Source organism: Dryobates pubescens, chromosome 22 (genome assembly GCF_014839835.1).
Source record: "Dryobates pubescens isolate bDryPub1 chromosome 22, bDryPub1.pri, whole genome shotgun sequence".
Taxonomy (NCBI): domain Eukaryota; kingdom Metazoa; phylum Chordata; class Aves; order Piciformes; family Picidae; genus Dryobates; species Dryobates pubescens.
Genome location: NC_071633.1, coordinates 5,682,194 through 5,970,159, shown reverse-complemented (window position 1 = coordinate 5,970,159; position 287,966 = coordinate 5,682,194). Strand labels below are relative to the sequence as shown.

Below are 287,966 nucleotides of genomic sequence, written 5' to 3'. Positions count from 1 at the left end.
GGGTTGTTCCTTCTTTGTTTCCTTTCAGAGTCCATGCACACTCTATTAAATGCATACTGGCTGAAAGAAGGCATTTATTTTTGAGTACATTTCTACTTAATTCCCTATTTTTACTAAAAGGAAAATCAGTTTGTTTCACTTCTGGAGAAACAAGTCAAGCTTCATTGAAATAATATAGTTAGAGGCTCTTAATCAGGGAAAAATTGTTATTAGCATAAACTAAGTATATAAGCAGACATATAAATCCTCATCAGCCTGTAAAAAAGCCAGAACCAGAAGAAATTCTGTTTAGGAATAAAAGCTGCACATAGGCCCATAATGGGGTACATTTTGAAGTATCATGAGCACAGTGAGGAGGGTGTGAAAACTGAAATGGTCATAAGCCTCATTTAGTAACAGGAACTCTCTGAGTTGCTGGCAAGACTGGGTCTCTATTTTTATAAGGAGCATTACATAATACGCAAGTGGAAAAGTATCCTACCCGAGTGGAAATAAAAACAAACTGCCTTCAAGATGACATAACTCTGCAAAACACGAACCATTAACGCTGTGCTTGCAGTTGCTGAGTATCTATAAAAGAGTAGACCTTTTTAAAAGGGCTGTGGCAGAAGCTCTCTAGAGTGAAAATCTGGACCTTATTTATTTTGCTATGTATTTACGTGCCTTTCTACTCTCACAACATTGTTTTGCTGAATCCTTTAGTGCAAGACCAGTTCACTGATTCCCTTTGGGCTTTACTCTGTCCCTAGCATTCATATAGGGGATTATGCCGTGGGTTTCCATGTGACTACTAGTCTATGCAGTAAGGTACTGCCAAATAAATGTAAGGTTGGAAGCAATTAGTAGATAAACAGCACTGCAAAATGCAAAATCACAGGCTAACGTGCAAAGAACATAAGCAAGCAGAACATCCTTAAGAAGCAAAGTCTGATATTTGCCCAATAAATTTGTTACCCTGACAGGGCAGTAAAAGGCTATGAACTAGACCAGTATTCCCAGTTGGAAGCAGACATACCAACAATAATGATGTTTTCCTGAGCTTCAGCTCTGCACATGTGCTGAAGAGATATAAGGAGCTCTGAGGTGTCTGGGCAGCACTGAAATGTAGCTTAGAAATGCAGAGGGATTAATATTAAATTCAGTGAGCCTATATAAATGAGTAAATACCACGGAGTCTGCATGTGGTTGTGGAACCAGACACAATGGAAGGGTGATTAGGATAGGAGCTGTAAATCAATACAAATGAAGCACAGGGGGATGCCTGGCTTTTTGAAACTCCTAATTGCCACTGAAATAGAAATGTCAGAAACAAGAGCTGGGCCTGACTGCAAATTAGCTTCTAGGGTAAATGAGCATGGGGTGAATTTCAGTTCATCCTTGATGGATGCCGTCAGATTTATTCCTCTGCACTCATATCAGGAAATAAACTTGAGCGTGGTTTACCTCTTGTTTGTTCACTTGTATTTTAGTAAGGTTACGCTGGTGAAATAGGACAAGGAACAATGGGTACAAGCTAGAACAGAGATGGGTTCACCTCAGCATGAGGAGACATTTCTTTATGGTGAGGATGACAGCACTGGAACAGGCTGCCCAGAAAGGTTGTGAAGCCTCCTTCCCTGGAGACTTTCAAAATCCACCTGGATGTGTTCCTGTGTGGCCTGCCCTGGGTGATCCTGCTCTGGCAGAGGGATTGGAATGGATGATCTCTGGAGGTCCCTTCCAACCCTTAACATTCTGTGACTCTGTGAAAAAGTATGGAAAATGTGATACAAGTACATAAGCTTTTGGTCATCCTGCACTTGGCAATATCTAGTGCTGGATAATGAATCTCTTTCTAAGCCAACCTTTGGTTTTGTTTTGTTTTGTTTCTGTGGGATTTTTTTGTGTGTTTGTTTGTTTTTTTCTCTCTCTCTAAAGAAACTTCAGACAAGATTAATTACTATTGCATGGGCTGTTTCTAAGCACTTAAAAGAGGTATACCTACCGCTTAAGGAAGGTTGTCATCTGAGACAATGGGATACACTTGGCACTGTCTTTTCTTGGGGAAGAATGTTAATGGCATGTTGGAGGCCATCAGCAATACCTCTCCTAGGTCAGGTAGTTTTTAAGGACCAATGACTCTACACTCCACCAATGACTCTGTCCAAGCCACATCATTAAAAAGAAAATGATTATGGAGACCATATGTTTTTCTTGTTGCAGAATTAGTCATTAAATCCTGCCTTTTCCAGTTGTAAACTGATCTTGTAGGCAGGATGACAATTTTATGAAGAAAATAAAATAAGCAGAGAGTTATAGTCTTTTTATATGTATAGGTTCTAATAAAAGCTTTAAAAAAAAATCAAATGTAATGGGGTCAGTCTTTTTGCCAGTTTCACATACTTCAGCAATGAAATACAGACCCACAAACTCTTCAGTTTTTGCTAATAGCTCACAAACAAAAAATCAAAGTAGTAGAAAAGAAACTCCCCAGTGGGTTTTAAGTGAAAATGCATTTTAAAAGACAGGAAAATGACAGATTTTGAAGGTACAGGATCACTTTAGGACTAATGGCTGTCAAATACATTTGAGTCAAACAAATATCAAGGGTTAGCTGGAAACTTGTTTGCCAAGCACAAAAGCTCTAGCTGAGAATCATGAGCCAGAAGCTGGTAATGAAGCCCACTTAAATAAATGGTTACATCAACAGAATTTGTCTAGGTAAGATTATAAGCAGAGCTGATGCTGTCTCTGTAGCTCACCAGATTGTTTCTACTGACCAGGCAAGTAGCGTTTTTGCTCCTGAGGTACACATCTTTGCAATCTGCATCCGAGCACATCAACTCAGGAGAGGCAACTCAGCTTCAGACAGTTCCTATGCGCAGCCTGGCACACATGGGATTTCTGAAAGGCTTACCATGTCTTTGAACGCTTCCCTTGACTTCTCTATTTCTCAGGACAGTCCTGGGCAGGTCAACCTGTGGAACTATGGAAGCTTCAATTTAGAAACTCACAATTTGAACCCTCACCCCCCAAATTCCTAGCCATTTTCTTTGTCCCAAGGCAAGAATAGCCTTTTCTTTCCCAAGCTTTTCTTAGTGCTGCTGTGAGAAAGCAGTTTGCTATCTAGTCACACTCCAAGCTTCCACCTCTCCCTGCGTGTATCAGCAGATGTGGAAATGTCCACTGCAGAGGCCTGTCTTCAGAAGTAAGCTACCCAGAGAGGAGTGGAAGTATGTTTCTTAATGCCTTGCTTAACTCTTGATGAATTAAGTCACAGGCTGTCCGGCAAAGAAAACCTAAGTATTACAGTCATGCTCTCTATGCCTGTTCCAGCTCTTTCACTTTTTTGGTGTTCAGAAAACATTGTCCTCTGCTCTTCTGTACCACCAACTATTTAGTACATTCAGGAAACATTATTTATTTTGAAACTCTCCAGAACACACACAAAATGTCAGCTTAATCTTAGTTGAAACTTCTGAAGGAAAGGCAGAGGATGGAAAGGCAAAGGATGGAAAAGCGAAACAAAAAGAGAAAGGAAAAGAGCCCAGCACTAATGCACTATTTAAACACAACAGGAGGAGCTATTGGGTCAAAATAGCTGTTACATTCATCCTTTAAAGCTCTGTGCTTAGAAATCCTCCCTGAGTTTTCAGTGATGAAAAGGTCTTTGCAATTTGAATTAGGCTGTATAAAATCAGAGGGTCTTAATCTCTTCTAATGAATTAAGTTTTATCTGATAAAAAAGGCAAAGCCAGAAAAAAATAAATGGTAAGATTGCAACGAGGTTTGCAATATACTCTTTATAGTTTTAAAAGAACTATTTTTGAATTCAAAGCTTTAAGCCACTGGATATCACTCAACACAGTTCTTGCAGGCACTGCAGATTTATAAAGGCCATTTGCCACATCATCTCTGACTCAAAATGGATACATTTGATGTATATGTTTGCTGAGGCCACACAAAGTGATGTAAATCAAATTCTAGATCTAAATGTCCTCAAAGTGTTTTGCACTAGCTTCAGATCCAAATAAGGTTGAGCCTTTTGATTAAACGTGAACTTATACAAACACCAGACTTAGATGTATAGATTTTCTTTTAGAAAGAGGGCACTTAAAGACTTTTTACAATCAATGCTTTTTGTTTTTTAATAAGCAGCAGAGTTCCAAATTTGTTTCAATTTGAAATACAAAAATGTTTGTATTCTGCTGAAAATCAATGGAGGTATTTATCAAAATGTTCCTATTTATCATACAAAACAGTAGGGTGGATTTTAAAGGGCCATGGTTGTGTTTCATTAGATGACAACTTACAGATGGGTTTGAACGGGATGAGTTCTACTGTAAATCTCCACAGGTCACATAAGCTCCTGCTTTGAGAAGTAAGCACTTTGCAAACATTTACTCTCTTGATATGCTGCATATGTTGGAACAATTTGAGCTTGACTAAAAGTTTGCTACTTCAAGTAGCAGAGCCAAGCTACTTAAAGCATATTCAAGGAGCTGTATTTTATGCTACTACTACTACTACTACTATTTTTCTATTAGGATTTGAATACTGCTCTCATGTGGCTAAAAGCTGGCATGGCCTGGCCATTTTAGTTTCTTTACTGGTGTTATAACCAATGACTCAGAAAGTGGGCAAGCAGACACTGAGATGCCTTTGGGCACAAAGCGGTGCCATGGCATCTTTGGCACCTACTAAACAGGTAAGATTCTGAGAGGGAGACTGGGGGCAAATGAAACCCTCAAGTACTTCTAGAGCTTGGTCCATCTCAGAAATGCTGTATGGTTTGATGAGAAAGCAGGCAGGCAGCTTAGTGGTTCAGGTGGCCCTTTTCATTCTTCTATTGCTAGATCTAACTCTAGTGGCAAGGAAAGTATCACAAACTAATCTTTAATAGCTAAAACCCTCTAACACAACAACATGCTTGAAAATAACACTGAGTAGTTCCACTGAAGTCGATCAATATAATATTTGATCCTTTTCAGGCAGATCTTCAAAGGTGCAAACTGACCTCAAAAATATGCTGCTAGGACCTACACTTCCCTGCCTTTAGTGAAAGTGAGCTGCCTGGATGGTCCACAGGTTCTGTAAGCATTTTCCTTCAGCAGACATTTCCCAGTGTCTCCAGTGCTCTGGTCTCAGATGACAGATGACTTACCTTAATCCACTGCACTACTGAGTAATTTACCATCTGGGTGGTTTGCAGACCAACCTAAGACTGAACGTGAGTAAGGTGGACAAGATTAGACCTCAAACATACATCACACAGCTCTTCCACCAGTGCCATGTAGTTGCTGGCTCCAAGAAATCCACCCTACATGCCCTTCTGTATCATTGTTCTTAATTGAACTTGCTTACCTCTCCAGACTGTAAAGTTTTATTTGTTTTTACTGAAAAGCAAGTTATTTCATTTGGCAGGATCTACATACTCACATTTTTTTTTTTTGCTGAAAAGACATATTTACAGCAGCATGCTTTAAATGAAGAGTGTCTCAAGCAGAACAAGAAGAAAAGCACATTAACATTGCTTTCAAATATTTATTAAAACAACATATGAACATTTTTTTTCATCCCAACAGTGATTCTGCCTGCAGTATCTGTAACCTCATAGCCACATTACCCCAAAGTGACAATTAAATAGTCTGAACAAAGCCCAAACAATCCTCTCCCTCTTTCTCACTAGGCACTTTTGCTATTGTCTAAGAGCACAAATAATTTTATTAATAGCTTAGCTAGCAAAAGCACGAGGACAGCAACAAGAAATGTCACTGCTGGCACAGACAAAACGTTTTTGTGTGCTTTAGAAACGTGCACTAAGAAACCTGGCTCTCAAATTTGGGCTCTGAAACTACAATTACCGCTAGGGCTCAATCTTCTTACTATACAAAAAAAATCTACATCAGCATTCTCAGGATCTGACATAAGCCTTTTTGGCTGGCTCTTGGGGTTATGATAGCTTAGAGTCACAGATAAGCAAGCCTGGAAGAGTACAAATCCTGCCAGAATAGTTCCCATCTTTCAAGACACAAAGGGAAATCACAGCTTTAAGTGATGGAGTAGAGCAATATTTAACATGTCTAGAGTACATACCGTTACAAAAGGTTAGGAAAGTTAACAGAGGGCCAGAGGTTTCACCCTGAAGGGGAGTAACAACAAAAGCAATTTAAACATCTGCCACACCGAGTCAGTCCGGACACGGCTGGCGAGCACCACGCTTTGTCCACCTCAGCGGCAGGTGAGCCGCAGTAGAACAGGCGATACAGAAACCGACGACAGGGAATCGGGAGGAGAAAGCTTACTTCTTTTGGTCACCAAGGATGGACGATATAACACAGGGTAACGTTTTAAATATGGGATGTTAAATTAAACGTACTTCTAACCGCCTGGTTTATAGAAACGCGCTATTGATCAGGAAGTCAAATACAATAAATAAGTTTTTCCTGGCTGAAAGGTGTGTTTGCCCCAGGAGGTGCTCCCTCCAGACACAGCCCGGCGCTGCTCTCTGCGGCACCTCCCGCAGGCTGGCACCGGATGAAGACCCTCTTCCCCAGGGCCGAGTCCCGGCTCAGGCGCGGAGATAGTCGTTCTTGAGACGGCTGAGGCGGGCGCCGTGGCTGCGGACGGTGAGGGCCAGGAGGTCGTGCTTGTCCCGTAGCCCGCTGGAGATGTGGCGGGTCTCCCGGAGCAGGGCGCGGGCGTGCAGCAGCAGCCCCAGGAAGCTGTCGCCCAGGCGAGCCTCCTCCCGGCCCCCCTGCTCCTGCCCCTGCCGAAACTTGCCCTCCAGCTCGCTCAGCGACCGGTCCGAGCTGGAGTAGGCGTCGCTGATCTGGGCGGACTCCCGGCGCAGGTAGGTGCTGTAGCTCTCTTCTCCGTCCAGGTCGTAGGAGATGCTCTTGCCGATGCCCTCCAGCACCCGGCCCGCGTCCTCCACCTGCCGGCCCAGCACCGTCAGCTCCTCCCGCAGGCTCAGCCCGCCGCCGCCGCCCGCCGCCGCCGCCCCGCACCGCCGGTGCTCGCTCACCCTGAAGAGCAGCTGGCAGCGCTCGGGGTCGTCGTTCTCCTCGTAGTCCCCATCAGGGACGAAGTAGTGATGCAGGGTGCCATTGGACATCTCTGGGTACAGCGGGCCCTCGAAGTACCCGCGGCAGAGGCTGCCCAGGCAGCCCAGCCACAGCAGAAGCAGCGCTGCCGGCATGCTGCGGCCGGCCGAGGCGGGCAGCCTAGGGCCGGCCGGCGCCGTGCTGCCCCCGCCCCATGGGGCTCTCCAGAAGCCCGGGCTCAGCCCTCTCTGCTGCGCTCCGGCTCGGGAAACGCAGCGCAGCAGCCCGGCGGCGCTCTGGGGCCAGCTGTCGGCGCGCCGCCTTTAAAAGCGGGGCAGCCCGAGCGGAGGAGGAAGCGGCCCCTGCCGCGCCGAGCAGGGCCGGGCCGCCCCCCGCCCCGGGCATCGTCCGGCGAACCCTGGAGGGCACCGCCCCCGGGTATCGCTCCCCGCAGGGGGAGAGGGAAGCACATACACCTTTCTCCCCTGAAAAACACAAACCTCAAACCTGGAATCGCTCGGCTTTTCTCATTTTCCCATTGGAAACGCACAGTTTTTCTTTTTTTCCCATTGGAAACGCTTGGCTTTGCATATTTCCACGTTGGAAATGCTCGGCTTTGTTTATCTTCCCATTGGAAATGCTTGGCTTTTCTCATCTTCCCACTGGAAATGAGCACTTTGCTAAGTCTGATTTTCACATTGGACAGCAAGCACGGGCCAGAAGGCGCTGCAGGGCTGCAAACACCTACTTGCTCAGGCTGTGTGGATTGTCATTGATTAAAAACCTGAAAGGGAAAAATGTGCAAGTTCAAGTATAAAGTGATGCAATAAACTTTGATGGGGTTAAGATGGGGGAATGAAATGCAAAATCTGTTCTTAAATGTTAGATGCGTTAGAGAAAAAGCCAAATACAGTTCAACCTGTGGGGCTGACTATGTAGGTTTTTAAGTCTTTCCCCTTCATGAAACAATTCTGTGGTCCTGCTCTGGCAGGGGGGTTGGACTTGATGATCTCTGGAGGTCCCTTCCAACCTCTAACATCCTGTGATACTCTATGTGAGTCTAGTAGCTGGAATACAGCAGGATCAAACTTTGTATGTGAGAAGTATAAAAATGTCCTAACTACTTTTTTGACTTGTTAAATCAAGGTGAGATCACACAAAGAAAGGGTCTGTAAAGTTACCAGCTCCTTTCACATCATCTTTCCTCTTTCATGGAAAAACATCACCAGGTAGCAGAGATTACACCAAATCCTGCAGCCATCCAGAGTCAGGACTCCCACTGCTGCTCTGCACACAGAAATATTTATGTCGCCTCTTTAATGTAAATATTTTAACTACCATCCCAATACTTTCTGCATGTTGTAAATAACTGTGATGCTTGCAGTTAAATTCACTGGGAAACAGGCCAGACACTTATGTTGTATTCCCCACCCAGCCTCCCTCCCTCACCACCCCGGGTATTGTAGAGCCTTATGGTGCTCAGGGGACATGGTCTCTACCATTTCTTATGCTCCCATGACTAAACACCTACATTTCACACAATGTCTCAAACCCCTTCCATGGCAGCAGCTTTGTTCTGTCATCACAAGTTATCCTGTCTCAGGGCACACATGAAGCAAAGAGCTGCTCTGGAGACCAGCTGCTCTTAAGATCAAGTGTGCTGAGCGGTACAAGCTGCTCCTGTCTTTGCTTTGCTTGCAGTTCCTTGAGATATTCCAGTAATGCCCTTATCTGGCTGCTGGCTGCTGATTCTGCTCTCATGTGCTCCTACAACTGCTGGGTAGGTTGGTAGGTTCCTGGAGCTCACCAATGGGCTTAACTACATGGCCAGGCCTTTAAGATATGACACAGCAGCACTATATGCAAGTTCTCACTGTCAGTGTGGCTTTTAATACTTCATTGTAACCTGTTCTATCAGCGTTGCCAAGTATTGACTTCAGAGCCTACTGGAGCACTTTATGGAAGCCCAGGAGGTCATCAGGCTAACAGACACCAAGAAACAAGAGCATAAAATAAATCAACCAGTCAGGCAGTCAACAAAAGTCTAACCCAGAGAGAGAAAGGGTAAAAGCTGAACTTCTCACTTACTGACTTGCTTTAAGCAGACTTCCCAAGTCCCAGTTAAGACCATATGCCCCCACACCTCAAGGTGGGCAAAGTTGCAGAGCCCAGGCAACTTCTTTTGCACTGCTGAGAGCCCAGGCCAGACAAGGTATCCAAACAGAAACACTTCACACATTTGGACCTATTTCCACTTTGTAATTACATTCAGAAAACACTCATAAATAGGTTGGATTAGGCTAAGCTTTTGTGCCTCAGCTTCCTATAAAACATTTAATGCTTATTCAACTGAGCCTGCCTGGCATTTGTCTTTGGTCTACGTTTGCCAACAGGGGCTCTTTCAAACAATTTTATTCCCAAGATGCTTTTGTTTCACCTAATATTTTATTTGGTTCCCAAATCTTTGCCAGCCATAGTACTTTATTTACATGGCCTTCCATCCCTGGCTGCTGTTACTGCCAGTCGCCTGGTTTGGCTGATACTTGGGTTGTGGTGGACTCCACTTTTGAGGTCTCTTCATGGAAATACCATGCTCTAAATCACTCAGCTATGGCTTTGTCAGCATGGTTATGCTTTCACCAGTGCCACAGTAGGTAAAAAAATCAGCCTTAGTAAATACTTTCTCTCCCTTTCACCATACATTAAGAGAGTAAGAGGTGTCTCTTGCTCTCTGCTACAACTACCGACTCCCAGCCACTGCTGTTTTCAATCCAACATGCATTATCCAAGTCTTATTTGAATTGTACATCAAAATAGTCTCTCCCCAAGTAACCCAGTTGGAATGTCTGCTTCTGAAAGAAGTCTGCAGTGTGGGATCTGTAGCCTTGGTGACTCACTGAGCAAAGCTTTGGTAAAAGCTGGAACTCGTGGAAAGATATGCACCAGCCCCATCCAAGGCAATAACTATTATGGTCCAGGATTACAATCCAACAGAATCCTAAATAGTAACTTCAAAGAATCAAACAATGGAAAAGATGCAGGCTCACACTGACAAAAGAGTCCTGTGCAGGAGTAGCCATTATCCATTCCAGAATCACCTCTAAAAGGCAGAGTCGTAAGACTGTGCTGAGATAACCTGAATACCTTTAAGCTGTCCCTAAACCCATGTGCACACAAATGAAAATCAGGTTTATTTCTTTTTATGAGATGCATACTGAAAGCAACATTTACCTTTATGGGCTGCAGGATCAGATATTTTCATCACAGTTAACAGCAGCAGGAACACCACAGCAGTGCCTGAAATAACAACACAAAAATCAATGAGGAGTTTTCAAAAGTAATTTCTGGCATTATCTGGGAGACACAGAGGACAATAAAACCAAAGGAGGACAGAAAGGAATTTCTCAAGAATACCAGAAACACAGGGTGGAGAGAACCAAGTTGGAAAGCAAGCTGGTTTCTGCTGAATGCTGCATTTTCTGCTGTGAACCCATAGGGGCAGTTGCACGAGATCAGATAGCTGGGGAGCTTTTGGGATGCATCCAAGAAACAGCTGCTCCTGTGGCATGCTCCCATGAAGGCCCTCATTGAAACCCTGGCATTGTCAAAAGGCCCATTGATTTCAGCATGACAGCATTTTACCCTCTGTGCCTGCTCAAGCAGTTGAAAATTTCTTTTGCACAGAATGAGGAAAAAGTAGTGGAAACAACCAACCAACAACAAAAAAGCAGCATATTGATAGTGTCTGTTAACAAATACTTGGCATGATATACTCTGCTGTGGCAGAGCCATTGTTTTTCCACCGAACAGTGTGAAGTTTATAGTACCATAAAGAAGTGCAGCATTTATTCTGTGTAACCTCTTATGCAAGAGCACCAAAACCAGCCTCCAGCCCAGAAATTGCCTATAAACTGATGGCAAACACAGAGCTTGGTGTTGGATTTGGGGTGATGCTTGTGTAATCTTCCTCTGCAAGCAGAGCTTCACCTCTGTTTCTTGGCTCACATGTGCTTGCTATTTCTGTCGCAGATGAACTTTGCAACATCAGAAGGTTTCAGATGTGAATGGCCATTAATTTGGAGAACAGGTATAAGTTATATGGTCCTAAAGGCCCCACAGGCTTTAAGGTATGAAGGTTGCTTTCTTACTACTGGCTTCTGTTTTCTTGCTGTGAACTGTTCTATAGCTTTAAATAAAGATACCTTGTATAAACAGGAGACTAGTAAGTCTTTCTGTGTCATTTCTAACTGTAGAGGGCAGCACTAAAGGCTCAAGTGGTATCAAGTGAGGTGAGCATGAAACATCCTATGGAAGAATAATTTCAGGTTTTTGGAAGGAAAATTGCCATAAGAATATGCCAATAATTCTGCAGAATGAAAAAAACAGCTTCCTAGAACAAAACTTTTATAGTGCACTTCATATTTATTCAGCATAATTTTGGAATACAACAGAAGTTAGGAATGAATATACTGAAGAGTGACGTGCACTGAATCATAGAATCAATGAGGTTGGAAAAGACCTCAAGGATCATCAAGTCCAACCTGTCACCCAACACATCATGACTACTAAACCTTGGCACCAAGTGCCACGTCCCATCCCCTCTTGAACACTTCCAGGGATGCTGACTCCACCACCTCCCTGGGCAGCACATTCCAATGGCTAACAACTCTCTCTGTGAAGAACTTTCTCCTCACCTCCAGCCTAAACTTCCCCTGGTGCAGCTTGAGATTGTGTCCTCTTGTTCTGGTGCTGGTTGTGTTTATCTTGATCAAACTGACATTTTAAATTTCTCAGAAAAGGAAGTTGAATTCAGATTTGAAACAGCTGAACAAGAGCTTTCTCAAACACAACTCCATAAAGAAAAGAACTTTGTTGTTAGCTTACGTTTAAGGCTGACAGATTTTGTCAACCCTTTTCTTCTTGACAGATTTCAGGCCGAGACCACAGCTGTGCTTGGGCATGGAGTCTTTCAACTCCTTCAGCATTAGCTCCTCTTGGATAAGCAATACAGAGAACTGAATTCAAAACCCACGAGTAGCTATAGGAAGTGTTGGGTATGAGGTTGAACATGAATACAACTAATAGAAAGGGTCTGTCAGACTGGTTGCCTCAGAATATGCAATTAGTATTGAATCTACTTCAGCTTTAGCCAACACCAAAATGAGCTCAACCTTGGCAGAAAAATAGAGAGAGAGATGTTTCCACAGCCTGTCTCTGTAGTGGGTGCTGGTTCAGTTTATGTAAATAGCATCTGCTTACAGCAGAGAACTGAGGATGTGCTCAGGTTCCTTTTGATAAGAGAAATGATGTATCCTAAGAAAGGAAGAGGTTAAAAGACAGATGAAAAGGGATGAATATTTGCTGGTGTTATGCTAGTGCAGTTTCTGTCCATTGATGAAAAACCCCAAACCCCAAACGGGATATCACTAATATTTCTTCAGCAAGGTTCCTGAAGTGGAAATAATAACACTTCCTCGGTGGAAATGAAAACACTTTAAAAAGCTTCATCTTTGGCCAGCACATGGAGAAGTTTTCCTATTGCTGTAAATGTGGTTTGTTACTGAGACAGCATATTGTGCAGTTAAAAATGTTGATTTGATTTTCAGCCTTTTCTTGGTTACATTTGATGCCCTGCATGAACATGAAGAGGCTGTAGGTGACAGTATACTTTGCAGATGCTTCAGAAACACAGTTCACTAATTGCTAATGATGCACATTCTCCTTGTCTCTAACCAGTTAGGAGTAAAATAAGGTTTCTTTTAGGATTAAAACCCCCAAACCCTCAGTTTCTCTTTTCTTCTCTTCTCTTACAAAACACAAAAAGCTTAAAACCTGCCATGTGCTGCTCAGGCAGAGTTGGGAAGAAAACCCAACACAACTTTGAATGAAAGCCTTGGAAGAAATCTAAGAGAGTGTGGTAGGGAAATGCTGAGGTAATTTCCAACGGGATTGATCCACTGATACAGTTGTTCAGTCCTGTGATCTAATGTATTCATTTGAGGCATGGTCTTGAAAACATCTACCTTTGATGAAAGCTGAATTTTACCAGGCTCTAGATTGGTTCCCCAACAATTAAAGCAGACTTGATGCTATAAATTTGCTGATTTGCCACCTTTATAAGGATGGCATTTTCTGATTTAGATAAATTATCTTCTATATTAAGAGCAGGGATAAATTCCTGAATAAAAAGTATGTATAAGTCTGTAATAAAAACTAGATCCTGACACATTTTATGCTAATTAGTCACCACGTTTCTCAGCAATTCTTCACAGGTCATGCTCACACTTTTTCTGGCTACACAACTGCACATAGTTCTATCAAGCACGTCTCTGCAATGGTTTAGCCTTTCTGTTCTCTGCCTCAGCTAAAACTGAAATATTTATAATAGCATCCTTTGTGCAGATAAAAGTGAGAGAAGATGGAAATGACAAAAATAAATCCTGGGATTTAACTGGTTTAATCCCCTCTTAGCCCTACCCTTTGCCAATGTAGCAAACAAAGAATAAACCAAAACATGCTTCTGTAGTAAAATCCACTAGTATTCCCAGATCTGGTTTTTAGGAGTTGGAAAACGTCCTTTTTGTATCCTGACACGTTCAGCTGAGTTTTTTATTTAGGTGTTTTTAACAGTGCATTAAATTTAAAACTAGACCGACTTGGTATTTGAGCAGCCTAAGACCAAGCATATGGTTTCAATTGAGATATAGCAAAATCTCCCTGCTTTAAATAAAATAATAAAATAAAATCATTCCCTTTAACAAACACCCTTATAAAATTCTCCTTGAAGAAGCAGGTGAAGGGGCACTATTTACAGTCAGCTCTATATTTATTTTTGTGCAGTTATGGTCGACCGTTCCACAGGTTTTTAATGACCCGGAGCAGACAGAGCGCTCATTCAGCAGCCCTAACACTGAGCTATTCTCCCATGCCTGTGGTTGCTGTAGAATATCGATAGGGAATTTATACCTCCTGCTGAAATGTATGGCTTTTATTCAGAATGGCATGGCTTAGGAGCCAGCATTTGAGATGACTTGCCTGTGGCTCTGCAGGCCTTTCTGTGGATGGTGTGATAGGTGCTGCTGAGACTTGCCTCCACGGCTCGACCTGGAGCCCCAGTACAGTACAGGCATTTGCTGTGAGTGACTCTGTAGAGCTGCAGGAACACTACCTGCCTGATTCCACATTTACAGTCAAAAGGCAAAGACATGTGAACAGCTTTAATGGAAAGAAGATGCACTGAATAAAGTTTGTAAGGTAATTTTAAAGTTTGTAAGGTAATTTATTATGGCTCTTCCAGCTTGGCTGAGTTGGATGAGAAAGCCTTGGGCTTGCTAGTGGCATTCTGGGCCTCTGAACACCATGTTTGGTGGTTCAGTCCTACTGGGGTTTGTGTTCTCAGAGCCTGTGCCAGCTGACAAACCTGCTGTTCCCTAGAGACCATCTTGTTGGGGCACTGGAAAGCCTAAGACAGCAGTGTTGTAACGTCAGGGCAGTTGTAGAAGGGTTTCCTCCAGGGTTAGACAGGTGATGCCCAAGTGTGAATTTGCTGAAGGGTCTCAGTACCCAAACCCACAGATGCACAAAAAAGAGCAGCTTCCCACTGGTAACAGAGTAAATGCAGGAGGCAGCTTTGGAGGAGGCATTCAAAACACCTTGCTCTGCAGAGCCTTAAGAAGATTCAACCAAACTGAAGCAATGCTGTGGCAACTGTTTGAAATGAAAATTGAAAGTACATTGAAATCCAAGAAATGTCTGGAAGGCAGTCCTGTCTACAAGAGCAATCCACAGGGAAAACACCTCCAACAGCTGCAGTACGCACTATTTGTCTGGTGCCAGCAGCCTTCAGAGCAGAGGGAGCCTGTCTACACCTATTGGGCTGCCTCCCCTTCCTCTCTCACTCTTCTCTCAAAGAAGAGTCTGCTTAATTGTTTGTAACATTAAATCTTGCAGGTAGCAGCACAATGGCTGACCAGAAAGGAATAGCAGGAGTGTGTGGCCTCTTTCACCCCATTTTCCATAGGAAGACATAAATATTGAACTGAAAAAACAGGCTCCCTGTTGTACAGTGGGATATGCTAGCAATAACCTCCAGGTAAAAGCTGACCCCTGGCTCTGTGCCATACCTTTGGTGGAAGGTGGGATTTCACCCTTGGTTTCAAACCTAAATCACAGCTAAATCCCTGCTTACTCTGCAGGGTCTGTCTGTCAGACTGTCAAAGGTCTGCATGTAGGATGATGGCAAGAGGTGACATAGCCCATGTTTTCTTTTGCTCAAATGTTACAGCAGTAAATATGTTGGAAGTGTGTCTAATCTTCTCTGGAATGGCACAGAATGTTCTCTTTCATCATATTCCTTGTGTCAATTAGAAGCACTTGTTGGTGAAGCAAGACTATGAAGAAAATCACATCCCACTTGTTGAAGCTAATAGAGTTCACACACGCGCTGAATGTGGGTACCGGTTCTGATACAAGCAGACAGGACTTTAAGATCTTAGAATAGTGCCTCTAGGAATAGCAACATTTTAGCATTCCTCAGTGATTTCCACAGATCCCCATTTCTGGGCACTATCAGCATCAGCAGCTGTGGGGCTGTGAGAGACAGCACAGGTATATCCTTCCATTCCTACTTCCCCTCCTGTTATGGACCAGATGCTGACAGGAGGTTCCACTGCCAGCTCCAAGACTCTGGATCTGGAAGGTGACTCTTTGGAGAGAGCTGGTTCATGCCAGGGTTTATGAGGGATTAGAAAACAGGCAGATCTTTCAAGGGCAGCCAGCACATGTTTCTATGATGCTGTAACAAACCCAAACCCAGAGTTCCTTAGTACTCATCACCTGTAAATCATCCATGGCAGTGAAATCCAGCAAAAGATGGATGAATCTCTAAAAACAGAGAGCAGCAGAGAAAAGCCTGATAGGCAATGCGAGGGTGGAGCTGTGCCTTGCCCAGCCAGGCAAAGGCAACTCTCTCCTTAGGAAGCAACATTTTGGGCATTTTTTTTTGAGAGGAACAGGCAGGGCATGGTGAGCACCATGGCAATAGCCTTGTCTGAGGGAATTGATGGGAATTCTGATTTGTTTGTTTTTTTTTTTCTCCCCCCCCACCTCCAAGAGCAAACAGTGTCTATCCAAAACACTAGAAATGTTCAAGGCTAAATCTTGATCATGTTGACATGGAAGAGAAAGCTTGAGCTGACTTTGGAAAGGCCAGTACTCCACCTGTGCACATTGCCATGTGAGAAAATCCTTTCGTTTACCTCTTGACAGTGCCCCCTCTCACACAATCAGGACTCAGGACATGTTCCCATCCCTAAGGGGCTCTTCTAAAGCTGTCCTCACTACCTTCTCTTTAATGTTGTGTATTTTATGTGCCCAGTTATCAGCACATTGATCCTGCACACGAGGAGATGATGGACCACAGTATGAATAGAATAGAACAGAACAGAATAGAATAGAACAGAATAGAATAGAATAGAATAGGATAGACCAGACCAGGTTGGAAGAGACCTTTGGGATCATCGCGTCCAACCTATCATCCAACACCATCCAATCAACTAAACCATGGCACCAAGCACCCCATCAAGTCTCCTCCTAAACACCTCCAGTGAGGGTGACTCCACCACCTCCCCAGGCAGCCCATTCCAATGAGCAATCACTCTCTCTATGAAGAATTTCTTCCTAACAGCTAGTCTGAACCTCTCCTGGTGGAGCTTCTCCAGGCTAAGCATAATTCCTACAGATTCATAAAGGAAAAATAATTGACCTGCTTTTCCATCTGTGCTTTTGGACAAATCAAGGCTGAAGGCCACATTCCTGCTGGTACCTATCAGTGTGCACACAGTCCTACCAAACTCAGCAGGGCTACTGACATTCATTCAGAAAACAAAACCTACGCTGAGTCCTCACCAGATAAAGGTCTGAAGGAGCAGATGTTTTCTGCACAGCCACCCCCACCAATGGGTCACCCAGGTGAGCCAGCGAGTTTCAAGAACCATGGGTGAACTCCTGAGAGAAGGTCTGGAAGATGGGTTGACCATATGTCCCTTCCAGGCATCTCAGCCCTTTCTCCCTTTCCCACTAATTGCTTTCAGCTTCTGAAATTGTACCAGTCAATTTAAGGGTAACCCACAAAATAATCATAGAAATTTTGTTCTACCACCACGTCTTTTCTGTTTAAACCACATATAATTCTAGAAGCTGACCATATAGGAACAAAGTCTAAACAGGAATAAGCCAGAAAGAAAATGTGAAAACAGCATTTTCTCACGACTGTGAAGATGACAGAGACAAGTATGGACAGAGTTGCTTGCAAATTAGCAAAGATCCAAGAGAATGTATGCTAGGAGAGTGTGTTTTCTTTTCTCCATTGATTTACTGGTGAGTGTTAGCTCAATATTTTCTTTCAGGGAAAAAAAAAATCCATGCGTTCAGAACTTCAGCAGTTCCAATTGCTGAACCACTTCTGAGGCTGACAGCGAGTTAATGTTATCACAACATTGCCTTTCACTAATGCAATCTACTAGTGAGCCAGCAGCCAGGCTTCCTGCTACTTGCACCACCCAGACATAAAAAAGAAAGTGTGAAATCTCTCCTGAAAGCTTCACTGGATCTCAAGGCCCACTTGGGAGCACCCAAGCTCACATCCACGCTGGAGCTGGCAGTGGTCAGGAATACCAAGGCATTGTCTATCTGCTTGCCTGATTTGTTCTTGCTGTACGTGGGCCAACTATAAACAGCTAAAGGGCTGCACAAACATGCAGAGTCAAAAGTAGGTGCAAGTAGGAACAGTGATACTTCTTTTTCTCTCTCTCCCCACCCTTGCTGCAGCAGCAGACCCCAGGGAGTACTTACCCTCAGCTAAGGAACACACACAGCCTCTGCTCAGCACAGAGAGGTCTCTGGAGGGGCGAGGGGCAGCCTGACAGCCTGTGGCCAACCTGCTCTATTCTATTCTATTCTATTCTATTCTATTCTATTCTATTCTATTCTATTCTATTCTATTCTATTCCATTCTATTCCATTCCATTCCATTCCATTCCATTCCATTCCATTCCATTCCATTCCATTCCATTCTCACTGCAAGGCATTTGAACACTCGCTCTGGATTTACAATCAGTGTTAAAATAATTTCTTCAATCAGATCAAGTGTCATGCCCACAACATATTACACTCTGGGATTGCTCAATTTGCCATCAATCCCTCTGACCTGACCTGGGGTATGCAGTTTGGGATATTAGCACAGAAAGTTGGTTTGCCTTTAGTGCATATGAGGCTGGTTACCTCCCTGAGAAAATATCCTGGCATCCAGGGAAGCACTGGAAGTAGCAATTCAGAGATTTTGGGGGCTTTAAGACTATTTTAGAAGCACTGACATGTCCTCCCTCCTTTTTTTTCTGGCTCATCCCCTTGCAGAAAACATATAACAGCACATACCTTCTACCTTACTGGATTTTGCAGGGATTACTTGGTGTTTTTTTTAATGTGTACACTTTGAATGTTGTGGGCCCCCTTTGGCAATGGGATCGTGGCATTGTAATTCCTGGTAACCACAGGGGAGCTGTGACTTCTGCACCGAGAGTGCATGGGGATGCGTGCTGTGTGTTGCAGCACGTGCAGACCCAAGAGCACACCACCTCGAGCCCAGCAGCAGCTCTACAGCTGAAACATTTCCTTAGCCCTTCCATTCAGTTCAATTCATAAAATAAATTAAGAAAAACAAAGTTAAAAAAAGGACTTAACTTCCTGCCATGACCTCACTATGGGATGTTTAAACCCTACACATCTCCTCATTTTGATGTTACCTTTTCCCTGCTGTTTGAATGCAATCCATTTTGTTTTCCTGAAAAAAACTGAGGACAAGCAAATGTTCAAAGTGTGCTTGATGCTAATCCATTCCTTGCCCTAATTCTTAGCCATGCACATAGCTAGAAACAACCCAGAGCAGAATCTCTTTGTTTGTGTCTATATATATATATAAACTCCATATAACCCATATAACTCCAGGCTTACAGTGTCAGTACCTGTGCTGCTTGAGTGCCTTGTAGCTCACAAAGTAGCTGTGAAATATTCAACAGAGGGCTACAAAGATGATTTGGGGACAAGAGAATCTCTCTTATGAGGAGAGGCTGAGACACCTGGGACTCTTTAGCCTGAAAAAGAGAAGACTGAGAGGGCATCTTATCAATGCTTATAAATACCTAAAGGGTGGAGCTCATGAGGATGGAGCTGAGCTCTTTTCAGTGGTGCTCCGGTGCCCCCACAGCAGTCTGAAGACATCACTCCCACTTCTTAGTATCTGGGCTGGTGCAGGAGAAAGCCTTCAGCAGCTCCATTTGCATTTGCAGCTTGAGCAGCTGTTCCTTGTCTCCTCCAGGAGAAAGGCAGCGGGCCAGATGTCTCTGTGGTAGATCAAGGCAGCTGGTTGGACCACAATGACCTAAACCTCAAATGCCTTCATGGACCAGCCAAATCCTTAGCAGCCACATCCTGCTCTTAAACAGTGCAAGGAGCATGGAGAGAGGTGGTAAAACATTCTGAACTACTCTGTGGGAGATGTTTCAGGGTGGGAGCTTGAAGGGTCTTTGTATGGAGCAGCTTTGTTCCTGTAGATGTAAACTATGATACTTAGTTCCCTGCTTTGCTGAGGAAATTGAGGCTGGTATGAATCATAGCCAGCCAGTTCCAGAGCCACTCAGAGTCCAGTTCAGAACAAATGTCAACAAAACTAAACCTCAGCAGTAGTACAAACACTACCACAGCAACACTGTGGCAAGGTCTGTGAAACCGAAATAATAATTAGCATCCATCCTTGTACTACAGGGCTGAAATCCAGGCTTGTCCCATAGCTACAACTGAGGTGTAGCTGGGGGTCAGTGCAATGCCCATGGGTATGCCCTTCAGCCATCAGCTCCTGGGGGGGTCCAGGATCTCTGTAGGTCTCCATTCACCTGCATTGAGGAGCGATTGGGCTGACCTGGGGCAGGGAGTGACCCCACAGCACAACACAACATTCCACTTACTGCTGTGGGACCCCTCTGGGGAGAAGTCTAGGAAGCCCCAGAAATTCTGCTGTGCAGAGCCCAGCACCTTCAGTAACAGCCCGGGTGAAGAACCTGTCAGCCCCAGCAGCTGCCCTAAGCTCTTGTTCTTTTTGCAGAACTGATCAAATCATGTGCAGAGAATTACAAATACTCAGCAGGAACTGTTCTGACAGAAGCTCACACAGGACAATCTGTGGTACACATCTGACATAGTCAGGAGATCCTTAGTTTGTCCTTTCTGATCATCTGCCCAGGGAGGCTGTGTAATGTCCCTGTCTGGAGATCTTCAGAACTCACCTGAATGTGTTTCTGCGTAATTCGGTGATCCTGCTCTGGCAGGGGGGTTGGCCTAGATGGTCTTTTGGGGTCCCTTCCAGCCCCTGAAATTCTGTGATTCTGTGAACAGAAACAGCTCATCCTTTTGCCAGAGTGGTCCCATGGGACCACAGCCCAGCTGGGTATAAGCATGCAGCAGAAAAACAGCCTGGAGATTCTTAACAGATCCAGCTGAAGATGCTGTTGCTAGGAGGCTCGTACCACCACCACCCAGACAGTGACCAGCCCAGAGATCTGTTTCCCAAATTCTCTTTCCATGAATCTGTCCAACAGGCAGAAAACAGAGGTGCTGAAAGTCTGTGGTTTCAGAACTGAGCATTAGGCATCACAACACAACCTAGAAAGCTCATTGCCTGTTCCTGCCTGTTCCACAGCAGGGGAGTTCAGTGCTCAGCACTGTGTCAGCACTCACATAGATAAGGTTTACAGCTACAGGCCCTGAACAGATCTTCTTTCTCTATTTCCCTCTGCATTAATCAAGAAAAAAAAAACCCCACAACCCACAGTGGTTTCCAGTCAGGAATGGGGTGAGATTCATTATTTTCACTATCTCATATTTTCTCCTCTGAATTGCTAGGTCCTTTCCTTCCTGCACTATATTTAGCATGTGATGCACAGATGTTGCCCCTCCACTTGCTTATCTTCCTGCAATGATTAGTTTTTAATTCTCCTTAATAACAGTATCTGTTCTAGGACAGCTACCACACGACTCCAGAAGAAGAAAGGACCTCCCTTGGATGAATCTCATCACTATTTAGGTGCAGCTGCAGTCAACCATGTGACTGTTCTAAGATATGAGCTAACAAAGATCAGGCTGTACTATTCTTGCTGTATTTTTCTTGGACACTTGCTCTTCCTAGACAGCAGTGGGAAGCTGTCTTGTAATTGCTTATATATTCTGTAAATGTGGCAAATCTCTCTGCAATCCTGAGTGCTGCCCTAAGTGAAACACGCAATTGGATTAGGAAATGATGGTCATGGTGGCATGAATCCAGTGATTTCTGGGAACTGGATGGGTGTCAGGGAAGAAACACATTGATCCAGCATCAAAAATGTTTCCATTAAGAGTTCAGCTAGACATTCCTTCTACCAAATTGCTTGCTGAAGGTATAAATCCTAGTCCTCAGGAGAGTTATGGGAATGATAACCTTGGAGACTGAAAGCCATTAGCTGATAAATCAGAGATTCAGGCTCTGTGCTGGGGAAATCTGCGGGATTACTGCCACTGCCTGTGCCAGGAATCATAAAGCACTGGGTTACCTTGCACAGGCACAGCTTCTAGAATGGCATTACCCTGGGAGTACTGACAGCAGCTCTTTGTGGCCAAGCCTCAGCTCAGGAGGGTCCTGCTATTTACCTACCTTCACCCACGACACTGCAGATTGCAGAGGAAAAGAGAAAATGGCCTCGAGTTGTAGCAGGGGGGGTTTAGATTGGATATTAGGAAAATGTGTTTACTGAAAGAGTGGTCAGGCATTGGAAAGGGCTGCCCAGGGAGGTGGTGGAGCCACCATCCTTGGAGGTGTTCAAAAACCATGTAGACATGGCACTGGTTTAGTGGGAAGGTTAGCATTGGGTTGGTGGTTGGACTTGATCTTAGAGGTCTTTTCCAACCTCAATGATTCTATGAGGTCTGGACTACACAGGCTGCAGCATTAGCAATTAATTACTGAGCTGGCTGGCTCACAGCAAGCTCCTGTAGCTGCATCAGCTACCACAGTCACCTTCATATTAATGCATCCAGAAACACCTTTTCAGACTTAAAGCAAAGTTCATTCCTAGTATGAGGCAAAATGTACAAAGCTAGCCTGGAACTGGTGAAGGCATCCTCCTGTGGGGATGATAACAAGGGCAAGGTTAAGCATGTTGTCTTCCATCTGTTCATTCTCTCTTTAATGACAGCCCCTGAGGAAGAGAAAGATCTGAGCAGTTTGTATCCCAGTGACACTGAAGGAGTAGGGGAACTTTAGTTTTCAAGATTTCCTTTATCACCAGCTGCTATCAGTGAAGCAGGAGCAATGATGAGTTGATAAAAAACCCAAGGTAGCCTTTATGGAAAGCACACACTGAGGAACCAGGCAGCCTGGTAAGTTTAGACCATTTTCAGAAGGTTTCCAAGGAGCCCAGGGAAAAATTGAATCCCCACATAACTCACTCAGACAGAATCATGCTACTGAAAACTTGAACACACTCCCCTTTCCTCCCCCCACCTCCCCTTTTCAGTCAAAACCCCAGCAGTTTGGCTTTTAAGCTCATTGAAATAAAATACCTGAGAGGACCAAGGCAATTGTTAACATGAGCTCTAGCAGGTAATGACTGCAAAACCATCCCTCTGCTCCAAACTGGCTGAAAGCACTCCTGAAACCAGGCACGTGTGCTTTTGCAATACACCAGAGGAGGCTGGACAGGATTGTTTCTCTGCTACTTTCCACTTGTAGGGAAAATGAGGATAGAATCATTGAGCATTACAAATGGAATAGTGTAAGAGGTGTTTGGGTTAGAGTAATCCTGTGCATTGGAATAAGGTGACTCATTCACAGTGGTTTTGTTGGATTTGGAAAGAATGGTGTCTGGGAAACCATCAAATATAACTCAGGAGGATTTATTTCTATTAGGAGGTAGTATTTTCTGCTTTACCCATGCTGCTTGTCTCTTCCACTGAGCTTCTGATACTGCAGCCCTCCCCTGCACCTGGGGCTGCTGGTTGACATCAGGCTGAACATGAACCAGCAGTGTGCCCAGGTGGCCAAGGCCAATGGCATCCTGGCCTGCATCAAGAATATTGTGGCCAGCAGGAGCAGGGAAGTCATTGTGCCCCTGTACTCAGCACTGGTTAGGCCACAGCTTGAGTCTTGTGCCCAGTTCTGGGGGCCTCAGTTTAGGAAAGATGTTGAGTTGCTGGAAGGTGTCCAGAGAAGGGCAATGAGGCTGGGGAGAGGCCTCGAGCACAAGCCCTATGAGGAGAGGCTGAGGGAGCTGGGGTTGTTTAGCCTGGAGGAGGCTTGCTTGCTTGCTGTCTTTTTCTTTTTCTTTCTTTCTTTCTTTCTTTCTTTCTTTCTTTCTTTCTTTCTTTCTTTCTTTCTTTCTTTCTTTCTTTCTTTCTTTCTTTCTTTCTTTCTTTCTTTCTTTCTTCCTTTCTTCCTTCCGTCCTTTCTTCCTTTCTTCCTTTCTTCCTTTCTTCCTTTCTTCCTTTCTTTCTTCCTTTCTTTCTTCCTTTCTTTCTTCCTTTCTTTCTTCCTTTCTTTCTTCCTTTCTTTCTTCCTTTCTTTCTTCCTTTCTTTCTTTCCTTTCTTTCTTTCTTTCCTTTCTTTCTTCCTTTCCTTTCTTTCTTCCTTTCCTTTCTTTCTTTCTTTCCTTTCTTTCTTCCTTTCTTCCTTTCTTCCTTTCTTCCTTTCTTCCTTTCTTCCTTTCTTCCTTTCTTCCTTTTTCTTACTTTCTTTCTTTCCTTTCTTTCTTCCTTTCTTCCTTTCTTCCTTTCTTCCTTTCTTCCTTTCTTCCTTTCTTCCTTTCTTTTTCTTCCTTCCTTCCTTCCTTCCTTCCTTCCTTCCTTCCTTCCTTCCTTCCTTCCTTCCTTCCTTCCTTCCTTCCTTCCTTCCTTCCTTCCTTCCTTCCTTCCTTCCTTCCTTCCTTCCTTCCTTCCTTTCCTTCTATTTTTTCTCCCCTCCTTTCTTCCTCCCTAGGTATTTTATTTTTCTTTTAGGAAACTACTACTTTCTGTATCTTGTTTAACAGTTTAGTCTAAAAGATTGTATTTCCTCAAATGATTCCTTCTTTCATTTCTTGCCTCTAAGCAATGTTTTGAATTACTGTATTGTGGCTTCCAGCTCCCATGACTAGGAAATAAAGCTGCAGAGATCTGGTTACATAATACAATCCACTATAGGCTCACAAGCTGACTGTAATGGCTCACAAACTTGCCCGTAACAGCTTGGTTTTGTTTTCTTTCTTGCAGGTACTGTCATACTCCTATTTCTACAGCTCTAGGTAGCTGCTATCAGTTTCACAGTTCCAGTGCTCCCTGGCATGGGAAGCAGGGATAAATTGAAGGAGTCAAGACTAGACTGTTTGCCATATTCTTCAGATTAGGGGAAAAACCTCTAGGTAACATAATCCTCTGTTTGAAGCATCAGCTAGGAAGGGCAGACCTTCAGTAAACATCCAGCACAACAGAAAAGAGAATGAAAAATATCAGGTTGAGATCGTACCATTCTTCTCAGAGCAATGAGAAACACTCAGGTTCAGTTTTCCCAGCCTGTCTCTCTGACTCACTTGTGGCAGTTTTGACTAGTCAGGGATTGCAAAGCATTTTTGCTTTAAAGGTCAGCTGTTTCAGGGGCTTGAACTCAGTTTGCCCTGAAATTTGGTATGCATTGTTCAGAATGCTGGGGGTAGGGTGACTCTGCCCAATATCAGACGTTTGGCCAAAAAAAGCCTTCAAAGATATACATCCCCAAACTTACTTTGTTCTTAGGCTTGACAAATGATAGCCATTTCGGTGTGTGCAGACACAGTGCTCTCGGTCAGGCCCCCAAAGAGCATCCCATCTCCTGCAGGGAGAGCAGGGCAGCACCGCAATGCAACTGGTACTCACAAAAGGGCTTTGTAGCTGCAAGTCTCAGAGAAAAAAAAACCCTGGCATTATATGGAATAGCTGGAGAGATGGGAGTCAAAAAAACTTTCTACTCTGTCAGTTCACGCCTGAGTACCTGTCATCTTCATACAGCACAGCATAAAACCGGCTGCAGGCAAACACTTGACACAGACATTGCTTGTCTGGGTGAAATTTTTGTGCTTTGACGTGTGCAGATGTGCAATAAATACGCCTTTTCATCACCAAGATAACCCTGCTCTTGCTACTTTGAACTCACTGCCTTATTTTGCAGGAAATGGTTGGCCTGTTTGTATCTGTTTATGGAAAGAGGACAAGCATTTCAAGGGAAAGAGGGGGAAAAAACACCACCCCAGCAAACTGGGAAAAGGCTTTCTCTGTCAGCGTGACAATATTAATAGTGCTCGCCGTTTCACTCAGCAATAAATAATAAACCATTCCTTCCTTTTAAAAAACAGCAAGAACACACCCTTAGCTAAAGCCATCCCAAGCAGAAAGGCCAAGTTTCCATAAGTGCAAGACTACATTAATTATGTGTCTAAACAGTCTGTGGTCTGCAGAGTGCAACCGATCTCCTTTAGAGCTGTTACTTTTAAAGTGTATTCTCGGTGATCGGCAGAGCTGGTCAGCAAAGCACCCACTGCTCCTGTGGAGTCACAGAATTGTTTCACTTGGGAAAGACTGAGATCATTGAGTCCAACCATCTACCTGACACCACCATGGTCACTAAACCATGTCCTGAAGTGCCATGTCTACGTGCTTCTTGAACGCCTCCAGCAATGGTGACTCCGCCACCACCCTGGGTAGTCTGTTCCAGTGGTACAATCCTAGAATATGCAGGTCACTTCTCAGTGGAGCTGTGTGGTGGTTTCTGTTAATGTTGGGGGGTGTGTGGAAATTTCAACCCATCACAAGCTGGGAATGCTGAACTGGGAGAGCAGAGCAGGGGAAAGGCCCATATACCTGCTTGTGAGGCAGCAGAGGTACCCAGTTCAAGGCCAGTTTCCTTTGGGAGAGCGCAATTCTGCTTCGAATCTCTGGCTGCATGAATTCATAGCAAGAAGCCGAGTTAGTACTTGCTAATTCCTAGCTGCAAAATACTGCTATGCAAGCCTCATGTGGCTTAAGTTTCCTTTTAAATCCATATATAGCTACAGAATGCTTGCCTAGCTAACTTGCTGATCCAGCCTCCCTCTTTCCTTTGGAAAGTCTGACATGTGAGGCAGCTCTGTGCAAAGTTAAAGAGGCAGCATTGAGTATACTTGCAAAAAAAGTTATTTATTTATTTAATATTTGTGTTTACCATCTGTTGCTAATGGAATGGAACTTCAGGAGCCTGTAAATGATCTCTTTGTTTGCAGATCTGGCCCATCCTTCAGGAAGTCAGTTACCTGAGGCTTTAAGCTCGGGAAAGTACTCTTAAGTTGAGCACAAACTTCTTAATATTATGAAATGTAAAGCAACTCTCATCATTCAATTACTACTCAGTTCTTAAACTCCTCTTACTTTCTCTTGGTTGGTTGGTTCTTTCTTGTATGCACTGCACAAGTGAATCCATTTCTCTTGCAAAAGAAGAAACTCATTTCTGAATTGTCTAGAAAAGGATATTTAACGTTACCATGAGAGTAATCCTTATGCAATCACATCTGAGGTGAGATGAAGTTCATAACCTTTCTTCTGTTCTTTCTGAGGCAGAGCATGAGATTTGCCCTTGTTTGCCTCAGCCAGGAGGAATTGATTACCTTTCAGATTGGAGCAATTAACCAGTGTAAGCGTCTCCTGAAGTGAATTACATTTAATCACAGGGGCTGAACTAAACTGCATTCATTGTATTTCTAACATGCCACAGCTAAGCTTTTTGCTTGATGAAAAGTTAGACAGAAAGAAAACATCATCTGGAAGCTGGCAATGGCTTTTAATGAAGATGAGTGATTTGGTGGCAGCCCTAGAGACTGTGAAAACACTGCTGGTGTCACACTGGCCTTAGGCAGATCTAATCCAGCACAGTTTCCACATCATCCAAAGGCCCAATAGAATCCAACAGCATCTGATCAAAGTGTTAATACTAATCACTATGTACCATTAGTGAGTGAAGTTACAATGACATTTTCATCTTGGTGTTCACTGCAACAGAGAACTGATGGTGCAGGAGAAATCAAGCAGAAGAGGTACAATTCAACAAGGGCAAGTGTAGGGAGTTGCACCTGGGGAAGAATAATGCCATGTATCATAGAATCATAGAAATAATAAGGTTGGAAGAGACCTCAAAGATCATCAAGTCCAATGTATCACCCAAGACCTCATGACTACTAAACCATGGCACCAAGTGCCACATCCAATCCCCTCTTGAACACCTTCAGGGAGGGTGATTCCACCACCTCCCTGGGCAGCACATTCCAATGGCTAACAACTCTCTCTGTGAAGAACTTTCTCCTCACCTCCAGCCTAAACTTCCCCTGGCACAGCTTGAGACTGTGTCCTCTGGTTCTGGTGCCGGTTGCCTGGGAGAAGAGACCAACCCCCACCAGGCTACCATCTCCTTTCAGGTAGTTATAGGCAGCAATAAGGTCTCCCCTGAGCCTCTCTTCTCCAGGCTAAACAATCCCAGCTCCCTCAGCCTTTCCACATAGTTTGGGGGGCTGACCTGCTGCAAAGCAGCTCTGTGGGAAAAGACCTGGGAGTCCTGGTGGATTACAGGACAACCATGAGCCAGAAACATGCTCCTGTGGCCAAGAAGGCCAATGAAATCCTGGGGTTCATCAAGAAGAATGTGGCAAGCAAGTTGAGGGAGGTTCTCTTCCCCCTCTACTCTGCCCTGGTGAGGCTTCATCTGGAGTACTGTGTCCAGTCCTGGGTTGGCTGGTTCAAGGACAGGGAGTTGCTTGAGGGGATACAACAAAGGGCTACAAAGATGCCTAGGGGACTAGAACATCTCTTTAAATGCCTTATGAACAATTGCACAAGAGATCATATTTTCTGACTGGGCTGCTTGGTTTATCAATTTTCTTCACACATTGCAGGTGCAAAAAGTAAATGTTTGGAAAAGAACCCATTACCTTAAAACCAAATGAAAGTGTAACCCAGCCACCTCAATTTACTCACCTATCAAGTATTTTCATATCACTACAATAAAACTGCTACATCTGTTCCAGACATCTAGAACATTAAAAAAGGAGTTAAAGAAACCATAGTATGAAGGTCTGGTGATTTACAAACACATCTTTTGGTGCCAGTAATGACTATTCCACAATCCCATGTGTGTTACAGTAATGGTTGCTAGTTGTCAGCAAAGCAAGCTACAGAAATCAGAACACACTGGGGTTTATATCCATCTTTCAAGTTACATGGCACAGTTTATGTAGAATGGAATAGAATAGAATAGAATAGAATAGAATAGAATAGAATAGAATAGACCAGGTTGGAAGAGACCTTCAAGATCGTTGCGTCCAACCTATTATCCAACACCACCTAATCAACTAAACCATGGCACCAAGCACCCCATCAAGTCTCCTCCTAAACACCTCCAATGATGGTGACTCCACCACCTCCCCGGGCAGCCCATTCCAATGGGCAATCACTCTCTCTATGAAGAATTTCTTCTTAACATCCAGCCTAAACCTCCCCTGGCACAGCTTGAGACTGTGTCCTCTTGTTCTGGTGCTGGTTGCCTGGGAGAAGAAACAAACCCCTGCCTGCCTACAACCTCCCTTCAGGTAGTTGTGGACAGCAATAAGGTCTCCCCTGAGCCTCCTCTTCTCCAGGCTAAGCAACCCCAGCTCCCTCAGCCTCTCCTCACAGGGCTGTGCTCCAAACCCCTCATTAGCTTTGTTGCCCTTCTCTGGACATGTTTTAGCAACTCAACATTTTTCCTAAACTGAGGGGCCCAGAACTGGACACAGGACTCAAGGTGTGGTCTAACCAGTGCTGAGTGCAGGGGCAGAATGACTTCCCTGCTCCTGCTGGCCACACTGTTGCTGGTACAGACCAGGATGCCATATGCCTTCTTGGCCACTTGGGCACACTGCTGGCTCATGTTCAGCCTACTATCAGCCAGTACCCCCAGGTCCCTCTCAGCCTGGCTGTTCTCCAGCCTCTCTGACCCCAGCCTGTAGCACTGCATGGGGTTGCTGTGGCCAATGTGTAGAACCCAGCATTTGGATGTGTTAAATCTCATGATGTTGGATTCTGCCCATCTGTCCAGCCTGTCAGAGTTTAATCTAATACTAACTTGCCAGAAAACAAAGCCATAAGTAAGATTTAAAGAGTGACTTGAAACACAAAGGGTTGCTAGAGGCAGCTTGTCCTTTACAAAGAGATGGGGTGTCCCCTCTACTCTCCCCTGATGAGACCACACCTGGAATTCTGTGTCTGGTTTTGGACTCCCCAGTTCAAGAGAGACAGAGAGCTGCTTGAGAGAGTCCAACTGAGACCTAGATGGATGACTGTGGGGCTTGAACATCTCTCTTCTGAGAAAAGACTGAGAGCCCTGGGGCTTTTTAATCTGGAGAAGAGAAGGCTGAGAAGGGATCTTATCAATGTCATAAGTATCTGAGGAGTGGGTGTCCAGATGAAGATGCCAGGCTCTTTTGGGTGGTGCCCAGTGATAGGACAAGGGACAACAGGTACAAGCTAGCTAGAGCCCAGGAGGTTCCACCTCAACATGAGAGAAGCTTCTTTACTGTGAGGCCACCCTGGTGGCTGAGCACTGGAGCAGGCTGCCCAGAGAGGTTGTGGAGTCTCCTTCTCTGGAGACTTTCAAAACCTGCCTGTGCTCCTGTGTGGCCTGCCTTATGTGATCCTGCTTTGGACTCAATGATCTCTAGAGGTCCTTTCCAACTCCTAACATTCTGTGACTGTGGTTCTGTGATATGCAGCTCACATATTGCTGCATTCTTTAAAGGCAGCCATAGTACTTCAGATTTGGGCTAGGTCTTTATGTAGTATTGACTCATTTAGCCAGACTAATGTGTGTCTTTAATACTCCAACATACATTAATGATTTTCTGATAAAAAATAAATCACCTCTTACTCCTTAATGATTTATTCATTGCCTCTACAGATAAAAGATAGGACACTAATGTGTTTCATTCACTAAAAACAGAGTCTTCTCCTCCTCTTTCCTATCTATATCACAGATTAGTTTTTGCAAAGTTCATTGCTGTGACCCCTTGATTTCAGAAGGAGGTAGGATGACCAATAACTTATTAAATGCATGAAGAAAGACTTCAAAAACCTTTCATTTTAGTGTGTATTTCTATTCACAGTAAAAAGAGGAAGAAGATATTAAGCTGTGTTAGAAGTTTCAGCTGACCTGAAAACTGAAATTCAAACCCTATGAGAAGGTCAAAAGACTGCAATTTTCCATGGTCCCTGACAAAATTTTGCATCCACTAAGCAGAGCTGGAAAACTGGAAAAGGGTTGAGCTTCCCAATGAGAAGATGAAGTATTGTGGGATCGAAGCAAACTCATGAGGATGGCAGATTTCAACTCCAAGTAACATTTTTACTGTTGACTGATGTTCTTCTTGGCTTGTTTATGTCCCCAGCATAGTCACCCTGTCTCAACTATCTCACCCCTCCCCCTCCACATTCTAGTGTTGGGATCTTATCATTTACTACCTTAAGGAAATGCTGATTTATGATTGTAGGGGTAAAATCTCACCCCTGAAGCAGTCAGCAAGCTTTATAACAACTCAAGATATGTTAACTAGTTCTCTTTCCAGAAATACTTAAGTGTTGCTAAGGGGCAGTAGCAGCATGTCCATAAGTGCTTGTATTGTAGTAAAATAATATTCAACAAGATAACTTACTGACTTTTTCAAGAACTGTTCTTGGAACTAACTTAATTTAATACTAACCTCAGTGATTTTGGCACAGAGACCTAGAGGATATTAGCAAAATATGATGGGAGTGCTAAGTCTGGGAGGCATAATCAATACAGGGAGGATAAAGAAGAGTTTGCAGCTTACACATAGAAATGGAAGCAGGATGAAATCTGGCAAAAACATGCGCTCTGGAAAGGAGAGCAAGAATTTCTGCCCTGAGCTTGGAGCTCAGCAAATTAAGTGGCAGAGCAGGAGAACTAAACCACTGTAATGCAGCTGTGGAAGAATCTGAGTGGAGAGCCCAGTGTATTTCAACCAAGGTATTTTGGATAGAAATAAATATTAGTATGATTGTTAAAGTATTGGATTGTATCTTGAAGTGAGCTAACAGAAATTTCCTGTTGGAGCAAAACTGTTTTAAATTGAAGCCCAAAAACCAAGCATAAGAACAGAAAAATCTGTCTTATGACAGAGACTGGAAGACACTAGATGCACTAAGCCTGCTCAAATAAAGCCTGAGAAGCAATATATTTGCTTTCCATAAATACACCACAAGCTAATCACTGGGAACATATGAGACCCATTTAAGCTAAACAGCTATGTGTACACACATACCTAGAGCAAATGGACTGAAACTAGATGGAAATGGGCCACTGAAGAAGAAAAGCTCTTGAACACCCTCCCAGTAAAACACCACAGGCCAAGGACTGAAACAATTCAGAAAGAAAGGTTCATCAACTCATGGAAAGAATTATATGCCATGGTTATCCCTTGGAATGTGGAGCTGGTCTCTGTGAGCCAGAAGGCTGATGGAGAGTGTGGTCCAGGCTCTTGCTGAGCTCATCTAGCTCACTTTGATCACAGAATGTTAGGGGCTGGAAGGGACCTCAAAAGATCATCTAGTCCAACCTCCCTGCCAGAGCAAGATCACCTATACCAGATCACACAGGAACACAACCAGATGGGTCTTGAATATCTCCAGAGAGGGAGACTCCACATCCACTCTGGGCAGCCTGTTCCAGTGTTCTGTCACCCTCACAGTGAAAAAAAAGTCATCCTCATGTTGACATGGAACTTCCTATGCCTCAATTCCCACCCATTGCTCTTTGTTGTGTCATTGATGAGTGCAGGAAAAGCCCAGGAACTGACCAGCACAATGCAGTGACTTTAGATGGCTCACAGTGGGCACTCATCAGAGGAGCAGTTGCCATTAGGACACATGGAGAAACCAGTGTGGCAGAGGGCATGGATGGCAATGTAAATACTGCTGAATAGCCCAGTACTGCTGGGGGTGGGCAGTGCCACATGGACTGGTATCTGCAGTGGGGACAGGAGGAGCCTGGAAAGGGAGGCAAGTTACATCTGGCCAGAAAACCAACAGGAAGAGGATGATTTTCACTTGTGTGTTGCTTATTTTCCAACTGCTTGATTTGAAAACCTGGACTTCATCTCAAAAACACATACACTGGAAAAATCAGATCTGAGTTTTCTCATACTGGATGCTTCAAGATACTCTCTAGATTGGGTTTTCATACTTTGAAGGAATTAAAATCAAACTCTAAACCCTCAGTGCCTTCAATGAGAAACCCTTTCACATCTGTTTTGTTTCTAGTTGAACAAACACTTCATTTGAAGATGCATTAACAATCTGAACACTGAAGCTTCACAACATTTGGGATATTTTCCCCCTGTGCCTTTAAGTGTATTTTTTTCCCAGGCTGACTTTGCAGGAACTCATACTGAGCTCCAGCACACATTACCACATCTACACCCCAGCAGAAAAGCCTCTGCCCTTAGCTAAAATTAGTCAATAAATAAATCAAAATTATTTTGATTTGGCCTTTTGTGCCAACAATAAGGAATTTGGATTCCTGTTTGGTGAAGTTTGTTTTCAGCTGTGAACATGCAGGACTGCAACAATCTACACTTGATTACAAGCTACACAGGCTGGCTTTGCCTTGTCTTAATTTGGTGGTTGCTTTAAAAGCTCTAATTTGAACTAAACTATAAGTAAGCTTTACCAACATAGCCAGCTGGTCAAAATCCTTTGGTGGTTCCCTGTTTGAACATCTAGTTACTGTAACTGGTTACTAAATGGTCTCTGTGTACTTGTGCAGATGTGGGTTTAGGCAGTTTCTAGATTGCCTGATTTTAGATGAAGTTAGTGGATGATGTCTAGACTTTCTTTCCCACATGACTCCACTATAGAAGGTTTTGACCAATGCTGTTCCAGCCTGTGTAATTTATACATCTGTAGTGTATTTTCACTGTACACAGGCCAAGTTCCTGTGTTGGCTGATCTGTGCCAAAGAACCTTTCCAGTCATTCTCGTTTGATCAGTCAAACACCGATTCCCATCTTGTTACAAACCAACAGGAACCAAGCACAAATTTACTAGACAATAAAAAGCATAACAAAACCCTCTGATATTTCTTTTGATTGCTCTTGTTTCTGTAAAGGAAATGATTTTGCTTGGTTTTTCTTTGGTGTTATTTTGTTTGGGCTGTGAAGAGCTTCTTCCTAACATCCAGCCTAAGCTGGATATGATATATGGAATGATAATGCAAGTCTAATCTCCAATATCACCTCATCTGTATAATTTGTCTTCATTTGGGGAAAACCAAACCAAACCAAATCAAACCAAACCAAACCAAACCAAACCAATGGTATGGAAGTGTTTCATTCAGTATCAAAATGATTGGCTTTGTGGCAAGGAACAGAGCTGCTACCCTGGATTTGCTTCAGCCTGCAGCTTTGTCTGTTGTCTGGTTTGATTTCACCTTGGTTACTTTAGTCTCCTAGGCCCTCTTAAACACTGCAGGGACAATACTTCATGACCAAAAAACATGCAGAAAAAGAGGGCTGAAAAAGATATCAAATTGCTTTAGTCCTAGGGCTTGATCTTAACATGTTTCTTAGCAGCTGGTTCAGATGGACATACTTCATTTAAGTGGCTGGGCTGCAAACCCTGAAAACAGGATATAAGTCTCACTGATGACTCTATTTATTTAAGATCCTCCTGGAGTTCTTAGGAAAACCATGGTTTACACTGAACTTCATTAGTGTTCAATGAGCTTCACCAAAGTTCATTGTGTGACGTTCATCATGCAGTGTTTCTTGCTAGTGAAAGAATCTGAACAGCCTGCCCTTTGCTCATGACTGCAAGCTTTACCAGCTAGGAGTAGGAGAAAGGTGACTAACCATTGAGCAGGAGCAGGGAAGTCATTGTGCCCCTGTACTCAGCACTGGACCACACCTTGAGTCCTGTGTCCAGTTCTGGGCTCCTCAGTTTAAGAAGGACATTGAGACACTTGAACGTGTCTAGAGAAGGGCAACGAGGCTGGGGAGAGGCCTTGAGCACAAACCCTATGAGGAGAGGCTGAGGGAGCTGGGATTGTTTAGCCTGGAGAAGAGGAGGCTCAGAGGAGACCTTATTGCTGTCTACAACTACCTGAAGGGTGGTTGTAGCCAGGAGGGGGTTGGTCTCTTCTCCCAGGCAACCAGCATCATAACAAGAGGACACCGTCTCAAGCTGCAGCAGGGGAAGTTTAGGCTGGAGGTGAGGAGAAAGTTCTTCACGGAGAGAGTCATTAGCCATTGGAATGGGCTGCCCAGGGAGGTGGTGGAGTCACCATCCCTGAAGGTGTTCAAGAGGGGATTGGACGTGGCACTTGGTGCCATGGTCTAGCAGTCATGAGGAGTCTGTGGTGACAGGTTGGACTTGATGATCTTTGAGGTCTCTTCCAACCTTGGTGATTCTGTGATTCTGTAATTCCCAGCATAGTGAACACTCACTGAGGCATTATGCAAAGAGAGAGAAGCGAGGTCTGAAGAAATGATGTACTCACTCTCTGATTCCTTCCCCTATCTTCAGGACCCAGCACTGCTGTACAGTCCTAACATGCCTGTCTGTATCTTATCTACCTTTCTGCCAAATCTCTGTAGTTCCTATGGGGTTCCTCTAGCAGCTAAAGATGGTGATTGCCCCCCTGCTACTCTGCTCTCATGAGACCCCACTGGAGCACTGTGTCCAGTTCTGGTGCCTGCAACATAAGAGGGACATGGATCTGCTGGGTCCAGAGGAGGGCCACAAAAATCAGAGTGCTGGAGCATCTCCCATGGGGGAACAGGATGGGGAAGTTGGGGCTGTTCAGCCTGGAGAAAAGAAGGCAATGAGGAGACCTTAGAGTGGCCTTCCAGTACCTGAAGGGGGATTACAAGAAGGCTGAGGAGGGACATTTTACAAGTGATAGGATAAGAAGGAACAGATTTAAGCTTGAGGAGGGGAGATTTAGGCTAGATATTAGGAAGAGATTCTTTCCAGAGAGGGTGATAAGACACTGGAACAGGTTGCCCAGGGAGGTCATGAATGCCCCCTCCCTGGAGCCCAGGGAGTCAGATTGGATGAGGACTTGAGTGAGCTGGTCTTGTGGAAGGCATTCCTGCCTATGGCAGGGACAGTTGAACCAGATGATCTTTGAGGTCACTTCCAACCTAAACCATTTTATGAATCTGTGAGTCTATGAATCTCTGAGAAACAGTAGGTGTCATTCCTGTGAGGTTGCTCTGCCATGAGACTCAAAAGGTCTGGGTCCCACTAGCCCATTTTTTCTAGTCTAAGAACAGACCATGTCCTACCACCATCCCAGCCCTTCTGCTGCACACAGGGCTCGATTATGCCTAGAAATAAACATTTCCTACTTCATGATCCTCCTGACACCAATGTCAGCAGCACTGAGTGCTCCTGGAATGAGCTTTTTCCAGGAAAACAGGATGAGTTTCATTTGCAGCCCTCTGGGCTTGTTTGGGTTTCAGAGTGATATGTGGAAAACCCATGAAGTCATACCTGTTACTTGGAAAGCTACAGATCTGTTGCTGTGGGCTAGACAACCTCCTTCTCATGAATATGTTTTCACTCCCTGATTGTACTTCCAGTGCAATCTTCTAGCCTTACCAAACATCTCCTCTTCAAACTTGAACGTGTCCAGAGAAGGGCAACGAGGCTGGGGAGAGGTCTGGAGCACAGCCCTATGAGGAGAGGCTGAGTGAGATGGGGTTGTTTAGCCTGGAGAAGAGGAGGCTCAGGGGAGACCTTACTGCTCTCTACAGCTTCCTGTTGTAGACAGGCAGGGACTGGTCTCTTGTCTCAGGAACCAGAACCAGAACAAGAGGACACAGTCTCAAGCTGTGCCAGGGGAAGTTTAGGCTTGAGGTGGGGAGAAAGTTCTTCAGAGAAAGAGTTATTAGCCATTGAAATGTGCTGCCCAGGGATGTGGTGGAGTCACTGTCCCTGGAGGTGTTCAGAAATGCTTGGATGTGGCACTTGAAGCCATGGTTTAGTTGTCATGATGTGTTAGGTATTATTAGGTCTTAGGCTGGACTTGATGATTTCTGAGGTCTTTTCCAGCCTGGTTGATTCCATGATTCTAGATTGAAATCTGCTAGCATTCAGGACATACATCCTTGGGATTCAAAATAGAGCCACCTGCATCCTGCTGTCTGAGGATGTCACAGACTTGTGTACACATATATACAGGTACATACATACACACTATATATATATAGTGTAAAACATAATCTTGCTACCAGCCCTAGGCAGAAGACATTCTGTTAGCTCCCATTTATTTATTTGTTTTTAATAAAAAACCAAAGGTAACCAATTAACTCACATTTAGAATCCCACACATCTTGCCTCACAGTGCAGTTCCAAGCCTCATTTTCCACGGAGAATGAGTGCTATGTCTGCAAAACAAGGCATGTAAGGCAACATGCAGAAGCAGTAGGTTTAATTTTAAACATAATGCACAAGAACTCTTCGGTACTTAATCATTCCTATGCCTTTCCTGCTTGGAAGCAAAACACACTGGGGTCAGACTTGGTCACAGCCCAAGATAATGTAACTCAGATTAGTTCCCTGTGATTACATTGGTGTGAATGCATTTCAAAAGCTCAAGACAAAAGCTTATATTACAGATTGTTTCAAATTATAAACCCCACGCTGCCGATGTGTGGCACGCAGGAACACGTGGCTCTTTCTCTGCTGCAGCCACCCACACTCCAGATAGAGAGATTCATGGCAGTTCCCCTATTGGGGTGAAAGCTTATCCCTTCAGGCTAGCCATAAAACCTTCCTCCTCTGGGGCAGCAAAGGTAGTCCAGAACAAGAGAGTTATTTATTTTCCCTTGGCACAAGGTGAAGGCAGTTTCCCCGTGGCCCCTCTAGCACTGAAGCAATATCAGCCCCTCTGGTGTCGTTTTCCTGGGAGGAGGAGTACCACTCCTCAGCAGCTCATCTCCTCAAATCTGTCTCTTCCTTCTCTCTGGAAGGACAGCAGAAGCAACCTCCTCTGGCATGTTTCTATTGCATGCCTGCAGCATACAGTAAGGTAGGAGGAAGGGTTTACAGAGGCATGCTTTGCAAGCTTCTAGGAGTGCTGAGAATTCAAATGCACGCCCAGATCCAAATCCTGGCTCATAATATGGAGAGTAATACCTGCTGCTTTAACAAGTGACAGGACTAACAAAAGAAGCCATACATAAATGATGGGAAGAACAGAAGAAGCCCTATCATGTTAATTCCCAGCTGTAAGCTGCTAGCCATCCACCGGGACAGTAAAGCTGCCTAGCAGATCGGAGCATATTAGTGGCTTTGTGATTTAAACCTCAGTGTTCTAATAGCCTTACCACAGGCTGAAATCCCAGGAGTGCCAACTCTCCCTTTTGGAAAGAGAAAATGAGCATTATGCAGCTGGTTTTGCATGCTTATTTCAAACAAGATAGAGCTTTAAAAATCAAAGGTGTGATTATGTGTCTGGTTCCAAAGCACTTTTAAAGAAAGGAAGAGAGATTGCTTTTATTTTCCCTTTTTTCCCCTCATTCTACTAAATGATCATAGAATTATTTCAACTGGAAAATACCTTTAAGATCATTGAGTCCAACCATTAACTAAGTCTAATTACCCTAACAAGTCATTGTGAACATGCAACAGTCTCAGGCTGCGCCAGGGGAGGTTCAGGTACAGAAAGAGTGATTGCACATTGGAATGGGCTGCCTGGGGAGGTGGTGGAGTCGCCATCACTGGAGGATTTTAGGAGAAGACTTGACGGGGTGCTTGGTGCCGTGGGTTAGTTGCTTGGGCGGTGTTGGATTGGTTGATGGGTTGGACGCGATGATCTTGAAGGTCTCTTCCAACCTGGTTTATTCTATGTATTCTATGTATTCTATGCAGCAGTCTCCCAAATGTTCTCTATCTCTATCCACATGTATCCACACATGTATGTGCACACTGGACATTGTATTAAACATCTGAGGACTGGATGCCCTGCCCTATGAAGAAAGGCTGAAAGCATTGGGCTTGTTCAGCCTTAAGAAAAGGCTTAGGGGAGACCTTATTACCATGGACCAGGACATAAAGAGGCTACCAAGAAGATGGAGACTCCCTTTTTACAGGGAGTCACAAGGAAAACACAAGGGGTAGTGGGTACAAGTCACTCTTAATGAACCCAGAAGGAAACGTTTCACCATGAGAACAGTTAGATATTGGAATCATCTCCCAGGAGAAGAAGTGAGTTCCCCTACATTGGACAGTTTTAAGACTCAGCTTGACAGGGTGCTGGGCATTCTTGTTTAAACTATATTATCTATTACCAAGAAAGGTTGGACCAGATGATTCTTGTGGTCTCTTCCAACCTAGCATTCTATGATCAACATTCCATTAGAAGAGTTTTTTTCTTCCCAACACCACAAAGAATATGTTGCACCTTCAAGCACTTTGTAGATTAGTCAGCAATTAGTTTGGGGTCAAGCACACCAGGGTACAGAAGGCACTGCAGGTGCTGTACGTACCATGCCGCATTCCTGAGCAGCACTCAGGTTTAGCAGCTGCCTGGGCACTGCATGCCTCTCCCTGGGTACCAGCTACACTCTCCATATTCCATTTCCCATTACTGATGAGGTCCCAGTTGCAGCCCTTAGCTCAGTAGAGACCAAAGCAGGAGACGTCAGAAAGTCTGAGCTCAGTTTGGAGGGGCTTATCCGTCTGGCAAACAGCCTCACTCCAGTGGTAAATTGTCTCACACTTGGCCAGCAACCTCAGGAGCCAGGAGCCAAAGCACAGAGGATATTTCCCCAGCAGCAGCTAAGCTGATGACTGCACACAGACCCTGTGTTGCCAGCTCTACAGCTCTTCACTTGTTTCATGCCTAGTGAGAAGAGCTCCCACAGCTGCCTTGTCCTCCTAGTTGCTAGATGCTTTTGACTGACACTTTGCAATACTGCAGGAGAATTTACTACACTTTTCTGTATAGAGTTGCTGCTTTTTGTCACTTTAAAGTGAGATGCATGCTTACATGCCATCCTTTGTTTTTCTTTTGTCTCTCCATTTCAAGACAAAGTTGTGCTGCCTCATCAACCCTGTGGCTGCCTTTCAAACAGCATCATTTGGATTCTGCAAGATACAGGGGAGGGAAGTTACTGCTACTTCTCCAGGAACACACAAAGTATTATTGTAGCATGGATGCAGGGGTTTTTAGTTTGTCCTTTGTTCTCCTGCTTACATATAAACCTCAGCTTTTTAGGGTTGCAAAGCAGAATTCAAAGGGCTGAAGCTGACATCAAACCACCCTTTGCCCTTGACACTGCAATTAAATTATCCATAATGCAATGAACAAGTAATGACATGGAATTTAATATCAGTACAGGGCTGCCATACATTATTCATTAGAGCTGGAAGTCCTCATAAAGTAAGCATGTGCACTGCTATCATCTTTCCTAACTAAACCATCCCTCTGAAGCCAGCAGGGCAACTTCACAGGGTAAATTTTCACATATATTTTCAGTTTCAAGGCCTAATTAACTGTGGAGACTTCTAAGAGGAGGGTAACTCCTAATGACTTTTTATAGACCACAGAGTGTGGTCAAGATGAGCTTGGTTGGTGTTACTCGGTTGGATTCATCCCATCTCTGCTGCTGGGTAGAGCAGCTTTGCATTAATTATCCCCTACAAAGGTCTCCTTGACCTTGCTCAGGCTTGGGGCACAGAGCTGCCGGCAGAATTTGCATTGTGTAGCCTACCTGCAACAGCAGAGCTCCTAGGGGCCAAATGATACCTTTCAACTAATGTCAGCAGCTTCCCATCACCCCCTGTATAAACTGCCAGGAACACTTGGGCTAAAATAAACTCCTGCTAAATTATGTCTTTGCTCTCTGTATGACTTGGGTGAGTTTATTATGCATAAACACAGGCTAAACAGTAAAAAAAGGTGGCAGGAATTAATTTTCCTTGCCCAATATCCTCTTTGAGGACCAGAGCAGAACACTATCCTTTAAAAATCCAACCCCCTGAAAATATTCACATGGACTTTCTACAAAAGCCTTCTGTCTGTCAGTCTTGGTTCTTAAGAGCCCCTGTGATTTCCTGTGTGCTTCAGAAAAGGTTGGGCCCCAAACCATCCCTGGCTTGACAGTAAACATGTTTTAATTAAAGATACTGGGCTGTGAACATTTCACAGGATAATAACCATGCTGGGGCTCAGGCAAGATAGTTTCAACATCAGATTTTGAGTCGCAGATAACCGATAAACTGTGCTATCATCACCAACCCAGCTCACCAGCACTAATCAAATGAAATGTGCTCTTGATGGATGTGATTCCTGGAACTGATTCAGAAAACAATCACTGATGTGTCAGGAGTTTGCAAACGGGCTCATTCAGCAGCAGAGGAGAGTGTTTGACTTTGTTTCCAGCTTCCTGAGCAACAAGCAAAACAAAAAGTGCTTATCTCAGCTATTATTACTTATTACTGTCTCAGTGCATTCATGTTTCTTCTACAGCTCACAGGCAGTACTCCCAGCATAGTCCAAGCTTCCAAACAAATTTGTGTTCAAGGATTCCAGAGACATTTACAGCAACAACTCCCATTTCTGCCCGCAGCTTTACTTGCTGTTTGTTGATCTTTCTATTTGTGATTGTTATTGCAGTGGTCAGTCAGACTCAAACAATATGAACGCTGGCCAGCTTTGGCTCTGCCAAAGATGTCCCCGAGCCCAGAAGGTCACACCCCCAGCAGATCTATCTAAACAGGATGAGAGGGGCAGGAGCTCAGCTGTGGTTCTGCAAGTGAGAAGCTAAAGAGTAACTCATTCGAAGCTCAGAGCAGATTCTGGATCTTCTCTCTCTACCTTGGACTTGAGCTTCAGGATTGTGTTTTCTGTGTTGCCAGAATGAACTCTGACAGCCTAAATTAGAGTAATCCTGCCCCCAAGAATCACTTTTCTAATTGAAAGCAATTGAGAGTGCAACAGTGCAACATGGTTGGTTTTCTCTTTTTCCCCTTCTCTTCTCTTCTCTTCTCTTCTCTTCTCTTCTCTTCTCTTCTCTTCTCTTCTCTTCTCTTCTCTTCTCTTCTCTTCTCTTCTCTTCTCTTCTCTTCTCTTCTCTTCTCTTCTCTTCTCTTCTCTTCTCTTCTCTTCTCTTCTCTTCTCTTCTCTTCTCTTCCTCTTCTCTTCCTTTTATTTTCTTTTTTTTCCCTTTTCTTTCATTTTCTTTTATTTTCTTTTCTTTCATTTTCTTTTATTTTCTTTTATTTTCTTCTTTTCTTTTCTTTTCTTTTCTTTTCTTTTCTTTTCTTTTCTTTTCTTTTCTTTTCTTTTCTTTTCTTTTCTTTTCTTTTCTTTTCTTTTCTTTTCTTTTCTTTTCTTTTTTCTTTTCTTTTCTTTCTCCATTTTTATCCATTTTTATCCATTTTTCCCTTTTCTGAATGAATTATCTTGTGGTTAAGTGAAATGTTGGCCCTAGTCCAGTAAGAGGGAGCACATGGGGGGGTTGCTGCCATTACATCTTGTCTAGGCAGCTGAGATGCTTTGGGAAAACACCTGTGATGCAAGCAGACGTCATGCTGGTGAACTTTGCCAGAGTAAACATCTAATCCATGTGAACACTGAGCTGCTTGCTCCTATCTTCTTTTCCCTCCTTCAGTACCAGATTCCTTCTTTATTAATTATAGAATGCAAAGTGAATGCAAAGTAAAGACAAACCTAACCTCAGTGCAACCCCACCAGCAGGCCTTGCTCACTCAGACAAATCCCAAACCCTGGAATAAACACCCTCATACTCTTTAGAGATTCAGCACAAATGAAAACTGCTCAAGCATGGGCTGCTGGCCAAGGGCCAGGACTGCAATATTCTGCAACTGGAAACACTCCCTTCTGAGGTTCAGAACTTGAGGTCTCATTGTTGCTGTGTGGTGGCAACTTGTTGGGCAACTGCTAGGCTTTACAGAGCACATTCTCTTGGTTGGTCTGAGGGTGCTCTCAGGCAAAAAATGCTTTAAAGTGAAGGCTTCAAAAGAAGACAAAGGGGAATCCTTACTCTCCCATGAAAGATGTTAAAGACTGTAAACTAAACATAGCAGGACTAGAGTATGTTGTGTCTGGAGACTGCAGTACCGCTCTGCTCAAGCTGTAGGATGAGGAAGTGATGATGCCTGATTCTGCTCTGTCACTCTGGTCTTGATCTGCCACAAAGCAGCAGCTGAAGCTCTGCTGGTTGCCAAGCAAATGCCTATGTTCAAAACTGACTGCTATGGTCCCAAAGATCAGGAACCTGAGTGGTGGTTTAGAGCCTTTTGTGCCTTGCTTACTGTAATGGCAGAGTTGAGAAATCTACCAGAGGTCCTGAGAGTGAGAAACCAGTTGCACCAAAGTGACAGGAAAATGCCAGTTTAAAGCTGTGTGTTAATAAAGAAGTTTGCAGAGGTATTGGGATGGTATGTGCAGCAGGGAAGTGAATGGAATTGGTGGCAATTTTTAACAGATTGAGGCAAAGGAGGAAAAAGTGATAATCAGGGAAGCTAATACAGTCCTCCCCAAAGTGTTAGTATCTGAGACTTTGAGAAGAAATATGATTGTGAGGGTATGCATGAAGAGCCTGTCGAGCCTGACCTTGAATATCTCCAGGGATGGGGCCTCAAATACCTCCCTGGGTGACTTGTTGCAGCGTTCCACCATCCTCATGGTAAAGAACTTCCTCCTAATGTCCAACTCAAATATACTCTTCTCTATCTTCAAACCATTGCCCCTCGACCTGTCACTGCAGGCCTTTGGAAACAGTCCCTCTGCAGCCTTCTTGTAAGCCCTTATCAGGTACTGGAAGGCTGCTAATAAGTTTTGCCAGGTCCTTCTTTCTCCAGGCTGGACAGCCTCATCTCCCTCATCCTGTCCTCATGTCATGGTCCAGTGTTCCAGATCTTAAATAATATCCCCCCCATTTATTTCTCTTTAAGTACAATCCAGGGCTACTTTTTGTTTCTGTTTTATTACAACATGAAGCATATATTTGACTTACTTGTAGGACAAAAGTGATTAAAGCCTACAGCACAACACTATGCCATCTAGAATGCTCAGACAGAGCAGCAGCTAACCATAGATGCAGCTGCTGCTAACATTTATTAAGGACAGCACCCAAAAGCCTCAGTGGAAGATGTGCACGATGTGATGTACCTGTTGCCAAAGCTCCTACGTGTTTCAGTGAACAGAAGAGTGTTTGTGAACATAAACCTACAAAATCTGTTGGCAAATTACAGCAAAATTCTCTAAAGCCTGTGAAAAAAACACACCCAACCTTGTGCATTCCTTTTTCTTCATTTGTGGATATCTGTGCTTTATTAAGTGATAGAACTGGAACATGTCTCCTGTTTTGGTTTTTGCCTTATTTTTTTGTCTGGCTGAATTTACTATTTTGAAGGAGATTGTCCTTAGCTGGGCAAGCAAGCTAATGCATTTCAGGGAGTTGGGTTCCATCAGCAAAACACACAGCTGGCAGCTTCTGTTCAAAAGGGTTTGGGCAACGTGCTCATGGAAAGGCACCAAACTATTTTTATACAGCCACATCTCTGCTTTCTAGGCAGTGATTTAATATCAGCCTTTGGAGGCATTGTATAGTGGTTCTCATACTCACTCCCCAAGCACTCTGAGATGCACAGTTTGCTGTGATCAGATGAATTTATACACCAGGAAAATGTAAACCCAAGGCTTCATCCAGAGCTAAGTCCCTGACCCATTCCCCACCTTGAGAATGAAGAAAGATATTTTACAGATATTGGCTTGTACAAATGAATGATCTATAAACCAGAGCTTGAGCTCCTTGGATCAGATTCAAATGATCGTGCACATCATCCCTGTATAGTCAAAGAAGTATAGATCCTTTGGTATCTGGAATTAAAAAAGTGATATAGTACAGGGAAAACCACAGGATCACAGGGTGTTAGGGGTTGAAAGGGACTTCTGAAGGGCATTGAATCCAAACTCCCTGCCAGAGCAGGACCATAGAATCCAGCACAGGTCGCACAGGAACACATCCAGATGGATCCTGAAAGTCTCCAGAAAAGGAGACTCCACAAGCTCCCAGGGCAGCCTGCTCCAGTCCACTGTGACCCTCACAATGAAGTTGTTCCTCCTCATGCCTAGGTGGAACCTCCTGTGCTGCAGGAAATATTTTCGAAGTTTAGATTAAAGGGATATTAGCTGAACAACAGGAAACCCTCTTACAACCCAGCTGAGGAAGCATTTGGGGCTACAAAGACACACATTTCTGAGCAGCATGCCTGTGGAAGGCAGCAACACCTGCATTTTGGGGTTGCATTTCCAAGGCAACAGAAGGCAATGAAGCTCAAACTCATGCTCTGACCTCACACTTCACACTGACATTTTGATATAAAGCATGGTGACAGCTTCAATCCCCACTCCCCTCCCAATACTGCTTGCAAGCAAGGGATCACAGTACCACAGTATCACCAAGGTTGGAAGAGACCTCAAAGATCATCAAGTCCAACCTGCCACCACAGACCTCATGACTAAACCATGGCACCAAGTACTATGTCCAATCCCCTCTTGAACACCTCCAGGGACGGTGACTCCACCACCTCCCTGGGCAGCACATTCCAATGAAAAATGACTCTCTCCATGAAGAACTTTCTCCTCACCTCGAACCTAAACTTCCCCTGGCACAGCTTGAGACTGTGTCCCCTTGTTCTGGTGCTGGTTGCTAGAGAGAAGAGACCAACCCCTTCCTGGCTACAACCACCTTTCAGGTAGTTGTAGAGAGCAATGAGGTCACCCCTGAGCCTCCTCTTCTCCAGGCTAAACAATCCCAGCTCCCTCAGCCTCTCCTCATAGGGCTTGTGCTCAAGGCCTCTCCTCAGCCTTGTTGCCCTTCTCTTGGGTCCTTCTAGAACTCGTCTACCTCTCAGTTTTGTCTGCTGCTGATGTGCTGCCACTGCAGGCGTAGACCCAGGCTGCTAATTTCATTTTCATTCAAAAGGGCATGGCAGCCACAGAGATTTACATCATCTCAGTCCATAGCAAGCACACACTTGGAAGGCACAAAAACCACCGCAGAAGAAACCCCCAACAACCCCGCCAAAAAAAAATCACCCCTACAAACCCCCAAGCAACCAAAAAACCCCCAAAGCCCCAAACAAAAACCCCAAAGAAACCACAAACAACCAACCACAACCTCCTCCCTGCCCCTCAAAAAAAAAAAAAAGGGAAAAAAAAAAAGCCAAAGAAAAAAAGGAAAGAAAACAAAAGAGAACCCAAATTTTGTACTCTTTTGACTGAGTTAATATATTTTATTTCTGTTTCCAGACTGGAACTATTTTAAATCCTTTTTTTTTTTTTTTTTCAGTGTTAAATATACCTTACCTAAAGGAGGGGGGAAACAACCCCTCCACCCTCACCCTTTTGTGCCTGCAAATTCAAGTTTGTTTGCACAGGACACTGAAGTGCTCCTGTGGCCTTCAGGCTGCAACAGGCACAGCTTGCACAAGACACAGTCCTATCTGGATTACATCAAGTAATATTCACTCCAGTTCACAGACAGCAATTTCCTTGCCAAGTTTTACATTATTAATCCCTTGGTAAGCTGAGAGGAAAAATATCTGGTTCTAAACTCTTCATGCTTGGGGGTTGGGGATAAAAATCTAATCCATGGACTTTGACCCATACTTATGAGCACTGTTGTTCCAAAGAAAGGAATAAGAGGAGCTGGAATAAATTTCAGCTACTTATTAATAGGATTATTTACAATATTTACTATAAAATGGATCTTTAAGACATTAAGGTAACTCCAGATTCACATTGTGTCTCTCTGTGTGTGTGTGTGTCTTAAAAAACTAATACTCCAGATATTTGAGGTGTTACCTTTCACCCACATATTGTAAAATTCATTACCTAAACTTCTCTGGCTGAATGAATGCTAAACTGACACCAATGGATGTGGAAACAATTTGCCTTAGGTGAAGACATTCCAGTTCAGGCATGGAAAAACTGCTGAGTGTGCACACTTGGACTTTATGACAGGAGGTAACACTTGGGATGCCATTTAATTTACCTTTAGTATAAAATGTGTACATTTTTTCCTTCTGAAAAACAAAATGCAAACTTTAATTAGTATAACCCATGAGTGTCAGTAGTGTCAGTGACACTACTCCTCAGCAGTAGTGTCTATAAGGCTGCTTGGTTGGTAGGAGTCTCAAGCAAAAATTTTGCTTAGAATTAGAATTAGAATTAGAATTAAAATTAACCAGGTTAGAAAAGACCTTTGAGATCATCAAGTCCAACCTATCATCCAACACCATCTAATCAACTAAACCATGGCACCAAGCGCCCCATCCAGTCTCTTCCTAAACACCTCCAGTGGTGGTGACTCCACCACCTCCCTGGGCAGCACATTCCAATGGTTAGTCTCTCTTTCTATGAAGAACTTCTTCCTAACATCCAGCCTAACCCTCCCCTGGCACAGCTTGAGACTGTGTCCTCTTGTTCTGGTGCTGATTGCCTGGGAGAAGAGACCAACCCCCACCTGGCTACAACCTCCCTTCAGGTAGTTGTAGACAGCCTCCTCTTCTCCAGGCTAAGCAACCCCAGCTCCCTCAGCCTCTCCTCATAGGGCTTTGCTCCAAACCCCTCCCCTGCTTTGTTGCCCTTCTCTGGACACACTCCAGCAAGTCAACATCTTTCCTAAACTGAGGGGCCCAGAACTGGACACAGGACTCAAGGTGTGGCCTAACCAGTTCTGAGCACGGGGCAGAATGACCTCCCTGCTCCTGCTGGCCACACTGTTCCTGATACAGGCCAGGATGCCATTGGCCCTCTTGGCCACCTGGGCACCCTGCAGGCTCACGTTCAGCCTACTATCAACCAGTACCCCCAGGTCCCTTTCTGCCTGGCTGTTCTCCAGCCACTTGATCCCAGCCTGTAGCACTGCATGGGGTTGCTGTGGCCAATGTGTAGAACCTGGCACTTAGATGTGTTAAATCTCATGCTGTTGGGTACAGATGTGGCTGTGCATGCAGTGGAAGGTAAGGAGAACAGCATCATGCATGGCAAGAAGAGCATGGGGTAGTCATGATCAAGATAACACTGAGAAGATGAAAATAGTTATTGCAAGTTAGACAATAATTAAAAGGGGGTAAAGAGGGAAAAAAGAAGGCCAGAATCTTCTAGGAGGCCATGTGGCTGTCTCCCACCCAGGAGTTGTGTGCAGCCAAGCAGACACGTGCCTGTTTTGGTAGGTTTGAGAACAGCCGGAATAATCCCAGATCTGGTTTGCTACGCAGGATGATGCAAGCCCAGAAACTTTGTAACTAGCTGAAGCATCAGTAAAGACCTCAAATCCACGAACATCCAGTAACGTGCCAGCTGGACCCCAGCCTCGCTCCAGCTGCCCGGGGCAGGAGGATTTGGGAGGTTGCAGCCTTGCAGGCACTCCCCCTCTGTCCTGGCCCCAAGTCATGGGGCATCCCCTCTTTTCCCCACAGCCCAGCCTCACCATGTAATGTTAGGCTGTGGGAGCAATAACAGCTGGTTAGTTCCTGGGGATCTTAACAAGAACATTATCTAGATGAGTAAATTAATAATATGGCTAACTCAGTGGGGCTCAGAAGTGGACCAGAATAAATCCTCTGCCAAAGGCACACCATCTCCTCAGCAGCTGTTGTCTCACCTTGCAGATCTACTCCTCTTTTATCTCAGCAGAAATGTAAAAAAAAATTAAGCACACCATTTCCAGTCCTGGTGGGTGGTGAAATTTGGGTTCTCAATTTTATTTGACACATCTGAAGAGCAAGCTAGGCAAAAGCATTCACAAAGCTTCCCTATGGACCAGCTGTTATTAAAGCTCTTTGGTGGTATTTCTGAAACTCAAGACACTTATGCAGAAACATAAGCAGAATGAGTTATTAATGGTCTAACAACTAGTTAAATCACTGTCAGGCAAGTCTCTGAGCAGTTTTAATACAATCCAGGCAACTAACAGATTCAACTGTTAAGATAAACTTCAAGTGAAGCTGTGGAAGAAAGTCATGGTAAATATTCTGAATAATGATGCAAGGAGTTGTAATAAAGTGAGTCAGAATGCTAAACTTGGGCTACTAGGAAAGAGGAATAGAAGCAGAACTGCTATAGATCTTTTCTATAGTACTCCCAGTGATACACTTGATGCCAGCTACACACACACATATAAAATAGTAAAGAGCTTCAGTATATTTTTGAAGGAGAACAGTGCAAAATGTAGGAGAGTTCAACTGAAACAGGAAGCCTCACTGCACTGCGTGGCTTTGCCTCAGACAAAGAAGAACGTTTGTGTTTTTCAATGCCAGAGCAAGTTAACAGCCTGCAGGTCTCTAAGTACAGAGTCTTTACAGAGAGGCACAAAGGGCATGTGCATTTCCCTTCATGCTGCTCAGAATGAGACTCTTGTGTAGGGTTTATTTACATAGAGACTGTAAAATATTTATATATTTATTGCTTAAAATCCTCTGAAGGTGTTTGTGAGAGTAGCTAGAGTCTGTAGGGCAAGCATGTCCCTGACACTGTCTCCAAACAGTACAAACTAGCAAATAAACCTGGGTAAAATCATGTTTCAGCATTGCTTACTTCACCAGAATCCTGTGTAAGCCAAGCTCTCAGAGGTCATTGCTACAGTGGCAAACTGTGTCCCACTGTACCAGGATGCTTGTGGGTGTGAATAATACATGGCACAGGCAAAGGCAAAAAATGTTTCACTTGGCATTACCTAGCAGCGGAGCCTGGATGCTCAAACAGTACACAGGCCAAAGACTAACCACCCATCCAGATGTCTGGTTAGGTAGCTCCAGACTGCTAAGTGAAAATACAGGTTTAAGCAGTGGAATGCAGCAGTATAACATATAGGGTTTCAAGAAGAGTTAATTTTTCCTGGCATTCACTTTCCTTCCATGCTATCCCACTGCCTTTGGAAATCTCTCAAATAGCCTTTGGTGTGAGCTATATATCTAACAAAGTGTTACCAAGAAAACACCTTTGCCATAAGTGACATAGCAAAATACTTAAGACCATTCCTGCAGGGCATTCTTAGGTGTTGCTTGGTAGCAACAGCCAAGCAATATTGCAGAGACACCGAGATACACAGGGCTGCATTTCATCTCTGTTTCCACTGCTAACATCCTCACAGAATCACAGAATCACCAAGGTTGGAAGAGACCTCAAAGATCATCAAATCCAACCTGGCACCACAGACCTTGTGACTAAACCATAGCACCAAGTGCCACGTCCAATCCCCTCTTGAACACCTCCAGGGATGGTGACTCCACCACCTCCCTGGGCAGCCCATTCCAATGAGGAATGACTCTCTCAGTGAAGAACTTTCTCCTCACCTCGAGCCTAAACTTCCCCTGGCACAGCATGAGACTGTGTCCTCTTGTTCTGCTGCTGGTTGCTTGAGAGAAGAGACCAACCGCCTCCTGGCTACAACCACTCCTCCTAGCCCCTTGTACAAATACAGTGGCTTCTCTTTTGTTGGGAAATCAGCAAACCTCCTTTAATGTGCTGAGTTGCTTGCACTGTGTGCTGGTTTGCTGACACACCCAGAATCAACATCTTGAGAGAAATAGAAAGTAAACTCGGGCACTATTCAGCCAGCAAAATCTCTGAGCAAAATCTGCCTTCACACCTCCCTGCACACACACAATATCTTCTTTTCCTTGTCACACCAGGATGCTAAACCACACAGCTCAGTGGAAGATGAATTTTCCAGCTTTCAAAGCTCTGCGTGAACAACTGCAGAGACACAGGCATATGGTAGCATCCCTGTGGGACAGGTGATTAAACCTTCACACCCAGATGGATGCTATGCAAACTCAAGGTAGGAGAGGGGTGGCTGGAACCTGAGGAGGTCCCTAAGTGCTCCAAATTCCACATTATATCTCCTAAGCATGAACAAAATACAGTAAAGCACTATGTGGATATCAGTGACAGATTCCTCAGCAGGCAGCCCTTCCACTGAGCATGTCTTTTCCTTCATTTAAATGAACTGATTAGAGCATTTAACAGTGACCTTAACAGTTATTACAGCTCTTTTTATTGCCATTTATTTATTTATTTATTTTTAATTTATCAGACTCCAGCAATGGAAAAATTATTTCAGAAACCAGAAGCAAGTTTTGCGATAAAAGGTATAAGAATAAGGTGTGAAAATTAGGAAGGAAAAATTAAAAGGAAAAAGGGAAAAGACAGCTGTTATGCAGCCTGCTTGAGCTCATCATGAATTGTTCTTGAAGTATGACATTAACACAGTACATTAGAGATTGGAAGGGACCTCCAGAGATCATCAGGTCCAACCCCCCTGCCAAAGCAGGATCACCCAAGTTACTCCGCACAGGAATGCATCCAGGTGGGTTTTGAATGTGTCCAGAGACGGAGGCTCCACAACCACTCTGGGCAGCCTGCTCCAGGGCTCTGTCACCCTCACTGTAAAGAAGTTTCTCCTCATGTTGAGGTGAAATTTTCTATGTTCAAGTTTGAACCTGTTGTTCCTTGTCTTATTAGTGTGTACCACCAAAAAGAGATTGGCCTCCTCTACTTGACACCCACCTCTCAGACGTTTGTACATTCAGATGTTTAGAGCTTTATTGTTTTCATCTGTAATAAAATCCTACTGAATTGGAGATGAACATGGTGATGGAGCAAGAAATAGTTTTCAGAATGGGTTAATGTGCTTGGATGGTCTCTGTTCCAAACCCAGTCCTGAGCCCAGTAGCAATCACAACACATTTAATAATGAGAACCATATAACCAGAACAAGAGGACACAGTCTCAAGCTGCACCAGGGGAGGGTTAGGCTGGATGTTAGGAAGAAGTTCTTCACAGAAAGAGAGATTTGCCATTGGAATGGGCTGCCCAGGGAGGTGGTGGGTTCACCATCACTGGAGGTGTTTAGGAAGACTCTGGATGGGGTGCTTGGTGCCATGGTTTAGTTGATTAGATGGTGTTGGGTGATAGGTTGGACTTGATGATCTCAAAGGTCTTTTCCAACCTGGTTAATTCTACTCTACTCTATTCTACGCCTAATCTTCTATTCTATTCTATTCTATTCTATTCTATTCTATTCTATTCTATTCTATTCTATTCTATTCTATTCACAGAAAATACTCATGATTTAAGTGAAAAAAATTACAATCTCCTCATGTATGCATACTTTGTGTATTATTCATAAAGAGCAACAGCTATTCTATTCTATTCTATTCTATTCTATTCTATTCTATTCTATTCTATTCTATTCTAGTCTATTCTATCTTATCCCATCCTATCCTACCCTATCCTACCCTACCCTACCCTACCCTACCCTACCCTATCCTAACTTCTTCTGGTAATAGCTCACTGCTTGGGTTTTTTTTTGCCCTTTGAAGATTTTAACCACACTTCTTTATGTTTAATGCTCATATTTTAGTTTTTTTTAAAATATCAAATTAGAAGTCCAGACAAATAGAAAATAATCCAGGGAATATTTTCCTTCTTGTTTATACCCCAGGAAAACTCTAAAGCATCCAAAAGAAAGGAAGGAAAAATAAAGCACTGTTGTCCGTAATGCCCTACTGTGCTTGTGACGTCTTTGAGAAGCAGGAGTTTATTCAATTTCTCTTCAGATTTCTTTGCTGTACTGAAAGTTAAGCAACTGAGTTTTCCATCCCCAAGTGTTCTAAAAGGAAAATTGTGGTGTCTCCTTGAATTGCAGTGAAGTTTAAAAGATGCTCTGAAAAGAATAAATAGGTGTTAAAAACGTATTTTGACTTCGTAGCCTATAAAATGTAGGTCTGTACAGATTAATTTAAATTGATTTAATTGGTGGAGTTAAGATCAAGTTATTAAAAAAAATAAAAAGAAAGAAAATTCTAAGGATGTTAAAAAAATTCAAGAGAAATTCCTCTTCATTTTTCAGCAACAAAGGCGAGTGCAATTGTGCTGACTGTACATTTAACTGACCCCTGAGGTATTTCCATTGTGAAACTTCACCAATGAGTAGTTAACCAGCACAAAGTCAACAGTCTAGTCAGAGGGGAAGAAAATATTTCCCTTCTGTGCAGATGGCAGAGATCTCCAAGACAAGCAATCCTCATCCTCCTGTCCCTACTATTCTGCAGGAAACATCCTGCCTGCTGCAGCCCCCAGCTGAGAAAACCAACAGCAGGTGCGATCACACTCAAGCTCCAGCAACAGTGACCAGCCAGCTCCTCACCAAAACTCCCTTCAACATGTGTTGGTGGTGTGATTGCAAACTTTGGCCAGGGAAATCAGAGAACCATCAAGGTTGGAAAAGCCCTCTAAGATCATCAAGTCCAACTGTCAGCACCACCAAGGCCATTAAACCATTGCCCAAAGTGCACTGCCACATGTTTACTTTTTAATACCTCCAGAAATGGTGACTCCACCACCTCCCTGGACAGCCTGCTCCAATGCCTGACCACTCTTGCAGCAAAGAAATTTTCCTAATATTCAACCTAAACCTCCCCTGATGAAACCTGAGGCCATTTCCTCTTGTCCTGTTGTGAGTTAACTTAGGAGAAAAGACTGACCCCCATGTCACTATGACCTCCTTTCAGGTAGTTATAGAGAGCAATAAGATCTCCCCATAGCCTCATTTTCTCCAGATTAAATCATCACAGATCCCTCAGCTGTTCCTCATAAGTCTTGTTCTCCTAGCAGTGAGTTTTAGGGCACAGAAATTCCACCACAGAAATTCCCCTCCTGTGAAACACTTAGAGCTTGAGTTAACTTTTTGTCTGCAGAGGCAGGCACAGGGAATTATTCTGTTGGTTATGTCCCCTAAGGCAGCTTTTGGCCAGTGCTGGGTTTGAGCATATCAGAATGAATAAGAGTTTCTTATTTTTTCCTCATTTGTATTGCTTACAAAGAAGAAAAAAAATTTCCCTATTCATATGACAAAAAGCTGAATAGAAAATAAAGAATTAAAGAGTTTCCCTTGGCCAGGCTGGTAAGGGGTCTACACATGAGCTAGGACCTGCAGACCACTTGGGCAAGGGATACCTAAATACATTGCAGGCGGATCTGACCTTTAATAGCCATTCCCAAAGAGAATGGATCTGAAGTAGTCATTGTTTATTAATTCTGTTCTGTCTTGCTTTTGTTTTCCTGTTCCTTTAGTATTTAAAATAGTCAAAATTAATTCTGGGGATATTCTGGCCTGTCTTTGATCATCACATTGCCTGAGGGATGGTAGAAAGAACTCACATAATCAGAATAGCCAGAATCACACTCTTGGAACAGCTTCAAGGGGAGGCATTTACCAACAGCCTTACTTTCTTCTCTGAGGATGCAATGTGATGCAACCAAGCAGTTACTTAACAGAAATAGAAACCTCCAGTCACTGGATGCAACATAGCTCCAAAGAAGCAGGAAAGGGTGGGGAAAGTTTTCATTTGTGGTTTGTTTGCTTTTTGGTTTTGTGGGTTTGGTTTTTAATTTAGGGGGATTTTCTTTTTTTTTTTGTTTTCTTATAAGGTCAGGAATGTCTTCTTTTAGGCATGATCTAACTTCACAAAGGAGAGCATTGCTGAAATTTGAAAGGGAATAAACTAAAGCTGTAGACTGAAAACACTAAGAGAACTAAAAAAGGAGGAGAACTAGTTAAACATTTGAGAAAAGAAAGGAAATTTTGGAGTCTTGATACCATGAAGGCCTCCCCATTATAGAAGATTTCAATAGAAGTGATTTGGCTCAATAAGCAGCTTTGGCAGAAGAAATGTTAGGCAGCAGGAGAGTGTGGGGGTCAGGTAATGATAGGACTAGGGGGAATGGGGAAAAAAAATAGAAGTGAGTAGATTCAGATTAGATGTTAGGAAAAAATTCTTCCCCATGAGGGTGGTGAGACACTGGAAGGATTTGCCCAGGGAGGTGGTAGAAGCCCCATCCCTGGGAGTTTTTAAGGCCAGGCTGGATGTGGCTCTGGGCAATCTGATGTAGTGTGAGGTGTCCTGCCCATGGCAGGGGGGTTGGAACTGGATGATCCTTGAGGTCCCTTCCAACCCCAACAATTCATAATTCTATGATTCTAAAACAATTTTGCAGTTGAGGCTGGATGTTAGGAAGAAGTTCTTCACAGAAAGAGTGATTGGCCGTTGGAGTGGGCTGCCCAGGGAGGTGGTGGAGTCACTGTCCCTGGAGTTGTTTAGGATGGGTCTGGATGGGGCGCTTGGTGCCATGGTTTAGTTGATTAGATGGTGTTGGGTGATAGGTTAGACTTGATGATTGTGAAGGTCTTTTCCAACCTGGTTGATTCTGTGATTCTGTGTTTTCAGAGGAACTTCACTGTGACTTGCCATTGCAGCACAGCAGCTAAACTTGACACAGATCTGGAGGGGAAAGCCAGGTGTATTTCAGTGATGTGAAGCCACTGCCAGACCTGCATGGAGAACACAGGGTACAGAAGGTTCACCAAGGAGAAGTCATTCACTTCTCCTTGAGGAATGATCTGGGGGGTGGGGAAAGAATATTTAGTTTAACCTTTAGGTTTTCTGTAGTGTATTCATACTGGGTCCCTATTCATGTTACACTCTCTTTCTTCAGCATAGATTTAAGATAATGTGTAGACCTATCAGCACATTTCAATCTGTTTACTCTAAGAATTAATTTGCTTGTAGAATACTTGACAATACTTGGAAATATTCCCCCTGGATGAGAGACACCTACATGTCCCACTCAAACATCCCACTGAATTCCAGGTAACTAAAGTCAATTTACAACAAAAGAGAGCATTTCATATTACTCAGCTAAACCACGGGGAGACAAGAAGGACCTGGAAGAGGAAGAACCACTATGTGCTGGGGTGGGTCATCTAAGAAGCCAATGATTTGCATCAGATGGAGTTGAGGACATGGAATCATATTGGTTGGGAAAAAAACTTTAAGATCATTAAGTGCAATTATCAACCTAACACCACCATGCCCACTCAAGCAGGTCCCAAAGTGCTATGTCTACACTTTTTTTGAACACCTCCAGGGATGGTGACTCCATCATTTCCCTGGGCAACCTGTCCCAATGCCTGGCCACTCTTTGAATAAAGAATTTTGTCCTACTATTCAACTTAAACCTCCTCTAGGGCAATTTCAGGCCATTTCCTCTCATTTTATCGTCTGATACTAGGTAGAAGAGACCAACCCCCACCTGGCTCCAACCTCCTTTCAAGTAGTTGCAGAGAGCCAATGAGGTCTCCTCTCAGCCTCCTCTTCTGATCTATCAGGAGTTTTCATAGCTTATCTGATCAGATAGTTAAGTCTAGTCACTTAAAGTTATTAGCTCTTGTAAATTACTTAAAAAAGAGTTAGAATTTGACAAATAAAATATGAATTATTATTTCAGTTTTAATCACAATCACCATCTTCACTTGAGTACTAATCTTGCCCACAGCTCACTGCAATCATAGAATCAGAGATTCAATAAGGTTATAAAATACCTCAAAGATCATCAAGTCCAACCTGTCACCCAACACCTCATGACTACTAAACCATGGCACCAAGTGCCACGTCCAATTCCCTCTTGAACACCTCCAGGGATGGTGACTCCACCACCTCCCTGGGCAGCACATTCCAATGGCTAACAGCTCTCTCTGGGAAGAACTTTCCAGCCTAAACCTCCCCTGGTGCAGTTTGAGACTGTGTCTTCTTGTTCTGGTGCTGATTGCCTGGGGAGAAGAGACCAGCCTCCTCCTGGCCACAACCTCCCTTCAGGTAGTTGTAGACAGCAATAAGGTCTCCCCCCTGAGCCTCCTCTTCTCCAGGAGAAACAACCCCAGCACCCTCAGCCTCTCCTCATGGGGCTGTGGTTGAGGCCTCTCCTCAGCCTCATTGCCCTTCTCTGGACATGTTCAAGAGTCTCAATGCCCTTCTTAGATCGAGGGGCCCAGAACTGGACATTACTGAAAGCAGATACTGAACTCAATGTGACCCCATTGCTTGTGAGTTTATTTCCTACTTGCATCAAAAGTTTTTCCACCAGGTTTCAGGGGAGCTGCTTCAGGCAGCACAAACTTTCAGTGTGAGCAAAAACCCTGTGGGTTTTTGCTTTTATTTTGGAGCAATTAATGCAGACAGTAGCCAAGACGATGATGACATTTCCAGGTAACAAATCCAGATGTAAGAATCTGTAGGCAAAACAACAACAAACTTCACTTGTTTATTTAACCAAAACCAGCCCCTGTGAATTTAGCACACAGCCTGCTATGTGTAGTGAATTGGTAGCAAATTTCTAGTAGCTTGCTCAGATGGCTGAGAGAAATAGTTGTTTCCCCATTTGTTTACTCCCTTTTACTCAAATGGCATCTTCTACAGGAATTTTCTCTTGCCAGCTAACTTCCATAAGAATATATTCTTCATCAGGGAAATAGTTTTACAGATACTGTCTCTTACAAGCTCAACAACAAATGCAGTGTGCTCAGAAAGTCTTGAGCACCACTACAGCGGTGGACATCAAAAGCACAGCTCTGAGAAAACACTGCAAAGGTCAGGAAGGCTTTGGTAAGACCTACATTTCCAGCCTTACCTTTCCTAAAAAGCCCATGCTGTCTCAGCTTTTCTTGGTGACTAGGGACACCACCAACACATCTCAGGAAAGAGAAAGAGTGCATTTAGAACAGGATTAATCGGTGATCATGAGAACAAAAAGTCAAAGAGATACTGAGCATTGTTTCCAACCTAATGAATCTCTTTTGGAGCTGCAGCACAGCAGCAAATGCCAAGTAGATGTGCTTTTGGAAATACTTATCTGAGTATTTCATCTGGGATGATGGCCATTTGTTTTATTTATTAGTCTATGCAGAGCAATTTAGCTTTAATTTATTCCTTTTCAGCTAATCTGTGCTTGAGTGATTTGTGATCCCATGTTGTGAAGAAGGTCGAGGAGAAATTCTAGTCTCCTTGCAGCTATAAAACTACCTTTTAGTTTTTCTCCTTACAAAAAGATGGAGAGCAAACCACATCATACGCTTGAAAAAGGCTTTGTGCAGCAGATGGCTTTCCAACACAAGTAGAAGGTAGTATGTTGAGAGCTGCACAAGTATCATGGAACTAAAGAGGTTTGGACTTTTTTTTTTGGTTTTCTTTTGGGGTTTGTTTACTTTAAAGGCACAACCAACCTGCTATTGGAGCAGGGGGAACAGTCTTGTCTAGAGATGCTTTGACACTCCCTGTGCTGTCCTTTCCCCAGTGATAAATCTACAACAGTTACCTCCCTCCCCCACTTCTATGCATAGGACTGGGCCCAATTCTGGAGCTGGTTCCCTTCCCACGTTCAGCTTCATGTGCTGATGCTCCCAGGTGGGTTCCCCTTTGCAGGTCCAATGAAGTCCCAGTGTCTAGATTCACACTTACCCAGTTACATAATTCTTAACAACCCAAGGCTTGCTCCTGGCTCCAGCTTGCCTAGCACTCCCCAAAGTTTTCTTCATCTCCCTCTTACTTCTGCCAGGGTTTAGTGTCTTCTTGTTTAATCAAGCCAGTTTCACTGACATCCTACATAAAACATTAAATTTACCTGGTCCACCAGCCTGCCTTCACCTCTTATTGTATATTGTGCATTACTGTCTTCAACTTCTTCTTAAAAGAGGGAGGAACACATTTGAAGTGAGGGTGAGTAGGCCACAGAGAAAACATACCAGAGCCCTACTCAGGTCACAGTGGAAATCAAGCACTATTTTTCACGTAATGAACTCACATCACTTCCCAAACCCTTCCAGATTCCCAACTCTTCCAAATGTAGGAAAGCAGAGACACAAAAATGGAGCACAAGTAAAAGAGAAGTAAATGAAATTTTTCTTTTTCTTTCTCTTTCTCTTTTTTCCCCCCTCCAACACACTCTCATTATTTACCATGTTATTACCCATTCCTCTTAAGAAACCTATTCTGCTATCTCCTTTCAGGCTCATCAGGCTCCTGCGTAAATAATGGTCCTGCTGGCTTCTCTGCAGCATCCCCCTTTTGACTGTTGGAAGCAATCTGGGAACAGCAGGAAAAGCTGTAAGCTGAGGAAAAAGTCTCAATTACAGGACATACTTTGGCAAGTGTCAATGCACTGAACATCTGGTAAACATTGACTTGGCCAACTTTGCTGCTGTTGTTGTCAGATAATACTATGGGTACAAATCACTTGCTTAAGGGAGCCCTTTCAAGGCTGGGTAATTGGAAGTTTATCTGAAGCTGAATAAGTAGAAAAGTAAAGATTTCATGCAAATTGGAAGAGGTTTTAGCAGGATCTGTAGGGGTTTTTTTTCAAGCCTGGAAACTCTGGCAAGTTCATATTTCCATTTTCAGTGGGTATTACCTCCTTCTGAAGGAAAGAAGATTGATGATCCCCATTCTGGTTTATAATGTGTTTTTAAAAGTGTAATTACATATGCCCAAGCTTCATCTTTGTCCTTCAGAGTTTATATAAACTCCCACCAGGATCCAACAGGACTTGGCATCGAACAGCAAGAGGACAATCATTTGGGCTCTGAGCAAGAAGTGGAAAAGTGGCAAGGAAGTGAACATCAATTGCTAATTTTGACTTTCTTCTGGAGAAAACAGATTCTTTCTTGAAGTCTTTGGAAGAATTAGAAAAATCAGTACAATAAATTATTACCACATGGGGAAACCCAAGCTGGCTGAACAAGCCCGGGACTACAGTGTCATGTGATGGGGCAGACTTGAATATCAGAAACAGCACAGTGTCTGCACTAGGTTGTCCCTCTAGAGGGGTTCACAAGTTGTAAACTCGGTGGTTTGGGGTACCCACAACTCAATAGATGCTTTTCAGAGAGCTCACCAGAGATCTCTCAATTCCTTTCATTAAGGGGAGACTCCTGGAACCTTGCATAAGCTAACAACAAAATGACTTGACGGTCGCAGAATCACACAGGTTAGAGAAGACCCTTGAGGTCCTATCGTGAGAAACAATAGAAATCATTGTTCATTTAACAAAAAGAATCTCCAGGTCTCTGGGACTGATGCATTCAGAAACTGGGATGTTATTGCTAGCCCATATATTCACGTTCTTAGCATGCAAAAACATATGGATGTAGTTATTAGTAACTCAAAGCCACTTTCAAATCCTAGTAAATGAAATATTGTTGGACTGTTGAAATTGTGAGTCTTTCAGACACATAAAATGAGGAGATATTGCTTGAGCATGCTTTAATAGCACGAACTACTGAAGATTTTCTAGATAGCTTGTAAACTAAAAATCTGCAGGAGCCAATTTGTTACAATAACAGACAATTAGCAAGCAAAACTGTAGAGAGAAACTGTGAGAGGCCTCGAGCACAAGCCCTGTGAGGAGAGGCTGAGGGAGTGGAGATTGTTTACCCTGGAGAAGAGGAGGCTCAGGGGAGACCTTATTGCTGTCTACAACTACCTGAAGGGGGGTTGTGGCCAGGAGGGGGTTACTCTCTTCTCCCAGGCAACCAGCACCAGAACAAAAGGACACAGTCTCAAGCTGCACCAGGAGAAGTTTAGGCTTGAGGTGAGGAGAAAGTTCTTCACTGAGAGTCGTTAGCCATTGGAATGTGTTGCCCAGGGAGGTGGTGGAGTCACCGTCCCTGGAGGTGTTAAAGAGGGGATTGGATGTGGCACTTGGTGCCACGGTGTAGCCATGAGGTGACAGGTTGGACTTGATGATCTTTGAGGTCTCTGCCAACGTTGGTGATTCTGTAATATTTGTGAGAAAAAAGAAGCTGCACAGATCAATCAGCAATGCCAAAGCAATTTGACACAGGCAGCAACAGCTAGTGGTGCAAGTTTCATCCTACCCTCAGACAGAAAATCCCCCAAACTCTCTCAGTCTGAAGTGCTGTGTGGCTGAAAGCTCTGGCAAGGCTGAGCCAGGCTATGCTCCTCTCTCTAAATGACTGACCAGCTCCTGAGTCCTACACTGTCTTTGCTTGGGTCAGCAGTTGGTTTGCATGAGGCATTGTCATGGAGGGTTGGCAGCTCACCAGACCTGTGCAAGATCTCACAATCATGGCTGAACTGGGCATAAGTGAACTGAACTGCTGGGCTGGGGTTAAATATGGTTCTAACTCAACCGTGTTACTCCAGTGAGCATCCCAATGCACCAGAAAACCCCACAGTGTAACTGGCAGCAGGCAGGTTGCCATATTTGACCACTGTACCCAAAGAGAGATTTATATCCCTAGAAGTACCCCTCTGCTGCTCCTCCCCAGGTGCAGATGTGTTGGTCCACAAGAGGCAGAGGTCACCCATGTGCTGGCACACTGCAGACTCATGAAAAGACTTTCCCCTAGCCAAGACATTAGTAGCCTCAAGGACATGCTCTGGCATCACTAAGGTAGGCATCTGTTATGAAATAGAGAGGTATGGCAAAGGGCTGAGAAGCAAAGCTGAGGAACACTTGTTCTTTTCATTTTACAAGCTGGTCCAGATCTGAATGGGGGCAGGTACAGTGGTCACATGTGAGCTGGGCAGCTCAGCTGCATTTTCTCTCTGAAGATCAATAATTACAGACCTCTCCATTCAGAAATTCGGGGGAGAGGGGGGAGGGAGGAGTGGGTGGCATGGGGAGGGGGAAGGGGGCTGTCAGTCCTGTCTGTCATTGAACCAACTTTACCCACACTCCTCAACCTTCCATATGAGAAAGAGAGAGGAGTGGAATGAGAGGGGACCTTTTAATAACAGCTGTCAGGGTCAAAGCCCTTTCCCTCTTGACATGACAACAGAAGACATTGTTTCCATAGGATACTCCAGGCTGTATGTGCCTTCTGAACACATTCCCAAGGCTCACTCATGACAACTGATCATGAACAAGAGAAAGAAAACAGCTTGGAGCATGGTAGAGGGAAAGGGGAACATTTTCAGGTCTAATTTGTCTGCAGAATTGTATTTGAAACCTTTTTGAACGGGATGGCAGTAGCAGACTGAAAGGGCAAAGACTTTGGAAGTGCAGTAAGTGCTTTTCTGTTTTATTTTAGTGGTAGTTTGATGTGCAGACGTTTCCCTTTCTGTTAATGGTCTTCTGTTCAACCCACACAGGGCTCCCAGCTACGCTACATTTGCAGTTAGCCAAAGATATTTATTTCTGCGTTCATTCTCCATTTTAACATAAATGACTTATTTCCTTTCTTTGGTCCTAATGAATACTCATGTCTGGAAAAGCTCAGACGGCCCTAAAATGCCAAGACAAACATGAGAGAAATCAGATGCTTCCACTTGCCCCCTCCAGCTGTTTCTTAGCTGTTGTGATCTGGTGTCCAAGCAGCTCGGCTGCTGAGAGGATGCTGTCGCATTGTACATGCTGAGGGAAGAGCAGCTTAGCAGACCCTCTGATGTAGATGGGTAGAAAGTCAGATTAGTCAATAAACTAGAAGCAAAACTGACTGCACAGATCAAAGCATTCCTCATGTTGCCAGAAAACAGCCCAATGCAGGTGACTGTGCATGCAACACACGTAGAGGTTATGGACATACAGTTAAATTACAGAGGCTTGAAGATTATGAGAGAAAAATCTGCTGTTTGTTAGGCACTGGAAAGTGCCTAACAAAGCTTTCAAAGGAGTCTATGGGCTTTTCACAGATGTGGAAACTCATGTGTCTGTGATCACAGGGTAGGTGTCACCAACATTTCATTTCACATGACTTAGTTGTTCTAAGAATCTCAGAATCACAGAGTCACAGAAACATTCCAGTTGGAAAAGACCCTCAGGATCACCAAGTCCAACCTGGGCCCTTACTGCAGTACTGCCAAATGGCTAACCAAGGGACTCCTGTCCATGAACATAAAGGCTGCCAACCAAGACAGTTGCTTTTACTCTCATCAACGACTCTTTGCAAGGCACACAAGGCTGTAGAGGCAGCAAAAGCCAAGGCCCTGGCCCTGGCAGGCACTCCTGCACTTGGATAAACCAAAACTAATGTGGACTGATAAATCTGAAAATGCAAAGTCACCACCTAAGCTGAACAGGTTTGTTGGAAAAACTGGAGCTCCTTCTCCTTGGAAGCTGTACACATGTGCACGTGCAGGACCTGGCTTTGACTCAAGAGCAGTGTCTTCCATCCAGTGGTTCAACGCCACCTGGACAAAAAATCAAGTTAAACTTCACCTCAAGACCATAAAATTTCCTCCTGACCAACTTGCAGGAGGTGTTTGATGTCCTCATGGGCTGAGTCTGATTACCAAGCAGAGATCAGCAACTGTCATCAGTCTCACTAGATTTGGTAGAGCAGTAAGTTGAAGCCTGCTTTTAGAAACCAACACATAGAATAGAATAGAATAGAATAGAATAGAATAGAATAGAATAGAATAGAATAGAATAGACCAGGTTGGAAGAGACCTTCAAGATCATCGTGTCTAACCTATCAACTAATCCAACCCACCTAATCAACTAACCCATGGCACCAAGCACCCTATCAAGTCTCCTCCTGAACACCTCCAATGATGGTGACTCCACCACCTCCCTGGGCAGCCCATTCCAATGGGCAATCACTCTCTCTGTGTAGAACTTCTTCCTAACATCCACCCTAAACCTCCCCTGTCGCAGCCTGAGACTGTGTCCTCTTGTTCTGGTGCTGGCTGCCTGGGAGAAAAGACCAACATCCACCTGTCTACAACCTCCCTTAAAGTAGTTGTAGAGAGCAACAAGGCCACCCCTGAGCCTCCTCTTCTCCAGGCTAATCAACCCCAGCTCCCTCAGCCTCTCCTCATAGGGCTTGCGTTCCAAACCCCTCACCAACCTTGTTGCCCTTCTGTGGACACGTTCCAGCAAGTCAACATCCTTCATTCAACACCAGTGGTTTTTTTGTTTTGGTTTTTTTTTTTTGTTTGTTTGTTTCAGCCTTTATTTACTTATATTTGTTCAGGATAGCCCTCTCTGTTATGTCATATTTACTAGGAAAGCCTCCTGTTTGGCACTAGATAACTGATCAGCAGATCCCTGGGGGCAGGGGATGGCATGTCTATTGAAACCCACCCATGATGCATTCACAGAATTCACAGAATGGTTTAGGTTGGAAGGGAACTTACAGATCATCTAGTTCCAACCCCTCTGCCATGCTGGGATTTTGTAACCTGCCTCCACGAATGAGACTCCTCCAGGCAAAATCCCTCATTGGCTTGGGGTAGTTGTATTTCCCAACAATGCTTTACGAGTGTTCTCAGACTAATTGCAGACCTCTAGCAAAGTGCCAGAAACCTCCCCAGCTGAAATGGATCCTCTCCCATTAAGGCAATTTTGGATAGTCCCTTTATCATCACGAACACATTCCTCACTGCACTTCCTGTTACAAACTCTCTGTGTACTTCCAGATTACTTTAGTCATCAATATCTCATTTGCTTGGAACCAAGATCCCAAGCTTTTCCATTGCCAAAGCACTTGTCACTGCAGCGGGAAGTGGAAGGGCACAGGGGACACTCCCCACTCCACCCCCCACTCCACCCCCCCACTACTTCACTTCCAAACACCACCAACATCAATCCAAAATGTTGCAGATCCCCAAATTTGGTTCCTTTTGTTTACCACTGGGAAATCAATGCTGAGGTACTCTGGAAAGAGCTCCATCTGACAGCATTCAAGAGAAATGTTTTGCTCTTAGCTCTGTCAGAGGCTCTGGGAGTTTGCACTGGAGAAGTCTGACTGTAATTTCTGCAATAAACACTTAGCTGGGACACACTGTGCCTCCTCCTTGCTGCTGGCCAACCTTGCTGCTGTTCTGAGCAATCTGCCAGCTGCACTCAGCTTTAGATAGTCACTGCAAGTCACTAATTTCTTCTGCTGTTGTATGGCAATGCATTTAGGTGCTCATGATATAACTTGCAATGAGCAGATGATAACATTGCACATATGTATACCTGCATAGATATTTAGAGACATATCATAGAATGGCTTAGGTTGGAGAAGACCTCAGAGATCGTCTACTCCAACCTCTCCACCATGGGCAGGGAGATGCCTCTCAACTAGGCTCAGCTGCTCAAGGAAGGCCTCATCCAGCCTGGCCTTGAACATCCCCAGGGAGGAGGCACCCACAACCCCCCTGGGCAGCCTATTCCAGAGTCTCACCACCATGTACGGAAGAACTTCTTCCTGAGACACCCTCCCTCAGCTTCAAACCATTCCCCCTCATCCTGTCTCTAGACACCATTATGAAAACTCCCTCTGCAGCCACCCTGTAGGATGCCTTCAGGCATTGGAAGGCAACTCTAAGGTCCCTTTGGATTCTTCTCTTTTCTAGGCTGAACAACCCCAGCTCCCTCAGCCTATCCTCACAGCAGAAGTGATCCAGTCCTTGGATCACCTTTGTGGCCCTTCTCTGGACTTGCTCCAACAGTTCCATATCCTTCTTATGATCTATAGATGATCATATTTGATATTTGACTTTGCTTACTCTTTTTGACAGAATCACAAACCAGACTCATTTGCTTTACTGTTAGATTAGAAATATCTGCCATTGCCACTTTTCCATTTAAATGCCAAGAGTTGAACTTCAAAAAGCAAATATTTGCAGTTCCAAACCCCAATATTTTTGTTGACTTCTTTTTTACACCCAATAAGGTCACTTTCTTAACAAGTCCTACAGGCTCCAGGACACTGAGCATATAAATCACCCACAGCATGTCCCATCTCACACCTCATGCTGTCTGGGAGCAAGGCAACAGGTAAATGCAAAGAATAGATGGGAGAACACAAGACAAGAGTCAGAAAATTCAGAGGCTATCAGTGATCTCAACTTGTTACCTGCTGGATCACAGCTGATTTTAGTTTTTTGACTATCTTAACTACAGGTTTTTTCCAGCTGTCACAGCAGAGATGGCTGCTGGACATGGAGTAAGATGGCCAAAGGTTGCCTTGCAAGTTCATGTGAGATGTTTCAGCTCTATATAGAAAATGGCATGGACTCATTCTTTTGGCAAAATAGCAGCAGGCAACAACATGGACATGACAGACCCAAAGCAGCAGAGAGGTACTTGGTATAGAAGAGCTGATGGCATCCTCTCAGTCTTACAAGCAATGTATGGCACAGGTCAGGAAAATAGTCCTTTCAGTAATCTTTTGGTAGAAGCACCAAAGAGGACCATAGTGCATTTCTGAAGCCCTTGGAGGTTGCAAGGAATAAGAGAAGCATACAGAAACACTGACTGTTTGAGTGGGTGAAAGCTTTTAGAGACCATGTTTTGTCATGGACACTTCAGAACAACTTCTAGCTTTGAGGAAATATCTGAGACAAGATGAGATTTCAGCCTGGACAGAAGTCAGCTCCAAACAGAGAGGCAGTCTGGTAATGATCAAGAAAGAAAGACTAACTAAAGTCCTGGTTTTGAACAGCTGTGGTCAGCAGGAACAGGCAGTGAACAACAACAGCTGAGGGACAGAACCCAGTCAGGAGAGAAAAAAAAAGTATAAGAAATGATTTGGAAATTAAAGATGAATCCCCCAAGAATGTAAACTGGAAATATCTTTCCATTTTGAACAAGTTCATCTCACAGGCAGTGTATTCTGGGGTTTAGCCAGTTTACAATACAATGAGCCAGTTTTCAAGGAGAATACACTTTGTCCATGGTTCTACAGTTTAGATAACTCAGGCGACTGCCAGCATCCAATCTCCCAGCGCTGGGATATTCCAAGTGAGCATTTAAATACAGCTTGAATTAGTTTTGAATTAGGACCAAATGTTCTCCAAGCCCCAACAGTATTCCTGTGCTCCAGATCCAAGGCACTATACATAGAATCAAAATCTGGACCGGCTGTGAACAAGCTTGTAGGAGTCCCTGACATATGTTCAGAGCATTGTGCCACAGAGGCTCTATCATCCCAGCCTGCTACGGCGAGAAAAGTGATTTATTCAAATCGTGCTTGGCAATAACTCTCAAGACCTCGGAGGAGATAAAGGCCCTCTTTAGCTGAGGCCCCACAGAAGGGTGGTGAAAACCAGATATACACGTATCATCAAAACAGATAGGAGAAGGGAAAGGTGGGCTGGGGAGGGAAACCACCTCTCAAGCTTCCTGCAGCAGGTCAGCGCTAGTGACACCTAGCGACGCTCCTTCCGCCGGCTCTCTCCTGCTACAGCCCCAAACACTGCGGGTCCAGCTCTCCTGCAGCACACTGTAACCCTCACAACAGACAGCAGTACACTCCTTCGCAAACAGAAAGGTGTGCTGGATCTATTCAGAGGCTTTTTGTTCGGGGACCTTCAAGCTGTCATTATTCTCCAAGCCTTATGATACTTGTGACTTCGTTAAAGTGGTTTGGAGCTGGATAAAGCTGGTGGCATGAGAACATTCCCAGCAGCTCACAGTTTGATGCTTGGTGGAGGCCATGTGATGATGAAGCAGACATGGTTCCCATTTAGTTCATGTAATTAGAACAGCACAAGCCACAACTCTCACTGTGCTAACTAGCTACAGGCAAACCTTTGTGCCGAGAGTTATCCTTCTATTTAAAGACAAGCCCATAGAGCATCTGCAGAGAAATGGTTAGCTTTTAAAATAGAGAGTACAGAAAGATCACAGCATATTCTCATTACAGTGTGCTTTCTAATCTCAAATAACATTTGCAGCAATATTGCCATCAAATAACTAAAGAATGACTTCCCAAGAGAATGGGGTTGCCACCACCTAGACTACAACAAGAGACAATCGTGGTTTGGTCCTGTGGCATTCTGTCCTTTTACCTGCTGTTCACACTACAGAGAGCCTCTCATGCTGAAATCTTATCTGACTTGTTTTGAAAAGCAGTATTAATTACAGCACTTTTGTGTGTGCACCAATCCAAACAAAACAGCACGAAATATTTCTTTCCTAAGGAGCATTTGTCTTCTGCTGCACTAGCACTGCAACATACGTACGCTTTTGATTTGCCCTAAGTACTTCTTCCATGTTTTTCATAAGTTACAGATGTTAAATTGATGGTTTGAAGCATTTCAAATGGGCCTTCCACTCCCCAGCAATTACTGAAATATTGGTACCACATTTATAGCCAACGAAATGTCCCAAAACCTCAGATGAACTGGGAAAGTTTGGTGGCTTTCTTTGCCTCCCAATTTTTCTTTCTTCGCCTCCTTTCAAACCCTGTGATGGACATGCTCTTAAACTTGCTGATTAACCAAGATTTATCCACCCCCCTAGTATTTTCCTGAGGTTATCCTGTTCTCCAGGCCCATAGAATAGAATAGAATAGAATAGAATAGAATAGAATAGAATAGAATAGAATAGACCAGGTTGGAAGAGACCTTCAAGATCATCGCGTCCAATCTATCATCCAACACCACCTAATCAACTAAACCACACAACCAAGCACCCTATCAAGTCTCCTCCTAAACACCTCCAATGATGGTGACTCCACCACCTCCCCAGGCAGCCCACTGCAATGGACAATCACTCTCTCTGTGTAGAATTTCATCCCCTGAGCCTCCTCTTCTCCAGGCTAAGCAACCCCAGCTCCCTCAGCCTCTCCTCATAGGGCTTGTGTTCCAAACCCCTCATCAACCTTGTTGCCCTTCTGTGGACATGTTCCAGCAAGTCAACATCCTTCCTAAACTGAGGGGCCCAGAACTGGACACAGTACTCAAGCTGTGGCCTAACCAGTGCAGCGTACTCCATGCAGGAGTGGCTGCTAAACAAGAGTATTTCTACAGTGTCACAAGGCAGGTTTGCAGTGAACACAATGTCCCAAGTTTTAATTAAATAATCACTTCTCAACTCTTTTTATTTATTGAAAATGCCATGAATTTAGCATGCTGCTTTTGTTGCTGGAGACTTCAAACAAGATTAAACAGTGAAAATCATTAATTTGAGGTTCCACTGTCCCCAGTCAGGTGGGGCAGTGCTTTCTGCCTCCAAGAACATCATGGCAGTGGGTGTCCTGGTGTTCCCTAGTGAAAGACCAGCAAAATCACTCCTGAAATGAGATCAGGAGCTTGGAAGCTGTTAAAAGCACAACCTCCTACCTCATAAACTCAGTTATTATTTCTTTGAGGAAGGGGTAAAAAGGTCTCAGTTTGTTTTAGATTTAGTAAAACTTGGACAGAAAGATAAATGGGTTGAGTGATATGGCTCTAAGAGGCAGCTGCAGGATAAAATTATCTCCTGGCCAATCAGTTTTATAAATGTGCTATGAACCTTCTTTATAAACATCATATTGCTTTCAACCCAGGACACCATTGCTTCTCATCTGCTATAATTAGATGAAATCTTTGTTGCAAAGCAGCAGATGACATCCCCAATCTCTCTTAAGACACCAGAGCACTTCACTCTGTCTTCTCCCTTGAAAGAAAACCAAGGCTTTACCCAGGCTGCTTTAATGTGACAGCATTCAAGAGGTGCTCATCTGTAGCTTTGGAGCAAACTACTATAATGAAGTTTACCTTTTGTGCTTAAGGAAACCAAAATAATCCCTTTACTCATCCTGGCATGTGATGCCCATTCTTCAGCCCTTCTTTAAGATCCATGCAGCAAGCTGGAACTCAAATTTCCTCCCCCAACAAGCATCAATAAATCTCCACCAACCTTAACAGGATTTACTTGCTCGAGTGCAGGAGGAGAATCAAAGCCCTGGTGTGCAGGAATAAACTGTATTTGCAGCTCTCATCTGCAAGACTCAGGCAGATTGAGAACAGTAACACAAATGGCTGGAGTACTGAGAAAGTGACCTGCTCCTAAAGTTATGGCACACATACATCTATCTGCATCAGCACACATACACAAGGGTTTAATGCAATTGGAAAAACAGGTTACATGACCCCCATGCTAAGATTTCCCAGACCTGTGGTAATATATTTTTTTTCCCTATTTCTTTTGATTTTCTGTTTTCCAGATGAGGAGTGGAGGGATGTGAGTTGAAAAAAAAAAATCATTTAATATGCTACAGGAAAAAAAATATAATGGAAAGGGAAAGATGATTTCTGTAGTCTCCTAACTAAATTAACATTAACTTCATTTCTTGAAGTCCCCACTGTTCTTGATTTACTGATTCTCTTTCTACCCAATTTATTTTCCAGACAGAGGACTGTAAAACGCAGACAATTTTTCAGCATGGTGTCTTATTTCCTGCTGGGTTATTTTGTCTGCCCAAGGAGTTGTTAGAACAGAGGGCAGAAAAATGAATTTCTGCTGCTGTACCTGAAGAAGACACACGCAGCCAGGACCATCTGGAGCACGAGGAATGACTTCTGCACCTTATGGCACAATGCTGCAAGGGGTTGAGTGTTTTCTTCACAGCATGAGGGAAAGCTGCCAGTTTCCGTGGCCTGAGTGCTGGGTGTGTGTCAAGAGAAAGCTTCAGCCTGTTGCTGAGTTCCCTAGGATCTTGCATGTATTTGTGAGACTCTCAGTTTCTGCTGCAGAAATCATAGAATCGTTAGGGTTGGAAGGGACCTCAAGGATCATCTAGTTCCAACCACCCTGCCAAGGGCAGGGACACCTCACACTAGAGCAGGCTGCTCACAGCCACATCCAACCTGCCCTTAAAAACCTCCAGGAATGAGGCTTCTACCACCTCCCTGGTCAACCTGCTCCAGCATCTCACCAGGCAGCCAGTACCAGGACAAGAGGACACAGTCTCAGGCTGCACCAGGGGAGGTTCAGGCTAGATGTTAGGAAGAAGTTCTATACAGAGAGAGTGATTGCCCATTGGAATGGGCTGCCTGGGGAGGTGGTGGAGTCGGCATCATTGGAGGTTTTCAGGAGAAGACTTGATGGGGTGCTTGGTGCCATGGGTTAGTTGTTTAGGTGGTGTTGGATTGGTTGATGGGTTGGACGCAATGATCTTGAAGGTCTCTTCCAACCTGGTTTATTCTATGTATTCTATATTCATTAATCCTCATGGGGAAGAACTTCTTCCTAACATCCAATCTCAGTCTACCCATTTCTATTTTTTTTTCCTATTCTATCACTCCCTGACACCCTAAAAAGTCCCTCCCCAGCTTTCTTGTAGGCCCCCTTAAGAAACTGGAAGTGTGGATGAATAGCTACATGCAATGTTTGTTGAGATTTGCAAATTCCTCACTCAGCCATAACAGAAACAGTTTGAATATGGCAACGAAGACGACAAAGATGTAAATAACAAGATCACCCCAAACAGCTACAACCACCCAGTCAGATTTCCTCTGTGTGAATGCATCTTGTTTGAGCTGGGTTAGATCTTCTGATGGCAACCATTCTTTATGGAACAGATTTGCAGGAACACCTTGGAAGCTGAAGAGCAGTGCATTCTTTCTGATGATTCTGAAGCTAATGTTTGCAGTGTGTTACCTTGCGCATTAAATTGGAAACCAAAAAAATCAAACCCACATAGGTTTAAGTTTGGGCTTCTTTCAGTCAAGCAGTTTGCATGTGAGAAGTGTTCTAGCTAGGACTGCATTTGGAAAAGAAAACAAGAGTTATGAACTGTTTGCACTAGCACAGGAAGACATCTTTCTATATGATGTGTGTCTACATGTAGTGAGTCAGCTTCTATTTCTTTTTGCTCCATGTTGATATTACTAATTACAATGATTAAACCATTTCAGCAAGTGGGTTGCAAGTGAGGACTCCAGTTCTGGCATCTAAATGATCAACCTGTAATGGTGAGTTTTAGGTACTTTGGTCAAAGGCATAAAAATTAGCAGATTCCAGCATTCATATCCATCAGAATTAGGCACCTTGCAACCTTTAAAGTATGAATCCCAGAGCCACAAATCACAGAATCATAGAATCATAGAATCACCAAGGTTGGAAGAGACCTCAAAGGTCATCAAGTCCAACCCATCACCACAGACCTCATGACTAAAGCATGGCACCAAGTGCCACATCCAGTCCCCTCTTGAACACCTCCAGGGATGGTGACTCCACCACCTCCCTGGGCAGCACATTCCAATGGCGAATGACTCTCTCTGTGAAGAACTTTCTCCTCACCTCGAGCCTAAACTTCCCCTGGTGCAGCTTGAGACTGTGTCTTCTTGTTCTGGTGCTGATTGCCTGAGAGAAGAGACCAACCCCCCAACCTGGCTACAACCTCCCTTCAGGTAGTTTGAGACAGCAATAAGTTCTCCCCTGAGCCTTCTCTTCTCTAGGCTAAACAGTCCCAGCTCCCTCAGCCTCTCCTTGTAGGGATTGTGCTTGAGGCCTCTCCCCAGCCTCGTTGCCCTTCTCTGGACACATTCAAGTGTCTCAATGTCCTTCAAGTGTCTCAATGTCCTATAGTCTACAGAATAAAGGATACTCTGATGAAAGTATGCTATTTAAAAGTAGGCCAGGTTGGATGAGGGCTTGTGCAGTGGAGTCTAGTTGAGAGGAGTCCCTGACTGTGGTGGGGAGGTTGGAGTAGATGAGTTCTGAGGTCCTTTCCAACCTAAGCCTTTCTATGATTCTATGATATCTGCATCTACCTGACACACCAACAGCTGTCTGATTACTCAGGGAAGATACCTGCCAGCAAAATTTCTTTTGAAGGGTTTATACATCCAGTTTTCTAGCGCAGCAAGATAATAAATCTTACTGACAACCTTCAGCAATGACAAGAGGCATGCCTATGATTAAACACTCATGATCAAGTTTTGATGAAGATTTCTCAGGAGACATTACATTTTACACCTCTGTTAATAGCAGGCATTAATAGCAGGTATTGCAAAGTATGTCCCACTTTGTCCCTTCCTTCTTTTGTTTATTTATTGCAAATCACCAAGTGCTCACCAGGAAATATGTTGCAGCCTGCCTGGCAGGGCATCTTACACACACATGCACACACTTTCCAGCCTTAGTTATTTGAGATGACCCAGAGCTCTAAATAAAGAGCAGAGATGTGAGATATCCCCAGTAAAAGGCATAGCAAGTGGTTTCATTCAGCATAGCTCATGGCTGGTCCTTTTAGAGCGACATTGCCCTAAAACTTATTAACCTCTCAAAAGGAAAAAGTACCTAGACCAAACCCCTAGAAATTTTATAAGCATTGAAGCAGATTTTTTTCCCATAGTCTACCCTGTACAGGGTTTTAATCACAACCCTCTCAGGGATTTGCTCTTGCCTTGAACCACCTTCTGTTTTGTTTTACAAATGGCTTCACACAAGTGATGTATATTCACAAAAATGACATAGGCACGCTCACCAGCACAAGGGATCCCATATGGAAATAGTTTTGCAGGATTAAAGACACTACTGAGTTCCCTGAGAAAGAATTTGAAGGTTTTTGGGTTTTGGTTTTTTTGTGAAACCTTGTGAGCAAGGGACTCTGGAGGTTCTAGTTTCCCTCTCTGCTTCTGATAACGATCAATGACACACCGACTTCATTACTGATAAGAAATGTATAGATAGAACAATGAGACAGCAGATTAAATCAGATCTGCAGATTGCTTTGTTTTAATGACATGCTGAGGGCTGTCCTTGATCTAAGGCTTTTGTGGCCTCTGTCCATCTGAGGCCCCCTTGGTCGCTGAGCTGGCTAGGTTCAGTCTAACGTAAGCGCAATCTTCTCCTACCTGCAGTTATTTTTCTGCATTTTCACTTATATGGGAGTCATATAAGACAAGAAATTAACTTTTGGGAGCTGAGTGCCAGCCAAAACATCACTTATTGAAGACTGCCTTAAAGGCAATCTTACAGAAAAGAGAGAGAGAAGAAGAGATGACAGTGAAGCCTTTTCATTTTAAAGCAAAACAAAAATCAAACTGTTCAGGAGAAATACAGTCCAAGGGAGGGTGGGGAAGTGGGTGGGAGGTGAGCACAGCAGTGCAAGTTGCAAAAGGTCAAGCATTTGGAATACATTTTCCAATGGCTACACATCTAGATGCTGTTAACATTCATGTAAATCAAGCACAAATGAGGAGAAAAACATACATGCACTCAAACATGTACCAACTCATTCATTACATCAATCCTGTTAGAATGTGCTTCTCACTGCCAGACAACTGCTAATTATTTGCCTTGATCTGGAAAACAGAGCAATCAAAGCTTCTAATTCATGCCACCAAATCATTGCTGATATAGAAGGTTCACCTTCAGAATCCAGCCATGCTCTTAGAACACAAACAAGGCTGGACACATGAACCATGGCTTGACTCCCAAAGATGCTGCTCAGCAGTGCAGTGTCTCTTCATATGCTGTGTATGAAGCAAGTGATAGGAGCAGGATCAGTAAAAGTGTGTTGATACAGATGTTTTATCCCAATGATGATGGCCTTTACTCAACATGCACTCCTTGTGTCCTTTATTCTAAGTTAGCCAACCCCTAAGAAAGTTGTGACGCAAATACGAAAGCAAAGTGTGAGAGTCTTGCTACTGCTCCTTATACTACTCAGTTGTAAGCAAGATGCTTAATCCCACTGCCTAAATCTCCATCAGATCAATGTAAAAGCAGATCTTACAAATTTCCCTCCTAGTCCCAAGGGGAAGAACAGGCACATTCTCAGCTGCTTGTTTTAAATCAAGATTAGTCCAAGCCTTCAATACAGCTATATTCCATATATTATCATTTCCAGATTGGCCCTATCTCATGTCTCCTCCAGAGACAGCAGTTATCAGCCGTTTCTGTGTTGTGGAGCTGTGCCTAGTCACTCAGCCTTCTGGAGAAAAATGATAAGGACCTATGCCTGTTGCAAAATGAATTCACAAATCTTTAATGCAGGCTGCAGTAGTCAGGAGGAAAAGCACTCCTGTGAGTGCTTGTTTGCATTAGCATAATTAAATTACCAGATAACATTTTGAGAACAAAGTGTCCTACAGCTTGTCTTACAGTTGCAAATCAAAGATTTACAGCCTGTAAAGAGTGTTTGGGTTGTAATTCCAAATGTCTGTCAAAATCCACTGATGGACCTGAGGAAAGATTAGAATAGAATAGAATAGAATAGAATAGAATAGAATAGAATAGAATAGAATAGAATAGAATAGGAGTAGAATAGAGTAGAGTAGAATTAACCCAGTTGGAAAAGACCTTTGAGATCATCAAGTCCAAGCTATCACCCAACACCATCTAATCAACTAAATCATGGCACTAAGTGCCACATCAAGTCTCTTCCTAAACACCTCCAGTGATGGTGACTCCACTGTCTCCTCGGGCAGCACATTCCAATGGCCAGTTTCTCTTTCTGGGAAGAATTTCTTCCTAACCTCCAGCCTAAACCTCCCCTGCTGCAGCTTGAGACTGTGTCCTCTTGTTCTGGTGCTGGTTGCTTGGGAGAAGAGACCAACCCCCACCTGGCTACAACCACCCTTGAGGTAGTTGTAGACAGCAATAAGGTCTCCCCTGAGCCTCGTCTCTCCAGGCTAAACAATCCCAGCTCCCTCAGCCTCTCCTCACAGGGCTTGTGCTCGAGACCTCTCCCCAGACTCATTGCCCTTCTCTGGACACGTTCAAGAGTCTCAATGTCCTTAAATTGAGGGGCCCAGAACTGGATGCAGGACTCAAGATGTGGCCTAACCAGTGCTGAGTACAGGGACAGAATGACCTCCTTGCTCCTGCTGGCCACAATATTCCTGATGCAAGCCAGGATGCCATTGGCCTTCTTGGCCACCTGGGCACACTGCTGGCTCATGTTCAGCCTACTATCAACCAAAGGAGGAGGGGTACATCTGCATGGACATTTTTTGCATTGTAAATGGAATCCGGACCCATCTGAAAGCGCTTCCTCCTGTAGCACCATTAGATGTAGTAACCTTTGGCTACCTGTTAGAAGGCTGAATAGTCATGCCTCTTCCTACATCTTGAGCTAAGCATCTGGTCCTTTTTATTTTCCTGTTCAGTGGGAAAGGATGACAAAAGTCTGAATTACTAATCCAGAGCCAGGCAGCCAGTCGGCAGGAGTGAGGCACCAGATCGGAAGCCCTGTTTCCAAAGTCTTTGCCCGGAGACAACCCCTGCTTGAAAAACAAAACCAAAATAGACAGCTGCCTCTCCTCTGTTTTTCCTTTCACTCCTCTAAACAGAAAGCAATAGAGTTGCTGTTCTGCAGATGTTATTATGCTGCAAAGCAACACCAAAAAGAAAACAACAAAACCGTTAATTAAAACAAAAAAAATATCAAAGCGAAAGATTCCCAAACCCAACCCATCAGACTTTGAAACAGCAGGGGGGAAAACAAACAAGAGTAGTCAACAGATTATCCCAAAATTCTGCACACTGCTACTCTGCACTGGGTGCAGTAAGCTCAAGAGGGAGAAGCAGCGTGGTGAGTTGTGAAACCAGAAGCCTGAAAAACAATTCCTATCGTCCCAACGTCCAAAATTCTTTGGCAGCAAAGTTATCAGACTCCCAAAAGTAAGTGACCTACCCTGAAACTGTCAGTTTCCCTGTCCCAGATTCAAGGGGAACATAAAATGCAAGCAGAGCAATTGAGGCAAAATGAGATGGAGAGATCTCTTTGGACTACATTAAGGAAGAAAAGTGAAAATTATACAAGGAATAAGTCACTCAATAGAAAGTAATTATGGAAGATGCTTGTACTCCAAGTCCTACTGAAAAAGGTTTTCCTTTGATTTGGGTTTTCTATGATGTGGGAAAAGGTACTTTCAAAACACAAGGAGTGTGTGAAACCTCTAATCTGGGGAAACGTGCCAGACCAATTTAGTGTTACAACTTTGTTCCTCAGGGACTGCCTGACTTTCTCCTTCCCTTTTGGTAGGGTAGTATGTGGGTAAGTGAAGAGTTGTGATCCTCAGCTTTCCTGTAAGTAGGGATGCTCACTAAAACTGTGCATGAGCAGCACAGGTCTCCTGTACAGACCATTAACAGCCATCCTGTTAGGTACACATCATCTTTCGTTCCCTAAGCTTGCTGTGGAACTGTTTCCAAATGCTTCTTCCAGGGCTGAGGCAGTATTTCTACTACTTATTAACAACTGAAAGCAAACACAGATGATTTTGGTTTATGGAGCTTTTAACAGCTCAGAAGCACAGAAGCAATGAAACACACAATACTTTTTCATCCTCTTAAAGTGAACTCTGTGCTGCTTTATCCTTAAAGCACCTGCAAGGAGACCTCAACTCCCTCTTCCTTTCCCAGCTGCTGCATAGTTCCTGAAGTACTTTTTGATCAGCAAAGAAGAGGTCTTACTTTTGCTGTACCTTATCCTAGCAAACTAGAATGTAGTGCTGCTATTTTGTTCAGTCCTTGACTGCTGGCTTTTGATGAGATATGCTGGGATCAAGACATCTCCCTCTGTCAGTCAGTACTTCCCTCTGTTCTCAGGCAGTAAATGAAAAATCCAGCTTAACAGCCTTCAATTGCAAAGCCAGTTCTACCTGTGAGCCAAGAAGAAGTGAGTTATGATTTTTTTCATACTAGTGACATTCTGCTCTTGCCTGTGAGAATCCAAAATAACCAATGCAGTATGAATGTTCCCAGTGCAGCCCTGCCCTGCCTTCCCTCCATCCATCTTCTTCCCTTCTCCCTGCCACGTTCACTCTTATGTGTGCTCCTTGTCTCTCACATAGACACTTCCATTTGCAAAACCAGAGGGAAAAATGGGAAATCTGATTCTGAAAGCTTCCTCTGAAATTTGGGGACTTGCAGCAGTGGCCAGACATCAGAACAGAGCAAGCATGAGACGTGCCACAGGCAAAGAGTCCCACTATGATAACTGGGGAGAGCTCCAAAACAGGCTGGAAAGTTGTCCACAGTGTCTAAGTGCAAAGTAGAGCTGAGCCAAAGGACAATCTTAATCTCCTAGGTGTCCACACCAGGAGTACAGGAGCCTTTCTGACTGTTTCACACCCAGGTCAGGACCAGCCTTCTCAGCACCTCCAGCCAGCTTCTATCTGTTACGGAGCTATTGCAGGGGTCACACAGCTTATGGTCCTGATGGCAATACATGATCATTTCTTTTAACTGATATTTGGATCAAACCACCTTTCTACATGATATCTTTGCCATTTCTGAAGAATGAATCATTACCCAAGGTAGATAAGTAGCAAACTACTTCCCTATGTACTATTTTCCCCTCCCTACAAAAATATCCAGCCACGATGCTGCTCTGTGTGCTGGATGGCTGTCATGGTCCCATAGAGGAGCAGCTGGGGAGCTGTGAAGGGGCCTCATGTCCTCATGTAACCTGAGTATCCCATCCCAAATTCACTCAGATCAAAAACTGACAAGCTGCTGTTGACATATCCTTTTAAGCATCTGAAAGGAAAAGACATGGGATCAGGACTTTCTTCATATATAGCATAGATCCTGTATGCAACCATATTCTGTGATCACATATTGTAAGCATACTATGCCATTTGCTTATATGGACAAAAGCAACTCTAAAATTTTAAGCATAGAAGCAAAGCTGTATTGGAAGGAAATAACTAACACTATTGAGAGATCTGTTTTCAGCAGCTTGAATGGTTCTGCATCTTATATGCAATCATAGAATCAACAAGGTTGGAAAAGACCTCAAAGATCATCAAGTCCAACCTGCCACCCAAGACCTCATGACTACTAAACCATGGTATCAATTGCCACATCCAATCCCCTCCAGTGACAGGGACTCCACCACCTCCCTGGGCAGCCCATTCCAATGGCTAACAACTCTCTCTGTAGAGAGGACCCTTCTTTCACTGCACTTCCTATTAGGAGGGGTAAATGATAACCAATGCAGGATTTTAAGCTGTGGGGTTTTTGAGAACACAGTTATCCAAACCCTAACATTTCACACCATCATTTTTTCCTCATGCAACTCCCCAGCTCACTGTCTTTGTAGAAGAGAATCTAATTCTCAGTGCAAGCTGGGTAGTTTCCCCCTTAACTGGGTATGAAACAAAGCCCCAGCTCTTCACAGTGACTGGCTTTGCAAGCAACTCTGCAAGCTTTGCATCTCCAGATGCAAAATCCAGTCGATAGATGGGGTGAGACTCCACCACCGCTGCGGTCCCTGCCGGTTGCCCTGACGTGACTCGGTGCAGTCCCATGGAAGGACTCCGTGTCCCTGGGAACTGATTTTGAAAGGACAAGCAATACCTCCAGTTCCCCACGCTGCTGGCTTAGAATCATCTTTGTATAGATAACTGAGCATGTCTTTCTGAGGAAAGATAATCATTAAAGAGGAGCCTCTTAAGAAAAGACAAAGTCCACTGTCAAAGAGTGATACTAAGTTTAACACAGGTTTCTGAGGGATACATCTTTGGGTTTCAGTGTATTTTGTGCTTCAGAAATCTATTTTTCCTCAAAATAAGTAAATAATTAAGCAAATAAAATAGTTACTCTTTCAGCCAGATAGTTAAATGTGACTTAAATCTTCCCAGTGTCCATTTCTATGAATTTTTCACAGCCTTACACTGAGAAATATCAAGAAGGAAGCTGAGAACTGATTCAGTCGTGTAGCAGGGTATGGTAAACCTCCTGACTACTACATAGCAGAAGAAATCATGCACAGATTTGATTTTATTATTTGCATTATTAGGAGACAAATATATCTCTCAGATACTTGGGTGCTGCTGTCTCTCTCACTGAGAGAGTCATTAGCCATTGGAATGGGCTGCCCAGGGAGGTGGTGGAGTCACCATCCCTGGAGGTGTTCAAGAGGGGATTGGACGTGGCACTTGGTGCCATGGTTTAGTCATGAGGTCTGTGGTGCCAGGTTGGACTTGATGATCTTTGAGGTCTCTTCCAACCTTGGTGATTCTGTGATTCTATATTTACCTGGCAGCTGTGGGTTAAATGTTCTTTTTAATGGAAAGCAGCATACACCAAATAAAGGAACTTTATTTGTTAGAAGAGAATTGCTTAGAGAAGTAGCTTCAATATTTGTTTTTCACAATGCTATAAAGAGAGGCTGTTGCTCTTTATGAATAATACACAAAGTATGCATACATGAGGACATGGTAGTAGAATAGAATAGAATAGAATAGAATTAACCAGGTTAGAAGAGACCTTTGATATCATCGAGTCCAACCTATCATCTAACACCATCTAATCAACTAAACCATGACACCAAGCACCCCATCCAGTCTCTTCCTAAACACCTCCAGTGATGGTGACTCCACTGCCTCCCTGGACAGCACATTCCAATGTGCTTTTTCTGGGAAGAACTTCTTCCTAACATCCAGCCTAAACCTCCCCTGGTGCGGCTTGAGACTGTGTCCTCATGTTCTGGTGCTGGTTGCCTGGGAGAAGAGACCAACCCCTTCCTGGCTACAACCTCCATTCAGGTATTTGTAGATGGCAATAAGGTCTCCCTTAGCCTTCTCTTCTCCAGGCTAAGCAACAACAGCTCCCTCAGCCTCTCCTCGTAGGGTTTGTGCTCGAGGCCTCTCCCCGGCCTCGTTGCCCTTCTCTGGACACATTCAAGAGTCTCAATGTCCTTCCTAAATTATGCTAGAATAAAAAAATACTCTTCTGCTAGAAAGACCATTCTTAATTTCAAGAAATGTTTACATAGGTCTCTGCAGGCCACTGGGAATTTTGCTCTTGGGAAAAGCTTCCTGGAATCCAAGCCACATTGCTATGCACCGAGCCTGTGCAAACAGATGGGCAGCTTTATTTATTCATACATATAAGCTATAAGTAAAAGTGCTGTTAGTAGTGGTCACTGAAAAATTAGGTCCTAACTGAAGATCATCCTCCAGCAGCATGGCACAAACCACACTTCTGCTCCTCTTGGAGGTCTCATGGGTTCCCAAGCACACCAAGGCTGGGCTATGGCAGGGGAGAAAGCAGCACAGTTACTTTTAACCATTAAAGGCTTCAGTTCTTCAGGCAGCCTTAATTTCCAGAGGGTCTACCAAGAAGCACACATAGAATACCAAAGAACTATTCTGAACCTTATCTTTGATCTTCAGTTTTAGTTTTTAACCATCCAAAGGCATTGCTCATCTGAAAAGAAACTCACCAGTGATGCCACAGGTCCTACACTGAGATTTCATTCAGTTCACTGTCCTCTAGTTCTTTCTTTTATCTTCTCAACCAACCATTTAAGAATACTGAGAGGCTGGAAGAGAGTGAGATCAAGCCAATGTGTCAGGCTAATGTTTAACTGTGAATTAAAACCTCACAGATAAAAAGGGAGTGTACTACAGATTTCACAGCTAGATCCCCCCACTTCAGCCTGCCTGACAGAAGCATTGGTAGCACTAGGGTCTAAGAGCACTCAGCACCTTCCCAACTCATCCTTACTTCTTTTTTGTGGTTTTTTTTTGCCCTTAGAATTGAACTGGATTGACACACCCTCCCCTTACCATCCCCTCTCCCCCCAAATCTCCTAGCTGAATAGTCTGTTTATTATTTGCCATTGATGAGCTACAGATAAGCTTCAACTTTGCTGTCAACTGATTTAGACTGTTCAGAGCAACAGCTCTAGAGAACTGGATTCTTCCATCAGAGAATCATCCAGCTGGTGCTATGTCAAACTTTGTAGCCCCAGAAATCAAAACATTTGTGGCTTGGGACTATGCTGTTTTTGCAGCACTCTTTTTGGTGTGTGCTAGCATTGGAGTCTTTTTCGCTGTTAAAGAGAGGAAGACGAAAACTTCAAAGGAATTTTTGGTGGGTGGCAGGCAGATGACATGTGGACCAATAGCTTTCTCTCTCACAACAAGCTTCATGTCAGCAGTAACAGTTCTGGGGACACCCTCTGAAGTCTATCGCTACGGGGCATCCTTCGTGCTGTTCTTCCTTTCCTACGCCCTTGTCATCATCTTCACTGCCGAACTTTTTCTGCCTGTGTTTTACAGATCTGGCATTACAAGCACTTATGAGGTAAGTAAAAATTATTTCAAAAGGGGAAGTGTTTTGACACAAGCCAACATCATGCAAATAAACGACTTGAGAGAAAATTCTTCCAGCAGAAGAGTTTCTGCAGTGTTTTACAGAGTGAGCATGTCAACGCAGGGAATTATTTTCAGGAACAGGTTGCATTGTTCTAAGTAGTTCTTTCTATCACATAAGTTGAATCCTAGCTGCTTTGGATACTGCATTCCTGTACCATATCCATCCCCTGATTTTTTTTCTTAGACTCATGCTTTATTGTTGTGATGAAAGTGATGATTGTTAGCCTGGTTTTCCCAGCCAGACAACAAAATATCACAGGAATCTAAGCTGACATTGCACATTGCCATGTTTCTTGACTCCTTGGTCAGAAGCCTTGCAGTCATGGATCTACTACGTGGGTGTGTAGTGATAGGATGAATGGCAATGCTTTTAAAGTAGAGCAGAGTGGATTTAGATTGGACATTAGGAGGAAGAAATACTGGAACAGGTTGCCCAGAGAGGTGATGGAGGCACCCTCCTCAGAAACATTAAAGGTCAAGCTTGTTGGGACCTTGATCAACCTGATCTAGTTGAAGATGTCCCTGTTCCCTGCAGAGGGGTTGGACAAGATGCCCTTCAAGGGTCCCTTCCACCCAACACATTCTATGATTCTGTGAAAGCAACAATTAAGGTCAGAGCTTCTGCTATGCATATATGGCAAAAACAGGAAAAAGGTTTACACACCAGCACCAAATTAGCTTACAGCTGGAAGATATTTAAAGCATATCCAAATGCTTCTGGTCTTACAAGTAACTCTTCCAGTCCATTTAAAGAACAGATATTAAAGACAGACTTTAAGAGCAAAGTTCAAGAGCATCCAATTCAAACTTGGTTGAGATTTGGCAGTTTGGTCCTATTTTGTTACAAAAATGGACTATTTGGTAATCAAAAAGGTGAGGTGGGAATAAGGGACAAAGAAAGAGATGATAGGAGTTCTCATTCCTGGAGAATTAACCCAGGGATTCTCTAAGATATAACATAAATGGCCTCTGATTTTTTCAGAGGTTCTGGCTAGCATTCCTCCTGGAACACATTATTTTCTTCATTTGACAGTTTAGTGGTTAAAAAGAAATAAAAAGAGTCAGTAGTCATAGAATCAGTAAGTCCTTGTGATGTTATTGCTAGGAGCACAGTGTGCAGCCCTCATTGTCTGTGCACCCATTGGGCAGCCACTGAACATTTGGTAACAACCTTTCAGTCACTTTAATCAGCTGCTGCAGATTTGGTTGCTCCTGTTTATGAACAGTTTCAACTAGGCATGAACTGCAAGAAAAGAAGCAGGCTAGTCTGGGAGAAGCTTCCTGGTACCAGAAAGCCCAAGGAGAGGCTTAGGTCAAACAGCTCTGCCTGGGTATTTGGAAGTATTTCAGTTACAGGTTGGAAAAAGGTCAGATTGAGTAACTATGTCCCTTGTCATAAGTAAATGCATTTTCTAGCTTGCTTTGGGGCAAGATCAGAGAGCAGATTGCTTTTCTCATCTGAACTGTCTAAGAAAGCTATCACTGTAGCCAGAGAGCCCCTTCAAGCTCATAGAATAGACTAGACTAGACTAGAATGGAATAGAATGGAATAGGATAGGATAGGGTAGAATGGGATAGGATAGGGTAGGATGGGATAGGATAGGATAGGATAGGATAGGATAGGATAGGATAGGATAGGATAGGATAGGATAGGATTCTTCTCTCTCAAGAAGCACAACTCTTCAAGGATTATGTTTAGGAACAAGTGACATTCCATAGGTTAGCTGTTCATTTGTCTGGCAGAATGTGGGGCTTAACATGCAAGAGACACAAGAAAGATGAACATACAGGTGAACCTTCAAATTTGACTGCTCCTGTTTATGAGTAGTTTCAACCAGGCATGAACTGCAAGAAAAGAAACAGGTTAGAGAGGAGCTTCCTGGTAACAGAAAGCTCTAGGTGAACCTGCTTTGGCAGAGGGGTTGGAATCAATTATCTCCAGAGGTCCCTTCTAACCCTTAGCTTACTGTGATACTGTGCTGAACAAAATTAATAAGAAAGCAACTGCTTTGGAAATACTATGGCTAGAGATTTGTAAAAGAGGCTTGTGCAGCCTGTGCCTTGTGAGTGCTGGGGAGCACAAAGGACTATGGCACATGGAGAGATCCAGCCCACTATGGGAGGCCTTCCACAGGGTTAACAACTGAGATTTAATTGGTTTTGTCAACTCTTTATAAAGACTCCAGGATCTCTTTCCACAGTTGTGTGGTAATTTGGAACACTTCTCTGCGTCCACCTAGAAGTCTATGAGGAGCCCACTTGCCTCTCCACATTAATGATTTGGCCTCAGGCTGAGACAGAGCAAGTGAGAAAGCCAGCTTAGCTCAAGCACTGTGATGCTCAGTTGCTGCTTGTCCATCTGCCCCACCATCACTTTTGTCACTATAGGAGCCCAACTGTGCTATTTCTCCTAGAGATGACCTCGAGTTTCCTCTTCATATAGCTGGAATGTACTTCCATGTGAAGTTTACATTTATTTTCCTTGTAGCCACTGGGCTCTTTCAGCTATTCCCAGTACAAGCAGATACTGAGTACTGCAACCCAACACATAACCTCAAGTCCATTGTACTGCTGAGAGAATGTCTTCCAATGTAATTCTCTCTGCGTGATAACACTCATGTTCTCCTGTTCATTACTCATGGCAGTAGTGCCAGTTGCCAGTAATTTTCCTTGCATAACAAGCTGTTACTCAGGGCAAACAGAAGGTTAATAGCTGTGTCAGGGATGCTACGTGTGCAATTCACTGAAATTCCTCTTTTTCCTAGTATTTGGAGTTAAGATTTAACAAGATCGTTCGCCTTGCTGCAACGTTGATCTATGTCCTGCAGATGGTAAGAAGACATTCGCTCTTTGCTTATGCTAATTCCACCCAACACTTGCTCAGATGGGTCTCTGCCTCTACATTTTTTACAATGAGATGTTTTCATGACTCCTCTTCCTTATTTTCTTCATGTGGACTGTGCATATTAAAAAGAAAGCACAGCTGATTGCCTAACTTTGTAGCTTTCTCCTCTTTCAGATTAAAAATGTTCTTTGCTGCCTGATACTTGGATGCTGTGCTGAACTCACAGCTTCTCAAGTTCTTGGTCTCAGTTCACCTGAAGCAAATCAGTGGACTTTGTTTTTCTTAAGAAGCTAGATGAGATGCACTGGGTACACTTAATTCAACAGTTACCCATTGATGACTCTGGGGTGTCTCATTTGAAAGCCGTTGCACATTACATCTCCTGAGGAGATTCCCAGGTTGCTCCAGTCCCAGCAGGGACCATCTCAAGAAATGACACTAGTTATGCAGTTGATGGAAAGATGGGATTTGATGGGATATTGGAAGACATCTCTTTCTACATAAATTCCAGTTTATTAATTCCAAACACTTCAGCAATAGATCTGAATGCTTATTGACTTTCAGGCTTTGTCTCTCCCTCAGTGCTGACAGAACATACACATGAAGGACATTGAGTCAGCTACTTTGAAAGGGAATGAATGGAAGAAAGGAAGTTTAATTTCCAAGATCAATCCACCCTGTCTCTGCATTGCCCTTTGTGTTGCCCTGAGAGCTCCTCTTGCCATTGACAAGGATATTTTAATCATCTAGTCATCACAGCAATGGGTGAAATATGTAACCCTAAGACATAATGGTCCTTCCAGCAGAAAACAATTAAATCAAAGATTTTTCATTTGTAAAGGCTGAAACAGAAAGCCATGTACAATACAAGCTGATCTAAAGAGACCTCTAGATCTGGTATGTTGCCCTGAGCCTCACTCTGTATAGAAACCTCATCACTGAGCTGTCACATACATGTTTGGTTTGGTTTTTTTTTCATGAAGCTTTATTCCTTCAGGTCCTTTACACAGGAATAGTGGTTTATGCTCCATCCCTGGCTCTCAACCAAGGTGAGTTCTCATGCTGCACTACATGGCTACCCCAAATACCCCCAGCACAAGACAATCAGAATAAAGGGAGGAAAACAAAGAAGTCTAAAAAAACCAGTTTCTCAGGAGCTCTGCAGGAAGGTTTTTGCCTGCACCTCACAGCTCTGTGTTCCTGACCCCCCAGATCTCTCTCACACCAGTACATTTGCAGGAACCCAATGCTTGCTGTTCTGCTCTCCTTTGCACTCAGCAACCACCTAAAGGCATTAGCAATGAACAATTTCTCAATGTCCTGACAAAGTTCACAGTGCAAACTGATGATCCAAGACCACATTCTGTACTTTGGTTCTCCCTTCTCTTTCCCTTATGTTCAGGTTCCCATGGGCGTAACTCCATTCCCTGCAGCTGAATGCTGGGCTGCTCTCTGTACCAACACTTTGAAATCATCTTCACAAATCAGATTTCACCAAGATTTGCAACTCCTGATTTCACCAAAATCAATTAGGAAGAGATTGGGAGGCTCTTTTCAGTGCCTGTGGCATCCAGTTTGCCCATCCCCACCTCTTACGCAGTGCTGATCTCCCTTCCTCTGGGGCATAACTGAACATTAACTGACAGTTCACATTCATGAATGATCAGGCCATACTAACTTTGCTAATAAGAACCCTTGACTGACTTACAGGCCCTCACAAGCTGTACCTCCTGGGAGAGACTTAGAATCATCAAATCATTAAGGTTTAAAAAGAACTCTAAGATCATCAAGTCAAACCATCCACCCCACACTTCCAAGACCACCACTATGGTGTGTCCTGAAGTGCCATACATACACATGTTTTTGAATGCCTCTAAGAATGTCCACCTCCCTGTTCCAATGCTTGACCACTCTTTCAATAACAAAATTTCCCCCAATATCCAATCTAAACTTCCCCTGATGCAACTTCAGGCCATTTCTTCTTGTCCTGTTGCTTGTTACATGGAAAAGAGACCAACCCCCACTTCACTACAATGTTCTTGCAGAGAGTCATAGAGAGCAATAAGTCTGCTCCAGGCTAAACAGCTACAGTTCTTTCAGCCTCACTTCAGTATAAGGAAAACCAAAATTTGTGTGAATTAATTTTGTGAAGAAAAATGAACATGCAAAATTGCCTTAGTGCAGCACTTTAGAGTGTTAAACTGCTCCTGGTTGCAGGCACTTAAGAGTGTTAAACTGCTCCTGGTTGCAGGCACTTTAGAGTGTTAAACTGCTCCTGGTTGCAGGCAATGAATTCAGTTTGAGGCTGGGTTTTGGTTTTTTTTTTCCCCTTAGCATTCTCTGATAATCTCTGAAGAACTTGATTTCCCAGCAGAAAATTCTGGACTAGGAACAGAAGGAGATCATTGCTTATAAAGCTATGTCCCATAGGAATTACTCTTCCTATGTGTTACTTTTGCAAGCTAGAAAGCTAATTAAATCAAATTGGCAAGAAAACTACAATGCAAACCAGTATCCAGTAGCATTAAGCAACCTGAACAATCCAGCAAAGCTCCTACCAGGCACTAAAGTTTAAAATGAGCAATTCTTCCCATCCTTCTAAGGCTAACAGCTTTTCTGTTACCACCCAGACCACCTACCCCCATGTTGCTAACCATTTGGTTTTCTTTGCTTCCACAGTCACTGGATTTGATCTCTGGGGCTCTGTAGTGGCAACAGGATTTGTCTGCACTTTCTATTGCACGCTGGTATGTAGCAGAGAGAAGTGAACAGCTGGAGCACAGACTTAGCCATCTTTCCTACATGATAGGCTGCTGTAGAAGGGTGGCTTCTACACACAGTCCAAGTGACTGAAGTTTAAAGCAGGAGAACACAGAGATACATTTCCTATAGACTCTGGTATAAGCAAGTCTGTTTGGAGATAAAAATATTTTTCTCAAGTCCTCTGCTGTATGTCTCAAGGTTTTAACTACAGAGCTTGAGGCAGAGTGCAGATAAGAAGGCGATAACCTTCCTGTGGCATACTAAAACTTTTGAGAGGATGATTCCTCTTATCTATAACAAGTTATACACTGAAAAACATTGTGATGAAAAATGTGCCTCTGGTGTCACCCCAGACCAAGAACAAAGTGATAAAACCAAGGAAGGACGATCAGCAGATCACAGAGAGCTTTGCTTCTGAGTGGAAGCAACACAAGACTCCAGATCATGCTGGAAGTGGCAGAGCCCTGAGGCTCAGGACACAACTTTAATTTCTCAATTTTTTTATTACCACTAATGCATTTTCCAAGATATCTTTCCAAAATGTCAAAAACACTTATGGTGTTGGCTCTAGCACAGATCTGACCTGATATGAATGTAGCCATGGAAGAAAGGCAAGCTGCAGATTTTGTGGTGTTATTTTTCTGTTAGGCTTAACTGCAGACTGCTTGGCTCTGAGGAGTGTTCAGTCTATGGGAAACACAAACCAGCCAGCTTGTACTCCCTGAGCTTTTGCTCCATACCAAGCATTTAACTGGAGGTCAAATATTCTCATAGGACTGCAGACAAACCATTTAGGCCCTGTGCCATTTTCTGACCTGTAAAAAACACAACCCTCATGGGGTAACACAAAGTTTAAGAGGGCCCTGATTTGCATACAGCTCCTGAAATAAAGGGGCTTTCCACCTTTTACTGTATTTGAACAACAGGAAAGATAGAATCATAGAATCAACAGGATTGGAAAAGACCTAAAAGATCATCAAGTCCAACTTGTCACCCAACACCTTATGACTACTAGACCATGGCAGTGAGTGCCATGTCCAGTCCCCTCTTGAACACCTCCAGGGACGGTGACTCCACCACCTCCCTGGGCAGCACATTCCAATGGCTAACAACTCTCTCTGTGAAGAATTTTCTCCTCATCTTGAGCCTAAATATCCCCTGGTGCAGCTTGAGACTGTGTCCTCTTGTTCTGGTGCTGGTTGCCTGGGAGAGGAGACCAACCCCCTCCTGGCTACAACCTCCCTTCAGGTAGTTGTAGACAGCTCCCCTGAGCCTCCTCTTCTCCAGGCTAAACAATCCCAGCTTCTTCAGCCTCAGATGAGAACACAGAGTTTCTGTTTGTTTTAGGGAGGACTAAAAGCTGTTGTCTGGACAGATGCATTTCAAATGATTGTCATGGTGGTTGGCTTTGTGACTGTTTTGATTCGAGGAACTACTCTGAATGGTGGCTCAGCTAAGGTCTGGGAAAATGCCTACGAAGGATCACGACTAAACCTATTTGAGTAAGGAACAAACGGTGAAAACCTTTTCTTTTTGTATGTTTCATGTTCAGAGACCCTCCACTCACTAAGCCAAAAAATACTCAGGGTCATTATCACACTACCAATGAGCAGCCTCAGTGACAAAGAAGACCTTTCCCTATTTCTTCAGTTTGGGGGAATGGAGGTGACCTTCAGCAAAGCTCAACTTCTCTTTCTCCTTACCCTATTTGAAGAAATTAAAGCCCTGTTGAAATGAAAGGGAGCTTTGCCATTTTTCTTCATTTAGCTACAAAGACAACCATATATATTTTTATATATATGTGTGTGTATTCATATATATATAGAGGTATATATATATGTTTTTCATTTGCTGTTCATAAAACTGGTGCTTCATTTTAAGTACACTCACCACAGCAGCTAGCAGTGAGACACCAGTGCACTGGGACAGAAAACTGACCTTTCCTTGGCTGTTTATGGCCTTGACTGAAAAGTTAATTGATTAAGGCAGGTCACTGACAGAATCTAGCAGCAAGGTCAAATTTTATCTGTTCTACTCCTAAGATTAGCAGAACTGCAAAGACGACAGATGCAAGACGGAAAGATGTACTTGTGCTGCCCAGAATTACTGAGTAATGAAATGTCGTTGTTAATAAAAGATAACGCTGCAGCTGAAGCAATTTCTTGCAAAGGAAATAACACAGCATGATGATGTAACTAAGAGGGTGGAGGATTTTTAGAGCTCAGCAGTTGCCCTTGTTCCTTGCAGAGTTTGAGGTCCCAGGCAGAGTGGTTTGCAGGGCTGTTGCTGCAGTGTGCCACGGAGCTGAAATCCGAGTATAAAAACCCCTTCAAATGTGATTTATCTCAATTAATTGGTCCTCTGACTGAGTCTACGTGATTTATGTTTATCCTGACTTAAAAGTGCATTAATAAATGAAAAGAATTGCTTCTCTCTCTCTCTTGTAGCTTTGACATCGATCCTTTGAGGCGACATACCTTCTGGACAATTGTTATTGGGGGAACATTTACATGGCTTGGGATCTATGGAGTTAATCAGTCCACAATACAGAGATGCATTTCTTGCAAATCAGAAAAGCATGCCAAGATGTAAGTTACCTGTCATTAACCTCTTGGAGCAATAGGATAGGATAGGATAGGATAGGATAGGATAGGATAGGATAGGATAGGATAGGAATGGAATGGAATGGAATGGAATGGAGTGGAATGGAGTGGAATGGAATGGAAGAATAGAATAGAATAGAATAGAATAGAATAGAATAGACCAGGTTGGAAGAGACCATCGAGTCCAACCTGTCACCCAACACCATCTAATCAACTAAGCCATGGCACCAAGCACCCCATCCAGTCTCTTCCTAAACACCTCCAGTGATGGTGACTCCACCACCTCCCTGGGCAGCCCATTCCAATGGCCAGTCTCTCTTTCTGTGAAGAACAACTTGCTAACATCCAGCCTAAACCTCCCCTGGTGCAGCTTGGGACTGTGTCCTCTTGTTCTGGTGCAGGTTGCCTGGGAGAAGAGACCAACCCTCACCTGGCTACTAACAGTCTTTCAGTTATGTTCAATAAATACTGGGATTCCATTAGGTCACAGGAAACTAATTTTGTCCTGACAGTTTTAGTCCCTCTGGCTCTAAATGGATTTGTAAATGCAGAAAGAAAAACGGGGCCCTGTCTACCTCGTGCAGTTTACTCTTTTGGGGTCAGGCTGCCTTCAGAAGCAGAGTACAGAAAAGATGTCCAGACAGAAGTTGTGCTGCCTACAGCTTTGTTGGAAAAATATATTGATTGAAATTGCATTTGTCTTGCATTGTATTCAAGTAGCTATTGATTAAATGGGACACTAAAATATCAGGTAAGGTCTGATTAAAATCACACTAGTAAATAATTCATTAAATTTCTACAGGATAAGGTTAGGATCAATGGCAAAGAAATTGGTGAAACTCCACAATATAGATGTATAGGCCTCCAGCCTGCTACTTCCCTCAAGCTCAGCATTAGTATGTGCAGATACTAACCAGATTTTCTTACTAAACAGATTTTTTTCTTACACCTAGGCTGACTGCTTGCCCACTTGGCTCAAGTATAAAAGTCATCATTTTCCCCTCCTTCAAACAGTTGCCTGTTTTTCTACCTGCAATCACACTCATGTTTTCTTGAGGTTATGATGGATTATATCAATTTATTCTGTTGAAATTCAGCCTCTGAACATGTTTGGAAGGCACAACAGCAAGAACACCACTAGCAGCAAGTCATGAGGGACCTTCAAGCCCCACTGGCTTGTAACAGCTTCTCCATAGATATCTTGTGCTAAGTATAATATCTTTCTTTTTTTCTAGGGCACTTTACCTGAATTTGCTGGGACTTTGGGTCGTCCTGGGGTGTGCAGTGTTTTGTGGTTTGGTGATGTACTCTCATTACAGGAGTTGTGACCCTTGGACTGCTGAGTTCATTTCAGCACCTGATCAGGTACAGAGACCCATTATTATAACTAGGAGTTGCTTTGGTCCCAGACAAGCAAGCATAGAGATGAAGTGTTCTGGGGTGCTTTATGTCCTCTCAGCAAATGGGCACTAAGGGTGGTTGCTAAATCAGGGGTAAAACACTCCCTCAGCATTAATCTGACTGACCACTTCTGCCAAATGACATCCCCTTCACTGACACTCCTTGTAAGTTGTGACTAAATCTGAACCTAGTGACATGCTCAGAAGCAGCTACTTCTCTTCCAGGTGCAGGAAACTCTTAACTAATTGCTTTGTGTTGTTTCTGTGATCCTTCTATCCCAGCTCATGCCCTACTTTGTTATGGATATTTTTGCTTCGATGCCGGGAGTCCCAGGACTGTTTGTTGCCTGTGCATTCAGCGGGACGCTAAGGTCTGTGAAACTGAAATGACATTTCAGCTGTGCGCACATCCTCTGACTTGTTAGGGAGTAATAATTTTATTAGGGAGCATGCCTATACTTTGAAGGTCCTTGAAAACTGGTGAAGTGTGGCCAGCAGGAGCAGGGAGGTAATTGTGTGCTTGTACTCAGCACTGGTTAGGCCATACCTTGAGTCCTGTGTCCAGTTCTGGGTTCCTCAATTGAAGAAGGACATTGAGACTCTTGAAGGTGTCCAGAGAAGGGCAATGAGGCTGGGGAGCGGTCTTCAGCACAAACCCTATGAGGAGAGGCTGAGGGAGCTGGGATTGTTTAGCCTGGAGAAGAGGAAGCTCAGGGGAGACCTTATTGCTCTCTGCAACTACCTGAAGGGAGGTTGTAGCCAGATGGGGGTTGGTCTCTTCTCCCAGGCAACCAGCACCAGAACAAGAGGACACAGTCTCAAGCTGCACCAGGGGAAGTTTAGGCTCGAGGTGAGGAGAAAGTTCTTCACAGAAAGAGTAATTGACCATTGGAATGTGCTGCCCAGGGAGGTGGTGGAATCACCGTCCCTGGAGGTGTAGAAGTGGGGAGCAGACATGACACTTGAAGCCATGGTTTAGTTAGTCATGAGGTGTTGGGTGATAGGTTGGACTTGATGATCTTTGAGGTCATTTCCAACCTTATTGATTCTATGATTCTATGAAGGGTCAGTTGGGATGAGTTTCTAGTTTGTCCTGTGCCAGCATGAAGCAGAGCTTCTAGCAGTTGCACACAGAACAGAAACCTCAGCAGCATCAGCACCGTGTGTGAAGATGACTACAAAATTTGCCGTTCTTGAAGAGCATAAGTCCTGAACAAGGGGAAGCACTTGCTTGTAAATAAAATTTTATTTCAGATCACATTGCTTCCTAGCTACTTAACATTCTTCTCCCTCTCCACAGCACAGTCGCTGCCAGCATCAATGCTTTAGCAACTGTTACCTTTGAAGACCTGGTCAAGAAAGGTTTCCCAAACCTCTCTGAGAAGATGAGCACCTGGATCAGCAAAGGCTTATGTAGGTAACCTAGATGGGGTTCAATGGCTATTTCTTTAACAACAAAACTGTCCATCCCTCCCCTATCCACTATTCATAAGGAGAGAATTGGGCAAAATTTTACATACTCAGTGTCAGACTCTCACAGTTCTGAGTGCTGAAGGGCACTGTCTAGAGATACTCCTTCAGAAGCACACTTATGGTTTGGTAACCTTTATGGGAGTGCAACCCTTTGTAAAGTCCTGGCATGAATGTCAACACAATTAAGCATGGCATGATACAGAAACTATTAAATACAGACTGGCATCAACAACCACTGCTTAAAATCCTTGGAAAAAGTTTGTTTACTGCAAAATACTGGGCAGTATTCTGGGATCTTTACTCTACAGAGAGAATATCAGTGTAGTTATTGCCATATTGCAGCAGCATTTCTAAACATCATTACTTTATAGTAGCCTGACAAGCCATTTCTAGCCAAACTTACGAGTAGTGCAGAAGGAGATTTTGTTCAGCTTTGCAGAGGAAGATAAAAACATACAAGAGACAAATGAAAAGCAGATTGACAACCAGGCAGCCAAAGTGGTTGGAGTATTTCTAAGATGCTCTTTACAAGTATTGCAGTGACATCACAACCCTTTTGTAAGTACCATAATGGTATCATAACCATTCTCTAATGCTTGTAAATATGACAGAAGAGTCATATTTACAGTCAAAACAATACTTCCCCCTCCCTACCTCCCATCTTTGTCACTGTCTCCAGCCTTCTCTGGCCTTACTTTTCCAATTATTCCTTAGATTTTGCACTCAGGCCTTAGAAAGATGCTTTATTTACCCCTGAAACTGAGGTATGCTAGCACACAAGATGAGATTTGGTTGGCTTTACTCAAGACTGCTACATGCAGAGTTTTGTCTGCCACAAAGTTAAACCTGATGTCAAAGGGAGAAAGCCATGCTGTTTGCCAACTCATTCACCAGGTTACTTTAAAAAGCAACATGAGCAGGAATATTTTTACACGAGGAATATATTCCAAATACATTTCATTGCTAAGCTCTGCTCCCTAAGTGAAAACAAGCAACCAAAACTACATCAGGACCGCCTGCAAGATACTGCTGGGTGCTTAATGGTCCACTATGGACATCAAAACCCAAAGTGCAGATTTTTCCATGGTCACTTTGGTCACTAGATCAATTAGAAATCAATCCTCTTATTTACCAGCACTGACAACCTCACTGCCTGACCTTTCCCAGGTATACTATATGGCGTCCTGTGCACTTCAATGGCTGCAGCGGCATCGCTGCTGGGAGGAGTTGTGCAGGTATCTCTTGCTTCAGAAACACAATGAACTGAACAAATAATGCTGGGGACAAATAATGCCTGGGGACTGCTAGATTACCTGAACAATTTCTGTGGACACTTTACAGGGAAAGAGAATAAATCATAAAAAACCCAACTCCTTTGCTAGTTATTCATTGCAGGGAAATGACCTGAAGGGAGGTTGTAGCCTGAAGGGGGTTGGTCTCTTCTCCCAGGCAACCAGCACCAGAACAAGAGGACACAGTCTCAAAGTGCACCAGGGGAAGTTTAGGCTTGAGGTGAGGAGAAAGTTCATCACAGAGAGAGTTGTTAGCCACTGGAATGTGCTGCCCAGGGAGGTGGTGGAGTCACCATCCCTGGAGGTGTTCAAAAGGGGATTGGATGTGGCACTTGTTGCCATGGTTTAGTAGTCATGAGGTGTTGGGTGCCAGGTTGGACTTGATGATCTTTGAGGTCTTTTCCAGCCTTATTGGTTCTGTGATTCTATGACACTGAGTGTGATTCTCTCTTTAATTGTGCACCAAAATCACTGTTGGTCCCTTCTGCCCCCACCATGTTACCCAGTGAAAATAACAGACTGAATCCAGAACTGTGGCACTCAGCAACTGCACTAAGCCTCTGTCTCTTCTCTGCCATCACAGGCTTCCCTCTCCATCCATGGGATGTGTGGGGGGCCCATGCTGGGATTATTTACCCTGGGAATTGTGTTTCCTTGGGCTAACTGGAAGGTAAGAGAAAAAAAAATCCCTACCTGAAAGAAAATGTCTTGGTGTTGTTTAGTTAAAGCTCAGTCTCAAAAATTGTTTGGGTTTTTTGTAGTCTCTGGGCTGCTTTTCAGATTGAGAGCCTTGAGGAATCCAGGATTTCTTTAGGGTCTTTTTTTTTTTTTCACTGTGAATTTATCCCATTTGACTTTAACTCTACCCAGCCATGGAAGAGTTGGTGATTAGATCCACATGAGTGGGGTTTGTTTGGTTTTAGTTAATTTTATTTCTGACTTTCTTCTCTTTCATTGAGAAGAAAGCCTATACTCACTTTGGGACACACAATAATTTCAATTGCTCTGCCTTTGCAGACTCAGGCAAAACACAAAGTGGGCTCATTTCATATTGCCCCCCTGAGTGCTCCCATCATACTTACCCAGAAGTACAACTAAACTCTCTATTGCAGTTTTGATTATAACAGTTTTGCTTCAACTCTGATTACTGGAGGGAAATAGATTAAGAAAAAAAATCCTCCCAAAACTATTGTTTTGATAATCACAATTTACTTCAACTCTGATTACTGGAGGGCAATACATAACCATGCTGTATACTTGTTCAAGAGGAAGCAGAACCAATTTACACTGACAAAGGCTGTAAGCAGTCATCGCCCACTTCTGCCTCATTCACAACAGCAGAGATGCATTTCCCAGGCATCACCCTTAACAGTATCTTTCCCTACCTGCCCAGGGTGCCATTGGAGGCCTCTTAGCTGGAATCACCTTAGCATTTTGGACTGGCACTGGATCTTTCATCTACCCTGCACCCCCAGCAAAGTCCATTCCCTTGCAGCTGTCGACTCTCAACTGCACACTGGCTAATGGCACCGAGGTGCTGACGACGGTGGCTACCACAGCGGCTCCAGAGAGGTACTGTCCCTATCCTTGCCACTTCACCTGTGTTTTGGCACAGCACACAGCCCCAGCCTGCAGCATGTGCCTGAGGTGTGCCAGTAACTGCTGAGTGGGCTGGCAGCATGGGTAACTGCCAGATCACACATCACAGAATGGTAGGGGTTGGAAGTGACCCCTGAAGACGATCTAATCCAACCTTCCTGCTAGAACATTCTTGCATTCTGAGTGGATTTAAGGTGAAATCCACTGTTTTATTTCTTTTAAAGCTTTTGAGAGTACCACAGGAGATGCAAACATCAAAGCAGCTCTAACTAGCAGCTGAGTATGGCCAGTGACACTGATCTTGTCCAGTTTAATTGCACTTCTGGTTTATTTTTACAGTGTGTTAAACCCTGAAAATAATACCAAGTGCATAAACCAAGCTGCTACCATAGTCCAAGCTTTTCCTTGAAACAGACTTTCTGCTGGAAACTCATTAGATATAGAACTGATGGTGATTAGGGCAGCTGCAGCACAGACTGTGCCTTGCTGGCACAGTCAAGAGACACTTACCCATACCTGTTGGTCATCACTGGCTGCTTTTCTTACCTCTTCACAGGCCTTTGCTGGCAGATACCTGGTACTCCCTGTCCTACCTGTACTTCAGTGCCATTGGCTGCCTAGGCTGTGCCATCACAGGCTTGTTGATAAGCTTTATAACAGGTTGGTGTTCTATATACAAATGTGCTTTGGCATAAGAGTCTGACTCAGCTGTTCACAGAGCTTTGAAAAACATACAAGAAGCAGCTCCTAAGATACAGACTCAGAAGAAGGCAGCAAGCTCCAATCCCTCTCCTCTACACCTCACTCTCTGAGGCTCCCAAGCCTCACACCCAGCTTTTTGTAGAGTTAAGTGCCACAATTTTCTCCTTTCAGGACCTAATAAAGGTGAAGATATCCCACCTGTGTTAATTAAGCCAGTCTGCAACCCGTTCTGCTTTTGGTCAGAAAGCCTCAAGACCTCCCTGTGGTGCAGCGTGCGACATGACAAGCAGGAGGTGAGTCCCAGAGCCCGGGGGGTGTCTGTGCAGCTCCATCTGCAAGGGTATGGCCACACAGAGAGCAGAGCAGCTGCCAGCAAGCACTGCATCAGGTTACGCGAGTGCACAGGCACTGCAGGCTGGCAGTGAGCTCAGCCAAACGCTGATCACTTGGGCAGTAATAAGTCACCCATTTCCTCTGTGTGCAGCACACAGGGACTTAGGGTTTCTGAGGCAAACAGTGCTGGGGATGGTCCCTGAGGCTGCCCTCCCTCTCCCTGCCCTCCCTGCTCCAGCAGCTGAGCAGGGACAAAACTGCACTTTACACCCCAGAGAGGAGTTCACCGAGTTACTGCCTCCTCCCACCCAGCACAGGCTCCTTCTCTGGAGACTTCCAAAACCTGCTTGGACATGTTTGTGTGTGGCCTGCCCTGGGTGATCCTGCTTTGGCAGCAGGGTTAGACTCAACGATCTCTGGCGGTTCCTTCCAACCCCTAACATTCTGTGATTCATCCAGAACTTCTTGGGAGGACAAAAAAAAAAGTATCAATAAAAGCAGTAAAAAAACAACAACAACCAAAAAAACCCCCAACAAAACATAAAAAAACCCCCCATAGCTGCATTTATTGCCTTGCATTTGTTTAAAGTGTAGAATAACAACATGAATCATGGAGCTGCAGTGTGAAACCACTGAGGCAAGTGCAATGAAGGACAAAAAATACATTCCACTTAAATACAAATAAATACACAAATGAAATACTGAATTTAAGGAACTTGGAATGCACCAAGAGTGCATTTCAAGCCTTTCACATGAACAGAGGAGTTATGAGAAAGGTTTTTTTGCTGCTTTTGCCAAAGACTTTCCATGGGGGAATGAGAAAATCAGTGGTTATGTATAGAGGGGACACACTGAGGAGAGCCTGTCTGTGGGTCTGAGAGCTAGTTAGGTAGTGAACTAACTCCTCAGGTTTATAAGAAAGGATGTCAAGGTTTCAAAATGCAGCAAGATACCTTTTAAGAATAGAGTAGAGTAGAATAGAATAGAATCAACAAGGTTGGAAAAGACTTCAAAGATCATCAAGTTCAACCTGTCACCCAAGACCTCATGCCTACTAGACCATGGCACCAAGTGCCACATCCAATCCCCTCTTGAACACCTCCAGGGACGGCGACTCCACCACCTCCCTGGGCAGCACATTCCAATGGCTAAGAACTCTCTCTGTGAACACAGAATAGAATAGAACAGAATTAAGCAGGTTGGAAAAGAACTTTGAGATCATCAAGTCCAACCTATCATCCAGCACCATCCAGCAATCATCCAGCAATCAACTAAACCATGGCACCAAGCACCCCATCCAGTCTCTTCTTAAACACCTCCAGTGAGGGCGACTCCACCACCTCCCTGGGTAGCACATTCCAATGGCCAATCTCTCTTTCTGTGAAGAACTTCTTCCTAACATCCAGCCTAAACCTCCCCTGGTGCAGCTTGAGACTGTATCCTCTTCTGGTGTTGATTGCCTGGGAGAAGAGACCAACCCCCACCTGGCTACAACCTCCTTTCAGGTAGCTGTAGGCAGCAATAAGGTCTCCCCTGAGCTTCCTCTTCTCCAGGCTAATCAGCCCCAGCTCCCTCAGACTCTCCTTATAGGGCTTGTGCTCCAAAACCCCTCCCCAGCTTTATTGCCCTTCTCTGGACACATTCCAGCAACTCAACACCTTAAGTAACAGCAAACCCCACCAGTGAATACAGGTTTCAAACTACTAGAGTACTTTTTTTCTGTTCTGTTTTTTTTTCCCCCCAGGTTGACTTTGGAAAAACTCTGCCTAATGTTATTGCAAATAAAGCTGCAGGAGATGACACCCTCAAAAACATCAACAGAGACCACGAACGGCACTTCCCTGGTTACAACCCTGAGGAAAACTCCTATACTAATATCACCAGAGAATCTCGCCTCTAGAAGCTGAGGGACAAGAGACATTTCACCCAGCTGTATTATCACAGTATCACCAAGGTTGGAAAACACCTCAAAGATCATCAAGTCCAACCTGTCACCACAGACCTCATGACTAAACCATGGCACCAAGTGCCACGTCCAATCCCCTCTTGAACACCTCCAGGGATGGTGACTCCACCACCTCCCTGGGCTATTCCTCCAGCTCAGAAATGAAGAGGGGATTTTAGTGCATTTACCAGCTTGTGGGGGACCACAAGGGAACAACTGATCTCTATAGCAATAAAGGGCAGATTTGTATTGATGAATTTCATGACAGACCTAGGGAATCATCAGGTGAGAGGGGAGGTTGGAAGCACTGCATCTTCAGAAGAAATGTTTCATGGATCTTATCCTGGAAGCCATGCTCAGAACTAGCTGCAACACATCTGTATCGTGTGCGGGTCAGCAACTGGTCATTGAAGGGAAATGTCAAAGGTGAGCTTGAGGTAAAGACTTCAGAGAACTGTTTGAGGTCTCTCACTAAGGTGAGACTGAGAGTTATGCTCTGATGGAGGTAAGAGGACGGAGATCAGGCTGAACTAGTCTCTGTCTATTCCTAGGTATCATAAAAGCCTCCTCACAGGAACATTGTATAGACCAGACTGGTCTTTTAGTGACTGAGTTAACCATCTTGCTTCCTCTGTGGAACTCAGATTTCTTTCTAATGCCTTATTGTAAAAACTATAAGAGAGAGTAACAGATTTTACTTAGAATTCAGGATAGTTCTTTATCCATGTTAGTCTTGGAAAGACATCTATCCTTCCAGCTCAAACAAATCCATCTACTGCCTTTATGCAATAAAGAAAATAAACCAACATTTGATGGTGATGTCTCCTAATTGATAATCCATGCTGAATTTTGAAAAAGGACACATAATTTATCTGCCAGGCAGAGGGGGACCTGGGGATGCTGGTTGACAGTAGGCTGAACATAAGCCAGCAGTGTGCCCAGGTGGCTGGGAGGGGAAATGACACCCTGGGCTGCATCAGAAACAGTGTGGCTAGCAGGGGCAGGGAGTTCATTCTGTCTCTGTACTCAGCACTGGTTGGGCCACACCTGAAGTGCTGTGTCTGGCTCTGGGCTCCTTAATTTAAGGACATTAAGATGCTTCAGCATGTCCACAGGGGGGCAGCAAGGCTAGTGAGAGGTCTTGAGCACAAACCCTATGGGGAAGGGCTGGGGGAACTGGGGTTGTTTAGCCTGGAGAGGGGGAGGCTCAGGGGAGACCTTATTTCTCTCTTCAGCTACCTGAAAGGAGGTTGCAGACAGGTGGGGGTTGGTCTCTTCTCCCAAGCAACCAGCACCAGAACAAGAGGACACAGTCTCAAGCTGTGATAGGGGAAGTTTAGGCTCGAGGTGAGGAGAAAGATCTTCACAGGAAGAGTAATTGGTCAGTGGAATGGGCTGCCCAGGGAGGTGGTGGAGTCACCATCCCTGAAGGTGTTCAAAAAAGGATTGGATGTGGCACTTGGAGCTATGGTTTAGTTGTCATGAGGTGCTAAGTATTAGGTAATAGGTTGGACTTGATGATCTCCAACCTGGTTGATTCTTTGACTCTGTGAAAATAACCTGTCTAATAAAGTATCTTGGAAGAAGGTACCTAGTCCCCTAAGCACTCTGTTTCAGTGGAACACATTTCCTTTCCACCAGGGCACAATGACTTCCCTGCTCCTGCTGGCCACTCTATTCTGGATACAGGCCAGGATGCCACTGGCCTTCTTGGCCACCTGGGCACCCTGCAGGCTCATGTTCAGCCTACTACCAACCAGTAACCCCAGGTCCCTTTCTGCCTGGCTGCTCTCCAGCCACTCTGACCCCAGCCTGTAGCACTGCATGGGGTTGTTGTGGCCAATGTGTAGAACCTGGCACTTAGATGTGTTAAATCTCATGCTGTTGGACTCTGCCCATCTGTCCAGCCTGTCAAGGTCTCTCTGCAGAGCTCTCCTACCCTCTAAGAGATCAACACCTGCCCCCAGCTTGGTGTCATCTGCAATTCAGTTATGGACCCAGCTGATACATTTAGCTCGTACTGCTTTGAAGGATGCAGCTGTTGCTTTTGCTCTATCAGCAACCATCTTTATGATGCAGATCTGAGTCAGCTTGGTCTTTGAAGTTACCTCCCTTGTCTGTGCTCATGTTCTGACCCTGGAAATGGTCCCAGGATATTCAGCCAGAGCACAGAAATAGCAGTCTGTAGATGACACCGAGTTGCTTGTGCAGGACATTTTGTCAACAAACCAAGAGCCAAGCCAGTATTTGTGTCAATCCCTTTCACACCATTTTTATAATCTCATAAAAGTGCAGAGCTGGGTCTGGCTGGCAGCCTCTCATCTCATGTGACTTGTTTTCCTTTCATTCTCCCACCCCTGGTATGGCTAGCAAGGCAGAGATGGAAACTCAGTAAACAACACTGTGGTACCATTTATACCTGACGGCCACACGCAGTATCACTTAGATTATATTAACAGAGCCTAATGTATCATGCTTAAGGATGTAAAAGAATTTCACAATGGAGGTGGTTCAGAACATCCAGTGTGAAGCTACAGAGATGGTGGATGATAAATCCCTCTCTGTTCATAGTTGGAGAATATTTGAGAGACATCTAACTGTGAAAACAGCCAGGTGTGCCCTGGGTATTTCTTCAGACACTCACTGCAGCATCCTCATCTCTGCATGGGAAGGGAAGGGAAGTCATTCTGCCCCTGTACTCAGCACTGGTGAGGCCACATCTTGAGTACTGTGTCCACTTCCGGGCCCCTCAATTCAAGAAAGATGTTGAGTTGTCCAGACATGTCCAGAGAAGGGCAACAAAGCTGGGGAGGGGTCTGGAGCACAGCCCTGTGAGGAGCAGCTGAGGGAGCTGGGGTTGCTTAGCCTGGAGAAGAGGAGGCTCAGGGGAGACCTTATTGCTGTCTGCAATTACCTGAAGGGAGGTTGTAGCCAGCTGGGGGTTGATCTCTTCTCCCAGGTAATCAGCACCAGAACAAGAGGACACAGTCTCAAGCTGCACCAGGGGAGGTTTAGGCTGGAGGTTAGGAAGAAATTCTTCACAGAAAGAGAGATTGGCCATTGGAATGTGCTGCCCAGAGAGGTGGTAGAGTCACCATCACTGGAAATGCTTAAGAAGAGACTGGATGAAGCATTTGGTGCCATAGTTTAGTTGATTAGATGCTGTTGGATGATAGATTGGACTTGATGATCTCAAAGGTCTTTTCCAACCTGGTTAGTTCTGTATTCTGCACGCTGGAAAAGGAACAGTTTGCACTTTATTAGTGTTTTTTCCCATTAATTGACCAACAGCTTTGCACTGCATTCACTAGACTCAGTATGTTTCCAAGTTCTTTGCAAAAGGACAAAAGATAGTCTTCATTTGTCCATTTACTGTGAAAAAAGAAGAAGGAAAAAAACCCCACAATAAAAGTGAGTTAGGCTGGCTAGACCTGCAATGACTCAAAAGAGGAAGAAGAAATATCCTGAAGACTTTCTCTTTAATGTCCCATTGCTGGGCTATCTTTGCTTCAACTAAAGCTGCACATTGAGCCTAAGTTTTCTATTTTCTGTATCTTTAAAGGAGCCAGTCATTCCAAAAGGTTTTACTAAGTCCAACACATGGACTTAGGTATGACAGCTAAAATCATTAATCAGTAATTCATTATTCTACCAAGATTTAAGGATGTGGCCTTGAAAGCTTTCCATTCCGATTAAGTACTCCTGTCAGTATTGTTTACAGCTATCACCTTATCTTTTCATTTGCTTTATGTCCTGAGCCATTGAACCATTCAGAGAAGAGCTAGTCTGTACATTTGACTTGAAAAAATGAGGTTAATAAATGAGGAACCTATTAACTCTAACCCAAGAGCTTCAAAACTTAAGTTGCCCAGGGAGGTTGTGAATGCCCACTCCCTGGAGGTGTTCGAGGCCAGGTTGGATGAGGCCTTAAGCAACCTGGTCTAGTGGAAGGTTTCCCTGCCAATGGTGGGAGGATTGGATCCAGATGGTCCCTTCCAACCTAAACCATTGTAGAAATCTGTGAGTTTAAGAAACTGTGAAAGCAGCAGACCACAAATGATTGAAAATTTGAACAGTGAGCCTAGATGTGCCTCAAGACTACAGTGAGTGAGGATTTGATTGTCAAAAGTTAAAGATATCTTAGCCAGCTTAAACTCTTAGATCACTTCCTTACAATCCTCCAGTTTGAAGGCTGAGGAGTGCTCGCTTTCCAAGTCTTCAATTTTCTTCTTAGTTAACTTTGAGTATGTGCAATAACAAAGCTCAAAGCCTCTTTCAAAGATATCCAAGTTTATTACTGAAAAAAAGAAAGCCATATTCAAATGTGTATGATACAGTAAGTAGTTGCATTTGTACATGTAAACCTTGATAAAGTAAACAGCATCTCAAAGACAAAATTTATGCCAAAGGTGTCTTACAATAATTAATCAGATCAACAACTTTTTGCTTTGTTTTGTTTCCCCCCTCCCCCCAGTGAATTCTTTTAGTTCTGGGGTACAGATTGGCTTGTAAAAGTCACCTTAAAACACAAAAGAACCCAAAAGCTGACAGGCCATTGGAACTTCCAGCTTGTAGTGCATAAAATTCAATTGCTCTGAAACGCTCTGTGGTAACTGGAATCCTATTGCAAATGTTACTTACAAAGTGTGGATTTATGAATAGAAAAAATAGCTGAATTTTTTCTTCTTATTCCTTGCTTAGAAACCAAGTTGTATTTAAATATTACAGAAATCTCAAATATATACACACTTTTAAGAAATCTCTTGCTGTCGTGATATTGCAAGTTAGCCAGGACTACCAGAGTAAAAAAATGCTTGAACTATGTCATTCAGTCAGAGTTTACATGAGATCATTTCACAGAACTGAAATTTCAGTGGTGCTACTCTAGGTAAAAATCAGAGCTTAACAACTTGGAAGATTTTTCAATACAAAACTCTGAGTCACCTAAAAAGAACACAAAAGAAAAAGCTGATCTATTTCTTTTTTTTTCTTCACTATTAACAGACAAAAAATAATCATCAGTGTTTAGAATCTCATTAGCTTTAGACTGCATTGGGTTTCATCCTAATTTCTCTGCCAGTAGTATTCTAACAACCAGCTCATGGCAATAAGAATGAGAACTATGGAGCATGTAGAACATAATAGAGGTTATGGCAAAAGAGCTGGAAGGAGCCAACAGAACTAACACAAAGCAATTTCCAGTGCAGTGAGGAAGGAATACACCATTAATATTTCAAGACTAAATCCCAATCCTGGGTTAAAAAAGTTCCTGTATAACATGGAGTAGTGAAGTGAATTCTCTACAGTTACTTGTTGTGCCATTCTAACTTTGTGCTGTCGTGGGAATGCTGTGCTATCATGCTTATGCCAATACCAATCCTTGCTGTGTCTCTAATACCAATCCCTGCTATGTCTCTAATACCCCTGGTATTAGAGAAGAATTGTCAGTGTGAGTCTATTACATAAATTGGATCATGTGGGGCACTCAATGTGTGCTTGTAGGGAGGGACCTAAGGAGTGCAAAATGCAGTGCTTGGGAAGGTAGCTGAAGGGACCGGTCCAAAAACGGGTGGCCTAGCGGCACGTGTTAACTGCACCTCATGCTTCCTTGCACTGCTCTTTCCAGGGCTTACCAACTTGTAAAAAGCACCAGACAAACTCATATTGGTGCATTTTTTGCTTTGGCTTCTCAGTTAGGGACATCCAGAGAGAGCCTGCAAAAGATTCTGCAGTTATGAAATTGCCCTGGAAATTGGACCATCAGCAAGAAGGCATCACTGAATAAACCCACTGTGGACAAGTAAAGAATGAGCCAGAGGAGAAAAAGGATCAGGAGGGCTGTCACTATACTCCATCTTCAAGCCCTTCTTTTGCAGAACCTGTTGGAAGTCTGGAGAAAAAACTTAAAGTGAAGAGGAGCCCTTTGCTGATGCTCAGCCTCCACACACTGCCCTGTTGCATTTCGCTGCAGCAGAACGTGGGCTTTGTGAGCATGAAGCTGGGCACGAAAAGACCTGGGGAGCTTTTCAAGCTGCTAATTTTTTCACCACAGGAATTTAGGTTTGCAAATTCACTTCAACACTTTCCAAAAGTGTCGCTGCATGCATTTTAGTCCAAGTATGCATTGGAACTAACAAAATAGCCAGGCTGGCTAAATGTGGAATTGTGCTGGCATTCATAATGTCAGCCTTAACGCCAAGCAAACATTATCCTGAAAGGCTGGCTGCATATTTATTTCAACCTTTAGCCCCAAATAAGCAGCATCAGTAGTTTAGAAGGGTTACAAAAAAAAAAACCCTAACATGCTTCTGGAAGTACTTTGTGGATTGTAAGTGACTGTTGAAACCACTGTTTTTATCTCCCTCCCTTTTCTCCCATGTAACACTTAATAAAAAAAGTGATTGAATTTCCACTAGTTTTATTGCCTTCATGTTTAGCTGTTTGCATAAAGTAAGTGTTTTTGATATGGCCACTGCCAGTGTAGCTAAAAAAAAATATCTACTTTCTAGTAGTTTTCATGAAAATTTGTCACACTTGTAAATTAATTACATACAAGCTGTTTCTTTTCAATCCATGGAACTGGATGACTTTTCAGTTAACCAACAGTTACAGTGTGGGTGGGGAAACACTGGAACAGGCTGCCCAGGGAGGTTGTGGATGTCCCCTCCCTGAAGGTGTTCAGGGCTAGACTGGATGAGGCCTTGACCAACCTGGTCTAGTGGAATATGTCCCTGCCCATGGCAGGGGGGTTGGAACTGGATGGCCTTGACAGTCCCTTCCAACCTAAACTATTCTATGAATCTATATGATGCTTCTAAATATGTGTGCACTAATTTGCCCCTGAATGAAAGATATGATGCAAAAGATACTGAGTCTCATGATGGACCTTTGGAGTTAATGCCACTGGACCCCACAGCTCCAGGAATTCTCTCAGGCAGCACTCCCATTTGGAGTCTGCAGTGGAAGAAGCTGCAGCAAGGAGCCAGCAGATGTGCACTACTTACATTAGAATGATCATTTTAATGGCACATTAAGAATAAAATACCACCAGAAGTCTCACCTTCCCCATATTAAAGACTCATCCTAAAGCTGTGTTTCCCAAGATGTTTTTCCTTCTGCAGAACTTTCTAGGAAGGAAGCCTCAGGAGATTTATGAATTTATGCATTAAGTTATACACAAATTAACTTATTTTCACTAGGCCCTGCAATCAGTTTTCTTTTGAGCTTTCCAGAGGATACAACTGAGCCTAGCTGATCCTCAGAACACAATTTAAGACACATTGTGGAAAAGGGCACAGAACAGGTAATGTGGGTGTGAAGTAATGAAGGAAAAAACAACTGACAAAATCCCACTTAATCTCCATCATCACTATGGAAATTTTAGCCTTGCCATCATCAATACTAACTTTAGTGTTCACCTACAGTTTCCCTCTGAATCCTTCAACAAAAAGGGATAGGGAAAAAAGTGTGAAAAAACAGTCACCATGGGGTCTGCCTTGTTCCCAAATGCCTGATCACTACACTGGTCTTTCTGGTAAGGAATCTGAATTACAGGATAACAGGGAGCCCATGCTCAGTTTTCAGGCAACTCTGTTGGTGCTCAGTTGTGAACACTGAGCTCTTAATGTATCCCTCTGGAGAGAGCCAGACTGTGAGCTCTAAGAAGGAACTTCTCATTAGGATGGCTATGGAAGCAGAACTCTCCCCCCTCCCCCCTTCCTTTATTTAGTTACCAGAATTCATATCTCACACATTAGGCACCAAAAAAAATCATTCCCAATGAGATGTGGATAATGGAGATGGGCTTTGTGCTGCTTCTGAAATGGAAATTTCTTTTGTCTGAAACAAGACAAGGGATTTGGTTAGGAATAATTAAGACATTTTGGACGAATCCTTTGTATTTCAAACTATCCAGTTGCTCATGCAGTCTCTTTAAGGGCGCATGCATAGAGCAGAAGTTGTCATAGGTTAGATCTGCAATGACCCAAAGCATTTTTGCACAAATTGAAGTTCTAAAGCTTTGTCAGGTTTCACAAAGGCAGTTTGCATGCACTGCCTGGTTGGTTGGTTGGAAAGACAATACTTAGAACATGAACAGATCATTCACCATTCATCAAATACGTTACTCCTGAGGACAGTGTGTGCCTTAGACGTCAGCAACAGAACGTGCAGTCGATGCAAACAGCATACCAAACAAAGGCTAGCAAAAGGTTTTCTCAGCTTAAGCAAATGGCTAGACAGTGGCAAAACCTTTAGGCATTGTTGATGTCCTCCAAAAATAAAGGAACACACACAGTGTTTCTCCAAAAACCTCTTGTGCTTTTCCAGTGTGTAAAACGCACCACGTCAGCTCTACGTACTCGCCTTCGATATATACTCTGATACACCAGTGCTTAAAATCATTAACAATATATACATTTAAATCTCAGATACAAAAAAAGTTTTATTTCTTCTGGGTTTATTTTGTTTTTGGTGGGTTTTTTTTTGTTTGGTTGGTTTTGTGTGGTTTTTTCAGTCCAATTGGAATTTGCCTAAGTATGTCTCGACACGTGCTAATAGCCACAGCAGAAACAGGAAGGTATAAAATAACCCATCATTATATCTAATTTTTGCCTGATTTTATCCTGCATCTTTTTATACCTCAGGCCAACCAAGGCATTTTGTTGTTACAGAAGACATTAAAAAAAAGAGAGCTCATCTGTGACCTTGAGAAGAACTGAAGTGCTATCAGTACATGGCACAGATACAGAAGCTGTGACACAGGGTTAATAATGTCAGTTGGTGCTTGGTGTTGCACAGCATGAAACAGAGGGACAAGAAATTAAATCAAATGCTGTGATTCTGAAAGTATTGAGGAGAGGGCATTAATTATTTCTGATAAGGGTTCTTTGAGAAACTTAATGCACAACCCAGAATATGAAAGAACCAAGAGAGTCTTTCCAATTTATGGGAAGCTGAGTTCCACCAGCCCTTTGTGACAGAACTAACTGCTCATACATCTGATTAGACCATACCTTCCAATTTCTTTCTTTCTCTGTGCAATAGTGTAGATACTGTTATGGTTGCCTTGTCTGCTCACAAAGAGCTGGAATTAATGAAGAAATCTCATGGATATAGTAAAATGACCAAAGGACTTAAGGTCTGATGTTAGGCCCCCTGGATAAAATAGATCAGACTCACCCACTTTGATGGGCTCTTGACTCTTAAAATTAATGTTACATGACATAATCAAATAAAATGTCTCTGCTAATACATGAAAGTGAATACTGGAGTCAGACTTTCTGATTCAAGAGGGTATTGTAAATAGTAACAATTCAGATCTTTTCATATCTGTCAGCAGTGGTTTTGCTTCATGTTTATCCCTTAAAGTAACATTCAGATGTGCAGCTTTTATAGTTACTGTGCTTTGTTGAATCCTTGGTTCTCTATATCATCTGATATAGAGAAGCATCAGTTGAAATTGTGCAAGAGAAACAGGAAGATTGCAGCTGTTTCTCCACTCCCTTCTCTGCAAGTGAACGCTGCACACTTGCTTCAATTAAGTGCTTACCTTGTCCTGCATCACGAAATGTCAGTAACAGACAGTTTTATCACCAAAATGTGACCATAACCATAAGCAATGCTGATCTATGCACAAAACCCCTGACATTTGGTTCTTTACATGAACATATACTTTTTATAGTGATTTTATCCAAAAAGCACCCACCCCCCCAAACTGTAAGAAGGCATACAAATAATAATAAAAACAAATCTAAAAGTAACCACTGCATGTGTGTGAAGTTATATACAACCTTTATACACACCTGCCTGTATCTAACTCCCATGCTTTGACTTATTTAGGCTAATAAAAGAAGTGCACATTACTGGAACATTTACTGTTACAATAAGAAGAGCATTGTTCTAAAGTGCTCTGCTTCTCTTTCCCTGAACAAGCGAGTCACAATGCTATGCTGGATGCCTGATATCTATCTGCATAAGCTTGCATACCATAAAGAGTTAATTGTATATCTAGGACAAAGTCACTGCATGAGGATATTTCAAGTTAGCATTCTGTGAAGTCATGGAATCATTGCCCAGACAGGTCAAAGGGAACAGTAACACAGTTAAGACATCTGCATGCTACATCAGAGCATGAAAATGACAGTTCTTTCACCCTGGAAGCTTGTGGAGGTGGCCTTTCTGCACACCAAAGTGGAAAGACAATTCAACAGCCATGTCATTTTCAAATATAGCTGCAATGTGGGTACTGTGATGCGTTCTCTTCGTGCTGCTCTTTTCTCTTTGAATTTAGAATTTTTGGTTTCCAACGAGAAGGATAAATTAATGACACTGATGTGCAAATCTTAAAACTGCATAGTATATATTAAGCAGCCATAGACCCCATTTTTAGGGTAGGACCACATCCACAATCTCAACAAGAGACTAGGACAAACCTGACGAAACAGTAAGCCTGAAAGATCATTTATATCAAGTTATGGCCACAAAGGCAACAATTGCTCTTTTCTTCAGAGGCATTCTAGATGGAGCTGAGCAATCAGAAGCTGTAGTAGTAGTGGTGGATATCATGTAAGTTGGTTTTAGTCATGCCCTTACTGCATAAGCTCACAGGTAATATTTTGTTTTCCTGACGCTGTTAGTGTCTTCACAAACAGCATGAAAATTTGTTGCCTTCTTATAAAGCAGAGTGCCCAAACTTTTAATCTGTCTGCACATTCCTGAGTGCCAGTGCTCCTTGGTGCTCACCACAGACCAGTTACAAGTAAGGCTTTTCATTTTCTTCATTGGAAACATCTATTTTCCAGTTCCCACCAAAGCCTGCAACTGTACAGCCAAGCAAGAACATACATATACCGGGAATCTCATACGCTGATGCCAGACTCTGGCTTCACTTTGTAACTTCCATTTCCAAACAGTGCTTTTTGTTGCAGCATGGTAGTGACTAAGGCCATTCATGGTGATACTGCTTCCCATTCTTTTTCCTTTCTCTCTGCAAATGCTCCAGTTCAGCCTCATACATCATTTCCTGGACTAAGTATTTCTCTCTCCTCATTCTGTCACACAAGTCTTTGGGCATGTCTGGAATCAGGTAGGCAATGAAAGACTTTATTCCAAAAACAAGGTGCTGAAAAGAAGAACAAAAAGAATTGCTCCAAAGATGCATAAATACTCATTCCTAGGACCCCATTTTAGGGCCTAAAAGTCTGGGAAAAACTAGAACTGAGGTTCAGTTCATGACTTAAAAGCAATGCTTTGTAAAATATACATACACACATAGGGGTGCAAATTAGCAGTCTATCAGAAATGTGAAAATGATGAAGCCTTCTGAAAAGTCAAACTAAGGGTATAGCTGGTCACCTAAATGAAGATCTGATTGCAGGATATGTTATTTGGAATACCAACAGCAAACATGACCTACAAGCAGTCTTTGTTAAGAGTTTGTAATCAAAGTAACCAGGATTCCCTGGACAGTATGAAATATGTTCTTTAAAGTTAGTACACAAGTTTCTCCTTTTATATTAGGCTAGAATAATTTCCCTGGCACAGATTTTAACTTTTAATAAGTGCACTTAATGTACACATGAGCTGCATTCCTTCCCCCCCTCGCCCCCCAAATAAAACATGGAAGATTTGATCAGGAATCAACATGACTCCTAAGGAACATCAGTCAACACAACAGTTTAGGGAGTTTTTATTCTCTCACTGGACAGTAATTAATAAACAGTTGATGATATTGACTATGTATCTATATGACTACTGTAAAAAACTCAACTTGGACTTTAAAGAGATAGAAAGGAACTGTTCTTTCCCATGACTAACCTCAAATACAATGATGAAGGCCAGCCGTGCTGCCAGGACATGCCAGAACTGCAAGGTGAATTCATATGGAGTTGAACTCCATGGTGGGGCTCTGTAATCTCTATATCTGTAAAGAAAAGCAAAGCTCTGGAAGTTAGCCTGTGCTTAAAAACCTGAACACGGTGCAAAGCTCTCTAGTTTATCCCAGATCTGGCTAAAAGGAGAGAAATTGAAGGGAAAACAGACAAATGAAACAGAAAAGGGGAAGAATAATCCACAATAAGGGCAATCTAATAGGGCTGCTATTAAACCCAGGGCAAACAATGCATTTTGTTGTTACAAAGCTGACACCTTGGAATGTTAACTTCAGATTCACAGATTGCATCAGGTTGGAAAGGACCCTCAAATGTCCTCTTGTCCAGCCCCCCTGCAGTCAGCAGAGACACCTCCAACTAGGTCAGGTTGCCAGGGCTACATCAAGTGTGTTGACTCCAAGTTGGTTCTTTTCCTTGCTTGTAAGAATTACAAGTACTTCAGATAGAGTTTGCATGAGTGCAGCATGATTCTGTAACTTCTCAGTCAATTCAGACTGACTCTCATTGCAAAACTAAATCTGAAAGCAGGAGTGCAGTCCTGCACCATTGCATTTAATTTTATGGGGCTGAATTTCTTGTGTTCCCCTTGTTTGGGCTTTCTACACAACCAACATTTTAATTGTGTATGTTAATTAATTGACCTCAGAATACTTAACAAAAGTGAAATGAGAATTGAAATGAGAATTTTTACTCTTCTTGGCAGCTGGGGAAACTTCAAAATGATGTAAAAAAATTCCTAGAGGCAAGAAAAATATGGCTTGCAAGAGTCCTGGAAAAATTCACAACACAGGGTGTGTTAATACTGCATCCTACCACACAACATTGGCACCTTGAGACTTCCATCTTAAACAAATTCAAACTCCAATGCTTTTACAGGCATCCCTCCTCACCTCCATTCTGCCCATAATTTAAGCTCTGACTTTCAGTTTAATGTCTATGTTTTTATTATAGGATCATAGAAGCATAGAATGGTCCAGGCTGGAAGGGACCTCCAAAGGTCGCCTAGTTCAACCTCTGCCCCCACCCCCAGTCAGCAGGGACGTACTCAACTAGATCAAGTTACCCGGGGACTCATCAAGCCTCACCTTGAATATCTCCAGGGAAGGGGCCTCAACCACCTCCCTGGGGAACCTGTTCCAGTGTTCCACCACCCTCATAGTGAAGAACTTCTTCCTGATATCCAGACTGAATCTGCCCTTCTCTAATTACAAGAAGGGAGAGCATCAAAACCTACCGGCAGTAACCTGAGTATCCCATCCCAAGTTCACTCAGATCAAAAACTGACAAGCTGCTGTTGACATATCCTTTTAAGCATCTGAAAGGAAAAGACATGGGATCAGGGCTTTCTTCATATGTAGCATAGATCCTGTATGCAACCATATTCTGCTATCACATATTGTAAGCATACTAGCCTTCCATTTGCTGATAAGGACAAAAGCAACTCTAAAATTTTAAGCATATAAGTAAAGCTGTATTGGAAGGGAATAAATAACAGTTGTTTCAATGACAACACTATTTCAAGATCTGTTTTCAGCAACTTGAATGGTTCTGCATCTTCTATACCAGCAGATATAAACAGAAAAGCAGTAAAATGCTTTTTTTTCCTTCCCTCTCTCCTACAATGACTTAACTTAGAAAATGGCTACAGGGCCAGACAGGAAAGTAGGTTAAAATCCTTGCAGAATCTGCTGCTAATCATGCAGAACACACTAAAAAAAATGACAGTTTGAAGAGTTGAATCAAAGAAGAATTTTCACCAACAGTAAAATGAACAGTGCATGTGTATCAAACAGCCATCTTAAAGGCAACAATGAAGAATTAATGACAGAAACCACATAAATACAGTGAATTATGGCTGCAGGAGTAAAATCTTTGTCTGTTCCTGGAAAATTGCAGACATGTAAACCATGCCATCCTCAGGGAAACCTGGCCTGTAATTTTACAAAGGGCCTTCTGAAAGGCAAAGTACATTTAAAAAGGGAGACATCAGGGATCCTATCATACCTCCTGAACCTTCAGGTTTGCTGCAATATCTCAAGCCACTACTGGCAAAAGAGGAAAGGTACTGGTAGTGCACATTAAGTACTAATGTTCCTCTGGTAGAATAGAATAGAATTAACAAGGTTGGAAAAGACTTTCAAGATCATCAAGTCCAACCTATCACCCAACACCATCTTATCAACTAAACCATGGCACCAAGTGCCTCATCCCGTTTCCTCTTAAACACCTCCAGTGATGGTGACTCCACCACCTCTCTGAGTAGTCCATTCCAATGGCCAATCTCTCTTTCTGTGAAGAATTTAATCCTAACATCCAGCCTAAATTTCCCCTGGTGCAGCTTGAGACTGTGTCCTCTTGTTCTATTGGTGGTACTGTCTCTTTTCATTCTATCCTGCCTTGTTCTTTTTTCCCTTAAATTCTCTTTTCCTGTGACAGCACATGATGAGTAAATCTCTATTTTGAATCATTAGAGATGGAGTAATGAAGGAAAAAGAGAAGAGAAGAGAAGAGAAGAGAAGAGAAGAGAAGAGAAGAGAAGAGAAGAGAAGAGAAGAGAAGAGAAGAGAAGAGAAGAGAAGAGAAGAGAAGAGAAGAGAAGAGAAGAGAGAGAGAAGAGAAGAGAAGAGAAGAGAAGAGAAGAGAAGAGAAGAGAAGAGAAGAGAAGAGAAGAGAAGAGAAGAGAAGAGAGAAGAGAAGAGAAGAGAAGAGAAGAGAAGAGAAGAGAAGAGAAGAGAAGAGAAGAGAAGAGAAGAGAAGAGAAGAGAAGAGAAGAGAAGAGAAGAGAAGAGAAGAGAAGAGAAGAGAAGAGAGAAGAGAAGAGAAGAGAAGAGAAGAGAAGAGAAGAGAAGAGAAGAGAAGAGAAGAGAAGAGAAGAGAAGAGAAGAGAAGAGAAGAGAAGAGAAGAGAAGAGAAGAGAAGAGAAGAGAAGAGAAGAGAAGAGAAGAATCAGTGCAAAATGCAGACACAGAACAGTGGACTCACAGTTCAGAGACACTGGTGTCAAAGAGAAGTGCAGGAAACAAGCCTGATGGTGCAAAGATAGGCAAGATACCTTGCTTGAGAGTAAGCTACATTCTATGTGGAATTAGGCTAAATAGTGTCAAAGCAAATCATGCTGGAGCTTGGCTGCAAGCATTTCTGAAAAGAAACAGGTAGTGAAGGTTGAGGGTGAATGAGTACAGGAATAAAAGGGGCTTCAAGAACATATATATGTGTGTGAGAGCATAGTGGGAGAAGATAGTCCAGACCTATTGTAGAAAAGAAGAAAAGCTTTTCTAGACAACGCTTGAAAACTGCTACAGTGTCTATTGAACTTTGCTGTTTGCATTCAGAAAGGAAGAGATGATTTTGCACTTACAGAACTGTGGGATTAGTTTGCAAACTTTAGGGAATGTCTGACTTACTGTGATGGTTTGCACAGGTGTAAAAGGCAAGCTGTTACTGATATATACTAAGTATATTGACACAGAAAGGCAGCAACAAAAGTGTGCTTACACTGAAATATACATGCATATATAAAGAATATAATTAATTACTTTTCTTGTCTGTAACCTTGATCTGTACAAGGACCATATTTGTATGCATAGACAAAGCGTGGAATGTAATCAGAAGTAATGGCAATAACAAAGGCATTAGTGATGACAGCCAGAACTCCAATTCCTTCCAGAATCCCATACCAGATCCCTAGAAACAAGAGAAATGACAAGCCATTAGTTTTTCACAGTCATATTAAGTCATAAGTGATATTAAAGTCATTATTAGTCATAGAGTTTACACTTCTCATTGAGAAAGAATTATTCACTCAGGAAAGCCAGGGAAGATTAAGCCATGTCCCCTCATTCCTGCTACCACTGTCTTCACCTGAACGAAATCTTACAGGGGAGCACTCCCTGCTGAGAAGAAATAGCCAAGCAATAAAGGTATAACCATGACCTTTGGTTATGAAGGCCAAAGAGGACATTTTGGAAAGGGATTTCTTACTTTATTTTATACAGTTTTAAACCAAAACTGAATGTAATGCCAAGATTAAGTTTCTAAATGCAATTGATTTGGATAGCATTCTAGATCCAAAGTTCCACACATCAGAAGCCTAGACCACTATTAGCCTGGTTTCAAATTTTCAAATCCCCTGTTGGAAATGGAAAGCAAATTTGAGGAGGAATGGAATGGAATGGAATGGAATGGAATGGAATGGAATGGAATGGAATGGAATGGAATGGAATGGAATGGAAGAGACCTTCAAGAAGGAAAGCACATTTGAGGAGACTTTTTAGCTAAGCAATTGAATACCCTTTTGTTGCTTAACAGGAGAGCTGTCTCTGAGGTCTGTAGGTTATTAATTTAACTTTTGATGTTAAGCTGCATTAAAGAGGGAAACACAAAGAGATGGTACCTGCCAGAGACAGTCATTAGGTTGCCTCACCTATATCTGTTGCTCTTGCAGGCATGGGTCTTCGCCACTGCGTGACAAACTTGTATGCATCTAACCTGATTTCTATGATATTGTTGAGCAGTGCCAGGAGAGGTGCCAGTGGGAAGGCAGCAACGAAGATGGTGGTAAAGCCAAACTGTAAAACTGGACAGGAAGTTCTATGGTTAGAAACTGGAAATGCAAAAGATCCTTCAACATGCAACAGAGCTCCAATTTCTTAAGAAAGCTGCTGCCTCCCTCAATTCGCTCACCCATCTCCAAATATTCATCCATTAAACCATGGAGATTCATTGGCTGCAGATTCCAGTCTTTTTCCCACTGGGGCAGGGAAATTTTTTGCTCCATTAATTGCCCTCCTCTCTTCATTTTGCGCCGTGACCACCAATTCTGTAATAAACTTTGTCAGATAAACAGAGTGTTACTGACTGCACCGGCTCAGGAATTTACAATACTCGCTGGTTTTAAGTCATTTGGCCTATTTTGAATAGTCCCTGAACGTTTCTTGATGTATTTTCTGGAAGTATTTACAATATCACGTGAGATAGAATTAAAAGAACCTCCAAAAGGTCTTAAAATTCTTCATTGCAATGAAGAATTTAGACAGTTAGCATGCCCTGAGAAGCAGTGAGTGGTTCTCTTGAGAACAAAGTTACAGCATGTGAGATGCAAGAAGTGCAACTATTCTCCAAACAGAAAACTATTCTTCCCTCTACTGTGCAACCACTATCAGGAAAACAAATGGTAACAGCTGAACTTACGGGTAGCCCAGTTCCATGAAGTTGTTCCACATTTGTTTTAAAACCATAATAACTCCCATTTGCAAACACAGATCAATCAAGCAGCCACTAGGGTGACACTGAAAATGAAATTGGAAAAGACCAAGAGGTAAAATCAGAGAACTCCTTTCAGGTTCATTTGTTCAGAGGGTGGGTGGATGAAAAAATACTCAGCTGTGTTTGGTGAAAAAACACTAACTTTCAGCCACAGAAATATTAAGAGAAATATTAATAGCAGAAATATTAAGACATAATGCAGCTGAACAACCTTTACACACGTTATTTCCTGGAGAACTGGATTGTGTTGCTAAAGGTAAGGGTTATGTGTGCTAGCCATGTAACAAAAGCTGTAGTCCATTTGCCTTAGAACAATACACATGTAGCCGTTTCAAAAGAATGGAACAACATTTAGTTTGCAATATCCTAAGCCCAAACAGAGACTCAGTAGTTGAATCTCTGGTACCAGTATCTTAACTATATAAACTGCTTTGTTAAAACATTTAGCAATTACAGAAACCTTTTTAGACCGTGGACTACAAAGTTATGGTATTTTACTCTATGGTTACCAAGGTTCAGTGGAAGAAATCTGTTTTTCAGAGAGAAGATACACATTCAGCTGACCAACCCCAATTCCCTTGGCCTGAGTCTACAGGAGAGGTGTTCCAGCCCTCTGAACCTTTTAGTGACCTTCTCTGGACCTGCTCCAACAGCTCCACATCCTTCCTGTGCTAGCAGAAACTTAAGAAGCTGATGAAAAAGCTGATAGCTTTATAGTTAGGTCTCCCATCCAAAAATTCCCCCTACACTGGACATTCCAACCATGCAGGATATAGCAGATCCTGTGAGGTGAAGGTCTATCACTGTTTGCTTCTCCCAAAGAGAGAGGCAGGAGGAACTGCATGTCTCAGGCAGTCACTCAGCACGGTGGAGAATGCAGAAGGGAATACACACCTCCTGTTTCCTATCCTTTGCTATAAATATGAGTTTACTTTTCACTGCACTTAGATGGAATAATAAATCATTCACACTGGGTGTAATTCATGTCCTTCAGCCACTTCCTTTTCACTCAAGGAAATTTCACAGGAAGCCAGAAGAGGATTGCTTACCTCTTCCAGTCTCCATCTATTAAAAAGCTTGTTGTACTTTCCTGGGCGGCCTGCAAATCTGGAAAGAAAGATTTCTGTTTGTCAGTAGACATTCCAAGAGCATTTTCTATCAGCAGTGATTTCACAACATACACTGAGCAAATTCATGTAACATAACCATTAAATGACACAGGCTTAAATCTGGTATCTGTAGGATATGGAAGTTTCAGAATGCAAAGAAAGATCATAATTTTGCAAGAGATCCTAACTTTTTATTATGTTCAGAACAAAAATCCTGGCTGCAGAGGTTTTAGATGTTAGCTATTCAGACTCCCTAATCAACTTCTAAGAAGCTGAGGCATTGCAATACACAGGAATTTACTGCAGCACAGGGGTCTGCTTACCCACGTGAAGTATGAACTGGTTTGAACTCTCATACAAGCATAAAATAATTTCCAAACTCATGAATAGATGCTTTTTACAGATCTAACAAACTCTTGTATCATGACTTGCACCAACATTCTTAATGACCTCAGTGAAACTTGTGAGAGAGGAAAAAAAATCCATGCCTGGTTCTACTAGGTACAGGAGACAGCAAGACAAAGAAATTAGGATGATGTATGGTAAATACACCGCTGGATCTAACAAGCAGGTGTTACCAGAAGTCTTTATGACAGGGTTTGCTTTGTTTCCTTTCCAAACAATCTTACCTGAAAATCTATTACAAAACTTTACAGCAGGTACTCTGAAATACTCTGCAGGACCTGCAGGAGTGATAGGTCTCCTCACAACAAAATTGAAGATGGAGCAAGGTCAGACCTGTCCAGTATCTCATGCTCTGAGTTAAAGATACACAAAAAAATTGAACTTAGGGTTTCTGCTTCCTACTCTTGTACAAGATCTGGCAGACAATCTTTGCTATTTATAGAAATGGATCCTGGGAAATAAAACCAAAGGGGAATAAACAAGAAAAACTGAACCAAGCCTATTAGTGCAAGGGTAAATACAGACCCACATTTAGGGAGTGGCTGTGTTCTCAAAGGTTCTGAAGTCTTATTTAGTAAAGATAGACTTTTCAAAGATTTCAAGGGTCCAATCCTCACTTACAGTTAAAAATATTAATTTGGTGTTATTAATTATCCTCTGAAACCGACCTGCATCTAAATCTTACAGGTCAGACTGTCCCTGTATTTTATTTGAACCTATAAACCAAGTAAGGATTACAAGCCCTGTGTAAAATTTCCTCTAAGTGCAGGTAGCAAAGGTAACTTGCCTGCCAAGAAAAAAGGCAATGTAGAAGATGGAGCTGTTCAAGTTGACAAACTGGAAGAGGAACATTTTCAAGGCAAAGCTGTTTTCCCATTCAGATTCTGTTCTAGGGTGCTCTGTTTAAAGACACAATATGCATTATTTGATGGATGTATCAAACCTGGATTAGAGTGCACTGGTAAAAGATGTAAATCATATACATGAACTGGAATTTTCAGTTAAAATTTGCACTAATTACTTTGCTGTAATGATGAATAAATTAGGATACAAATGCACAGGATACTAACTTTACATATGGACATTTTTTCCCAGAAGTTAAGGAGGAGCAGGGAAACCATTGTGCCCCTGTACTCAGCACTGGTTAAGCCACACCTTGACTACTGTCTCCATTTCTGGGCTTCTCAGTTTAAGAAGGACATTGAGACACTTGAGTATCTCCAGAGAAGGGCAACGAGGCTGGGGAGAGGCCTCGAGCACAAGCCCTACAAGGAGAGGCTGAGGGAGCTGGGATTGTTTAGCCTGGAGAAGAGGAGGCTCAGGGGAGACCTTATTGCTGTCTACAACTACCTGAAAGGAGGTTGTAGCCAGGAGGGGGTTGGTCTCTTCTCCCAGGCAACCAGCACCAGAACAAGAGGACACAGTCTCAAGCTGCCCCAGGGGAAGTTTAGGCTGGAGGTGAGGAGAAAGTTCTTCCCAGAGAGAGTTGTTAGCCATAGGAATGGGCTGCCCAGGGAGATGGTGCAGTCACTATCCCTGGAGGTGTTCAAGAGGGGATTGGACGTGGCACTTGGTGCCATGGTTTTGTCATGAGGTCTGTGGTGACAGGTTGGACTTTATGACCTTTGAGGTCTCTTCCAACCTTGGTGATTCTGTGTGATTCTGTGTCATACTTCTCTTTGGTGCAACGCACCTTAGGAAGTGAAGTAACTACCTACCTCAAGCACCTGATGCTGCACTATGCTCAATTCAAGAAGTATTTTTAAAATGAAATAAAATAAAATATAATAAAATAAAAATTAAAATAAAATAGAAAAGAAAATAAATGAAATGAAATAAAATAAAATAAAACAAACTAGAATAAACTAAAACTCTTCCATGTATTTTGGGAAAAATCAGCTTGTATACTTGAATGAAAACATTTTCTTTCTCATTCTCGAGCCTAGAGCAATACAGTATCTTTTCAAAGGAAAGTAGGAATACAAATCAGTGTGATCTGAAAAAAACATTTTACAATATTAAAAAAAAAATAGATTTAAATCAGTTGCCCATGCATTTGGAATCTTTCTAACTTGTTCATCTGCCTGTTACCTGAAGCAGTTACAAAATCACTAGCATCTTGTGCTCTCAGATACTTAAACCAGAAGAGGGAGCTGTTAAATTTAAGTAGTGAGTTTGCTTTAAAACTCTGACAATATCAGCTCTCTATTTTGACACGGACTAAAAGAAAACAAGTAAGGAGAAAGACTTGAAAATATTCATACAGCAGATCTGAAATGATGTCTTTGCTTTCTTGTTTTCTATAAGCTAGAAAACTTTACTTCTGACTGCAATAAAACTAGAATCAGAGAGTGGCTTAGGTTGGAAGGGACTTTAGAGATCATCTGCTCCAGCCTCCTTGCCATGGGGAGGGATGCCCCTCAGCTAGACATGGCTGCTCAGGGCCTCATCCACCCTGGCCTTGAAGAACTTCATCCTAAGATCCAGTCTCAACCATTCCCCCTTGTCCTGTTACTAGACACCCTTATGAAAAGGCCCTTTCAAGCCTTCTTGTAGGATCCCATCAGGTATTGGAAGATAGCTATAAGGTCCCCCTGGAGTCTTCTCTTCTCTAAGCTGAATAATTCCCACTCCCTCTGAAGCCCCTAAAACCAAAACCCAAGCATTTGGGAAAAATGGGAGAAAACGTGGTTTAGCATACTAAGAATGAATATGCTTTGACTTTTGTTCCATTATAGGATGACTTTTCTTTCAATTTATACACTAAAACATAAAAAAGGGGAGAAGTATAAGAATAAAGTCCTTTCTTTTCTATTATTTCCTCAGTGAAATAATCCTATACTTAATTTCTCTGATTTTTCTCATTTCCTTAGGGAAATTACAGAATCAAAGTATGCACAGATGAAGTTTTCAACCCCCTGTTTTACAGAAATATAAAGGTATATGCCAAAGCTAGCAGGAACCATACCACCTGTAAAAAGCTACATACCTAAGTCTGTCAGTAGATAGGCAACCTTTTCATACACCTAAAAGAGAAAGAAGAGATGGTTTAAGTATAGCTGATCCTGTCTGTTGTGATGTCAAATCCAGATGGGAACAATCATGACAAGCATAGGTGTTCTGATGTCCTACAGCAATACCTCTCAAAAGAAAAGGGAGTGTGATTTTGAGGCCAGATGTGGATGCATAATTTCATATAAAGACTTCATTGAATTTCTTCAGTTCCATTTTTCTTTATCCATGTAAATGTATCTAAGTGTATCTATTATATACAGAATAAAGATAAATCAAGAGCTGATAGATCAAGAGAAGTGTTCAGACATCAACAGCTCTCTTCATGAAGAGTTAGAAGCTTATCCTCTGACTTCAGGAACAAAACTATGTGATCTAAAAGTAGGCAAAAGCCTTTACATGATACAATTCTCCCCTGCATGAAAGTGCATAGTGCTGAGGATATCAGCCTCCTGCTGAAAATGGCCTTATCTGTTTATATACTGACTATCTCCATTTTAAATAACACTTAGACCAAAGTAGTAACCAACTCTGAAAAATATTTTTGTTGAGTATTTATTATTATTAACAGCAGGCTATTTTCAACAGCTTTGGAGTGTTTGTTCACTTGAATGTACTTTTTATTGGCTTAGAATTATCACATATAATATGGGAAATAAATACAATGACACTCTCTTTTAGAGAATGCTTTCTGATTGCAGCAAGTGCACAGCCTTCTAAACAGAATTCACAGCCATTGCTTGCTGTGCTATTATTCCTTTTCACCTGTTTGTGCTTGCACAGGAATAGAAAAATGATAAACTATCTTGTAATTGAAGGACTACAGTTTATTATGTTCGTGTACGTTGTGCTAGCACAGCAAATGATTAAACCTGTGCTGTTCATGACAGGGAAAGCTTAAACTGACTTCATGTATCACCATGACTGTGCAGCACTGATGTGATAGCTGCATTTCCTGCATTTTAGGTAAAAAAAGGAAAACAATTTTATCAATTAAAAACAACAAAACAAAACAAAACAAAAAAATCAGAAAGAAATTTGTCAGCCAAGAAAATGATGCAGTTCCATTTGGAGAAGAGTTGCATTGTAAAAGGTATTGCTAAAGAAACAAAAAAAGGAAAAGGCAAATGCAGAAAGCAGTAGTCTGTCCCACTGGGATCTGGTGACACAAGCAAAGATGTGCAGTGCCAAATTAAAAAAGGATTAGAGAAAAGTCATACAATAGTATTAGAAGAGGAATACCTCCTGAAATACTAGCTTTAGGCACTGCTGTAAGAATAAGCAAGAACATGTACACATCTGCTACACAGTAACCTTGTAAAAAATTGCTCCTTCAAATGAATCCTTCCTGTCACAGAGCAGGACTTACAACGTTGAGTGACATGATGATCATAAAGTTGATGCAGACTCCAGTGCCAGATGTTGCAAACTGCCAATACTTCTTGATGAAATACCACTTGAAAGAAGCAAACTGCTCCATGGCTACCAGGCGGTACACCACGACTGCAAAGACTGCAGTGAGGACCAGCGAAATCTGCAGGCAAGGATTTATGAAGAGATGTATCAGAACAAAACAAACCCCACCTGAAATAATTTCTGCTGAATTAACAAACTACCAAGTGTTTTTAGTAAAGATTGCCCTTTGCTTTGGTGACCAGACTTTGGAGGAACAAACCCCGTGGTGGATAAATTAAACCATTTCTTTACTGCTCTTTCACAATATAACTACCTTAGATATTTTAAAAGAACGAGATCCATAAACAGGAAGTAAAACTGAGATGGCTTGGCCTACATAGATCCACTAATCTTAATGAATGACTTGCATTGCCATTAATACCAGAATAAGATTAAAGGCTACAATAATTCCAACATTAGTATACATTACCATGAAGAATATTCCTGAGACAGACACCATCAGGCGACTGAGCTTATCAGGGAAAGGCTGAAAAGGTTCTGGTTTCCCTGTGATGGGATTTACTCTTTCCACTTGGGAATATTTAGCTTCAAACTGGGGCCGCAGCTCTTCCTGGAACGACAGAGCAGATTCCATTTGTTGTACTACTTTTTTGATTTACTTGGATCTTGAAACTGCAGTATCAAACTCCAGACATTTATGTGTCAGAAGGCAGGAAATTTATATGGGTACAAATTCATTTGTATGATGCTTCAACGCATATACAGGAAGGACATGGGTTTGATGGAGCGGGTCCAGAGGAGGGCCACAAAGATGATCAGGGAGCTGGAGCACCTCTGCTATGAGGGCAGGCTGAGGGAGCTGGGGTTGTTCAGCCTGCAGAAGAGAAGGCTTCAGCGAGACCTAATAGCAACCTTCCAGTACCTGAAGAGGGCTACAAGAAGGCTACAGAGGGACTGTTTGCAAAGGCCTGCAGTGACAGGACCAGGGACAGTGGTTTGAAAAGAGATTTAGAGTGGATGTTAGCAACAAGTTCTTTCCCTTGAGGGTATTGGAATACTGGAACAGGTTGCCCAGGGAGGCATTTGAGATCACATCCCTGGAGATATTCAAGATCAGAACTGACAAGGCTCTGAGCAACCTGACATCCCTTCCAACCCAGACTATTCTATGACTCTATGATAATTATCCAAATTGCTCTTTTGAAAATTTTTGGAAACAGTTCCAGAGCCCAACAATGAACAGAAGCCCTAAGAGCCTTCTCTTTGCTCTGTGAGGGTATTAAAAGGCTCATGGGTCACAACACTGAATTAAGCACTATTTTTTCCTGCAGAAACTGATAAGAAAACCATAAATTAAGGTCAATTATGATAGTGCTTTTTGTGATAGGAAACCATTTATTAAAGGCCACAAGCTTGTAGCTACACATTTATGGAAAGCTATAAACCAAGCAATAGCAAGACACTGTTGACTCAGACTGCAATCATATCACCCATATAAATTACAGCTATGGTCACTAGTGATTTATGAAGTAAGGTAGTAAAATCATTGTACAATTGCTGATGCTGATAACAGAATGTTGAAGGGTATAAAATCTAATTTCTGTGCCTTTGTCTTTTTCCTGTTTTTAGGTAGGATTACAAATTTCCAAGAGAAGTAACCACAGAATTGCAAAGCACTAGCAGAATCAGAGCATCAGTTTGGTTGGAAAAGATCAAAATAGTCCAAGTTAAAAGTATTAGCTTCTGTCTTCTGTATGGGCAGTGTTCCCACTCAATGTCTCAAAAGACACTTTTAATAAAAGTAGAATTATATTCAGAATCATAATGCTAGTGGCAGAAGGCAAAGAATCTTTGAACAGTCTCAAGTATACTCATTTATTCTGCAAAATACTGTTCTAAAATACAAATACAACCTGAGTAACAAATTCATGCAATGTGCATTGATATTTACACTTTAAATCCTGCTGATGGCAAGATTTATAGGTTTATTTCTGCTTACTTACCTCTTCATCTTCCCAGTCTATCAGGTCCCAGTCATAGGTTAATACAGCTCTCCGTCTCTTCCAGAACTCGAGGAAGACTGTAGCTGTGGAAAATCATCAACTGCATTTTAAGTATGGGAAAGAGAAAGAAAGGAAAAAAGGAAGGAAGGAAAGAAGGGAAGGAAGGAAAGAAAGGAAGGAAGGAAAGAAAGGAAGGAAAGGAAGGGAGTGAAGGAAAGGAAGGGAGGGAAGGAAAGGGAGGGAGGGAAGGAGGAAGGGATGGAGGAAGGAAGGGAGGGAGGGAGGAGAAAGAGAAAAAGAAAGGCAGAAGTCCATGCAGACCTCAAGATAATCAGCAATATATAACATGGTAACTCTCATTAGCCACCTTCTGGCTGGTTTTGCTTTAGAACCTAAAAACTACAGGTGACTTAAGGATAACCACTTTTAAAATTGCAAGACTGTTTTACAAGGTTTATCTAAGAATCTCTTCTTTCGCTGTGTGCTCTATCCATACAGAGGTATGTACACTGCCACCACTTTTAATTTTATTCAAAACATGTATGGTTTAATTCTTTCCCTGAAGAAACAAAGCTATACATACACAATGATATCTATTAACAGGACCCACCAAACCCACTAAGTATGCTGATTATGATTTCACAAATAGATAAGGAAGAACTGTTTAAAGAAATGTTTTGTTAGGGAAGCCACTCCAGTACAAGGCTGGTATAGCTGGGAAAGAAGTGAGGTTGTCTTGATTCAAACTGAATAAAATGAGGTCACATAGACAGTGAAAAAAAAAAAGAGGAGTAGTAGTTTGGAATTTAAGTCTTTTTCCAGTTCTGCAGAAAGCCTGGATACTTCTGGGCTTGCCTTTATGTTACTCTATTGCACTGCTAATGCCACCCATCTCCGATTGCTCCCCAGGCAATCAAGCCCTTCCAGTCCTAGTTGTGAGGCTGTTACTGACTCATTGCTTACCCTGATCTCAGCTCTGAAACTGCTAGGCCTTGACTTTTATCAGTCACTTGTGTGGAAAAACAAGACTGGATGACTAATGCACTCATTTGAACAGCATGATGAGAACGTTCATGTTCGAACACTGCTTTCACGTGGCAGAATTTCTTTCTGCCTAATCCTGCTGCTCAGGAGTTCTGGATAATTTACAGTTTAGAGGGTCACACACAAACCTCCAGTTTCCTACAGAAATCACTATCTGGTGCCTCCCCTGCTTTGTGCCTGGGCATGTTGCTTCTCATTTTATAGCTCCAATTGCTGTTCTGAACTTTAGATCCCGTAATGCATGGTGTACTTCCTTCTTTTGTCCAGCATCTTAGTACAAACCCACTCATTTTGGGATTTGTCATTCAGTGCTCTGCAATCCAGTCTGCAGTTCTGCCCACTGTACACTTCCAAAAGTTTCTTTCAATTCCTGTTTAAAGTTGCCTTATGTTTACTGCCCTTATGTTGCCAGTACTCCCACCCATGCAGAACTAAAACTTCTGGGCATGTGCTTTACACGGTTCTTAATCTTTCAGAAGGCAAGTAGGGTGATGTTTGATGGTTAAGACAGACAAGAAAGATTGGTTGTGCGTTGATACAATCTTAAGTAAACCAAAAGTTTGACACTGAGAAGGAGAAGAAATGATAAATGACTGCTCCTAAATGCCATGGAAAGAAGAGAGTGGGGAAAGAAAGAAACCCAAACCAGACCAAGAACCCAGAGAACACAAGACTACAACGTGATTACATCTCTCCTGGATCTTTTAAAAGAGTCACTGTCTCAAAGTGAATGGTGTCCTTATTCCTGAAAAAATTACTGCAAAGAGGATTTTCAGTAAGGAGCTAGAATTGTCTCCACTGCCTCTCCATGGTCAGCCAGGCCCCTTCTGGACACTATAGTCGATTACTTCTTCAGCAATATTCAGTTGGACTCCTTTACAGTAATGCTATAAAAAAAAAAACCAGTCCTACAGATTTGGTACCACAATTGCTCCTGAGATGCACTCCTCAGAACTGTAACTGCCTCTTAATGGACTGTTGGTGAAGGACAGCTCAGTCTTATCTCCCACTCTGGTGTACTCTTGATGACTTTGGCTCCATATAGCCACAGCTCCAAGTCTGTTTACATTCAGATTCACTGCTGGAGGTTTTGCCTCCCAGGAACAGCAGGTCAGCACTGGCACCACAATGCAGGTTGATCACACTTAGCCAAGAACTTGGTCACAAAGAGAACATCTTCCATGATAATGAGCCATGATAAGTCACTCAGGTATACAGTTTTTACTTTTCCTAACAGAAGAATGAAGCTGCTAACAAATAAAAGAGTGAGTGCACCTTCCCAAGCCCAATGTTGAGGAGTATGACTTTCATACCACTGTAATAGACCCGTTTTAACAGAACTGCAGCCTATATATTTAAAGTCTTGCCATTTTCAAATATTATGTATCTATTAAAACAATCTTTATTCTGAAAAAAAAAAAACCAGCAACTATCAGAAAGGCTTCACAGCACCCTAATGTGTAATTCTGACTCTAGTATATCACTGGTCATTTGACTAATGTTGCATAAGATCCAAAACTTAATACAAACCTGAGCCGTTTTTATTCCCAGATCTCATGGTCAGTTTGTTAAGTGCTTGTCCAACCAGACACAGCAACAAATAACGCCTTGGAAGGTTGTTGATATGCACTGCAGAGGATGCTACATCCCAAAGAAAACCAAACCTCTGTCCTCCCTCCTCTCACAGTCCATCCCACCTGTAGAAGGCCATTTGGTTGCACCAGAGGCAGCTGGGCAAATAGCTGAAGAAAGGACTTATGTCTCAAACAGTGTCCGGCAAGTTTCCTGTGTTGCACCAGACTGATGCTGATGGATGTGTTGTAGCTAAGCAACCAGCTAAGACAGGTCTTGTGGTTTTCAGTGCCTACTGACCTGGCATAAGGGTGCTGGGTCATTAACTTTGAGGAAGGTCTTGTGAGATGTGATCCTTGAAATAGCCCTCTTGGCACACTGAGCCTGCATTGCACTGGACCACACCTACCACCGCCTGACACCACACCCAGCATGCATATTCGTGAAGTTTCCTGGAACTGGGCAGAGATTCTGGGACTCAGATGCTTTAAAAATGGTACCATCAGGAGCTAGAAAAAAAGAATCCTTTCCCTGGAACTCTCTCCCACCATCAAGTCATCAGGAACAACGCAGGAGGACTCCTCTCTTCAAGCGACAACAGAGAAGGAAACACCGGACCCACAAGGCACTGTTGGTCCCTCCACGGTGGTGCCATCTACAAAGGCACCTTTGCTTATATTTCTATACCTTTTCTATCATTTTTCCTTCCCTATCTTGAGCCTCTTTTTTGATAGTAATAAACTGTTGGACAACATTTGAGTTGTTTAAAAACATGTACAACCCTCCAAGCAAATCGGAAGGGGTCACCACCTCACACCACACAAATAATTCGCTTCACCAAAAGGGCTGTTCAAAAGGGTAGAACTTGGTTCATGTCACAGAAAACCTTACCCACAGCAGTACTCTGAAGACAGCACCACTAGTTGCTCCCATACAAAACCCTCCTGCATCATTCATATCCTCAACATTTACCTCAGGGGTAAGTTATGAAATAGTATTTGCACTTGATTCCTTCGACATTTGAAGTGGAAACATAACATTGTGGCATTCCACTCAAAACAGCCACCCAGTACTGAAACATTTCTGAGTTGCTCTTCACTACATACCAGCCTAAAATAAATATACATAAAGAATTAAAGTTAAAAAAAAATATATAAAATCACGTGCTAAGATCATTTCATGTATCATATAATATATCCCTGACTCCCTCATTCTTGCTCTAACCCAGTACTGTTTGGATAAAACCTAAAGGGAAGAATAAGATGTAACATTCAGATTCCTAGCTGGTTATGTATTCCAAAGTACAAATTAATGACATCTGATAAATTCCAAACAATTTGGATTTGGATATGTTGCCTTAAATATTGCACCCGTGAACATATTTTGAGAGGGGGTCAGCCCCATTTCTAGCAGCATGTTTTTCCTACCAGAAGTCATTTTGCTGCTCTGTTTTGTAGGAGACATGCCTTTTCCGGTTTTCAGATCCAAGTGTACCACGGGAAACTCTGTGATCACACAGAATCACAGGGGTGGAACCTCAAAAGCTCATCTAGTCCAACCACCCTGGCAGAGCAGGATCACCTAGGGCAGGTCACACAGGAATGTGTCCAGGCTAGTTTTGAAAGCCTTCAGTGAAGGAGACCCCACCACCTTTCTGGGCAGCCTGTTCCAGGGCTCTGTCACACTCATAGTGAAAATGTCTTTCATTATGTTCATGTGGAAACTCCTCTGCACTCATTGCCCCTTGTCCTATCATTGGACGTAACTGAGCAGAGCCAGGCTGCGTCCTCCTGACACTGCCCTGCTCATCTTTATAAACATGAATGAGGTCACCTCTCAGTCTCCTCCAAATCTAAAGAGCCCCTGCTCCTTCAGCCTTTCAGAAGGGAGATGTTTCATACCATCATCTTTGTGGCTTAGTGCTGGACTCTTTCAAGCAGTTCCCTGTCCTTGAACTGAGGGGCCCAGAACTGGACACAGTATTCCAGATAATCAGAAACTATCTTCTGTTAAATTAACAGCTGCATAGTACCTGGAACAATACTTTCTGTAGTTCTCAGAAAACAGTCACCCCTCTGAAACACCTGTTCAAAGACTTTCCAAGGATTATGCAACAAGCACTGCCTAGCCACTTTACCATAAACACTGCAATTTCTGTGGCCTCAGTAATGACAGAGCTCTGTCCTGAGAGCAGCGGAGTCGGTTGGGCTGGTTCCAGACGCGGGTGAAGGGCTGCCCCACCTCACCTCGCCTGTACGGTGCGTTCCTGACCGCTGTCGCACCGCCACATCGGTTGTACCTCTGCTCAGCTCTTCCCACCAGACTAATTGCACTTGGGGCCAGAGCTGCACTTCAACAGGTTCTTGCACGTTTTCTAGAGCTCAAAGGTAAGTCTTAGGGGGGGTTTATGCTTATTAGTGGATCTGATTATTAATTGTGGTGCTCTTTTACATAGTGTTTGAGGAAGCAATCGGTGCTGCTGTACCCAAATTCTGCTCAGAGTGTGTTTCTGAGAAAATAACAGAGAGAAGAACAACTATTTTGTCATTAAAGCAGAGAAGTAGCATTCATAAAACCATGACAGTTTCACACTTGTCCTCAGTGTGTCTTTAGAGTCCTTATCAAACAAATAGAGAACTTAGCACAGAGTCTAATGCTGGGAGGGGCATTGGTGGTGAAGGGAAATATTCCATGTACAACACTTAATACCAAATTTCTTTAAGGAAAGGTATTGCAATATTGTTACTGCTTCTGCTGACTTCAGTTGTACCAAAACTGGAGAGGAAATAAACACTTGGGACCAGAGCAATTAACATTTTGTCAGGTTGCTAGCTAGTAATGAAGGGGGAAAAGTAATTATAGGATATGAATAATTGATATTCCTCTTTAGAATTCACTAAAACCCTACAAACTATTTTCTTAGCACAAAGAGTAAAATATATTTAAGCTTGAAAAATTAACATTCATTGTTCATTAAATTTAGAAGTGTCTCATCCTTGGGGAGCAATCCAAATTTTAGTGCAAAATGCCATGGGAGCAAAAATTCAATACGTAGGCGGCACTATCATTGCTATCATATTCCACCTATTTTTGGATCACTGATGTAAAGGAAAAAAACAATAAAGTCTGCTTTATGATGCCTAAAAAGCACATTAAGTGTCGAAGCTCTGCAAATATGAACAGGTTACTCCAGACCACAAACCTCAAAGATGTTTCATTAATAATTTGCTCATCATGTCACTGTTTCTGACATAAATGAATGCGTTTTCTAATCCCTGTAAAGGAGGGAAACAGTGCAAGGTTTAATTTAATGACATGTAAACAAATGAATGTGCTTTGAATTTACAGTTCTGAAAACTGTGTTCTCAACCCATGAGAAGAAGACAAAAGATTTTTTCCCTTGAGAGCTGAGAGGTTTGGCAGACATTGCACCTATCACTGGCAGGTGCTGGGTTGTGTTCAGGAAATACAGAATCACAGAATCACCAAGGTTGGAAGAGACCTCAAAGATCACCAAGTCCAACCTGTCACCACAGACCTCAGACTAAACCATGGCACTAAGTGCCACATCCAATCCCCTCTTGAACACCTCCAGGGATGGTGACTCCACCACCTCCCTGGGCAGCACATTCCACTGCCTAACAACTCTCTCTGTGAAGAACTTTCTCCTCACCTCAAGTCTAAACTTCCCCTGGCACAGCTTGAGACTACGTCCTCTTGTTCTGGTTGCCTGGGAGAAGAGACCAACCCCCTCCTGGCTACATATTGCAGGGACTTTATCATGTAAAAAAAAATATCTATTTTTAAATACTTAGGATACCACTAGATATACATTGATATGAAATTCACCATATAAGAATTTATTGGGCCTTTTTTTAATCTCTACTGCAGAAATATTCAATGCAAATATGGGCAGCTTAGGGAAAACAGAAAGCCAGATGTAACATCAATGCAACCTTCATGGTGAAGTCCACAGATCCAAGAGAGGCTGATTTGAATGGGACTTGGGTTTCACCTAGACTGGAGGTGTGTTGATGTCCATCTGTGCACACTAGTAGCTCCATATTGAATACTTTTTGCTGTAAAGCAACTTAAATCTTTATTAATAAGAAAACAACCTTCCAGTTTATTTCAGTTAAAACAGGGAAGTCTGTAGGACACTCCTCCTCAGCGTGGCATTAGCATTTTAATCCACATCAAGAGTGCTTTTAACCTCATTCTGATTATTTCTGCCTGTTAGCTTTTGGCTTACACCACTGGGCACTCCTGTCAGTAAGCTAAGCAACGTGCTTCAGGAGAAAAATATAGGCTGTGTCTCAAAGGGTGTTCAGTCAAAGGGAAAAGATTGTGGAAAATTCAGAGTAAATCCCTCAAAATGTGTGAAGAATGAGTATCAAGATCTCAGCACCTCTACAATTCTCTTGCAAATGGGCAGCCTTTCCCAGTAAAGACACAATCAGTGCCTACTCGACTGGGGTTCACACTGGCTGGAGGGTCATTTTTATGGGAATCTGCATTCACATCTTGGTGAATCCCTTGAGTAATGGCCACCATACCTCTTCATAAAACCATACACCAAAGGAGAAATTTTAGTCTTTTGGGGGGCTTTGTTTTTTGGTGTTTGTTTTTTTTTTTTCTCCTTTCCTATCCAGTTGTCAGGACTCAGATGAAATTTTACTCTAGCAGCACAAAAGCAAATGCAAAACACAAAATCCACTGAAGAAATATGGTGGTGGTCCTCCCAAGCAAACCCCTTGAGCTCATCTAGGCAACCCAAGTGCAGCCTAATCCCATACCAGTGTTATTTCTGCTCACATCAGGCTACGCCTACTGCACTGATTTTTGCTGAGCTGGTACTGAGTAACGTGAATCTCACTGAATCATAAAGTGAGACGTTTGGGCTTTCCCCCCCCCTCATTAATAGTCTGCTTCCTGAAACACTTACTTGACCACCTGATTTAAGGCTTTTCTCCAGGTATGTATCTCCTTTCCTCAGACAGTAAAGCACCTACATACATGGATACCTTAATTAATCAATGATGCTGATGTAACTTCTTATACTTTTTATTGTGCTGTCACATGAAAGGTTATGCGTGGGACTTGCTAACTGCATGATCTCAACCTCATACACAGAAAGAACACACCCCCCTGCTAAAACTCCCTGGATATACTGTACAGCATACCTACTACAATCATGTCACTTCAAAGGGAGTTTTTCTCACCCTTCTCAATCTAGCAGTTGAAAAATTAATGACTAATACACTGATTCCAGTTCCCCACAGGAAAAGAAGTTTCCACATCAATTCAGTGTCATCAATAAGCCCTGGACAGATTTAGTCTTCAATTTGCTTCTCTTATGACACTCAGTGCTCTGTACATCACTGCACATCACTGTACATCAACTGTACATCAAACACTGATCAGTTTTCAGGGCTAACTGTAGCAATTCTATTTCTTTGTACTGGAGCAGGACTCTTCAGCATGCTCTTGAAGTTGCTGCCTGCCCAGAAAACACTGCATTGAGCATGCCATCCAAATATGAATCATTACCTTATTCTATAGCAAAGTGGTTCTGAACTATTCCCCTCTGAGAATGAGGCCTGTTCAGGATTTTGTAGAATTTTCTTGTACAAAAAGCTTTTGCTGATAATCAGCATTGGTTTAGGTCATTCTTCAGGTCATTGACACATAGGGACAAAGTTTTCAGCATCAACATGTGACAGACTAGTGAGATTTTTATAGTGTAACATTAACTGTGTTTTTTTGGTAGCAGCTTATTTGGATCTTAACTGAGCAGCTTTGCTGTGCAACACAAAATAACAGACAGCTGTGAATTTCTTGCAGGTTCTGTCTATAAAAATACAAACTTTGAAGTCAACACCATGCAGCCCTGCTGTGGAATGATTTTCGTTGTTCTGCTTGTAAAGCTGCAATGGAACAAAAGCAATACTGAAGGCACAGAAGTAAATGTAACAAAAAATGGAAATAGCTCAATTACAGATAACTACCAGCCTACAGTGCAAACACCTCTACAGAGATTGGCTCTGCCTGCAACTACTGCCATAAACCCTTCTGCCATCAGTCGTGCTGTACCAACAGCTGCCAAGGCCAAAGAAAAACTAACTGAAAGAACAGTGATGAGCAGCTGGCCAAACAGCGCAATCCCGAGGTCCACTGATGGCACCACTTTACCTTCAAATGTCATGATGGTATCAAAACATGGAAGAAGTTCTGCCACAAACTTCAACAGAATTCCAATGTCTTCAACAACCTTTGCAACAACAGGGGACTTTTCTGGAGAGACCAAAAGTGCTGCAGTCACTTCTACTTCCACAGCAACACCAACTACAGTCATCTACAGCACCCCTTCAGCTGTGGTGCTCCCCAGTGATAACTCTTCAATCAACCCCACCACGTTGTTCCCCACTGGTTTAGCTCTGACATCACCCCTGGGAAACCAGGACAGTCCTACACCAAACTTCAATTCCACTCAGCAGGCAACAGAGCTGAATCATAATTTCAGCGACCTTTCTACTGGTGCACCTCATTCAAAAGATGCTAATGAAGGTAAGCAGCAAAGTGCTCATGTCTTGCTGACATGATCTAGTTGTGAGGTCTGTTGGAACAGGTTGGACTTGATGATCCTTGGGGTCTCTTCCAACCTTAGTTACTGTGATACTGTGATACTGTGAAGTGAAGGACAACTAGTTTATAAAATAGTGCTGCAAATCAAACCTTCCTAGGAAGAGAAGGCTTTTAGAATAGAATAGAATGGAATTAACCAGGTTGGAAGAGACCTTTGAGATCATCAAGTCCAACCTATCATCCAACACCATCTAATCAACTAAACCATGGCACCAAGTGCCTCATCCACTCTCTTCCTAAACACCTCCAGTGATGGTGACTCCACCACCTCCCTGGGCAGCACATTCCAATTGCCAATAATTCTTTCTATGAAGAACTGCTTCCTAACATCCAGCCTACACCTCCCCTGGCACAGCTTGAGACTGGGCCCTCTTGTTCTGGTGCTGGTTACCTCAGAGAAGAGGCCAACCCCCACCTATCTACAACCTCCCTTCAGGTAGCTATAGACAGCAATAAGGTCTCTCCTGAGCCTCCTCTTCTCCAGGCTAAATAACCCCAGCTCCCTCAGCCTCTCCTCATAGGGCTTGTGCTCCAAACCCCTCACCAACTTTGTTGTCCTTCTCTGGACACTTTGTAAGATTTGTGAATTAAGAGGTGAGCTGGTACAGATTAAAACTAAAAGTCACTCAGAATAGAAGTCCCTTTTTAAAATCATTTGCTATTAACTTGCTTGATTAACACTTCCCTGAGTGGGGGAACCTTGTGATAGGGTATTGCCCATTCACGCTGGAGTGGAGCTTCAAGGAAGATGTGTAGAAATAACAATTAAATCATATAACCTGTCAACTTAAATAAGTTCAGAAACTTTTGTGACCACAGATGACTTCTTATAAATAATTCCAAGTGAATTACTCATTATGCATTTAATTACCAAGTTGAGTATGCGTGGGGAAACAATGGAGCATAAAACTGTCATGGCACTTTTTCTATCCTCCTGATCTGAATCAGGTCTTCAGAAAAATAAAAGGGAAAATTAAAGACAGTAATTGTTTGCTCTTAATTAGCTTTCAAGCTTTTAACACAGGACTGAAAGGCTTATCCATCACATCCAGAAGAGTACAGTTTGTACTAAGAACTGAAGGAGCATCAGCCTTTCAGCTTTCCCACCACAGATCTAATAATTACAACGTACCCGATTTCAGATAACATGACTGAGAAGGAAGGGAGGTGGGAGAGCAAGTTCTCTTCCAAGAAAAACAGAATACTTTGGAGAAAAGTTTTAAGAAATCTGAGGGAAATGTTGGAGGAAGCTGGTTTATTCTGCTAATCAAATAGGTGCAGAAAGCGTTACTGGATTTTGTACCTTGCATACTGAAATCTGGGCTCTCTAAAAGTTAACTGCTTGAAATTGGCTTAAATACTTACAAACAATTGCATTCCCAGAGTGATCAGAGCTTATTTCTTCAAACAAAACATAGTGCTTGATTCTGCAATTAAACTTGGAAGGCTTTTACTTGACTACAACTCATTTAGCCTGCTCTTTTTTTTTAAGCCCAGTTATTGCCTTCTTTTACAATGGCAGAAAGTTTATGCAGGGAAGCTCATTTAGTCACTGTCTCTGAAGTGCTTCAGATCCTTGATCCAACATCTACAAATATTTCAAGGGTGGCTTGACATGTCAGGAGGATGAAGCCAGGTTCTTTTCAGTGCTACCCAGCCATAGGATGAGGGCCAATGGATGTAAACTCAATCACAGGAAATTCCATCTCAACATGAGAAAATAAAATAGAGAGTGGCGGAGCGCTGGAACAGGCTGCCCAGAGAGGTTGTGGAGTCTCCTTCTGCAGAGATCTTCAAAACCTGCTTGGATGCATTCCTGTGAGACCTGCCCTAAGTGGTCCTGGTCAACAGGGCTGGTTCCAACCCCTAGCATTTTATGATTCTGTGATCCTTGGTCTCACTCCACAAAGCCTTTGACTGCTATGAAACAAGAGTGAAGTATCTAATCTTACAGATTTATTATTCTCATTCAATGGCCTCTTTTTCTTTTCTCTCTTTCCCAGACAAAACCAACAAAGGAGGAGTAATAGGTGGTGTCATTATAGGATTCATTTTGGTATCTATATTAATTGGTGTGATTGGATACTTTATATGTGGTAAGAAGAGGTCTGAGTTGTTTTCCCACAGACGGCTGTATGACGATACAAGGAACGACCCCGGTAAGGAACAGCAGAAGGGGTTTACATGGGAACATTTTTATACTCCTGTACAGAGCTGCTTAAGTAATCTACTTTTATTGAACTGTTAGGAATGACATCATTGGCTCCTGTCAAACTGATTTTCAACTAACAGCACTTTGTTATTTTTAAGGGGAGTATTAAGTGATAAGCTACAGTTTAACTCTATGTCCCCTCCTTACAAGTTATTTTTTTAACCTCTGAAAGAGCAGGAAAAAAATACCCAGTATGAGTGAACCTCTTCAAGTAATTGCAGATGAGTTCAAAACTATGGCTCAAAAGCTCTCCCAAACTTTAACTAGATGAAAAAGGCAGAACTCCTTACAGATCCAACTACAGTTACAGAATGAGAGATGAAAGGATATCTGGGTTTAGGAGTAAAAACATTTCAAGAGGTTTAAAAAAACATTGCTTTGGTCTTCCCCGTGAATAGACATATACTTGTATTAAAGTGTTTTAAAGTGCATTAAAGTTTCCAAACATTTGTATCATGCTCCTGGACTTCATTTGAAACTGTTTAAACAAACACTAAGAGGCTAAACACACTTTCTTCTTTTCTCTCATAGAAATTCAAGCAAAATAAAAGTCTGGCAATTTGCCTTTTCTGGATTAAATACAAGTGCTGTAAGGAGCCAGATCATCAGATTAGGATCCAGTTTTGCAAGCTGACCACCCATGTAGTGCTGAATGGGTGTAGCACATGCTGTCTTTAGGAGAGCATGAATCAGAGCCTTCAAGTTTTGCTCCCCTTTATGCAAGAAAGTGGTTAACTGGATTTAGCTGCCAGGGACTAAACCATGAGGTACCCAGTGTATGGAGGTAAGAATCTTTCAAACAATCTGTACAAAGTATTTATATTACCCTTTCAGTTCTCCACTTAGACAACTCATTGGGACCATATGATATGAGTTTTGGATATGCATCAGATGACAAAACCAGCAGAGGAGACAAGGCAGAGGAAGACAACGCAAGCTGCCCATCTGCCAACATTCCTATGGCTGACATGGCATCATCCCACCCTTCACCGTAATGTTTGCTTCAGATGACATTCTCACTGGTTTCCTACACGCTTTCATTTATCTTACAGCCATTACTGTGCAAACAATGCCTTGGAAAGCAAGGGGAAAAATATTCAACAGGCAGAGCCCAGCAGCAAAGCATCACTCTTCTGCTTTGTAAATAAGTGATTGACCTATGGTCTTCCTGGAAGGGTATTATCATTGCTTACTTAGAAATAATACAGACAGTTAGCACCCAGGTAAAATTCTGCTGTGTGCAAGTTTGGTGAAGAATGCAGACACTCTAACAGAGCAAAAATCGACTAGGATTGCAGTGATATTTTAGCATCAGTAAAAAAACCCCAAACCTACATTTTACTACCTTGAGGTAAACTAGTCTGTCCAAACATAATTCCTCATAAATACCTCAGGGCATTACTTTACCCACTCTACATTTGTACTTTTCTTAGTAAGTGCAACAAAAAGACTCACATTTACTTGGATTACTCCAGGGTTGAATTTGCTGGGGAGAATGGAACTATCATATAACATGGACTTAATCTTTGACTATGAGAACACAAGAGTTAAAGTCGCTATTGAAGGGAAAATAAGAAGGCAAACTTCTGTTCCTCTGTCAAAGTGATCTATTTGCGTTGCAGGCTAGATCTGTATTTGGTATGGGTTGGACAGAAAAAGTACTTAACGTAAAAGGAAAGGAATTATGTCTGCCATGTATATACATGCTCAAAACAACAGTCTGGTTTTGGCCAGAAAAAGAGTAAAATTATTGCAGTATAATGCAAATAATTGCAGTAGCCAGCCCTGTCTAAATAGAAAGGAAAAAACATGAAAAAGACACAGATGTGAAGGGAACTGCAGACTCACAGGATACATGCTTGTTAGTATAGTCTGTTAAAACCACAGGCGTGGAGACTGTGGACCATGGTGATGGAGTTTACCTCACTAACTGGCTGTGAACACTGCAATGCAGACTTGTTTGGTACATGAGTAAACTACATTCAAACACACTCCAAAAGAAACAATGGCCTTCACACTGCAGAGGAGTAAGCCAGGTATTGAAGTATTTAAAAGACTAAAGAATTGAAGTGCTCAGTTACGAAAACAGCACACTTCCCATCAAAATCAGAACCCGATTCCTAACACAGCACAGTGGACAGCAGACTTAAAATCTGAGACACATTCACCTATGAGATTATCACTCTGCTGCTTGAAAAAAGACAAATTAAATGGTCAGCTTCCATCTTCCTTGGCACATATTATGCCATCTTTCCTGATAATGGCAGAGCAGTATCACATAAGCAAACTTCCATCCTGAACCCAGCTGAAAATGGAAAGAGCTCTCTCTAAGGAGAGCTCAAAGACAAGAGATTGAAGAAATGCTAAGAAGCCACAAGTGTTGTCTGGTGACCACATGGCCAAGTACAATGTAGTTTAGGAATTTATGACACTAATTGTTAGTAACAGCAGTGCAGAAACATCACTGAAGGAAGCAATCAAAGTGTGGCCTTCAGTTCCATTATGCTCATTTTTAACAATCTGATGATGATTTTTCCATGTTTGTGCATGTGCTGGTATTGTCTCTGTACGTCTTCAATATTTTGCTACTGTTTGTATATTGTTGGTTTTGGTTGGTTTTTTTTTTGCTTTCACCAGACCAGCTTCCAAAAATTGTGACATTTGTTCATCCTTCAAGATAGAATCACTAATGCTTACTCATAGCTATTACATAAATAAAGCTGGTCTCTAAAATTGCCAAACTCTGTCCTGAATTCAGTTTTACGCATGCAAACTGGTGTTATTTTCTCAGAGTTTACATAGACAAACATTTACATTGGTAGAATCAATTATCTCTTGTTTTAAAGCTAGCCTTTCCTATTTTCCAGCAGCAAACACTATTAATTCCAGTGAAAGCTAATTCCATCAAGCATTTCATGCTGGAACCATTACATCCATCTTGTACGGCACTGTAACTCTGACCTTTCAGAGAAGCAAGAGTGTTCTTCATAATACCTGTTCATGGATTCATAGATTTGTGGAATAGTTTGGGTTGAAAGGGATCTTGCAGATCATCCAGTTCCAACCCTCCTGCCATGGGCAGAGACGCCTACTAGACCAGGTTGCTCAAGGCTTCATTCAACCTGGCCTTGAACACCTCCAGGAGGGGGCATCCACAACGTCCCCGGGCAACGTATTCCAGTGTCTTACCACCCTCACTGTGAAGAATTTCTTCCTAATCTCCAGTCAATATCTACCCTCCTCAAGCTCCAAAGCATTCCCTCTCGTCTTGTTACTACAAGCCCTTGTAAAAACTCCCTTCCCAGCTTGCTTGTAGGCCCCCTTCAGGTACTGGAAGTCTGCTATAAGGTCTCCCAGACCCTTCTCTTCTCTGGGCTGAAGAGCCCCAACTCTCAGCCTGTCACCACAGGGCAAGTTCCCCTCCTCTGGATCCGCTCCAGCAATTCCATGTCCCTCTTATGCTGGGGGCACCAGAATTGGGTGCAGTACACCAGGCGGGGTCTCACAAGAGTGGAGTAGAGGGGCAGAATCACTTCCCTCGTCCTGCTGGTCACATTTCTTTAGATACAGCCCAGGACAAGTTTGGTCTTCTGGGCTGCAAGCACACATTGCTGATTGCTGGTTCATGTTGAGTTTTTTATCAACTGGCACCCCCAAGTCCTTCTCCTCAAGACTGCTCTTCAGCTACTCCTCACCCAGCCTACACTTATGCCTGGCTTGCCTTGACCCAGGTCCAGGGCCTTGTTCAACAGTGACCTCTGTGTGTACCACACTGCTTGGCTTTGTGCCTCATGACACGATGCGTGTGATGCCACTGAACACAATGAGATATTCAGACTGAAAATTTGAATATAAGTATTTAAATTGCTGTAAGCACTTAACATCAAACCCTTCCTATACCTCCCTCTAATTAGCTCTCACAAAAACATTCTCTTTTATTCTAGGAGAATTCACTACAAGACAAGATTTCTACAGTGACTGCAGATCAGTGGATTAACCTACACATTTGCCTTTCAAAAGACTTCTGCCTGCAGGATGTAAAATGCAGGCTTAAAGGCATTTAAAACACTCAAGATGGTCATTACATTAACGATAAAAGGTATTATTTTCACCCACTACTAATGTGGCATTTTAAGTTGAAGTGAAAAACAGGGAAAAAGAAGTTTGTGTGACAAAATCATAATCCTTCTTTATCAAGAGCTGTAAATCTCCCTTTACCCAGCAATCATATAAAAGGGTCAAGTGAACCACAAATACAAAGAAAATAAAAAAGGGACTTACCCCAAATTGCCATGAAAATAGCAAAGAAGACAGTCCCTCCATTGTCAAACAGATGTGTAACCTGAATAGAAGAGAAATCCATAAGCAACAAATACTATTGCCAAGCAAATCAGATCTTTTGCCCCTAGAGAATCCCAGCCTACATAATTGGTAGCAGGAACTAAAAGCTAAGCATTCTAACCAGAAGTCCTACTTGCATGTTTCTTTTTCCAAGCTTTGTGCCTCTCTGCCTTTCAGCATAAGCTGAATTCTGGTTTTGCAGAGCATCATTCCATGCATCTCCAGTCTATTTGTTCTGCAGACACTAAAGAACTGTCCATCTCCAGACAGCCTAAAAATTCCTCCAGAGCTCTGCTCATACTGTGACAAAGTCAACCTCAGCATTTTGTGTGTTTTCCTCTGTTTTTCTTTTGCTTCCATAAAGGAAGAAAAAAACTAATGAGCATGAGTCTGAAAGTGTGAGAGGTGAACAAAAGCAGCACAATAAATCTGATTCACATTTTCAGGTTTGCATGTAGACCTGTGTGAGGATGTGATTTTGGATATTCTGCTCAGGGAAAGTGCATCTTTCCAAGGGAACAGAAAATGAACCAATCAACCAAACATAACCCTGCAGGACTAACGTTGCTAGAAGTACAAAATACATATTTGGCTCCTCATCTAGCTTTATCTTTACAAAAAGTGTTTGGGTGAAAGTCTTTCAGCAGCACACTCAGAATTAAGGTTTAACTGTCTTAAAGGTTAAATGCATAGTCAGAGGCTCTGTGTTGACCAGAAGCCCCTATGCAGAAGTGAATTGTTGTTGAATCTGGTGCTGGTCCCTCAGCATGTCTGACTGATGTTGTCATCGTCATACAATACTTCAGGTTCTCCAAATCCACCCTGGATCAACACCCTGCCACAGGGCTTGAGGGCAAGGTGTACTGAATGCAGGACCAGCCCAAAGAGCCCTAGGGCACCATACTAATCATCCACGGATCAAAGAGTCCACTTAATGTGGACGAGAATGACAGCGTGGGCATCTGGCAATTCAGATTACAACTCGGGTATTATCTGCCTTTCCCTTAAATTATAACCTTCACTTCAGTGTGGTATTTTTAAGTGAAAATGGAATAAAGAGGGAGGGGATGAGAGGAATGGGCAGTAGCAAGAAGGAAAAAGGAATCTTTTGTATTTTGTCTCCAGCTTTACAGAAAACTTGGCACAAGAAACATTTGAAGTATATGATTTTTCCAGCATTAGTTTGTTCTGTCTGAAGTGCTTCTCTAGAGGGAAACTTGGCAGATGCTTAAGAAAGAAACCCTGAGATCAGTTTGAGTAACATGAAATATGAGCACAAGGGCTATGTAAAGGAGGCAGGTCCCACGATGCAAGCATGTCTGGGGAGATAAACTTCACTTAAAGGAACTCACTTTTCCTAATGAACTCAGTGCTTAGCTACTCATATACAAAGAGCTATGTGAAAAAGGACTAAAGCACTTATTTCACAATAAGGGTGCTGGTGTTAGAATGAATGAAGAATAGATTCCCTTGCATATCAGCTCGGTGTTTCTGTGGCAGCAAGACAGAGAAGTTATGTTCCCAAAATGACAAAAGCAGAGGGAAATGCTGACAAGCTCCATCTCAGGAAGAAGAAAGTAAGCAGGAAATGCCATTTCCTTTTCCCAGAGAGCAGATCTGACGTCGTATTTTTAAACATGTTAGTTTCACATACTGATATTACTAACAGTGCTTCAGAAAGTAGAGAGGAACATTTCACTTGAAATCAGACTGTAGTTTTCTAACATTGCAGATTGTTTCTATTCCCTAATTTGGGTGCAAACACAGTAGAAGTGCTGACACATGCTTGAATATGTGCTGTTCAGCTTGAGCAGCATGGTAGCACCCAGCAGGATCATAATCCCTGCTGGAAACCAGACGTTTCCTAGAAAGAGGATAATGACTGATGCTGCAGTGAGCTTTTCCTTAGAGACAAACTGGTGAGTGAAGGCATTACAGCCAGAATCTCTGTTACATGAAGCCTCATTGATCTTTTTGTTTTAATTCTTCTTATTTTTAACTTTTTCTTCACCATTGGAAGAAAAATGCCGAGGCTGCATTTGGAGCATTATGAACATCGCACACATGAAAATAGATTGCTCACTTGAAAACACTCCACATCATACAGAGGTGCAGATACACTTGTGGTTATTTAAGTTTAAAGCATAGCTTCTTGAAGCAAAATATTTAGTTGTGTAAAATCTTTGCACTGGTTTGACAGACCAAAGCGCATCACAGGCACATTATGCTAGAGAATTCCTTGAGGAGAAGCAAAGAGTTGATTTACATAGTAATTGTGAGCAAAGGAAACAGAGGAAAATGTTAATCATAGAGGAAAGTAGGAAAAAACCTTTCAAAAAAATAATATTACTCTAGGGACATTGTAAGTTGATGAAAAGAATAAGGATTTAGGAAGGAAATGCCCACAGAAAGTAGAACAAATTTTAGAACAATCTCTGATCATCTCAAAGCAGTCCCTTATTGAAAACACAAAGGCTGAAAAAATATCCCTCAGTAGGGAAACAAAATGTTTTGCAGGAATCTGCTGAAACAAGGGCAGCCATTACACAATGACAGTGGATCTCTAGACAAAAATTATCTTAATAGCAATAAGAAAATGATTACCTTGGCATATATGCAGCTCTCATTGAGTTTTTGCAGCGTGCAATTGCGTTCACACATAGGGCACATGATGGTTTCGTTTGCCTCACAGATCTCTTTGCTTTGGTACAAGACAGGAAAGTACAGGTTATAAAAAGGCTTTTAGCTTTCATACAATCATTCTGTGGTTATGCCATTTGCAGTTTCTACTTGTTAACAGCATGCCTACACCACAAAACTGGCTCAATAAAATAGAAGTGAATGTTTGACTTGAAAAGCCTAGTCCCAAATCAATAGCCTGAAAACTGAGCAGTATTTTTGGGCATCACACAACACTTCTCACACATGTGAATAGCCTATTTTCTCCCAAATATCATGAAGATAAGAACAAAATATTGCTTATTACCTTGCAATCCATTTACTGTATATTTTTCTAAGCAATGTAGAAGACACCAAAGAGGATGGACATCTCTGGTATAACTACACTGATTTAATTCAGCTTTTCCCAGTTTACATCAGCTGAAGGTCCACGCCACAAGACGATCACATGGACATTCAGATCAGTTGGTCACATGTGAAAACCCACTGATGGGGATTTCTGGCAGTACTATTTCAAGTCTTTGCATTTTTATTTCCTACAGAAGAACTTACATATAGTATTAATAAAAACCCCATACACTTTAATACCCTGTTTTGGGGGAAAATATATTCAAGGGACATTCTGATGTTTAAGGATCTGGGATTTAGGAATATGATTCATAGATTCACAGAATGGTTTAGGGTGGAAGGGACATTAAAGACAATCTAGATCCAACCCCCCTGCCATGGCCAGGGACACCGTACACCAGACCAGCTTCCTCGAGGCCTCATCCAACCTGGCCTGAAACACCTCCAGGGAGGGGGCATCCACTACCTCCCTGGACAACCTGTTCCAGTGTCTCACTACCTTTACTGTAAAGAATTTCTTTCTAACATCCAGTCTAAATCTCCCTTCTAGAAGAATTACCAGAACTGCAAAAATGAATTTTAAGGCGAATTTTAACTGCAGTGAGGAAGCTTCCCAAAGAACCTCAGCAATCGCCTTCCCCTGTCCATCAGCAAAGCTGACATGTCTGAAATGATCCTCTGACACACCAGGAAAGTAGCAGTCTAAAAACAAATACCTAGAAAGCCCCTCTAATTTGTTTTAATAAACATTGCTCTTTCACTGACTCACAAAAGCTGAATTCCCAGTTCTAATACTGCATGGAAGATTATTCTCATTTCCAAATGAGTGCATCTGTTAAAGCCCTTCCAACAAAACAGCAAACATATTCTGGTTGCCTAGGTGCCACTTTTATAGCCTTCAGTCACACTTCACATAACACTGGAATCTCTAATCCACTGAAACCCTACAGCATAACCTGGATCTGACAAATTGTCTTAAGCAACCTTTAATCCAGAATGAGCAGAGCCAGTCATTTCAGAGCTGCAGAGTAACAGAAATGTTCTAGTGTGTCACATCAGATCATGTTCTTCCTGGCATTTGCATTCAAATGACTAAGCACAGAAAATAATTCTTCTAACAGTACGTTATAATAGTTTGGCAATAATGCAACCTGTTGTCAAATGTAAGGCCAAATCATAGTGTACTTTGAATTTAAAATGAACATTGTGAATGTTGTATTTCCTCTATTATAGATCTGGAGTTAAAATCTGGGTTTGTTTTTAATAACATCTGAAGCTCGACGCAATTATGCCGACAGTGATAGGTCACGTGCCTCACCATTACTCTCCAAGGCAGGAACATTTGTTACAGGAGTGTTTGTGACAGGTGCTATGTTAACTGCTACTGCAACTCACATCCTCAGTAAAGCAGAGCAAAATACGCTTAGGAAAGATGTTGAGTTGCTGGAATGCGTCCAGAGAAGGGCAACCAAGCTGGGGAGGGGTTTGGAGCACAGCCTTGTGCGGAGAGGCTGAGGGAGCTGGGGTTGCTTAGCCTGGAGAAGAGGAGGCTCAGGGGACACCTTATTGCTCTCTACAACTACCTGAAGGGTGGTTGTAGCCAGGTGGGGGTTGGTCTCTTCTCCCAGGCAACCAGCACCAGAACAAGAGGACACAGTCTCTTGCTGTGCCAGGGGAGGTTTAGGCTGCATTTTAGGAAGAGACTGGATGGGGTGCTTGGTGCCATGGTGTAGTTGATTAGATGGTGTTGGATGATGGGTTGGACACGATCTTGAAGGTCTCTTCCAACCTGTTCTATTCTGTTCTATTCTGTTCTGTTCCATTCCATGCCACTCCATTCCATGCCACTCCATTCCATGCCACTCCATTCCAAACTCTGTGACCAGCTGCTGACACCATAGTCTCAGTACCCTGAGTGACCTCGGTGCTGGAGTTATTCCAAACACACACACTCAAACCCCCTTCATTCCAATGTGCTTCCAGCATCACTGACAATCTCATGCAACTGTTTTGTGTCATTAAAAAAATAATTAATTCCTAACCAGGTAGAATGGGGATGTTTCTGTTTGTAAACAAGGGACACACGTGTGTTTGCTTATAATAGTGTCTAGTCCCTGAAATGAAGCCCATTCAGGGCTTCTGTCTTCCCATCTTATTTCACCTTTCTCCTCCCTGTACAACACACTTGAGTTACTGAATGATTCAACCAGGCTTGAAAGCTTATTGTTTCCCTCAAACTCAAACTGAAGGAAGGAGAGAAAGACTATGAGAAGGGGCAAGAGGCCAGTGTAAGGGGGGCACTTGCCCTGGGAAAGGAACCATGAAAAGGAAGCAACTCTATTCCATTTCCAGCTAACTTGTGACAGTGCCACATACAGAGCATCTTTCCTTTACTGCCAGGCTGAGAGGAGGTCGTGGCACAGGCAGAGATATACATAGAATCATAGAATCAATAAGGTTGGAAAAGACCTCAAAGATCAAGTCCAACCTGTCACCCAACACCTCATGACTACCAAACCATGGCCCCAAGTGCCATGTCCAACCCTCTCTTGAACACCTCCAGGGACAGTGACTCCACCACCTCTCTGGGCAGCACATTCCAATGGCTAACAACTCTCTCTGTGAAGAACTTTCTCCTCACCTCCAGCCTAAACTTCCCCTGGTACAGCTTGAGACTGTGTCCTCTTGTTCTGGTGCTGATTGCCTGGAGAAGAGACCAACCTCCTCCTGGCTACAGCCTCCCTTCAGATAGTTGTAGACAGCAATAAGGTCTCCCCTGAGCCTCCTCTTCTCCAGGCTAAACAATCCCAGCTCCCTCACCCTTTCCTCATAGGGCTTGTGCTCCTCAGTCTCGTTGCCCTTCTCTGGACACATTCAAGAGTCTCAGTGTCCTTCTGAAATTGAGGGGCCCAGAACTGGACACAGTATTCAAGGTATATTTATATACATTTAAATACATGCAGCCAAAAAAGCCAACTAGTATAAGGACAGACAGAACACAGAGCAGAGGCTGGCAGCTGTACACATTGCAAGCAAGACAAAAGTAACTTCTGGATGGGACATCATTCTGCATAACACTTGAATTATCACTGCATCAAACCTAAGGCTGGCATCACAAGCTGCAATAGACACTATATGTTATTTGCTCCTTTGCTGCTGAAACTGTGCTGGATCTCAAAGGAAAAAGAGGAAATAGTTTTCTGGTTGCAGTCACCAGAGGGGGCTCACAACAGCTCCCAGCGTCTGAGGAGTGAGGGGACATCCCCTGAGGAACGCAGCTTCTCCAAAACCGATTCCAGTCGCTATGTTATGGGACACAGAACAGGTGAAACCCAGAGGTTTTGCCAGAATTTACCACCCACTGATCCTAATAACAGACACTAAGAAGATGAAACCTGTTTGACATGAAGTAGTATTGCCCTGAGTAAAACTGAATCTTGAGCAACGCGGCAGTTGTGACATTGCCATACTGCCCTGGAACTCGGTACAAATTCCTAACTAACATTGGGTTTCCTGTGTCTTGATTTTGGCAGAATAATGTACTCCAGTCACTCTGTTTTTTCCTGAGGGCTGCTGAATGTTGCATTTGCATACCACAGTAGCTGCCATGCTCCAAATCAAAGGATGTGTTTTAAACTGGCTATAGCTGTTTATTTAGCAGTTTTCTTTAAGTGACTGCAAAAACACTGGATAAATAACCTCACAGTCTCAGAATATGGCAAGAATAAGAACATTTAGGTTGTACAGTCTCTCTGCCTACTAACAGATTACTCCTGTCTGCTCTAGCTAGGAGGTTGCTGTCTAATCCTCACTAACCCTTTCCAGGCTAGGTAAGCAAATATGGCAAAGAGCAGCATCTGTTATCACTGGCCTTTAGAAGTGCCTGAGTACACAAGGTGATACAGAAAACATTTACATTTTATCAAGCCAGTCAAAATCAGCTTGAGTTAGTTAAGCTGTGTTCTTGACTCCATGCCTCACAGCAGTGCTTCCTACCGTGGTCACAGCATTGCGCCGGCACGACAGCGTTATGTCACGACTTGGATTTTGGGTTTCTTGGAGCACACCCCAGTTGCCAGCCATTTCTCAGTTAGCCTCCCGCTACACTCCAGCAATATATACCCCGCAACCTTCTGCAAGCAAGAGAATTGAGTCTCTCTGCTAAAAGAACTAAGCAGGAGTCGCATGAGCAAGACTCCTCGGCGTCTGACACACATACAAGCACATAATGGCTTGCAGGTTGAAAAATTAAATTGCTAGAAATTCTGCTCCTTCTCTTGAGGAATGTCAGTGCTGTACCTTTCTCTCCCACAAGGAGTGCTTGAAATATTAAGCTGTATCCTGATAATAGTAGATTATAGCCCTTTGTTCCCCTCCCTTGCTGAAGCTGCGTTGCTGAACATGTGAAGAATATGATACCCAGTTCTACAGTCCCTGTGCTCTAAGAACAGGCTGATCCTCTACATCACCTCCATTGCATTTGACAGGCATTTACTGTGGAATAAAAATAAAAACTAAAAATCCTAATATAGAGAACAACATCCCAAAGATAGCTGAGTTTCCTGGATGATACATTAATTTCATTTAATGCAGTTTGAAGTTGTAAAATCTCTCAGGAGTTTGCTGCACAAAAGCAAGGCTCAAAAAAAAAAGCATTAATTACAGCACTGCAGAATGTAACAGCTCACTGTGCAACAGAAGATAAAAGCAATCCCCTAAAGAAAATGCAGAGCAGTCCTATCAAAGCCCAAGAAACAGCACTTCACATGAAACCTACTTAGAGCCTAAGCATCCAGCTTCTTGGAGAAACAGCTGCAAATGTAAGAGCATTGATACTGGTGCGTCTGATGACATCTAATGGAAAACTTTGTAACAAGTTGTAATAAGTGCATCCTCTGAAACAGTGCCTAAAAATATAGGTAGTCCCTAACTCGAGCACCTGCATCACTATTGCCAAATTGACCTAAACACCCCTCACAGCAAAATCACAACAATGAGAAACTTGAAAACTAGGCTTATCTCCCAGGGCTGTAATCTCCCCACAGCTGGGTCTCCTGGTTGCAGTCTACTCTGACAGAGTTAAGAGTTTTGTTAGACTCAAGGTCTGCCACGATTAATACAGAGAGAAAACAAAGGCACAGGCAAAATTAAATTGCTGTTAAGCAATTGCACTACACTCTGGAAGTCACAGGCAAAATGGAGATAAAGAGGGAGGATTTCTGACTTTTTCCACCCATTAGCCTGTCAACCACTGCAGTACTCATTACATAAGAATTGGTCCTCTCTGTGTTTCCTTACAGATAGAATGGGGAATCACAGCAGATGCAGTGGGCAGAGCACTTGCTGTGAAAAGACAAACCCAGCCTGATGCAAAGCAGATGTACAAAGTGGATACACTTGACTGAAGAACACAAGGTTGTATTTGGTTATTTTTACATAATTATCATATTGGAAAAGTGTTTCTAATTTTAATAATGATCTGAGAGGTACCAGACTGCTCCTAATTTTCAACAGGCTATTATATATTTAAATGAGAGTTTACCTTACTTGGCTGGAATCCATTGTAAATAATCCATAAAGGAAAACAAAGAGCCCAACCAGTGCAGCAGGAATAAGCATTCCAGTGTACCACCCCAACCAGGCAAAATACAGTCCAATTTTCTCACCAAAATATCGCCTACATGAAAAGGAAACACATACATTGTTTAAAGTTAAAATTTGGGATGACCTCTATCTTCACAGCAGCAGAATAGCTCCAAAGATTAATTACAAGTTTTTTATTTCAGGCTAGCACAGTATTCCAGTGACAGTAATTGCAGAATATGTATTTTAAAAGGCTGCAGCTGAAGTGCTCTGCAATTTTTATGTCCTTGCAGTGACTAAGTAGATGCACTAGCTTCAACATTATTAATTGCAGGACATCTTATTTGTACACACACACACACACACATACATATATAAAGAGACAAAAACATTCTGCAAAGGGATAAAGTAATTTGATGTGACCTAAGTATTCCATTGTAAAAAGCATTTCTGAGAGACAGTAATGCAGCATGGCATATTTCAAACTAATAACAGAGAAAATGATGGACTGAAAACACAAGTGGAAGACTGAGCTGAGTATAAGCTGCTAGAAAAGTGAAGTAGCAACGATCAGAAAGTCAGTCAAGGATAATACTATTTGAACAGCACAGAATTGTCCCTTGGCACATGCTTAGCTCCACAGTCTTTAGTGGAACAATAGTGGGTTGTGGCTGTCAGATCACGAATGAAAACTGACAGCAAGGAAAAATTAATTCCTGGTATTCAATGTCAAAGATGAGGAAAGGAAAAAACACAAACATTACCATTATTTAACTTCAATTCCATACATTTCTCTGCTTTACAATTGGTAATCTACAACATTTTTTACAAGATGCACAAGCAGAAGTTTATTTAAACCCACATGGACATGCAAATATTAGCTTGCTTTTTGACGCCACTGGATCAGATAACTTGTGACTGTCCTCTCTGCTCTCAAATGTGCTCTCATTAGGGGCAAGTGTCTCTGATCAACAGACCACATCATGGGCTTGTTTTTTAAGTTTCACACTGCAAATTCTGAGGCAGATGGATTTTAGGCAGCCTCACTGGAAATTAACAGCCCAAAAGACTGCCCCAAAGAAGCGACTGAGCACTTGCAGCTTATCTGTTAATATTGGGTAGCTACATATGACAGGAATACACAAGGAATTTAGTTAGTGTGGTTAACACACTGTTACCAGGTTGTTTGTATCACAGAAACAAACTACTCTTCAAAGTACTAATACCTGATTAAATCAAGAGGTTGGTATTTGTACCACATTCCCCACCGTGCCCACCGCTCATATAAGAGGTGCCTATGGTTCTGGGCTCCATGTGTTTTGATGGGATGTCTGCTTTTGTGGCTTCCCTGAAAAACACCAAGAAATAAAAGTACATTACAGATCACTAGGGGAAATGCAGGCATTTTTCACCTATTTCTAATAGGTATTTTTAATACAAATGTTCCCTAATTTAAATAAATAGGTCTATTATGATGGACACCTCTAGGACCTGCCACCCAGAGCTAACAGGCAAGCTTGACAGAAGCGATATGGTAACATATGCTGCTGCAAGGACCAGTTTCTCAAAGACTTAACAACAGAACTACTGCAATACAAGACTATAAAGAACTAAGTACAGCATTTCTATTTCCTTAGTATGCTTTCAGCCCTTTCAAAATGTTTCCTGAGATGTCTGTGCAATCTTTTTTCCCTTCCTAGAAATTTTAGCTATTTCTGGTATGTCCACTTCATTCTCTCCCAGACGTTTTCCAGGGCTTTAAGTTCTGTTTAAAACTACAGAAAAACATATTATTTCTGTGCTGTTTTCTAAGATGATGGGAAACAACAGAATTGGCACTATTTTGAAGCTACACAGGACTCTCAGAGGTATTAAAAGCAAAACACAGACTCAGTCTGACACAAAAGGAGTCCTTCCAGGTCACAGCTAACATTTGCAGGCCACCTGATGGTCTGAAATAGCCTCATGTCTGTGGCTGAATTTTTAGATCTGATAGACCCATACTAAGCAGAATCTCTTATATCTGTAATTTCAATACAGTTCTGAAGCAGAACATCTCCTTTAGCTGATTTTTTCCCCCCAAAAATAATCCCACCACTCAGTCATGGTAAAGAAAATCTTTTGTCAAATAACTTCAAGTAGGCCAAATAATTCCTTGGGAGGAGAGCAGAGTTCCCCAGAGCAGTATTTCAGAGTTAGCCATCAGACAGATTCTTGACCCTGGTAGCCCCATGTCATTTATTCATTTCAATTTTTATCATTTATTCAAAACCTCAAGCGTCCCTTGCAACTGAAGGAAAACCACTTCCTTGTTACAATCTGTTGACCCTCTGGTTTAAGAACGAGTTAAGAACAAAGCTAAACATAGCAAAGAGCCCAGTTCTACACATTTCTCATTACGGTTAGCAAAGAGGCATAGCAAAAACATTAACACAGAGTGTGACCTTTGTCACGTCTGGGAACACCTAGGAACAGAACATTGACTTCTTTTCACAGTCCTATGGGTAAATGACTGCAATGCATAAAGCATTACCCAGTACTGCACATTTTTAAACCTTTCTTTTTCTCCCCTGCTTTTTTTCTCCACAAAAGAGTTAAAGTCTCAACGTTCCCATTTAGGCTGAATTTTCACTCACTTGTTTGAGTGCTAAAGAAAAACCACAATAAAACAAAGCTGAGAGTGTTCAACCACTAGCCCTTAGCACCAATCAAGTAGCAATTAAAGTTAAGAGTGGCTTAAAAACATGACTTTGAAACAGCAGCTTGTGCTATAGCAAAGCAACATACACACAGCATGGATGTGACACCATGGTTTTGACAGTCACAGAATAGCTTCACAGGGTTTTCTGGCAGCTTTTCCCTGAGGTCACTAAAGCACAGCCAAAGTGTTAACAAAGTGTTAACAAATGCGCCTCCTCTCTATTCCCAGTATTTAATTATTAATGCCATTAAAAAAAAACCCAAACAAAATTACTCTCAGCAATTGGTAAAGCACAGGTCAGTCCTCTGAAAGATGAGGCCAAGTTACAACACTCAGCCTGAGCAACCACAGAGTGTGCAGCTGCAATTACGATGGTACTAATGGGCATACAAAATGACTGAAGGTGTGTGGCTTGCTTCTTTCTTTTCAGCACTCAAAGACTGCCTGAAAAAACCTCTGAAGTCCAACACACTACTACACATTTACTACAGGGGTTTCCTGTCTGTAGTAGACTTTAACCTTTCGAAAAACATACTGTCCAGTAGAAGTGATCCAGAGCCCTTCAGAAAAGACTAATTAGGAAATAATCTACCAGTCTTCCAAACAGTGATCAGGTGCAAAAGTAATTAGAAAACCAGAATATTTCATAGGTGGCAGGCAAAAAACATTTAATACAACAAATGGGAATAATTTGGAACAAATTATATTCTCATTAAGAACTCCACAGGCAATGTCCAGTTCATAAAAGAATAATTACAACATTCCAGTTCATGAAGAAAGTGCTCCAGAAAATTATTATACCAAATTATATGAGAAAAGTTTTTAAAGTCAATATTAAAGTAAGCCATAAAGAAAAAAGAATCTCAATAGATTACACAGTGAAATTAAAAGTTTGCAAGACAAGATGAAAAATAAAATAGGATCTCAAAACATTAGTGCTGCAATCTAAATAGAAAGACAAAAATTAAACAGGTTACCTCATGTGGTGGAAATGCAGCCTCATATGTTCCATTATTTAGCAGCCTATTAATACCTAAAAAAGAAAAAAGCTTTAGTTCCTATACCAATTTTTGTCCACATCTGATTTCAAGCAGTGTGAATTTTTCAAGCTACATACTGGGAATGTAACTTGGTATCAGGTGCTCAGGATGCTGTTAAGCATGACAATAATCAATAATCCCACCAGCTGTGCAGGTCTCGCTGATGCCTTGAGATTTCTGGCTCTGCCAAACTACAGCAACTTTCTGAGGGCCACTCTCTGCAGCTTTTCTCTAACAGTCAGGTGCAAGTACCAGATCAAATGTGAGAAGATAGTTACACTCATGTGGTACTCATCAGAGCAGATGATACAGATTTTATGGGTGACCAGATGATTTGACATACACAGACAATGGTCTGGACAGACAATCCTCCAGGCAGCAAACCCCCTGCAGGTTCAAAAGTTAACCTCTTAATTTGAAATATAAGTCAGCTGAGGGAGTCTGTATCAGAGGAGTCTTCTGCACCATGCTGGCTACAGCATTTTGGATCAGTTCCTAGTGTCTTCCTAAACCCAGATTTGTTGTGTTTTCAAAACACATTATAAAAAATAATAACCATTAATAATTATAATAAAACATTTCAATGGTCTGTGAGAGCACACTCTTAGCCAAGAGTTTCCCTGAGAAATAAATACTTATGATTTCAGATTCGTCCAAATATGCAAATTATGCTAAAATAATCTCAAGATGAAATTTGCCATCGTCAATTTTAAAGGCATTAGATTTGAACTCTTGTTTTCTATGGTTTTCCTGCTACTGATTTTATTCAGGAACTAAAGCAGCAACTTTCTGTACTTTCTATCATCTCCATATGTATCAGGTTTAAAAATATCTCCATATTTTTAATTCTTAATTTTCATTCCTGCAGAACCAGGGATCATACATACCACCCCCGTTTCTTGCAAAGGAAAATTAACAGTTAGACCTTCTAACAATCAGTAGTGTAAAAGAGTGTTGATATAAACTGAATTTAGTCTTCATGTCAACTGTTTCTGAGCTGCATGGAGACCTCAAAGAAGTTACGCTCATATTGATTCAGATGGAATGAAACAGCTGGGCAGCAGCAGAACCTCTATGACTAGTCCTTGAAAACATTCCAGAGTTTCCTGAAATTTATGTTATCTTGACTGTGGCTCTCAATATCATAACATCTCCAATTTATTTTAAGGAACAAGAAGGCCAATGGCATCCTGGCCAGTATCCGGAATAGTGTGGCCAGCAGGAGCAGGGAAGTCATTGTGCCCCTGTACTCAGCACTGGTTAGGCCACACCTTGAATACTGTGGCCAGTTCTGGGCTCCTCAATTTAAAAAGGACATTGAGACTCTTGAGCATGTCCAGAGAAGGGCAACGAGGCTGGGGAGAGGCCTCGAGCACAGCCCTACGAGGACAGGCTGAGGGACCTGGGGTTGCTTAGCCTGGAGAAGAGGCTCAGGGGAGACCTTATTGCTGTCTACAACTACCCCAAGGGTGTTTGTAGCCAGGAGGGGGTTGGTCTCTTCTCCCAGGCAGCCACCAACTGAACAAGAGGACACAGTCTCAAGCTGCACCAGGGGAAGTTTAGGCTGGAGGTGAGGAGAAAGTTCTTCAGAGAGAGTGTTGTTTGCCATTGGAATGTGCTGCCCAGGGAGGCGGTGGAATTGCCTTCCTTGAAAGTGTTCAAGAGGGGATTGGACGTGGCACTTGGTGCCATGGTTTAGTAGTAATGAGGTCTTGATGACAGATTGGACTTGATGATCTTTGAGGTCTTTTCCAACCTTATTGATTCTATGATTCTAAGGAATTAGGTGAAAAATATTGCCAATTGCTACTGTCATTAAAAAAAATAATCATTGCTGTGACATTCCTTCCCCTCTGACACTGGCCAAATTAAAAGGATGTCAGGGAATGGCCACATTCATTCAGTTTACTCAAATGTTATTTTTCCAGACAAGTAAAGATTGTTACAGCTTTGTAAAAGTAAACATTTTTTACCTTCAGGTTAGGGGAAAAACATAAATAAATTAAACCCCAAGCAGTTTTCTCACCCATTTTGGATTTTCCATCTTCATACTTAGTCCTCTGCAGCATGTGATGCACAATTCTACTTCTCGTGGAATTGCTGAAGAAGCTGTCCTTGTTGTTTATTGTAAAGCTATTAAAAGAATGAATGTCTCTTAATACTCAATGCAAAGGTGTTGAAAGATAGCTGCTCTAGTTTTCTGAGTGATTTATCTGATCTCTAACCTCCCTGGTTACTGCACAAGTTTTAAGACTTTTACATCCTTCGAGCATCTTCTCAGGTCTAATTTGTCATCAGCACAGATTGCTGGGAAAACAGAGCAAGTAAAACTCAACTCTAGAATAATTTACCATCTAAGTGTTATCTGTTCTGGAGGTAAATAATTAAACAAAGATCTTCAGGAGTGGTTGTTCCCAGATTCAAGCTGCTTATGAATTGGCTGTCATGGAACTACCGGAACCATTCTTTAGGGGAAAAAAAAGAGAAGCATTTCCATGCACCGGACACTTGAGTAGCAGCTCCACAACCACTTTCCCTTAGAGAATCCTAGGATGGAGCCATATAAAGCATCCGCTCCCAGATGGCTCTGGATTCCAGCCACAAGAGATCTGACACGCAGAGCTTTTGCCTACTTAGCTGTGCCAAAAGTGACACTATTAACAGTTGATGACATCATCTGAGTTAGTTGAGAAATAACACCAAAACCAGGTGATTAATCCAATGCAATATAGTCAATTAGTGGGAAAAAAAACACAACCCTAGGTGAGAGTACAAGGTAATTATTCTGTCTTTCCAGGGTATATACAGTTAGAAGCATACATCTTCTCTACTGCAAAGGAAAAAAATTCCTATTTAGCCTAACTTATATTTCTGTTTAAAATGAACATTTCTGCTCTTTATTTTAATTGCCATAAAATACTTTAAGAAGTAGCAAGAATTTTAAAGCCTAACTTTTTTTGGGATCAAGATCTGATAGGAAGGAGAAAAAACAACCTCATGCTGATTTTAGCTTGATCCAAGTGTTCCCAATTTCAACAACTGTTACAACTTTTGCTGTTTGAGCCAGCAGTGTGCCCAGGTGGCCAAGAAGGCAAATAGCATCCTGGCCTGTATCAGGAACAGTGTGGCCAGCAGGAGCAGGGAAGTCATTGTGCCCCTGTAGCACTGGTTAGGCCACACCTTAAGTCCTGTGTCCAGTTCTGGGCCCCTCAGTTTAGGAAAGATGTTGACTTGCTGGAGCGTGTCCAGAGGAGGGCAACAAAGCTGATGAGGGGTTTGGAGCACAGCCCTATGAGGAAAGGCTAAGGGAGATGGGGTTGCTTAGCCTGGAGAAAAGGAGGCTCAGGGTGAGACCTTATGGCTCTCTACAACTACATGAAGGGAGGTTGTAAATAGGTGGAGGTTGGTCTCTTCTCCCAGGCAACCAGCACCAGAACAAGAGGACACAGTCTCAAGCTGCGCCAGGGGAGGTTTAGGCTGGATGTTAGGAAGAAGTTCTTCATAGAAAGAGAGATTGGCCATTGGAATGTGCTGCCCAGGGAGGTGGTGGAGTCACCATCCCTGGAGGTGTTTAGGAGGAGACTGAATGGGGTGCTTGGTGTCATGGTTTAGTTGATTATATAGTGTTGGATGATAGGTTGGTCTTAATGATCTCAAAGGTCTCTTCCAGCCTGGTTAATCCTATTCTATTCTATTCTATTCTATTCTATTCTATTCTATTCTATTCTATTCTATTCTATTCTATTCTATTCTATTCTATTCTATTCTAACTTTTCTGTACATAAAATATGTAATTAAGCAAAGCAAACTTGAACAAGCATTGGCATTCTGTAATGCAACCAAAAGAAAAACTTCCAAAGCAAGAAGACAGTTTTCATTTTTCAGTTTAATTTCTGCCTCTACATCTGAGTGACCAGCAAATAACAAGTAACAGAGGGTGGACTTCGGATTTTAAGAGAAAACCCAGGGAAAATATCAAATATGATGCTGGGCATTTGCCAGTGACCATCTGCTAATGGCTTCCTCTATGGCACTTGTTTAGAAGTGAGAAAATAAAAAGTCCCTGCAGTCTCTGGTGCTGCTTTTCTCATTCCAGAACTTACTGGTGGATACGTGCCCGGCTAAAGGGTGCTGTGTAGCAATCCGTTTCTTCCAGATCAGGCAGGGCCTCCTTATCAAGCTTCATTGGGTTTCTGGGCAACCAACTTTTCAGCTCTCTCATATTCCTCTGCAAACTGAGACAGTAAGGAATCAGATTTACATCCTCTCATCTGGTTGTTATTTCTGTTTCCAGCACTGCATATTTAATGGCATCATTCTGGAAATGAAATGAAAGCAGGAAAACTCCACACCAAGTAACTAAAAGAAAACAAGGAGTTAGGGAGCAAAATTAACAATATTTATCAATGACCTTGCACACTTTACTTGAGCACAACTCCTCCTAAAATTAGTGGGATTCTGGTCTGAGATGAGGCTGGGGTATTTTCCAAGGCTGTTCCTCTGGTAGAATTGTGGATGCTTTATGCTCTACTCAGGAAGGAATCTTTAGTACCTACTTACTTTCTCCAACTTCACTGGACAAGGAAAGTGTAGCTCCTCCTCCCTTCTTTGCCTGGCAACCTGAACATTAAAATTTGTGCAATTTGACAGCAAATACAATGCTGCTCAGGAGAACATTTTTATGGTTTTCTGCTTTCAATAATTCCTTCCCCTGCAAAATGTTCCTCAAAATACAAGGGCTGATGCTGCCTTACAAGCCACTATAGCTAAATATCAAAGAAGATATTCTATACAGATATGGTTAAACAGTATTTAGACAAAAAAATCTAGGTATGGTTTCTGCAGTTCCCTAAAAGGTGACATCACAAAATAGAAACTGAACATAATTTTTGTACTCCTCATTACATGATGTGCTGGTAAAATAAAGGGCTTGCTTCCACTGGCAGCTTGCCTAAATAGTCTCAGGACATAGTTTATATAGGGGTAAATCTAGTGAAGTGCAATTTATTTTCAAGCAAATACAGTCAACTCCTTAACACTTCAACTCTGCACTCCCTGCTGACCTTCATTTATTCCATACTGAAATGCAATGAAATATGAGGATGTGAACAGTAGGTCTCATATTAAACATGTGCTATATTCTGACACTAGAAGCATATCAGCGATCCAGAGAAGGTCTACATTTTAGAATAAACATTCCTTAAATGATAAGGGGTTTTAGCAGAATTTAGGTATTACTCAAGAGAGGCAATTCTGTCAAATTTGCTCCCTTCTGGTGAGACCTCACCTGGAGTACTCTGTCCAGTTCTGGAACCCATAACACAGCAACGACATGGAACTGATGGAGTGGGTACAGAGCAGGGCCACAAAAATGATCAAGGGGCTGGAACACCTCTGCTACAAGGACAGGCTAAGGGAAGCTGGGGTTGTTCAGCCTGGAGAAGAGAAGGCTCTGGGGAGACCTAAGAACAGCCTTCTAATACCTGAAGGGGGCTACAAGAAGGCTGCAGAGGGACTGTTTCAAAAGGCCTGCAGTAATAGGATGAGTGGCAATGGTTTGAAATGTGAGGAGATTTAGATTGGATGTTAGGAACAACATTTTACCACGAGGCAGTTGGAACACTGGAACAGGTTGCCCAGGGAGGCAGTTGAGGTCCCATCCCTGGAGATATCCAAGGCAAGGTTTGAGAAGGCTCTGAGCAACCTGATCTAGTGGAGGTTGTCCCTGCTCACTGCAGGGCAGCTGGGACTAGCTGACCTTTGAAGGTCCCTCCCAACACAAACCATTCTATGATTCTATGAATATGCATGCATGATATATAGATCAGAGAATGGTAGGCTTAGAAGGGCCTCCAAAAGTCATTTAGTTCAACCTCCCTGCAGTGAGCAGGGACATCCTCCAATAGATCAGCTGGTGAATCAGGTTCAGCTAGGGTGAATAGTTTTTGCCTGTGCTAGACTGAAGCACAGCTATCCATTTGATAATTAAGAGTAATAAGTGATGACAGAGTGAGTTCCTCTCAGGCAGCAAAGCAACCTTTGTAAAAGTGTACCTCTTACTGTCAACATCAGCAAAATCAGTTCTACCTCAATTTGACAGTGTCAGAAATCTAAGCCAAATGTGAGATCAGAATTTTACATTTATATTCTAAATCCCCCAAATTTTCCTCTTGCCAAGCTATGGGTGCACACTCTGTCTGTCACTGGTTTTGCACTTGGTAGACACCACTCTTTGACACCAAGCGCTATGAGCCAAAGAACAGGAGACTATGCTGTACAGTTGAAACAGAGATATCAGATGTAAGAAAGCAAGTATACCAGAAATTTATCTTCTGTCCTTTCATGCTCCTAATAATCTTTTGTAGACTTTTAAAAGGACATTTATAGATTATATACATCTACTATATAACCACACTGATAAATTCAGAACCATACAAGTCACAGCAGGCGTCTCTCATGCTCTTAAATTACAAAAGCTCTACAGCCCTGAACTTTTACCTTCTTTATAGAAGAATTTTTATATAGCTTTTCACTGTAGCTCTTGCAAACTTCACTTAATAGCTTAGAAATATTAATGAGATTTGCTAAATGACAAAGCAGCAGTTAAGTTTGAAGAGCTGTAAGATGTGAGGCAACAATGACAGGAGTAGAAGTTAAAACGATGAGATGTGTATGTCAGCAATTTCAGAGTTAGCTTTCATATTCAAATGTAGCTTCCTTCTCCCCCCCTTTTTATTTTCCCCCCATACTAATCCTTTGTGCATGGAATGCCATAAAAATAAAGTACCAGGAAAAAACATATTCCCATAAGCATTCATCCCCAACTTCTCTCAAAGTAAATCACAGGTAAATGCATTTGTCTCAAATGAAAAAATCAATCTGGCACGAGAAGTGTTTATTACTTGCTTCACAGGTACTGTGCAATTTTGGTTGCATGTTTCAGACATCTGTCCTTCTCAATAAGGAAAATAAATTTACTTCATGTCTAAGGTGTGCCAGATGGATTACAGATGAAATGAGACAGTTTTGCAGTAAGGCTTGTTGATTTTGTTTTCCATCACAAAGCACATCACCAGCATTTTTCACAACGCACACTGAAATGGAGCAAGCATGTGAATGACTGGGAAGAGGAGAAAAGTGCAGTTGTAAATTTATGTTACAGATTGCTTTATTTCTGTGTATTTTATCTGCTGATGTGTTTAAAGTTTTCTCCCTTGACCGTTCAACAGTGCTCTGTTTTTGCCAGCTGATTATCTTGCAAACCGATATCATGAGACTACTTATAATTGTTCCTGAGAAATGATGAGAGCTCTTCATCATCTAAAGTAACAACAGGAGAACCCAAATCATGTGTAACCTTATCTTAAGATCCATCTTGACAAAAGCTGTGCCAGATAATTATGTCAGGAGATTTCCCTCAAGTATAAATGTTCATATCTTTTCCATAGACATCACTACAGCTGACTAGAGCAATGGGGAGTGATTACTGCTCACTGCATCCCCGGCTCCCTCATGTTCCTTTCGCCCACAGCTGTGGCCTCTTGGACCCTTCTGGCTGGCAGAAGCAGCAAGAGCAGCAGAAGCTGCAGGTGAGTGATGTATGTACCTGCCTCCCAGAGAGTTAAACAGCTTTCACTGCAGTGTACAAGCTATTCTGTCAGCTAGCAAACAGAAATTCAAACCAGCCTTTGGTGTGTGGTGTTGATTTAGTCCTGATCATCAGGACACAAATGAGTGAAGTCATGTTTGCATATCTAAAGGAAGTAGCTGACTACCAGAATCTGAAACATAACACTCAAAAGAATCTCTCATGCTAAAGAAATATGCCTTGGTAACAGCAGACATTAACTGTGGAGAAAGCTCCAAGTATTAAATCCTTGCTACCAGACCTTTTTTTTTCTCCTTTCCCTGGCATAAACACTTCTGCATTACTAAAATGAGAACTGGCAAAGCTTTAAGTACTGCATCTTGTTACAGATGAATATTTTAACACTTTGAGCTGACATATTTTGAGTTTTCAGGAAAACAGTCTAATTTTCCAGTTTTCCTGGATAAATTTACAACTGCGAATGGATTTTCTTTAGCAGGGTGACTATCGGGCAAAATTAGAAGCTACACATCACCCACCAACCTGCCCATGGTTTTGCTCCTCCAGTCAGTGTAATAACATTTTTTCCTGAAAGAACAGCAAAAATCAGCTGAGAATAATCAAGTAGGAGACAGTTGAAAAGGACATAGACATTATAAAAGAACACTGGACATTTTTTAAAGCATGCATTTTCATAGGCAGAAAGGTGGGGGAAAAAAAAACATTTTAAAAGGCATCTTACATAGAGTAAGTCATTAAAATGCTGTAATTTGACATATTTTCAAGTCCAAAACCTGTGCCTGTCTCAAAATTAAATTTTAGCTAATGACAGTAATAGCTACTCAATAATGCATTCATAAAGCACACATCAGAAAGGGTTCAGTAAAGGGCTCAGTGGCATCATGCTAGCATTCATTTCATGAGGTCTTTCTTAGCTATTATTTCATGCAACTTGCTTTAGAAGAATTACCAGCGTATTAAATGCCTTCTGCACTCTATGCATCCAACACCAGAAGCACTTAAAGCCACACACAAGACCACAGTGATTACCACAGAGGCAGTTGAAATGCTAGAACAATTTGCTTCTGTAACTGAAACGCTGAGAATCCTTTTGTAATACATGTATGACATATACCGTGTGTCTGCCAACACATTTAGCTATGATGCCATGCTAAAACAGTTCTGGGGTTCTGGGTAAGAAAAAAAAGTATTTTTACATTTCAGCAACAGAGAGAAATACTTCATCTGTGTAGTAAGTCTGTTGATTCCGTTTGGTTTCCTGCTGAGGCAAAATGAACCTAAAAAGGATGAGTTTAATTCTTCATGTATTGCTCAGGGTATATTTAAGAGACTGTAACTGAATGCCAGAATTTGGCATCACTGAGCAAAAGGACAAGAGTGCACTTGTGTTACAGGTATGTAGGGAAGGTGAGCTCCCCTCTGCCATTCTGTATGAAAAATGGGCAGCTTGTAACCACTGATAAAACAGATAAAAGCTGGAAGAAACAATCTGTTCTTAGAATCAGAATAACTCAAGTGGGAAGAGACCTATAGGCATCACTGAGTCCATTTCCCTGCTCCTTGCAGGACTAACTGCAACTGCTGGGTTCCACACATTGGCCACAACGACCCCATGCAGTGCGACAGGCTGGGGTCAGAGTGGCTGGAGAGCAGCCATGAAGAAAGGGACCTAGGAGTACTGGTTGATAGTAGGCTGAACATGAGCCAGCAGTGTGCCCAGGTGGCCAAGAAGGCCAATGGCATCCTGGCCTGTATCCAGAAGAGTGTGGCCAGCAGGAGCAGGGAAGTCATTCTGCCCTGTACTCAACACTGGTTAGGCCACACCTTGAGTACTGTGTCCAGTTTGGGGCCTCTCAATTCAAGAAAGATGATGAGTTGTCCAGACACGTCCAGAGAAGGGCAACAAAGCTGGGGAGGGGTTTGGAGCACAAGCCCTATGAGGAGAGGCTGAGGGAGCTGGGGTTGTTTAGCCTGGAGAAGAGGAGGCTCAGGGGAGACCTTATTGCTCTCTACAACTACCTGAAGGGAGGCTGTAGCCAAGTGGGGGTTGTTCTCTTCTCCCAGGCAACCAGCACCAGAACAAGAGGACACAGTCTCAAGCTGTGCCAGGGGAGGTTCAGGCTGGATGTTAGGAAGAAATTCTTCATAAAGAAAGTGCTTTGCCATTGGAATGGGCTGCCCACAGAGATGGTGGAGTCACCATGACTGGAAGTGTTTAAAAGGAGACTGGATAAGGCACTTAGTATCATGGTTTAGCTGATTAGATGATGTTGGGTGATAGGTTGGAGCTGATGATCTCTAAGGTCTTTTCCAACCTTGTTAATTCTGCCCAGGGAGGTGGTGGAGTCACCATCCCTGGAGGTGTTCAAGAGAGGATTGGCCATGGCACTTGGTGCCATGGTTTAGTAGTCATGAGGTGTTGGGTGCCAGGTTGGACTTGATGATCTTTGAGGTCTTTTCCAACCTTTCTGATTCTATGATTCTCTTAACAAATTTATGTGTTTCACTCTACAGCAAAACACAGCTTTTTATGTACCTTTGGGGTACTGAACTGAGTGGGATAAAAGGAAGTCCAGAACCAAAGAACATGGAGCAGACACTTGGGGGGGGGGGGGGAAGGAGAATATATTTATGTGTCACTTAATAAACACACACAGATCTGAATGCCTTCCAAATAAAGTAGTATGATAGTATTGAAGCCAGCACTTTTTTTTTCTGAAGAGCTCTACTGACCTGTGAAGTTATGAAAATGATGAAGAATTCAAACCACTCCTAAATCCTAACCAGATTCTGTGACCTGAAGTATCAAAAGCAAGAAAGAACTATTTTTGCATGGGAATTTACATTGTCTCTGAGTGTGTATAAACATATGCAAACACTTCTATATTTAAAATGCTGACAAGTGTTATTCAAACTAGAGAAGCTCAAACATATGGAAGGTGACTGCCACAGAAACCTGGTTTTTATATGGAAAGGACTTTGAAGGCTTAACAGGATATGTAAACAGCATAGAACTGGATATGTGAAGTGAGTTTTGAGCAAAGGATGCTTCATGATGACTGTTTCTGGCTTACAACCAAGGCAAGAGAGACAAATTTTGATAGCTGAAATGAGGAGGGATGTAAAAGATAGAACACTTGGCAATTGAGGTAAGATGCCAATGGTATCCCAGGCTGCATAAAAGCAGTGTGGCCAGCAGATTGAGACAGGTGATTCCACCACTTAGCTCTGGAACCCCCAACAGAGCAAGGACATGGAACTCGTGAAGCAGGTCCACAGAAGGGCCATGAAGATGATCAAGGGGCTGGAGCACCTCTGCTACAGGATAGGCTGAAGGAGCTGGGGTGGTTCAGACTGCAGAAGAGAAGGTGCTGGGGAGACCTAAAAGCAGCCTTCCAGTACCTGAAGGGGGAACACAAGAAGGCTGCAGAGGGACTGTTTCCTGCAAAGGCCTGCAGTGATAGGATGAGGGGCAATGGTTTGAAATGAGAGGAGACTTAAATTGGATGTTAGGAAGAAGTTCTGCACCATGAGAGTGGTGTAACACTGAACAGGTTGCCCAGGGAGGTAGATGAGGCCCCATCCCTTCAGATACTCAAGGTAAGGCTTGAGAAGGCTCTGAGAAACCTGATTTAGTGGAGGATGTCCCTGCTCACTGCAGGGGTGTTGGACTGGATTACCTTAGTAGGTCCCTTCCAACCCAAACCATTCTATGACTTCCCACGAGTCACACATCTTTGACATCCAGTTATTGCTTTAACTCCTGATGATGTTGAAAGCACACTATATGCTTTTCTCTCTCTGGAAGAAGACTATCAACTGATTTTAAAAAAGTAATTTACTTCTTTTAAAACTTCTGTATGATTGCAGGAGATATTAACTTATCCTACAGATAAATAACTTAGTTCATCATTCAAGTAAAAGGAAAGTTAGAGGGCCAAGAAATAAAGGTATCTCATTTTCTTCAAAGTATACCACTATAGGAGACACAGAAGATACCAGATATTTCTGTCATTTCACTTGCCTTTGAGTAAGAGTTTGGAAATACCCTGAAATCATGGAGAGGGATTGGTCTCTTCTCTCAGGCAACCAGCACCAGAACAAGAGGACACAGTCTCAAGCTGCACCAGGGGAAGTTTAGGCTGGAGGTGAGGAAAAAGTTCTTCACTGAGAGAGTCGTTAGCCATTGCAATGTGCTGCCCAGGGAGGTGGTGGTGTTACCATCCCTGGAGGTGTTCAAGAGGGGATTGGACGTGGCACTTGGTGCCATGGTTTAGTCATGAGGTCTTGAGTGACAGGTTGGACTTGATTATCTTTGAGGTCTCTTCCAACCTTGGTGATTCTGTGAATACCTAAGCTCTGCCAAGGATATCCAAAACAACATGTGAACTATTAATACTGTTTTCTAAAGCCATCTGCTCAGTTGGAAGGGAAACTTGAAAACCACAGGTAAAAGTGAAAAAAAAGAAGAAAAAGTGTCTGTTATTTGCTTCTCCTCTCTCCACATCACCTCGTTAAATTAAGTTTAAGCATACCTGGCTGTAATTCAGCGAAGGCTGCACTTTAGCCTTAAGGCAAGTAATGAAGTTCTAATATTAACCATAAAATGACAAGCTTCTTAAAATCATTTCCACAATACCTGAAAGGCATCCTGATGTTCATCCTTTCTGCATACTTGCACAGTGTCTCCCACGGACAGTGAATCTTAACAAACATGATATCACTGTTTGTAACAGCTGGCTGTAAAGAGCGGTGAGAAATAAGGACATAAGAATGATTCAAACCTTTATGGCCCTCACCATTCTAACAGCATTCTTCAGGGGCAAATCCTGGTTTTAGGCCTGAAGTGGTCATGCAAGTCTGAAAACACTATAAGCACTCTCAGCTAGACAAAGGAAAATTCAGAACTAAACCCTGTAATAGGAGTAAACCAAAATGACACTCCTGCAACTAAACCCGACTATTTTCAAAAGCCCTTCTAATTCTGAAACCTCTAAAAGGTTTCAGTATTAAAAAAGAAAAAAAAAGGAAGGAGGGATCTGACAGTGAAACTTCATGCTCTGCATAGAGTCTGAATTGCATTTTTAATACCATTAAAACAACAAACCTTTATTTTCAAGACTATTCAGAAGCCCACAGAGCAGCACTTAAATTGCAGACTACCGTAGCTCAAAGAACCCAATGCACACTAAGCCAGGTAAACCAGAGACGGATTAACTTGACCTCTTTAAAACCAGAGAAGTTTAGTATCATGCATTCTGCTGAAAGACACAGAGGCTGTATATTAAAGCAACACCATCAGTTATTGAAGCTTCTTCTGGCTTGCAGAGCTGGCAGTTTTGCCTCTATACTGAATGACACCTTTTACAATTTACAAGTGATCATACTTTGGGGGGTGCTTACGTGCCCCTATGTGCATAAACAAGCAGCTCCTAAAGCATGTCAAACACATTCTCAAACAACTGCTATTATTAATTCAACAGCATTAAACAAAGCTTGACTAGAAAGGCTTGCAAGAAGGTCAGAGAGCAATTCTAAAGCAAATAAAGCATAGCAATATTATGATTGATTTTTACATCACATAAGCCGCAAGACTCACCTCTCGTTCTAACATCAGTCCCTCTGCTCTCAAATTCTTCTCAAATGTGCTTCTTTTCTCTACCTGTGGGCTTGACTTTTTGTAGACCAGGATGTAATCAATGCGTTTTTTGCCATCTTTGAAGAAGAGGCCTGATGATGCCATGGCATCAGCCTGGAGAACGTAAAACACAAACACACTGAATGTGGCACTCACAAATATGAAGAGCCCCATCATGAATTCTGGGTAACACAGCATTCCCTAAAGCATGGAAATATCCACATAGCCACAGGATGAATATAAAGAACAGCTCATAAGAACAGGCAGCTCATACACACCAGTCATTCAAGGTTTGGAATCAGAACAAAACAAAATAAACCAGCTCCATAAACCCCATGTAAGAAGCATAGAACCAATAAGGTTGGAAAAGACTACAACTACCTAAAGGGAGGTTGTAGCCAGGTGGGGGTTGGTCTCTTCTCCTAGGTAACCAGAACAAGAGGACACAGTCTCAAGCTGTGCCAGGGGAGGTTTAGGCTGGATGTTAGGAAGAAGTTCTTCATAGAAAGAGCAATTGGCCATTGGAATGGGCTGCCCAGGGAGGTGGGGGAGTCACCATCACTGGAGGTGATTAGGAGAGACTGGATGGGGTGCTTGGTGCCATGGATTAGTTGATTAGTTACTGTTGGATGATAGGTTGGACTCAATGATCTCAAAGGTCTCTTCCAACTGGTTAATTCTATTCTATCATCAAGTCCAACCTGTCACCCAGCACCTCATGACTACTAAACCATGGCTTCAAGTGCCACATCCAACCCCTTTTTCTAGTTCTTTCAGCTGTGGAAAAGCCTTGTATGGTATTATATAAACTTCTGCTAATCATTACTTCCCAGCAGAAATCAGTAATATTTAAAGACAAGTAGATTAAACCAAGTTTCTCAGCTCTCTATCTGGGCAAATCTTAAAAACCAAAGAAACATATTTTCTCCAAAAGAGAAATAAAAAGCTCTGTTGATTTGCATGTTTTTCCAGATATTCCTGCTGAAGTGCTTTTTTTCAATGTAGTGATAACAATGTTTAAATCTTGTCTAGTTCCTTCCTACCATGCTTGCAAACAACAGGGATTCTCTGACCTTGATATGGAAAACCCTGCTTTACATGCTGCTGCTGCAAGCTATTTTTGCATTCTGTGTTTTGCATGACTCAGAACAGGCAGTGACTATATCAACTAGTGTCAGACTATGAAGACTTTGAAATTTGAAAAGGTAAACTGAGATCATAGATGCAATGATAGAAAGATACAAGATGCAGAGGTTTGAAGGTGAGGTAGTAGACTACGGGTGTGCAAGTTCAAGTTTGAATATGCAAGTTTTCAAATACCCAAAGTCTTTTTCAGGTTCATGACACAAGCAATGAATCTGCTCTTCATCAGTAAGTCCAGCACAAGTATTTCACAGAAACAGACTAGAGCTGCTTTTGTGGTCCATGATACAGGCTCAGGGGAGACCTTATTGCTGTCTACAACTATCTGAAGGGAGGTTGTAGCCAGGAGGGGGTTGGTCTCTTCTCCCTGGCAACCAGCACCAGAACAAGAGAACACAGTCTTAAGCTGTGCCAGGGGAAGTTTAGGCCCAAGGTGAGGAGAAAGTTCGTCACAGAGAGAGTTGTTAGCCATTGGAATGTGCTGCCCAGGGAGGTGGTGGAGTCACTGTCCCTGGAGGTGTGCAAGACGGGATTGGACGTAGCACTCGGTGCCATGGTCTAGTGGTCATGAGGTGTTGGGTGACAGGTTGGACTTGATGATCTTTGAGGTCTTTTCCAACCTTTTTGATTCTATGAAAATGAGATATGAAAAGCCTGCCCAAAATTTCCCTAGAAGAACAGGCCTGGAACTTCTCTTACACAATATCTACTCATACAATTTCTGTACAAACATTCTGCAAATTATATCGATCTTTTTGTAATACATTACTTCTGCCTTCCTTTGGGTCATTATTTCAGTTATAAACCATCTGGTTTTTCATCAGTCTTAGAAAAAACATGTTTTCTTTCTCAGCTTAACACCAGCATGTAAATATGCCCTCAGATGCCTCTGTACCAAACAGAATTCTTTAGGAGTAATATTCAATAAATAATGAGTTGCATTGACACTGGAGGGAAACTTTTCCATCTGCTCATCTCAGGCCACTTACTTTCAGAGTGCTACCACCACATGTTCAGATGTGCAACAGTGAAGCCACTTACCAAAATTGTGCAGTGAACCTGACCTAAACTCTATTGATTTCAGGACTGATTCATTTCAAGGCTACTGGCACTGCAGTTTCACTTCAGTGCAATTCTCAAGCCATGCAGTCAATCTGTATTAGCAGGAATATGTGTGTTGGTAAAAGAATTTATCTGGTGATGTAGGTAGGGTTTTTTTCCAGTTGATCTGAAGGAGCTCCATAATGTGCATGGAGAACAGGGAGCAGTAATTTCAACTAAAACCTATGAGCCAAGGTATATTTGCTATTAGCTATACCTAGGACAGCAAATATCTGCTGGTTTGAACTAAGAAATATCTGATTCTTTTTTTTTTCACCTTTTTCTTGACACAGTGGAGATAAAAAAGCATCAGAAGAAATATTTTGTGCCAAACCCTTGCTCTCAACTATTCTTTTTAAGATTTCCTGTTTCACCTGAAAAATGTGTATAAAAAGGACTGAGCAATGTTTGTCTTTCTCTCTAGTCCTCTTCATCCTCTGCATTTTTAGGTTGATTCATAGCCTGTGATTAATATAAAAAAAATAACATGACATACTGCCTTCCAAGGCTGAAACAGCACAAAATTCAAAATATTGATCACAGAATCAAAGAATAAACCAAGCTGGAAGAGATCTTCAAGATCATTGTGTCCAACCCATCACCCAACACCGTCTAATCAACTAAACCATGCAACCAAGCACCCCATCACGTCTTCTCCTAAACACCTCCAATGATGGCGACTCCACCACCTCCCTGGGCAACCCATTCCAATGGGCAATCACTCTCTCTGTGTAGAATTTCTTCCTAACATCCAGCCTAAACCTCCCCTGGTGCAGCTTGAGACTGTGTCCTCTTGTTCTGGTGCTGGTTGCCTGGTTGAAGAGACCAACTCCCACCTGGCTACAACCTCCCTTCAGGTAGTTGCAGACAGCAATAAGGTCTCCCCTGAGCCTCCTCTTCTCCAGGCTAAGCAACCACAGCTCTCTCAGTCTCTCCTCATAGGACTTGTGTTCCAAACCCCTCACCAACTTTGTTGCCCTTCTCTGGACACATTCCAGCAAGTCAACATCTTTCCTAAACTGAGGGGCCCAGAACTGGACACAGTACTCAAGGTGTGTCCTAACCAGTGCAGTGTACAAGGGCAGAATGACCTCCCTGCTCCTGCTGGCCACACTGATCCCGATACAGGCCAGGATGCCATTGACCCTCTTGGCCCTCTTGATATTATCACTCAACTGAAGTTTACAGTTTGTAGAAGACAAAAAAAAAAAGAGAAAGCTTTCAAATTAATCTGGAAAAAGAGGCTTTTGCTCAAGGGAAAAAAAGAAAAGAAAAGAAAAAGAAGAATGATGCAAATATTTAGCAGTGCTACAAAACAAAGAGTTCACATTTCTGTTTGACTGTGGTTCATGAAGAATTTAGGATTTAGCCAACATGGGGGGATTTTTCAATAAACTATTTTTCAGATTGTAATTAATAAGCAGTGTTCTCTTTCCAAAGTGGGAACAGCTGTTTTTCAGCCTTTCTCTCTCCAATTAATTTAAATAGCACAGTTCACAGAAATTATAACTATTTCAGCTCCACTGATTTCAACTCTACTGTTCTGCTCCACAGAACAAACTTCTAGCAAATTTTCAGCCCACCAGAAATGAATTGTCTGGAAAGGTGAAACCATTTCCAACAAGCAAATCTTAGATTCATGTAAGAGTAACTGCTGAAACATAATTTCTTGGCAGTTGGCTTCTGACAGACTATGTGAGTTGCTTAAGAATATATCTGCAAAATAGTTTCATCTCCTACTCTCAGAAATTACAAGGTCAGGAAAAGCACAACCTGAGTGCTACCCTGGCAGCATGCATGGAGCACATTGTGCTCCACCTGAAGCAGGTTATTCTGACTCAGGGTACTCCAACGGGCAGGCACGGCTTCTACATTGGTAGTTCAGGCAGCAAAGAGTCTGTGTTTCAATTTCTGACTTCAGTGACTGCTGTTTACTTAATAAAGAGAATATCAAGAGAAAGTTTCACATTTATATAGATAACATCAGTTCTCACAACAGGAGCATTCACTTATATAAGTGCCGACTGAGACAGCACACAAGAATTAAGCCCCCACAGCACGATATGTTTATTTTGTCTCTACAGCAGACAGGATGAAGTTCAGCTTTCCTCCATGTGGGTGGTGTAGTTTGGATTTAGATTTGTAAAATTACAGAAAAGAAAGCAGATATACCAGCAGGCTAGTATCTGGGGATCCAAAAGATAGATGAATGCATACAGCACCTTCTCATACAACCTGCATCCCAAATTTGCTACATTTCTCTCCCTGGACTCTTTTAATTTCATGGTGTGGATGTTTAAAACAAAATTAACTTCCTCCCTAAGACAGATTGTGAATTCTGACAGCTAAACATGCTAGAAAAAAAACAATTTTAATACATTCTTATCAATAATGAAGCAATATACTAACAAGAGATTTAAATGCTTCAGTTTGGTTTGGTTTGATTTTTCTCTGGGGTGACTGTAAGAAGAGAAGGACAGGGAAGAATCTCACTAGCAGAAAAAGTGGTGCTTCTACTGGAAATGGAACCACTGAATTCAAGCACTCAGTCCAAGAATCACCACTTCCTAGTAGCACCACCTCACCAGTAGTTAATTTTTTAGAGACAAAGACGTAGGGGAAAGATGTAGAACCAGAAAACATTGGGGGAAGAATGAAAGACAAGTAACAGACTTTGCTTCCTCATGGAAACAACTTGTTCCCTAACCTGCTGCTGACACATAGCAGATTTGTAAACATCACCTTCAAGTTTACTGGCATGGAGTCTTAGAACACAAAGAGGACTGTATGGAATGTCCTATTTATACCTACATCCACCTCATCTATATCTGTATCATCTATATCTATATTTAAAATCAGTCTGTACACTTGCAAGGAAAATCAGCTTGGAATGGAGGAGTAAGAGCGGGAGAATGAAGCTTGCAATGCAAACCACACTGCCTAGCTGAAATGGAGAAGGAAAAGCAGTTTTCTGTATCTCTTTAGGTCTTGGTTTTTTATGAGATGTTTTAGAAATAATTATGGATGAGTTCAGGGCTATTAAAACATGTATAAGACAGAAGTAGCCATGGAAACAATTTGAGGAACTAGGACAGGAATTTTGACAGAGGTTAAGTCTCATGTGTGAAATTCTTGGGCGTGCTAACCACCTAAAACTGCAAAATCTGTATGAACAGCTTTCCTGTTCTGAGTAGAATGGTTACTTCTCATAAAAGAAGGCTTTCTTCCAATATAATTTATTATTGTTCTTATAACTTAATAAGATGCTTTTAAGTAGAGCAATTACTGGCTGATTCATGAAAACCACCTCATTTGTTTTGATTACTAATTCTCCCTAATACTGTTACCATGAACTCAATAAAAATCTTCAGCAATATTCACACTGAAGGATGCCACCATTTCAGTGGTTAGTATCCACATTCAGAGCTTGAGAAGAGGAGGCTCAGGGGAGACCTTATTGCTCTCTACAACTACCTGAAGGGAGGTTGTAGCCAGGTGGGGGTTGGTCTCTTCTCTCAGGTAACCAGCACCAGAACAAGAGGACACAGTCTCAAGCTGTGCCAGGGAAGGTTTAGGCTGGATATGAGGAAGAAATTCTTCATAGAGAGAGTGATTGGCCATTGGAATGGGCTGCCCAGGGAGGTGGGGAGTCACCATCACTGGAGGTATTTAGGAAGAGACTGGATGGGATGCTTGGTTGCATGGTTTAGTTGATTAGACGGTGTTGGGTGATGGGTTGGACACGATGATCTCCAAGGTCTCTTCCAACCTGGTCTATTCTATTCTATTCTATTCTATTCTATTCTATTCTATTCCTATTCTATTCCTATTACTATTACTATTCCATTCTATTCCATTCTATTCTATTTTTTAAGTACTTCCTGGAAATAAAAACATTTCTGATGCTAACTACAACGGGCTTATTGCCATAAACAAAAGTGAGATTCCTAATTAATGCTTGCTTTGTTTCAGGGTGTTGAAAAAAAACCTCAAACCTTGGACCCCCAAAAGGTTACAGACTTCTTAAGTTACATGGAATTAGCAGAGAAAAATGGTACTCACCTGATTTTTATCTTTTTAAAAATCATACTGTAATTAAGAATACTCTAGGGTGTGCTTTAGAGGAAATCTGCTTAGCACACAATCAAGTTAACAATCATCTTTTTGTGTTTGAAAGTGTTTAGAACGGATAATCCAGAAATAGAGTTGCCACATTCATCCTTTTAATTACTTAATTGCAAAAATGCAGACTGATTGCATGTTCTTTTGGTTGCTTTTTCCTTTTGCAAATAACCATAAGCATAATAACCTAGGGAAGAAAACTGGGGACATATTTGCATATGCAAAGATATCCAGACTATCTTGGGCATCAAAGACAACCCAGCCTGGCTAACACAACAGGCTGCTGTAGTTACCCACGCTAATGTATGTCTGTACATACTACACTGTACTGTGCAGAACCTAGCTGGGCTCTGAAGAAGGAGGAAGACTCCCAGAAATATCTGACCTTCCTATTAAAACTGCAGTGTAACTTTTTTTTTTTCTCTTTTTTAGGAGAAAAGAATTTATAATAATTTTAGCATCTTCACAGATTACTTCCCCCCCACCAGCCCCCATTTTCATTTTATTCAGACTGACAGAGTAAGCATGAAAATCACAGAATCACCAAGGTTGGAAGAGACCTGAAAGATCATCAAGTCCAACCTGTCACCACAGACCTCGTGACTAAACCTTGGCACCAAGTGCCATGTCCAGTCCCCTCTTGAACACCTCCAGGTCTCTTCCAACCTGGTCTGGTCTGGTCTGGTCTGGTCTATTCTATTCTATTCTATTCCAAAATATTTTATCTAGCATATATTTGGCTTCAGGAGAGGAATAAGCTTAGGTGATCTACAAAATTTTGAAAGGAAGTCTGTTCAATGTTACAATATGAGGAAGCAACAACAGAGGGTGTTTGGAAAGAGGAGGAAGCTTCCCATGAATCGATACTCAACCACTTCTGTTTGCTCTCTAAGTCTAATAGGAAAGCCTTGATAAGAAGCATACTGACAAGATTACTGAAAATGTTTCTTTACATCTTTGTCTTTTAAAATCTCCACCATTATGACAAAATTGCTTAATATATGCCCTGCATTTCCTGAAATATTTTGAGCTTTTTCTTTTCTTTGTTCTTACTCTTTTTAAACAAAACCTCACAGCAGAGGAAAGCCTTGCACTGCTACCATTCCTTTCAAACTTTATTTACTTTTGTGTTATTAGACTGCATTTGTGGACTACTTATCTTTCAGACTCTCTTTGCCATTCTTCTTTCCAGGATACAGTTGTCAGCTGATAATATCTTGTTCCTATTTCTAAACCATTTCTGTTGCCAAACATTCTCTTTCAGTGTGAGTGCCAGAATAGAATAGAATAGAATAGAATAGAATAGAATAGAATAGAATCATCCAGGTTGGAAAAGACCTTTGAAATCATCAAGTCCATCCTATCATCCAACACCATCAAATCAACTAAACCATGCAACCAAGCACTCCATCCAGTCTCTTCTCAAACACATCCAGTGATGGTGACTCCACCACCTCCCCGGGCAGCACATTCCAATGGGCAATCACTCTCTCTGTTAAGAATTTCTTCCTAACATCCAGCCTAAACCTCCCCTGGTGCAGCTTGAGACTGTGTCCTCTTGTTCTGGTGCTGGTTGCCTGGGAGAAGAGAACAACCCCCTCCTGGCTACAGCCTCCTTCAGATAATTGTGGAAAGCAATAAGGTCTCCCCTGAGCCTCCTCTTCTCCAGGCTAAACAACCCTAGCTCCCTCTGCCTCTTATCATAGGAGCCCAGAACTGGACACAGGACTCAACCAGTGCTGAGTACAGGGGCAGAATGACCTCCCTGCTCCTGCTGGCCACACTATTCCTGATCCAGGCCAGGATGCCAGTGGCCTACTTGGCCACCTGGGCACACTGTTGACTCATGTTCAGTCAGCTGTCAACCAGTACCCCCAGGTCCCTTTCTGCCTGGCTGCTCTCCAGCCACTCTGACCCCAGCCTGTAGCACTGCCTGGGGTTGCTGTGGGCAATGAGTAGAACCCAGTACTTAGATGTGTCAGGTAGTCGCAGAGAGCAATACTTCCACTGAACACAGGAGCAGGACTATGAGTGAAATAATAAATGTGAAGCTAGTGAGAAACTGACAGGATTAGAACATAGAGCACAAACCCGGGCGACTCTGAAAGTCGTGACATTGAACAGGTGAAAAATAAAACCAGAACAGAATTGCTGCAAAAGGGTGGAAAGCAAAACATAAATAATGAAAAATATTTGTATTCTGCAGAATTAAAAACCAATCACCACAATATTCTGTAAGCAAAAGATTTGTTTTGCAGGAGAGAGAGGAAGAGGTATGTTTGAAATCACAAAGAATCCAATATAAATGCCTAAACAATGTATTTCAGGTTTCCAAGGCTAGATTTATTGCCTCATAATCACTGCAATAATCTACAGTGAACATACTGAGTTTTGCTCAACTTATAATGAATTTTCAGCAGTATGTCCAGCTGATCTGGCACAGCTCTCCATATGTTTTGGACTGCTGCTTTATTTAAGATCTTATTTAAAATTCCTTAGAAGTTATGTAACATTTCAAGCCTGTTTAGCCTGCTCTCCTTCCTTAGTGAAATTAGAATATTTCAAAGGTTAACCTTCCAGTTAGGGACCTTTCTCATTTCCTGCATTTCCCTTGCAATAGCAGATAATACCCCTTCCATACGTTGCTCAGAAGCCACTTGTTGGCATCATTCCTCTGCAGGAGAACCTTTGGCAGAATCACATACATGAACTCATGCTTTCTACTCAATCTCAACAGCAGTTGGTGATGAAAAGACAGCAGCAATGGATAATGAAGACAGCTTTTAAGGGGTCTGAATGCCTCACATTTATTCAATATGAAACCGGTGGATTCTGAAATGATACTAACCTACAATAAAGGAGATTATGAGTTATAAATCATAATCAAGGAAAGGAGAAAAGCAGGTGACTAGCAAGATGAATGGTGACATCCAGAGGCTCTATCAAAGTTATCTGACGTTTCTGAAGCTTTAAAACTGCAGCAACACAAATCACATTTATGGAAAGTATACCATTTAGGTGATCTGAAACACTAAACATTGCAGCTTTCATCATGTCAGCAAGACAAGTTTGTTAGTGCTCAAGCATTCATGTAACTCATCACTGAGACACATAATACTACCAAGCATTAATTGCAAGGAACTTATTTAGCAGTTTTGCCTTGAGTCTCTCAGGTGCAAAACAATCCTTCCAAAAGAGATCTAAAAGAGAATCATTACCACAGAGAGGAAGGCTAAGCTTTTCTCCTGCATTTTGACAGTGTGGTGCTTCTCATTTTCATTCTCTGGTCAGACTGAGAAGACCTTTTTTTTATCATGATGCATGGGTTTCTTTTCCAAATACATGAGTTACTTACCAGCTGTAAAGCTGCAGAGCAGTCGTCTGTGCTTTCAACAGTCCCAAAGAGAATGAAAAGCCTCCTTATGCTAGTTTTATATCCATTTGGGGAAGAAGTTTCCTTTAGATATCTTCCACTAATTGCCACAATGACTTGAACAATAATCCAAAGGCAAAACAGTACCCTTCTTTTCTAATCCAAGACCAATCTAAATCTCCCCAGCCTTTTTTCCTGTGGAGGCAGGCAAACAGTAAACAGGAGGAGAATCCTGCTTGGTTGCCTCATTTGCAAAAACATTCTAAAAGCAGAAGGAAGTTTCCAAAGTAATTGCTGTGATAAAAGGAGTTGTCGAGGCTAAAAGCCAGTTATGTGACTTCAGAAGACTGTTTTTAAACTCCAAAGCACTTTGTTCAGTAGGTCAGGACATACAGAGACATTAAAAGCAGAGTTTTGTTTAAACTTAAGACAAATACAAACTTGGAAAGTTAGTCAGCTTATTGGCTGCCTATAAACATTGTATCAGCAGGGCTTGGAGAAAACACAGCTAGGGATCATTTTATATGAAAATAAAAATGCTTTGCTTTAGCACAATGAAATGCCTGTATTTGATAGACATTATTTGTTAATAGAGTGGGAGTTTTTTAAGGCCCCATTTAACATAAAGGGTTTTCTCTGCCTAATCAGCAAAATCAAACAAGAATATCCATTATTAATTGTCTTAGTTCAGCTGGCCTCATAGAAAAAGACATAAAAGTTCTCACTGCAACTATTTAGATTAAAATCTAAAGCACTCCATCATTATAAAGGTTTCTTTTCACTGAATCACAGCATGTTAGGGGGTGGAAGGGACCTTGCAATTTCATCCAGTCCAACCTCCCTGGCCAGAGCAGGATCACCTAAAGTAGGTGTCACAAGAATGTATCCAGGTGGGTTTTGAAAGTCTCTAATGAAGGAGACTCCACAATCTCTCTGGGCAGCCTGTCACCCTCACAGTGAAAAAGTTTTTCTCTGTGTTCAAGAGAAACCTCCTCTGCTCCATCTTGCACCTATTGTCCCTTGTCCTATCATTGGACATCACTGAGCAGAGCCTGGCTCCATCCTCATGACACTGCCCTGCACATCTTTGTAAGCATGAATGAGGTCACCCTTCATTTTCATCTTCTCCAAGCAAAAGAGCCCCAGCTACCTCAGCCTTTCCTCAGAAGCGAGATGTTGCACTCCCTACAGCATCTTTGTGGCTCTGTGCTGGACTCTTTCAAGCAATTCCCTGAAGTCCTTCTTGAACTGAGAGACCCAGAACTAGACACAGTATTCCAGATGTGGCCTCAGCAGAGCAAAGTAGAGGGGGAAGAGAATCTCTTTCGACCTACTTACCACAGCCCTTATAATCCACCCCAGGATGCCATTGGCCTTCCTGGCCACAAGGGTACATTGCTGGCTCATGGTCATCCTTCTGTCCACCAGGACCCCCAGATCCCTTTCACCTACACTGCTCTTCATGTCACAGATTTCCAATCTGTAAGTATGGTAACTTTTAGATAGGTTTAAAGGTAATTAGCTATTACCATCAAAGATTTTTCTAAAAGCACCCCATGAAATGAAGTCTCAGAGATCACATCAACCTGCTCCCTGTGGTGCAGAGTTCTGCAGTGATGCTGATCAGCGTGACTGAGCGAATGAGCTGTACAACAGTTGCACGACTCCTGTGAAACAGCTCACATCACAAAGTGCCACAGGCATCATGGATCACAGAACTGTATAATAGCCTCATCAAAGGCTATTCTGCACAGAATCTTGAAGCAATGTAAGCATTTCTAGATTTGCAGCATGGGGTTATCCATGCCTCTTTTAATACCAGAAATCAGAAAATCACTGGTAAAAAACATGTGTTGCAGAATATACTGCTTCCAGTGCTTGAAGTAGAAAATTATTTGTCATACTTTCACAAGCAATTACACTTAATAGAAAGGAGAATTAAGGGTCCTCTAATTCACAGTAAGAACAAAAACCCCCCCAACCAAACAACATGTTTTGAACTGAAAATCTATCGTAATTTTTTGGCATAATAGTGGATGAACTGCTGTAGAAAATGCATTGTGATGAATATTGTCATTAGGTAATTACTAAGCAAGATAACATGTCAGTTTTAGCTGGTGAGATGGCTTTTCCAGTGCTTTAGTTGAGCTTCCTGAAAATACTCCTACACTCCTCCATATAGAAGTTAATTTTATCTTTCATTCAATGTGTCTAACTATAATTTGGATTTTGCTTGGGAGAATTCTACATTTTACATCACTCCTGACCGATCTTTTGTTACATGAACTTTATTCTTCTAAACTCTCAGAATTTTTGAGACCTCTCAGTTGACATGAATTTCACTCCAGGCTGGCAATTCTATGTTTGAAATGTTGTGCAATATCAGTTCTTTGAAAGAAGGTTACTGCCTCTTACATAAGTCAACACAAATCCTTGATTCTAAATAATTCTTCTTGCTTTTGGTACAGAGAATTCCACTCACTGATGCATATGTCAAATGATAATATAGGAGCCACCTAAAGTTCTTAACGATGAGATGCCTACTTATTTAAGAGGCAATCTGTATAATCCCTTTTGTGTTATTAGACTGCATTTGTGGACTACTCCTTATCTTTCAGACTCTCTTTGCCATTCTCCTTTTCAGGATACAGTTGTCAGCTGATAGTATCTTGTTCCTATTTCTACACTAAAACATTTTTGCTACCAAACATTCTCTTTCAGCATGAGTACCTGAATAGAACAGAATTAACCAGGTTGGAGAAGACCTTCAAGATCATCAAGTCCAACCTATCCGGTCCAACATCATCTAATCAACTAAACCACGGCACCAAGCACCCCATCCAGTCTCTTCCTAAACACCTCCAGTGACAATGACTCCACCACCTCCCTGGGCAGCACACTCCAATGGCCAATCGCTCTTTCAAATGATAATATGGGAGCCACCTAAAGTTCTTACCATGAGATGCCTATTTATTTAAGAGGCAATCTGTATAATCCCTGACAAATCAGATTTTGTAACTATTTAAACAGATTCTGACAACTGGTACAATTTAATAAAGCTTTGTGTCCTTTACCTTTAAAGAAGACTTAGTTACCTTTAAAGAAGACTTAGTCCGAGGTTCTGTTTTCTGCCTGGTAAGCTTGTTTTGTATGAGCAGAGACTGATCTGTGCGAGCACCATAATTTCCATGTTCTGAATCATCTGTGTAAGTGTCTTTGTCCTTTCCTGTGGCTGAAGGGAAAACAGAAGAAAATAGAGGGCTCATTTTAGGTAACAGTGGAGAGAAACTAATAGCATTGTTACAACCACAGCTGAATATTCAGGTATCCACTTTTCAATAACTTAGCAGAATGTTGGCAGGAACCTCTGGAGATCATCTAGCTCCATCCTCCTGCTAGAGCAGATTCACCTAGATCACGCTCTACACAAACACATCCAGGCAGGTTTTGAAAGCCTCCAGAGAAGGAGCCTCCACAACCTCTCTGTGCAGCCTGTTTCAGGATTCTATCATCCTCAAAGTAAAGAAGTTTTTCCTTATGTTTGTTTAGGTGGAACTTCTAGCCCAACCTTTGGACACCCACCCTTTAGATATTTATATTCTATCTTTTCCTGCAAAGGTTTTTTGACATGAAATGTTCTGTTTATTTGAAACTCAAAGGGACTTCTATTCATAGGACAAGTCCTATGGAAATCAAAAAAGCCCACAACATATCAAATAAATATTCACATGCTTTTGTGCTTGACTCACAGTTGCTGAGACTCAAAATGTGCAAAGAAGCAGATTCATGCTGAACCAGAGTAACATCTCAAGCTTTATATTTAAACAAGCAATCAAAATGCCCAATCCCCCTCACATCTGCTGCTCATCATTAGAGAGAGCACTTCAACATTTGTGTGATAAGGGATCGCAGTGCCCACTTCAGAACACATTTTAAGAGGTGTGCTTGATAGTGGCAGAAGATAGTTGACACTATGAAGAAAGTGGTTTCCTTTTCATTGCATTTGTTTTGAATTGCTCAAAAAAAAAAAAAAAAGCATTTGTAAAAACTTTGCTGCATATTCCAAGAACAGATGCAGGTGACAGAGGACCTTCCTCAAAGCTTACTAAGATCCAGTCACACAGATTACATTTCTTTCTGCATCACCACTGCGGGCAAATAAGAAGGACAGAGGTCTCCAAGTCACTCTACATCCTCTAGAAGAAGGGATACATTTTCCAGACATTGAATTGCACATTCTCCATTAAAACATCATGATGACACTTACCATATACACCCACCAGGAGTAAAATGAGGAGAAGGGCAACAAAGTGAGGGGTTTGGAACAGAAACCCTATGAACAGAGGCTGACGGAGCTGGGGTTGATTAGCGTGGAGAAGAGGAGGCTCAGGGGAGACCTTATTGCTGTCAACAACTACCTGAAGGGAGATTGTAGACAGTTGGGGGCTGGTCTCTTCTCCCAGGCAACCAGCACCGGAACAAGAGGACACAGTCTCAAGCTGCACCAGGGGAAGTTTAGACTTGAGGTTAGGAGAAAGTTCTTCACAGACAGAGTTGTTAGGCATTGGAATGTGCTGCCCAGGGAGGAGGTGGAGTCACCATCATTGGAGGTGTTTAGGAGGAGACTTGATAGAGTGCTTGATTGCATGGTTTAGTTGATTAGGTGGTGTTGGATGATGGGTTGTACACGATGATCTTGAAGGTCTCTTCCAACCTGGTTTATTCTATTCTATTCTATTCTATTCTATTCTATTCTATTCTATTCTATTCTATTGACAAAGTTGGACCATGTAAGTTTTCATGAATGTTGAAAACTGGTTAGTCTTGCATGAAATATTTTAAAGATTAAAAAGATGGGATAATTATTCCCACACAATTATATCTTGGACAAATTGGAAATAGAAACATATTCAGATAAAAAAGTTACCCACAAATCCTGAGCCAAGTTCTCATCTCAGCTTTCACATCAACATGGGAAAAGTCAGGGGGACTGGGAACAGCATTTAGCCCAGTAAGTCTAAACCCTAAATAGAAGCCAAGAAACAAGTCATGGTTGCTGTGGGAACCACAAGCTTGAATTTCCTGAATTTTATATTCATAAGAGCTCATCTGCAACAACAAAGTATTTTTCATTAAGTTGTTCAGTTAAATTCTCCACAGCAAGTTCTACAGGGGGAAAAAAAAAAGTCATATAAAAAATAACCACAATTATCTCACATAGCCTAAACATTTCTGAGAGGAAATATGAAACCTGGAACTTTTACTAAAGGCTGCTTTTTCTGCAGAGTTTAGCTGCTTACAGAAAGATTACTCACAATGAGCCCTTGGTAATTTCTTAATACTGATATTAACCTCAGTAAATCTGCGAAGGGATTTCTTCACATACCAAATAGCCCCTTTTAATTGACAGAGCATTGAACTCTAGAGAGTTCATTCATTTTGAACAGTGTTTTAACCTAATATACAGGCTATTCTCAGGTCAAAAATAATAAAAGGCTGTGAAAAAGCTTTCAGGTAGGAGCTATGCAAAGTAGGAAACAGGATACTAAAGCAACTTTGCTGATTCGACTCATGGCCAGATGTGACAAGCTCCTAACTTTACTAAAGATCAAGAGCTTGTAAGAGAAACCAATAACATGCATCACAGAATGGTTTGGGTTGGAAGGGATGTCCAAAGGTCATCTAGTCCAACCCCCATGGAGGGCCATGAAAATGATCTGGGGGCTGGAACACCTCTGCTATGAGGACAAGCTCAGGAAGCTGGGGTTGATTCAGGCTACACAAGAGAAAACTCCATGGAGATCTAAGAACAGCCTTCCTGTACCTGAAGGGGACCTACAAGAGGTTGCAGAGAGACTGCTTACAAAAGCCTGTAGTGATAGGATGAGGGGCAATGGTTTGAAATTAGAGAAGATTTAGATTGGATGTCAGCAACAACTTCTGCACCACGAGGGTGGTGGAACAGTGGAACAGGTTGCCCAGGGAGGTAGTTGAGGCCCCATCCCTGGAGATACTCAAAGGCAGGCTGGATAAGGCTCTGAGCTACCTGATCTAGTGGAGACTGTCCTTCCTTACCATAGGGGGGTCAGACTAAATGACCTTTGGAGGGTTCTTCCAACCCAAAGCATTCTATGATCCTATGTGTGTGCTTTAGGAAGCTCATTTTGTTTCTTAAGCTGATTTTGGGAGATTTCTTTTGAATAGTTTAAAATTATTTCAAGAACAGAGAATGTAATATGTTGGTTTCAGAAAAGGATCTTGAGAGATGAGAGAAATGAGGCTGTGCCACGAAAAACATTGACTATATTTCTGTATTTTTCTATAACCAGGTGCTTTTTCTGTAATAAGGTATCTAGCACACTTAAGAGAATCTCTTCTGTAATTTTCCCATCCATCAAGCCAAAATTACACTCATGTAAACTTATACAACCTAAACGAACTGAGCTTGATTGTCCGTAGTGCCATCAATACATTCCACAATACAGTAATTTAACTCCTTAAGTCTTTCCCCAGGAAATGCAGTTTCTAAGCTCCCATGACATTTTTATAGAATCATAGAATAGAATCATAGAATCAATGAGGTTGGAAAAGACCTCAAAAATCATCAAGTCCAACCTGTCACCACAGACCTCATGACTACTAAACCATGGCACCAAGTGCCACGTCCAATCACCTCTGGAACACCTCCAGGGATGGGGACTCCACCACCTCCCTGGGCAGCACATTCCAATGGCTAACAGCTCTCTCTGGGAAGAACTTTCTCCTCACCTCAAGTCTCAACTTTCCCTAGCACAGCTTGAGACTATGTCCTCTTGTTCTGGTTGCCTGGGAGAAGAGACCAACCCCCTCCTGTCTACAACCACCCTTGTTGTTGACAGCAAGAAGGTCTCCTCTGAGCCTCCTCTTCTCCAGGCTAAGCAACCCCAGCTCCCTCAGCCTCTCCTCATAGGGCCTGTGCTCCAAACCCCTCCCCAGCTTTGTTGCCCTTCTCTGGACACGTTCCAGCAATTCAACATCTTTCCTAAACTGAGGAGCCCAGAACTGGACACAGGACTCAAGGTATGGCCCAACCAGTGCTGAGTTCAGGGCACAATGACTTCCCTGCTCCTGCTGGCCAGACTATTCTTGATGCAGGCTAATGGTTTTCTATAAAGTAACACTATTTCCTGCCAGCCTTTTCTTCACAATCTCTATTATTTGGGTTTGCATTTTAACAGCCATTTGGGATTGCCACAAGCCAAACCAAGACAGCGTCCCTGAATGTTGTGGCTGGAGCTGTACTGCCTAGGGATGCTTTTTATGTAACATACCCCAAAGGTAATGATATGGACTAAGAGTCTTTCAATTTGACTTGCATTATAAGTATCCATCTCTAAATTCAAACACAGAGTCTTTATTTGGCTGCAGCTCCACAAAACATCATGAGAAAACCTTGGCTGCCTCAAGCCTTTTCCCTCTGCCCTGTGGGAAAGCTGCTGTTTACTTCAGTTTTACTTCCCACCATGCTTTCCCTGGCCTAAAACTCATTTGGTTGTTATTGTCAAAAACAACTGTTAGCTCTTCCTGCTCTTGTAGTTCTTGGATGGCCTCTAATGCCAACCATCACAACCAGCCTGCTTGACTTTGGGAGGGGGAGGGCGTAGGCAAGAAACCACAGGAGAAAGAGAACCCAAATGCAGTTCACATTGCTCTAGAATCTCAGGCTTTTACATTGGATCCACTCTCAAGTATAAAGTGATTTTAAAAAGCATTAATCAAGCAGATAGAAGTTCTCTTAATCCTAGCAGTCACTTTATTTTGCTGTCTTGTAATTCAGAGGCATGATGAGTGACTTCAGTCTTCAATACATCACAAAAACCTACATAGGCTTCCTGCCATAGTTTTGATGTGTTTGATGCACAACAGTAGGATTTGCCATAAGAGCACTCTGTAAGATAAAAAATTGGAGAGACTTTCATTCCTGGGAGACTTTCATCTAAGAATGCAGAAGCATTTAGTTTAGAAATTGATTTCTAAATATACATTTTGCATCTTGGGTTTTCCTAAGTGCTTTTCCTTCTATCATGCTTTTTTTTTTGAAGGGCCAAGAATGCAGTTTAATTTTGTGGTAGTTAGAGGATAAAAAAGCACTTGTCCCAATTTCTCTTTAACATGCAATTCAACAAGCTATTTTAGGTAACAGTAGTGTAGGATGGCAAATGTTTCTCAATCCAAATGTGGCATAGTTATGGAAAGGAAAATTAATATAAACATGATTCCTAAATATTTTTTTGAGTCACAAACTTTGATATGATGACTCTTGACTCAATCCTTTGAGCCTCTACATATTTAGGGATAACCCTTGTAAAGCTTTAGCAAGAATGAGATTATTGGTCATGAAATTAATCCCCTTTTGCCCTAATTTTAGTCCTAGCAACAACAGATGACCTGGAGAAGGATGTCATTAGACACCTGGGTAAGTTGCACTGTGATATATTTAGGTTCTCTTATTCCATTCTGCTGTGTCTCTGGTTTTGTATATGAAGCACAGAAGCATTTTCAGCTACCTCTGTGCATTCATGCATCACTCATCTTTAAAAAAGGAGTCAGGCAGGTATTATTGCTCTTCAGAGGAGTTAAGATGGTGTACAGAACTGGTTCAGGTAGATTAAATGTCCAAAATACTTCAACATTCCAACCTCTAAACTTTATTATGTTTCAGTGAGCACTATGCGTATAATGAAACCCACAGCTTCTTCACCCATGCTGCCAGCTCTCCAAGCTTGAACCAACTGGACAACTCCCTCACACACCAAGTACAGGAAAAACTGTCCTGATGCAGATTTTCACCTATCTCATAGCACAGTCAGAATAGATGTGACAGCCCTTACCTATGGAGGCATTGCCTAAAGACTATGTCCTGAAAAAACTTGCTCTAAAAGTCACAATGGAGACATCATATTTCTGTTGATGCAGAGACTGAACCTGGTTTTCTTAGGTCATGTTCTCTGTGATTTTTCAGTCCCTCCTTTCATGCAAAAATTGTATGTCCTGCACAGGTTATTCTGTATCTTTTGGTTTATCACACCATCGCTTAAGCAAAATTCACTTACAAGCACTTCTGTAATTGAGCACTGAGAAAGGTTTTTATCGTGCCATTATTAGGATCATAGAAATCATAGAAACAACAAGGTTGGATGAGACCTCAAAGATCATGTCCAACCTGTCACCCAACACCTCATGACTACTAAACCATGGCACCAAGTGCCACATCCAATCCCGTCTGGAACACCTCCAGGGATGGTGACTCCACCACCTCCCTGGGCAGCACATTCCAATGGCTAACGGCTCTCTCTGTGAAGAACTTTCTCCTCACCTCCAGTCTAAACTTCCCCTGGTGCAGCTTGAGACTGTGTCCTCTTGTTCTGGTGCTGGTTGCCTGGGAGAAGAGACCAACCTCCCCCCTCAACCTGGCTACAACCTCCTTTCAGGTAGTTGCAGACAGCAATAACGTCTCCCCTGAGCCTCCTCTTCTCCACGTTAAGCAACCCCAGCTCCCTCAGCCTCTCCTCATAGGGCTTATGCTTGAGGCCTCTCCCCAGCCTCATTGCCCTTCTCTGGACGTGTTTTGAACTGAGGGGCCCAGAACTGGACACAGGACGCAAGGTGTGGCATAACCAGTGCTGAGTACAGGGGCACAATGACTTCCCTGCTCCTGCTGGCCACACTATTCTTGATGCAGGCCAGTACACCTGTGGCCTTCTTGGCAACCTGTGCACACTGCTGGCTCATGTTCAGGCAGCTGTCAATCAGTACCCCCAGGTCCCGCTCTGTTTGGCTGCTCTCCAGCCACTCTGACCCCAGCCTGTAGCTCTGCATGGCATTGTTGTGGCCAAAGTGCAGCACTTGGCACTTGGACTTGTTGAATGCCATCCTATTGGACTCTGCCCATCTGTCCAGTTGGTCAAGGTCCCTCTGGAGAGCTCTTCTACCCTCTAACCGACCAAACACCTGCTCCCAACTTGGTGTCACCTGCAAATTTATTGATGGCTGACTCAATCTCCTCATCCAGGTCATCAATAAATATATTGAATAGGATATTGTGTGGATGGTTACTTTCGGTTCAGGTCTTCCTCAGCTGACTACATTGTAGCACATAAAAAAGGGAGTTGCTTATATATAAGCTTTGTAGTGTTTGGTTTTAGGATACATTCAGAAAATAAAGTATCCATTGCAGCAAAATTAAGAACTACATCATTCATTATCAAGTTCCTACCCAGGAAGAATTTCAAGCCATGCTAAGGAAGATAAATTACTATGCATAAATCCCTCATCATAAGGTTAATTCAGGGGAAAAAAAAACCCACAACAGAATTTACAAAGCATAAATGAATGAGTGTTGTCTTATTTGCTACTGCTCCTTTTTTTTTCCCCACCAAACAACTTAAAATTACTCATTAGATCTAAGTCCTTAATGCCAATTTCTACCAATTATCTTATCCATTACTCATTTTTTCCATACTATTAGAAATAAAATATTTCAGATAAGAGTGGAAAGCTGATCCTCAACCATTTCTAACAGCAGGAACTGCAGAAAGCTGCTCACATGCTTATTTGGGTTCCAATGAGCCAATTGGATTCTTTTGTTCAGAAGCAGATTATCAGATTCACAAGTCTTTCTCCTACTCTAATTGGATTTCCAATACAACCTAACTGCTGAAAATCATCTTGTCTTAGCTATGTACATGATACAGGGGATTTTTAAGAGCTTTAGCTGGACTTTAATAAGCAAACCCTTTTGGAAATCTGGCTCAGAGTGTTTGAAAGTGAACACAAAAAAAGGAAGCCAAGCCTGGCAACACCAATGACAGTAATTTTAGTAATGGAAAGAGACCTAGCAAATGGTCTTGGCAAGGTAATGGCAGGCAGGGGTTTGAATCCACAGCCCCAGGCAGGACCTGGCAGTGTGACTACAACCAACATGATCTGTCTAGACACCCCCCGGGAGGGCAGGCGACCCAGAGCAAAGGGGAGCAGAGCAGGCAAACAAGGTGGGTACCACAACTTGCAAGGCAGCTTGTGCAGGAAGTCTCTCTGAGCTTGACAAGGTAAGAAGCAGCATTAAAAACACAAATAAAAGAGAACCTTCCCACTGATGTCTTTTATCTGATGCCCATTAATCCCCTTCTCACCAGCAAGTAAGTTGGGGGACACAATTTTGGAAGAGCAGAAAGCCATTTGGCTTTTTTCTGCACAGTTCAGTGATGCTGCCTAATGAAAATTTCACCACATTCACTTAATTCAGCATTTTTTCATGTTTTCAGGAGAGCAGTTTGAAAAGGTTCACTAAGAAGATGATACCCATTAATCAGTCTGGTTTGCAAACTCTGAAGTGACAGAGTACCAACTAAAGCATGCAACAGGGCTGCATCCTCTTCACCTATTTGTTGATAAAAGACAAGTTCTTTTTGATTGTGCTGATTTCTGTCTACAGTAATTCTTACTACTGACTTCTGGGATTTATTTCTAAATACCATTTCCTTTCTATAAATACAGAATAACTTCAGAGGTTCCAGTGATTTAAATAACTGAAGAACCATTCATTGATGATTATGTCAGTTCAGGCACAAACTTACCTAAAAATGGATCACTGTACTCTGTATTAGACAGCTTCATCAAGTTGTTTTCCAAAGTCTCCATCACTTTAGCTGCAATAAATGCAATATTCATATCAGCATTCATGTGTATTTTGTAAGTAAAAGAAACACTTCCAAAAGCCATCAGTGATTCAGATGAAAAATTTTCAGCTGGAATTTTAAAAAGCAGTTTCCATTGATGGTAAAAGACCAAGACCACTTTAATGAAGACTTCAACTCTATTCCTGAGAAGCTTCATTCAGTGAAATACCTTACTGGAGTAATAATTAGTGCTTATCAACATTAAGAAAGGCTTATCAAAATTTAGAAGCCAGGTAAGTTAATTTATTCTATAAAGGTGCAGAATCACAGAATCACCAAATCAATAAGGTTGGAAGAGACCTCAAAGATCATCAAGTCCAACCTGTCACCACAGACCTCATGACTAAACCATGGCACCAAGTGCCACATTCAATCCCTTCTTGAACGCCTCCAGGGATGGTGACTCCACCACCTCCCTGGGCAGCCCATTCCAATGGCTAACAACTCTCTCTGGGAAGAACTTTCTCCTCGCCTCAAGCCTAAACTTCCCCTGGCACAGCTTGAGACTGTGTCCTCTTGTTCTGGTGCTGGTTGCCTGGGAGACGAGACCAACCCCCTCCTGGCTACAACCACCCTTCAGGCAGTTGTAGACAGCAGTAAGGTCTCCCATGAGCCTCATATATGCATATACTTATGACAATAATGTATCTCAATAGCATGCAACAGGTGACACCTACCTCCAACTAGTGTCCCTGTTAAGGCATGTCTATCCATTCAAATAGAAATCCTAAAATAAAAGTAGTTCCTTTGTCCAACACAAGGTAAAATTCACAGGAATTTACTCCCTTTTCTCTCATTCTCTCCACACCACTCTTGCCCAGTTTTGTTATTTTCCTCTCTCCTACAACAGGCTACAGAAACCTTCATGCCCTCCCCCAGCATACAGGAGCACTTTCTGTCATTCAGAAAACTAAAATAAATATTAGTTTAAGCCTCACTTCAAACATTATAGAAATCCACTCAAGCTGCTTTATGCAAAAACATCCCTCCAACACACTGTAGCTCTCTAAACAAATCAAACCTAATCAGATGCTTCTCTAATTTAACAAGAGATGGTAAAACAGTATCTCTAACACCAGAACTGGCCACAGTGGTGTTAGGTTAATGGTTGGACTTGATGATCTTCGAGGTCTTTTCCATCCAAACCAATTCTCTGATTCTCTCTCTCTCTCATAGGACTTCAAATGATGACCCCATCAATCCCTTTCATTCCCACAGTTGGAATTACCCTCTGAAAAAGAAAAAGCTCCCACCTCGTTCTGACACTACATCCACTGTAGCTGTAGATGTCCCTGCACTTAGAGGCTGAGGCTGGGGCTGCACACGGTTTGGCTGCAGAAATGACGAATGCTTGCTCAGACTGTGAGGATGTGTTTGGCTCTGGGCTAGGCATGGCATAGATCTTCTGGAGGGTTTTAATGGATGCTCTTTCACTGTCTCACTCTTGCTTGTGTTCATACCTGAAAAAGCCAAGAGAAGAACATAAGCTCTGCCCTATTAGGCAGTGACAAAGCAAATTAACAGAGAAGTCATAATAATCAAAAAGGCAAAAGCCCACAAAATATCTGTGGCTCCAATACCAAGGAAAATGAAATACATGAAATTTGCTATGAAGAGTGCTAAAGCCCCCTGCCTGTATAGGCTCAGCAGATCTTCTGTGATTGTTGTGCACGGAGTCAAAGATCCTCCGAAGATTACTGCAGAGAGTCTGTTTTACCACACTATTTCTCTGCTTGACAGCACAATTTACCCTGCAGAATGTTCTTATAAATCTTAGCCTCTTAGTCATATATATCACCTCTCTCTGACTGTGCTACAATAAAATCAGTAATCTAAACATTTCTGCTGCTTGGAGTGCCACAAACTTCCAAGCAATCTTCCCCATCTAAATCTGTGCCACTTGTAGAAGGATGTCACACTCAGCATATTCTCTCTCTCTCAGCTAAATCTCAACACGAGTCCACAAAGAAGGTCCTTTGATTAGGAGGATACTCCCCATATTTAACTATAGTAACTAAGGTTTAAAAAGGCTTTTCATTACAAAACTTCCCTGAGGTCACAGAACATTCTTTGCTTCAAATTAAGGCTTGAATTAAGTCTTGCTCTACCAAGAAATGTAGAACTTTATTAGTCCACTGAGGACGGTGTGTCCAGATCTGCATAACTGTTCTTGGTCAGGTAGAATAAGTATTAATTTAATAGAAGGTTAAGGAAGACAGAGGCAAGCTGCTGCTTCAGAGGGTGCCAGAGCTCTTTAAAGAGATATGAGCAGAAAGGACCCTTCTGCTTAATGATTCTGCTCTGTGCCACAGAAGCACGCAGTGGCACTGGACTACAGCACTAAGGGTGCTGAGTTAAGAGAAGAGCAATGCTATGTGACATCTCTGCTGTGCTACTCACAAGGTTCCTGAGAAGTATTCTTTGTAGCTCTTCCTCAACGGATGTGTTTATTGGAGCAAAGTATGTATTAGACACAGGAATGGGTAATAAAGAATAATATCTACAAAGATGTACGTCTTGGTTGTTCTGATTGCCCTCTACAAGTACCTGAAGGGTGGTTATAGCCAGGTAGGGGGTTGGTCTCTTCTCCCAGGCAACCAACACCAGAACGAGAGGATGCAGTCTCAAGTTGCACCAGGGGAAGTTTAGGCTCGAGGTGAGGAGAAAGTTCTTCACAGAAAGAGTTATTTGCCATTGGAATGTGCTGCCCAGGGAGGTGGTGGAGTCACCGTTCCTGGAGGTGTTCAAGAAGGGATTGAATGTGGCACTTGAAGTCATGGTTTAGTTAGTCATGAGGTGTTGGGTGACAGGTTGGACTTGATGATCTTTGAGGTCTTTTCCAACCTTATTGATTCTATGATTCTGGGAGGCTTTAACAACTGACTTCTTAAGCAGTGACACACTGCCAGCAATTATGGACCCCACCACATAAGTATTACTGTTGCAGGAGTCACTGTGTACAGCAGGATGAATCACTTTATTACTGAAGAAATTTAAGGTAATGCAAATTATGCCACAATGCCATTCAATTTTAACAACAATTTCAGTGATACATATCAAAAAAAGAGAATTCTTTTACGAGGCACTGCCTCAGATTAAATGAAAATTATCCCCTTTTGCTTTCTCTCACTGTAGAGTCCTCTGTGTCATTTCAAACAAATTCCTTAATACCATGCTGCTTCTGCTTGGAGAGAGTGAGTCACAGTAAAGTAACCTCACGGCACATTTGTTGTTATGCCAGCAGTATGCTCCACCTTCAAGATTCCAATTTAACAAGTTAATTCGTTCTCTGCTAGAGTGTTCACAATCCACTTCTGCAAGTTTTGGTGGCATCTGCTGTTGCATGCAAGTGCTTACTATGCTCTAGCACACAAGCAGCTTGTGGTTGACATTATCAACTGGGTCACTACATTGATTTACTGAAATTATCTTTGTTCCTTCCTCTCTTCTCCCTAGGGGGTATTTTCTCAAATCTGTACCTTTCCAGCTAGAACTCTACTACAGAGAACTTGCTTGTTCAGGGATATTTAGATCTGCAAGAACTGCAAAAGTACACACTTGGGGAAAAAAAGAAAACCTTTTTTTTTAAATGCAAATTGCATTTATTGGTTCTTTGCCTACAAGATATCCATAGATTCATACATTCTTAGAACAGTTTATGTTGGAAGCGACTTTGAAGACCACCTAGTTCCAACCCCTCTGCCATGGGCAGGGACACCTTTTCCACTAAACCAGGCTGCTCAAGGGCTCACCAATCTGGCTTGAAACACCTCCAAGGAGGGGGTGTTCATGACCTCCCCAAGCAGCCTGTTCCAGTGTCTCAGCACCCTCACTGTAAAGAATTTCTTCCTAATCTCCAGTCTAAATCCGTCCTCCTCAAGCTTCAATCCATTCTCTCTCATCCTATCACCACAAACCCTTGTAAAAAGTTGCTTCACAGCTTTCTTGCAGGCCTCCGTCACGTACTGGAAGATCACTCAAAAATCTCCCCACAACCTTCTTCAGGCTGAGCAGCCCCAACTCTCAGCCCATCCCCACAGGGAAGGTGCTCCAGCCCTCTAATAATCTTTGTTGCCTCTTCTGGACCCACTCCAGCAGTTCTGTGTCCTTCCTACGCAGGGCGCACCAGAACTGGATGCAGTACTGCAGGTGGGGTCTTGTTGCAGAACAGAGGGGCAGAATCACCTCCCTTATCCTGCTTGTCGCACTTATGCAATCATAGAATGGTCCAGGCCAGAAGGGACCTCCAAAGGTCATCTAGTCTGACCTCCCTGCAGGCAGCAGGAACATCCTCAATCAGATCAGGTTGCCCAGGGCTTTGTCGAGCCTCACTTCTTTTGATAGAGCGCAGGACACGGTTGCCATCTGGGTTGCAAACACACATATTCCTCAGGCACTTAGCATTACCATGGAAATGAAGATAGCAAGAATATAAAAAATCTCTCACATTGGAGAAAAAGGTGATTAAAGTTTATGATTTAATCACATCCTGCCTTTTAGTTTAGCATTTCTGCCTTGGAAAGCATTCTTTCCAAGGGGAAGCTGGGGATTCCGGTTATGTAGGCAAATCCCTACATGGCTCAAAGCCAGAAGAGCCAGCTGTACTACATCTTCTCATTGCTTCCTGGCAGAGCAGGCAGGAAGACAGAGCTAGAGTATGATGAGCTTGTCTGATCATTAAATCAGTATGCACGATTTAATGCATGCTCAGCATTATGCCAAACTAACTCTAAATGAAGTCTGTTCTCACATGCCTCCAGGTTTTGGCCATTAGAAATATAAAAGAAAAATCCCCCTGTGCTTCATTCTGTGGCATACAAATATAGTTGATAATTTCTCTACTATTAAGAGGAAAAAATATAATACTGTATTTCATTTGCTCCTAATTTTAGATGAGAAAAGTTTTACAGCTCTTCCCTATGCATTGTTAACCTAACCCTTAGGAAGGGTTCATTTCTAAAAGAGCTTTACCATAAACAAGATGTAGCTACTATTATAAATCAAATCCATAACATCTATAGAGAAATGCAATACATTCATGTCCACAACCAACAATATGGAGGTCTTACCAACTACTCATACAATCACATAAAAATACCTTTTTAAGTATAAAAAACCCCATTCAGTAAAGCCTTTGGCTTCACTTACCATATGCCACTAATTAAAAGGAAACATCATTCATGTTTCCTTTTATCAGGTTCTTGGATTGTTAAGCTCAAATGTTTCTTGTCAATGGCACCATCATAATTAGAATCCTCAGGCACATGGGTATGAAGCAAAGCTTGCAGTGGTTTTCATGACATTTAATGTGAAGAGATATTTTACAGTATCAAGTATAAACCAGCTCGGTTTTGAAGAGTTTCCAATACTCAGCGGATGTAACAAATACTTACTGCTAAAGAATAAGCTTACTCTCATTGGCAGCTACAATTACAAAAGAAAACTTAATGGAGGATAATTAGTCTATTAAATTCTGAGAAACATGAAGCAAAAGATACTAGGAAATGAAGAAATAATAAACTCTTTCAGTAACAGCAGAGTTTTCCTTATCTATTTGGAATACTTCCACAAATACAAGGGGTATTCTGTTTCATAGTCATGATACTGGGTATTCTGCCCATATTTGAGTAAGTCAGAAATACACCCATAGTTTCTTTTTTTTATATACAAAAGGCACAATGAAACTGCACAACCTCACACTTTGTTTTGTTATTATTAAAAAAACACCAAACAACAACCCCAAAATGCCCAAAACCCAGACAGACAAACACAAAAAGCTCCAACAAACAAGCAACTGAAAACCCCCCAAAAGCAGCATCAAGTATTTTTATTATATTCAAAGAGCAGCTTAGGTCAGAAGGGACCTTAGAGATCGTCTACTCCAACCTCCCTGCCATGGGTGACTCTCAACTAGATTTGGCTGCTCAAGGCTTCATCCAAGCTGGCCTTGAACACTCTCAGGGAGGAAGCATCCACAGCCTCCCGGGGCAGCCTGTTCCAGAGTCTCACCACCTTCATACTGAAGAGCTTCTTTCTAAGATCCAGTCTAAACCTAGTCTCCCTCAGCTGAAAGTGTGCCTGCACACCCTTATGAAAGTGTGTCTAGACATGCTCCAGCCTTCATGTAGGATCCTTTCAGGTATTGGGAGGCAGCATTAAGATCTGCCCAGAGCCTTCTCTTCTCTAGGCTGAATGACACCAGCTCCATCAGCCTGTCCTCATATTAACAAACACTCTTAGAAAGCCTTGTCATAAATGGAGAAAATTACCCAATGCTTTCCCTGAGAAGGAAAATGACAACCAGACACATAATGATCATGGGAGAAAATCTTCAAGGATGGAGCCTATTTCTCTTCAGTACTATCAGTATATCAGGAAAGCTGATGAATCCAAACTTTCTAAAGGTATTTTTTCAGATCACCTTCACTGTCCTTTCCATTATTAACAGGTCAACATAGAATCGTAGATTCATTTTAGTTGGAAAAGACCTTCAGGATCACCAAGCCTAACTACAAATCTTCAACATTATTCCCATTAAGTCTAGCCAACGTTATTCCTGGCAATGTAGCCAGTGTCCTGGGTGAGTATAATTCCTAGGGTAGGAAATCACATCCTGAATGATAGCAAGTCATTGTCATAGTAGTTTTCAATTTCATTCCACTACACAAGTAACAGTGATTTATGAGAGGGTTTATGAAATACTATGAGCTTTAATTATACCATTAATCATGCCCTTGAAGACTGCTTCCATTAAATACCATGATTTTACCTCAGCTTTTTGCAGTTGTAAATATTGTGAAAGGAACATAAACAACTGAAAAACCTTAATGCCTACGCTTGGGACACTCGTGCTAGCTTTTACTTTTTTTTCCCCCTCTAAAGTTAGACATGTGAGAAATAACTTTCAGTCCAGAAGGATAGCTAAGGATAGGGAAAGCAATTGGTGGGATTATCCACAGACATTCCTCCCATTTAAGCTATGTTTGCAAACAGGATTCTCTGTTTCTGCAACATTGACTGCAAACTCTTTTCAAACTGTCGTGGCCTTATTTTTCTCATACCTACTCCAGAGTAAACAACAAACAAACCAAGCCCAAGCACAGACCTACTGCAGTGCTTTCACAGAGAATAAGAAATCATGTTTCTTCCATTACTTACTGCTTACCCTCAGAGCACTGAGGCAAAGACCTGTTTCCCTGTGGAAGCAGCAGGAAATTCAGCTGCTTGAACTAAAGAATTGCTTGCAAGCTGCACAAAAACTCTCCTTCTAAATATAGCAGGAGGTTGGCCTTATTCCCACATGGCTCCTACTGGGATAATTCCTGTAATGATCAGCTGTAAAATCAAAACCAGATCTCTTCTTTAAACAGCTTTACCTTGCTACAAAATTACATAATTAAGGCACAGGAATGAGAAACCCAAAATCAAAATGCAAGTACAAACATGTTTCAATTGTATTTGTAAACACATTTTTTAATGTATCCCCATTTTCTCTGTCTCCATTCTGTTCTCCACCTTTTGTATATATCTACAAGATACCTATCTATCAAATGTAGAAAATTAGTCCCACGTTGCAAGACCGATAGAAAACCACAATGAGATGCCAATGTTTAAGGGCTGCTATATTGCAACATGCTTAGAAATCGGGTTTTGGAGGGTTTTGAGTGAAATAAAGACATTTATGACATGAAACCTCTAAGCACTCTCCATATACCTTATTCTCACAGAATGAGGAAAAAATGTCTATTGCACACAATCATTTCTTGGCCCTGACAGGTCTTAATTGAATATTTTAGGTCCCTGTAAGGTATGGATTGCCATGTACACACATAAAAACTGTTAGTATCCCCACTCAAGTGCAAGCACATTACATACTTTGGAATCAAATTGATTCAGCTAAGTTTTGAAAACAGCAGGTTTCTCACATCCTCACCTCCTAACAATTCACCCTACTTTCACAGAATCATAGAATGGGTTGGGTTGGAAAGGACCTCCAAACATCATACAATCCCACTCCTCTGCAGAGAACAGGAACATACTCCACTAGATCAGGTTGCTCAGAGCCTTCTTGAGCCTCAGCTTGAATATCTCCAGGGATGGAGCAAACTGTTCCCGTATTCCACCACTCTCATGGTGCACAACTTGCTGCTAACATCCAATCTAAATCTGCTCTTCTCTAATTTCAAACCATTGCTCCTCATCCTATCAATATAGGCCTTTGGAAACAGTCCTTTTGCGGCCCCCTTTCAGGTGCTGGAAGGCTGCTACTAGGTCTCTTTGGAGTCCTCTTTTCTCCAGCTCCCTCAGCCTGTCATTGTAGCAGAGGTGTTCCAGCCCTCAATTTCCTTGATCATCTAATGCAGACCTCAAATTTATTCTTTCCTTATACCTCATGAAGTGCTGCTTTAAGACTTCATTTTCTTATCTTCTCCACAAGGAAATTACTTTTAATGAAACTTACTTTAGTTTATTCATTTTAAAAAGAGTCAAAATGGAAAGGAAAAAAATTAATTCTTTTGCCTATAAAAATTCTAACTGAAGTTAAAGAATTGGCTTAGTTACCACATCAGTAAGGCAGAACTCACACCAAATTCATAGAATCGTAGAATAAACAAGGTTGGAAAAGACCTCAAAGATCATCAAGTCCAACCTGTCACCCAAGACCTCATGACTACCAAACCATGGCACCAAGTGCCACATCCAATCCCCTCTTGAACACCTCCAGGGATGGGGACTGCACCACATCCCTGGGCAGCACATTCCAATGGCTAACAACTCTCTCTGTGAAGAACTTTCTCCTCGCCTCCAGCCTAAACTTCCCCTGGCACAGCTTGAGACTGTGTCCTCTTGTTCTGGTGCTGGTTGCTTGAGAGAAGAGACCAACCCCCTCCTGGCTACAACCTCCCTTCAGGTATTTGGAGACAGCAATAAGGTCTCCCCTGAGCCTCCTCTTCTCCAGGCTAAACAATCCCAGCTCCCTCAGCCTCTCCTCATAGGGCTTATGCTCGAGGCCTCTCCCCAGCCTCGTTGCCTTTCTCTGGACACATTCAAGAGTCTCAATGTTCTTCTTAGATTGAGGGTCCCAGAACTGGACACAGTACTCAAGGTGTAAATTCAATACTTTACAGAATATTGTTCATTTGACATAAAACTTTCAGACTGTCTGATGATCACTACCAACAACACATTATTAACCACGTTAGTGAGATGCACTGTAAGCATTTTTAAATGTCTGATTCACAGGTAACAGCCAATGCATTTGATCTCCCCTGACAAAGTTGGGAGAAAGCTTTAAAGTACAGAAGAGTCTAGATTTGTTTGCCAAGGGAGTCTACTTCCCATTAAAAGAAGAATTAAGAAGAGGAAATAGCTTTTAATAGTGATTTTATGCAATACCTTTCATAAAGTTTATCTCCATGAATATCTGTTCTTATCTAATTTAACCATTTTTAACAGAACACAATTGGTGCCTGACTAATCAACAATGCTTTCATGCAAATAAAGCAAAATATTTTTGTGCTAAATTGAACATGATGATTACAAAGCTTCAGAAGGCTGCTGACTAGACTGGAAGATCTCCAAAGGTGTTATAAACATAGCTGCCAGAAAATATTAGAAATCCAACAAAATATTCTATTTTCCTCCCCAAAACCCAGTACCACAGTAAATCTCTGGAAGGCTGCATGTCCTCAGCAAAGTAGCCTATTCCCCAGACCTCATTCTTGGAATTCTTCAGAAAAAGCTCAGAAGCCTCATGAGAACAGCACTGGTACAACTGAGTGGATTTAGCAACAATTTAATGAGGTTATGGAAAAGGATGAAAGTGCATTATTGCCTCTTAATAGAGCAAGGCAGGGTTAAGAAAGAAAATATAAACAGGTATCAAGGGGGTTGAGCCAGGTTATAATATTTATTTGCCAGCCAAACAAATGAGGAAACCAACTGGAGTGCCCAAGAAGGCATAAAATTAAAGATGCTGGTGCTGTCTCTCACTTGCATGTCCAAGTGGCTCCATTCCCTTTTCACCTGAGAAGGTGAAGTCTGCTAGCAACCAACTCCTTTATGAGACAAGATGAACTGTGAAATGTCTTTATTCGTGTTGTGTATTCTGACACTGTTGGTTAGATTAGAAGTCAGCAAATCAGAAGCTGGGTTTTATGACCTAATTCACGTTATAGCTGCTGCAACAATAAAGCTGTTCAGGTAAGACAAAAGGCATAGTGTCCTATGAAGCCATGTAATGCTGTGCACTTAATTCAAATAAAATGTGAATGGGGCTATGATTATAAAGCTCAGTTTTCTGCATATGTAAAATGTGTGAGATCCACCTTTGGTGAAAAGGGTAACACATTCTGCCGAGCAAATCAGAGTTAGAGAGAACTGCTCAGTCCATTGAGTAGCAACAACACAATGTTCCTCAGATTTTGCTACAAGTCCATCTGGAACTTAGTTCTGAGAGAGACTTGAACAACAACTACCAAAAAATCAACCTGCAGAATACTTGGGTTTCTATTTAAATTCCAGAAACTGGGTGTCAAGATGAAGGTGCCAGTCTCTTTTCAGTGGTGGCCAGTGACAGGACAAGGAACAACAGGTACAAGCTAGAACACAGAAGGTTCCACATCAACATGAGGAGAAACTACTGTGAAGGTGATGGAGCGCTGGAGCAGGCTGCCCAGAAAGGTTGTGGAGTCTCCTTCTCTGGAGACTTTCAGTGTTGGGAGAGAAATTTCAACCCACCACACCCACCTGAATATGTTCCTGTGTGACCTTCCCTAGGTGATCCTTCTTTGGCAGAGGGGTTGGACTGGATGATGTCTGAAGGTCCCTTCCAATCTCTAACACTCTGTGATTACAAACTGAGCCACACATTAGGAAAAGCTTCTTAACAAATAAGGTTAGCTAGCCCTAAAATTAGAATAGAATAGAATAGAATAGAATAGAATAGAATAGAATAGACCAGACCAGGTTGGAAGAGACCTTCAAGATCCAACCCATCATCCAACACCATCTAATCAACTAAACCATGCAACCAAGCACCCCATCAAGTCTCTTCCTAAACACCTCCAATGATGGTGACTCCACCACCTCCCTGGGCAGCCCATTCCAATAGACAATCACTCTCTCTGTGAAGAATTTCTTCCTAATATCCAGCCTAAACCTCTTCTGGTGCAGCTAGAGACTGTGTCCTCTTGTTCTGGTGCTGGTTGCCTGGGAGAAGAGACCAGCCCCCGCCTGTCTACAACCTCCCTTCAGGTAGTTGTAGAGAGCAATAAGGTCTTCCCTGAGCCTCCTCTTCTCCAGGCTAAACAACCCCAGCTCCCTCAGCCTCTCCTCATAGGGCTTGTGTATACTGTATGATGACTTTAAAAACAAAGCAAAACAAACCAAAGCCACCAAAAAAACCACCCCAAACCCCAACAAAACAAACTCAAAACACCAAGAAGAAACCAACAACTCCCAAGCTTCTTCAATTCTTGTTTAGAAAAGGTTAAAAGCAAGTATCACAGTATCACCAAGGTTGGAAGAGACCCCAAGGATCATCAAGTCCAACCTGTCCCAACAGAGCCCACAACTAGACCATGGCACCAAGTGCCACATCCAATCTCCCTTTGAACACCTCGAGGGACGGTGACTCCACCACCTCCTTGGGGAGCCCATTCCAATGACGAATGACTCGCTCGGTGAAGAACTTTTTCCTCACCTCGAGTCTAAACCTCCCCTGGCACAGCTTGAGACTGTATGTGGGGAATACAACATAGTCCCAAAACCAAGTTCCTTTACCCAGTGTGCAAAGCCAGTTGACACACAGAGAGGAGATATTTGCTTTATTTCAGTTGGGCAGAAACCAGTGCGAGGTGACAAACTGCACATGCAGCAGGTTATACACAGGGCAAAACCCAAATGAACTATGTATGATTGGTTACATGATTTTACATCACATAAATCTTTGTACACCTGCTCCATCAATCACCTCATTCATCACACTAACATGGTCCTACATTTACATTCAAATTCTTGCTCCTAGAGGTGTGGCTTTTTAGTATTAAAATCACCATAGGGTAAGTGGGGAACAGTTTGTGTTTTGTTGTTTGTCCAAATCTGCCTCTGATTTATGTAAAGAAACCATAACAAAGCATTATCTACAAAAGCTGACAGAACTTTACTGTCTTGAAGTGCTGCTCGTAATTACTGTGTCTTGTTTCTGGTTATTTTAACCTTCAAGGTCATTCTGTCCTTTAGCCTTCTTCCAATCTGGTTACCCTGGTTTCAGTCCAGTTCATTATATGCTTATACAGCCACAAAGTTTTTAACTCTATCCTTCTGACATCAATATTGTAATCCTAACCTGTGGGTGAAGAGCAACCTAATGGTCTCAAGAGGACCCTTTCAGCTCTGTGCTATGATAGCCGCACTCAGGATACGCTGCAGTTCTCTTAAGAGGCTTGAGGGTTATCTGCTTAGGTGTGCTGGCAGTGGCTGAGACTTCAGCATCCTTCAGGAGTGTTTATATCATGCTCCTCTGAGTTTGCAGGTTCATTTGCAGACAAGCACAAGAGAGCTGATTAAATACAACAGGATGTGCCACACAATATCTGCAATTAAGGCTGCAGAAGCCATTTATATTCTGGCATTTCTGAACTGAGCAGCACCATAGAGTCCACAAAAAAAATAACAGTAAGGGCATGTGCAAGGACTTCTAGTAATAACTGATTAAATAAGAGTTAACACAGCAATATGAAAAACAATATAACAAAATATCAGCTATTTACAATTTAAGTTCACAGTAATTTCCCTAACAGCTTTTATAATCTTTCAGCCTGTCTTTGTAGGAGAGGTGCTCCAGCCCTCTCATTTTCTTGTATGCTTCCACAGCTGAGGACCAGCCAGCCTCTTTGCTTAAGTAACTCTTACTTAAATTTAACTCACTCTTCTACTTTCAATGAGGACAAATGAGTTTGCTGCTAAACTCTGTGATAAGCTAATCCATAATCACCAAAAACTTCATACCACATTTCACATTAGGATTTAGTGGCTCAACATATGAAGCAGTGAAATAATCCCTGGATTTAAGAATCCCTAAGTACTTATCTACAAAAGTGACACAAATGGCTTCAAAGCTCTTTGTACAGACTTTTAATATGCATTTACATGGTCATATGCATTCCAAAGTGCCTCTAAATGCTGCTACAATAATGAACACATCATAAAAATACACAAGATATGTACAGACCTGAGACCAGCAATCACCATGGCTTATTCAGGGATAAAAGAAAAACTTCAAGTGTATGAAGAGTAAACTCAATTAAAGGAAATCAATTCCAACCTGTTACAGGAGAACAAAAGCAATGAATCATATTGAAATCACTCTTAATGTTTTAAACAAATACATTAAGTTCCACCTCAGCATGAGGAAGAACTTCACTGTGAGGGTCACAGAGCACTGGAACAGGCTCCCTAGAGAGGTCGTGGAGTCATCTTCTCTGGGGACTTTCAAGCCCTGTCTGGATGCATTCCTGTGTGAGCTACGCTGGATTCTGTGGTCCTGCTCTGGCAGGGGGGTTGGACCTGAAGATCCCCAGAAGTCCCTTCCAACCCCTAACATCCTGGGATCCTGTAAACTGAAATGGTATTACCCACTACTGATGTGCAGACAGCTGAAGACAAGGATTCAGTATCAGAAAAATAACATTTCTTGCACATCTGTCACTGGCTTCATAGACAGTCTCTGCTGAATGGGAAAAATTACAGTCCTCCTGTATGCAAAACCCTTATACACACTGAAAAGTATTTACTGTGGAAAAATAAAGGTCACTGTGAATCTAATTGTGTGATCAAGGATGACTAAGATGCTGAAGGGAGTGGAAGATCTCCCTTATGAGGAATGGCTGAGAGAGCTGGGGCTCTTTAGCACAGAGAAGAGGAGCCTGAGAGGTGACCTCATTCATGTTTATAAAGATGCGAAGAGCCGGGCTCAGCTCAGTGATGTCCAATAATCAGCCAAGGGGCAATGGGTGTAAGCTGGAGCAGAGGAAGTTCCATGTGAGAAGAAGGAAAAGCTTTTTCACTGTGAGGGTTACAGAGTCCTGAAACAGGATGCCCAGAGAGGTTGTGGAGTCTCCTCCGCTGAAGACATTCAAAGCTCACCTGGATGTGTTCCTGTGTGACCTGCCCTAGGTGATCCTGCTCTGGCAGTGAGGTTGGACTGGATGACCTTTTGAGGTTCCTTCCAACCCCCTAATATTCTGTGATCAATGAATTAAGGATGAAAGCTTCATTCATCCTATACTGTTTTTCTCTGTGCATAGGGGGGTTTAGCTCACTGTATGAAATCTGAAAATCTGAGTAGATAGCACCAGTGAAAGACTACAATCCTGCTCCCACATTCATGCCTTTTTCATTAAGGGCACACATACTTAAAGCTGTCAATTTCACCTTTAGAAATTATGATTAAAGTTATCTTAACATACAAAGCTAACATTTAGTTCTGATTGGAATTAGTAATCTTCAAGCCTAGATACACAATAAATGATTTATCACAAGTTTACATAGAACCTAAGTGTTGTTCTGGGGGAAGGCAAATCTGCAATGTCTGTTATGAAATATTTAGTGGTGAAACCTGTTAAAGGTAACTGGGGCACAAGCTTAGCAACATGGTTCATATCTGAAGAAGCAATAGAGCTTGCTCTGTTCTTTCTAATTGCATTAAAAGCTAAACCAGCAGTTTTAGAAATGGCTGATTACTTGTACATGAAAAGCTTAATTGACCCTGAACTAAGATCATAGAATATTTTGTTTGGAAGAGATCTTTAAAGTGGATCTAATCCAAACTCCCTGCAGTGAGCAGGGACATCTTCAACTAGATCAGCTTGCTCACGGCCCTCTACAACCTGACCTAGTATGCCTCTTTTAAGTATTGAAAGGTCACAATAATCTTCCTGGAGCCTTCTCTTCTCCAGACCGAAGGACCACAACTCATTCAGCCTATGCTCATAGCAGGAATCCCCAAGGCCTCTGATCATTTTTATGGCCTCCTCTGGACCCTCTTCTACGGGTCCATAATAATGGACTCTAGGTTAAAAAAGTTGTCTTTCCAAATTGAAGAGAAAACAGCTGCATCACTTTCAAAAGCCTCTATTCTCACCTTTCTGCCCTGCCTCTCTGCTGAGGGCTGCTTACTCCACTGCAGAGACTGCAGCACTAAACCAGTTCAGTCCAAAATGCTGTACTTGCCCTGTAGACCACCTTCACTGCCTGCCCCAGCCAAACCACTGGGCTGTGTAATGAAGCAACCATTACAATGCAAATATGCTCCTATTTTTGACTCTCCTGAGATTATAACCTCCAGCAGTCACTTTTACCTTCCCAAAGCAAGACTCCTCATCACCCTGAGATACATTCCAGTCCCCTTTGAAAGGGAAACAATTGATGGCACAGACTGAGACAATAAATGTCTGCTGAAAAATAATTAGGTGTGCAAAATTTATGTGTCCATTTGAGCCTGACTTACACAGTAGCTGAGGTTTTCAATGTGGTGAAGGAAGAGAAGTGTTGAGGCTTATAGCACTCAAAATAATGTTGGAATGTAGAAATTAAAAAGAAAAGAAATGTTGTCACACTGAGGCAACTATTCCAGCAACATCTGAAGAGAGACAGAAGCCCAAGACCTCCTGTTAGAAGTTGGCTGTATTTTACTAGATCATTTGCACTAGATCATATTTGCACTGGTTAGGCCACACCTTGAGTACTGTGTCCAGTTCTGGGCCCCTCAGTTTAGGAAAGATGTTGACTTGCTGGAACGTGTCCAGAGAAGGGCAACAAAGTTGGGGAAGAGTTTGGAGCACAAGCCCTATGAGGACAGGCTGAGGGAGCTTGGGTTGCTTAGCCTGGTGAAGAGGAGGCTCAGGGGAGACCTTATTGCTGTCTACAACTACCTGAAGGGTGGTTGTAGCCAGGTGGAGGTTGGTCTCTTCTCCCAGGCAGCCAGTACTAGAACAAGAGGACACAGTCTCAAGCTGTGCCAGGGGAGGTTTAGGTTGGAAGTTCTTCCCAGAAAGAGAGATTGGCCATTGGAATGTGCTGCCCAGGTGGAGTCACCATCACTGGAGGTGTTTAGGAAGAGACTGGATGGGTTGCTTGCTGCCATGGTTTAGTTGATTAGATAGCGTTGGATGATAGGTTGGACACGATGATCTCAAAGGTGTCTTCCAACCTGGTTTATTCTATTCCATTCCATTCCAGACTATGCCATCAACACTGTGGAGCATTGAGACAGATTCCAAATGATTTTTATATAGTTTTTTTTCTTTTTAAAAGAATATATACATGCTCCAGAAAGCAATGAGAGCTTTGATGGTTTGAGCTGTGCTCGTTTCTGAGAATTTCTGCAAGCCAAAAGCAAAGTGCCAGATACTGGTTATATCTGCAGTCCAGTCCCACTGTTGCTCTGCTCAGTCGAGCACACGCTGAAGGCATGACAGCATTCATACTTCAGTGTGCAGTCAGAAAAGGACAGAGCAAAGGAATTCAAAATCTGAAGAATCTGTCTGCAGGTATTAGCATAGGGGATAAAGGCTAGATTATCATAGTATCAGTCAGGGTTGGAAGGGACCACAAGGATCATCTAGTTCCAACCCCCCTGCCATGGGCAGGGACACCCCACACTAGATCAGACTGGCCAGAGCCTCATCCAGCTTGGGCTTAAACACCTCAAGGGATGGGGCCTCAACCACCCCCCTGGACAACCCATTCCAGGGCTTCACCACTCGCATGGGGAAGAACTTCCTCCCCACCTCCAGCTTCATTCTATTCCCTCTAGTCCTATCACTACCTGATATCCTGAGAAGTCCCTCCCCAGCCTTCTTGTAGCCCCCTTCAGATACTTGGAAGGCCACAATGAGGTCACCTCAGAGCCTTCTTTTCTCCAGTCTGAACAGCCCCAACTCTTTCAGTCTGCCCTCATAGGAGAGGTGCTCCAGCCCTCTGCTCATCCTCGTGGCCCTTCTCTGGACACCTTCCAGCACGTCCATATCCCTCTTGGAGTGCTCGCTGGGAGAAGGCACAGTCACAACTGAAGCTAATGCCAAGCTGCTTAAGCAAACACTTCTGATCATTCATGCATTTTGAGACTCAGTGAGTTCCAGCATTGTTATTATTTTTTTGGTGTTATTATTGCTGAAGTGACAGTTGGAGGAAGAGTATGCCCAGAAGAATACTTGGAAATGAGAAATGCCTGGGTTACATTTGGAAGGCTGGATGCGTCCTTTTATCTCATTTACTCTCTGGCATCTCCATTTCCGGATGGAAAGGAAATATATTCTGGATGGCTTTTAAAAATCAATTATGCATGCATTTTTCAACTTCCCTTCTGTGCAAGACAGGTCAGTGCCCATGCTTTTGAGAAAGACAATGGGAGCGGTTGTTCGGCACGCTGCCAGACTATCTTTAAAGTCTGTTCTTACCGTTGTAAACGTTAATATCACCCCTGAGGAGGCTTTTCTTTTACTCTGACTCAGAGCTGCTATTATGTAATTCATTCTCCTCTTCCATTTTCCTGTTCTGTTCGGATTCCCAAGTACCTGCGCAATGATTATATTTGCCCTTCTATATAATTCTTTGATGCACTTGGTTTAAAGCAGTGACAGACTGCTGCCTGATGTCTCAGAAGGAGTACTTTGTATGCTGAGCACACTTCTGGGCAAAGTAAGATACATCTGTTTCAGATGTGGTGTCAGGCAGCGCTCAGAACTAAATCACTGACACTTCCTACATTGCTGGTACGTTGTTTTGGCAAGAAACAGGATAATACATGTCATAGATGCGATGTGTAAGGAGGTATTACAAATGACTGCTATTAATATTATCTGCTCTTTCAATATTGCACTAAACATCATCTACATTGGAATGAGAGTTGCACAAGAAATTCATTTCAATGACTGCAGCTTGCCTTTGGTGTCTTAACACACCACAGACACATTGCTCTCCTAGTGCTGTGGATCTGGCATAAATCTCGGTTATCTTTTAAATGTGTTTTCAAAAGGTCCTCTTAAACCAAACCAGAAAACCCCTTGAAGGGGAGGAAATGACTGAAAAACAACAACAAACAAACAACTCTTGACACTGGCCGTCTATTGACAGTTGTTTGTGACACTGGCTCAGGGGAGACCTTATTGCTGTCTACAACTACCTGAAGGGAGGTTGTAGCCAGGAGGGAGTTGGTCTCTACTCTCAGGCAACCAGCACCAGAACAAGAGGACACAGTCTCACAGTCTCAAGCTGCACCAGGTGAAGTTTAGGCTGGAGGTGAGGAGAAAGTTCTTCACTGACAGAGTCGTTAGCCATTGTAATGGGCTGCCCAGGGAGGTGGTGGAGTCACCGTCCCTGGAAGCGTTCAAGAGGGGATTGGATGTGGCACTTGGGGCCATGGTTTAGTCATGGGGTTTGTGGTGACAGGTTGGACTTGACGATCTTTGAGGTCTCTTCCAACCTTGGTGGTTCTGTGATTCTGTGATCATAACCTGGATTCCCCTCCACAAGTCAGGAGACCAGAGCACCAGCCAGACACTGCTGAGCTCTGCATCAGGCACTGTGCAGCGTTTGTTGTGCATGTCAGAAGGAACACAAAAGGACAGACAGCTTAGACATCCTGACAAGGTCTCCACCCGTACAAAACCCACTGTCAGCTACAACTTGCCACAGATGCTCATAGTTTGGAATTCCACAGCTTTTCTGTCATCATTTAAATGTGCCACGTAAGATAGTACTCTGACAAATGTACCTGGGGCCCATGTAGAGATTGCTCTCTGGTAATACATTCTGAGAAGGAAAGTGCCTTAAAATATTATGAGGCAGTGGAGAAATATGGAGGCTTGCCCATATGTTTGCAGGAACAGCCACAGTCACAGAATCATAGAATTGTTAGGCTTGGAAGGAACCTCAAGGCTCATCTAGTTCCAACCCCCCTGCCATGGGGAGGGACACCTCACTCTAGAGCAGGCTGTTCACTGCCACATCCAGCCTGGCCTTGAAAACCTCCAGGCATGGTGCTTCTACCACCTCCCTGAGCAACCTGTTCCAGTGTCTCACCACCCTCATGAGAAAGAACTTTCTCCTAATATCCAATCTGAATCTACCCACTTCTAGTTTTGTTCCATTGCCCCTAGTCCTATCAACACCTGACACCCTAAAAAGTCCCTCCCCAGCTTTATTGTAGGCCACCTTAAGATACAGGAAGGCCACAATAAGGTCTCAGAGCATTCCCTTCTCCAGACTGAACAGCCCCAACTCTCTCAGTCTGTTCTCATAGGAGAGGTGCTCCAGCCTTTCTCTGGACATGCTCCAGCACATCCAGATCCTTCCTGTAACAGGTGCTCCAGAACTGGACACAGTACTCTAGGTGGGGTCTCACCCACATCCAGCACACAGAAAACAACCACGATCCATGCAGCACTACCACAGCATTTTGAAACTCACTCTTTGCTCCTAGGGAGCTGCCATAACCATCCACACTATAAAATAATGAAACAAGAAACATAGGGAGCACTACACAGGATCTTTCCCTGAGCTAGCAGCTGACACCTACAACACAGCCCTTCTGCATGACAGGATCAGCACTGTTTGATTTCACAAGCACTGAAGCCTGAGGGATATCGGACTACTAAAGTTATTTTTTTCATTAGAGTATTGTGTTTGGACACTGCATTGCTGATATTTACACAGCACTGGCACTCCTGGATGCTAAAAATCATGACTACTTTCACAAGATCTGGGAAAAGTTGTCATTTGGGGCATTTCAGAGAGATAATTAAGTTTCTGACTCCAGTTCTCATGTCTTAAGTACAATTCCTACAACTGAAGGAAAAATCTCTTCTAAATTCTAGGTGCACATTCACTAATCCATGTTACTTTACTTATGTAACACTTTGCCATGGTCTTTATTAACACCAGCTATATATTTCTTCAGTGGGCAGCACATTCCAATAAGCAATCACTCTCTCTATGAAGAATTTCTTCCTAACATCCAGTCTAAGCTTCCCCTGGTACAGCTTGAGACTGTGTCCTCTTGTTCTGGTGCTGGTTGCCTGGGAGAAGAGACCAGTCCCCACCTGTCTACGACCTCCCTTCAAGTAATTGTAGAGAGCAATAAGGTCTCCCCTGAGCCTCCTCTTCTCCAGGCTAAGCAACCCCAGCTCCCTCAGCCTCTCCTCACAGGGCTGTGCTCCAAACCCCTCACCAGCTTTGTTGACTTCAAAGCATCAAGGAGTTGTGACACCTAGAACAGAAGATTCCCCTTAACCCCAGGTGCCCTAGGGAAGTGACATTCAGCTTTTGTTCTTACACCTTTGCACACATTGAAACAAACTGAGATGTGATTTTGTTGCCCACAAGCCACATACGAACTGCCAGCAGATGGTGAAGATAGACTTCATTGCTGTGCAATTATTGGTCTCCTGAGAATGTGTCTGCAGATCACTACAGTTGTGAGGCTGAAGAATCACAGAATGTTAGAGGTTGGAAGGGACCTCCAGAGATTGTCAAGTCCAACCTCCCTGCCAAAAGCAGCATCACCCAGGCTACCCCGCACAGCAATGCATCCAGGCGGGTTTTGAAAGTTTCCAGAGAAGGAGACTCCACAACCTCTCTGGGCAGTTTGTTCCAGAGCTAAGTCACCCTCACTGAAAAGAAGTCTCTCCTCAGGTTGAGGTGAAACCTTCTGTGTTCAAGTTTGTATTCATTGGTCCTTATCTTATTACTGTGCACCACTGAAAAGTCCTCTCCACCTGACACCCACCCCTCAGATATTTATAGGCATTGCTCAGATCCCCGCTCAGTCTTCTTTTCTCAAGACTAAACAGCCCCAGATCTCTCAGTCTCTCTTTGCAGGGGAGATGCTCAAGTCCCCTAATCATCCTCGTGGCTCTCCATTGGACTCTCTCCAGCAGATCCCTGTCTCTCTTGAGGGACTGGTTTTCTTGTCTCTGCCAAGTGCAGCATAGCTCCCTGTTAGCTTTCAGTGACTGGTGAGACTTACCATGCGACAAAGGCTGCTTAGAGCAAGACAAAATGAAAAGGCTTTCTTTAGCCTCCTTCAGCAACCTTTGTCTCAAACTCCAGTCAGCTACCTGAACATTAGTCCCACGTAGAGAGCTCCATGTGTCCCGAGACGTGCTGTGGAGGTGTACAGAGCTATTTTAAAAAATCTGCAATTTTATAATTTCCCTAAATTACAGGGGGAAAGTTGAGCTCATTACTAAAGCACTGTAAAACTCTAAAGGTTAAATATCTGAGGAAAAGAAATTTAAAAAAAATTAAAATCCCCAGTGCTTTCTCAAAGCCTGTGATTTAAAGAGAAAATGATATCCTTTCAACAAACACAATTAAGCAAAATGTAGAGAACTGTGCACCTCTTTTATATTCATCTTTGCACTTGATTTAGATGTCAGTATTACTGTAAGTTATTTTTGCTTTTAATGAATGTGTTTCAACAGACACAGAATGTCTTTTAGTAATGTTTTAGAACTTTATGAATTTGCAGAATTCTCACAGAGAACATAATTTTGATTTCTCGCTTTCAAATCTGAATGCTCTGCATGATACTGCATCTCCTCCTCTCCTTCCAACCAGCTCAGTGCCTTTGGTAGGGAAAGATGTAATCTGCAGCAGGAACCAGAGAGGGTGCACAACTGTGCATCCTGCAGGATGTGTGTCTTAGCATACAATACATAAGAGTAAGAAATTAGAATAGAATAGAATAGACCAGACCAGACCAGGTTGGAAGAGACCTTCAAGATCATCGCGTCCAACCCATCAACCAATCCAACCCACCTAAACAACTAACCCATGGCACCAAGTACCTCCTCCTGAACGCCTCCAATGATGGTGACTCCACCACCTCCCCAGGCAGCCCATTCCAATGGGCAATTAGTGTCAAAAGGTCTTTCTTGAGAAAGTCCTTCCACTGAACACACACATACACACACACAATGATGAGATCCAGCTCCAAAGACTGATTTTATCTTTGCCACTAGATTGTGACCACAAAAGAATCACAGAACTATAGAACAGTCAAGGTTGGAAAGGACCTCAAGGATCATCTAGTTCCAAGCCCTGTGCCACAGACAGGGACACTTTCAGCTAGATCAGGTTGCCCAGAGCCACAAGAAGTATCCTGCTGAATCCATCAAGCATATTAAGCATAAGACACAAATGTAAAGTTATTTCTTAGACAAGACTATAGTCTGACCCCCCACTCAGCACAGGTCTTGGCACCTTTCACATAAATTGATTCCATCTTTCTTGGCATGAAAGGAAGCTGTATAGCATGAAGCTCTGGGACCACCTTCATAGACAGAGGTGGTCTACAGGGCAGCAAGGCTGGTTTTAAGTATGTGTTCCTGCCACAAGCTCAGCTATTACAGGTAGGAGGATGGAAAATGTGTCAGAAAATATGTTTTCCACAACTGCTACAGGCTAAAGAGTATTAGCTTCACTGATTGTATCAGATAATATCGTGGCCACTGCAAAGCATAAGTTTAAAATAAGAATGTAGTTTCTCTTATTAAACATAATGTTTAATTAAGGATTTGGCTCACTCTCTAACTTAAAATGCCAGCAGAACTTGCAATTAACCTTTTTTTAATTTGGAGTTACAAATACCAACAAGTTATCCAAAGGTTATTTTTTGAAGTAGATTGCAGGATCTCACAAGGATCAGTATCACAGATTGCATTTAATCATAGAATGGTTTGGGTTGGAAGGGACCTTTAAAGGTGATCCAGTCCAACCCCCTCGCAATAAGCAGGGACATCTACTACAGCAGGTTGCTCAGAGCCTCATCCAACCTTACCTTGAATGCTTGCAGGGATGAGGCATTTGCCACCTCCCTGAGCAACCTTGGCCAGTGTGTCACCACCACTGTAAAAACTATTTTCCTTATACCTAGTGTGAATCTCCCTTCCTTTACTGTAAAACAATAAATCACCCCTTGTTCTATTCCAACAGATCCTGATAAAGATTGTCACCATTGTGCTTATAGGCCCCCTTTCAAATCAACTTGTTAATAGAGTCATACACAAACTGGGAACCAGGAAAGCAGAGACCGGATGAGGCACTTGGTGCCATGGTTGAGATGATCAGATGGTGCTGGGTGATGGGTTGGACTTGATGATCTCGAAGGTCTTTTCCAACCTGGTCTATTCTATTCTATCCTATCCTCTCAAAATGTTATCACAAAATATTTTCAAAGTTTTGCAACTTTAACATCCTGCATAAAATAATTTAACAGTGCAGGATCAGGGCTGTTTCATGGTCTGAAGTCTGTAGATGTGAGACATGAGAAAGGCCCCCCCAAAAAACCCACATTTAACTTCCCCTCCTCAGATGGCAATTTTTGAATTAAATGTATTTTTCTGCAGTATATTTCTGTCACATCAAATAGAATTAATTCATAACAAGATGAGAGCACAGCAAACTGGCTGGAATGACACACCATGTCGAATGCTTAAGGAAATTGCCTTCTTTTCCCCCTCCTGTGGCTATACAGTTATCTACCATTAAAAGAAAAGAAAAATTAACCACAGTTGTTGCTGCTATACTGTTTACCTTTTGGGTGGAATACTCAGTAATAGAGAATGCATTAATTTACAAAAGGTGAAGAAAACAGTATGGCAGATGGGGGAAAAATCATGGTTAACATTAGAAGAGAAGTTGCCTGTGGGAACATTCTGGAGAACAGGGTAGGCAGAACAATTCACAGATATTAAATTCAAATATACATCAAAAAAGCAGTTCCTGAGCACTGTCCAAGGAACTGCAGCTGCAGTTATATAAAACATGATGAAAGGTGTTCTGAAAGCAAAACATAGTTGGAAGCAGTTCAAATCATAAATCAATACTTCTATTAACCCACAACTGTTTCGCTTCATACTGAGAAATGGCGAGAGAAGCAACCTGAAAAAGTTTCAACGCAAGATTTACCTGCTATTTGAGGTTCACTGAAAAACCCCCTCTTGTTCTTCTATAGTTCATAATCTGATATGGAAAAAATTACAATACAATAGAATAGGATAAGAATAGGATAGATTTAACCAGGTTGGAAAAGACCTTCAAGATCATCGAGTCCAACCTATCATCCAACACCATATAATCAACTAAACCATGGCAACAAGCACCCCATCCAGTCTCTTCTTAAACACCTCCACTGATGGTGACGCCATCACCTCCCTGGGCAGCACATTCCAATGGCCAATCTCTCTTCCTATGAAGAACTTCTTCCTAGCATCCAGCCTAAATCTCCCCTGGTGCAGCTTGAGACTGTGGCCTCTTGTTCTGGTGTTGGTTGCCTGGGAGAAGAGACCAACCCCCACCTGGCTACAACCTCCCTTCAGGTAGTTGTAGACAGCAATTAAGGTCTCCCCTGAGCCTCCTCTTCTCCAGGCTAAGCAACCCCAGCTCCCTCAGTCTCTCCTCATAGGGCTGTGCTCCAAACCCCTCACCAGCCTTGCTGTCCTTCTCTGGATACGTTCCAGCAACTCGACATCTTTCTTAAACTGAGGGGCCCAGAACTGGACACAGGACTCAAGGTGTGGCCTAACCAGTGCTGAGTATAAGGGCAGAATGACTTCCCTGCTCCTGCTGGCCACACTCTTCTGGATACAGGCCAGGATGCCATTGGCCTTCTTAGCCACCTTGGCACACTGCTGGCTCATGTTCAGCCTACTATCAACCAGTACCCCAAGGTCCCTTTCTGCCTGACCACTCTCCAGCCACTCTGACCCCAGCCTGTAGCATGGTAATTAATAGGAAATTAACATAAGGACAAAGACCATATACCAGTGCCTTCTCTGTCTATGCAACCTTGTTTCCCAACACAAATAATAAATTAGTGTAAGATAAAAGGGAAAAAAGGAACAGGAACAGAACTTCTAGATGAATTGTCAGGGCTGATAATTTCTTTGAAAGATACAGATCCCTAAACATAGAAGAGTGAAAATGTAGAAAGGCTCTTTTCAATTACACTGGTGATAATAATATTAATTCTGAAGACAGCAACGTTCAGCTGACAACCAGTTCTAAGCATCAGCACACAAAGCACTGACAAACTGTGATTTACAAAACCTGAACATCATTTTCTAATAATTTCTATTTACAGATGCCTCCTTTCACTCATGAGCCATGCAGGCTCAGAGCAGACTTTATTGCTCTCTACAACTACCTGAAGGGAGGTTGTAGACAGGTGGTGCTTGGTTTCTTCTTCCAGGCAACCATCACCAGAACAAGAGACACAGTCTCAAACTGCACCAGGGCAGGTTTAGGCTGGATGTAAGGAAGAAGTTCTTCATAGAAAGAGTGATTTGCCATTGGAATGTGCTGCCCAGGGAGGTGGTGGAGTCACCATCACTGGAGGTGTTTAGGAAGAGACTGGATGGGGCACTTGGTGCCATGGTTTAGTTGATTAGATGGTGTTGGGTGATAGGTTGGACTTGATGATCTCGAAGGTCTTTTCCAACCTGGTTAATTCTATTCTATATGTAGGAAATGAGTATCTCCCAAATACCATGGCAGAGCTGCCTTACCTGGAAGTTTGTGGGGTTTTTTTTATTATTTGTAATGACACTTCTGGGCAGGTTGCCAAGAACTGTGGACCTTCTTGATAGGTCCACCTACAAGATTTGCCTCTATTTCCAAATGGTGAAGGGGGAGATAAGGATGCACACTGATGATTTCAGAGTTTGAATTGTAAGAGACAGCTTCAATTAATTTATATAGCTTGGCTAAAAGGATGCAAAGGATGCAAGAGAAATCCTTAGCAAAAAGGATGAGAAGAGCTACACAGCAGTAAGCCAAAATCAAATGGCAGCAAATTAATCAGCAATGATTACAAATAATAATATTTTAAATTTTAATTAATAGTGTTAACCACTATTATTTTTGTTAATAATTAGTAATTTTTTTTAAAGTCAGGAACTGTTATATTTTATGCCCACAATATTTGGGAAGTTTCCCTTCCTAAATGACAATGGAGAAAAGAAGGGAATGAAAAAAAGAAAAGGGAAAAAAAAAGATGCTATTGTATTAGGGAAAGACAACAGGAATAGAGAAGTTTGGGAAGTAACTTTTATGTGTTCACTGTTTCAAGAAGGGTTTAGGAATGAACAAGAGGAAAATCAACTTCCTATACAACAGTTGTTGTGAAGCAATTCGATAAGAAACATCCCTTTGATGAAGTAGCATTTCTGTATTCTTCCTTGCCTTCAGTCGAAAGCTCTGCAGCTGTACTCACTACTCTGCTTTTATATTGCTTCTGGTAAAATAGCAAAAGGAATAGAAACACATTGTGGAAAAGAAAAAGGAAAATCTCAACTCTATTCTTCCTCTCCATTTTTTTTCCCTCCCTTTACATAATAGCAATTATTTTGCTTTCTTCCATGAAGCTTGGCCAGCACTTACCAAAGGAAAACTGGCTTCCAATTAGAGCTACAATCCTACTTCTGCCATGAAAAGAAATCTAAAACTTCCCAAATTAACCAAATGGATTTTCAGCCCTGCTAGTGAGTTAATACCATAGTACTACATCTGACCAACTGCTTAGATTCAATTTCAGATAAAATGAAAAATAGCATTACTTGGTATTTTGCACTGCAGCCAACAGATTAAACCTTTCTTACTGTAGTGATTCCAGCTGTCTGGCTCCACAATCCTTCAGCCGTTGATTTCAAAAGTTGTTTCCAGATACCATGCCAAATACATTTTGCTGACAGAAAAATCTTTGCACATTATCATTAGAAACACTTTGTCACTGGTGCTGTTCCTTTTGATTACATATTTGTTGGACTTGTTACTGAGGCACAGAGATATCTGTCACTGCAGTCCACTCTAGTGAGACCTCACCTGCAGTATTGCATCCAGCTCAGAAGCCCTCAACACAGCAAGGATAAAGACCTGGTGGAGCAGGTCCAGAGGAGGGCCATGATGATGATCAAGGGGCTGGAGGACCTCTGCTAAAAGGACAGGCTGAGGGACCTGGGGTTGTTCAGACTGCAGAAGAGAAGGCTGCGGGGAGACCTAATATCAGCCTTCCAGTACCTGAAGGGGGCCGCTGAGAAGGCTGCAGAGGGACTGTTTCCAAAGTCCTGTAGTGACAGGATGAGAGGCAATGGTTTGAAACTAGAGAAGATTTAGATTGGATGTTAGGAACAAGTTCTGCACCACGAGAGTGGTGGAACACTGGAACAGGTTGCCCATGGAGGTAGTTGAGGTCCCACACCTGGGGATATTCAAGGTGAGGCTCAACAGGGCTCTGCTCTGAGCAACCTGATCTAGTGGAGGATGTCCCTGCTGACTGCAGGGAGACTGGACTTGATGACCTTTGGAGGTCCCTTCCAACCCAAACCATTCTATGACTCTGACATTGATGACAATGAAAACAAGCATGACCTATTTTATCTGAAAAATAAAACTCCAAGGAATATATTCTTAAAACAATCTAAAAGCACCCTAATTTCCTATACTATTCATAGAAATTTTTAGTGAGGTGGATGCAAAAGGTCAGCTTCCTTGTGGCATATTAAGGCTCACATAGTTAATGTAAGAGTGATGGTTTAAGAGGCAGGCTGATAGCTGCTCTCTTTCTCTGAAGTACAGACATACATACCAGACATATCAAATATAAATGTACATTTGGCAACTTAACAAGTCTGCTGGAAATGAACTAAAATCTCATAACCATGTAGAAATGAGCTCTTTCAAGGCCCCAGTGTCACTCAAGGATCCCCAGATGAATGCAGAGGAAGAAACAGCTTCAATTACTCAACAGCAAAAGGCAACTACCAAAACATCGACCCTCTTTCCGGCCACTTAATCTTCCCCTGTCCCTTTAGAAGTCATGAAAGGGCTCTTATGAGTACAACAGTAACAGACACTTCTCATACACTCTTCATAATAGCACAGTCTTCTAGCAAAGTAATGGAAAGTTGAAAGGAAAACCTTTTGCTCTCTAGTACCTGAAAGCTAGGACAGGAAGGGCAGAGCTTGAACTCTTACAAATGAGTCAATGATATAAACATCAAGAACACAAACAGTGACCTAATTACAAAAAAATACAAAGCCAAGTAGTTGCACAGCAGGGAAATTCCAGGTTGGATGAGGCCTTGAGCAACCTGGTCTAGTGGAAGCTGTCCCTGCCCATGGCAGGGGGGTTGGAATTAGCAGATCTTTAAGGTCCCTTCCAACTCAAACCAGTCTATGAATCCATAAATCTACGAAATCTTGTCCTTGGTGGAGCGGTGGAATACATTCTGTCACTTCATCACTTCAAGCATCTACCACTTCAGACCTCAACAGAGATAACAGAACAAACCCACTAACTTTCTCTTGGTTCCCTCTCTATATAGTCCCTTTGGTGTTACCTATTTCTCTCAGCACTTCCAGTGTTACACAATTGGATTATCTGAGCATTCAGGGAGTGCAAGAGAGGAGATTTATGTTAAATCTACAATTTATAAGATACATTCTTCACAGTATTTCCTAATTGGCCAGACACCAAGTGAGGCACCTTTGCAATCCTTCTCTGACTTCACTGTTTTTAGCTGCTTGTCAAGAATTGATAGCACAACCAACAGAACTGGTCAGAAATGCTCAGAGCAGGGACTCTACAGCAGTGAATCCAAAATTTTCACAGGATCAGAACTGCCCTGAAATTTGATCAGCTCTTCCCACCAGTCACACTAATGCAGCTTTCAAAACAGCCTATTAAAACTTCCACAAAAAGAAAGTGATTGACAGTAGAAACAAGTGAATAATCATTAAAAAAATTAATAAGAAGACCAGAAAGAAAATTACAGTCGTGATACCCTAATTATTCCACCTCTGCATAGCACTTTGAGTTGATGCCTTAAAACTCATTTCTCCTGGGAACCTCTGTGTGGAGAAGAAAAGTGTTCACAGTTAAAAGTTGGAAAAGTAAATAAATAAAAAAGTAAAAAAACCCCAACCAATAACACAAACCCCATGTTATTTCTTAACTGTTTCTACAATAGCTTTAGAAACAGCTTCAGAGTTTGGAGAGGTGGTGGGGAGCCCTACAAGGAGAGGCTGAGGGAGCTGGGATTGTTTAGCATGGAGAAGAGGAGGCTCAGGGGAGACCTTATTGCTCTCTGCAACTACCTGAAGGGTGGTTGTAGCCAGGAGGGAGTTGGTCTCTTCTCTCAAGCAACCAGCACCAGAACAAGAGGACACAGTCTCAAGCTGCACCAGGGGAAGTTTAGGCTGGAGGTGAGGAGAAAGTTCTTCACTGAGAGAGTTGTTAGCCATTGGAATGTGCTGCCCAGGGAGGTGGTGGAGTCACCATCCCTGGGGGTGTTCAAGAGGGGATTGGACGTGGCACTTGGTGCCATGGTTTAGTCCTGAGGTCTTGCGTGACAGGTTGGACTTGATCTTTGAGGTCTCTTCCAACCTTGGTGATTCTGTGAGTACTTCCCACTGACATACACTAAACTATAAAACATCTTTGGTTGGTTGGTTTTGTTTGTTTGCTTGCTTTTTACCTTCTAATTCATGGATAAGCATCACATTAATATCTCTTCTGCCACCTTTTTTACCTAATGATTGTGCTATTTTTGAACTCATTGTTCTACATGCTAAAGAAAAAAAAAGGAACACTCTGATGAACAGCTCCAATGTTCTTTTTTAATGGTTGAATTTCAAAACTTCTGTGGCATACAGTGGATGCCTGCCTAGAAGACAAGAAAGCATTGAACAAAACTTGGTGCCATGGTCTAGTAGACATGAGGTCTTGGATGACAGGTTGGACTTGATGATCTTTGAAGTCTTTTCCAACCATGTTGATTCTATGAAAACAGAACAGCCACATGAAAAATAGTAATTGTTTGGGGAAAAGAAAATGGTTTCTATACTGTTCAGTGTGTTATAAAGAAGATTGCCCTTTTTAGTGAGAGACAGTCACCATGTATTTGTAATATGAAATCTGGAAAGCTGACAGCACAAAATGGTTTGAATATTCCCCTTGAAAAGCATCCAGTTTCTAGGTGCTTCTCCCTCTTTTCCCAAATCTCTCACTTTTTCCTGGAACTTTACATAGCATTTTGTCAAGAATTCATGTCTACTAATTTGGCTGATTGTAGTTTTCAGTAGCCGTACATACCAAGGACACTTATTCTTGTTTCCTTAAATTACAAGGCTTTTAAAGTAGTCCAAAGTTACTCTCAAAAAGGGTGAGTGCTGATTGTTAACCTCAAATAGAATTTAGCTCCAATAAAAACATTTTTCTGAGTTAGAGAAAAATGCCATCAGAGCAGGCATTCCTTTCTCTCTTTTTTTTCCTTGTTAAAGGGGAAAAAAAATGCTGACTAGCCAGTTTACTCAAGTTCTTGATTCCTTGCCTTGTTTTCATTCCAGCACCTTAAGAAACTAGAATTCCTCCTGCCTAGGCATAAAAAAGTCTGACAGCAAATATCTATGGATGGCCATAGGTATGAAATTTATAAATGCTCTGAGATTGTGCATTAACCAAAGGATGGCAGCAGTAGGTAACAAGCACAACTTCCCTCTTTGCTTTTATGTGACCTTGGGAACATCTGGCTTGTGCTCAGATTCTCCAAGACCTAGCAGTGCACTCCTGGTAATTATATAGAAGTGATACATGAGGTGAAGGAGGTTCTTCACCTGACCAACTAATACCTTTGTGAGAAATAGTATCAGAAAGCCCTGGGGAAATCATATGTGATCTGAAGATTTAATTTCCACAGCTCACTAAACTGATCATTAAGTCTCAATAAATAGCAAAACAGTAAAAGGTTGCTTCTATCACTGACTAACCACAACCACTACAAAACTCTGACTGTTAGATGCTAGGCACTAAACTTCTCTTCATTTACAAGGAAATCTTAGACACCTCAGAAACCAAATCTGTGGCCCTTCAGGAAACTCGCTCCAGAACCACTGCACCAGAATTGGACATCAAGTGGTGACCAAGATGGAAAACAGTCCAGTCAAGACAGACAAGCAGATCTAAAGCCATGTCATTAGGATATGAAGCATCATTTTTCATCTTGAAGAAAATGTTTCCATTAAAATACAAGCACTTCCAAACACAAATTTCACTTTGTTCACTCCTGAATACAGGTTGATTGCATGTTTATTTTTAGATTTCCTGGAATATAAACTTGGAGATGCTCCTGGCCTAAAGTAACAGAAAGTTGGGATTGATCCCTAACAACATATTTATTTCAGAGTGATATCCTGAAAAATAGTAGTTTCTTCATGCCTTAGCTATGGAAAAACCTCTGACAGTCTACGAGATAAAGCTCAGGGAATTCCTCTTTACACAGGGCCAAAATCTGAAGTATTGTTCTAGCCTCATGAGCCTGTTCTTCTTATCATTTTGGAGAGTGACTATACAGTGTTTTTAATTCCTCTACAACCACTACTTACATTTGATAATGGGATACAGGCTGTACCATTTTGCATTCATAGCTAAACCCCATAAAAGCAAATCCAACCAAAATCTCAGATACGTCCACAGCAACCCCATTGTTATCGCTGGGAGTGCGTGGGGCTTCCATGTGGACTACATCCCTACAATCTTACTGGCAAAGCTTTATTTATGCCCAAGTATGCTCAAGATAATTACCAAATCAATCATCATGAAATACCTTTGAGTCCAACCACGTTTCAGGAAGGACAGCAGTAACGATAAGTGCTTTCTTGTGACAGGCTGTTATTCCACTCCATTTTTTCATTTTATTTAGATGCTGGATTTCTAAAACAACTTCAAAGTCCTGCGCTTCTTAAAAGTGTGAATTATTAATAGCAACATGGTTAAGCTCCTGTGCATTATTCATTTATTCCTACCTACTATTTGTGCTTCTGAAAATCCTTCTCTTCCTTTTCTACTGAACCCTACATTCCAAGGCACTTCACAACAGCAAGAGCAGCGCATTGGTGGCTTCTGAGCCGACAACAGCACCTGCTTATAATACACTAACATGAGCAAATTGCAGAGCAAAGCATTTTGCCTGAAAAATCCTGGCTCTTGCATGTTAGAAAAAGGTTTTGTAGTTATTTTAAAATTTTGATCCTAAAATATGTTGATTCCTCTTCCCCCGACTTGGTTTCTCCCCTAACAAGTCTTGTACAGTCCTCAGATGCCCTCCCCCTGCATCCCACGATGTCTCCTGTATGCCTAGGCAGGGACTCCTCAGTCTTGGATGTGCTGCAGAGAGCTGCTGACAGGGATCTGTGGCTTGTATACCTTCAGTTTGCAGCTGCTTGAGTGATATCTACCTGTCTACCAACTGTCCTCAGCCAGCCAGATGACTTATGATGAAGCATGCAGCTTGCCTAAGTCAGAATTCTGGGCTGACTCTAGGTGTAGCCAGGACTGCGTCATAATGAATGCAGATATGAAAGTGTCAACCAGGCACCAAGTCAGGTCTAAATTAGTATTTTTAAGAATTAATTTAATTTTCTGGTGCACAGACTTATTTCAAAGAAGTTTTAGATACTTGGGGTAAGCTTTTTTAAGTCCTAGAGTGCACTGAATACTAACACCTTGCAAATAGTATTAGGTACAGTACTCCTCCCAGTTACTGCATCATTAGATAGCCAAGCAGTATTAAAAGCCCTGACAGAGAGCTCTCCATGTCTTTGAAAGAATCTTTTTAAAATCTGACTGAGTGATTCAAAGCCCCTCAAGTGTGACAGTGTTCAGTGGAACTCCATCTGAATAGCTCTGAAATGACAGCCATCCTCTAGAAAGAATCAGCCTTCAGAGATGTACAAGTGTGTACTGAATGCATAATATATATAAGAAGTAAATTTTTCAATATATAAAAACATACATATGAATATCTCATGTCTATCCTTGAACATAGCAACAAAATGGAAGTTTTTCCACACAAGAGGAAAGTAGGCCCCCAGGCCTCTCCACTGAGACTGTTCAAAATCCAGCAATGCATTTCACCACGTTTCAATTTTAGGAGTGATGCCAAAACCAAGCCACAAACATTTTATGTGAGAGCAAATGGCAATGCACAGGTCTTGTGTTTTTCTCCTGGTTGAAAGAGCTAGCCCCTGCAGAGCATCCAGACATACATTTTTCATTCAAGTGCTGTCTGAATTTCTCTCTGAGCCGTTTGGCTCTATGCACACTTACATTTACTATTTTTCACACTCTCGGAGTCTCACCTTCTTTGACATTTGAATATCATCTGTGAGCTACTTTGTCCCCTTTCTTTTAGCAAGTGACTTTGAAATCAATACTCAGTGCTGAAGCTGGTGCTGCTGACATGGCTTTATGTGAAGTGTTCTGTTGAGCTAGCTGCAAATCCCTGGTGTACAGACCTACTTCAGTACAACCAGCTAAGGAGCACTGGTAACACATAAAAGGCTGCTCAATATGCTCAGTCTGCTTTCTCTACCTAGTCCTCTATCTGTCTATCTATATTTATCTGCCTATATCCACCTACCCACCCACCATTCCTGCATCTCTACATCATTACTCACCTTTCAGTGCTAGTTTGTTTGGGTTGGGTTTTTTCCCCTTGTTCTTTAAAAATTCCTCCCTATAATGCCTCAATTCAGGAATTTCTGGAGTTTCTAGGATTGCCTTCTTCTCCTGGCACTTTCACTGGTTAATCCTCTTTGCTCTTTCATTGCTATTTTCTCGTACTCACTTTTAGAACCACCACACAGAAAGGGAAGCTAATGGACAGCCACAAAACAGCCCAAAGATAAAAAGGGTTCTTCCCTGCCAAAAAAAAATATGAATAATGGTTCAGGAAAATTAATTAATTAAAAGTACTGACTCCACTGGTCTTAAGAAGCAGAAAGATAGGTGAATGCAGATACTACATAGATCAGACCTTCTGGCATAGCAGGGCACGCTGATGGTGAAGTCAAGTAAGGAGTGAGTGATGTTTTGTGCAAGAGTAATTCTACTGAATCAGACAAGCAGTGAAGAGAATATGACATTTCAAACATTTTCTAAAGCCCGAGCTTGCCGTCATCACAGCAGCTATCTGAAGCATACGTGACTAGCTACAGCTCTTCAGTAACTGTGATGTACTTATGAATTTTTAAAGGCAGATTTGAGAGAGCTCCAGTTTCCTTTGTGTATCCTCCCCGAGCTACACAGAAATGCAGTAAGAATCACAGCCAAGATGCAAGGAAACCCACGTGTCTTCTTGTCCCATGTTGTTACTAAAGAAAAAAACCAAAACCCCATATGAACAGTGGCAATCTGTTGTTCAAAAAGGAATTTTTGCAGATACTCTTCAAACAGGATGATCTTCAAACTATGCTTCCTTCTCCTGAGTTGCAGATGAAATTCAATTCACCATCCTGTCATGGTGGGTTTTCTTTTCTCCACCCCCCTCAAAAGACCCTCCCTTTAAGCAGATCAGTTACATGACAAATATTACTACTTGTCTGATGTTTCTACATTAAAGATGACCCAAAAAGATAACTGAGAGATCAGGTTTTTCAAAGCCTCATTTAAAATAGTCAGATGGATTGTAAATTAATCTGTGACCTCACCAGTCAGACAAATGAACAATTCCTCACTTAAGTAATCACACTGGCTTCAAGCCCTCACAAGCCAGATGATAGCCCAAATTGAGGCAGACTCAGAATCTCGTTCTAAGGAAACAGTGATGACTTTGTGTTCATTGAGGCTCAGTTGTTAAAACATATTGCTGTACACTGTTGCTTAGGTCTGGGCTACACTTGGCTCCAATAAGTAATCCACTGTAACACATACTTTAGGATATATAGAACTGAACTAATTCTAGAACAAGCTGGGTAAATAGAAATTAAGATTCATAACCTGGTTAAGCCCATGTACACTGCTCTCTGTAAACCTCATGGCACATTTAAGTCAAGACAACACAGACATACTCTTCACCTTAAACAGGCCCAAGCAGATGAACAAGAGATGTTCATGCTCCTCAGCAAGCTTCTGAATTTAGCATAGTTAATTATTATTATTATCACAGTGTATCTAAAATATGAATGGCTAGGTTCTCCTTCAGTTTCCACTGGATGAATAAAAACACAAAGGCACCGCTACTCTTCCAGTTGCTACCATATAGCTGGTTGCATTGCTTGGAACACAGGGCTCATGGTATGGTTAATTAAGATGATGTTTCCATTTCTCATGATTGTTGGAGCTGTAAAATACCCTTAATCATAACATATGCTGACTACTGCTAATTATGTTGCACAACTTTGCAACAAAAACTGGCACACTGAAACTACCATTACGAAAAATCAACAGAATTTACATTGGCAGAGAGGTTTCATTTATCATTCATGGCCAGGTTGGATGAGGCTTTGAGCAACCTGGTCTAGCAAAAGGTATCCCTGCTTATGGGGGGGGTTAGAACTGGGGGGATGATCTTCAAGGTTCCTTCCAACCCAAACCATTCCACGGATCTATGAATCATCCTCACTTAGCAGATTTCAAAAATGAGAGAAAAAAGCGGAATAAACCAAACAAAATATTAAGGCAGAGCTGCACATTTTTGCAGTGATTACCACATGAAATATAAATGCTAAAATGCCTGGCTCATAGTCTTTACACAAGCCCTATGAGGAGAGACTGAGGGAGCTGGGGTTGCTTAGCCTGGAGAAGAGAAGAGTCAGGGGTGACCATATTGCTCTCTACAACTACCTGAAGGGAGGTTGTAGACAGGCAGAGGTTGGTCTCTTCTCCCAGGCAACCAGCACCAGAACAAGAGGACACAGTCTCAAGTTGCACCAGGGGAGGTTTAGGCTGGAGGTTAGGAGGAAGTTCTACACAGAGAGAGTGATTGCCCGTTGGAATGTGCTGGCCGAGGAAGCAGTGGAGTCGCCATCACTGGAGGTGTTCAGGAGGAGACTTGATAGGGTGCTTGGTGCCATGGTTTAGTTGATTAGGTGGTGTTGGATGATAGGTTGGACACTGTGATCTTGAAGGTCTCTTCCAACCTGGTTTATTCTATTCTATTCTAGTCTAGTCTAAAATGAGAGTTTGAAAGAAAAATCAGCATTGGCAGGGCTTGACTGTTTTAACAGGTCCTTACTGAGGAAGTTTTGAAAAGCTTTGGAACAGGTAGAAGTTTTTTCCACAGACAATACTACATCAAGCTATACTTAAATCAGAATGTAGGAAGCTAATGGCCAGAAATCTTAGTCCAGCATCATCGTCTGTAGCCAACTAGCATTTACATGACAGACCCAAAATGCCTGATTTCCTCAGCTTTCTCATTTAAAATATTCATTCAGTGAAGAAAAAAAAAAAAAAGGACTTTTTTTCCTACAGCACTCATGCACCTGCATAAGATTTAGTATGCCATATTTAATGATTATTTTCAAAGAAGCTCTGTATTTTATTGAATTTACAACCCACAGCACCATAATCTGGAATAAAAAACACATTATGGGCCCTTCCAAAGTGTTTGATTGAAAAAGCTGAAGTGCATCTTAAATTCTGCAGCTGTACCAGGCAACAAAACTAAGAGGAAACACAACAAGGTAAAGCTCATTAAAAACTAGGCCTGGCTTTTCAGTGCCCTGGAAGAGCTTCACGAATGGCATTATCCAAACAGGGTATCATTTAAGGGAGTGTATTATTAATAGCCCCATTACTCTCTGATTTCAGAGTCAAGATGAGGACAGCTTTGAAATTTGTTGTACTTGTTAGTTCTCCTTGGAATGCAAACGATAGAGCTGAGCCCTAAAAATTCCTTGACTGACACTGAGATGGGAACACTGCCTTTCTGCTCTGGAGAACCACAGTGAAGAGTCACAATCTCTCATAAATTTTTCTGTGACAGAATTGCATCTTCTTGTAACTTCAGCAGTGTCTTTGGATTATTAAGCTTACTAGGCCCACTGGTGCCACTGAAGTATCGAATACCCTTAGAGAGTTCTCCAGGAGTATCTTAATTACATGCCCAAGCTTCTGAATACTGAAAACTCTAGAGCCATATTAAAAAAAAGTGACCTTTAGGAATCCTCATTTAAGTTCACAATTTAAATGTAAATTAAATTCACAAGTTGTTTTATAAAGAATTCAGGTCATTAAGATCTTAACAAAGTAAAACAACAGCAGCTAATAAGCTCTGCTCTGCAACTGCAGTGGTCCACTCAGCAGCTCCAAACTTAGTTTAAGGATACCAGGGTAATGAAGTAACAAGTGTCCACCTGGAGTATTGCCTCCAGTTAGGTGCCCCCAGCATAAGAGGGACATGGACCTGCTGGAGTGGGTGCAGAGGAAGGTCACAAAGATGATCTGAGGGCTACAGAATCTCCCCTATGGGGACAAGCTGAGAGAGTTTGGGCCGTTCAGCCTGGAGAAAAGAAGGCTCTGGGAAGACCTTAGAGCAGCCTTCCAGTACCTGAAGGGGGCCTAAAAGAAAACTGGTAAGGGACTTCTTACCGTAGTGATAGGACAAGAGGGAATGGATTGAAACTTGAGGATGGGAGATTTAGACTGGAGTTGAGGAAGAAATGCTTTACAGTGGAGGTGGTGAGTCACTGGATTAGGTTGCCCAAGGAGGTTGTGGATGCTACCTCCCTGGAGGTGTTCAAGGCCTGGTTAGATGAGGCATTGAGGAGCCTGGTCTAGCGGGAGGTCTAGTTGGAACTAGGTGATCTTCAAGTTCCCTTTCAACCTGAACCATTCTATGAATATATGAAAGGAGAGCATCTGTAGCTTTTTAGAGATTCTCAACCCAACCATCCATCTAAGTCGCACAACAGCTTCAGATGAGTAATATCTAAAATGAAACAAAATATTTGGCACTGATCAGAAGTGAAGATCTAAGAATGTGTCTTTTAAGGAGACTCTTGATTTATTCAGAAGTCACACAATTGCAAGATATACCATTTCAGAAGCTACATCACTCATCGAAGACACAATGATTGCTGAACTTACTGAACTCCCTCCTGTCCAATTACATGCTGCAAGTTAGCCCCTGGATTTTAATCTGCAGTCCATGTTCCTAAAACTCATATGCCATGCACATAGCAGCTTGGTTTTAAGGCAGAAACATATTTTTTGTTTCCTAGCTTTGAACTCTTTCATTAAAAAGCTTGATGGGGGTATTAAAAAGAACAACAATAGTCAATAAAAGAACACAGCAGTGTGTGCAGGAAATTACAGTCTGTGCATCTGGACTAAAATCTTAACTATTTAAAGTTGTAAGCATTCTAATTGCCTTGTCCTGCACTTTAAACACAGGTTTCACCTTCTGTCAGGTCAGAAACATTCAAACCCATTCCCCTTCAAGCACCTGTTAAAAGATAAACCTCCTGCTAATTAGGTTGCTTTTCCTTCTGAAGGGCATCTTTTTTTTTCCCAACAGAGCTTCCTAATAAAACAAGGAATTGCTTTGCTCCAGTCCCATACTCATTACAGAAAGCACAAAGCCTACCATAGGGCTACTGTATACTTCTATGCCCTGCACTTAAAAGATTGTTACTCAATCGTGATTGAGATCAAAGACCAAACGCTGTCTTTCCCTGGTATTATTAAGCTACAAATTCTCTGCAAAGATAATCTTTGTTCATATCTATATTATCTTACTCTCATTTCTCCTTCTTCAAGAAGCATTTATTTCTTAGCGGTTGTAAGCAAAATTGTGTATTAGTATGTGATTTTTTTTGTTCTAAAGGATATTTGGGATAAAATTAGAACACTAGCAGCAGTTCTTCCTTTTGCTCTGACATCCTTCAGAGGCCATATGTCGCATCACCTTTTGTCAGAGTTAAAAAGTAGGAAGGTCTAGTTATTTATTTATTTGTTTATCTTTGAGAAAATTACAGAGAAAAGTAATTTCAGCAAAAGCAGTTTCTGCCAAAGCAAAGGTTAAAAATAGTCACAAAATACTACACAGATGGCTCAACAGACCTAGCACACTACTGTGCAGAGACACAGATTAGTCTACCTCTAGGACAATGCTCTTTTTGTCAGGCATACCTTCAGACACGAGCAGAAAAACAAAAATTGTGGGGGTGAAGAGAATGTGATTTGGTTTTTCAGAACTCTGTCTTTTTATAACACTACACTGAGCTCTGCTGCAGCTTTTTGAGCACTGAGGATTTCACTCTGCTTACACAACATGAACAAAGAGCAAGGTAAAACCATGGTGGAACATGATACTGTGAACACCCCCTCACTCGGCTAAGAGGGGAAAAAGAAATCAAAAAAACCTCCCCAAACTCTAGCCAGGGACAAATCCATGGGATAAAAATTCTTTTCTCCTCAGTGCTGAAGATTCCTGGACAACCAAGAGACTAGAGAACTTCGTCCTATTCTTTCAGGCCTTCTAAAGACAGTGGTACCAAAACCACTACCTGTTTTCTTAGCTAGAACAAAGTGTTCAGAAGAGGTAAGGAAACAAAATGCTTTCTAGCCTATTCTATCTCCCATCTTAAGAGTTCCCTTTCTTCAAGCAGGGAGCTTGGATACCAGGGCATCTGGAAATAAGTACAAGCTCTATTTCTGGAAAAAAGTTAACATTAATTTCTATTTATTTCAAGAACTGACTAGACTAGACAAGACTAGAATAGAATAGACCAGGTTGGAAGAGACCTTTGAGATCATCACGTCCAACCTATAATCCAACACCATCTAATCAACTAAACCATGGCATCAAGCACCCCATCAAGTCTCCTCCTAAACACCTCCAGTGATGGTGACTCCACCACCTCCCTGGGCAGCCCATTCCAATGGGCAATCACTTTCTCTATGAAGAATTTCTTCCTAACATCCAGTTTAAACCTCCCCTGGCACAGCTTGAGACTGTGTCCTCTTGTTCTGGTGCTGGTTGCCTGGGAGAAGAGACCAGCCCCCACCTCTCTACAACCTCCCTTCAGGTAGTTGTAGAGAGCAACAAGGTCTCCCCTGAGCCTCCTCTTCTCCAGGCTAAGCAACCCCAGCTCCCTCAGCCTTTGTTATCTTTGTTGATTTATGCCTTTCCCACATGATTGAGAAGCCACATAAAAATAATGCCCTTTCAATCCCCACCCCCCCAAAGAAATGAAGCTTGGTCTTAATGCAAGTGAAGCATACAAGGCACAGCTGTGATGGGCAGTTGGCCATTTCACGAGGATTACCACAGATTCTGTGGAAAAAAAAGGGAATTTAGGGCACCGTTTTGTGAGCAGCTAGAAAACAAACAGTGCAGTTAGCCAAAATCTCAGCTACATTAGGTTCAAAACAGCAGTAACTGAAATCTTAATGTGGGAGAATGATATAATGCCATATTTGAAAAAAACCCTACACAAAATGACATGAGATTGCTGCCGAGACATCAGTGCCTATGAACTCCAGAGGACCAGATCCCCAGCTTCTTTTAAATACCTCCTGATTAGATAATAAGTTCTTGATTATGCTTTAGGTTTGCTTAGGTTCTCTGTAGCCTTTTGCCCAAGATTTCATGCTGTCCTCCCTCATCCCCCAAAGCTGTACATTAAGAACTCATTCAGGTAGATTTAGCACACATCACCCTTCACTGGAGATGCTTAGAAAAGCAACACGCATGCTAGTCAATGCTGTACAGGCTCCAGAGCTCCATGTGAGCATCCTCTTTTCCAAAGCTTCACAACTGGGATGATACCTTAATCAAGATTTCTTCAGGAACAGGGAGAACAACAAGCTACTTAATAACCAACTGACAAAACCCACTAGGTTCTCGTGAAGTTTTATGATTACCACAAACATACAGCTTCATAAATCATATGGTGTGGCTTTGTTTCAAACAAAATTTCATCCCTGCACTTGAACATCAAGAATTCAGGTTTTGGCTGTTTGTTTAAAGACAATTACAGCTGAGCAGCTCCTGTAGGGCCTTGACAAGGACTCTGGAGCCTGCTAATCACCACTGTAGTATAAGAAACATTTTCTTAGGAAAAACTAAGGATTAATAGTGTGGCTCCAAGTCACCTGATGCTTTTATAAGCATGATGGCTAAAAAAAATAATTTCTTTTTAATACTAATCAACTACCTCTGAGCCTGGCTAAACCACACATTTTACAGTCTGAAACAGCACCACTCATTACTGCACACAAGACAGGCATCAAATGCAAAACCTCCACAGCAAGGAAGTAAATTTATTATGGAATTACCAGAATGGAGTAAGTGCTCTGAATTATTTATTTTCCACTAACCATTCAAAGAGAAGAGCTGGAATGAGGCAAAATCCAATAAGTGAATCCATGCTTTATGTATGAAGAATACTATATTAAAGCATAATTTATGGCACCCTGTACTCTAAGGGAAAGGGGGGGGGGAAAGATAAAAGAGTTTGTTAACAACCATGACAATCAGAAGAGCAGGGAGGGATGTTCTCAATGTTTCATTTTGCCCACCAAAGTAGAATTAAAGAGAAAAATATATAAAGTATAATAAAAATATCAATTCCAGAATAAAGGGGGTGGGGGTGGGGGGGTAGGTCAAAAAGACCCCACAACACAACAATCCACCCAACACACAAAAATTCGTTGTGTTTTTCTCTCATGAATACAAAAAAAAGACTTTATAGGGGTGGTAACCACAACTGAAAATTTCCCTTTTCATTTGTTGACCAACAAAAGCTTTTGTTTAGTAACTAAAACCCTCAAACAGACAAACAACCGGATCCAAGGATTGCACCCAAGTGCACCTGTAACGCCAGAGCCCCCTGCACCATTTAAGCTGTTACCGCTTCTCAAGATTTAGACTGGGATCGCAGCACCATATGAAGATCAGAATCAAACCCAGAAACAGCTGCAGCGCACTCCAGAGTGAAAGACCTGTCCAGCATGTGGACATCACTGAAATCTCCTGTACCGCAACTGGAAACAACAAAGCAGCACCGTTTCTTTCTCAGGGAGAGAAACTTTACCACCGCGGGACCGGGACCAGGGATGCAGGCGGAAACGGGGCCGTATCCCCCCGGGGGGGTGGTCGCAGACCTCGCCCCGCTGGGTGTCCTCCCCGTGCGCCGCAGCCTCTTTACTTGAGAAGCGGTGAAATACCCGAGAGCACCCAGCCGCCTGCGGAGCAGCACCCAGCTGCCATGCGGACACAGGCAGGCATGTGTGTGGGCACGCACGTACGGTGCACCTGGCACCCCTGGGCGGTACTCGCACGGACACCGCAGCGGGGACCCGCACCCGCTGAAAGCGCTGTGCATCCTCTCCCTCCCCGGCACTTGCACAGCGGGCGGCGGCGGCGGAGCCACCCCCATGGCTGCTGAGAGGGCAGAGGGGTTTCTACTGACCTTTTTGCTGCCGAAAGGACTGGATGGAGCCCGAGTGGTGAACCATCTCGGCGGACGGCAGCCTGCCAGCCGCCGGCTGCAGCGGCAGCGGGGCGGGAACCCAGCGGCGAGGCCTGGCCCGCCCCGGCCCAGCTCGGCCCGCCCCGGTCCGGCCCGCAGCCCCCAGCACCGCTGTCGCTCTGGCAACGGGCGGAGCGGCGCGGCCCGGTCCGGTCCGCCGCTCAGCGGAGAACGAGGGAATGGCACCGGCAGCAGCCAGGCAGGGAGAGGCGGCACCGCGGGGTTCGAGATGCCGAGGGGCAGGCTCAGAGCCGGCGGCTTCCCCCACTCTTGATGAAAGGGAATTCATAGACTCATAGAGTCATTAAGGTTGATAAAACCTTGAAGATCATGGAGTCCAACCCTAACCCGACTACCACGACCACTGAACTGTATCCTGAAATGCCACATCCACAGCTTCTTGAACACCTCCAGGGATGGCAACTCCACCACCTCCCTGGGCAGCCTGCTCCAATGCCCCACCACTCTCTCAGTAAAGAAGATTTTCCCTAATGTCTAATCTAAATCTCCTCTGGCACAGCTTAAACCCATTTCATCTCATCCTGCCACCGGTTACTTGGGAGAAGAAACCAACACCAGCCTCCCCACAGCCTCCTTTCAGGGAGGTGTAGAGAGTAGTATGATCTCCCCTCAGTCTTCTCTTCCCCAGACTAAACTACCTCAGCTCCCTCAATCATTCTTCTGTATGTCAATGCCCTCCAAACTCCTCAATAGCCTTGTTGCCCTTCTCTGGACATGTTCCAGGACCTCAATGTCTTTCCTATCCTGTGGCACCCAAAATTCGATCAATCTCTCACCACACTGAGCCCACAGAGCTGGACTGGCAGGAACAGCACCTTCCTGCAGGGCAGAAGAGTCTGCAGCTTCCCAAAAAATCCTTCATCAGGCTGGATTTGTTGTTCCCGTCTCCTTAGTGTAACCCGTGGTGTCTCTCTTTAAAAGACATCAGGTGTTACTGGTTAGGTAATGAGAAGCTGAGTATGAACTGCCCCTCCTTCACACAAGTGTTCACATCTAGGCATTAGAAGTTAAGCTACTATTCCAGCCCCACCAGCCCTGTCACTGCACCACAAACACATGTTGCATCACCAGCATTTCCTCCCCTCCCCCCTATATATTGTAAATCTTAACAGTTTTAATCATCCTGGAAACAGCTTTATGTGAAAACACACTAAATTACACATTCAAGGTCTGATGTGGCCCATTTCTATGGTGTTTGTGTTGATTTTCCTTTTCTCCACAGTATGTGCCAGAGACTCATTCCAGATGATAAAATATTCAGATTTATAAGGCTTTAATTTCTTTCTGTCTTCAGTTCAGTTATTCTCCGTGGAGTCTGAGTAAATTTCACAATAGTGTCATCCAACTCCTTTTAGTATGCTTTGCTTTTAATTTTTTTTTACCACAACAATCTCTTTTCCCAATCTTCCTAAATTCAGTCACTCCAGTATTCCAGTTCTGCTCTAGCAACATCTATCTCCTCTTCTCCATTTAGGGATACATAGAATACATAGAATAAACCAGGTTGGAAGAGACCTTCAAGATCATCGCATCCAACCCATCAACCAATCCAACACCGCCCAAGCAACTAACCCACGGCACCAAGCACCCTGTCAAGTCTTCTCCTAAAAACCTCCAGTGATGGCGACTCCACCACCTCCCCAGGCAGCCCATTCCAATGTGCAATCACTCTTTCTGTATAGAACTTTTTTCTAACATCCAGCCTGAACCTCCCCTGGCGCAGCCTGAGACTGTGTCCTCTTGTTCTGGTACTGCTTGCCTGGGAGAAGAGACCAACATCATTCATTCAACAGAAGTCAATTAAATCCCCTATTGCAACCCGTGCAGCTAGTGGCAATATCTGTATCATTCCTTCAAAGTCTGTGGCTCCACTTGTGTGCTAGATGTACCAGAGGTTCCCTTTGACAGGAAAGCAAAGCTGGAGCTTCCCTGGAGTTGACTGGGATTTGTAGTATGCCATCTGCTTCAAAAACTAACATGATTTCCACCTTCCAGATTCCTACTACAGGCCAGCCTGTGCTGCAAAGTTGTACTACTTTGTCTACATCAGATTAATTAAACCACCACAATGGAGCCATGCTTTGGTTTGATTATAAGGATGTTTTTCTGCTATGAAAACACACTAACCAGCCATATATAAACCAATACATCCTTAGACAGGTAAAACAGAAGTTGCATCCTAACCAGGGAGCGATTCTCCAGCACTTTTTTTTTCTAGAGTACACCAGACATAACTCTTACATAACATGCAGCTGCCACATCCAACTGTTCCCATAAGGGGGAAAAAATCACCTTACCTCCTCAGGAGAGCTGACCAGATTTTGTTTATGTGTGGAACATTTGCAGAAGGTTTGTTGTCAGTCAGTTTAGGAAAAGATGCAGAAGCTATGGTGCTCTGAAGACATTATCCTACTCATTTGTCAGGCTCCAGTGGCTTTCTGCACACTGAAGGTAACAGATAAGGCATTCCTCTGCACTCTTGCAATCTCAGGGAAACTGCTGGGAACAGATCTTCCCTGCTGAGACACAGCACTATAAAATGTTGCATGGCAGAATAAGGCAAGTGGAGACCAGCCAGGCTGGCTCTTGTTGATCAACAAATGCTGGAAAACCAGGAGCAAGGCAAAAGAAGAGGCAGAATCAAAGCCTGGTTGTCTGCTTTCAAGCTTTAATGTAGATGCTAGAGTGGATAAGTAGGGATTAAAACCAAATCTATACTTAGGAACTGAAAGTCACAGGGAAAAATTAAGTATAAAACAAACTATAAACTTAGTAATTAGTAATCATATGTAGTCTTCAAACAGCAAGAGTAGTTCTGACACTCTAGTGGTCTAAAGCTTTTAGCTTTGCCAGGTTCTAAGCCAGAACTATTTCTGAGAGACCTTAGCTGGCACCTTTGACTTGCAGGTGAAGTAGAAGAGCAGCACACATCATGCTCCCTTTCTTACCAGAGGAAAACACAGAAGGACCATTACCTGCTCTCTTGTGACAATATCTACAAAATGCAGAAGGGAAGAAAAGGTGCTGATAAGTGTATTTATAGCCTGAAGAAGTTATCTCTAACACTCTCAGAAAAGAGGCTGTCAGCTGCCATCCATCTAATTTCTACTCCAAAGTCCTCCGTGGAGAGTTACAGAACACATCTATCATACGCTATTAGTGCACTGACAGGAAAGAGAAAGCCAGGCTAAGGTAGTGCTCAGAAACTCAGCATAAGAATTAAATTCTGAGGATGAATATTAGTTGTTTTTCTACTTGTTTCTTAATAATAAAGCTCTATTTTTAGCAGGAGATTGCACATACATGTGAAACAATAGGTACAACAGCTGGGGCTAACGTCTGTGAAGAGAAGGAAAAGACATATCTCCAAAGGTGATTTCAGCTAAATCCTTCACATTGTCAGCTGAGTAAGCTTGATACTTTCAAAATATAATATGAGAATCTGGAAAGATAATTCTTCAGTAAATAAGGACCCAGTTCAAGAATATTTTTAGAGAGTAAATAACAGAACAGTTATGATTTGATGGCTTAAATATCCCCATGCTCTTTAACATCTTTATTGCTGATCCAGATGAGGGCATTGAGTCCATCATCAGTAAATTTGCATGTGACACCAAGCTGGAGACAGGACTTGATCACCTGGAGGGTAGAGGGGCTTTGCAGAGGGACCTTGACAGGCTGGACAAATGGGCAGAATCCAATGGCATGAGATTGAACACATCCAAGTGATGGATTCTGCACATTGGCCACAGCAACCCCATGCAGTGCTACAGGCTGGGGTCAGAGTGTCTGAGAGCGGCCAGGCAGAGAGGGACCTGGGAGTACTGGTCGATGGTAGACTGAACATGAGCCAGCAGTGTGCCCAGGCAGCCAAGAGGGTCAATGATATCCTGGCCTGTATCAGGAACAGTGTGGCCAGCAGGAGCAGGGAGGTCATTCTGCCCCTGTACACTGCACTGGTTAGGCCACACCTTGAGTCCTGTGTCCAGTTCTGGGTGCCTCAGCTTAGGAAGGATGTTGACTTGCTGGAACATGTCCAGAGAAGGACAACAAAGTTGGTGAGGGGTTTGGAACACAAGCCCTATGAGGAGAGGCTGAGGGAGATGGGGTTGCTTATCCTGGAGAAGAGGAGGCTCAGGGGAGACCTTATTGCTGTCTACAACTACCTGAAGGGAGGTTGTAGACAGCTGGGGGCTGGTCTCTTCTCCCAAGCAACCAGCACCGGAACAAGAGGACACAGTCTCAAGCTGCACCAGGGGAGGTTTAGGCTGGATGTTAGGAAGAAGTTCTACACAGAGAGAGTGGCCATTGGAATGTGCTGCCCAGGGAGGTGGTGGAGTCACCATCACTGGAGGTGTTTAGAAGGAGACTTGATAGAGTGCTTGGTTGCATGGTTTAGTTGATTAGATGGTGTTGGATGATAGGTTGGACGTGATGATCTCAAAGGTCTCTTCCAACCTGGTTTATTCTATTCTATTCTAAATATGTAGAAAATAGAATCACAGAATCAGCCAGGTTGGAAGACACTTCCAAGATCATCAAGTCCAATCAATCACCTAACCCTAACTAATTAAGCAGACCTTGGCACTAATTGCATCATCCAGTCTTTTCTTGAACACCTCCAGGGACATTGACCCCACCACCTCCCTGGGCAGCCCATTCCTAAGCTTCATAAGCACAAGCTAGGCTGGGTCTGAAGCGTATTAAAATAAAAATCCACCCTCACACTAATAAGTATCTTTTGAAATCATTACTTACATTAAGCTACGTCTCACATTATATCTCTGTAACATTTTCTAAAATAGATCAAAGCTCTGGACTTCATGATGAGGAGAGGCTGAGGGAGCTGGGATTGTTTAGCCTGGAGAAGAGGGGGCTCAGGGGTGACCTCATTGACCTCTACAACTACCTGAAAGGTGGTTGTAGCCAGGAAGGAGTTGGTCTCTTCTCCCAGGCAACCAGCACCAGAACAAGAGGACACAGTCTCAAGTTGCACCAGGGGAAGTTTAGGCTGGAGGTGAGGAGAACGTTCTTCACCGAGCAAGTCATTCGTCTTTGGAATGTGCCACCCAGGGAGGTGGTGTAGTCGCCATCCCTGGAGGTGTTCAAGAGGAGATTGGATGTGGCACTTGATGCCATGGTCTAGTCATGAGGTCTGTGGTGACAGGTTGGACTCGATGATCCTGGAAGTCTCTTCCAACCTTAGTGATACTGTGATACTGAAGAGATCAGGATCAAACAGAACTGGTCTGAAACCTTGTGTCTATGATTTCTACAAGTCAACAGAACCAAAATCAAGATTCAGAAGTCTTGAGGAATGTGTACCCCCACATCCTACTGAGTTTTTGCTCAGGTTGGAGGTGTTTGACATGAACTCAGATAGACAGCCCTGCCTTTTGCATGAGATAGAGTCTTTCTCAGGAGAGATCAGATGTAAGATTTGCTATTTTGGTCTCACTTCACCATAACACGTCTATATGACTTGAGATCTGTAAAAGTTTTGCCTGACACAGGCAGGTGAATTGAGTCTCCAGATTTGCTTCCTATCAGGAAGTTCCCTACTAAAACAGACTATGAGAGATATCTTTTAAATTCAATGTTGTACTTCCATAGTGCTTTCCAGAAGGTCACATGAAATGTAACCTTACATTAAAACCTAATTAGCTTGTGCTAAGTGGCATATGCCAATTATTTCCTAAGAAATACAGGCATCACAAAAAATAATTACAGCCAGCTGTTAACTGTTGCCCAGAAAGAAAACTCAACTCATGAGGTTCAGTGACTGCAAGATTCTGCACCTAAAAAAACCCATACATCAATTCAGGCTGAGCAGCAGCTCCGATGGGAAGGACCTGAAGGTTATGGGAAACACCATCTTGAACACCAGCCAGCTGTGCACTTGCATCATAAATAAGGCAACCCCTAGGAGAAATGGAGCCAGCAGACCAAAGGGTTATTTATCATTTTTACTTGGCATGACTATAACTGCATCTGCAATTTTGTGTCTAGCTTTCTTGCTATGCTTCCTCTTAGTTCAAGAAAGGTGTTGGAAAATGAGAGAAGATCCATGAAAGGGCTTTCCAAGATGGCCAGAGGTCTACAATGTCTACTGTGTGACTACAGACAATTAATCTGAAGAAGAAACTGAAGAATAAAATAATCTGAAGAATAAATCCAGCAGCCTACAGTTACTTTAAAGTCACTTTACAAAGGTGACAGCACCAAACTGCCATTAAAACTTCAGCAAACTTAATAGAATAGAATAGAATAGAATAGAATAGAATAGAATAGAATAGAATAGAATAGACCAGGTTGGAAGACACCTTTGAGATCATCATGTCCAACCTATCATCCAACACCACCTAATCAACTAAACCATGCAACCAAGCACCCTGTCAAGTCTCCTCCTAAACACCTCCAATGATGGTGACTCCACCACCTCCCCGGGCAGCCCATTCCAATGGGCAATCACTCTCTCTGTGTAGAATTTCTTCTTAGCCTCCAGCCCTCACCTCCCCTCCAGCCTAAACCTCTCCTGGTGCAGCTTGAGACTGTGTCCTCTTGTTCTGTGTCCTCTTGTTCACGCTAAATGACCTGTTTAGCCACAACAGGTGGCTTATGTGCCACACATGGTGGCACATAAGGTTCAGATTGAACCCTAAGTTTTTACAACATGAGTAATTCATCATCAGAGCAGCTGGCCCAGAGAGTAGCAAAATATCATCCTTGAAGGTTTTCCCAGTTTTTCCCTCAGCAAGCTACGTCTGACTCAATTTGGGGGTGGCAACAGTAAAGCTTTAGAAGAGGAAGCTGAATTAGAATCATAGAATCAAACAGGTTGGAAAAGACCCCAGAGATCATCAAGTCCAACCTATTACCTAATACCTCATGACAAACTAAACCATGGCTTCAATTACCACATCCAATCCTTTTTTGAACACCTCCAGGGACAGGGACTCCACCACCTCCCTGAGCAGCACATTCCAATGGCCAGTCTCTCTTTCTTTGAAAAACTTTCTCCTCACCTCAAGCCTAAACTTCCCCTGGCACAGCTTGAGATTGTGTCCTCTTCTTCTGGTGATGGTTGCCTGGGAGAAGAGACCAACCACCACCTGTCTACAACATCCTTTCAGGAAGATTACCTTCAAAGATTATAACAGAGGATGTAATTAAAAAGCAAATTCAAGGGAGTCAGAACCAGACTAATTCAGACCAGGAAACAGACAACCAAATGTTGAATTGTTATTAAAACAAACCATAAATTTATATAAGTTTATAATTTTGTTGAATTATGTGAATCCCTTTGTTTTTGAAGGGCTCTGTTGAATATACGCTTAAGCAGCTCATCAAACTGCAAAACAGCAAGATGATATGAAATAGAATAGAATAGAATAGAATAGAATAGAATAGAATAGAATAGAATAGAATAGACCAGGTTGGAAAAGACCTTTGAGATCATCGAGACCAACCTACCATCCAACACCATCTAATCAACTAAACCATGGCACCAAGCACCCCATCCAGGCTCTTCCTAAACACCTCCAGTGATGGTGACTCCACCACCTTCCTGGGCAGCACATTCCAATGGCCAATCACTCTTTCTATGAAGAACTTCTTCCTAACATCCAGCCTAAATCTCTCCCGACGCAGCTTGAGATTGTGTCCTCTTCTTCTGTTGCTGGCTGCCTGGGAGAAGAGACCACGCCCCACCTGCTGCAACCTCCCTTCAGGTAGTTGTAGAGAGCAATAAAGTCTGCTCTGAGCCTCCTCTTCTCCAAGCCAAGCAACCCCAGCTCCCTCAGCCTCTCCTTGTAGGGCTTATGCTCCAGACCCTTCCCCAGCTTTGTTGCCCTTCTCTGGACACATTCCAGCAAGTCAACATCTTTCCTAAACTGAGGAGCCCAGAATTGGACACAGTACTCAAGATGGCCTAGAGGATTAATTCAGAACGAGCTGCCCCTTCTCAAACATTCCAAAATTCTTGCTAAATACAGTTTCCAAACAATTGCAAGAAAACTTTACACAACATTGCAATTCTTTAGTCTAAAATGTTGTCTGAGGGCACTAAATGTTTAGAGCAGCATCCAAAAATTATTGATTTTTCTGGGAATTTTTATGTAATGGGTTTACATAGCATGAAGAATTAATATTTACAGAATTGGTGAGTCCATCTCTTTCAAGGAGGGCAGGTCTGTACTAGCTGAAGCTCTGCAAGGCAAAATTAATCTTTTACAATATTTGCAGTAAAATTGTTTACAAATGTTCTGATCTTATTGAAAACACAAAAAGGAGGCCCTTCATCAGTTCTAATAAAGGTGTCAGTCACTATGGAGAAGGTCTAGAAAGCAGATTATGGAGCATGCAGAAGTGTGTAGCAGATGAATTGAAAATTTGAATATTTCTATAATGATTTTACTGTGTGTGTTGCTAAGACACTAGCCTGTGAAATCTCACCAATTTCCATATTTTAATATTTCATTTCTGTGGTAATTTTAGAGACCTTGTCTCTGTTGAGATAGAATTTTCCTACATCCATGGAACTGGCTCCATTTTCTGACTGATATAAAGCGTTTGGGCCTTAACGAGGTAGCCCACTTCAAATGGGATGCTTTGATTTAAGCTTGTGTTGTACAGATTCATGTTTTCCTCCCAGTCACTTCATAGATTCATAGAATGTTTTAGGTTGCAAGATCATCTAGTTCTAACACCCCATGCCATGGGCAGGGACACCTCCTGCTAGCCCAGGTTGCTAAAGACCTCATCCCACCTGTCTCTGAATACCGTCAGGGAGGAGGCATCAATGACCTCCCTGGGCAACCTCTTCCAGTGTCTCACCCCCCCCACTGAAAAGAATTTCTTCCTAATCTCCAGTCTAAACCTCCCCTCCTCAAGCTTGAAGCAATTCCCTCTCATCCTATTACTACAAGCCCACAGCATTCCTGCATTTCCCTCTTGGCCAACCTGTCATCTTCCAAAGCAAAAATAACTACTGAGAATTTCTTCACAGGTGACCATTCACTGCAGTGCCATCAATGAAATCATAGCAGGGGGTTTCATTTAGCATCTTCACAGAAATGCTTCAGCATCTTAAGCATCATGCTCACATGCAGCTTTGGCCTTATTTCCTGTTGCGTTATAGACTCCTTTACGGTTGCAAAGCCTCATGCTGAGTAGTATGTCCTCATTCCAGCTCCCCACTAGAAACATGGCATGTATTTTCTCTGACAGCAGCATTTGGGAGTGGATCAATGCTGAACATGTGAGCTGCAAAGCCCACACACATATGTACCACGCATCAATCACCTCCCCATCATTTTGGAAGAAACATACTGAAGTGGGTTTTCCCATCCCACAGACTTCTGCATTCCACCACCACAGAACCTGCCTGCTTTGCTATACCAGGTGAACTCCCACAAGAATCATGTCTCCTAGCACTGATGCTGTAGACAATGTTTTCAGAGAAGTTATCAAGGTGCCATCTGGCCTAGATGCTGTGTTCCTACCTTACAGAACAGGAAGACAAGCGATAGCGATATCGCAGAGGCTTTTGTTATAAAATTGATCTGAGTGTCCTTTAACACCACATCCAAGTGCAATAATGTGGGCTTTAAAAGATACAGAGCAAAAATACAGTGCCATGCTGCATAACTGAGTATTTTATGTGGATTTTCAAAATACCCAAGACTGATGGAAAGGTGAGGGAAGATTTTCAAATGCAATGCATGTGTGATCACATACCGCTTTTCATTTGGTAATGATTTGTCAGTGCTAATTTCTGTGTTTCTGTTCTAAAGCATCATGAGGAACAAATGTGTTGGAGTTTAAGTACTGCCTTGTTGACTTTGCAACCCAGAAAGTCAAAGTAATGCAGTAGTGCAGCACAGCTGAGGAAAAAGCAGCCATCAGAAAGCAGTTAACAGAAGAGAAGTGCTCTCCTTGTCTACAAACACCACTTATTCAGTGGTGCTGTCTTAGGGTCCATGCTAAAAGTACTCAAGTCAAATCACCTGTGAATGTTCTTAAAGACTGATTTTAAAAGATATCTAGATTACATTTGGTTCCTTAACACACAGAGATAATCTATTCATCTATAAGTCCATGGCTTGCCATCAGAATATATAATTTATAGCTACGCCTCTTACATGACTCAAGTGAACTCACCGCAGACAGAATATTTGTAGGCCACTTGTATCCTGGACAGATAGTAGTTATATGCCAAATCCCAGAAAAAGATTTTCTTGGAACACACAGTGTATAAAGTGCTAAGAATAATAAACAAGAGTATGAATGCTGGAACTGTATGGACTACCCACCAGGCACACCAGCAAAACCGGACTGTAAATTAGGGTTAAGCAAAAAAAACCCCACAAGTTGCTTGTGTTTTGGGTTTGTTTGTTTTTTTTTCTTATCCTCTGATTTCTATTCCTATTTAAATTCTTCTTTTCAGTTTCAGGCAGTGTTGTAGTTCTCTAGCTCTTTTATCCTGCAAGTTTGGCATTTGAAGATGTCACACATTGAAAAAATTAGTAGTATGTGACCACAGAAACAATACCAAAATGCAGTGAGCTCCATGTACCTTTAAGTATAATCTTCTAAGCTATTCTAGTGAAATAAAGGTTTTCTTCTCTGAAGAAAGTTTTTCTGTCTTAAATGTCTCTACTTCTAAATGGAAATTGGAGAAGTTTTGAAAATGTGCACATATCAGCACAAGGGATGAAATATTTTTTCCCTGAGAGGAAGGACATTTTTTGTTTAGCTTTTGCAGTAGGTGGAAGGGCACAGAGCATTTTCAACGTGATGTTTCTAAGACAAGGCAAATAGTAAGTAAAAAATTTGCTCTGCCTCCCTTCCTCTCACTTTTTTGCCTCTAAGGCATCTATGCAAGAAACACGACGTACTTTAACTTCCTGGTGGGGTGAGAACATGAAGGAGGACATAAAGGTCTTATCTAGATGTGTACATGCATTTATATATAGCCTATAGACTTCAGATAGGATGTAAAGTAAGAAGTGCATTCCCACAGGCTCAAGGGGGGTGCTAGGAGAAAAGACTGTTTCAGTTCCATCCCACTTCAGCAGAGAAATAGGGGTGATGGATGTTTCTTCCCAAACCCACTTTCTGGAGTTTAGATTGCTAAACCTATTGGCAAATTTGTTACTCTGTTGTTTTGTAGTTACTAACAGTTGGGGTGGGATTGAGAGTTCAAGATTAGGATAAAAGTTCATGAGGCTTTTAGCTTTACTTCATTAGGAATGGTTAACTATCTTAATTTCATTGAACACAGATGACAGAATGTTATACATAAATAGAGCTAGAGAGTAACTGAATCTATCATCTGTTTAAATTCAGGCCAAGTTTTCTGCCTTGCTTCATCCTACTGGCTACATTCATTTATGCTGCCTTACAGGCCTGAATTAACAGAAAGCTGGAGGCACTGTATATAATATCTTCAATTTAAGCATAATAGGTTATCTACCTTTAATCTGGTAGGACAATTTATGATTCCAAAGCCTAATCTCCAAATCCTATTTCCAAATCCATTTTCATAGGTCTGACTATGAAATCACATTAATAGCTGTTCGATCCCTGATTCTAAACAGCCTGGGAAAAAGCTGATCATTTGCAGGCAAAGCGGAATGGCAGACAATGGAACTACATTTGTTTTACTTAATAAGATAGCTTTAAATTAAGGTAAAAATAGCATATGCACAGATGCAGCTTTCCAAGTCTACTTTTTCTATTTGTATTAAGTAGAAAGATTTTGAATGGCTAGAAATCCTCAGCAGCAATGCGTTTGCAATGTAAATATTAATGATCATTGTGGAATGGAATTATCCCGATTACTTACTGTGGAATTATGCTGATTAATGCCACAGTGCTCCGTTGGTTTTGGCTAAGTTATCCCTGCTAGCTACTCTGAAAAATGTATTTTTGTAAATGTTAAGCCTTTTCTAACTGCTTATTTCTAAGAGAGTAGCGTTTTTGAGCTGTCAGTTTATTTGCATGCATTTCATTGAAAAATTCTTATTTAGTCATGCATGGAGAGTTATTAATAAACAGTTCTACTTCCATCATCATCACAAAGACAAAATAGATAGGGAAAAAAGAAGAAAAAAGTACATACCTACTCCTTGGTTGTATGCAGCATCTGGATTTCACATGCTTCGAAGTGCTACATCTCACCAGCCTGGTCAGTGCCTTTCAGTGGTTTTAGTGCTCTTTAAGTGCGGGCTGTTCCTGGCTATTACTGCTGCAGAAGTAATGTGAACTGACTGACTGTACTGTATCTTATCTCAGCATCATTTAGAACTATACAGATGAAGTAAGCTGTCAAGAGCAGAAAAAATGTTTGTCAGTCTCAGTGCACCCAGGGCAAGAGCTGCAAATCGTTTTCACAGGCTCTTTTAACTTCTTGCTTCTAAAATACGTACAAAGGCTTTGCACTTCAAATAGATAGGTATCATTTCCCTCTACAAACTGAAAACCAGAAATATGAAGCACTTTTGTATGTTGTCCAAATCCGAGGGCTGCAGTTTCTCAAAATGAAAAAGCCAGCCCCAGTTCCACCTCACTGTCACGTGCCTCTTGTTTCACTGTTTATCTAAAAAGCACATACTGCCAGTGCTGCAGGAGAGCCTGATGGCTTAATGACGTATGGAGCTTTGAGAACAGAGACAAAATGTTTGTTTGGAATGATTATTGAAGCCTTCATCTCTTGTTTATTCCTTTGGAAGTGTGAAGCAATCATAATTCCAGTAAGACTGCTTAAATTGCACAGTTGCAAGCACACACTGTGTCACTTGAACCAGATCCTTCAGTTCCCAAAATGGTACAGAAGGATACTCAAGGATAGAATCATAGAATGGATTGGGTTGGAAGGGACCTTAAAGATCATCTAGTTCCAATGCCCTGCCATGGGCAAAGATATCTTCTGCTAGACCAGGTTGCTCAGACCCCTGTCCAACCTGACCTGGAACACCTCCAGGGAGGGGACATGCACTCTAAATAATTTCTTCCTAATATCCAGTCTAAAACTCCTCTCTTCCAGCTCAAAGCCATTGCCCCTCATCATATCACTAGAAAGTCTTGTCAAAAGTCCCTCCCCACCTGCCCTGCAGGTCCCTTAAGGTACTGGAAATCTTCTATTAGGTCTCCCTGGAGCCTCCTCTGCAGAGGAGGCACCTGCAGCCTCTCTGCATAGGGAAGGTGCTCCAGCCTTCTGACCATCTTCATGGCCTCTTCTGGACCTACTCCAGCAGTTGCATGTCCTTCTTGTATTGGGGCACCAGAACTGGACGCAGTACTCCAGGCGGGTCCCCAACACTGCATGTGTAGAGAAAAAGAGAGTAACTTGGCAAACTTTCCACTTCCCCCAGCCCATCTGCACATGGGAAAAGCCAGCAGGTAGGGAGATTTCAGCCATTTTACCAGCTTCTCCAGAGGAGCAGAGTCATATTTCTCTCTAATTCAGATCACCTGCAAACCTTATGGCTCTGCCTCAGTTAACCGGTGTCACTGAAACATGACATACTGCAACCTTAGATGACAAAGGTTGTGGTGTTTATGAAAAGGTAGCACAATTACTAGAGTTTGAAGATTGAAGAGAGGTAGGGCTAAACTATTAGCAATTTTGGCTTTCAACCAGTATCCTAACTGGAAAGATCCTTATTTTCCCACATTTTTGCTGCTAGCAGTAGTACAAGCCAAAAAAAAGCTCAATCCAACATCAGGTGAGAATTTTACCAGAGAAACCTTATGGCTACAAAGCTCATAGTTATTAACAGCATAGAGGAATCATAGAATAGTTTGGGATGGAAGGGACCCCCAAAGATCATCTAGTTCAATCCCGTGCAGTCCATGGATTCTGAAAAATATAGTACAGTGTAGACAGGTGGGGGCTGGTCACTTCTCCCAGGCAACCAGCACCAGAACAAGAGGACACAGTCTCAAGCTGTGCCAGGAGAGGTTTAGACTGGATGTTAGGAAGAAATTCTTCATAGAGAGAGTCATTGCCCATTGGAATGGGCTGCCTGGGGAGGTGGTGGAGTCACCATCACTGGAGGTGTTTAGGAGGAGACTTGATAGGGTGCTTGGTGCCATGGTTTAGTTGATTGGGTGGTGTTGGATGATGGTTGGACATGATGGTCTTGAAGGTCTCGTCCAACCTGGTCTATTCTATTCTATCCTATCCTATTCTACTCTATTCTATTCTATTTGTGGAATAGAATTTAAAACAGCATCCAATACCTCACTTTTCAAATGTAAATGTAGCTTCTGAATAGAAATTACTCCTTTTGCATGACTAGGTGTGTATGACAAAAATGCCTCCAGATACATCATGATGATGGAGTTACAAGAAGACTGCAAGTGCTGCTCCCTTGCTCGCACCCTGATCAGGTCCATAGTCCAGCCACAGTAACTAATCCCAGCCCAGCCAAGGGGCAGAATAAATTAATTGCCTGTATGTTTTTCTTAGCCCCAGATTTAATGCTTCACAGCAGTAACAGCTTGTTAGGGAACACAAATCCTTTTTTTCCTTGTTTTAATACATTGATATCACCTGAGATCTCCATGGCTATTTTTAGTTATATTTGCACTGTAATAGTGACATCCACTGGCCAATGTAAATAGTACCAGGTTGTTTTCAGCTGAATAAGGCTTGGTGGTTAAACTGGTAGAATTGTAGAATGGTTTGGATTGGAAAGGACCTCCAAAGGTCATCTAGTCAGTGCAGTCAGCAGGGGCATCCACCACTAGATCAGGTTGCTCAAAGTCTTGTTGAGCCTGACCTTGAATATTTCCAGGGATGGGGCCTCAACTGCCTCCCCGGGCAACCTGTTCCAGTGTTCTACCACCCTCCTGGTGCAGAACGTCTTCTTAACATCCAATCTAAATCTCCACTTCCCTCATTTCAAACCATCGTCCCTTGTCCTGTCGTTGCAGGCCTTTGGAAACAGTCCCTCTGCAGCCTTCTTGTGTGCCCCCTTCAGGTACTGGAAGGCTGCTATTAGATCTCCCCAGAGTCTTCTCTTCTCCAGACTGAACAACCCCAGCTCCCGCAGCCTGTCCTTGTATCAGTGGTACTCCAGCCCCCTGATTATCTTTGAGGCCCTCCTCTGGACCTTCTCCATCAGGTCCATATCCTTGCTGTGTTGAGGGTTCCAGAGGTGGATGCAGTACTCCAGGTGATGTCTTACCAGAGTAAAGTAGCAGAATCTCCTCTCAATCTGCTGGCCATGCTGCTTTTGATGCAGCCCGGGATCCCACTGAGACTTTAAGTATCTAAAGAGTCAACTTAGTAAGGACAAGCAGAAATTTACTTGTTATGGTGACATCTGCTGCTTAGTCATTCAATTACCAAACAAATAAATAAATAAATAAGACTTTTTTGTCATTTTGGAATGGCACTAAGTTCTGGATATTTGGAGGCGGGGGGGTGGGGAGGGGGAAGAAGGATTTTTCCTTTACCAGTCCAAACTTCTACCACTGGTAAAGGTAGCATCAGAGTAGGATGGGAGTTTGTTGTGGCAGGACAGTGAGTAATGTTTTTAAAGTAAAAGAGGACAAATTTAGACTAAATACAGGAAAGAATTTTTCTGCAGTGAAGGTAGTGAAACACTGGCACAGGTTGCTCAGAGAGGTGGTAAAAGCCCTGTCCCTGGGAATGTCCAAGATCCAGGTTGAACAGGGCTCTTAGCAACCTGCTTTAGTTGACGACATCCCTGCTTACTGCAAAAGGATTAGACTAGATGTCCTTCAAAGGTCCCTCCCAACTTAAAGCATTCTATGATTCTATGACTATAATAATTCTAACATGATAAGCAACAGCAAGAACAAATCATCCACCTGCAGTAGGGAAGGTGAGGAGCAGAGGAAATACACCCTATTGAAGAGCAGCTGATGCTTTAAGCTTTGGAGGATTTTCTATAAGAAATGAGGTAAAAGTAAGAGAATAGATAAGAGAAAGAATATAAATCCATTTCCTGTTTGCTGAGGGCTGATGGCAAAATTAAATGGAAAAGAAACAAAGAAGAAAAGGTGCATAAACTTAACATATAGATGCATTCATGTTCTGAGCTAAGTGTTGCAAAAACTGTTAGCATTGTCAAAAACAACACTGAAGTGTTTTGTTGTTCCTTTAAAAATGACAGCTCTGGAATCCTTGGGGGTGTGTGTTTGTATTTTGGAGTTTTTTTCCTTCTAAAGATCACAGGATGTTAGGGGTTGGAAGGGACCTCTGAAGATCATTGAGTCCAACCCCCTTGCCAGAGCAGGACCATAGAATCTAGCACAGATCGCACAGGAACACATCCAGAAGGGTCTTGAAAGTCTCCAGAGAAGGAGATTCCACAAACCCTCTGGGGAGTCTGTTCCAGGGCTCTGTAACCCTCACAGTGAAGAAGTTCCTCTTCATGTTGCGATGGAACCTCCTGTGCTGTAGCTTATATAGAATAGAATAGAATAGAATAGAATAGAATAGAATAGAATAGAATAGGACCAGACCAGGTTCCATCACCCCTTGTCTTATCACAGGGTGCAACTGAGGAGAGACTGTCCCTTCCCTCTTGATCCCCAGCCCCCCCAAAAGAGAAATCACCAAATACTCTCTGTAAATTGTCTATCCTGATAGGAATGTACAAAAATAGACAAACTCTGCTACAAACATTGTGTATCTGGTCCTCTTCCCTAGACTTAAAAGGGAGGACCACCCATGTGCCATGCGGCAGAGATAAAACTGGTTATAACAGAAATAATTTAATCTTGGTGTTGAGGACTCAGTCTGCAGCAAAGGGAAATTGGTTAGGTTGCAAACAGGAGCCTGTGTTCACAGGACAGAACAGCAGAGGAGAAAGGGAGGCAAACATGGAATGTGGGCTTGGGTGGTTGAACACTTTTTCTGACTTTCCTTTCTGTCCTTCTGTCAGTACTGCTGAAAGAAAACATGCAAAACAATGCTCAGTATGGTGGGAGGGAAGTGCTCACAGATATGTCCCTAAACAGCTATCTGGTGGAATGTGAGGCACTTGCCAGTTTTATGCCACTGCTTTTGTCTCAGATGAAGATTGTAGGACATGCATCAGGAAGAAGCAGCATGCTGCAGCTTCCCAGAGAGCTTTAGATTTCTTTCAGACAAATCAGTTGTTATTCTGAGTTATTTGTGCCATGAGGTCCTCCTTTAAGGGTGAGTGCTAGTAACCAGAGGAGAAGGTATTTGATGGCATATGACTTCAGCTGGGTAGAAACTGCTGTTATGATAAATATTTAAGAATTTATATGAACCATTGCCTCCTACAACATCTTCAGTGAAAGAAAACATCTGACAGATAGGAGATCTGGAAGGTGGGAGGTTTATATTGTGCTTATGCTCTGAGACACAGCAGTGAATGAGTCTTAATGAGTGTTGAGTCCTGTGTCCAGTTCTGGGCCCCTCAATTTAAAAAGGATATTGAGACACTTGAACGTGTCCAGAGAAGGGCAACGAGGCTGGGGAGAGGCCTCAAGCACAAGCCCTACGAGGAGAGGCTGAAGGAGCTGGGGCTGCTTAACTTGGAGAAGAGGAGGCTCAGGGGAGACCTTATTGCTGCCTACAACTACTAGAAGGGAGGTTGTAGCCAGGAGGAGGTTGGTCTCTTCTCCCAGGCAACCAGCACCAGAACAAGAGGACACAGTCTCAAGCTGTGCCAGGGGAGGTTTAGGTTGGAGGTGAGGAGAAAGTTCTTCACAGAGTTGTTTGCCATTGGAATGTGCTGCCCAGGGAGGTAGTGGAGTTGCTGTCCCTGGAGGTGTTCAAGAGGGGATTGGATGTGGCACTTGGTGCCATGGTCTAGTAGTCATGAGGTGCTGGGTGACAGGTTGGACTTGAAGATCTTTGAGGTCTTTTCCAACCTTGTTGATTCTATGATTCTATTCTCTGATTAATGATGTGGTGCTGCCCCTCTGCTACCACAGACAGCTACAACAGCTTCTACATTGTCTTGTCCCCAGCTTGTGACCTACTCAGCTGCTTTTCTGAAGCAGAAATGCTGGTGTGTATGTGCCAAAAGCATCAGAAAAGTTTCCTGAGTAGCTGTGCTCAGTGTTCTCTGCATTCAGCTGAGAGGCTGCATAAACATGCCCAACAGAAAAACAATTTCTGCAGCGTTAGTAGTTAAATAGTCCTGTCTGGGAGAGTGCAACAGCTGTGGGACTGCTGGTGTCCTGACAAACCATAAAACCAGTGGTACAAAGTAGAACAAGAAACTGTGATGTGTTAAATCCCACAGGGATCTTTTCAGCTATAGAAGTTTAACCTCTGCATGAATCTGCAGGGTTTGGAGGTTGTGCCTGGGTGATAAGCTCAAAAGTCATGATGTCAAAGAACAGAAAAAAGATGTTTCCTGTCATGTGTACTGTTCTTGATCTGGATAACTTAGGTTTCAGTAAATCTTCCCATACATACATAGGATGAGGGGCAATGGATGTAAACTCAATCACAGGAAATTCCATCTCAACTTGAGAAAAGTGTTTTTTTGCTGTGAGGGTAACAGAGCACTGGAACAGGCTGCCCAGAAAGGTTGTGGAGTCTCCTTCTCTAGAGGTCTTCAAAATTCACCTGGACATGTTCCTGTGTGACCTGACCTAAGTGGTCCTACTTTTCAGGGGGATTGGACTTGATGATCTCTGGAAGTCCCTTCCAACCTGTAACATTCTAAGATTTCATGATTTGCCATCTTTTAGAAGCACTGAAAGTAACTGAAGAGGTTGTTAATATCCATTATCACAATTACAACTTAAATCTAGAGGCAGGCACCCACATGGATAATTGAATCTACTCTCCAGTTATAAACTAAAAGTATGAAAATGAAGAAATGTGAAGTCAAATAGGAACATAATGGTTATTTCAGCATGAATTTCCAGGGAACAGTGTAAGTTTTAAAACCTCACTCAATCCAATAATCATTAGATATGAACAAGATTGGCTTGAAGGGAAAAATTATTAGTGTTGGAGAGTCATCATGGCATTAAGGCCAAGTGGTTTCTACTGCTCTTCAATCAGCTAGATAGAAAATGGTGTGACTCTAGCTTCAGGGAGAATGAATGGATCATAGAACTATTTAGGCTGGAAGAAACCTTTGAGGTTATTGAGTCCAACCATTAACCCAACACTACCAAGTTCATGGCTAAACCGTGCCACCAAGCACCACTTCCACAAGTCTTTTAAAGATCCTCAGGGATGATGATTCAGTCATTTCCCTGGGCAGCCTCTGTCCCTACTTGACAATCCTTTCAGTGAAGAAATTCATCATAATATCCAACCTTAACCTATCCTGGGGCAGCTAGAGGCTGTTTCTTCTCATTCTGTGACTTCCCCTTTGAGAGAACAAACCAACACCCACCTCACTACAACCTCCTTTCAGCTGGTTGTAGACAGCCAGAAGGTCTCCCCTCACAGAATCACAGAATGTTAGGGGTTGGAAGAGACCTCCAAAAGATCATCTAGTCCATACACCCTGCCAGAGCAGGATCATCTTGAGTAGGTCACACAGGAACACATCCAGGTGGGTTTGGAATATGTACAGAGAAGGAGCCTCCTATTCTCCAAAGTAAATGACCCCAGTTCCCTCAGCTGCTGTTCTCTAGACCCTTCACCAGCTTTGCTACCCTTTCTGGACCTGCACCAGCACCTCAATGTCTTTCCTGCAGCAAGGAGACCAAAACTGAACTGCATGTTAAAGATGCAGTGCTGAGTACAAGGGGAGCCTCTTCTTGATGCCTCCTGTCACCCATAAATGGTTAATTTGGCACAGGCCCACAGTCAGTATCTTGTTTTACAAGTGAACTGTAGAAGGTGCTTGCTTATGCAGTTTCAGTGATTTACTAGCTGAAATTAAATTCTGGACCTTCCTAAAAAGGGCTGAACCAAGGGTTTTGAGTAGGAGAAACATTCTTAATGAATGCCAGCATGATCAAAACCCACGGTCAGAACAGCTAGAAATCAACTCGTCTGGATTTGGGTTTAAGCTAGGGCTACAAATTGTTGGTAGCATAAACCCCAAAGAATGCCTCTTAGCAGAGAAGAGCATCTAAGTCAGATGCAGTCAATAAACACCTTGATTCTTCTGTTTCTGTGGCAGCAAAACAAGAGTCTGCTGTGGTCTGTTAGACTTTTCAACACGCTGAGAGAAGACTGTATCCAAACAGAGGGCACCTTCCTCCCTGTAGATTGGATCCCAGGCAACCAGCACCAGAACAAGAGGACACAGTCTCAAGCTGCACCAGGGGAAGTTTAGAGTCGAGGTGAGGAGCAAGTTCTTCACTGAGAGAGTTGTTAGCCACTGGAATGTGCTGCCCAGGGAGGTGGTGGAGTCACCGTCCCTGGAGGTGTTCAAGAGGGCATTGGATGTGGCACTTGGTGCCATGGATTAGTAGTCATGAGGTGTTGGGTGACAGGTTGGACTTGATGACCTTTGAGGTCTTTTCCAACCTTATTGATCATCTTAAGTAAGGAAGCTCAGCCCCTTTATCCAACAGTGTGGACAAGCTCTTGTTTCCTTTATGGAAATAGGACCAACTTTTCTCTTCTTTTTTCCCTATCAAATGGGACATTACCTCTTTCCTTTCCTCTAAGTTTTGTCTATGTTATATTTAGGTCCTGAGGCCTTTGGAGCACTAGTTATTTGTCATACAAAATGTATGAGCCTTTGCTATTAAAGTGTCTGACTTTGTTTGGGCTCTCTCATCATTGCCAGAGTGAAAAGAATTAAAACAAAAACTAGATATAGGCAGACCGGATACTGCTCTCACTGAGTGACTTGAGACAGATCTGATTTGGGCCTAAAATAGGATTTATTTATACCAGCTGATGATCTGACCCTTCTTTCCCCCTCATTTCTCAAAGCAAAGCCAAAATTAACCTAGTTGAAGGACTCCTTTACAATTCTTCATCTTCACAGTTGTCAGTGCTTCTTCATCTTCCTACTGAGACCAGGCCTTGAAGCACCAAAATATCACAGGAAAGGCATTTCACATGCTAGTAATGACTAGGAACAGGAAATAATGGAAAGCTCATGAGAAAACACATCTGGCAAGTGTTCAGGCTCAAGTCATTGAGATGCTGTACTCCACGAGAGTAAAAGAAGTTGCTCATAATTCCCAAGCTGGACCCGAGCTATGGAACTCATTTATAAATAGTCCATGGAAGCAGTCAAAGAGGAAAGAAAGAAACACTGTGACTGGGAATTAGTTACAGCATTCTGGGGAACTAGAGTAGAATAGAATAGAATAGAATAGAATAGAATAGAATAGAATAGAATAGAATAGAATAGAACAGAATAGAATAGAATAGAATAGAATTAACCAGGTTGGAAGAGACCTTCAAGATCATCGTGTCCAATCTATCATCCAACATCACCTAATCAACTAAACCACAGCACCAAGCACCCCATCAAGTCTCCTTCTAAACACCTCCAATGATGGTGACTCCACCACCTCCCTGGGCAGCACATTCCAATGGGCAATCACTCTCTCTGTGTAGAATTTCTTCCTAACATCCAATCTGAATCTCCCCTGGTGCAGCTTGAGACTGTGTCCTCTTGTTCTGGTGCTGGTTGCCTGGGAGAAGAGACCAACCCCCACCTGTCTGCAACCTCCTATCATGTAGTTGTAGAGAGCAAGAAGGTCTCCCCTGAGCCTCCTCTTCTCCAGGTTAAGCAACCTGCAGTGTACAGGGGCAGAATGACCTCCCTGCTCCTGCTGGCCACACTGTTCCTGATGCAGGCCAGGATGTCATTGGCCCTCTTGGCCACCTGGGCACATTGCTGGCTCATGATCAGCCTACCATCAACCAGCACCCCCAGGTCCCTCTCTTCCTGGCTGCACTCCAGCCACTCTGAGAAGCAAGGAACTGCAGAGGAAATTTCCCCTGCATTTTTTCCCCCTCCTAAATAATTTGCGTTCGTTGTATGTATTGGTTTTATCCTTTTTTTTTTTTTTCTTAATGATCTAATGAAACGCTTGATTCTACTTTTAAACTTGAAGAAATAAACCCCAACCAACCTAGAATTGTATTTCGAAAAGTCACTAGAGGGAGCTCTGAGTTTATCTGTAACTCGGAAAGCAAACGAGAAGGGGAATGCAAGCTAATTGCTTGTTTTGGTGCAGTTTTATCAGCGCGAATGAGTTTTTCCCTCTTCATGCAATTACTCGACTAAGCAAAACACATCAAACGAAACGCAAAGCAGAGAAAAAACCTCCAAACAAAGAATAAAACCCCCAAACCAACCCACAGATTCACTCTGTGAAATATCACACAGACCTTGCTATTTGGCTGGAGAGTTTATTCTTCCCTCCCTCCACCCAGGTTGGACGAGACCTTCAAGACCATCATGTCCAACCATCATGCAATTCAAAGGCAAGGCAAGCCTCGGATAGAAAATCTGACATTTTATAGCCACAGACCTCTGCTGTGGGAGACTATCCCTGATTTGCCAAAGAAATCTCAGAGAAAGGCAGTGTGTTGTGGGGTTCTGTATTAAATTATTCCTGGTCTTTTTGTTCCTTTTAAAAAAGCAAAACCAAAACAAACAACCCCCCCAGAAAACCTCTGTGTGCTATTCACTTCAAATATTCACAAAAGCAAATAATCTGAATTCCAGTGAATTATTATTTCAACTGTTACACAGAATTTTCTAACACCATCTGCAAAGTGTAGGGGAAAAGAGCGACCACTGCAGCTTTAAACTCATCCTTGATGTGTTCAGAGCAGCTCCAGGGCTTCCCTGGGGACAGATTTTGACCCTCTAAAATTCCCTAAACTAAAAGGGCTCTGCACAAACTCTTACAGTGCAAAAGTTGCTACTTCTTTCCAGGTGCCTTTTTTTTCATCAGAGATTTTGCTTCAGTTTGCAGTGAGATAACAAAACACAACAAAAGTCACTTAGAGGTCCACTGCTCTGTAGCTAAACTGTTCTAATTCTTCCCATCCCTTCATCCCAGTTTGCAAGGAGCACACTGTCAGAGCAGCTCTGCCCTACTCAGGAAATGTTTTTGGAGCATGCAACATTGTGTTAAGAGAGAATCCCAAGCCACTGTTGCAGCAGCCTGCAATAAGAGCAGGTATCTAGTTAAAGAGAGCATACTCCAAAGAATCTCCTGGACTGAGGATCCTCTTTTCACACACCCCCCCAAAATCTGTGCCTGGTCATCTTCTCATTATAGCACAAGACTTGCCTGAGTTCCTGCCTTGCTGACAGGTGAAAGGGGATCACGGCACAATATTTGAGCAGAGAATGGTAGATATGAAAGGCTTTTTAAAATAACTCACTAAAGTTACCCAGAGCAGGTACTTCAGAGAAAGAGGAGCCTATGTGGAACCATCCAGAGCTCTCAAAAAACTATATATTCTTGATACACTGCATTAGTTTGAATGAATGTTTAGGCTTTATCATTTTGCATTAAGGACTGATGATGAACGCATTTTTAGCAGAATTATCCACCAGTCAATAAAAAGACAGCCCATCACTCTCCATCTTTACCCTTATTTCTGTGTCCTCTGAGAAATGGAATCTGAAAGAAACTGTCATATGGTCTGATAGTAGCTGAATCACAGAATCAGCCAGGTTGGGAAAGACCCCAGATATCATCAAGCCCAACCTATTACCTAATACCTCATGACAACTAAACTGTGACTTCAAGTGCCACATCCAATCCTTTTTGAACACTTCCAGGGACTGTGACTCCACCACATTTCTGGGCAGCACATTCCAATGGCTAATTACTCTTTCTGTGAAGAACATTCTCCTCACCTCCAGCCTAAGCCTCCCCTGGCACAGCTTGAGACTGTGTCCTCTTGTTCTGGTGCTGGTTGCCTGGGAGAAGCGACCATCCCCCACCTGTCTGCAACCTCCTTTCAGGAAGCTGGAGAGAGCAAAAAGGTCTCCCCTGAGCCTCCTCTTCTCCAAGCTAAACAACCCCAGCTCCCTCAGCCTCTCCTCATAGGGCTTGTGCTCCAGACCTCTTCCCAGCCTTGTTGCCCTTCTCTGGACACATTCAAGAGTCTCAATGTCCTTCATAAATTGAGGAGCCCAGAACTGGGCACAGTACTTAAGGTGTGCCCTAACCAGTGCTGAGTACAGGGGCAGAATGACTTCCCTGCAGAGATCACTTAACACTTAGTCAGAACTCATGCTCACCATCACACAATAGTAAATTTAGAGAAATTTCTAGCTCTTGTTGGCATGGACTCAATCCCTTTCTGAAATACAGACCTTTGTCCAGAGCAATTTATCTGTGTAATTTTTGAGAGGTGAACCCATGTGGCCACATATGTGACCAGAGACATTGTTGATTATGTCGACCATAGACATTGTTGATTATGACTTTCATCCTTCCTGATCCATAGTTTTAGGTTTGAATATGAGGAAGACTAAAGCCAGAAAACACCACACACAATGTATGCACTAACCAGGAAAGAGCCCTTGCTAAATAGGAGCATTTCCCCTTCCCAGCGAGGCATGGAGACGGTTTCCCAGTGACACCACCAGAGTGCTATTCTTTGAAGACTCAGAAATGTGCCATTTTGAAGGATTATTTAATTTGCCTTTTACCTGGCCTTCCAGTATCTGAAGGGGGCCTACAAGAAGGCTGGGGAAGGATTTCTCAGGATATCAGGTAGTGATAGGACTAGAGGCAATGGAATGAAGCTGGAGGTGGGGAGATTCAGGCTGGACGTGAGGAGGAAGTTCTTCACCGTGAGAGTGGTGAAGCCCTGGAATGGGTTGTCCAGGGAGGTGGTTGGGGTGCTGTCCCTGGAGGTGTTTAAACCCAGGCTGGCTGAGGCTCTGGCCAGTCTGATCTAGTGTGGGGTGTCCCTGCCCATGGCAGGGGGTTTGGAACTAGATGATCCTTGTGGTGCCTTCCAACCCTGACTGATACTACTAACAAATAACTACAGGAACGTGCCCACACTGCAACATCAACACCCCAGGATACTTCAGAAAAAGAGAAAAAAAACCCAGATCAAACTGATTTTGAAATAAAGTTAAGTCAACCAGCTTTCCTTTGACCTCACATACAAATTTCATCACAGACAGTAATCTCACCACCTAAACTGACACAGAGCCTGTTTGGCATCTCAAACTGGATGTTTTTCAGTGTATTATGCAGAAGCATTTTCCATATTGACTAACAAAATTCGTCCTAAGAAACCCCAGTTCTGCTTTCCCCTGCAGCCCAAGGGTTTTAAGTCCTTCAACACCTGCAAACTAAGGATCAGAGAACATGGAAATGACTCACCAGGTGCATTTGCTGTTGTGTTCCTCCTTTTTCTAGCCATAAGCTCAGCTAATATTCATTTTTTCAGCTCTGTCCTCCAGCACACCTGTAGATTAAGCTAAAAATTGAACTTAGACCTGTGTTGCTGCTTGGTTTTTGCTACTGCTAAGACCTAGCTGCAGTTATTTTTGTGTCCTCTGGTGATAGTACCATCTAATCAAGTAAAAGTAGAGCAAATTGACAGGAGACTCAATAGCCCTCTGGAACACAAAGGATAAAAAAATCTGGGGAAAGAAAGTGAAAACTCTAAATGCTGATTTTCCCTACAGCTCATTTTCTCATCATTTCCTTCCCTTCTGTTTCTTAGCAGTAGGATCTGACAGCATGATCCTACTCCACCACATAGCTCCAACCAGTTCCTGTTATATTTATCATCGACTTAAAGACTTAAAAGGGAATCTTTTAACACAATAATGCTAGAGGCTTTCAGTCCTTCTAGGAATTTCTGAAGCTGAAGAAGTAAAGGAAAGAAGTAAAGAAGTAAAGGAAAAGAATTCCAAAAGATAATCAGATCCTGGGCTCCATCAAGAGAAGTGTGGCCAGCAGGTCAAGGGAGGTGATTCTCCCCCTCTACTCAGCTCTGGTGAGACCCCACCTGGAGTACTGCATCCAGTTCTGGAGCCCCTATTACAAGAGGGATATGGGCATGCTGGAATGTGTCCAGAGAAGGGGCACGAGGATGAGCAGAGGGCTGGAGCACCTCTCCTATGAAGACAGACTGAAAGAGTTGGGGCTGTTCAGTCTGGAGAAAAGAAGGCTCCAAGGTGACCTAATTGTGGCCTTCCAGTATCTGAAGGGGGCTACAAGAAGGCTGGGGAGGGACTTCTCAGGATATCATGTAGTGATAGGACTAGGGGCAATGGAATGAAGCTGGAGGTGGGGAGATTCAGGCTGGATGTGAGGAGGAAGTTCTTCACTGTGTGAGTTCTGAAGCCCCGGAGTGGGTTGTCCAGGGAGGTGGTTGAGGCCCCATCCCTGGAGGCCAGCCCAGGCTGGCTGAGGCTCTGGCCAGCCTGATCTAGTGTGGGGTGTCCCTGCCCATGCAGGGGGTTTGGAACTAGATGATCCTTGTGGTCCCTTCCAACCCTGACTGATACTATGGTACCATGCTACTATACAGATAAAACAACTCATACTCAGATCTAGAGTGCTCCTTGACCATATTTCAGGTCAAAAAACCTAAAAACCCATGAGGTCCTGAGTTAATTTCCCATTCTGAATGAATACAAGTGTTGAAATAGGTAACACAAGAAGCAGCAGACAGTCCTTGATGCATTTTAGGAGAACAGCTGTCTTAGTGTTTTTTGATTACTTTTCCAGTCTGTGAAGTCTGCTTTATTTTTTTTTAATATTAATTTATAGCTTAAAATCTCTTCAGTCTGTAAGGCAGACAGAGAATTTCTCCCAGCGCAGTGAACTGTGGTGGTATCAACTATTTAATTTCTCAGATAATGAATAATAAATACTAATTTATGGCTTAAACAAAAATCTCTTCACTCTGTAAGGCAGACAGAGAATTTCTCCCAGTGCAGTGAACTGTGGTGATATTAACTATTTAATTTCTCAGGTAATTAATAAAATGAATGCAGGGTGAAATTGATTTCTAAAGATGAGCTCATCTCTCATTTCTATTTAACAGACACAAAATTAAGTCTAATGTGACAATGATACCTTAAACAGCATCAGCAATGTGAGAAAATGAGGGCCTGGTGAACATATTTAATGCTGCAACCACTATCAGCTGATGCAGCAAAACCCAGATGTGTAAGCTGGTGCTGTAGCAAATAAGGAGCCTTTCAGTTTCTCCAAAGGTCAGTTATGGCATTTTGTGGGGCTAGAAAGGAATGTGTAAATATGATTTAGAGTGAACAGAGAAGTTGCTTCATTCTGACTATGAAAACCCATCTAGCAGAAGATCAAATCAATAGGTATGCTTGCCATTTTGGTTTATTTTCTAGAAGATGGGCTGACTTCCTCTCTTGGTTCTGCAAGGAACATGCTGTACAATAAAGCAAATTATTTCACCACTCCCAGTCCCATTACTTGTGAATATTAATCATTACTCATCTCATGAAAAAGGGAGCATGCATAAACCAAAAATATTTATGCCAAGTGTCTTGAGCATTGATGCAGTCAAACTAAATCAATTGATTGGCAATTGAGTATTTTGATTATCACTTAAGATTTGCAATACCTGGGGTTTGGACTCAATGATCTCTGGAGGTCTCTTCCAACCCCTACCCTCCTGTGTGATCCTGTGATCTGGTTGAAGCTCTGTTCACAGTGTTTACATTGGTTTAATATGAATACAGAATCACAGAATCACCAAGATTGGAAGAGACCTCAAAGATCATCAAGTCCAACCTGTCACCACAGACCTCATGACTAAACCATGGCACCAAGTGCCACGTCCAATCCCCTCTTGTACACCTCCAGGGATGGTGACTCCATCACCTCCCTGGGCAGCCCATTCCAATGGCTAACGACTCTCTCAGTGAAGAACATATGATAAAGTCTAGTCTGAGAAGAGCCATGCACTCCTGTTTAAGTGGGTAGCCTTTTTTCACTTCATTTCTTGTGTAAAGGACAGAAAATAAAGAGACATGGTGTAGGAGGACTTCCTGTGGTTTTGTAAGACAAGTGAAAACGTCAGCAGATTGGGTAAGCAACAACATAAGTCAGAAAGCTCACATGGGCCAAGCCCACAGCTTCTCCAGATAAAGATTTTTCTCATGGGAAATGCAGATTCTCAATCCTTCAGACTGCAACTGTCAGTGATGTCAGTCAAAATGAACTTATGGCTCTAAAGATGTCTCCATCTCTTTTTTTGCAGTGCAACCCAGAACAGAGGCACTCATCAGAGTTGTACTCTCATGACTTTGAGTGACGTTGTATAAGCTCATTGCTTCTAAAAAGAGCAACATCAAATAAAAGCATAAAGAGCCAGTATGAAACCTGACTTGGTTTTATATGCATTATTCATTGCATTAATATGCCTTTTAAAAAAGAATCCTTCCTTGCACAGGGAAGATTCCCAGTTGCTTCTGTCCATCTCCTGTATGACACAAATTTAGGACTCGGAGGTGTTGGCTTTCACAGCATCACAAAATCAAAGAATGATAGGGGTTGAAAAGGACCTCTGAGGATAATCTAGTCCAGCCCCCTACCAGAGCAGGATCACCTAGAGCAGGTTGCACAGGACAGTGTCCAGGCAGGTTTTGAATGACTCCAGAGATGGAGACTCCACCACCTATCTGGGCAGCTGGTTCCAGTGCTCTGTTACCTGCAACATAGAGAAGTTCCTTCACATGTTTAGATAGAACTTTTCATGTTCAAGTTTGTGCCTGCTACCTCTTGTCCCATCACTGGGCACCACTGAAAAAACTCTGGCCCATTCTCCTGATACCCACCCTTGAAGTACTTATAAGCACTGATAAGATCCCTCCTCACTGTTCTCCAGGCTAAAGAGCTGCAAGTCGCTCATGCCACCATGTTTCTGAGAGATATCCATTCAGGGTTACCACAAAAAAGGGTACAAAGAAAAAGATTGAATGGATCCTGATTATTTGGCTACCAAGTTCCTCACCCTCCCTGCAGGGTGGTCTAGAGAGCCCCAACGTTCAGGTTTTCTGTCTCCCTGGCACCTTCTGTTTCAGGTCTCTTGAGCTCTACAACACATAGTAGCAAAGTGAAGCACATCCTTCTCTGTTTCAGTTTTCTTTCTATCTGCACATATGATCCTGTCATGGAACATCTTCTAATCCCTGGGTTATAAAAGTAGTAAATAATGGATGCCTGCTTTTCATGTTTTCCTGGTCTTGGCTTGATGAATCCTTTCCAGTGTGACCACTTTTGGCTGTTTTCTATCTCCCTGGGACAGAGGCCACTCTCCAGCTCTGGCCCTTTCCCAGGTGCTTCTGGGTCTGCTGTGTTGTATATCAGGTGCCATATCTAGGGCCATGCAAGACACCAAAGGTGCTGCACAGTGATGGATGCCACAAGATGGCTTAGCTGTCCTTTCTCTTTGGTCCTCAAATTTTTTCTTCCCTGCAATAATACTTACTTTGTTTCCTGAGCAGGACTTTGGGTTGAGAAACAAGGTTTCTGGTACTAGCAGAAAATATGAAGTTCCTCACCATGTTTAGTCTTTATTTGCTTTTCCCCCCTGGCACTGCTTTGCTTTTTATCAAGTGATGGATTCACAGATGAATGTTAAGCAGTCAGACTGCTAGCAACAGACTGAGCAAACTAATCTGTATGTTGCTCCAGAAAGACTCTGTTATCATTTTTATCTCAGGGTATTCATCAGCATTTTAAAAGATGCTCAGTTACAGATAAAGTTCAAATCGCACTACAAACAAAATCAGTAGCTACAAGCAAATGAATCCAAGCATGCAGAACTTAATAAACACAAATTGGTTTTGTAATAGTCATGTGGCAACTCAGTTTCTAGTCTTAACTCTCAATGACAAACAACATCAAAAAGGTAGCCTGAGTATTTCTTTTTTAGTGTTTGCTGTTTGGTTTGTTTTTCATATCCTAAATAAATTGAGCTTGCTTTGTTTGTTTATTTGTTTTAGTTTATTATCTTTAGATGTTTTTCACCTTTCAAATACATGAACTTTTATTTGCCACCAAATATATCATCTTTTTTAGTGGTGGTAAGAGAGGTGTTCCCCACCATAAGTAGTTCTCAGGATTTCACCGCACTTGGTAAATATTGGAAGGCAATCATAAAGCTGGGGAAAGGTCTCTAAGATCATTGAGTCCAATCATTAATGCAACACCACCATGACAACAAAACTGTTTCCCAAAGTGCCTCATCTACATCTTTTTTGAACATCTCTGGGAATGTTGACTCCCTGGGCAGCCTGTTCCAATGCCTTACCTCTCTCTCAGTAAAGAAGGTTTTCCTAACATCCAATCTAAACCTCCCCTGGCACAGCTTAAACACATTTCCTCTCATCCTATCACTAGTTACTTGAGAAAAGAGACCAACACCACCTTACTACAACCTCCTCTCAGAGAGCAACAAGGTCTCCCCTCAGCCTCCTCTTCTCCAGGCTAAACAACCCCAGTTCCCTCAGTCCCTCCTCATAAAATCTGTACTCCAGACCCTTCTCCAGCTTTGTTGCCCTTTAATGGCATTTTACAATATGGAGCTGAAGTTACAGCTTCAGGCATTCATCTGTCTAATCTGAAGGATGCAACAAACCCTTTTTCTCCTGTTGAGTCATGTGTTTAAACATTTAGCCTTTGGCTCTGCAAAGCCTGTGAATTCTAAACTACACCAGAAGGAAACACTGAACAACACAAAACCACCAGGATAATCCTCAGCTGATTTAAAAACTGGCATGGTGCCACTGGCACATTAGCAACAGCCTAAGATTAGTTGTATAGTTTCTCATGTAATTCACAAATTTATCTACTATAAAAACAAGATTCTGTCAGCTAGCTGCTAGTAAATAAACTCTGACTTGGTAGGTCTAACCACATAGAAATACAATCTGCCAGATCTGTATATGGCTCCAGATCTAGCAGAGGTGTTCACATTCATATCGCAGAATCATGGAATGGCTTAGGTTAGAAGGAACCTCAGAGGTCATCTACCCCAACCTCCCCATCATGGGCAGGGACACCTCCCAACCAAACTCAGCTGCTCAAGGCCACATCCAACCTGGTCTTGAACACCCCCAGAGAGGAGGCATCCACAGCCTCCCTGAGCAGCCTATTCCAGAGTTCAAACCCCTTGTACTAAAGAACTACCTAAGATCCAGTCTAGCCCTGCTCTCCCTCATCTTCAAACCATTTTCCCTTGTCCTGTTTCTAGACACCCTTGTGAAATAGTCCCTCTCCAGCCTTCCTGGAGGATCTCTTCAGGTATTGGAAGACAGCTTTAAGGTTTTCCTGGAACCTCCTCTTCTCCAGGCAGAACAATCCCAGCTTCCCTCAACCTATCCTCACAGCAGAGGTGCTCCAGCCCTTCCATCTTCCTCATGGCCTTACTTTGGCCTGGTAAATAATTTTTTGATTCTCTCTACCAAAAATTTAGCATTTAATCTACAATGTTACCAGGCAGAGGGTTTTCCTTTTCACTTTTAGCATGACACTGCCCATACAGAGAAGACACATTCTGGGTGGCTTGTGCACTTCCCTAATTTGAGTGAAGTAGTGATACACACCTGAAGTGCTGATACCATGCACGTTTAGCTTACTTCTGGTAATTCTGCATATAGATTTCACCACACAGTGAGGAAAGTACTTATAAAAATATCCCAAGACAGTGTGCTGAACGAAGTCATATTCTTTCCTGAATCTGATTTGCTGCTTGTGGTATTTGGCCACAAGGTTGGGGTGAGGGAGGGTGGATCTTCAGTGTATCACAGAATCAGCCAGGTTGGAAAAGACCTCAGAGATCATCAAGTCCAACCTATCACCTAACACCACCTTTGCTATCTGAGCACACTTACTAGTTTTACCTAAGCTGAAACCTCTGTGATGTGCATGTAAGCTTCCATTAACTCAGTGTGAGCTCACAAAAGCACAAAGCAGACACATGGGACTACAGTACCATACCTGACTTATTCATGGGGATCCTTCACTCTTTGATTCTTCCCAGGAAGCTGGTTTTAACGTGTGACAGCATTTTTGTATGACCCTCTGTTCCTCTCTTAACAAGATTCAAACCTGAATGAACATTTATTTTTTTTTGACCCACAAGTAAAACACAGGGTTAGCTAAGCCTGGAATCTCATCTAACATTAATTTTCTCTGACCTTGGTGAACCGAAGTGACATTTGATCCAGACTCTGCAAGGAACACGGTGGCAGGACAACAGCAGAATACAGAGCACACAGCCGTTCGCTTGCACTGCTCGCCTGCTGCTTACAAAATCAACTCCCCTACAGCTCTAATTGTACTGCAGTACACAGAGCTTTTGTAGAATTGAGGAGATTCAAAGATTTCTGTGATTTAAAAGGAGAAATCTCTCCCTCCTATGGAGAAAAACACAATCTATGTGACCATTCTGTACAAACTGAGGAAAAAGCAGAACTCTTCCCTCATGCCACAAGTGTTTAGAAATTCAATTCTCTGAAAGCTGTCTGATTCTAATCAAAACAGTACATTTGTCATATGAGCTCCTGCATTTGCCCAGGGAGGTTGAGGAGTCTTCCTCTCTGGAGATATTCAAGACCCATCTGGATGTGTTCCCGTGTGATCTGGTATAGGTGATCCTGCTCTGGCAGGGGGGTTGGACTGGATGAGCTTTGGAGGTCCCTTACAGCCCCTAACATTCTGTGAAGAAGCTTCCATCTCTGCTGTTGTGTCTTTCAGATCCTGCAACTCCCTGAGAGTCGCACCTGATTGACCCACATTTATGGAAAAAGGCAGTAAAAGGGGGCCAAGCACAGCCCAGTGCTCCAGCAATGCTCTAGCCTGCCATTTATGTAGAAAAATCTGAAGTGAAAATATGATAGCTCTGAACCCAGTGGAGTAGGAAAAGACAAGAAAAGTTTAGTGCAGGAATATTTTCAATATTGTGTCATGCATGAATCTCTAAATAGTGGAGAGAACAATAGAGCCCCCACTGCAGACATTCCAGCTTCCACAGGCAAAACTGGGAGCCCTCAGATACGCACAGGCTGACCACCCACTTGAACTGATGTACCACAGGGTTCCCTCTGGAGATTATGGATGGTATGAAGAAAGTGGGAAGAGAAGAGAGCCTTTGTGTATGGACAAGGGGTTGCTAAATAAACTCTGTTATACGTGCATCATCTTTTTACTTTACACTAGAATGATAAAAAACCAAACCAAACCAACCAACCACCACCAACAAAACACCCTAACCTCCCCACCCCCCAGAAACAACCCCAAACCTGCAAAAGCAAAGCCAAACCCAAATAAGAGAAAATGAAAGAAAGAAGGAAAATCATTCCTTGCAAACTTAAAGAGAGAAACTCTGAAATCTGTCAGCACCACAAACTGAGGGAATGCTGACTGGAAGAGAACTAGCTCTATATGCTTCTGGCAGCAGTAAGTCATTCCAGCTGGTTCCAAAAGCATTTTGCTTCTGCATCCCCCTAACTTGCATCCCTCTCCTCCAGAAACACACTTCTGCCTGTTCCTCTGCTCTTGCTCTGGCATCCACCAAATTCCTCCCTGGGCCGTTTCAGTTACCTAACATCACAGAAAATTAAACTGGCAGGGAAAGAAGTGGTAAAAAAGGTTGTGTGTAGGGTTTGCAAAATGAAGCAGCTCACCAAAGAGCTCAATGCAGGTGAGAGTTGCTCATAACCTATGCTGCAGGTGGGAGTGAGCATAGGGAACAGGAGGGGAGGGGAGCGAGAATACCTCTGCTGTAAGTGTATTCCCTCCTGTGTTCAAAGACAGAGATAAGCATATCAAGAGAGTAAAAATCTTAAAGGTTTGAACTCCCTCCAACTCTGTTTTGAAGATAACATACCTTTTGGGTCCTATTTGGGGTTTAGGTTTGTTATAAATGCATATTCATGTTTTCAAAAGTCATTAGACAGCACGTAGCTCAGCACAGAACATCGACTGTTTGCCATGGAAATGCCTAGGCTGCATCAATTATGGTTTTGCTAAGAGAGGGCTTCTTTACCTTAAGATTTTGAGAGCTAATGGAGAAGTTTGAAATGCATGCATTGATTAGTGGAGAAAACATTCAAAACCAGCAAACTCCTGGCCAAGGTGTCAGCCCGTGGCTTGCACAGAAGCACTCTGCACTGGGTTAGGAACTGGCTGGAGGGCTGTGCCCAGAGAGTGGTGGTGAATGGTGCCACATCAAGCTGGAGGCTAGTCACTAGTGGTGTCCCTCAGGGATCAGTGGTGGGCCCCATCCTTTTCAATATCTTTATTGATGATCTGGATGAGGGGATTGAATCCATCATCAGTAAATTTGCAGACAACACCAAGTTTGGAGCAGATGTTGACTGTTAGAGGGTAGAAGGGCTCTGCAGAGGGATCTTGACAGGCTGGACAGATGGGCAGAGTCCAACATGATGGCAATCAACAAGTCCAAGTGCTGGGTGCTGCACTTTGGCCACAACAACCCCATGCAGTGCTACAGGCTGGGATTGGAGTGGCTGGAGAGCAGCCACGCAGAAAGGGACCTGGGGGTACTGACAGAGAGCTGGCTGAACATGAGCCAGCAGTGTGCCCAGGTGGCCAAGAAGACCAATGGCATCCTGGCATGCATCAAGAATAGTGTGGCCAGCAGGAGCAGGAAAGCCATTGTGCCCCTGTACTCAGCACTGGTTAGGCCACACCTTGAGTCCTGTGTCCAGTTCTGGGCCCCTCAATTTAAGAAGGACATTGAGACTCTTGAACATGTCCAGAGAAGGGCAACGAGGTTGGAAAGAGGTCTGGAGAACAAGCCCTATGAGGAGAGGCTGAGGGAGCTGGGGTTGCTTAGCCTGGAGAAGAGGAGACTCAGGGGAGACCTCATTGCTGCCTACAACTATCTGAAGGGAGGTTGTAGCCAGGAGGGGGTTGGTCTCTTCTCTCAAGCAACCAGCACCAGAACAAGAGGACACAGTCTCAAGCTGTACCAGAGGAAGTTTAGGCTGGAAGTGAGGAGAAAGTTCTTCACAGAGTTGTTTGCCATTGGAATGTGCTGCCCAGGGAGGTGGTGAAGTCCCCATCCCGTGAGGTGTTCAAGATGGGATTGGATGTGGCACTTGGTGCCATGGTTTAGTAGTCATGAGGTGCTGGGTGACAGGTTGGACTTTGAGGTCTTTTCCAACCTTATTGATTCTATGATTCTATAATAATGAAAACAGGTAGAGTTTTTTTCCCTGCCTGGTAGCTTTACTATGTCTTAAATATACTCCAAAGAATTTCTACAGTAATTTTGCATGCATTAAATGTTTCCAGCAGTTTGGGAGATAATCTTTAACACAAACTCCATGGTTTGCCAGTATCTTCACCTAGGCACCTGAAATGGAACAGCTCTACAGTTTGCCTCAGCAATCTAAAGAGGAGTTCCCAAGGGATAGGGCAGTGCAGAGCACTAAATGAAGTTATGAAGAGAGGGAAAACCGAAATTGAGCTACACATAATATTCTCGTGCTATTATATTGAAGTGATAAAAGTAAATGTAAAGCCTTCAAGTTAGAAAACCAGGCCCAGAATGTTCAACAAGGAGCAGCACAATTGTTCTGCTCTGCAAAGACATTGGCATCTTGCCAGGGGAACGAATATCGAGCTTCCATTAATTTTACTTTTGTGTTAATATTGCTGCTATTAAACCTGAATGAATTGAGCAATCAAAAGAGTAGAGTTGTCCTTATCATCACCATCACAGTCTGCTTCTGTGATGTTATGCAAAATCCTAGCCCTCCATTCAGTCAACCGCTATTAGTCAGGCACAGTGCAAGGCTCACTCGGACTAAAATTTCTAATGTTCTTTGTGACACTTCAGGCACTTTGTGCTTGAATGAATGATGCAGATTGCTGCTGCTCCTTTTCTGAGGAAACCTTTCTGCTTTAGCAGTTTCATCATCCCACAGCAAAAGCTTAAAGAGGAATAGTATTTTTACACAGCATCTAAAATAATAACAATAATAAACCCCACTACATGGGATTTTACAAGGTTGTTCCTCCCCCTTTTCACAGTAACTCTACGTGAAACATTTGAATGGCTAGAGAGTAACGTGAAGGAGGCAGGATCCTGGGGTAGCTGCTAAGAGGGGGGTTGGGGTGGGGGATAAAACTTAATCAATCTCATTTCTATCACTGCTTGCAACATTTTTAGACATTGCTTAGATGGTCTTTAAATAAACTACACAGCTTTCACTTCTAATTGTCACTGAGCAAATGAAAGGAATGCTTTGCTGTATTGAAAAGCATTTGGAATGAATTTTAGCCTGGATAGCTTACATAATACTACTGGTCTTAGTTTTCCTTTGTTTCCCTTATACGGGATTGGAAAGGAATGGGAATAGCTGCAGAGATATTGGCCTGAGGTCATAATACTCTTAGAGGAAATACCAGGTTTAGAGGCTTTATTACTTCCAAGCACAATTAAAATCACTAAAGACTCCTTTTTCTGCAGTGCTATCTGCATGAGCCATCTTTAAGCTCCCATGAAGTTTGTTTCATTTCCAATAAATCACAAGCTGAATCACAAGTGCCAGTGAATTATTATGGGAGGACATATTGTACTACTTTCTCTACATGTCTCATCTGAGCTGCTGTTTCAAAGTGATGACTTTCTATCCAAAACTACAAGAGTTCACCTAAAAATACTATTAAGGAGATAGTACACTCATGTGGACACAGTGGTCATAGAAGCATTTAACATACCAAGATTACTGTGTCCAGTTCTGGGACCCTCACTTTAAGAAGGACATTGAGACATTTGAACGTGTCCAGAGGGCAACGAGGCTGGGGAGAGGCCTTGAGCACAAACCCTATGAGGAGAGGCTGAGGGAGCTGGCATTGTTTAGCCTGGAGAAGAGGAGGCTCAGGGGTGACCTTGTTGCTCTCTACAACTACCTGAAGGGTGGTTGTAGCCAGAAGGGAATTGGTCTCTTCTCCCAAGCAAACAGCATCAGAACAAGAGGACAGAGTCTCAAGCTGCACCAGGGGAGGTTTAGGCTGGAGGTGAGGAGAAAGTTCTTCACTGAGAGAGTCATTCACCATTGGAATGTGCTCCCCAGGGAGGTGGTGAAGTCACCATCCCTGGAGGTTTTCAAGAGGGGATTGGACATGGCACTTGGTGCCATGGTTTAGTCATGAGGTCTGTGGTGCCAGGTTGGACTTGATGATCTTTGAGGTCTCTTCCAACCTTGGTGATTCTGTGATGAGATTGTTAAGGACTTGTCAAGTCCAGCCCCTGTGAAAAGCAGGACCACTTAGGGCAGGTCACATAGGAATGTGCTCAGGTAGCTTGTGAAGATCTCCACAACCTCTCAGGGCAGCCTGTTCCAGTCCTCTATCACCTTCACAGTAAAAGAATTAATTACACACTTCTACAATTTAAAACCCCACACTATTTTTATTGACCTAAATCTTCACAAGTCCAACCCTGTGTGTTTTGAATCTTTCTTTGTTTTTCAGAAAGAAAAACTACTTTCTATGCAGTCTGACAATTCTACTAGCTGTGTCAAAGTTACATCTGAGGTATGGAGCCATGAAGGGGACTAATATTTCCCCCCCCAGTTGATAAGTGACAGCATAACTGGCTGTAGACAAGTACATGAGCACACACATGTGAATATCAGTACAGAGTTCTTTTCCTTATCAAGTAATGAAAAATGCCAAATTCAAAATAAATGGCAAATAAACAGACCTCCCACATTTTGTTGCCTACTTTGTTATAATTAATTCCTGCTTTCTTGTAATTCACAGAATGGTTTAGATTGGAAGGGACATTAGGGATTGTCTACTCCAACCTCCCCGCCACAGGCAGGGATGCTTCTCAACTAGACTCAGCTGCTTAAGGCTTCATCCAACCTGGCCTTGCACACCCCCAGGGAGCAGGCATCCACAGCCTCCCTGGGCAGCTCATTCCAGAGTCTCATCACTCTTGCACTGAACACTTCTTCTGAAAATCCAGTCTAAACCTACTGTTGCTCAGCTTCAAACCATTTCCCCCTTGTCCTGTTGCTAGACACCCTTATGAAAACTCCCTCTGCAGTCTTCCCATAGGATCCCTTCAGGTATTGGAAGGCAGCTACAAGATACCCCCCATAGTCTTCTCTTCTCCAGGCTGAACAACCCCAGCTCCCTCAACCTATCTTCACAGCAGGGGTGTTGTAGCCTGTGGATGACCTTTGTGGCCTCCTCTGGACTTACTCCAGCAGTTCTGTGTCCTTTTTATGATGGAGACACCAGAACTAGAAGGGTCTCACAAGAGCACAGTAAAGGAGCAGAATCCTCTCCCTTGCCCTGCTGGCCACATTCCTGTTGTTGCAGCCTAGGATACGATTTGCCTTCTGGGCTGCATGATAATTCTTTCATTTTTGCATGCACTAGATGTTTGCTCTGCAGGAAAGCTGCTTTCCTGAACTTGAGGCACTAGACATCATGTTCAGTCTGCTTTTGTACACTGGATAGATCTGTTTCCTTGCAAGTTAATTGGTATCCTTAAAAGTATTTGACTGTCTACACGCAGTTTAACCTGAACTCAGCACTGCCCTTCATTCATGGCAGAGGCACATCATTCAGCAGTGGTTTTGGTAAAGGTGCAGTGTAAACCTCTAGTTTGGCCTATCTGTGCCACACATTTTTACCTCTCCCTGGAAATGCTTCATTGAGGAAAATGCATCTGCAACATCAATTATTTGTACTTTCAAAGCATGTAGCATGGTGAAATGATTAAAGCTGCTGGCCTCTGAGCCTGGCGCTTGGCATTTGTCAGGTAGGTTTGGTACAAATCACAACAGCCACAAGAACTCTTCCACACCATGCAGCTGTACAACAATAATGAGCACTTTAAGCCTGCTATCAGTAGTAATGAAGCCACTCAATTTAGGAAGCAATTCTGACTTCAGAAACTAGCATGCTATTCGGAATCTGAAATTCCTCCGCTCACATTATTCTTTTGCTATAAACATAAAGGCTAGGCATGCAGGAGCAATTGATCTTCATAAAACTGGAACTGGGAAATGTATTTCCCTTCTTATTCAGAGCTCTGTTTATTTTATTTTTTGATGAATTAGCACAATCATAATAAAAGCTCACCCAATCAAAAAGAAACAACCTCCACCCTGGCCTACAAACGCAGTCTCTTACCCTGGGTTGCTCCACACAGTTATGCTTGGACCAGCCAGAGACATCATCTTTTTCTTTGTTTTGGTAATGCAGAACAGTCCTTTCTGAAAGTGCAGTAATCACAGAATTGTTAGGGTTGGAAGGGACCTCAAGGATCATCTAGTTCCAACCACCCTGCCATGTGCAGGGACACCACACACTACATCAGGATGCCCAGAGCCACATCCAGCCTGGCCTTATAAACCTCCAGGGATGAGGCTTCCACCACCTCCCTGGGCAACCTGTTCCAGTGTTTCACCACCCTCATGCAGTAAAACTTCTTCCTAACATCCAATCTGAATCTACTCATTTCTAGTTTTGTTCTATCCCCCCTAGTCCTATCATTACCTGACACCCTAAAAAGTCCCTCCCCAGCTTTCTTGTAGGCTCCCTTCAGATACTGGAAGGCCACAATTAGGTCTCCTCAGAGCCTTCTCTTCTCCAAACTGAACAGCGCCAACTCCTTCAGTCTGTCCTCACAGCAGAAGTGCTCCAGCCCTCTAATCATCCTCGTGGCCCTTCTCTGGACACGTTCCAGCACCTCCAGATCCTTCCTGTAATAGAGGCTCCAGAACTTGACACAGTGCTCCAGGTGGGGTCTCACCAGAGTGGAGTAGAGGGGGAGACCTCCCTCAACCTGCCGGCTATGCTTCTCTTGATGCAGCCCAGGATGTGATTGGCTTTCTGGGCTGCAAGTACACACTGGTGGCTAAATGCTGAGCTTGTCATCCACCAGCACCCCCTGTTTTCATTATAGTAATATAAATTGAGGGTTTTGTAATCTCATTTGGAAAAAAAAGCAGTAAACAGTACCTATATACCAGGAACTGCTAACAGTTAACTGCCAAAGCTGCAATTATTAATAGGTAATATCTGCAGGTTACTTCAAAGTAGAGCTTGCTGTCTCTTTCTCTGCACATAAGTGATCTTGGTCAGGCTTCCTTGCAAACATATTTACATCTTGTAATGAGAATGACAGAGACCAATATTTACATCTATTCTCAAAGGCGGTGTCTACAGGCATCTGCAACACATCATGCCAACAAACTATCAACAGTACCAGATGGCAGGGGATTTCTCTAATGCTTTCCATCCCATCACCAATCATTTCTGGCTGTATTATATCTGTGTGTTGGGTCTCATCCAAAACCCATTGAAGGGTTTAAATTCACTTGTGCATTGTTTGTAGCAGATCATACTTTCACCCCAAGTCAAGAAGCAGCATGCTCCTCAAGATGGGGAGATCCATCCCAGCAAAAGATTCTGTCCCTGGATCATGGGATTGTTGAAGCACCAAGCAGTGCTGGAGCAGCTACTCTGACAAGCAGGTGAAGGTCCTGTGTGTTTGCAGCTGCAGAAAAGCTTAGTTTGGTGAGCTCAGGCTTCAAGCGTGCAAGGAAACAAGAACAGCGCCCTTCAGAACATTATCTCCCTGTGTTCTACATACTGTGAGAGAAAGCAGATAATTCTATTGAGAAATTTTCTAAACTGTTTAAAGTCTGCAACCCCTAGGTTTAGAAGGCTAACTTGTGGTTTATATAATGCATAAACTGTTAATTGTACTCAGGTCTTCCCTTCAAGAACTAAACACAGAAGAGTTTCTGTTTATTTTAAAGGCAGAGACAGCATTTTATCAACTGTTGACAGGCTTGGGCTTTTGAAATATGACATCCATCAAGGCAAGTTCAGTTACACTCTAGCAAGAAATTCTTAGTTATTTCTTTCTGGCATCTGGGTCAGGAAGAACTTGAGCAGGAGAGTTTTTTTAACCGGTTCCATTGTTTGTTCCTTCAGGCTGCTGTCATTGACTCCAAGGGCCTGAAAATAGCTCAGTGTCAGTAATAGCTGGTCAAGGTCCCTCCCTGGGTAAGAATAAGAGTAGGGGTGAAAAAAAAACTTTAGGTCAGTCCTGCTGCAGCTGAGGTGACATCCAGGCAGCCTTCCGAACTCTCTCAATCCATTCGTAGGTCACTCTCACGTTTCCAAAGCAACACAAGAGAGAGAGCCACATGAATAGCCTCAAGGCAGGTAATTAAAGGTACAGTTTTCAACCTCAAGTCCCTTAGCTGTGAACTCCTCTTTCAAAAGGAGAACACTATTAGAAAAAAACCCAAACCAAACCAAACAAAAAAACCCCAAACAAAACCAACCAACCAAAAAAAAATCACAAGCAAACAAACAAACCCAAAATAACCCAAAACCTAGAAATAAATCATGATACTCCATACTCTGTGCAGGAAATACAGAATTTAAAGGGACAAGCTCAAAAGAAACTAATTAACTGCCTTGGACCTCACTGGAATAAAAAACAAACAAACAACCTTAAATTTATACTATTAAAAATAGTGAAAAAATGCTTTTCTGACATCCCAGAATGTTTCCAAAAGAAAAACTAGCTTTCCATCAAGCAAATCAGTCCTGCACCACAAAGGATTCTGTGAGTTTTCCAATTCCTTTTAAAAACTTGAGAATTTACTTTGTATTGAGAGAGTCGTTAGCCATTGGAATGTGCTGCCCAGGGAGGTGGTGGAGTCACCATCCCTGGAGGTGTTCAAGAGGGGATTGGATGTGGCACTTGGTGCCATGGTTTAGTCATGAGGTCTGTGGTGCCAGGTTGGACTTGATGATCTTTGAGGTCTCTTTCAACCTTGGTGATTCTGTGGTTACTTCACGAGACATACTTGTACCCAATATAATGTAATTGTAAAGTTGTTAGCAAAATCACAGCTTTCAATTCCCTTTTGTTGAGGAAGGCTGCTGCTACTGAAACAATTGATTAAATTTACTTGACAGAATCACAGAACTGCCCAGATTGGAAAAGACCTTCAAGACCATTAAATCCAATCATCAACCTAACACTGACAAGTTATAGAACCATACAGCTGCATAAAAATCACATGAAAATGCTTTAAAATGTATAGATAGATAGATCAAAGTCCAGAGTTTAAAACTGAGACTTCTTCTGAACACTAAAACTGAGTTGTTGTGATGCACAGGCATCCTGAAATACCGTTTGTGTCACTAAGGTAGCATTTGAAAGACAAAAGAGAGCATAAAGTGTAAAAGACCGCATTTCAAAATCAATTCGCATGAAGCAGGAAGCCAATTACTGCAGTTCAGAAGTGGCTTGATCAAGCACTGCTTTGTCCTTCTGAGAAATGTATCAACTTGGTCGCAGGCAAATTGGAGTCAAGCAGAGCACTACAGAGGACCGTCAATCTTCTCAAATGTGCTGTGTGCTAATCAACCACAGCCGATCGTAACGCTGGCTCAAATGGCTGTTTAGTCCCTCTGCTGGAGAGTATCCAGCAGAGAGCCACGAGGATGATTAGGGGACTTGGGCATCTCCCCTGGAAAGAGAGACTGAGATCCCTGGGGCTGCTTAGTCTTGAGAAGAGAAGGCTGAGAGGGGATTTCATCGATGTGTACAAATATCTGAGGAGTGGGTGTCAAGTGGAGGGCGCCAAGCTCTTATCAGGGGTGCCCAGTAATAAGAAAAGAATCAACAGGTTCAAGCTTGAACATGGAAGATTTCACCTCAACATGAGGAGAAACACAGTGAGGGTGACCAGAGAGGTTGTGGAGTCCCCTTCTCTGGGGACTTCCAAAACCCACCTGAGTGCATTCCTGTGTGGACTACCCTCAGTGATCCTGCTCTGGCAGGGGCTCAATGATCTCTGGAGGTCTCTTCCATTCTCTAATGTACTGTGATACTGTGAACACCAGAGCTGTAGCACACAGAAGAAGGTGGCCTATACTGAAGAAAGTATATCACTTTCTTCTATAAAATGCTGTCTCTGCCTTCAAAATAAAGAGAAACTCTTCTGTGTTTAGTTCTTGAAGGGGAGAACTAAAAACCCACCACAATGTAGAAAAGTCTAGAACCACATTGTTTTTTAGCCATAACAAACAAACAAAAAACCAACAAAAATATTACCATAGAATGTCAGAGTTAGAAGGGACCTCAAGGATCATCCAGTTCTAAGCCCCCCTGCCACAGGCAGGTTGCCGAGAGCCACATCCAGCCTGGCCTTAAAAGCTACCAGGGATGGGACTTCCACCACCTCTTTGGGACCACCTGTTCCAGTGTCTCACCACCCTTATGGTGAAGAAATTCTTCCTAATGTCTAATTGTTATCTACACTCCTCTATTTTGGATCCATTCCCCCTAGTCCTATCACTACCTTACATCCTAAAAAGTCCCTCCCCAACATTCTTGTAGTTGTGTGAAGATAGATCCATTTAGATTTGACTCAAACATATAGCCATATTCTGACTTTCTCCCAAAATGTCATATTGAAAACCAAAACACTAACCATACTGAACATGCTAATAAAAATAGGCCAACGTATTCTGCCCCATACTATCATCATTCTACATTTCTTCTGTTTCACCTTCAGAGCAAAATATAACCAAAAGAATAACAGCTGAGACAGAGCTGGGGAGTTTTGTGAGGATTAATTTTAGTCTTTCTTTTCCTTTCCCCTCCAGATAAATGGCTGCAATGTTTTATCCCAAGTTGCCACAGGAAGAAGATTCAAGTTTTCATAACTAAACAGAGTTTATCACCACAGAATGAGGCACTGGTTCCCCCTTCAGTTCTCATTCATCCATATTAAAATGATGGAATCCATCATTTAATAGAATAGAATAGACCAGGTTGGAAGAGACCTTTGAGATCATGGAATCCAACCAACCATCCAACACTATCTAATCAACTAAACCATGGCACCAAACACCTCATCCAAGCTCTTCCTAAACACCTCCAGTGATGGTGGGTTCACCTCCTCCCTGGGCAGCACATTCCAATGGGCAATCTCTCTTTCTATGAAGAACTTCTTCCTAACATCCAGCCTTAACCTGCCCTGGCACAGCTTGAGACTGTGTCCTCTTGTTCTGGTGCTGGTTGCCTGGGAGAAGAGACCAACCCCCACCTGGCTACAACCTCCCTTCAGGTAGTTGTAGAGAACAATAAGGTCTCCCCTGAGCCTCCTTTTCTCCAGGCTAAGAAACCCCAGCTTCCTCAGCCTCTCCTCATAGGGCTGTGCTCCAAACCCCTCCCCAGCTTTGTTGCCCTTCTCTGGACAAGTTCCAGCAACTCAACATCTTTCCTAAACTGAGGGGCCCAGAACTGGACACAGGACTCAAGGTGTGGCCTAACCAGTGCTGAGTACAGGGGCAGAATGATCTCCCTGCTCCTGCTGGCCACACTGTTCCTGATGCAGGCCAGGATGCCATTGGCCTTCTTGGCCACTTGGGCACACTGCTGGCTCATGTTCAGCTTACTATCAACCAGTGCCATTAGACACAAAACTATTCATGCTTAGCTAAAATACACTTCTAGCAAATACTTAATATCTAATAGTGTAAATTAAATTAAGATAACACAGTCAAGGCTGAGGGAGATCCTGCAAGTGCAAAGTATTATTTTCTAATTCTAAAAGGGAGCCAGAAAAATTCTCTATATTAAAGACACCTCTTTGACTTAAAGAGCTGCAGGACAAACCAAAGTTGGTGAAAACTTTACATTAGTGATAGGATCAAATAAGCATAAACAAAGATATTAATCTTTTTGCCTGCACTTCTTGGACCACTGTCCCTCCAGCATCCTAATTCTTGGCACCAGTTTGTTTGCCCTTGCCAATGATGGTTTTTATGGGCCACCATAGGGCCTCCAGGGATGAATGAGCAAGATCTACTGATAGTGAGCTAGCCAAAACACATCATAAATTGTGTTTGCTTTAATACAGGAACAGGCACTAGCCACTCACAGCCTATAGTCATGTATAGCTGGAGGCAGCAGTGCAGTCCAGAACAGACATACATGCTTCAAATAAACATGTTAGCCTGAGAACAGGAGTGATGGATGACAGAAATACCAAAACTAAGTGCTGTCCAAGTGATTGTATTTGTTCAGACTCATTCATTTCAGTTGGGAAAACATATACATAAAAGAGAACTGAGTTTTTTTGGCTCTGTGAAGTACTACATAGCTTCAGTAAAGCCTTCCCAGTTGCTAACAAGTTTGCATACATTTTTTTTCCAAACTTCCTTGTGGTGTATGATCAAAATATACCAGCACCAAATGTGGGTGAAGATGGGAGGAACCAATTAAAAAATTCCCCTAATATAATTAATGGATTAACTTATAACAATCATTTTAACTTACTGATAAGTTATGGCCATTGAAATGTATCAGTACCCTTCAATAGAATAGAATAGAATAGAATAGGACCAGACCAGGTTGGAAGAGAACTTCAAGATCATCATGTCCAACCCATCATCCAACACCACCTAATCAACTAAACCATGCAACCAAGCACCCTATTACGTCTCCTCCTAAACACCTCCAGTGATGGTGACTCCACCACCTCCCTGAGCAGCCCATTCCAATGGCCACTCTCTCAGTCTGTGAAGAATTTCTTCCTAACATCCAGCCTAAAACTCCCCTGGTGCAGCTTGAGACTGTGTCCTCTTCTTCTGTTGCTGGTTGCCTGGGAGAAAAGACCAACCCCCCGCTGGCTACAACCTCCCTTCAGGTAGTTGTAGAGAGCAATAAGGTCTCCCCTGAGCCTCCTCTTCTCCAGGCTAAGCAACCCCAGCTCCCTCAGCCTCTCCTCCTCCTCCCTCAGCCACTTGTCCCCTGCTTTCCCCTGAAATATCTTAATATCCCCAGCTAGATCTTTAATCACAAGAGTGAGATTAGCACAAAATATTGAGTTCCCTAAAATAAGCACAAGTGGAATAGTCAACAGATTCTACCTTCAGATTAAGCAAATAAATCCTCCAGTTTATGAAGTGGGAACTGCCAGATAACTTTAAACAAAGACTGAGACAGTAGAGAGACAGCAAGCAAACCCATTTTAATCTGTAAAGGCTGATTTGAGCAAGAGTTCTAACTCAATCCCTCTGGTATCTGAGCCATTGTGAAGCAGGAATGCATTAACACAAACAGCAGATTTCAAATTCTGGAAATGAAATGGCTAACCGTCCCCAGATACTACGGAGGCATCCCTAAGCAAGATGTTAGTGCAAGACAAACACAACATTACTCAGTAAGAACTGGAGTTTAGCAGTCAGACTTTCTGGACTGTTTAAGTATTTGATTTAAGAGAAGAGTATCTTAAAATATCTTATGGAAAGTATCTATTATCTCAAAAAGAATTACACACGCACACATCCATCTTCAAAACTAGGTGCAACAAAATGCAGCAGAGGAGACAAAGCCTGCAAAGCCCCTTCAGCAATCTTTCAGACTACAAAGCCTAGTCACCACAACTGTTTTCTCTATCCTTTCTAGACTAAGAACTCAACAAGAAAGAATTCTTGGCAATGGCATTTTGGGTGACTGAAGATATTTTCTGTGTAGCTTCAACATGCCAAGGTTCTGAGGCTATGTCTCTACCAGCAAATCCAACAGTTGCTGGCAGAAGTATGTGGTGGTCTTTGCTCTGATGTTGTTAACAATGTGGAGGCATAGAAAGTTATCAAAATAGTCTCTGGCATGCTGAATGGCTGACCCAGTCCCCCCAGGAAATCCCTTGCACAATTCAGAAATCACCATGAGCCAGCAGTAACTAATCATGAATGTTAATGGTATCATGCCACCAGCATACTCCTGGGTTGGGCTTTCAGCATTACTCTAGAGAATGCTGTTTCCCCCATGAGCATCTCCATGCCCTCAAGCCCTGACCAAACACATTCTTGGTATGATCCTACAAAAAAACCTCCTGAAAGCTGTAAAGAAGCCTTCTCATTCTTTCTCTGGCTACAGAACACCATCACTGATTGTGGAGAAAGAATACAAAACTCCAATGTGACAGATAAAAGGCACCCCATAAAAGCAAGTGTACCTTGTTGCCTTCCCTCCCAAAACAGGAGGTCAGGCACATTTTGATCCAGTTACACATTTCAAACCATTATACTTTAGGCTGAAAATTGAAACCAGACCAAGGGTTGATCTTTGCAGAACATACAGATGAAATAAGTGTCAAACAAATTGGCAAACAAACCATGTTTGTATACACTTAGAGAAGTTGTCTCTTATTGACAATGCTATACAAAGAAATTTAGAACCGATTCCAAAAGACTTTTTGCCACAAAATAAATTTGTCCTTCAAAGGATGAGTGTTTCTTTTCATTCTTCATGTTAAAGACAGTGTGTTGAATTATTAAACACTAAATTTCCTTGTTTCAAATTCTTTCTAAGGAGGCTGAGAATCACAAGACAGGAGGTGGAATGCGAACATCTAGGGCAAGAATAGTATTAGTCTGGAGGAGGCTGTTTCTTTCTACAGCTACCCAAAAGGAGATTGTAGTGAGGTGGAGGTTGATCTCTTCTCCCAAGTAGCTAGCAACAGGATGAGTGGAAATGGCCTCAAGTTGTGTCATAGGAGGTTTAGATGAGATATTAAGAAAAGAAATCTTTAATGAAGGTGTGGTCAGGCATTGGAACAGGCTGCCCAGGGAAGTGGTAGAGACATCCCCAGAGGTGTTCAAAAAATGTGAAGATGTGCACTTTGGAACATTGGGACATGGTTTAATGGCTATGGTGGTGTTGGGTTGATGGCTGAACTGAATGATCCTAGAGGTCTTTGCCAACTCTAATGATTCTATGGCTCTACAGCAAGGGAAAACATTTTAAAAGAGCTTTAACTTACTGCATCCATTTGGTGAAGATAACTGCCTCAGATTTCCTCTAGGCCAAGTTCCAAACTAACAAAGAAAACTCCCTGCAAACTAGAAGTAGCCTTTTACCCTTCAATAAATGTAAAAAAAACCCCAAAGGACCTCAGAGAAATCACTGAAGAGCATGGGCCACTGACACATCACTTAATACAAAAATCAATAGCCTCTAATACAAAAATCAATAGCCTATCTCTGAGTGAGGAGAGCAGTTTAATTTCTCCCTCCTAGATTCTGCTTGGCTTGGGCATTGCAGAGCTGGCTAGTCCAAAGGTGGCCTTCTGGAGAAAACCATGTTTGTTCCACAGATCAGCTGAGTATGAAATTCTCTGCTCCAAGATTTCAAGGAAGCAAAGGCCGAGCTTTTGTTTCTTGTAACACTCTGTTCATAGAAGGGAATAAATCAATGAAACTGCAAACAGGAAACAAAGCAGGCAAAGCACATTTTACCCGGTACTTATTGATCTGTATTGTCATATTTCAAGGTACAAATCTTCCATCATGTTAATTAGGTAGAAAAGGAGTCAGAAAGGTTATTGGTAGAGGAATACAGAAGATGAAAAGAAATTAGCTCTGAAGATGTGCCTGTGTTGATCATTTTTATGATCTGCAGAATGACTGCATGAGCAGAGCAAAGGCTGAACGTCTCGGGACCACCATGTTAGCACAGCCATTTCTGGTGAAGCAAATCAAAGAAGAGCATCTAAAAATAATGAGGTACTTACAGCAAGGTATTTCACTAGCTGAGTGACACAATGATGATTTGTTTTTAATGGTTGATTCCTGAGTCTATCAGTGACACACCCACCACAGGTTCATTTCTTTATGGAGACTGTGAATTCACATTGTCAGTGTTCAAGGTGAGCTTCCTCCCCAGTCAATAGGCAGGAACTTTCTCACCACTCTCCTGCTTTTGCCTTAAGAAGTCCACACAGAAAACTTCACATTCTGGGTAAATTTACCACAGTTTGATTAAAAGAAAGAAAGAACAGAAGTCTTATTGGGAAGTCTTATGGGTGTCTATCAGTGACACACACCCATCAGAAGCTCATTTCTTTATGGAGACTGTGAATTCACATTTTCAATGTTGAAGGTGAGTTCCCCCCCAGTCAATAGGCAGGAGTTTTCACACCACTCTCCTGGTTTTGTCCTAAGAAGTCCACACAGAAAACTTTACATTCTGAGTAAATTTTCCACAGTTTGATTAAAAGAGAGAAAGAGAGAGAGAGAAAGAGAGAGAGAGAGAAAGAAAGAATGAACAGAAGTCTTATTGGGGAAAAAATAAATACAGAAACTGCCTCAATAACTTCATCCAGAGTCCAACTGCAAGATCACTATTTCCATGTCAATAACACATTTGAAACCCTGTTCTCAATATTAGTCAGCCCTGAGAAGTTGGTTAGGAGAAGTTACACAAACAATACTAGTTTTGCACACCATCCCAGGCAGTACCACTTCCTCTGCCTACCTGATTTCAGGAAATAAAATGACGTCAAAGGACACACGGTGAGAACCCAACTCATGATACATAAGTGCCTACAGGTACAAGAAGCAAACCTTGAAGACATCAACATCAAAGGAATTCCAACATTTCAAATGGTGACTCAGGATCACAAGCTGAATACAATGTCTCCACAAGTCATGTTTTTCCTGTTAGACATGTGAAAATAGTAACAAACATATCAGTAGCTCAGACAGAGGCCAAAGGGAAAGGCTGAAGTCTAAACAAGGAAATCGAGACTTAAGGTCCAGTTGTTTCTTAGCTGAAGTTGGCACAACGCCTCCCAGCTTCTGGGGAAGCTCTCCTATTTGAATGCTGTGTCAAATTTAATCATCAGGGGAAGAAAAACTGTGATCATCTCTAATAAGGGTTTCTAAGTAATGTTAGAGTACAGAAATCACAATACTACCACAGCAGCCTTGATTCTGTGCCGTATGTAAAGGGAAAGCTGTGCTCACACACAAATTTATGGATGCAGAAGTAATAAATCCTCCAACTTTTACCATATTATTTTTTTAGCTAAACCAACTCCTCACCAAGTTGTCAGCTTTTGCATATTATACCTGCTTAGTCACAGAAGGGCAGGATTTACTAATGTAGTGGTTTTGAACATACATCATGTATATAACTGTCCTACATATGAAACCAGATACTATGATAAATAGCTTCCACAAAGGAATGATTAAAAGAATTACTTTTTAATGTTTAATTAGTTGTTATTCTTACATCAACAGTCAAGCCTGATAATTTTCCTTATAAGTACTAACTTGTGCCCAATCTAAATAAGTGTAAAGATGACAAAATACCTTGTCACGTCTTAGTCATTAATTCTGTTCTTTGTATGTGGTGTCCAGTTTGTGCTATAAATGCCATCTGAGTGAATTCTGTGGAGCAGAAAGTCCTTTATCTTGCTGTACTGTTGAATTTCCAAATACTTTTCAAAGCTTGCTGCCACATGCTGCAGCACTACCACAAAATTCCTGTGCATTTAGGATCCCCATACTGTGATAGAAGGAAACAAGCCTCGTTAACACAGAGGCAAACACCAATAAACCCAAGGGCTGTGTTACTCGCTGTAAAAGTATCACTGAATAAGAGAAAATGACACATAAGCTCTGAAATGTGTGTACATAAGTACATATACATTATAGATGGATTATATTATAGATGGTTTATATTATGCTTATATTATATTATAGAAGGGGTGTCCAAAGGTCAGCCAGTCCAACTCTCCCTGCAGTCAGCAGGGACATCCTCAACTAGATCAGGTTGCTCAGAGCCCAGGCACAGGGCCTTAACTACCTCCCTGGGCAACCTGTTCAGTGTTCCACCACCCTCATGGTGCAGAACTTGTTGCTAACATCCAATCTAAATCTTCTCTTCTCTCATTTCAAACCATTGTCCTATCACTCCAGGCTTTTGCACACAGTCCCTCTGCAGCTTCTTGTAGCCCCCTTCAGGTACTGGCAGGCTGCTCTTAGGTCTTCCTGGAGCCTTCTCTTCTCCAGGCTGAACAACCTCACCTCACTCAGGCTGTCCTTGTAGCAGAGGTGTTCCAACCCCCTGATCATTTTTGTGGCCATCCTCTGAACCTGCCCCGTTAAGCCCATGTCCTTGCTGTGTCGAGGGCACCAATGTTTTAGTTATATCAAGGTTTCTTATTTAAATAAAAACTACAGTTGTATGTTCAATCTGCAAAAGGCTGACAAAGAATTGCCATTGTCTTACACAGTATCCGGCAAATCCTCATCCTTTTTTCTAGGCTGGAATTGCAAAGGCATTTACAATGTCAAGAACCACAAAATCCCCCCACACTGCTGGTGGAAGTCCTTGTTAGTGCCAATCATTAACCAGTTCTCTTCCCTGAAATCACATTAATTGCTATTTCTCTAATAGAGAGGGAGCTTCACTAAAGAAATGGCAAACTTGAGGTGCCTAAGCTTACATCTCTTCCCACTACACATTGTTTAACTTTATCTGCACACCTTAAAACACTGGTATCAGGTTTAGAGCTTAAGCGTGTGCTGCAAGAGCATGGCCAAGGCAAAATTTGCCTTCAGAATTTCTTGATTAATCTTTTTGACATCTTGTTGTAGCTACCCATATTTAAAGACCAATTTCTGATAGTTAATTATTGTGTGACACTCATTTTGTTGGAATTACAGTATCAGGAAGCTTGGGTTAGATCCTCATGTTGTGCTGCAGCTACCCGAGGCTGACACAGGGGAATGCAGACCATGGCTCAGGGTTTCTTAAACAAGCAGTGTCAGAGCCTGTGCTGGTGTGTGCCAGTGCAGCAGGGGAAGAACAAAGAACTTTGTGCAGTCAGGCTGCTCAGTATTCCTTTCATAGGAACGCTTAGATACGTGACACAGTGCCACAGAGAAGTGCAAGAGCTTCAGACAGCCCTGGGTACTACACTGGGCTGCTAGCAATGTGCTGCCCAAGGTGACTTCGTGCACAGCAGCGATTTCAGGAGCCAAGTCTTCTCCCATGCCATGCAAATATCTAGAAGAGTTATTTGTAGTCCTGCTTGGAATCTGAATCCTTTGGAGAGCTTTTTAAAGTTCTAAAATATGTCAAAATGTAATTCATTTCCTGACAAGAGGAAAATTTAAGACCATAGTGGTGTTCCCCTCTGGGAAGAAAATTATCAGCTTGGCTGTAAACACTCAAACCTTTGATTTGATTTCACAGTATCACAGTATAACCAAGGTTGGAAGAGACCCCAAGGATCATCAAGTCCAACCTGTCCCAACAGACCTCACGACTAGACCATGGCACCAAGTGCCATGTCCAATCTCCCCTTGAACACCTCCAGGGATGGTGACTCCACCACCTCCCTGGGCAGCCCATTCCAATGACGAATGACTCGCTCAGTGAAGAACCTTTTCCTCACCTCGAGTCTAAACCTCCCCTGGCACAGCTTGAGACTGTGTCCCCTTGTTGATTTGTATATATGTTTGGATTTCTTAAGAGAGCTCTGCACAGTAGCTTTTGTCCACATCTGATTGTCATCCTCAGTGTGAGGAAGCAAAAAAAACCCACAACATTTGGAGACAACTTTGATGTTGGAAACTTTGTTAGAGAAGAGAGGAAAGAAGTTGGCTTCTTGGTAATTGCTTTGTGTGGAAAATATGCTATGGCTGGAAAGGTCTGACAAAATCTACAACTTAGTTTCAGGTTCATGACAGTCAATTCAAGTTTTTAACCATTATCTGGATCATGTTTCCTAACATTAATTGAATGTGTAAAGGAAATCTCTGGTTAGGGCTCTGCTCAGGTAGCCTGGCAGTGAGAAGCTGCTCTAACTTTACTAACAAAAGCTGGCATTGCAGAACAAGCCTCCTGTGTTCAAACAGCATATTCAAGGGTTCCCTCCCCCCCACACACACTTTAGAATAAAAGATGAATCAGAGCAAACTTTTGCCCTGCTGCCCTTTGTAGCAGCAGAGAGAAACTGCCTCATGACATCATCAAATTTGTGAGAGTATCACCAAAACAACTTTTGGAAGACAGTTTGAACAAAGCTGACAAGTCAACTTGGAAGGCATTGCAGCTTCACAGCTGTAACATTCATCTGGGTTTTATATCCCTTATCTTTAAATATCCTCTCAAAAGGGAAGAGGGAACACTGGGGTGTATGACTAGGTCTCACTTGCTGTGGCCTGGATTGCACTCACACCTTTGTTTCACTTACACATGGCTCTAGCAGCAGTGAACAAAAGAATGCTGACTGCACCAAGTGGTCGCCTTCCCAATCTGTTCTCACAGAAATCAGCATATGTATATATGCACTGGCAGATGTTCCAGGTTTTAACAAGATCTCAAACCACCACATAAAATGCTTCAAAAAAGCACATTGCCACGAGTTTGGCACCTCCAAAAGATTCCTTGGTTCTCGCTCTCAGTTTTTCAGGAGAAACAGCTAAACCTGTTTGTTTTTTTTTCTCCCCAAGCCATTAGTTACAGATTCATCTCTGCAGAGCTGTCTGCAAGCTTTACTCCAGCCAAATCAATTTGCATTTCTACAAAAAAAAAAATCCATAAAATAAAATATTTGGTTTTGAAACTCACTACAACCTTTCCTTTGTAATAGCTGAAGTCGCTCTATGATGGTTTTTTGTTTCAAGCAAACAGGAAAATGCTTAAGTATAGCAATATGACTAAAAGACCTCTTCATTGCACCAAAAGCTTTCCCTGATGAAGGAGAAAGAGTGGAATACTCTTCATATGCCTCTTCACCTCCTCCAAATGACTTCTCATAAGACTTTCACTGTATGATTCAGACAAGACAGCTTTTATTACCACAGTTGAATTTCCCTTTGGCAATATTCTACAGGATGAAAAATTACATACGTCTGCACTGCAGACTGGAGGTAAATCCCACAGCTGAAGCAAAGAAATGTCTGCAAATGAATGGCTATTCTCAGCCTTCCAGCAGCAGGAAACCTTGCCCTGACTATGCCTGCTTTTGAAATTGGAAAGATAAAGGCTAGCCCACTTACCACTTGGAAATCAAAATGGCACTCAAACTCTGACATTGGCCTTCACTTTGGACTTAACAGAGCCTATCCTGACTCGATGCATATTTTTGCCATCATATGAAAACACATTACTGGTACCTTCAGAGCTGGGCTTGCTTAGCCTGGAGAAGAGGAGACTCAGGGATGACCTTATTGCTCTCTACAGCTACATGAAGGAAGGTTGTAGACAGGTGGGGGCTGGTCTCTTCTCTCAGGCAACCAGCACCAGAACAAGAGGACACAGTCTCAAGCTGCACCAGGGGAGGTTTAGGCTGGAGGTTAGGAAGAAGTTCTACAGAGAGAGAGCGATTGCCCATTGGAATGGGCTGCCCAGGGAGGTGGTGGATTCACCATCATTGGAGGTGTTCAGAAGGAGACTTGATAGGGTGCTTGGTTGCATGGTTTAGTTGATTAGGTGAGTTGGATGGTAGGTTGGATGGGATGATCTTGAAGGTCTCTTCCAACCTGGTCTGTTCTATTCTATTCTATTCTAAAAATATCTTTCCTGTTTAGAAATAGGAAGTGTTAAATTTTATTCTTGCTGAGTTACATCCAGTAAGCTTTATAAGACATGCCAAAGTAATAATATAACTGGAAAAAAACCCAGACATTATTAATTGTATTCACTTATTTTTATTTTATTTCCTCCTAAAAACCCACAAGCAGGTCCACAGAGTTTATGGCTCACTAGCTCCTGCACAGTCTTGGGCACACCAGTCAGGATCTGGTTTTCCAAAAATGCTTAAACCCTAACCCATAGCTCTGCCAAGTGGGGAGTTTTTGTGTTTGATTCTCTTTAATTGAGGCTACTCAATCTTTTAATAACTAATTGAGACCTTATTGCTGTCTACAACTACTGAAGGGTGGTTGTAGCTAGGAGAGGGTTGGTCTCCTCTCCCAGGCAACCAGCACCAGAACAAGAGGACACAGTCTCAAGCTGCACCAGGGGAGGTTTAGTCTGGAGGTGAAGAGAAAGTTCTTCACAGAGAGAGTTGTTAGTTGTTGGAATGTGCTGCCCAGGGAGGTGATGGAGTCACCATCCCTGGAGGTGTTCAGGACAGGATTGCATGTGGCACTTGGTGCCATGGTTTAGTGGTCATGAGGTGTTGGGTGGCAGGTTGGACTTGATGATCTTTCCCAACCTTATTGAATCTATGATTCTATGATTCCAATTATTTTTTTTTTCTTTTTTCTTTTCAGAAACTGCTAAATGATACCAGAGGAAATTCCTTATTACTGGAAGTATTCCAGTTTAGACTAGAGTAGAATAGCATAGCATAGCATAGCATAGCATAGCATAGCATAGCATAGCATAGCATAGCATAGCATAGCATAGCATAGCATAGACCAGACCAGACCAGACCAGACCAGGTTGGAAAAGGCCTTTGAGATCATCGAGTCCAACCTATCACCCAACACCATCTAATCAACTAAACCATGGCACCAAGCACCCTATCCAGTCTCTTCCTAAACACCTCCAGTGATGGTGACTCCACCACCTCCCTGGGCAGCACATTCCAATGAGCAATCACTCTTTCTGTGAAGAACTTCTTCCTAACATCCAGCCTAAAAGATGGCATAAATCATGTCAGATCCTGTATAGTTGTGTAAATGTACTCACAAAAATGGCTAGAAATATCAACTTCAAACTCCCTTCCTTAGTTTAATTCCCTTCTCCACTGAAATTTATATTTAAAATAGTTGTGCAGACTTTTAAAAAAGGAAAGAAGAGCAGTTTGGAGGACTGGGGGTGGGTGTGGGTGTTTGGTTTAATTGCTTTTTTTCCTTTTGTTTTGTTGTTATTAAAATAGAAAGGCAAAACACAAAATTAATGGAAATGACAGGATGATAGGCATTGGAAGGGACCTCTAAAGATCATTGAGTCCAACCCAAATCAGGATCATGCCATTGGCACCAGAAATTCTCAGAGTGTCTTACTGATGAGACCAGACAGAGTGTTAAAAAAGTAGGATAAGAAAAGTGAAAGCACTGAAAGTAAAACAAATGGTTGTAAGTAAGGAAAGAAAGATTGATATTTAAAGGGTGGTATCATTGGGAATGGATATGAAAGTGAGTGAGAAAACAGCTGCTAAAAGTAAAAAACAGACTTGAAGCGAAAAGTCACAAGCAAGATGAAACCAAATGAAGAGTGTTGATGGACAGATGAGAAAAACTACTTTTGTGAAAAGGCTAGGGGAAAAATTAGGAATTTGAGCAGAAAGATTCTGGTTACAAAGAGGAATGAAAGCAACAGACCTTGTTAAAGACTGAAAAATATGTACTAGATAGGAAGGAATCAACACGGGTGCCTACATGTGAAAACAAGATGATGAGTCAAAATCCTCCTGCTAGATGATCAGTTCTAGGGGGGCTCTGGATTGTTTGGGCTTTATTTTGTCCCCAGATTCATTTTACCATGCTTTACCCCAAATCTGAACTAACTAAAAGCAATGCTTTGGGAACTTCTTTCTCAAGTAACTAAAATGAAGTCTCTGTGACAGCTTCACAACTGGATTTGTGACACTGGAGAATGTTTTCCCCCCAGGTCGTATCTTCTGCAGGACTTCAGTGCTTTTCAGTCAGATCATGTGGCATGATATCCTTGAAGAGATGCTGGAAACATGGCTAAAAAGATGTTTTCCCACTCTCCTTTCCTCTGAAATAGCAGATACTGATCACTGCCAGAAACAGGACACCAAAAAAGATTTTGACCTGTTGGTACAGGAATTTCTGTGATGGACAGAAACCCACAACTTTTCCTTCCTAGAGTTCCCAGTTCTTCTCTGCTTTGCTTTACCTAGCAAGGCAAAGAATCATAGAATCAACAGGGTTGGAAAAGACCTCAAATATCATCAAGTCCAACCTGTCACCCAACACCTCATGACTACTAAACCATGGCACCAAGTACCACATCCAATCCTGTCTTGAACACCTCCAGGGATGGCAACTCCAGCACCTTCCTGGGCAGTACATTGCAATGGCAAATTACTCTTTCTGGGCAGAACTTTCTCCTCACCTTAAGCCTAAATCTTCCCTGGTGCAGTTTGAGACTGTGTCCTCTTGTTCTGGTGCTGGTTGCTTGGGAGAAGAGACCAACCCCCTCCTGGCCACAACCTCCCTTCAGGTAGTTGTAGAGAGCAAGAAGGTCTCCCCTGAGCCTCCTCTTCTCTAGGCTAAACAGTCCCAGCTCCCTCAGCCTCTCCTCGTAGGGCTTATGCTCGAGACCTCTCCCCAGCCTCATTGCCTTTCTCTGGACATGTTCAAGTGTCTCAATGTCCTTCTTAAGGGGGAGCCCAGAACTAGACACAGTACTCAATGTGTGGCCCAACCAGTGCATAGTCCAGGGGCACAATGACTTCCCTGCTGCTGCTGGCCAGAAGATTAGAAGGAAAGCATATGGAGATCACAATTACAACACTAGGAAGCAAGGTTTGCTGAAACTAAAAGTCACAGTCACTACATTCAAATCTACTGCAAGAGATACTATTATGAAAAAAATTGGAGCATGCCAAACCCATGTTTTAAATGTTGTGAGCTTCAAGAATGACAAAATCTCTATAAACAGGACACCTATTTGTAAGTCTTTGCTTGGCCCTCGCTATTTCCTTCCTGAGGTAAGTGGACAAGGCAGAAGGGTATCCTGTGTGAAAAGTGTGTACAAACCCCCATTCTCCCAGAGATACAGGAAAACAAAAAAAGAAAACCCCTGCAGTTGTTGCATCATTAGTTAAATTAGGCAGAGAACAAGGCCGAGTCACTCTGGAGAAGAATAAGATGTCAACAGTTGGAATAAACTTCATTCAGCCTAGTTCTGATCACCCTTGATTTCTGAAGATTTATGTTCTCCTTGGTGGTTTTTTTTTTTATGAACAAAAATTAAAAGGGCATGTAAATATAGAGAGACAGAGAGTTCCTTAATCCTAAATGACTCAATCTTTTGTCTTGTCTTGACAGAAAAAACAGCTAGCACTACTTTCCCAGCATACACTTGCTATTTTTACTGCTGTTCAGTTTTCAAAATGACATCAAGTCTAGTCAATAGAAGTGAGCAGTGACAATTAGCACTTCATACCAGGCGCTCCTCAGAGCCACCAAGAGCAGCCAACTCAAGCCTTGTAGCAAGACTAGGCATCCCTTTCCATCATCCTTTGTTTTCTCAGAGAGCTTCCAGGCTCCATGCATTTTTTCAAGACAGTAATTTTAGGAACCCCACAGATGAACACAATTACAGTCTTGATTGATGTACATCAGAAATTGCCCTTCTGAAAGACTGGCCATAATGCAGTCTTTAGGCTGTCAAAGTGCCACTGACTGACACAAAACCAACACAACACATTTTGGCTTGGCAAAGCCCACAGGGCAAGAACATCTATTCATTATTTTTTTTTGTCTCTTTAAAGCTGCACTGACAGCAGTGAGTGTCCCTAGTGAAGCTCCTGGAAGAGAAAGTGTTCAGATCTTGAATGCCACATCCTTTGGCAAAGTAATGTCAGACAGCAGGAATCTGGAGCACAGGTCTATGACAATATGAATGTGGGGTTTTGATGGTGGTTCACTTAAATCATTCATTTAGTTCCTTGTTCAGGTTCAGCAGAATGTTTTTGGGGTGAAGGAAAGACTGTGTAAACACATAGACCTACAAATGTGTTTTCCTTGAATATTTTAGAGTCTTCCTTGCAGAATGGAAAACTTTTGAATGGAAAGAGAGGTGGGAGCAGCTTTGGAGTGTCAAAATCAAAACATTTGGAATATAAAAGGCAAGATATACCAAGATGAGATGAGAAAAATCTTGCTGTGTGGACTGACTCCAGACATTTTAGTGACTTAATGGAATTCTGATGTTTAATCCTTTCTCAGTAGACAGATAGGGAAAGGGGAAATCAGTTTTAACCTCTGATTCATAGTCCAAATACCATATACAGTATGATTCACTTATTGTTCTTCATCAAAGAATGGGAAAAGAAAAAGGAGATTAAGGAAGATAATATCTAAAACAACTATCAGAAACAAACCTTACAGGTAGATGCAAGTAAGAAAGAATTTCCTTGGTAAAGGAAAGTAGAAGAAAATTATTTTGTTTCAAATTATTTGATGACAACTGTAGAAATTCACTTTAAGACTCAGGTAAGACTGATACAGCCCATCTTTAGCATACACTTGGGCCCCTCACTACAAGAAGGACATTGACATGCTGGGGTGGTTCTAGAGAAGATAAACAAAGTTAGTGAAAGATCTGGAAAGGAGGAGTTGAGGGATCTGGGGCTGTTTAGCCTCAAGATAAGGAGGCTGAAGGGAGAACTTCACACTTTCTATGACTACCTGAGAGGCAGTTGGAGTAAGGTCAGTCTCTTCTCTCAAGTAACAAGCAACAGGACAGGAGCAAATGGTCTCAAGTTGCAACAGGGGAGGTTTAGGTTGGATATTGGGAATAATTTCTACACTGAAAAAGTGGTCAGGCATTGGAACATCCTGTTCAGGGTGGTGGTAATTCATCATCCCTGGAGGTGTAGAGTGTAGACATGGCACTTTAGGATGTGCTTTAGTGGGCAGCGTACTGTTGGTTTGGGTTGACTTGATCTTAGAGGTCTTTTTCAACAGAAAAGAGTCTATGACTATCTGATTCTGTTTCTCTGAACTTTGAATTCATTCACTAAACATCTTAATGCCTTTCTCATTAGCAGCTTTCTGTAGTAAAATTAGTAAGTGACTGAGATATGAATTTTCACAAAGCACACTGCATTATGGAGCAAACCAGAAGTACTGGAAGGACTGGGTGGGATGCTTGGTGCCATGGTTTAGTAGAATAGAATAGAATAGAATAGAATAGAATAGAATAGAATAGAATAGAATAGAATAGAATAGAATAGAATAGAATAGAATAGAATAGAATAGAATAGAATAGAATAGAATAGAATAGACCAGGTTGGAAGAGACCTTTGAGATCATCGAGTCCAACCTATTATCCAACACTATCCTATCCTACTCTACTCTATTCTACTCCATTCCATTCCATTCCATTCCATTCCATTCC

At 42.5% G+C, this 287,966-nt stretch overlaps 3 protein-coding genes across 3 annotated transcripts; 1 reads left to right on the top strand and 2 right to left on the bottom strand.

Annotated features, from left to right (window-relative positions):
* Positions 1-5,465: 5,465 nt before the first annotated feature.
* On the bottom strand, positions 5,466-7,284 carry FIBIN (fin bud initiation factor homolog). Its single transcript, XM_054171790.1, has one exon. The coding sequence runs from the start codon at positions 7,178-7,180 to the stop codon at positions 6,551-6,553; it is 630 nt and encodes a 209-aa protein (XP_054027765.1). The 5' UTR covers positions 7,181-7,284; the 3' UTR covers positions 5,466-6,550.
* A 73,146-nt stretch (positions 7,285-80,430) lies between these two features.
* SLC5A12 (solute carrier family 5 member 12) lies at positions 80,431-97,768 on the top strand. Its single transcript, XM_054171823.1, has 15 exons — positions 80,431-80,787; positions 83,624-83,689; positions 84,701-84,752; positions 86,383-86,450; positions 87,814-87,968; positions 88,914-89,054; positions 90,305-90,434; positions 90,752-90,840; positions 91,770-91,882; positions 93,110-93,177; positions 93,818-93,904; positions 94,628-94,806; positions 95,390-95,493; positions 95,707-95,828; positions 97,613-97,768. The coding sequence occupies exons 1-15, from the start codon at positions 80,431-80,433 to the stop codon at positions 97,766-97,768; spliced, it is 1,887 nt and encodes a 628-aa protein (XP_054027798.1).
* Positions 97,769-105,536: 7,768 nt separating this feature from the next.
* ANO3 (anoctamin 3) lies at positions 105,537-228,156 on the bottom strand. Its single transcript, XM_054171673.1, has 27 exons — positions 228,050-228,156; positions 187,036-187,242; positions 185,681-185,752; positions 177,161-177,297; positions 164,288-164,440; positions 163,328-163,428; positions 159,211-159,255; positions 155,183-155,314; positions 153,106-153,212; positions 151,017-151,072; positions 148,565-148,686; positions 147,298-147,432; positions 141,333-141,429; positions 138,669-138,729; positions 122,915-122,997; positions 121,381-121,521; positions 120,865-121,029; positions 119,473-119,509; positions 117,271-117,382; positions 116,019-116,076; positions 114,895-114,992; positions 114,388-114,533; positions 114,128-114,280; positions 113,241-113,388; positions 110,939-111,019; positions 109,631-109,736; positions 105,537-108,935 (listed from the first exon to the last, which is right to left on the bottom strand). Exons 1-27 carry the CDS (start codon positions 228,093-228,095, stop codon positions 108,753-108,755), a joined length of 2,982 nt encoding a protein of 993 aa, XP_054027648.1. The 5' UTR covers positions 228,096-228,156; the 3' UTR covers positions 105,537-108,752.
* Between the last annotated feature and the right edge of the window lie 59,810 nt (positions 228,157-287,966).

Excerpts from the sequence above, each read along its gene's own strand:
- SLC5A12 (XM_054171823.1), top strand. The coding sequence starts at position 80,431 with ATGTCAAACTTTGTAGCCCCAGAAATCAAAACATTTGTGGCTTGGGAC. Across the intron at positions 83,690-84,700 it reads TGATCTATGTCCTGCAGATG|GTCCTTTACACAGGAATAGT; the intron begins GTAAGAAGACAT and ends TTATTCCTTCAG. Across the intron at positions 95,494-95,706 it reads GTTGATAAGCTTTATAACAG|GACCTAATAAAGGTGAAGAT; the intron begins GTTGGTGTTCTA and ends TTCTCCTTTCAG.
- ANO3 (XM_054171673.1), bottom strand. The coding sequence starts at position 228,095 with ATGGTTCACCACTCGGGCTCCATCCAGTCCTTTCGGCAGCAAAAAG. Across the intron at positions 185,753-187,035 it reads GGATGTAGTGTCAGAACGAG|CTAAAGTGATGGAGACTTTG; the intron begins GTGGGAGCTTTT and ends CATTTATTGCAG. Across the intron at positions 113,389-114,127 it reads TGCAAGAGCAACAGATATAG|GGATCTGGTATGGGATTCTG; the intron begins GTGAGGCAACCT and ends TCTTGTTTCTAG.
- FIBIN (XM_054171790.1), bottom strand. The coding sequence starts at position 7,180 with ATGCCGGCAGCGCTGCTTCTGCTGTGGCTGGGCTGCCTGGGCAGCCTC.